This window comes from Scyliorhinus torazame, chromosome 4 (assembly GCF_047496885.1).
Source record: "Scyliorhinus torazame isolate Kashiwa2021f chromosome 4, sScyTor2.1, whole genome shotgun sequence".
NCBI lineage: Eukaryota > Metazoa > Chordata > Chondrichthyes > Carcharhiniformes > Scyliorhinidae > Scyliorhinus > Scyliorhinus torazame.
In genome coordinates, this window is record NC_092710.1 from 257,911,008 (window position 1) to 258,177,836 (window position 266,829).

The 266,829-nt window shown below is 49.4% G+C and overlaps 1 protein-coding gene and 1 long non-coding RNA gene across 2 annotated transcripts in view; both read left to right on the forward strand.

The window, feature by feature from the left end:
• The window catches only part of LOC140411722 (uncharacterized), a 5,066-nt gene extending 2,518 nt beyond the window's left edge, over positions 1–2,548 (forward strand). The window contains exon 3 of the long non-coding RNA XR_011940966.1: positions 2,331–2,548. This is a non-coding gene — a long non-coding RNA (uncharacterized lncRNA). The remainder of the gene's footprint in view (positions 1–2,330) is intronic.
• A 70,150-nt stretch (positions 2,549–72,698) lies between these two features.
• LOC140411489 (uncharacterized) lies at positions 72,699–214,191 on the forward strand. The gene is made up of 7 exons (XM_072500581.1): positions 72,699–72,831; positions 197,684–197,810; positions 197,910–198,091; positions 199,370–199,533; positions 207,751–207,913; positions 209,603–209,709; positions 213,613–214,191. The coding sequence occupies exons 1-7, from the start codon at positions 72,699–72,701 to the stop codon at positions 213,844–213,846; spliced, it is 1,110 nt and encodes a 369-aa protein (XP_072356682.1). The 3' UTR covers positions 213,847–214,191.
• Positions 214,192–266,829: the final 52,638 nt, after the last annotated feature.

The window sequence follows — 266,829 nt, forward strand, 5'->3', positions numbered from 1 at the left end:
TTTGTTTTTATGGAAGGTTATTCCACAATCCTAAACTCCTAGCAAGGGATCAGATTACAGGGAGCGAGGATCAGGGAATTATGGCCACAATGTCTTGACTTCAATCCAAATTCCTCACTGTAGGTATTGAACGCTGGAAATACCGTGCCAGCAATGTTACCACTATCAGTATTGTAGATTCAGAATCACAGAATACTACAGTGCAAAAGGGGCCCTTCAGCCCATCGAGTCTGCACCAACGCATGAAAGGCCCGGACCTGCCCACCTAATCGCACTTGCCAATATTGGCCCATAGCCTTGAATGCTACGGCGTGCCAAGTACTCATCCAGGTACTTTTTAAAGGATGTGAGGCATCCCGCCTCTACCACCCTCCCAGGCTATGCATTACAGACCGTCACCGCCCTCTGGGTAAAAAGGTATTTCCTCAAATTCCCGTCTAAACCTCCCAACCCCTCACTTTGAACTTGTGTCCCCTCTTAACTGACCCTTCAACCAAGGGGCACAGCTGCTCCCTATCCACCCTGTCCATGCCCCCCATAATCTTGTACACCTCAAACAGGTCACCCCTCGGTCTTCTCTGTTCCAGAGAAAATAACCCAAGCCTATCCAACCTCTCTTTAGAACATAATTGTTCCATCCCAGGCAACATTCTGGTGAATCTTCTCTGCACCCCCTCCAGTGCAATTATCCTTCCTACAATGTGGCAACCAGAATTGCACTTAGAACTCCAGCTGTGGCCTCGCCAAAGTTCAGTGCAGCTCCATCATGACCTCCCTGCTATTTCTTTTACATATGGCTCCGTTGTGCAATTAAAAGAGGGAGAGAAGTTAAGGTTAGATGAACTCTTGAGGTTACAGCTTTCTTATCTATTTTAGTAACTGTAAATCTACTTTTATTTTCTTTGCATTTACTTCCCCTCACTCCCACCACCATATCATACGCCTTTTCTTGTTCCCTGGTCATGCTGGACACTGGTAGAAAAGTCAACATCAGTTGACCGAAGTAGCTCATCTATTTTTTCCTCCCTCCAGTTCTCTATGAAAGCTATGAGAATGTGGTGGTGTAGTGGTATGTAGTGTTATTGTCACTGGACTTGTAATCCAGGGACTCTTGTTAAAGCTTTGGGGACCAAGGTTCAAATCCCATTATAATATTATGGTGAAATTTGAATTCAATAAAAATCTGGACATTGTGTAACAAAAATCTGAAATGGCCAAGCAAGCCATTCAGTTTATGGCCAATAATAATGGCTCACATCCCATGAATAGAATTTTTAAAAACTCAATTTACCAACTTACCTGAGTTGTGGCTGGTACCAAAACGTGGATTTTAGTCTTGGGAAATATTATGGACAGACACACCATCACACTGTTTAATATTGCACATCTCATGCCCTGAACCTGCCTCATTGTCCACTGTGCGGAGTCTGCACGTTCTCCCCGTATCTGCGTGGGTTTCCTCCGGGTGCTCCGGTTTCCTCCCACAAGTCCCGAAAGACGTGCTGTTAGGTCATTTGGACATTCTCCCTCAGTGGACCCGAACAGGCGCCGGAGTGTGGCGACCAGGGAATTTTAACAGTAACTTCATTGCACTGTTAATGTAAGCCTACGTGTGATACTAATAAAGATTATTATTATTATTTAGTTTAAAGCTCAAATGGAAAGTAGATATTTTAACAATGTTCTTACAGGGGAAGTTGGGAAGTTTTAGAGGTTATTAGATCCTTCAACAGCTTGAAATAATCTGTTTCAAAGTGATAGTCATCATGGACACAGCAGAACAAATCTCCATTTTACTCCAAGCCTAATGAAATGCAAATCTTAATGATACTAAAACTAACAGGGAACTAATAAAAATGCACCAGCAAACATGAATCGTTAAGCCACTGCACTTCCATCTTTGATATATACCTCTGTGCGTAAGAAAAACACTTGGACATACAGACAGTGCCCCTTTAACCAGCCAGGGCTAAAGTAATCTTCCATTTCCTAAAATTCTAGTGACAGCAGGTTAAAATATTTTCCCCAATCATACATTTATAAGTTCTTCAGGGTACAGAATTTTCAGCTTCCCTGTGATTAATAAACCAACATTAAAATTAAGAGAAGTAAAGTCTTACATGAAGTCATTTTTTAAAAAAAGTTGTTAGGAGTAATTTATGGCATTGAGGTGGCTTGGATTTCGAATGACTTTTCCCTGTGATCCACCCATGAATAACCCTGAGAAAGTGAATAGTGAAAAGACTGAGCTGGAGACAGACACAGGCAGAAACAGGAGACAGAGAATGAATCTGCGTGCCCCTGCTTTACACTCCCTCTTGTTTCCACAGAAATGTCACAGAGTGACCATGGGATCAGTTCACAGCCCAGCATGGGGACTCAATACAACGTTATGTGTGACATGATATCTAACAATTCCCATCCGTGGCAACAAGAGAAGAATGCTGCTCAGCCTACCGTGCAACAAAAATGTATGAAATCGCATTTAAAAAACAAGATTTCTTGGTCTACAGAATGAAAGATTCTTTTATTTAAAATTCTGTTAAAGCCTCATTGAATAAATGGCTCAGACCGGATAAATAGATAATTCGAACATATCATTTCAGCAATGCAGAAAAAACACATTCTGACTTTAGTTACAATGATGGTCTTTGATATTTCTTATCAGTTTTTTGAAAAGTAATGCCCTGGGGCTGTGGTGTGCTTTCACAGTGGGGTTTGGTTGTGAGTAAATATCTCAGCATTGGTTTCTCTGGTAAAAAAGCCACAAAGTATTGGTACTTTACACCACTGTTGGCAAAGCAATATTAGTATGGTGAGGTAAGAAGGGAAATCACAAATGCAGAATGTCTGAAATAAACACAGGAAATGTTGGAAACACGCAACAGACCAGGTCAATATCTAAAAGAGAAAAGGTAGGTTAACATTTTAGGTACGACACTTCATCAGAACTTACTTTCTGATTGTTATTAGTGACTGCTGGTCGCAACTGATTTTCCTGAACAAGCAATTCTGATGTACGAAAGTAATCATGTATAACCATTTAATTATTTTAAAATTTCATAGACAATATAGTATTTATTTTTTATGAAAATACTCGCTAACCTAAAATAATCAAACACATAACGCATTACTAATTTGGTTACTCAAAGTTACGTTGCCATTCACATGCCAATAAATAATATTCACTGGATTGAAAATTTTTAACAACCGTAATGGGAAATAACAACACGTCCTGTGAATTTATAGATATAATTGATTATTTTTTGATTTTTTAAATTTAAATCTTAGATTCCGAAATTAAATGTTTATATGTTACTCTAGTTATAAGAATAGACAAATGAAAGATTTTCTTGAAGGTTTTTTTTTTTTACAAAAGATAAATGTTTATTACTTAACATCTGAAATGTATTTGCAACAGCACCCACTCACGTACATACAGACACACACACACTAGCAAAACAATGGTGATTCCAAAAGAGGTAGCATGCATTTAGGTCTTAAAAATCCAAACTTTCACTGTCACACTTGCTTCTTTGAGATGTCCTAAAACATTCTAGGCCTGCAATTCCTTGCTGGTCCATTGAATAAATAAAAGGTTGGAGGTTTATGGAGGTGGATTTGCAGTGACTTACAGCTTCACTTGAGTTGCGATGCAGTCAGAACCACTGCAGTAAAAATCTGGTTTAAACTTTCAATATGTAGGTGGAAGCTAGCCCAAATTCCTTGCCTGAGCCCCTTGATTGTCTTGATTTCTTCTGTCTCCCTCTTCTGCTCCTAAAATGTGTCTTATTAAATGCCCCGATCAGAAGCCTGATTTTTGTCACATGACCATAGTATTTACTTTTCATTGCCCTTGCAAATGTTCTCTGATGACTAGGCCATTGACGCACACTGGTATTCTAGTTGCATTCACCTATCCTCAGATGGCATGTTTTTTCCCTACATCCTTTCTTTAGAATCCCACTCCAAAGCTGAAAGGTATGTAAGTCCATTGTGAACTTGTTTCTGGAATGATTTGGATAAGGGATGGAATTAATCCCCAAAGGAATGACTTGTATTTTACTGACTTATTAATGAGATACATCAAGAGTTCATCTGCATTTTAATATCTCATCCAGACATGAAGGCTCCAGGATCTTGTTGAGTTCTATGTTTATTGACAGGGAGAAAATGGTCACCAGGCCTCTCAACTTTATTTTGTTTTTGAAAAAAATAGTGTCCTTTCACCATGTTGTTTTAAAATTAGTGTCCATTTCTCAAGTTATACTCCATAGATGCATGAGACGATAATGTGTGAGCATGACAAGAACACTATGTAAAGTATTCAGCAGGTGTATAAACTCGATCACTGCTTGTAAAGGGCTCTATGGCAGTTGGTACTAATCCCTACTGGCAGGAACTTCTAGCACTTACCTCACTAAAGCTAATGGAGTCAGAGGGAGCTCCTTTGTTTTCCATCTGATTAGCGGGTGCTTATACCACCGAGGGTGCACCCACAGTCAGCCTTGAAATGCTTTAAAACTTGGTGCAAACGCAGTTCCTGTGGAGTGGAATGACAGGCCCTCCTTCCCCTGCAAAGGCACATGGATGGACCCTTAGTGACCATTTTACAAAAGATTTTTAGTGTCCACCCCTTGATCCCAGCTTGCGCCAACAGGTAAGGCCCGCTTTGGTTACTTGCTGAAAATGTCCTTTTGTTAAGAAAGATGACAAGTTGCCAAAGTCTGGTTGAAATTCTCTCTGATGCAAATGATGGTCACCTTTCTTTCCATTGATGATGGATAATGCACCCCATTGCTCCCACTGTGCCTTTCATCTTGGGAGTTTCATTGCTGATTTTCCTTTTTCTGACTAATCATTCCAAATCAAGCTTCTAACAATCTTTAGATTTCCTTCACGGTTTGGAATTTCCCATTAATGTTACCAACATTTCTCTTCATAGGTTAGTGCACCTGTGGCTTTAATGCTCGCTGCCCTGTTCTTCGATCAGAAGGTCAGGCTCATGCTACTGAATTGTTTTTGCACATTTTTAGTCTGTCAATTTCATTCCATGAACTGAAGTGCAAGTAATGCTGGTCACTGATGTAATTCAAGTGCCTTGTTCCCATTTGTTAAGCTGATTAGTTAAAAAACAGATTCAGCTTGTAACTAATTGGATGAGTTAATTTACACGTTCAGTAATAACCTATTCACAAACGCTAAGATATGGAGATGCATTGATACTAACTTTATCTTACAGGCACAAAGAACCCTAACACAAAGAACCCTAAACTCGATATACCGTACCAAGTCTGCACTTGTCGATCTGCACGTTTGCACTTTTGAAAGTGTTTCTGTCCTTTGTGAAATCCATTCAGCTTTAACATGGCTGGATTTTTATTCTGCCACACTTAGCGAGCATTTAAACAGAATTTCTAATTCATACCATACCTAGACCTTAGGTAAAGACAGTTTCGCCAAGCTGTACATTTCGAAACCCCAGGCATGCTAGCAAATGAACCAGATTAACATATTATGGGTGTTACATATGAATGGAAACAATTAATTTTAAAAATTGCATAGTTTAGCAGAGAAAGGCTCTACTATAAGGTTCAATGGAACAGCAGGGAATTAAACAAGTGTCTATGCAATTGAAAGAAAATCACCTTTCAACATTCCCTAGAAAGAACACCGCACAGTGCTCTATCAATAAACACTGTATTCCCAATGTCAATCTCATGCCTGCTGGTGGGAGGAGGATGTGGTTCTATAGTCCTGGCGGTACATTGGCACAGTCACTGGATATTTAAACATCTCTTCTGTTGTTCATTGCCTTGTTTAACTTAAATACAGTGTGACTGCCACTGCATCAATAATGAGAGATCTTTCAGTGAAACCCATCCGTGAAATTGGAAAATGGGATGTAACTAAAGCCTTGTAACACCGACTTATCTATATGCACTCATTTGAAAATACCCACACACAACTAATTAAAAGTGTCATTTATAAGTGAGATTTTTTTTTTAAATAAGGAGACACTACCATGCAGTGGTGTCCTACCAATCTGCATTGTCAGCTTGCCCTGTGTCCAAGGCTCAGCAATGAAACAGGATGGGACTAGCTTTGGCTTTCAGGGGCCAGCACTGCTGGTTGCTATGAATGGAGTGGCAGTGAGTGCTGTGTGCCAAGAATATGTGAAGAAATATCAATATCAGAGAAACAAACCTTGGAAATCCAATGACGGTGGCAGTCGCAATCAAGAGGCCAGCTGGCACATGGGGAATTATAAAGAGGCATTGTCATCCTTTAACCCATTGTTGTCGGGCAGAGCTTTTGAACCAGGTTTGTAAATGTGAAGAACAATAATATCAGCAACACAAAGCCAAATTAATGTGGCAAAACTGTGAAAAATTGTTTGTGTAGCAAAAACCTAATTATCTCATTTTCATGTTATAGCCACATGGTGCACAGCGCTGAAACAATGCTTCTTTCTTCCACAACTGGATAACTGCATTTACTTTTGGAAAATAGGAACAATCACCCTTTAACTACCCCCATACTCAATCTTCTTTAGATGTCCGCTTAAGGATAGGTCTACCATTGGATCTTATCATAAATTATCACTTTCTAGTAAAAATATTAAAAAGTTAGTGCTGACGATTTGCAAGTTTGGTAACATTGCAAATTAGAGCATTCGGTGTGGTCGAACGGTCACGGTGCATCCGAAAAGCAGCTTGCCACGGCACAATGTGGCCAATAGAAACCGGGAAGCCCCGCACCCGAGATTGACGCAACACACAACATCTCAATAGATCTAACACGATCTTGCGAGACAGTGCGATATGAATCCTGCCCATTGTGGGTGGGATCACTTTTTGGCAAATCTGTATTTTAGAGCGAGTCTACTAGTTTTGCTTTAATGTGCAGTTTCCCGAGGCACCCGAGGCGTTTGGAGCTATCCCCTTCATCTCAGAGACCTCAGGTGAGCGCAGTTCAGTACTGGACTCCACAAATAGGGACCAGATGGAATGGCACTCGTAGATGTATCCCAAGAGGTCGTAATCCCCCCAGGTACATGCCCTTTGAGCAGGGTGATACCCTGGCACAGCTGGTGCCATGTGGGCACCCTGGCAGTGCCACCTGTTTTCCAATCTGGCAGCCAAGATGCCCAGGTGGTGCTGGCAGAGGCACTGCCAGGTTGGCACTGCCAAGCTGGAATTTTTCACCCAGCGGCAATTGGGTGGGGGTGCCCTGCATGGGTGTTGGGGAAGGGCCAGGGACCCCCTCATTGGGGGTTGCACTGGGCGCTCCAGAGATTGGGATGCCATTTAAAAATGGCATCCTGATCTTTCGCTGCTCTGAGGAATTCCGACGAGCAGAACTCCTCAGTGCAGAAAACGGGACTATGTGCGGCCTCAGCTGCGCATTCACCGCTAAGGCCTCCTATCTAACCCAAGTAACGTTTGATAGTGTTGTAGTCAAACACGCGGCTAAATGCGCTTGCTATGAAACCTTTTACGCTCGCTATGGGACCTTTTACTCGCGCCCATAATCATTTCACTGTTTTTCTCTTATATTACATGATAATACAACCAGGAGAGAGTACTGAAGACAGTTATCTCTCAAATTCAGAGACGTTGGAGAAGTTGTCAGGAGTATTAATAACCAAACAGATTTCCCATATTCTTTTGTTAAGTAAATATGCAAAGAGAGATAGAACAAAGGCTGGAAAATGGCCTTGAGATACTGATCAGCTATGATCTGATTGAATTGAGGAGTTTACAAAGATTAGAGTTCCAGGTAACAACAGTATGAAAGCTTAACAAGTGGAAAAGCAGCGTGGGATCTCATTGTTGGTATTCTTGAGCTCATATTTTCAATTGATGCAGAACATTAGGGTTCTGTTCTTCTCTGCCAGGCTTAATCATGGAAGTTTCAGTTAAGCGCCATTACATTGTTTGGTGTTTCCACAGTCTTAATCCTGTAGAGACGTAACTGTTTGGCCAGACCCACTTCATGTGGAGGATGAACTCTAGCACTGAGTAGCCCACCCCTGGATAGTGTATGTGTGTGTGTGGCTTTGGGCTTTACTAAATCTAGGAGCAAGAGATCAATGGGCTCCAGATCAATTCTTAGAAAGGATGGAAGTTTGATCATTCTGCAAGCTGTAAAGTTAATCAGCTACATTAATTTGGGCAGTTTCAACCCATTCCCTCATGATTGTAGGTGTGAGTGTGCACAATGCCATAATATAACTTTCACATGTCAGAAAATCCTACTCAGGGCAGTTGACGTAGAAAACAGAAGTTAGGGGGCTGTTATAAGCGGTGCTTTCTGAACTTGGAAGATATGGGAGTGGTGCGGTGAGGGTAAAGCAAAAAGCAGGTTAAGGTGAACAGCCCAAATAAACATTCTTTATATAAATCCACAGACTATAAGGAACAAACTGAATGTATTGCAGGTGCAATTCAACTTGAAGAGTGTGACATGGTACCCGTTACTGAGATGTGGCTACAAGACAGTCAGGATTGTGAAATAAAGAAACCAGGTTATAACGTTCACAGGTAGTATAGGGTGAATTTTAGAGGGGTGGGAGTAGCTTCAGCGATTAAGCATGAAGTCACTTCAATGAGAGGAGAGGAGATAACGTGAGGTAAGCAGACAGCAGAGAATATATATAAGATAATAGAAAAGAATTTCACTCTGTGGTGGCAGTTATGTATAAGCCCCTTGGAAGCGGTCAAATGGTGGAATGTATAAGTACAGTGATTAGATAGATATGTAGCAAAATAAATTATTTCAATGAGGGATTTTAACTTCCAAGTAGTTCCAAGTAGATGAGCCGACTAGTATGTCATGTGGTGAATTTTTTGAGTGCATACAAGATAGGTTCCTGCCATACCATACCCTAGAACCATATTAGATTTAGTAATGGGTAGTGAGCCAGATTTAGTTAACAGTCTAACGGTATGGGAATATTTATCTAATAGCGATCACAATCGGATTCAATGTAGTGTTTGAAAGAGTGAAAAGGGGTCAATTTTATGAGATTCACCCCCCCCCCCCAACAGCATCATCCCCACCCCCCCCCCCCCCACCCCGACATAATTGAAGGCGTGGGACTCGTAAAATAAAGTGGGTAGTCTGTTTGCTGCCTTCCCGTCCACCACCGACCTGTCTCCATATTCCAGTATGAAGGAAGGAGTCAGGTATCCTCCCTGCCCTCAGGCCTTTAAGTAGCCATTATGTGGCCAATTAAGAGCCTTGTTCATTCTCTGCCACGATTTTCTGTCCAGCCGGGGAAGGTGGGAGCAACAGCAGTTATTGCTGCACAGGCTGCTGGTGAATAGGAGAGGTACATTGGATAACAAAGGTTGACAAAACAGACAGCAACAGCTACCAAAATGGAGCATATCCAGAAACCAGCAAACAAAATGCAATTCAACAAAAAATAGTTTTAATTATGATAGGAGAAGGAAGTTGGAGAGAAGCAACGTGGGCCCCTTGAGAACTAATCAAAATGATATTGTCAAAGAAAATAAGGAAATGGTAGACATGTTGAGTTATTTCTTTGCGTCCAGTGGCCCAAATTTTCATTCCAGTTCAGGTACACAGAGACAGACTATTTTTTTAAATTCTTTCATGGGATGTGGGCATTGCTGCCTCAACCAGCATTCCGTGCCCATCCCTAATTGCCCTTTAGAAGGTGGTGGGGAGCAGCCTTCTTAGACCATCAGACATAGGAGCAGAATTACGCCACTCGGCCCATCGAGTCTGCTCCACCAGTCAATCATGGCTGATAATTTTCTCATTCCCATTCTCCTGCCTTCTCCCCATAACCCCTGCTCCCCTTATTAATCAAGAACCTATCTATCTCTGTCTTAAAGAAACTCAGTGACTTGGCCTCCACAGCCTTCTGCGGGAATGAGTTGCACAGATTCACCACCTTCTGTCATTAATATAGGTCATAAATAGCTGAGGCCCTCATTTTGATCCTCTCCACCAATCACAGCCTGCCAACTTGAAAATGCCTTTTAATTTCTAGTTCCTGCTTCTTTTCTGTTACCTAATCTTCTAATATATTACCCCCAACTCCACAAGCCCTCCTCTTATCTGTTTACCTTTGGTCGAAAAAATGGAAAGGCAACTTATTATCTAAATGGGAAGAGACTTCAGGATGCTCCGATGCAGAGGGATCTGGGTGTTCTCGTGCATGAGTCACAGAAAACAAGCATGCAGGTGCAGCGGATAATATGGAAAGCTGCAATGTTGGCATTTATAACAAAAAGAATTGAGTATAAAGGTAAGGAAGTGTTGTTGCAACTATATACGGCATTGGTAAGGCCGCACCTGGAGCATTGTGCAGTTTTGGTCCCCTTATTTGAGGAAAGATGTAGTTGCATTGGAGGCAGTTCAGAGAAGGTTCACTAGATTCATTCCAGAGATGAGGGGTTTGTCATATGAGGAGAGATTGAACAGTTTAGGCCTATATTCTCGAGAGTTTAGAAGAATCAGGGGAGATCTAATTGAGGTATACAAGATGCTAAACTGGATGGATAAAGTAGACGTGGAGCTGATGCTTCCTCTTCTGGGGCATTCTAAAATGAGAGGTCATAATCTCAGAATAAGAGATAGCAAATTTAAAACAGATTTGAGGAAAAACTACTTCTCCCAAATGGTTGTGAATCTGTGGAATTCGCTACCCCAGAGTGTGGTGGATGCAGGAGCAGTGAGTAAATTTAAGGAGGAGTTAGACAGATTTTCTATTGGTAATGGATTGAAGGGTTATGGAGAACAGGCAGGACGGTGGAGTTGAGGCAAGGATGGGATCAGCCATGATCACATTGAGGGTGTTAGACCCGGGAGGCTAAATTGCCTACTCCCGCTCCAAGGTCATGTGTTCTAGGGAGGAGATGCTCTGGCTGATTTCGCAATCCAATTCTTGGTCTGTAACATTGTAGGTAGCAGATGAGGAACATATAAGCCATGATAGAATGGCGGAGCAGATTCGATGGGCTGAATGGCCTAATTCTGCTCCTCTATCTTATGAACTTTTTTTTTTAATTTAGAGTACCCAATTCATTTTTTCCAATTAAGGGACAATTTAGAGTGGCCAGTCCACCTACCCTGCACATCTTTGGGTTGTGGGGGCAAACACCACATTAACAGTGATCCAGAGCCGGGATCGAACCTGGGACTTCAGTGCCGTGAGGCAGCAGTGCTAACCACTGTGCCACTGTGCAGCCCCTATCTTATGAACTTATGTGGCACCTTATCAAATACCTGTTGAAAAAATAAACTTATTGCAGCTATTTGTTCCACTTTATCTACACTACTGGTTACAAAACTCTAATAAATTTGTCAAATGCCATTTCCCTTTCATAAAATCACGTTGACTTTGTCTGATCACACTATAGGCGGGATTCTCCATCCAGCAACGTCAGAATCGGGAAATGCATTTGGGCGGGCAATCGTGCGTAAGCCGAAAACCCTGCGCTTGATGGAATGCCATGCTGCGGTGCCTCAACAGTGGCATCAATACATTCAACATCGCAATTATAGTAAACGCCATTGACATATCATTAACGGACCCAGCATTCTTCGGGGTCTCCGCAATGCTCTGCCTCCGCCAGGAAGAATTACTGATGGCGAGTTTAACTTGTGGTTTCAAAAATCAAGAAACTAGTGCTGTGGCTGCTGAGGGAGAGAGAGGAGGTAGGACATATTCCCAGAGGCCCGACGGTCTAATACCAGGTCCAACTGGCCGGGCTGATTCCCCAATACCAGGTCCAATACGGCCCCTCCCCTAGTTGGACTATATACAGTGTTTCAAGAAGGCTCTGAAAATGTTGATAATATGTAACACCAACAGCTCTCATCACCTCTCTGTAAACATTGCTCTCCCCACCTCATTCTACCTACATCTCAGCACCTGTGGAGAGAGAAACAGAATTAGCTTCCCATGCTTGTGACTTTCTCATTGGAAATCTCTATATTTCTCCACAAATTCTATCGGATCTGCTAAATATTTTCAGTGTTTTCCATTTTTATTTCAGATTTCCAGCATCTGTGGTACACATGGCTGCCACTGTTCAACAGTGGTGGGGGGTTTGAATGTTTGTGGAAGGGGAGAAATCAAGTAGGCTGCTTTGTTCTGGGCATGTTAAGCTTCTTGAATGTTATTGGAGCTGCACTCATCCATGCAAGTGGAGGGCATTCCATTACACTCCTGACTTGTGTCTTGAAGATGGTTGACAGGCTTTGGGGAGTCAGGAGGTGAATTACTTGCCATAGGATTCCTAGCCTTTGACCTGCCCTGGTAGCCATAGTATTAATATAGCTAGTCCAGTTCAGTTTCTGATCAATGGTAATCCCCATGATGTTGATTGTGGGAGACTCATCGATGGTAATGCCATTGAATGTCAAGGGGCGATAGTTAGGTCCTCTCTTGTAGGAGATGGTCATTGCTTTGCATCTATGTGGCGCAAATGTAACTTGTCACTTGTCAGCCCAAGGCTAGATATTGTTCAGGTCTTGCTGCATTTGGACACGGACTGTTTCATTATCTGAGGAGTCGCAAATGGTGCTGAACATTGTGCAGCCATCCACAAACATCCCCACTTCTGACCTTATGATGGAAGGGAGGTCATTGATGAAGCAGTTGAAGATGGTTGGGCCTAGGACACTACCCTGAGGAACTCCTGCAGTGATGTCCTGGAGCTGACATGATTGACCTCCAACCACCACAACCATATTCCTTTGCACCAGGTATGACTCCAACCAGCGGAGAGTTTTCCCCCTGATTCCCATTGACTCCAATTTGGCTAGGGCACCTTTGTGCCATACTTGGTCAAATGCTGCCTTGATGTCAAGGGCAGCCACTCTCACCTGACCTCTCTTCTGCATCCAGCTATTGATGCTAATCAATTATTAATATTAAATCGGAGACTGATATATTTTTTTTCACCAAAGGTATAAAGGAATTGGGGCAATTAAGGCAGGTATATAGAGTTACGGTGAAGATCAGTCATGATCTCATTCAATGATAGAACAAACTTGAGGGACAAAATGACCTGCTCCTATTTCTATGCTACTGCATTCATTTTTATGTCAGCCAGTAGGAAGATCTGGCAGCGTCACCAACTTACCTCCAATTGGGACCTTAATAGGCCTTATTGGCTAGGTGCCTCAAGCTGGCTGCCATGTTGACCCCATCTCAAGCATGATTGCTCCGAGGCAGAAATGTGTCAGAGAACTGACCTCCTGTTCTATTTTCCAATTTCGCTCTCAGTCCTGTCTCCAGCTCCACCGCCGTAGGGCTGTAAGGATGCCATCTACTGAGTGCAAAAACATGAACATTATTCTTTCTAAGCACAGAATTTCTGTACGTCTCTTAGGTGACCACATGGGGTCCCTACTGCTTTAAATTTAAATTTGATATGCTCGCGTTTGCCACACACTTCTCTATCTCTGTAACCTTGTTCAGCACTGCAGTCCCTCGTCCTCACCACTACAAACGCTCCTTTCCTCTGAATCCAGTCTCTCTGGGTCATATCTCTCTTTACCTCACCATTGGCTTCTAGGTTTTTACGCATATTCCATCCCTGAACTTAATATCCTTCCAACTCACCACCTCCCTCTCCTATAAGATTCTCCTTAAAACCCATTTGTTTGACCAAACTGTTGGTCAACCCTCATCTCCTACTTTGGTTTAGCACCTTTTATTTATCCGCCTTATGCCCCTGTAATGTGCCTTGCATTAATTTACTACTTCAAAGGTGTTTTTTACAATGCAAGAAGACAATCAGCTGCCAAATGATGCTCCACGTGAATTGTACATGTCTGACTTGATACACACCTCGGCTAACACAGCTAGGTCCTGCTCTGTTTAGTATGTGGCAATAGGTACAAATAATAAAAAAATGTTGATTGCTGACTAGACATCAGTTTCCGAGAGTACAGCAGTCATATCGTTGATGTGGTACTTTCTGAGAGAGTGCAACACGGGCAGTGAAAGGGTTTACAATATCTATCTTGCCCGATCTTCCATTCAAATGAAGTTAGCAGAAAGGAAACAGGCGGAGTGTCTTACACGTGAATGATCTGATCCCACTAAGTGTGCACCCTCTGTTGTAGTTGAATTGAGCAATAAATCCTATAATTGCTAGCTCTTTCTGGTGGAAAGAAAAATCACCATGTTAGCTGGCAGGTTGTTGCAAATGCCTTAATCGTTTCCAAATGCACATTAGGGGAGGAAATCTGCCGTCTCTGCCGGGTCTAACCTGCATACCACTCACTCTCTATGTGGTTGAGTTATGATTCTTTGCTTATGTGACAGCAGTCATTGCACTTTATGTACATTGCACACATTGTATGTAATGTACTTTGAAATATTTTCACAACCTGATGAGATGTTATATAAAAGCCAACTTCCTCTTTACCTTCGAATTTGCTGTCCAATTATTGTCAACAGATGACACAAATAATATCAAAAACTGTACTTTACATTCCTGAATTATTATTTTCGAGTTTCACTTGCATGTAATGGTTTAATATTATGAAATTTTAGATCAGTTTATAAACAAATCTCATTCTTTCCTTAGTTACTCCTTAATGTTAGAGCTCTGAATCCCAATACCTCCAAACCTTGATGTACTTGATACTTCCTCACGAGTATGTCTGATTTCAGATTGTAAAGAAAAACAGGCAGCTGGATATGTATCTCATATTTATGGTCTTCACCAACTAGTAGGAGCAGTTCACAAACCTGTTACGTCTGCCTTATATGCACAAGCACCAACTCGGAGACAACAACCACAGCGGATCTACATGGTCAGTGTGAACATAGCTCACCAGGTATTCCACTGAGCACAGGTGAGAAAGAGAAGATGAAAGTGGAGGGGTAAAAGAGGAACAAGAAGTGAAAGTCACTGTGACGACAGCTGGGAATACCAAGGATCATGGTCTCCAAGACTCGTCTTCAAAAGAAGAATGTATACTTTTAAAAGAATAAGTATGAACATTGTCTAAGTCATTGTTAGAAGTTCCTTCCAGCGTCTCACACATGAAGGATAGGAGAGAGTCCAGTTCCCACATGTGTGAGGTACAATTGCAATGTTCAGAATATGCAATCCACCAACAATCATGGATAGATTTGCTGCACAGTCCCTAATGTGGAGGACATTGTAAACATCCTAGTATCCCTCGTGAATGCAACAACTGATATTATTAAGACCATGGGAAGGAGGGGGCAGCACGGTGGTGCAGTGGTTAGCACTGTAGTCTCATGGCGCCGAGGTCCCAGGTGCGATCCCGGCTCTGGGTCACTGTCCGTGTGGAGTTTGCCCATTCTCCCCGTGTCTGCGTGGGTTTTGCCCCCACAACACAAAGATGTGCAGGGTAGGTGGATTGGACATGCTATATTGCCCCTTAATTGGAAAAAATTAATTCGGTTCTGTAGCCATCTGTGATGGCCACTTTCAGTAGATAAAATGGACACTCACAGAGCATACACGGAAAAATGGACAATGCAAAGTAACAAGCAGGCACAGAGCCTGAATGTGTGTTTAGAAGACAGACTGTAGACAGAACCGAAGCTCTTGGCCGATTTTCATATTGATGGCCCATCTCCGATAAACAAAAGACTAGTGCTCAGGTAGCCGATACCGTCCCAGACATTCCGGCGCCACTACCTCAGCAAGAAGATACAAACAAAGCAAGGCCAACGGCCACTTAGGACACGTCCAGCCATCAAGGCATCCGCCCCTTTATTGGCTCAGATCGATGGCGGTGATCGAGGAGCTGCCCAATTGATTGGGACCAAGTTTAAAGCCCGCCTAAAAGCGCGTGAAGCCTCCCCGAGTAGAAGAAGGAACCCCCGCCATAGGTTCAGCTCTCTTGGATTCGGCTCTCAACTGAAGAGACCCCTCCACCTGCACCACCAGAAGCAAGTTCAAGTTCAACATTTGCTGCAGACAGACAACCATAGCTATACTCCTGCTACCTCTTCGAACCCAACAGCCTCAGATCCGAACAAGGGCCACTGTTCCTCTGACCTAAGCGGGTACCCGAAGTTAAGTATAGATGTGAGTGATAGACATAGTTTAGCCTGTAGTGTTATTGTGCATGAGTAAACCATACTGTGTGTAAATAAAGTACCACTGACTTTGAACTAACTAACTGGTGTATTGGCTCTTTGATCGATATTCGGTTGAACCTTGTGACGGTATCAAGAGATACCTGGCGAGTCTGAAAAGCATATTCATAATTAAGATTAAGAAAGGTGACCTTATTAACCACCATATTTATAGCCACTAAAAGATAGCAACCGTTCTTAAATTTAAAAATAAAAGACCATGGGAAGCAGTGTGACCTCCTCCTCCAATAAATGATCCTCCAAATCAGGTCAGCTGAATGGAACGTGCGGCTAATAGGTTCTAAGATTGTTTTTGATCCTGCACAGGTCACAAGGCCTGTGACACAGGGGCTGCTGACTGGGGCTGAAGAGAACTGTAGAGTGGTGATGTTTTGGTCGTCAGTAATGGAAAAGACAGTACTTGCCCAACTTTTTAAAAAATAATGTTTATTAAGGTTTTACATTTTGACAAACAACACAACAAAACCACAAGAATGCTTGAGCACAGCAAAAAAAACAGGCTCGGCATACATTAAGACAGAGGGGACAGAACATCAGTATAACTGAGCTCAATACAAACATACCTTATGCCTCTATAAGCCCCAATCAAATAACAAGGGAGAAACAGGATAAGGCCATGAAGTCTTACAAAATAAACTAAAATATTGGGGTTTTGGTTCAGTGTTGGGGTCTGGTCAAGGATTGTAATACCTACACAAAAAGGGTATCTCTCACTGTATGCAACTACAAACCTGGCAGTTGTTTTGAGATGTCACCTGTGCCAGCCTGGAATGTTGCCAGTGCAAAGAAATTCCAAGCCATAGTTAGATTCCCTGCCACAGGGAAATACCACTTTTACTGTGCATTGCAACATAACGTTGTCCTCTAGCAGCCCCTTACCACTTCCCTGGTAAAGTTTTTGAAAATAATTAAACTAGTGATATTTGGATCAAACCAAACATCCGACACTTGGATCTCCAAAGAGGTAAGAAACTTAAAGAACTTATTTTGCTTCCTCATAAAGGAGATCAGGGAGGCTAAGCATGGATCATCTGGGTAACTGGGCCTTCGATGAGCACATGCTGTGATAGTTTGGGGGGTCTCCTCAAGCAGAATGGCACCTGAGATTCACCTTTAGGACAGTCTTTATTTAAATTAAGTGACATTCACTGACTCCAGAAACTTTACACTGTCAGTGCCAGAGCTCAGAGTTATCACCATTCTGATATTGAGAGTAGGATGTTGAGCCACTGGTTTTGACATCCAGGCTACCCACCAGAGTACACTCGGGGAAAAGGCATTAAAAGGCCCAAAGTCTACTTTTTCATGTTTACGGTCATCTTTAGTGGAAATTCACCACTATTAGGCAGCATATAAATCCAGCCCATATTTGAACACTTCTGCATTCCAAAATTTTAGAATTTAATCCAGAAACTGTGGAAAACTGAATTTTCCAGTACACCTTTCTGTCACAATAGATCCAGCTGTAAACAGAAGGATGAATCCTCTTGAAAGGTCTTTTTAGATTTACAGATAGCAAGCCCAGCAAATATTTAAAAAGCAGAAATGCTTTGCTGAACAGACGGGAAGTCCACATATGTTCCGTTCCCAAAATCTGTAAATATATTTATTTAAAGCAGACAGAAAGTGAGAAAAAACCTTTTCACACAGTGAGTGGTTAAGGTCCGGAATTCACTGCCTGGGAGTATGGTAAAGGCATGTTCAATCAAAGCATTCAAAACGGAATTAGACCGTCAGCAGAAAAGGAAGCATGTGCGGGGTTATGGTAAGAAGGTTGGGGAATGGTACTCGGTGAGTTGATCGCTTGGAGAGCCAGTGCAGAAACAATAGGCTGAATGGCCTCCTTCTGTGCTGCAATAATTCTGTGATTCTGTCATTCAGACAGGTCAAGATCACAAATATAAATGTACGCATGTAAATACTAAAGGAAGATTGCAGGGAACATAAAGATTGACACTACAGATACGTCAAGAGAAAGAGATTGGTAAAGAGAAATGTACGCCCACTGCAGACAGAAACAGGGGAATGCATAATAAGGGGCAAAGAAATGGCTGAGCAATTGAATACATACTTTGATTCTGTCTTCACAAATGAGGACACCAATCAGATCCCAGAAATGCTGGAGAATGAACGGTTTAGTGAGAGGGAAGAACTGAGGGAGATCAACATTATAGAGAGATGGTGCTGGGAAAACTGATGGGATTGAAGGTGGATAAATCCCCAGGGCCTGAGAATCTGCATCCCAGAGTGCTTAAGGAGGTGGCTCTGGAAATAGTGGATGCATTGGTGGTCATCGTCTGGGATTCTATAGACTCTGGAACTGGCCCTGCAGATTGGAGGGTAGCTCACGTCACTCCGATATTCAAAAAGGGAGGTAGAGAGAAAGCAGGGAATTATAGACCAGTAAGCCAGAGCGGAACATTTCGAAAGCAGTGGCAGGATCAGTCAGAGTCAGCATGGACTTATGAAGGGAAAATCATGCTTGACAAATCTGTTGGAATTCTTTGAAGAGATAATCAGTACAGTCGACAAGGGGGAGCCAGTCGATGTAGTATATTTGGACTTCCAGAAGGCGTTTGACAAAGTCCTGCATAAGAGATTATTGTGCAAAATTAAAGTGCAAGGGATTGGGGGAAATGTATTGAGGTGGATAGAAAACTGGTTGGCAGAGACAAAACAAAGAGTAGGGATTAATGAGTCCTTTTCAAATTGTCAGGCAATAACCAGTGGGGTACCACAGGGATCGGTGCTGGGACCCCAGCTATTCACAATATATATTAATGATTTGGATGAGGGAACAAAATGTAACATCTCAAAGTTTGCAGATGATACCAAATTAGGTGGGAGGGTGAATTGTGATGAGGATGCAGGAATCCTACAGCAAGATCTGGACAGGTTGGGCGAATGGGCAAACCAATGGAAGATGTAGTATAATTTGGATAAGTGTGAGGTTATTCATTTTGGAAGCAAAAACAGGAAGGCAGATTACTACCTGAATGGTTGTAAATTGGGAGAGGGGAGTGTGCAGCAGGACCTGGGTGTCCTTGTGCACTATTCGCTGAAGGTAAGCATGCAGGTGCAGCAGGCGGTAAAGAAGGCTAATGGTATGTTGGCCTTCATTGCAAGAGGTTTCGCGTATAGAAGTAGGGATGTGTTGCTGCAATTGTACAGTGCCTTGGTGAGGCCACACTTGGAGTATTGTGTGCAGTTTTGGTCTCCTTCTCTGAGGAAGGATGTTCTTGCTCTCGAGGGAGTGCAGCGAAGGTTTACCAGACTGATTCCAGGGATGGCGGGACTGTCATATGAGGAGAGATTGACTAGGTTGGGATTGTTCTCGCTGGAGTTCAGAAGAATGAGGGGGGATCTCATAGAGACTTATAAAAATTCTAACAGGACTAGACAGGGTAGATGCAGGGAAAATGTTACCAATGATAGGTGTGTCCAGAACCAGGGGTCACAGCCTGAGGATTCAGGGTAAACCATTTTGGACAGACATAAGGAGACACTTCTTCACACAAAGAGTGGTGAGCCTGTGGAATTCATTACCACAGGAAGTAGTTGATGCTAAAACTTTGAATATATTCAAGAGGCGGCTGGATATAGCACTTGGGGAGAATGGGATCAAGGCTATGGGGAGAAAGCAGGATTAGGTTATTGAGTTGGATGGTCAGCCATGATCGTGATGAATGGCGGAGCAGGCTCGAAGGACCAAAAGGCCTCCTACTGCTCCTATCTTCTATGTATCTATGTATATATGTAACAAATTCAATTTTTCTCTGCCAGTGGTTCAGGGTGAAAAATCTATTTTATGGATTATTTTATGCACTACATCGAGCAGGCAGATCCCAGCTCCATTCTCTGATCTATTCTGAGTTATGGCGGCACGGCAGCAATGGCAGCACGGTAGTACAGTGGTTATCACTGTTGCTTCACAGCGCCAGGGTCCCAGGTTTGATTCCCTCTTGGGTCACTGTCTGTGTGGAGTCTGCACATTCTCTCTGTGTCTGCGTGGGTTTCCTCCGGGTGCTCCCATTTTGTCCCACAAGTCCCGAAAGATGTGCTTGTTAGGACATTCTGAATTCTCCCTCAGTGTATCCGAACAGGCGATGGAGTGTGGAGACTCGGGGATTTTCACAGTAACTTAATTGCAGTGTTAATGTAAGCCTACTTGTGACAATAATAAAGATTATTATTATTATATCTCAGCTGGATTGCTAAAGCTGGCATCAGTGTTTTGAGGCTCAGAAAGGAATAATCAGCAAGTGTTCCTGTTGTGTTTGCCTTTCTAAGTACTTATTATTTTTTGCAGGGGAAATCTTTGATTTTTGTAAGTTTCACATGAGTTCATTCATCATGGTTGCTACTCTGCCATTGAGACTCTCAGTTCTTCTAGTGTCCGCAATGAACATATTCACCCCATTCATTAAGATAGATGATCGCACACCATTTTTTCTAAACAAATACATAAAAACATACATAGAAGATAGAAGCAGGAGGAGGCCATTCAACCCTTCAAGCCTGCTCCGCCATTCATTATGATCATGGCTGATCACCAAGTTGAATCCCCTGATCCCGCATTCCCCCCATATCCCCTGATTCCTTTAATTCATGTCCCTTGTTTCCTGAATAACTAAGCCGTCTAAATCATACTATCCGTTTAGTATTCTGAAAATGATTGATAATGATTTTGCCACAGCAGCAATCTTGCCTGGGGCCGACCGCCAAATAGTCAGAGGGGCCCTCTGAGTCAGGCAGTAGGCCATTTGAAATAATAATGTACAGAGGATCCTGATTATTATTCTTGACCCAATGGGAGTTGGCAGCATGCACTCCCTGATCAAGGTCAGCTAGTGGCATGGCCAAAGAGGATTCAAAAAACAAGTTCTCATTCATTTATTATCTTTTTTTTATTGTCACAAGTAGGCTTGCACTGCAATGAAGTTACTGTGAAAAGCCCCTAGTCGCCACATTCCGGCACCTGTTTGGGTACACAGAGGGAGAATTCAGAATTCTCAGCCGTTACGGGAATTGAACCCGCGCTGCTGGCCCTATTCTGCATTACAAACCAGCTGTCTAGCCCACTGAGCTAAACCAGCCCTCTAATGGCACCGGGAAGAACAGGAGCACTCCTTTGCGATGCACTCACAGAGCTGGGGCTGCAGCCACTCAACTCCCTCCACACCAGAGACAACAAACTCACTTTTACCCATCTCCTCACAATATAGTACTGCCTTGAAGCCAATCTGCTGACCATGACTACTTCAGTTACAGGTGAATTGGACCATTGCTAATAAGGCCTGGCTCTCAAAATGTACCTACCCTCATTCTGGGAATGCCAGTCCAGCAGCCAGAACATTACACGGGCCTGTTGTCTGAAGCTTAGGGAGAAGGCCAACCCAATGAAATTTAAACAATAGAACCCTTTGGGCATGAAAAGTGGTGTGCAATCCTGAATATTGACAGTTACATCAAGCACAACAACAATCAACATTGTTTGCTCTGCAGATACAGATTCAAACATTGATGCATCCTTTGTTGCAACACTCTGGGTTAGTGTGCAGTCGCTTCCAGCCTCACAGACCCCGGAGTCCCAACACAAGTGAATCAACCAACAATTTGTATATAGTTTCTGAGATCTTTGCCCTTTGACTGCTCCAATGACTTACAGGCACCAGATTTTTAAGTGAAACAGAACAACTATAACAAAAATAGAGATAAGACATGGAATACTTATAATAGAATAACAGTCAGTTAATCTACTCCTCCTCTTTTACTGTCCCACCCTCTTCCCAAATATACACAAGACAGACACACACAAGGGGGGGGAGGGGGGGGGGGAGTAGAAAAGGAAGCTGAAAATGAAATGAAAATGAAATGAAAATCGCTTATTGTCACAAGTAGGCTTCAAATGAAGTTACTGTGAAAAGCCCCTAGTCGCCACATTCCAGCGCCTGTTCGGGGAGACTGTTACGGGAAGGCTGTTAAGATGAAATCGATGATGAGCGTTCTTGCTTCGGATGTTGGGGTTTATCAATATCCGAAGCAAGAACGCAGGTTGACCTCCCAGGATACTTAACGATCAAAGCCACCAATGTATGATTAGAGATGATCTCCCAGCAGGGGCATTCTGTCACCAGCTGTAGGATTTACTCTTATTAACCTGGCCTGTCTCTCAGCTGCCTCAGGCTTGTGTAATTCGTATCTGTTTCCAACTCCACCAGAATATCCCCTAGCCTTACTTAGGAAAACAGAGTATCGGAGAAGCGGCCTCCATGAGATTTTAGAGAGGTCTATTACCATTTCAGGGAGAGAAACCCAAAGAATTCCCCCAGCTTTGCTTTCAGAAATTAAACACTCAGACTAAACGGAGACGAAAAGCTGGCTGGAACCGCTTTCCTGGAGAGATCCCCAGCCTCGGACTTGATTGGCTCCTGGAATTTAAAAACAACTGGCCCAGCCTGCAGCCAGTGGCTGGATTGTATTTTGTTGCAGTTCAGGGCAGCACGGTGGTGCAGTAGTTAGCATTGCTGCCTCACGGCACCGAGGTCCCAGGTTTGATCCCAGCTCTGGGTCACTGTCCGTGTGGAGTTTTGCACATTCTTTTATGTGGGTTTTGCCCCCACAACCCAAAGATGTGCAGGGTAGGTGGATTGGCCATGATAAATTCCCCTTTAATTAATTGGTAAAAATGAATTGTGTACTCTAAAAAAAAATTTTTAATTGTTGCAGTTCAACCTGGCTGTGCAGAGAAAGGTCTTTACTCTGCAGCTTCAGAAAGAATCCATCATGTGACAGAAACCTACCCTTACAGGGAGAAAGAAACTCAAAGAGCCTCATTCAGCTCTGAGTTCAAAATGAAACTAAAACCTGAAAACACTGTCTCACAGAGGAAGCAATATTCCAGAGTGGTCAGTACCAATCAACATTGAGTATCAGATAAGCCCTGGCAATGTAAAACAGCTCATTGCTGACAGCCAAGTCTATCAGGTTGAGTCATCACTGGTGTCAGACCAAACAGCACATGCTGCTGGAGATTCTGTTTTTTAAAATTAAAGGTGAAGTCCATCTTAAAGGCATAGGTCCCATTAATTATCTGGGTACAAAAATTGAAATAGCAGAATAACATAAATTACAAGGAAAATACAAGGGACAGACAGGGATTAACAGGAGGCCCCTTACACCTTCATGAAGGAAGCTACGTTTCTAGTCAATCGATGGGGAACATATTTCAGCAGAATCATTTCAGCCAATCAAGCTGAAGACAGTGATTAATTAAGTGAAAGGTTGTTTTTCTGACTAGGTGTCTTAATGAGAAGACATTCTCAATTTAACATTACCATGAGAGTGAGGAGAGAGGTTAGGAGAAATATCCTAAATGGAGGGTTATTAGAGTGAGGAGTGATTTATCACAGAGATTAGTTGAGACAGAGATCATTACACTTTCTTCAGCAAATATTGGATAAATATTTGAGGCCAAGAGACATATATGGCTGTGGAGTAGTTAAATATATTTTGGAAGAACCAGCACAAGGTCAAAAAGCACTATTCTGTGCCGTAAATGCCTATGGAACAATGCGTTACTTTTCAGAGGCCTGAATTTGGATCATTAACTGCCCGAACAGACATGATTCAATTTCCAGCACCTAGAGCACTCTTTTGTCTTTGCTGGACAATCATTTATAATGATATGACTTATTACAATCATTTATAGGGATAACTTGCACTGGTATAGTCTATAACATAGGTCAGGCATTTTCAAAGTCTGGGGCGTGACCTGTGGGTTGGTGTCGGGAGGGTCGCGGAGCTGTCCGTTGCGGTGCTCCCGATTGCGCAAATTCGCATGCAACAGCCACAGCAGCCGGCTTTTAACAATGCCGGCTGCGAGCGGCCTTCAAACAGGCTGCGACCATACAACAAAAGTGCGGCCGCACTGCTTATGCGTGCCCGTTCATTGAGTTTTGCGTATGGGCACTGTTGAGCGGGCACGCCTGCACAGTGCGGTCGCATTTTTTTTATGTGGTCACAGCCTTCTTGAAGGCCACTCGCAGCCGGCATTGTTAAAAGCCGACTGCAAAAGGTTCGGGGAGATTGATGTGATTGGTTGCTCTCTGAACTTTGATGCTGATGAAGTGGAAATCTCTAACTCCAAGAATGGTCAGGATCTGAGTGTCGCATTTAAGATTGGGAAAGACAATCTCGCTGACAGAGCCTTATTTCCGCATGTTCAGTGCCACAATTGTGCTATGGAACTCAACTTTGGACAGATGGAGACACCGTGGGCGAGATTCTCCACTCCCGCGCCGGTTGGGAGAATCGCCTGGGCCACCAAAATTTCACGGGACGCCGGTCCGACGCCCTCCCGCGATTCTCCCAAGCGGCGGGAACGGCCCCGTCGAGTTCCGCGGGCCGGAGAATCGCCGGAGACACACAAAATGGCGATTCTTCAGCACCACCACTATTCTCAGACCCGGATGGGCCGAGCGGCCAGGCCAAAACGGCGGGTTCCCCCCGGCGCCGTCCACACCTGGTCGTGTCGTCGGGAACAGCGTTGGAACGCTGGGGGGGGCGTCCTACGGGGGGGGGGGGGGGGGGGGAGGGGATCCTGCGCCGGGGGGTACCTCAAATGTGGCATGGCCCGCGATCGGTGCCCACCGATCGTCGGGCCGTCCTCCTGAAGGAGGACCTCCTTCCTTCCGCGGCCCCGCAAGATTCGTCCGCCATCTTCTTGCGGGGTGGACTCAGAGAGGACAGCAACCACGCATGCGCGGGTGACGCCAGTTATGCGGCGCCGCCTTTACGCGGCGACAAGGCCTGGCTCGTGTAGATGATGCGGCCCCGAACCTAGCCTATTGTCGGGGCCTGAATCGGTTGGGATAGGGGCCGTTTCGCGCCGTCGTGAACCTCGACGGCGTTCACGACGGCTTGGGCACTTTGGCGCGGGAGTGGAGAATCCCGCCCCATACTTTCCGACACCGGAAGGCTTCACCTTCATCCAACAGGTTCCATTGGAGGAGCATGTACGAGGGCCAAAGGGACCCAAAACCATTTCCTCCATTTTGTCAGCAGCAATGTAAGAGAAAATGTGGGTCGCCAAGGTCAGCCGGCGTGGACCGCGAAGGCCGGTAGGTGTGGGTCGCAAAGGTCAGCCCGCATGGGGCGCGAAGGTCAGTCGGGTTGGGTCCCGAAGGTTGGTAAAAATGGGTCCCCGGAAAAAAAGTTTGAAAAACACTGACATAGATCATGGGAGCTGATCCATTTTGACTGTGGTTTTGACTTGAGGTGAGGCAATTTGCAATAAACATTTGTAGCACAGTTTTCGCATTTACTGAAATAACATCCAGTTGAATCAAGTGCTCTCCTGGGGAGGAATTTTCCCAGCCCCATGGAGGTTGTCAGGTGGAGAGGGCCAGGAAAATAATGAAAAAACTCATTTGGGACATCTCTCCGATGTGGTCCCGCCTTCCAGTGGTAGAATGAAACTGGATTGGCTGAATCGCCACTTAACCGAGGTGGGCAGGTGTCAAAGTAATTACGGCCCATATTCTGAGACGGATGCAAATTTACATGCATTGCACATTGCATGAGAATCCGCCTCTCCTCCCCATTTCAGGAGCCTGACATCACTTTGCCCTTCCATGGGCAAACAACTGACAAGATAGATGGGCAATCACTGATAGGTTGCAGGTGGGGGGTGGGCAAGTGGGCAGACAACTGACAGGGCAGAGTGAGGACCCAGCATTGGTCCCGATGCCCATTCATTTTGTAAGTCTGGAGGATTGAGAGTTTGAACTATTCATCCAAGTACAATATTTATCCAGATCGGGGACAAGCAGAATCTCCTTCGATAATCTTTCCTCGGTTTCATGACCTGCAACAGTGAAACTTCATTTATTGCTTATTGACATGAACATGTGCCATAGGCCCCTACTGGTTTAGCTTCACACTGAAGACTATCAAAATATGATTGACTTATATGTTGTATTTTGTTTAGGAGTGAAATGATCAGCTAGGGCATTCTTAGCCTTTACACAGCCCGTGTTATTTACAGTATTAGACAGCTTGTCAAATATATCTTGCAAATATTCTCTCCCATTATGCAAAAGCAAAGCTCGGTTTCGCACAGTGGGAAATCAAAAGCTGTCAAGACAGGCTCAAACTCTTTCATCCATTTCTCCTATATTGAAGGACTGAAGAAAAAGAAAGATTTGCATTTATAAAGTAGCTTTGACCATCTCCGGATGTCCCAAAGCGATTTACAGCCAACGCAGTGCTTTTGATGTCTTTTAAAAAAAAATTCAAACCCATTCCCAATCTGCACACTTTCGGTTTTAATGGAGGTAAACTGGGAGCGGACAGCAACCAGTCGGTCCTCAGGAGGCTCTGTGCCTTCATTTTGACAGCATTTTAACCCGTGGAGGTCAGGTTCCCCAGGCCTCGGGAGGCCCAGCAGATGAATGGAGGCCAGGAAGGACCTCTCATGAGGTAAATCAATGTAAATGCTGCTAGGAGCAGAAGAGTCTCTTCAAGGCACGGCCAACTGTCGAATTTGCCCGCGCTATCTTCGGAGGTTTCCTACGATCTCCCTCAATCCCCAACCCATCTCTGACTCCCCTCCACGTTCTCCAAACCCCCGGGGTCACGATCACACCTCCTGATCCCTGTGCTGGGCAGACCTCCAACACCCCCTTCCCCACCCCTGTTCCAGTTGGCTGCTATCCGCTCCCTTCCCCTCCCCTACAACGATGACTACACTTCAAATACGCTTCATTTGGGTGTAAAGTGCTTTTTGAACACCCCGGGCTTGTTAAAAGCACGGCAGCAACGCAAGTTTGTCGAATTGTCAGGTTGTGGGACAGGAAAACCTGCTGCAGAAGTGTAAAATATATCTGGCACTTCCTATCAGCGGGAAGAGCTCCGCACGCCCGCGTTTCCCCGTGAGGAGCTCCCGAGCGCTCGGTCTGGATATTGGGCAGTGGTCACAACAGTTTGTTGGTCATACATCGAAAACTCTTCCCAGCCGCCGAAGAATTGGGTCTTTGAGTGCCAGCAGGCAAATGTGGTTGTGATTTATATTGCTGCACGCATTATAAACAACATTATTAACACTCAATTGAGAGCTCCAGTGGCAAAAATAAATCTAAGAATAAGCTGTAAAAGAAAACCAGATTTGGGCTGCTTCAGCTTTTGGGGGTTTCCAAACTAATTCACTTCCTAACACTTATGGGCTGTCATCAAAGCGGGTATTACATAATATTGAGTTTAATCTAACTCTGAATCACTTCATTGATTGAGCTGTTAAAACATCATTAGTCTCTGCTGTACAATGAACCTGGTTTAAAAACCAGTAACCGGTGTGATTTAACAGCTCGCAGAGCCACTTGGAAACATCGCTCAGCACCATAGCAACGGTGGCCGCTGAAAGCACCGCTGAGTTGAGGTTGTAAGCACTCTGCCTTGGTGGGGGGTCAGCTGCCATTTTCGGTTTTGCAAAATTCGTTACATGTGGGCGAGGGAATTCTTTAAACGAAACAAAGCGACGAAGTTCCCCAGCAATGTCAGTGTGTAAACACTGCAACTTGGGGGCACCGGGGTGGTTTTTTTCCCCAGAATGAGCGACTTGAGATTTTACTAAATTTCTATGCGTCAAACTTTTATAAGGCCAAACACTTTCTTCAGAACGTAAGGTGCAGGAGTAGGCCATCTGGCCTTTCGAGCCTGATCCGCCATTCAATGAGATCATGGCTGATCTTTTGTGGACTCAGCTCCATTTTCCGGCCCGAACACCATAACCCTTAATTCCTTTATTCTTCAAAAAACTATCTATCTTTATCTTAAAAACATTTAATGAAGGATCCTCAACTGCTTCACTGGGCAGGGAATTCCATAGATTCACAACCCTTTGGGTGAAGAAGTTCATCCTAAACTGAGTCCGAAATCTACTTCCCCTTATTTTGAGGCTAGGCCCCCTAGTTCTGCTTTCACCCACCAGTGGAAACAACCTGCCCGCATCTATCCTATCCCCTTCATAATTTTACATTCCTATAGGATCCCCCTGCATCCTTCTAAATTACGAGTACAGTCCCAGTCTACGCAACCTCTCCTCGTAATCCAACCCCCTCAACTCTGGGATTAACCTAGTGACTCTCCTCTGCACACCCTCCAGCGCCAGTACGTCCTTTTAGAAGCACAACCCATAACAGACAGCCCAATTTAATAACCGCTATTTCGTACTGAGCAACAGCATAATCAAAGATCCCTCCCACCCGGTTTACTCAATCTTCCAACTTCTTCCATCGGGCAGGAGATACAAAAGTCTGAGCACACGCACAAACAGACTCAAAAACAGCTTCTTCCCCGCTGTTACCAGACTCCTAAACGACCCTCTTATGGACTGACCTCATTAACACTACACCCCTGTATGCTTTACCCGATGCCGGTGTTATGTAGTTACATTGTGTACCTGGTGTTGCCCTATTATGTATTTCTTTTATTTCCTTTTATAATAATAATAATCGCTTATTGTCACAAGTATGCTTCAATGAAGTTACTGTGAAAAGCCCCTAGTCGCCACATTCTGGCACCTGTTCAGGTAGGCTGGTACAGGGATTGAACCCGTGCTGCTGCCTTGATCTGCATTACAAGCCAGCTGTTTAGCCCAGTGTGCTAAACCAGCCCCTGGTTCTTTTCATGTACTTAATGATCTGTTGAGCTGCTTGCAGAAAATACTTTTTACTGTACCTCGGTACACATGACAGTAAACAAAATCCAAATCCAGCAGAGAACAGAGTCATCTTGTTTTTAAAGTAAACAATTTTCGCCAGAGTGTTTTGCTCTGTTCTCTCACTAACTTTCTAGATTTTGTTTATCAGAGCTGTCCTGTCTGTCTGGATTCATTTGATGTCAGAATTATTCATTCCACTCCACATGTACAGTAAATGCCACTGGCATATCATTAGCGGGCCTGACCCAGTATTCTCTGGGGCCTCCGCGATTCTCCGCCTCCATCGAGGCAAATTCCTGACAGAGCGGTTCACTTGTGCTTATAAAATTGTGAAACAGGTGCCATGGCTGATGAGGGAGAGAGAGGTGGAACCAAGGGCTGCCGGTCCTGACATTGGCCAGGTTGGCTGGGAAGGCAGGTGCTGCCAGGGCCAGGGGGCTGACGAGGGGAGGAAGGGCCGTGGGGCCAGTGTGACCCCCACGGGACAGGGGCGATGCCCAGATATGGACCACCATTTTCGCAGCCTGAGTGTTTCTGGGATGTTGGAGGGTGTTGGAGACAGCTGTGACGGAAATCGGTGCAATCATTGGACTCGAGCTCCGGGGTGTCCTGAGTCTTGGGCAAAGGGCCCCTGTCGCAGTCAGTTTCCTCGGCGCTGCTCGGCACCCAGGCTCTGGCTGGGGGTGAGGGAGACCAGAAGGGCCCATCACCAGCAGGTCCTGCAAGACACAAGACAAGATGCATGATTAGACCAGGGGTCGGGGGATTGTGGGGGTAGTGTGAAGGTGGTGTGGGTTTGAGGGTGGTGTGAAGATGTTGTGGGGTGAGGGTGATATGGGGGTGGTGGTGTGGGGTTGAGGGTGGTGTGAGTAGTGTGGGGATGAGGGTAGTGTGAGGGTGATGAGGGGGAAACGGTGGGGTGGGTGTGAGAGTGGTGTGAGAGTGAGGGTGTGGGTGGGGTTTGACATATACACACTTCACCCCCCACACACACCCAGCCAACAAGATGGCAGCAAGGACAGCTCCCACGATTCACCGTCTCTGAGCTTGAGACCCTCCTGGACGCTGTGGAGGAGAGATGGGCCACTCAGCGGGGTCTCACTTCCTTGCCCGAAGCAGGTCCCCATCCCGGCGACTGCCCAATCCTCGGGCCCGCCGATCACGTCCAGGGCCCACAGCTCTGGCATGGTGAGGGGTCGCAGGTCTGGCCATTCCCCTCCAGTTTTATCCCACTCTCTGCAGTTATGAGCGGCCTTTTCCTGGGGGGAGGGTAAACAGGAAACGTACAGTGTTAGTCTGTCGCATGCACCCAGGGGGTGGCTAGCTGGTGAAGGGTTAGCACCTGCGCCGTGGCGGCCGGTATGGGTGCCGGCATGAGGTGCAGGGTGGGGATTCGGTTGCCCTCCGGGTTGGGGGGTTAGGGTACGGGTGTGTGGGACACTGATTGGTGCCAGTTGCACAATGCTGCCCAGCCACCCTGGCCTCCCTGAGGAGATCGTGTAGTTTTTAACAGCACTGCAGGCTGGTCTGGATGGCATTACCCGTGGCGCTTAGTGCCTCTGTCACCTGCATCCAGGCAGGGTGAACGGCGGTGGCTGACAGCCTCCTTCCCGAGCCGGGGTACAGGGTGGCCCGTCTCTCCTCCATGGCGTCCAGGCGCGTCACAAGCTCAGCGTCTGTGAATCGTGGGGCTGCTCTCCTTGCTGCCATCTTGTTGGCTGGGATAGTGTGTGTGGCGAGTGAAGTGTGTATATGCAGCTGCAGCTTGTCAGCCTCCTGAGTGTCAATCGTGAATCCAGCAAGTCCGGCTCCATTTCTCATTGGAATCGATTGTGTTCCATGTGGCGCCGTGCTAGCCCCTGACCGATCCAGCGGCGGCGCCAGTTTTGCGCTCATGCAACTCCATGAACCCTGCCCAGTCTCAACACTTAATCCCAAGAACAGAGAATCCGGCCACACATACCTCACACCTTTTGACCATTAACATTCTTACAATCATTCCCAGAACATCAGTAGATTGGTTTGGTCTTTTTTTGATCCATGCTTCTAACTTCGTTTCAGAACATACTCTGTTAAATAGATGGGATACTAATATTTTTTTTTATAGAACGTACAGTGCAGAAGGAGGCCATTCGGCCCATCGAGTCTGCACCAAACCACTTCCACCCTATCCCCAGAACCCAATAACCTCTCCTAACCTTTTTGGACACTCAGGGCAATTTAGCATGGCCAATCCACCTAACCTGCACGGACTGTGGGAGGAAACCGGAGCACCCAGAGGAAACCCACACAAACACAGGGAGAACGTGCAGACTCCGCACAGACAGTGACCCAGCAGGGAATCGAACCTGGGACCCTGGCGCTGTGAAGCCACAGTGCTATCCACATGGGCTATCATGCTGTATTGGAACAAATATGATTCACAAGTGAACAATTTCCTCAGTAATTTCCCTCATGAAAGGCTCTTTATTAGCACACGCTTGCCTTCGGTGATTGTCTGCATTATGTGTTTGCATACTGATGTCGTATCCTGTCATTTCTCAGCTTGTGTTTCTGCAGTACAGAGTTTAAAGATTACTTGGGCACCAAAAAGCAGCAGTAACAGTGAATGTTCCAAGTTTAACCACATGTGCAAAACTGCAGGCCCAAGGAAAGGAAATGTATTGAGCAGGTCACTCGGCATTTATTAGTGGAGCAGTGACACCTACAGTCTTGCAGGCAAAACACAGAGTGCCAACCAGCACTGGTAACGACAGTGCGTTCAGAGCTAATACTAGAATCACAGCGTCGTGACATTTACAGCCCAGAAGGATGCTAATTGGCTCATCGTATTTGTGCTGCTTCTTTGAAAATGTTCTTGTGTAATAACCTATGCTCAAATACCTATCCAACTCCCTTTTAATATTATTTATTCAATCAGCTTCCACCACCTTTGCAAGCAGAGTATTGCAGATCCTAGTAACTGAGTTGAAACATTTCTCCTCAACTCTCTTCCAAATGTTTCAGCAATGATTTGAAATCTATGATCTCTGGTTCTTCACTCACTAGAGGATTCTCTCTATCTACTCCATTCGAACCTCTTACCATTGCGGTAGCCTCCATTAGGTCATCTTCCAAGATTAATAGTCTTAATTTTCCAAACTCTTCTCTAATGTGAAGACATCCATCCTTGGTAGCATCCTGGTGAAGCTCCACGGCACCTTTTCCAAGATACCGGCAGGTAAATGCAATGTTAGCATTCATGTCGAGAGGGCTAGAATACAAGACCAGGGACATACTTCTGAGGCTGGGTAAAGCTCTGGTCAGACCCCATTTCGAATATTGTGAGCAGTTTTGGACCCTGTATCTGAGGAAGGATGTGTTGGCCTTGGAAATGGTCCAGAGGTTCACAAGAATGGTCCCTGGAATGAAAAGCTTGTCAAAGAGGAGCAGTTGAGGACTCTGAACATAGAACATAGAACATAGAAAATACAGCACAGAACAGGCCCTTTGGCCCACGATGTTGTGCCGAACCTTTGTCCTAGGTTTGTACTCATTGAAGTTTAGAAGGATGAGGGGGGATCTTATTGAAACTTACAGGATACTGCGAGGCCTGGATATAATGGACATGGAGAGGATGTTTCCACTAGGAGGAAAAAATAGATCCCGAGGGCACAGCCTCAGACTAAAGGGACGATCCTTTAAAACTGAGTTGAGGAGGAATTCCTTCAGCCAGGGGGTGGTGAATCTGTGGAACTCTTTGCCGCAGAAGGCTGTGGAGGCCAAATCACTGAATGTCTTTAAGACACAGATAGGTAGGTTCTTGATTAATGGGTATCAGGGATTATGTGGAGAAGGCGGGAGAATGGAGATGAGAAACATATCAGCCATGATTGAATGGTGGAGAAGACTGAATGGACTGAATGGCCTAATTCTGTGCCTATGTCTTATGGTCTTATAAATACTTGCCAAACAGCATAAGTAGCAAGAGACAGACAGCGCTAAAGTAATTTAACAACCAACGGATCAGACCTAAGCTCTAGCTCTGAGGTCCTGCCACATCAGCCTTGAATGGTGGTGGACATTTGAACAACTCCCTGGAGAACAAAGAACAACGAACAAAGAAATGTACAGCACAGGAACAGGCCCCTCGGCCCTCCAAGGCAGTGCCGACCATGCTGCCCATCTAAACTAAAATCTTCTACACTTCCTGGGTCCGTATCCCTCTATTCCCATCGTATTCATGTATTTGTCAAGATGCCCCTTAAATGTCACGATCGTCCCTGCTTCCACCACCTCCTCCGGTAGCGGGTTTCAGGCACCCACTACCCTCTGTGTAAAAAACTTGCCTCATGCATCTCCTCTAAACCTTGCCCCTCGCACCTTAAACCTATGCCTCCTAGTAATTGACCCCTCTACCCTGGGACAAAGTCTCTGACGATCCACTCTGTCTATGCCCCTCATAATTTTGTAGACCTCTATCAGGTCGCCCCTCAACCTCCGTTGTTCCAGTGAGAACAAACCGAGTTTATTCAACCACTCCTCATAGCTCATGCCCTCCATACCAGGCAACATCCTGTTAAATATCTTCTGCGCCCTCTCTAAAGCCTCCACATCCTTCTGGTAGTGTGGCGACCAGAATTGAACACTATACTCCAAGTGTGGCCTAACTAAGGTTCTATACAGCTGCAACATGACTTGCCAATTCTTCGACTCAATGCCCCGGCCAATGAAGGCAAGCATGCCATATGCCTTCTTGACTACCTTCTCCACCTGTGTTGCCCCTTTCAATGACCTGTGGACCTGTACACCTAGATCTCTCTGACTGTCAATACTCTTGAGGGTTCTACCATTCACTGTATATTCTCTACCTGCATTAGACCTTCCAAAATGCATTACCTCACATTTGTCCGGATTGAACTCCATCTGCCATCTCTCCGCCCAAGTCTCCAAACAATCTAAATCCTGCTGTATCCTCTGATAGTCCTCATCGCTATCCGCAATTCCACCAACCATTGTGTCGTCTGCAAACTTATTAATCAGACCAGTTACATTTTCCTCCAAATCATTTATATATAATATGAACAGTAAAGGCCCCAGCACTGATCCTTGCAGAATACCACAGCCCTCCAATCAGAAAAGCACGCTTCCATTGCTACTCTCTGCCTACTATGACCTAGCCAGTTCTGTATCCATCTTGCCAGCTCACCTCTAATCCCGTGGGACTTCACCTTTTGTACCAGTCTGCCATGAGGGACCTTGTCAAAGGCCTTACTGAAGTCCACATAGACAACATCCACTGCCCTATCTGCATCAATCATCTTTGTGACCTCTTCGAAAAACTCTATCAAGTTAGTGAGACACGACCTCCCTTTCACAAAACCGTGCTGCCTCTCGCTAATACGTCCATTTGCTTCCAAATGGGAGTAGATCCTGTCTCGAAGAATTCTCTCCAGTAATTTCCCTACCATTGACGTAAGGCTCACTGGCCTGTAGTTCCCTGGATTATCCTTGCTACCCTTCTTAAACAAAGGAACAACATTGACTATTCTCCAGTCCTCCGGGACATCACCTGAAGACAGTGAGGATCCAAAGATTTCTGTCAAGGCCTCAGCAATTTCCTCTCCAGCCTCCTTCAGTATTCTGGGGTAGATCCCATCAGACGCTGGGGACTTATCTGCCTTAATATTTTTCAAGACGCCCAACACCTCATCTTTTTGGATCTCAATGTGACCCAATCTACACACCCTTCTCAGACTCAACATCGACCAATTCCTTCTCTTTGGTGAATACTGATGCAAAGTATTCATTTAGTACCTCGCCCATTTCCTCTGGCTCCACACAGAGATTCCCTTGCCTATTTTTCAGTGGGCCAACCCTTTCCCTGGCTACCCTCTTGCTTTTTATGTCCGTGTAAAAAGCCTTGGGATTTTCCTTAACCCTATTTGCCAAGGACGTTTCGTAAACACTTTTACCCTCCTGACTCCTTGCTTAAGTTCCTTCCTACTTTCCTTATATTCCACACAGGCTTCGTCAGTTCCCAGCCTTCCAGCCCTGACAAATGCCTCCTTTTTCTTTTTGACGAGGCCTACAATATCTCTCGTTATCCAAGGTTCCCGAAATTTGCCGTATTTATCCTTCTTCCGCACAGGAACATGCCGGTCCTGAATTCCTTTCAACTGACATTTGAAAGTCTCCCACATGTCAGCTGTTGATTTACCTTCAAACATCCGCCCCCGCACTCCCATCCCCACCCAAAAAACACTCCAGCAGCCCGGTGGTGCTAGCCACCCTCCAGTCCTCGAACCAGCTATGGCAGCAATCTGGCCTGACCAAAATGTCATACAAAGCTCCATAGGTAACAACCATAGGTGCGCACCAGCACTGACTGACGCCACCTTCAAAAGGTGGAGACAGGACGAGGGGACACTGACAGTCAGGGACCTATACACCGACGGCAGGGTTGCGACACTGGACGAACTGACGGAGAAATTCCAGCTGACCAGGGCCGACACGGTACTGGATGCAACAAGAAGAAAATGGGAGGAGGACCTGGGGATCGAGATAGGGTGGGGACTGTCGAGCGAAGCACTGCATAGGGTCAACTCCACCTCCACCTGCGCAAGGCTCAGCCTGACGCAACTAAAAGTGGCACATAGAGCCCACTGAACAAGAACCCGTATGAGTAGGTTCTTCCCGGAGGTGGAGGACAGATGTGAACGGTGCCAAGGAGGCCCGGCCAACCACGCCCACATGTTCTGGTCCTGCCCCAGACTTGTGGAGTACTGGACTGCCTTCTTCGAGGCAATGTCCAAAATGGTGGAGATGAGGATGGAGCCATGCCCAAAAGTGGCCATCTTCGGGGTCTCAGATCAGCCAGATCTATTCCTGGGGAGGAGGGCGGACGCCCTTGCCTTTGCCTCCCTGATCGTCCGCCGTAGAATCCTGTTCGGCTGGCGGTCAGCAACACCACCTAAAGCTGCAGACTGGCTGTTCAACCTCTCGGAATCTCTCCAAATGGAGAAAATCAAATTCGCCATCCGAGGGTCAGACGACGACTTCCACAGAACGTGGGAGCCATTCACCCGATTGTTCCGGGACTTGTTTGTGGCCAACAAACAAGGAGGAGAATAGCCAGGAACCAGGGGAAAGCAGCCAAAGTGTGAGAGGGGGAGGTAGAACGGGAGAGGGGGGGGGTACTCATTCTAAGAGGAAGGAAAGGCGAACCACGGGGCGGGGGTGGGGGGTGGGGGTGGTGAGGAGGAAAGGAAAGGCGAACCGCGGGTGGGGGGGGGAGGAGGAAAGAGACAGGGAACAATAGAGGAGAGCCAGGGAAGTGGGGGAGGGGGAGTGGGGGGAGGCAGGGAAACATTAACAAACTTGACATCCACAGGAACAGAGAAAAAGGAGAATACAGGCAGAGGACAGGAGGGCCTCCTGAAGTGGCAGCCTGCACGAGAAGGCAACGGCGGCGGCATCCGACCGGGAGAAGCGAGGGGCAACACCGGCACCAGACCCACTCGAGGATTGCCCTCCGGAAGTGCCCAGCCAGCATGAACGAATGCCTACTTACATATATATAGATATATCATATCCTGTGTACATAACGGCAAAATACACTCTGTACAAAAATCCAATAAAAAACATTTTAAAAAACAACATCCGCCCCCAATCTAGGTTCTTCAGTTACGCCTAATATTGTTATAATTATTCTTCCCCCAATTTAGCACATTCACCCTAGGGCCACTCTTATCCTTGTCCACCAGCACTTTAAGACTTACTGAATTGTGGTCACTGTTCCCAAAATGCTCCCCTACTTAAACTTCTACCACCTGACCGGGCTCATTCCCCAATACCAGGTCCAGTACAGCCCCTTCCCTAGTTGGACTATCTACATATTGTTTTAAGAAGCCCTCCTGGATGCTCCTTACAAACTCTGCCCCGTCCAAGCCCCTAACACTAAGTGAGTCCCAGTGATATTGGGGAAGTTGAAGTCTCCCATCACAACAACCCTGTTGCTTTTACTCCTTTCCAAAATCTGTCTAACTATTTGCTCCTCTATCTCCCGCTGGCTGTTGGGAGGCCTGCAGTAAACCCCCAATATTGTGACTGCACCCTTCTTATTCCTGATCTCTACCTATATAGCCTCGCTGCCCTCTGAGGTATCGTCCCGTAGTACAGCTGTGATATTCTCCCTAACCAGTAGCGCAACTCCGCCACCCCTTTTACATTTATACTGCCTGAAACATCTAAATCCTGGAACGTTCAGCTGCCAATCCTGTCCTTCCCCTCAGCCAGGTCTCTGCAATGGCAACAACATCATAGTTCCAAGCACTAATCCAAGCTCTAAGTTCATCTGCCTTGCCTGTCATGCTTCTTGCATTAAAACATATGCACTTCAGGCCACCAGGCCCGCTGTTTTCAGCAACTTCTCCCTGTCTGCTCTTCCTCAGAGCCATACTGGCCCTATTCCCTAGTTCTCCTTCAATGTTTTCACCTTCTTACCTATTGCTCTGGTACCCACCCTCCTGCCATACTAGTTTAAACCCTCCCGTGTGACACTAGCAAACCTTGCGGCCAGGATATTTATGCCTCTCCAGTTTAGATGCAATCCGTCCTTTTTATACAGGTCACACCTGCCCCGGAAGAGCTCCCAGTGGTCCAGATAATGGAAACCCTCCTACACCAGCTGTTTAGCCACGTGTTTAGCTGCTCTATCTTCCTATTTCTAGCCTCACTGGCACGTGGCACAGGGAGTAATCCCGAGATTACAACCCTCGAGGTCCTGTCTTTTAACTTTCTGCCTAGCTCCCTGAACTCCTGCTGCAGGACCTCATGCCCCTTCGTGCCTATGTCGTTAGTACCAATATGTACAACGACCTCTGCCTGTTTGCCCTCCCCCTTCAGGATGCCCGCTACCCGTTCTGAGACATCCTGGACCCTGGCACCAGGGAGGCAACATACCATCCTGGAGTATCTTTCACGTCCACGGGTGGAGGAAGAGGTTTCACAAATATCCCCCTCCTCAATGATGAGGAAGCCCAGCTGATCAGTGCAAATGATAAGGCTAAAGCATTTAATGAAATCTTCAGCCAGAAATGATCCATCTGGGCTTCCTCCAGAAATCCCCATGTAAGGATTAGGATTTTGAGGTACAAAACAATTCTAATTTTAAAAAACTCTCAGGTCCAAATTTTTAATTTCTAACACTAGGGTCCTCAGTTGTGCGTGACCTACAAGGTACAAATAACTAGTACTGATGAATCAAGTGGAATTTATTAAGCAAAAAGCAATGAAGACAACATCGAAGTTTCTCAAATCTCAAGATCCTCAGACCTCTTGGTGTTGTCAGCACAGCCGATGTCTGTCTCCTTTGTCTTTGAATGATGTTGAATTGTGTCCAGAAGAGTCATACCCCAGAAGCCATGGCATCACTGTGCCAACAAAGACACTAGTTCTCTGACTTTTATATCTCTGTCTTTATATCTCTGTCGCGTTTCCCGTCGGCGTCAACATGGCCTCAGGATCAGTACTTCTGGCCTCTACAGGGGGCCAGCATGGCACTGGAGCAGCCCACGCTGCTCCAGCTGCTGATCCTGACATCAACTGGGTGCCGCGGGGTCCGCGCATGTGCTGTGGCACCGGCAGCAACATGCACATGTGCAGTGGCTCCCTTGTCCGTGCCAGCCCCAAAGCACATGACATAGGGCTACAGGGGCCGGCGCGGAAGAAAGGAGGCCCCCAGTCCAAGAGGGCGGCCCGCCGATCGGTGGGCCGTGATTGTTGGCCAGGCCACACTGGAGGCCCCCCCCCCCCCCCGGGGTCGATCCCCCCTTCCCCCGCCCCCCCCCACAGGCCGCCCCTGGATCCTTCCACGCTGAGGTCCCGCCGGCTGAGAGCAGGTGTGAAGGCCGCCGGCGGGACTCGTTTTTTTTGCGATGGCCCATCCCGGGCTGAGAATCGGCGGGGGCGGGCCGCATAGTGCCGGTCGCGGGGATTCTCCAGCCCCCGGCTGAGAGAATCCCACCCCCTTTTTCTGGCGATGGTCCAAATTCATTGGCTATAAGATGCAAATCATCTTGTGTCACCCCACCTTTTCAATCCCTGCTTTATGGGTTGTAAACTGAGCCACAGCTCTGCCTCTTTCTTCCCCAGGCTCCAGAAGTTTACATTCCATTCCATCACAAACAAATGTATATTTCTTTCATGATACAGAGAAGCCATAAATAAAGTCATATTCTCTTGTCAACATGTTTTACCCAAGTCCCACACTAATACTATAAAAATCAACAGTTAAGATCACTTCCTATCATAATATCAGAGAATAAAGGTTTCCTTTCTGGTACCGATCGATTAAATAAATGCACGGTTTGTTTAACATGGTGTCACCTTAAGTTCAAGCTGCTTTCAGCCATTCCTTTAGACTGATTTTAAAAAGCAGCACCTATTTGTATTGTGCCCATTAAGACAGCATCAAGCTACTTCAGCTCAAGACTCAAAGTAACTCCATCATAAAACCATAAAACAATTCTGTCTCTTCACAAACAACTGCTTTCCTGTCCCCCAACTATCTTAACTGTTAATTGTCTAACAGCTATTCAAACTGATCTTTTTACAAGTGGTAAATCCAAATACATTACAGATTCTAAAAAAATAGGAGAATTATCAAAATCTTACACCTAGCATCCCATGTGCCAGTTTTCAACCAATTTGATTTACTCCACACATCATATCAAGAAATGACTAAAGGCACTCAGTATTGCAAAGGGTCCTGACAATATTCTGCCAAATACTGGAGACCTGCGCTCCAGACTTGCCGCTCCCCAAGCCAATCTGGTCTGGCACAGCTACGACACTGGCATCAACCCGACAATGTGGAAAATTGCCCAGCTATATCCTGTACACAAAAAGCAGGATAAATCCAACATGGTCAATTATCACCCCATCAGTTTACTCTCGATCATCAGTAAAGTAATGGAAGGGGTCATCAACATTGCTATCAAGCAGCACTTGCTTAGCAATAACCTGCTCAGTGAGGCTAAGTTTGGATTCTGCCAGGGTCACTCAGCTCCTGAACTCCTGAGCTTGGTTTAAAAATGAACAACATAGCTGAACTTCAGAAGTAAGGTAAGAGTGACTATCCTTGACATCAAGGCTGCATTTGACTGAGTATGACATCAAGGAGCGCTAGCAAATCAATGAGAATCAGAGGTAATATTCTCTGCTGGTTCGAGTCATACCTGGCACAAAGGAAGATAGTTGTGGTGGTTGGAGGTCAATCATCTCAGTTCCATGACATCACTGCAGGAGTTCCTCAGGATAGTGTCCTAGACCCAACCATCTTCAGCTGCTTCATCAATGAATTCCTTTCATCATAAGATCAGATGTGGGGTTGATCGCTGATGACTGCACAATGTTCAGCACCATTCGTAACTCAGATATTGAAGCTGTTCATATCCAAAAGCAGCAAGACCTGGACCATATCCAGGCTTGAGCTGTTAAGTAGTAAGCAACATTCGTGCCACACAAGTGTTAGGCAATGACCATCTCCAACAAGAGAGAATCTAACCATCACCCCTTAATATTCAATTATATTAGCATTACTGATCCCCCACTATCAACATCCTGGGGGTTACCATTGGCAAGAAACTGACCTGGGCAAGCCATATAAATACTGTGGCGCCCGGCAAAGGATCTTGCTAATGTGGAAGGAGGCGAAGCCCCCCAGCGTGGAGGCCTGGATAAATGACATGGCTAGGTTCATAAAGCTGGAGAGGATTAAGTTTGCCTTGAGAGGGTCTGCGCAGGGGTTCTACAGGCGGTGGCAACCGTTCCTAGACTATCTCGCGGAGCGTTAGAGGAAGGTCGGTCAGCAGCAGCAGCAACCTTGGAGGGGGGGAAGACCTGGGAGGGGGGACTGCCTGGGAGGGTGGATGAGCAAGAGATAACATGAAGGGTTGGGGAAACTGGCACGTACGGGTGAGGGCCAGTGCACAAAGTTGTGTAAATATATCATTTTGCCATGTATATATCTTGCTCTGCGCGATTTCTCGTTTTTTTTTACGGGGGGGGGGGGGGGGGGTTATTGTTTGTAAGGGAGAAAAATTGTGTTAAAAAACTTTAATAAATATTTTTTTTTTTTAAATAAATACTGTGGCTACAAGAGAAGGTTAGAGACTAGGAATTCTGTGGTGAGTAACTCACCTCCTGACTCCCCAAAGTTTGTCCACCACATAGAAGGCACACGTCAGGAGTGTAATGGAATACTCTCCACTTGCCTGGATAAGTGCAGCTCCAACAACACTCAAGAAGCTTAACACCTGCTGCCTCACGGCCCTGCTTTGATTCCAGCTCTGGGTCACTTTCCGTGTGGAGTTTGCATATTCTCCCTGTGTTTGCGTGGGTTTCGCCCCCACAACCCAAAGATGTGCAGGGCAGATGGATTGGCCATGCTAAATTGTCCGTTAATTGGGGAAAGAAAATTAATTGGGTACTCTAAATCTATTTTAACAAAGAAGCTTGACACCATCCAGGACAAAGCAGCCTCCTTGATTGCTCCCCCTTCCACAAAGATTCATTCCCTCCACCAGCGATAAACAATGGCAGCTGTGTGTACCATTTACAAAATGCACTCACTAACTCACAAAGGTTCCTTCGACAGCACCTTCCAAACCCATGACCACTACCATCTATAAGGGCAAAAGCAGCAGATACCTGGGGGCACCACCACCTGGAGGTTCCTCATCAAGTTACTCACCATCCTGACTTGGAAATATATCGCCGTTCCTTCTCTGTTGCTGGGTCAAAATCCATCCTGGAACTCCCTCCCGAACAGCACAGTGGGTTTACTTACACCACCTGGACTGCAGCGGTTCAAGAAGACAGCTCACCGCCTTCTCAAGGACAATTAGGCGTGAGCAATGAATGCTGGCTGAGTCAGCAAAGCCCAGATCCCATGAATAAAAAAAATCCTCTTTCTTTCATTAGATCTAGAACTATCCTCATCAATATCTACAATCTGTAATCTGACAATTTTATGATACTGCTTTGGGGCTTCCTACATCCAAGTCTAAACTATTTAGAATAATTTAAAAGAGCAATGGACACAATACTGAATCAATGTGAACACAACTGGAAACCACCTTCCAGTCCGAAAAACACAATCCACCAATACCCTTTGTTTCCTGTCACTGAGTCAATTTTGTATCCATGCAACCACTTTTCCCGTAGCTCTTAATAAGCCATCTGTGTGGCACTTTGTCAAATACTTTCCAAAAGCCCATATATACAACATTTACTGAACTACCATGATTAATCTTCTGTATTACTAATCAAAGAATTCAATCAAATTAGTCAGACAATTTGGCATTAACAAATCCATTCTGGAGACTTCCGGTTGCGGCTATGCTGATCTAAGTCGCACGTTCGGCAGCTCCCGTCAGAAACGGACTTTTGGGCTCTTTTTAGGGGTCCCAGCGGCATTTGTTCGACGGTTCCCAGTGTGGAAAGGCGACAGTACGATTCCCCCGGCACTGTATGGATTGGACCAGGAGTGGAGCGGTCAAAAAAGTGATTTTGGTGCAGCGAAAAGTGCGAGGGAGGAGAACCAAGATGGCGGCGGGTGGAGACCAGGCAGCGTGGGCGCAATGGTCGCAAGAGCAGCAGGAGTTCCTCAAGCGCTGTTTTGCGGACCTGAAGGTACAGCTGCTGGAGCCGATGAAGGCATCGATCGATAAGCTGGTCGAGACCCAGAAGGCCCAAGGGGCGGCAATCCGGGAGGTGCGGCAAAAGGCCTCGGAGAACGAGGACGAGATCTTGGGCCTGGCGGTGAAGGTGGAGGCGCACAAGACGCTGCACAAGAAGTGGCAAGAAAAGTTTGAAGACATGGAGAATCGGTTGAGGAGGAACCTTCGGATCCTGGGTCTCCCGGAGGGAGTAGAGGGGTCGGATGCTGGAGCATATGTGGTCAGGATGCTGAACACGCTGATGGGCGTGGGAGCTTTCCCAAGGCCCCTGGAGCTGGATGGGGCCAACGAGCCGCCGCGGGTAACGGTGCGCTTTGTGGACAGGGAGTGTGTCCTGAGATGGGATAAAAAGGAGCGGAGCAGCAGGTGGGAGAGCGCAGAGATCCGTATATATCAGGACTGGAGCACGGAGGTGGCCAAGAAGAGGGCCGGGTACAACCGGGCTAAGACGGTTCTGCATCGGAAAGGGGTGAAATTCGGGATGCTGCAGCCGGCGCGATTGTGGGTTATGTTTAAGGACCGACACCATTACTTTGTGATGCCAGAGGAGGTGTGGACCTTGACCTTGAAAAGTTGGACACGGACTGAGGGTTTGTTGGGAGGGGGTGTCGAGGGGGGGTTATTGTGGTTATTGTGATTTGGGGGATGTTCTGTTCTGTTTTCGTTGGTGCTGGGTGGGGTTGGGTAAATGGTTCAAAGTGGGGGTTGTGTGAGAGTGTGGGCGTCGGTGGTTGGAAGGATGGGGCCCCGCCCAGGGGGGGGGCCCAAGGGAGCTGAGATAAGGCTGCAAAAGGGAGCTGCGCCAGAGAGGGCGGGGCCGGCTTGGTGGAAAGCGCAGACTTTTTCCCGGGCTATGGAAGGAAGGGGGCGGGGCCGGGGGGGGGCGTGGGGAGGGCGGTGTTGGAGAGGAGCGCACGCTGACTGCCAGGAGGAGAGATTCTCACACTGGTGGGTCGACGGAGTGGCGGGAGAAGCCAGGGTCAGCAGGAGTCAGCTGACTTACAGGAGTGCCATGGGGGAGCAATACAGCTAGAGGGGACCTATCTGTGGGGGGAGAGGGGGGAAGGGGGGGAGGGAACTGGGTTGCCGCTGCATTGGGAAATGGAGGATGCGGGAGGCGCGGGCACGTGGCTGGCCTAGAAAGGGAGATGGCTAGTCGGCAGAGGTCAGGGGGCGGGAAGCCCCCTGATCCGGCTGATAACTTGGAATGTGAGAAGCCTGTACGGGCCAGTCGCGCACCTGAAGGGACTGAAGACAGATGTGGTTATGCTCCAGGAGACGCATTTGAAGGTGACTGATCAGGTTAGGCTGAGAAAGGGGTGGGTAGGGCAGGTTTTCCACTCGGGGTTGGACGCGAAGAATCGAGGGGTGCCGATCTTGGTGGGGAAGCGGGTGTCGTTTGAGGTGCTGAACATCATGGCAGATAATGGAGGTCGGTATGTGATGGTGAGCGGTAAGCTGCAGGGGAGCGGGTGGTACTAGTGAATGTATACGCCCCGATTTGGGACGGTGCCGGATTCATGAGGCGCATGTTGGGTTGGATTCCGGACCTGGAGACAGGGAGCTTGATAATGGGGGGGGGGGACTTCAACACATTGTTGGACCCAGCATCGGACCGCTCCAGGTCCAGGACGGGTAAGAGGCCGGCGGCGGCCAAGGTGCTTAGGGGGTTTATGGACCAGATGGGGGGAGTGGACCCCTGGAGGTTTGCCAGGCCGGGGCCCAGGGAATTTTCCTTTTTTACCCATGTCCATAAAGACTACTCCCGGATAGAGTTCTTCATTATGAGTAGGGCACTAGTCCCGAGAGTGGAGGGTACAGAATATTCGGCCATAGCCATCTTGGATCACGCCCTGCATTGGGTGGAGCTGGAGTTGTGGGAGGAGAGGGACCAGCGCCCGCTGTGGCGCCTCGATGTGGGACTGTTGGCGGATGAGGAGGTGAGCGGGAGATCCGGGGGTGCATTGAAAGATATTTAGAGGTTAACGACAATGGGGAAGTGCAGGTGGGGGTTGTCTGGGAGGCGCTGAAGGCGGTGGTCAGGGGAGAGCTAATCTCCACTAGGGCCTATAGGGAGAGGAAGGAGAGGAGAGAGAGGGAGAGATTGGTGGGGGAGATATTAAGGGTGGATAGGAGCTATGCAGAGGTCCCCGAGGAGGGATTACTCAAGGAGCGACGAAGCCTCCAGGCCAAATTCGACCTGTTGACTACCAGGAAGGCAAAGGTGCAGTGGAGGAAAGTGCAAGGGGCAGTGTACGAATATGGGGAGAAGGTGAGCCGGATGTTGGCACATCAGCTTCGGAAGCAGGAGGCAGCGAGGGAGATTGGGGGAGTTAGGGATAGAGTGGGGAACACGGTGCGGAGTGCGGTGGGAATAAATGGGGTATTCAGGGACTTTTATGAGGAGCTGTATAGGTCTGAGCCCCCGACGGGGAGGGGGGGATGCGCCGATATTTGGATCGGCTGAGGTTCCCGAGGGTGGAGGAGGAGCAGGTGGTTGGGCTAGGGACACTGATTGGGCTGGAGGAGCTGGTTAAGGGGTTGGGGAGCATGCAGGCAGGGAAGGTCCCTGGGCCGGATGGATTCTCGGTGGAATTCTATCGGAAGTACATGGTCCTGTTGGGACCACTACGAGTGAGGACTTTCAATGAGGCGAGGGAGGGGGGGGCCTTGCCCCCGATAATGTCCAGGGTGCTGATCCTGAAGCGGGACAAGGACCTATTACAGTGTGGGTTGTACAGGCCGATCTCGCTCCTCAACGTCGACGAGAAGTTGTTGGTGAAGGTGCTGGCTACCAGAAATGAGGACTGTGTCCCGGGGGTGATTCAAGAGGACCAGACGGGCTTTGTGAGGGGTAGGCAGTTGAACACCAATGTGTAGAGGCTCCTCAACATAATTATGATGCCTCTATTGGAGGGGGAAGCGGAGATAGTGGCGGCTATGGATGCGGAGAAGGCCTTCGATAGGGTGGAGTGGGAGTATCTTTGGGAAGTGCTAAGAAGGTTTGGGTTCGGGGAGGGGTTCATCAGTTGGGTTAGGCTACTTTATGAAGCCCCGGTGGCGAGTGTGGCCACGAACCGGTGGAGGTCGGAATACTTTCGGCTGTACCGGGGGACAAGGCAGGGGTGTCCCCTGTCCCCCTTGTTGTTCGCATTGGCAATTGAGCCTTTGGCCATGGCACTGAGGGAGTCCAGGAACTGGAGGGGACTGGTTCGGGGGGGGGGGAGAGGAACACCGGGTGTCGCTGTATGCCGATGACCTGTTATTGTATGTGGCGGACCCAGTGTAGAGGATGCCGGAGGTCATGCGGATCCTCAGGGAGTTCGGGAACTTTTCCGGATATAAGCTTAACATAGGGAAGAGTGAGCTCTTTGTGATACACCCAGGGGACCAGGGAAGGGGGATAGACAAGCCTCCGCTGAAGAGGGCAGAAAGGAGCTTTCGGTACCTGGGGATCCAGGTGGCTAGGAGCTGGGGGGCCCTGCGCAAGCTCAATTTGATGCGGCTGGTGGAGCAGTTGGAGGAGGAGTTTAAAAGGTGGGATATGTTGCCACTCTCGTTGGCGGGTAGGGTGCAGTCGGTGAAAATGATGGTCCTTCCGAGGTTCCTCTTTGTGTTCCAGTCCCTTCCCATTCTGATCCCTAAGGCCATTTTTTAAACGTGTCAGCAGGAGCATCATGGGATTCGTGTGGGCGAATAAGACCCCGAGAGTAAAAAGGGTGTTTCTGGAGCGTAGCAGTGACAGGAGGGCTGGCGTTGCCCAATCTATGTGGGTACTACTGGGCATCCAATGTGGCGATGATCCGTAAGTGGGTAATGGAGGGGGAGGGGGCGGCGTGGAAGAGGCTGGAGATGGCGTCCTGTGTGGGCACGAGTCTGAGAGCGCTGGTGACAGCACAGCTGCCGCTCCCGCCGACTAGGTACACCACGGGTCCGGTGGTGGCGGCGACTCTGAAAATTTGGGGACAGTGGAGGCGACACAGGGGTGAAGTAGAGGCCTCAGTTTGGTCCCCGATCCGGGAGAAACATCGGTTCGTCCCGGGGAGAATGGATGGGGGGTTTCTGAGCTGGCATCGGGTAGGAATTAAAAGAATGGGGGACCTGTTTATAGATGGGACGTTCGCGACCCTTGGGGCGCTGGAGGAGAAATTTGGGCTGCCCCCCCGGAAACGCCTTCAGGTACATGCAGGTGAGGGCGTTTGTGAGACGGCAGGTGAGGGAATTTCCGCTGCTTCCAGCATGTAAGATTCAAGATAGGGTCCTCTTGGGGGTGTGGGTTGGAGAAGGCAAGGTCTCGGCGATCTATCAGGAGATGCAGGAAGAGAGACTTCCGGGTGCGGCGATGACCAGCTAAGTCGCACGTTTCGGCAGCTCCCGGCGGAACGGACTTTTGGGCTCTCAATAAGAGCCCAACGGCAAATTTAACGGCTAAAAGCACTGTGCGGTAAACCAGAAGGGAATCCCCCCTGGATACGGATGGAAAAAGGAGAGGAAAGTGGCCGGATTGCGGTGGATCCTTTAGAGCAGCGGCAAGGGAGGCAAGCAAAAACCAAGATGGCGTCGGAAGGTGGCAGTTTAATATGGGGCCCTGAACAACACGAGTTTTTGAAACGCTGCGTGGAAGAGCTTAAAAAGGAGATGAAGAAGGAGCTGTTGGCCCCGATATTACAGGCGATTGAAGGGCTAAAAGATGAGCAAAAGACCCAGGAGCGGGAGCTTCGGGTCGTGAAGGCAAAGGTTGCCGAGAACGAGGACGATATACAGGGCCTGGTGGTGAAGACGGAGATGCACGAGGCACACCATAAACGATGTATGGAAAGGCTGGAGGTGCTGGAGAATAATGCGAGGAGGAAGAATTTAAGGATTCTTGGTCTTCCTGAAGGTGCAGAAGGGGCGGACGTCGGGGCATATGTGAGCACGATGCTGCACTCGTTGATGGGATCGGAGGCCCCGACGGGTCCGCTGGAGGTGGAGGGAGCCTATCGAGTTATGGCGCGAAGACCGAGGGCTGGAGAAATTCCTCGAGCCATAGTGGTGAGATTCCTCCGTTTTAAGGACAGAGAGATGGTCTTAAGATGGGCAAAGAAAACTCGGAGCAGTAGATGGGAGAACGCGGTGATCCGCGTATATCAAGACTGGAGTGCGGAGGTGGCGAGAAGGAGGGCGAGCTTTAATCGGGCCAAGGCGGTGCTTCATAAAAAGAAGATCAAATTTGGAATGCTGCAGCCAGCAAGACTGTGGGTCACATATCAAGGGAAGCACCACTACTTTGAAACGGCGGATGAGGCGTGGACATTTATTGTTGAAGAGAAATTGGAATGAGTGGGTTATTAAAAAAGAACGTTCGAGACAAAGTGGTGGGGCGAATATGGGGGGCGAAGAGGGGGGAAAAAGGGGGGAGAGAGGATTTTTATGTTGTTAATCCTGCGACCCGGTAACTTTTCTCTCTTCCACAGGTTGTGGAGGAGGGAGGAAGGTAGGTGGAGGAGTTGGGGGCGTTGGCCATTGGGGTGGGGCCAAAAGGGAAGCGTGGGCTTTGTTCCCGCGCTATGATAATTATGGCGGGAATAGGGAAGCAGGAAGGAGGGGGCGTCGCACGGTGCGAGCCGAGCTCACGGGGGGAAGCCGAGGTCGGCCAGAGTATGCTGACTTCTGGGAGCAACATGGGGGGTGTAAATACGCGAGTGGGGGATCCAGCGGGGGGGGTGGGAGGGGGGGATTTACTGGGTTGCTGCTGCTGGGGAGAAGGGGGAGCTGGTATGGGGTGGGGTGGGCGGGGCGGGGGGGCACCGCCTGGGGGTGGACACAGCTGCGTGGGAACCGGGTGAGGAGCTGGGTAAAAGGGGATGGCTAATCGACAAGGGGGGGGGTGGGTAAAGAGCCCCCCAACCCGGCTGATCACGTGGAATGTGAGAGGGCTGAACGGGCCGATAAAGAGGGCACGGGTACTCGCACACCTAAAGAAACTTAAGGCAGATGTGGTTATGTTACAGGAGATGCATTTGAAACTGATAGACCAGGTTAAACTATGCAAAGGATGGGTGGGGCAGGTGTTTCATTCGGGGCTAGATGCGAAAAACAGGGGGGTGGCTATATTAGTGGGGAAGCGGGTAATGTTTGAGGCAAAGACCATAGTGGCGGATAGTGGGGGCAGATACGTGATGGTGAGTGGCAAATTACAGGGGGAGGCGGTGGTCTTAGTGAACGTATATGCCCCGAACTGGGATGATGCCAACTTTATGAGGCGCATGTTAGGACGTATCCCGGACCTAGAGATGGGGAAGTTGGTAATGGGTGGAGATTTTAACACGGTGCTGGAACCAGGGCTGGACAGATCGAGGTCCAGGACTGGAAGGAGGCCGGCAGCAGCCAAGGTGCTTAAAGACTTTATGGAGCAGATGGGAGGAGTAGACCCATGGAGATTTAGTAGACCTAGGAGTAAGGAGTTTTCGTTTTTCTCCTATGTCCACAAAGTTTATTCGCGAATAGACTTTTTTGTTTTGGGAAGGGCGCTGATCCCGAAGGTGAGGGGGACAGAGTATACGGCCATAGCTATTTCGGATCACGCTCCACATTGGGTGGACTTGGAGATAGGGGAGGAAAAAGAACGGCGTCCACCCTGGAGAATGGACATGGGATTAATGTCGGATGAGGGAGTGTGTCTAAGGGTGAGGGGGTGTATTGAAAAGTACTTGGAACTCAATGATAATGGGGAGGTCCAGGTGGGAGTGGTCTGGGAGGCGCTGAAGGCAGTGGTTAGAGGGGAGCTGATATCAATAAGGGCACATAAAGGGAAGCAGGAGAGTAAGGAACGGGAGCGGTTGCTGCAAGAACTTCTGAGGGTGGACAGGCAATATGCGGAGGCACCGGAGGAGGGACTGTACAGGGAAAGGCAAAGGCTACACGTAGAATTTGATTTGCTGACTATGGGTACTGCAGAGGCACAGTGGAGGAAGGCACAGGGTGTACAATACGAATATGGGGAGAAGGCGAGCAGGTTGCTGGCCCACCAATTGAGGAAAAGGGGAGCAGCGAGGGAAATAGGGGGAGTGAGGGATGAGGAGGGAGAGATGGAGCGGGGAGCGGAGAGAGTGAATGGAGTGTTCAAGGCATTCTATGAAAGATTATATGAAGCTAAGCCCCCGGATGGGAAGGAGAGAATGATGTGTTTTCTGGACCAGCTGGAATTTCCTAAGGTGGAGGAACAGGAGAGGGTGGGACTGGGAGCACAGATCGAAATGGAGGAAGTAGTGAAAGGAATTAGGAGCATGCAGGCGGGGAAGGCTCCGGGACCGGATGGATTCCCAGTTGAATTTTACAGGAAATTCGTGGACTTGCTCGCCCCGCTACTGATGAGAACCTTTAATGAGGCGAGGGAAAGGGGACAGCTGCCCCCGACTATGTCAGAGGCAACGATATCGCTTCTCCTAAAGAAAGAAAAAGACCCGCTGCAATGCGGGTCCTATAGGCCTATCTCCCTCCTGAATGTAGACGCTAAGATTCTGGCCAAGGTAATGGCAATGAGGATCGAGGATTGTGTCCCGGGGGTGATCCATGAGGACCAAACTGGGTTTGTGAAGGGGAGACAGCTGAATACGAATATACGGAGGCTGCTAGGGGTAATGATGATGCCCCCACCAGAGGGGGAAGCGGAGATAGTGGTGGCGATGGATGCCGAGAAAGCATTTGATAGAGTGGAGTGGGATTATTTGTGGGAGGTGTTGAGGAGATTTGGCTTTGGAGGTGAGTATATTAGATGGGTACAGCTGCTGTATAGGGCCCCGATGGCGAGCGTGGTCACGAATGGACGGGGGTCTGCATATTTTCGGCTCCATAGAGGGACGAGGCAGGGATGTCCTCTGTCCCCATTATTGTTTGCACTGGCGATTGAGCCCCTGGCAATAGCACTGAGGGGTTCCAGGAAGTGGAGGGGAGTACTCAGGGGAGGAGAAGAACACCGGGTATCTCTGTATGCGGACGATTTGTTGTTGTATGAAGCCTTCGTGGGCAGCACGGTGGTGCAGTGGATTAGCCCTGCAGCCTCACGGCGCCGAGGTCCCAGGTTCGATCCCGGCTCTGGGTCACTGTCCGTGTGGAGTTTGCACATTCTCTCCGTGTTTGCATGGATTTCGCCCCCACAGCCCAAAGATGTGCATGGTTGGTGGATTGGCCACGCTAAATTGCCCCTTAATTGGAAAAAATGAATTGGTAATCTCAATTTTTAGTGGGCAGCACGGTAGCATGGTGGTTAGCACAATTGCTTCACAGCTCCAGGGTCCCAGGTTCGATTCCGGCTTGGGTCACTGTCTGTGCGGAGTCTGCACATCCTCCCCGTGTGTGCGTGGGTTTCCTCCGGGTGCTCCGGTTTCCTCCCACAGCCCAAAGATGTGCGGGTTAGGTGGATTGGCCATGCTAAAAAATTGCCCTTAGTGTCCAAAATTGCCCTTAGTGTTGGGGTGGGGTTACTGGGTTATGGGGATAGGGTGGGGGTATGGGCTTGGGTAGGGTGCTCTTTCCAAGAGCCGGTGCAGACTCGATGGGCCAAATGGCCTCCTTCTGCACTGTAAATTCTATGATTCTATGTATGTGGCGGACCCGGCGGAGGGGATGCCAGAGATAATGCGGATACTTGGGGAGTTTGGAGAATTTTCAGGATATAAACTGAATATGGGGAAAAGTGAGTTGTTTGTGGTGCATCCAGGGGGGCAGAGCAGAGAAATAGAGGACTTACCGCTGAGGAAGGTAACAATGGACTTTCGCTACTTGGGGATCCAGATAGCCAAGAATTGGGGTACATTGCATAGGTTAAATTTAACGCGGTTGGTGGAACAGATGGAGGAGGACTTCAAGAGATGGGACATGGTATCCCTGTCACTGGCAAGGAGGGTGCAGGCGGTTAAAATGGTGGTCCTCCCGAGATTCCTTTTTGTGTTTCAGTGCCTCCCGATGGTGATCACGAAGGCTTTTTTCAAAAGGATTGAGAAGAATATCATGAGTTTTGTGTGGGCCGGGAAGACCCCGAGAGTGAGGAGGGGATTTTTGCAGCGTAGTAGGGATAGGGGGGGCTGGCACTACCGAGCCTAAGTGAGTACTACTGGGCCGCCAATATCTCAATGGTATGTAAGTGGATGGGAGAAGAGGAGGGAGCGGCGTGGAAGAGATTGGAGAGGGCGTCCTGCAGGGGGACTAGCCTACAAGCTATGGTGACCGCGCCATTGCCGTTCTCACCGAAGAAATACACCGCAAGCCCGGTGGTGGTGGCTACTCTGAAAATCTGGGGGCAGTGGAGACGGCATAGGGGTAAGACGGGAGCCTCGGTGTGGTCCCCGATAAGAAATAACCATAGGTTTGCTCCGGGGAGAATGGATGGGGGATTTGGAACATGGCAAAGAGCAGGAGTAACACAATTGAGAGATCTTTTTGTAGATGGGACGTTTGCAAGTCTGGGAGCGCTGACCGAAAAATACGGGTTGCCCCAAGGGAATGCATTCCGGTATATGCAACTGAGGGCTTTTGCGAGGCAACAGGTGAGGGAATTCCCGCAGCTCCCGACGCAGGAGGTGCAGGACAGAGTGATCTCAAAGACATGGGTGGGGGACGGTAAGGTATCAGACATATATAGGGAAATGAGGGACGAGGGGGAGATTATGGTAGATGAGCTGAAAGGGAAATGGGAAGAGGAGCTGGGGGAGGAGATTGAGGAGGGGCTGTGGGCTGATGCCCTAAGTAGGGTAAACTCATCGTCCTCGTGTGCCAGGCTAAGCCTGATACAATTTAAGGTGTTACACAGGGCGCATATGACTGGAGCACGGCTCAGTAAATTTTTTGGAGTAGAGGATAGGTGTGCGAGATGCTCGAGAAGCCCAGCGAATCACACCCACATGTTCTGGTCATGTCCGGCACTACAGGGGTTTTGGGTGGGGGTGACAAAGGTGCTTTTGAAGGTGGTGGGGGTCCAGGTCGAACCAAGCTGGGGGTTGGCTATATTCGAGGTTGCAGAGGAGCCGGGAGTGCAGGAGGCGAAAGAGGCTGATGTTTTGGCCTTTGCGTCCCTAGTAGCCCGGCGCAGGATACTGTTGATGTGAAAGGAAGCCAAGCCCCCGGGTGTGGAGACCTGGATAAATGACATGGCAGGGTTTATAAAGTTGGAACGGATTAAGTTCGTCCTAAAGGGATCTGCTCAAGGGTTCACCAGGCGGTGGCAACCGTTCGTCGAATACCTCACAGAAAGATAGAGGGAATGGAAAAGAAGAAGACAGTAGCAGCAACCCGGGGGGGGGAGGGGGGGGGGAGGGGGGGGGGAGGAACCAGAAGGACTCTCAGGGATGTTAGTGTATATGTAAAATATGTATAGGTTGTTGTTATAGGTAATTGTATATTGGACTGCTAAATTGTATTTTTGGAGAGTATTTATTTGGGACAAGACAGTTGCCACTTAGTTTTTTATTTTTTATTTCGATGTTGTTTATATATTATTTATTTCTTGCTTAAAACTGGCCATTGTTATTTATATTGTTATATTACTGTGTAAAGGATACACAATGTACTGTCATGGTTGGCCAAAAATTTTGAATAAAATATATTTTTTAAAAAAGGAGATGCAGGAAGAGGAGGAGACCTCGGTGGAGGAGCTAAAGAGTAAATGGGAGGAGGAGCTTGGGGAGGAGATAGATGAGGGTCTGTGGGCTGATTCTTCCTCCTCTTGCACCAGGCTTAGCCTGATACAATTTAAGGTTCTTCACAGAGCGCATATGACAGGGGCAAGGTTGAGTAGGTTTTTTGGGGTAGAGGACAGGTGTGTGATGTGCTCGGGGAGCCCAGCAAACCATGCCTATATGTTTTGGGTGTGTCCGGTGCTGGATGGGTTTTGGAGGGGCTTTGCGAGGACTGTGTCTAAGGTAGTGAACACTCGGGTCCAGCCAAGCTGGGTGTCAGCATTATTTGGGGTATCGGACGAGCCGGGAGTGCAGGAGGCGAAAGAGGCTGGTATTCGGACCTTTGTGTCCCTGGTAGTCCGGTGGAGGATTCTGCTACAGTGGAAGGATGCGAGGCCCCCAAGCGTAGAAGCCTGGATCAGCGACATGGCAGGGTTCATTAAATTGGAGAGGGTAAAGTTTGCCTTGAGAGGGTCTGTGCAAGGGTTCCTCAGGCGATGTTGATCTGTGTGTTTTATGCTTTTCTTTTTTCTGTAATTTGTTGAAAATTTGCTAAAATTGAATAAAAATATTTTTTTAAAAACAAAAAACAAATCCATTCTGCTTCTTTGAGATTCATCTATACTTTTCCAAATTAAAGTTTTTTTTCTGATAATGATTTCCAAAAGCTGCCCCTCACCACTATTAGGCTGACTGGCCTGTAGTTTTCTCCTTTATTTCCACTCTTCCCCTCCACCCCCCTACTTGAATGATGTCATAATTTTCACAACCCTTCAATCTTGCAGCATTAATCCGATAAGGATTGAATGTTAGGGCTGGATTGAATGGCCAGGGCGGTGGACCTGTGCACTCGGTGGAGAGACAGTCGGAGCTCCACTGCAGCCATTTCTACAATACAATTATGCATTAATTAATTAGAAAAAACTTTTAAATGAGAGCAATTTTCTACTTAGAGGGGAGTAATGTTAAGGGGAGAATTAGTCGCAGTTTTGCCAGAATCGGTAGGCAGCGACTCCATTGGGAGTCAAGAGCTGGACAAATTGGAAAGCTATTATACTGGCGGTGGCGTGTTCTAGTTCACTCAGGTAGTCAGAGTTGTTGTGGCAACATGCACTTTTACATCTGTGTTGTAATCTGGAGCTATGGATAGTGATGGAGAGGGTCCAAAGTTTGTTCCATCATATGGTTGGCCAAAAATCTCTCCCGCTCTTACCGCCTGACACTCGACCTGTTTGTCTGCATTATGGACACACCTTCCTTCACCATCAGGTCCTGGAGTAAAATCCATGCCCAAAGCTTCTGGCTCAGAGTAGGGGGAGCTACCCATTGCATCATAAGACCTCTTCTTACGTTGATACAATATACCTAATGATCTCCCTCAGTACATTATTCAGTACCTGAGTCTTGATTTGAAGAATCAAATTCATCATCATTTGTCTGGTTGAAAGTTATTAAAGCCTATACACACCTCTAAAGTAGTTGCAAAATGTGGAATGTAGATGACACATAATGGCACCCAAGCTGAAAAGAACTAACTTTTTAAAATAAATTTTAAATGACCAATTCTTTTTTTCCAATTAAGGGGCAATTTAGCATGGCCAATCCACCTACCTGTTCATCTTTGGGTTGTGGGGGTGAGATCCATGCAGACATGGGGAAAATGTACAAACTCCTCATGGACAGTGACCCGGGACCGGAATTGAACCTGGGTCCACGGCGCTGTGAGGCAGCAGTGCCAACGGTGCGCCACCGTGCTGCCCCAGAACACAAGAAAGCTGAAGAATGAAGAGGTTGACACAATAGTCTATTTACTTTTGGAATTAAATAAGCTAGTGTTTTTGCTTTTTAATAAATGTGTGATTCTCTATTTCCCTCTAAGTGCATAATGCCACTGCCACATTGAGTTTTCCATACAGTTAACCTTTGCATGAATGATAAGGGTACATTTCCAGTTAACAATATTATACTGACACCAAGTGGCTTTTCATGGTATAATGAGTGATCATTTAGGCTCATTGATAGAACACAATGTGTATGTTTGTGCCCAGAGACAGAGAAAGAGGTGCAGGCCATTCAGCCCCCAAGCATGGTCCACCATTCAATCAGAACATAACTGGTCTGTACCTCAATTTACCTGCATTTAATCAAAATAGTTTAAATAAAAATAGAAAGTGCTGGAAATACTCATCAGGTCTGGTGACTCCTGTGAAGAGAGAAACAGAATTAATGTTTCAAGTCGAACATGACTTTACTTCAGAACAGAAGCAAGGTAGAGATGTGACGGTAGGAGGGGAGGAACACAAAAGGAAAGGTCTGGGCTAGGATAGAGGACAGCAGAGATCAAGTGACAAAGATGGCATAGTACAAAAATCAAAGGGAGTGGTAATGATTATCATAAAGAAACAAATAAGTGAGAGTAAATGAAAGAATAATGAAATGCTTTGTTGAAAAGCAAAAACATGAAAAATAAGATTGAAGCTAGCGCATGGCAAAAAATAATAGATCAAAATGGGAAACTGAGTCAATGGTCTGAAATTGTTGAATTCAATGTTGAGTCCAGAAGGCTATAAAGTGCCTAATCAGAAGATGAGGTGCTTGAGCTTGTGTTGAGCTTCACTGAAACAGTGCAGTAGGCTGAGGACAGAAATATGAGCATGCGAGAAAGGTGACAAATTAAAATTGAAAGCAACCGAAATCTCAGTATCACGCTTGCACACTGTTCCACACATTGTTCCACAAAGTGGTCACCCAATCTGGTTTCCTCTCTCCAGTGTACTTTATTCTCATTCTTTCATGAGTTGTGGACATCAGTGACAAGGCCAGCATTTGCTTCCCAATATAATGTAGAGATGATTACAATGTGAGCAGAAAATACAGAGTACCAAACTGAAAGAAGCACAAATAATCACTTCACCTGGAAGGAGTGTTTGCAGCCTAGGGTGGTGGGCAGAGCGGAGGTAAAAGGGCAAGTGTTACTGCTCCTGCTATTATATGGGAAAATACAGTTGGAAGGGTAATTGAGGAGTGGACCAGGGTATTGTGGAGTGAACAGTCCCTTTGGAATGCTGGGAGGGGACGGAGAAATTAGTTTAGAGGTGGCACCACGCTAGGGGGGAAATGGAATCTGATTGGTCAGCAGCTCCCGTGGAAGGATTCCATACTAATGGGGACTTAATCCGACAGGAGGCCAGGGAGGTGGTGGTGTTGTGATATTGTTATTGGACTTGTAATCTAGAGATCCAGGATAATACTCTGGGGACCCACCACAGCTGAAGGTGAAATTTGAATTAATCTGGAATTAAAGGAAACAATTGCCGATTGTCGTCTAATCGCCTTTAGGGAAGGAAATCTGCCATCTTTACCCGGTCTGGTCTACGTGTGACTCCGGTCCCACAGCAATGTGGTTGACTCTTAATTGCCCTCTGAAATGGTGTTGGAAGCCACTCGGTTCTAGGGCAAATTAGGGTTGGGCAATAAATACTGGCCCAGAACACATCCTCTGAATGAATTTTTAAAATGTGCCTGATTACCTGGCAATTGCATTGGGCTTTCCAAACGAAAGGAGAAAAAGGGAGGCTTAATGCTGATATTGAGGGCTCAAACTGCAGAAGCCCTAGAGGTGTATAGGATGTGCAAGAGGGAACTTAAAAAGGAAATTAGGAGAGCAAAAAGGGGATATCAAAGAATACTGGCAGGTAAAAGAGAAGAAAATCCTGAATTGTTTTACAAGTACATTTTGGGTAAAAGGATAACAAGGGAAAGAGTAGGGCCTGTTAAGGACCACTGTGGTAATTTGTGTGTGGAGCTTGAAGATGTAGGTGGGGTTCTAAATGAATACTTTGTGTCTGTGTTCACTCGTGAGAGGGACAGTGTGGGAATAGAAATCAGGGAGAAGGACTGTAATAAAATTAAAGAGATTAACTTAAACCGAGAGAGGTTCTGAGTGGTCTGGCTTAAAAGTTGACAAACCTCCAGGACCAGATTAAATGTATCCCAGGCTGTTTAGTGAGGCAAGGGAGGAAAGAGCAGGGGCGCTGACAATTTTCAATTCCTCTCTGGCCACAGGAGAGGTGCTAGAGGACTGGAGGATAGCCAATGCGTTATCTTTATTCAAGAAGGGAGGAAGGGATAAACTAAGAAACTACAGGCCAGTCAGTCTAACATCAGTGGTGGGGAAACTATTGGAAACAATTCTGAGCAACAGAATTAATCTGCGTTTGGAGAGGCAGGGAATAATCAAGAACAGTCAGCATGGTTTTGTTAAGGGGAGGTCATGACTGACCAATTTGATTGAATTTTTTGAAGCGATGACCAGGTGTGTAGATGAGGGAAATGCATTTGGCTTCAGCAAGGTTTTTGATAAGGTCCCACATGGGAGACTGATAGTGAAGGTAAGAGCTCATGGGATCCACAGACAATTTGCAAATTGGATCCAAAATAGGTTGAGTGGCAGGAAGCAGAAAATGATGATTGGGGATGTTTTTCTGACTGGAGGCCTGTGTGCAGTGGGGTCCCACAGTGATCAGTTTTAGGGCCCTTGCTGTTTGTAATTTATATAAATTATTTAGACATGAAATAATGAGGATAGTTTTTGATTACAGGAGTATATCGATAGGATGGTCAAACGGGCTAATCACTGGTAAATGGAATTCAATTTGGATAAGTGTGAGGTGATGAACTTGGGCAGGACAAACAAAGCAAGGGAATACAAGATAAATGGCAGGACCCTGGGAAGCACCGAGGATCAGAGGGACCTTGGTGTGCATGTACTTTAATGTAACCGAGCAGGTGGATACAGTGTTTAAGAAGGCATATTGTGATTCCGGTGACAGCGGGTGGGAGACAGCCGCACACTGGAGGGCTCCCACTCTGGAATAGGAATTTGGGAGTTTTAATGCCAGGTTCTGGGGGCAACAGAGGCTGAAAAGGCTGTAAGAAGGCACAGGGTGGAGAAATGTCCAAGTTTGGGAGAAAAACGGCCTTTGAAAAAGGGGGTTAACGGAAGTCCGCCGGTGAGTGGAAAAGTCAGTGCAGGAACTGTAAGGAATTCCGAGGCTGGGGCACCAGGGGAGGCCGCATCGCTCACAACAGAAGAAATGACCAAGGTGATGGCTGTGGAACTTGAAAAACAGTTCACAAAACACATGGAAGCGATGAAGAAGGAGATGGGGGTGGTATTGAAAGTGCTAGTGGGGGAGGCGATTGCCCCGGTGAGGGCGGCGGTATCAAGCACAGCGGCAGAGGTGCAGGAGCAGGGTGAGACATTGAAGGAAGTGGAAGAGGCATTATCACAGCACAGTGATCAACTCACCTCGATGGGGGAGGAGATGCGGAAGGTGATAGAGACCAAAAAGGGTCTGCGAGCCAAAATGGAAGACCTGAAAAGCAGATCCAGGTGACAGAGTCTGAGGATTGTGGGTCTGCCCGAAGGGTTGGAAGGCCCGAGGCCAACGGAGTGTTTTGCCACAATGTTGGCGAAGCTATTGGGGGAGGGGGTGATCCCTCCCAATATGAATCAGGCTCATCAGTCGTGGAGGCCTATACCAAAGACAAGTGAGCCACCAAGAGTAGTAATTGTGTGTTTCCGTAGGTATAGCGTGAAGGAGAAAGTCCTGTGCTGGGCAAAGCAGAAGCGGGTGGTGCAGTGGGCTGGAGCTGGTATACGCATATATCAGGACTTTACGGTGGAGCTGGCGAGGAGGCAGGCTGCCTTCAGCCGGGTGAAGTATGGCATATTATATCCAGCTAAGTTAAGGCTGACCTACAAATCCAAGGACTTCTATTTTGGGACGGCCGAGGCAGAGGAGGAGATTGCGAAGGCAGAAGGACTGTGGCAGAATTGAGAAATGTTGTGTACCGATGTAGCCTCATGCAACTTTATTTTTTCACTGCGTGTTGGTGTATCTACTAAATGAGTCAACGCTGTAAATATTTGAGCAAGGGAAGAGATGGGACTTTCATTTGCAATGATAGTTCTTTGGGCTTGGGTGTGTATGCGGGGGTTGTGTGCTAAAGGGGGTTTCTTGGTTTTCCTGGGACCGGGCAAGAGAGAAGGAGACCAGGGCAGGGGCCTCCACGCTGGCCGGTTTAAGCGGGCCAGTGAATGGGAGTGAGGTGGGGGGAGGGGCTGCGGCCATCGGAGCCTGGCAGAACAGGTTTCTGTGAGTCTAGCTGGGATGAAAGGTTGGGGGAAGGAACCAAGATTGGGGGGAGGAATTTACACGAGGAAGTGGAGGGGAGGAGTCTGGGAGGGGGGCTGTGGGGGGGGGGGGGGCAGTGTCTACAATTCATGGGTGCCATTCACGGTACTCTTTCGGGGATTGGATGGCGTTGAATATTAGGGGAAGGTTGGGGGGGGGGCGGACTGTATACATCAATGGTGACCATAGGCGATTCCTGATCCCTTTTTCTTTTTTCTTTTTTTTTCCACCTTGGGAGGTTTAGTTTTATTTGATGCTAATATTGTCAGGCGGGCCGTTGTTTGGGGGTGGTGGGAGGATGGGATCGTTGTTGTTGATAAGGGGATTGACTTTGTATTTGTTACCGTTTACTGCTTGTTGGTGGGGGTGTAAATTCTGAAGAAAATGTGAAAATGGAGAATAAAAATATTTATTTTAAAAAAAAGGCATATTGTATACTTGCCTTTATTAGTCGATGCATAGAGTTTAAAAGCAGGGAGGATATGCTGGAACTGTATAAAATGTTGGTTAGGCCACAGCTGGAGTATTGTGTCCGGTTCTGGATTCCACATTATAGGAGGGATGTGATAGCACTGGAAAGGATGCGGAGGAGATTTACCAGGATGTTGCCTGGGCTGGAGAGTTTCAGTTTTGAAGATAGATTGGATAGACCTGGATTGTTTTCCATGGAGCAGAGGAGACTGAGTGGGGACATGATTGAGATGTATGAAATTATGAAGGGTGTAGGTAAACGCTGACAGGAAGAAACTTTTTCCCTTCATGGAGCCAGTCACACCCCATTAAATCTGGTCCTTGGCTCAACACCACTATCAATGGTAGCTGTGCAGACTGCTGTTTATAACTTACTGGGGTGTGGTCACCTCCTATTTTTGCAGCCTCTCCGATACACGTAGCTAGTTTAGCTGCAGTATTCTTCACCATCAGGGGTTGAACCCTTCTTGGAGATACCGGTAGGTACGAAATGAAAAATGAAAATCGCTTATTGTCACGAGTAGGCTTCAATGAAGTTACTGTGAAAAGCCCCTAGTCACCACATTCCGGCGCCTGTTCGGGGAGGCTGGTACAGGAATCGAACCGTGCTGCTGGCCTGCCTTGGTCTGCTTTAAAAGCCAGCGATTTAGCCCAGTGTGCTAAACCAGCCCCAGAGAGGCTGTTCGCTCGTAACAGTAGCTGACACCTCCGTGTCTATCATAGATTATCATAGAATTTACAGTGCAGAAGGAGGCCATTCGGCCCATCGAGTCCACACCGGCTCTTGGAAAGAGCACCCTACCCAAGGTCAACACCTCCACCCTATCCCCATAACCCAGTAACCCCACCCAACACTAAGGGCAATTTTGGACACTAAGGGCAATTTATCATGGCCAATCCACCTAACCTGCACATCTTTGGACTGTGGGAGGAAACCGGAGCACCCGGAGGAAACCCACGCACACACGGGGAGGATGTGCAGACTCCGCACAGACAGTGACCCAAGCCGGAATCGAACCTGGGACCCTGGAGCTGTGAAGCAATTGTGCTAACCACCATGCTACCGTGCTGCCCCAGGTTCTACCTCTATCCTCAGTGGCTGGCCATTCACTAACAACACCACTGTGATGGGGCTGCCTTGCCCACTTTCACATTATTAACTGACAAAACTTTCCGTTCACCTGCTGGGCAATCCTCTATACTATGCATTGCGGCTGAATTATTTACATGCTGGTACTGGGCAGGTCCCTGCTTGTTTTTACACCGGTGCCTCAAGTGTGCTTTTCTTCTACACATGAAGCATTCTGCTTCCCTAAATCGACATATTTCTGGGGAGTGGCTTCTCCACACTGACCCCATTCTGTATTATTTCTAGGTTGTTGTGCAAATCTTCAATACCTTGGGACTCTTCCAGCTTCTACGTTATTCTCCCGGTTTAAACCAGTGGCACTCTTAGCACCACTGCTGCTTGCAGCTTCCCACCCTAACTGGTGGACCTCATCACTCTGTGCACTTTGCTGCCCTTCTTGCCGCTCTCTGTCGCTAGCACCATTTCCAATACCTTTTTAAAAGATAACTCTGATTCAGCTAATAATTTTCTCTGTATAGCTGCAATGTTTACACCATATACCAATCGGTCTCTTTTTAAAAAAAATGTATTTTATTACAAACATGCATCAAAGCAGGTTACAGCAAATAAACACCCCGAGAAACATATTTCCCAACAATCAATTATACAGTCTGTACAGATTTTTCCCTTTTTTCACCCTCCTCACACCACCCACCCCCACCCCCTGCAACGAACAACTCTTCAAACATGGTCACAAACACCCCCCACCTTTTCTCAACCCCCCTGCTGAGCCCCGTAACTCATACTTTATCTTCTCTAACCACAGGAAGTCGTACAGGTCACCCAACCATGCCGCTACCCCCGGTGGCGATGCCGACCGCCACTCCAGCAAAATTCGCCGTTGTGCAATCAGAGAGGCGAAGGCCACGGCATCAGCCTTCCTCCTCTCCGTGAGCTCCGGATTCTCTGAAACCCTAAATATCGCCACCAAAGGGTCCAGGTCCACCTCCTCCTCGACTACCATGGCTAAGACCATGAACACACCCAGAAGCCTCCCTTTCACAATATCTTCATTCTCAACACTAGGATCACAACTGACTGCAAAAGCCCGCAATCTGCACTAGGCTCCCTACGCTCATTCCCCATTGATCGATCGGGTCACATGACCCTTCCGATATACGCTCCCCCCCCTTAAAGGAACACTACTTTGTGGAACACTTGCATTTTGTTTAACCCCAAGCTTCCTGTCACCTGTTATTTTAATTATCTATCCCACTTCCACTCTGACCTCACACCTTATTCTCTTTCCTTGTCCGATCATCATCTCCCTTTGTGTTATGCCATCTCCCAATTTCCCCAAGTCTGCAAGCTAGAAAGTAAGTCCGTAAATGAAGCTTGTTCCGTGCAGTAGTTCAATAGTTAATACTTACCTGAGATGTTTAATGATAATTCAGTTTCCTTGTTGCTGCACTGCATTTAACCAAACTTTGTGATATATCTGTGGTCTGAGCTGATTTGAGGGTGCTTTGAGGGTTGACAGTGTGAAAATATCTCCAGGAAGTGCCTCTTTGATTTCACACCCACAATAACGTAACTGTAAGCCGCTGGAAAACAATTTTTGTGGTTTTAATAGCAAGGATAGACCAGCTTTATAGTTTTGAACAGTTGATTTTCCTCGTCATGCTGCACAACTGTTAGTTAACACTGAGGATGGTGGAGCAGAAATCGGAGTGGGAACCTGTTAAAATGAATCTCGGCTCACTTTTGCGTGCCAAATGTTTTCGGGTGACACTGCTACTGAATGCCAAAATCACCCAACCAAATAGGATAAACACGCTTAAATGGGCAGTGATCATGTGGCAATAATCCCAAATCCCACCAGTATTGCTGGACATTAGTCACAGCTGTATAAAATGTGTGCCCAATGTCATTAGATGCTAAGGAAAGCCATGCAAGAGTGCGTGTGGCAACTGTTTCAAACCATTGGATGTCCCCTGTGAAAGTGTATGGCCTGTGTCCTGTTAAACCAGGATTCATTCTATAAATAGGTATTAGGGGTTCACAAGGTGACTGGCTACTGCTTTCCTCCAGAAACCTCCAGATACTGAGATGACCCTTGTTTTGCAACAACTGGATCCTGAGATAAACCTACTCAGGTTTCATGTTTTATGCTACTACAAGGGAAATCTGATCCTGCATCCATCTGACACATTTATTGACATTGGAGGAGGTTGATAGGAGGATCCACATTCTCTTCCGTCTCTTGGGAAGTCCCTCAGCATTACGGATTACATGCTTCCACGCCGGGGAGGTGGGTTCTGTGGTGCTGAAAAGTCTGATCCTGGATCCACAAACTCTGCCACAGGTTTGCAGGTGATGTTTGATGAAATGGGTGGGAAGCTGTTTACGGTCGCCTCGATGTGCCCCACCCTACGACGCTTGAGGTGATTGGCGCCTTCATGGATGCTTTTTCTCCAGTTGGTGCATTCTAAGGTAAGCGATTCCCACATGTCGGTGGGGATTTATTTAGGGAGGCTTTCAGAGTGTCCTTGTAGCTTTTCCTCTGTCTTCCTTGCGATCGCTTGCCATTGTGGAGCTCGGAGTAGAGCATTTCTTTCGGGAGTCTTGTGTCGGGCACACGGGCAATGTGGGCCGCCCATCGCAGCTGGTCGAGCGTGACCAATCCCTCAATATTGGGATTATTGGCCTGGGAGAGGGCGCTCATGTTGATACACCTATCCTGGACTTCCGGTTGCGGCGATGCACTGCTAAGCCGCACGTTTCGGCAGCTCCCGTTCTAACAGACTTGTGGGCTCTTTTTGGGAGCCCCAACGGAAAGTTTTTGGGACCAAACCCAGTGTGGGGTGACGAAGGAAGGAGTCCCCCTGGGTGTGTATGGAAAGGATCGGTGGTAGTGGCCAGATTGCGAAGGATCCCTTGGAGCAGTGGCAGAGAAGAGAAGGAAGAAGCAAGATGGCGACGGATGGAGCCCAGACAACATCGGGCACGGACCAGCAGGAATTCCTCCGACGGTGTGTGGAGGAATTAAAGAAGGGGGTGCTGGTGCCGATGTTATTGGCAATCGAAGGGCTAAAAGAAACGCAAAAGGCCCAGGCAATAGAGCTCCGTGGGGTGAAGGAGAAGGCAGCTGAGAACGAGGACGAGATTCTGGGCCTAGCAGTAAAAATGGTGACGCACGAGGCGCTACATAAGAGGTGTATCAAAAGACTCGAAGTCCCGGAGAACAGCTCGAGGAGAAAGAACCTCCGGATTCTGAGTCTCCCTGAGGGAGTGGAGGGAGCTGACGTTGGGGCTTATGTGAGTACGATGCTCCATTCGCTAATGGGAGCTGAGGCCCCCTGGAGGTGGGAGGGGCTCACCGGGTCCTTGTGAGGAGACCAAAGGCTGGAGAACCACCAAGGGCGATAGTGGTGAGATTTCACCGCTTCACCGACAGAGAGGCGGTTTTGAGCTGGGCCAAGAAGGTACGGAGTAGCAGGTGGGAGAATGCGGTGATACGAGTGTATCAGGACTGGAGCACGGAGGTGGCGAGAAGGAGGACGAGCTTTAATCGGGCCAAGGCGGTGCTTCACAAGAAGAAAATAAAGTTTGGGATGCTGCAGCCGGCGCGATTGTGGGTCACGCACCAAGACAAACATTACTACTTTGAAACATCGGATGAGGCATGGACCTTCATCCAAGAAGAGAAATTGGACTAGAACTGAGGGACTGATGCTGTGGGGGAGACGATGATGTTGATGTATAGAAATGTAAATTGGGGAATGGGAGGTTCACAGTATCGGGACGATAGACGGGGTTTTTTCTCTTCTTGACGGGGGGACACTGAGAAATGTGGGCGCCGGTGGAAAAAGGGACTGAGATGGGGGATGGGGAATGAGGGAGCTGCGCCATGGGGGGCGGGGCCGATCCAGGAAAGCGCAGGATTTTTCCCGCGCTAGGGAGATGATGGCGGGAAGATAGGCGCAAGAAGGATGAGAGTTCCACACACAGGGGGGGTCAAGGAGAGAGCGGGGGAAGCCGGGGTCAGTTGGAGTCATCTGACTTTCAGAAGCATCATGGAGGGAGTAACCATGCTAGATGGGGACCTAGCGGGGGGGGGGGGGGGGGGGGGGGGTCAACTGGGTTGCTGCTGCTGGGAGCGAGAGGGAGCTGGCAAGGGAAGAGGTGGTCAGGACGGGAGTGCGCCGCCTGGGGAATGGGTGGGTGCATGGGACCTGGTCGGGGGATAGGGGATAGCTAATCGGCCGGGGGGGGGGGTGGGGGGGTGGGGGGGGGTGCGGGCGGCCCCCCAATCCGGCTGATCAGGTGGAATGTGAAAGGCCTAAATGGGCCGATTAAGAGGGCCCGAGTGTTCGCGCACTTAAAAGGACTGAAGGCAGACATGGTCATGCTTCAGGAGACGCATCTGAACGTGGCGGATCAGGTTAGGTTAAGGAAAGAATGGGTGGGGCAGGTGTTCCACTCAGGGTTGGACGCAAAAAATAGAGGGGTGGCGATATTGGTGGGGTAACGGGTGTTGTTCGAGGCTAGGAATATAGTGGTGGACAACGGTGGTAGATATGTGATGGTGAGTGGTAGATTGCAGGGAAAGGAGGTCGTGCTGGTAAATGTATATGCCCCTAACTGGGACGACGCGGGATTTATGAAGCGGATGCTGGGACGTATCCCGGACCTGGAGGTTGGAAGCCTGGTAATGGGGGGGATTTCAATACTGTGCTGGATCCAGGGTTAGATCGGTCTAGATCCAGGACCGGAAGAAGGCCGGCAGCTGCCAAGGTGCTCAGGGGGTTCATGGAGCAAATGGGGGGAGTGGATCCGTGGAGATTTGCCAGGCCGTTGGCCAAAGAGTTCTCCTTTTTCTCCCATGTCCATAAGGTATACTCCTGGATAGATTTCTTTGTTTTGAGCAGGGCACTGATTTCGAGGGTAGCAGGAACGGAGTATTCGGCCATAGGCATTTCAGACCATGCCCTGCACTGGGTGGATCTGGAACTAGGAGAGGAGAGGGAACAGCGCCCACTCTGGCAACTGCTGGATGTGGGACTATTGGCGGATGAGGGGGTCTGTGGAAGGGTGCGGGGATGTATTGAGAGGTACCTGGATGTCAATGATGATGGTGAGATCCAGGTGGGGGTAGTATGGGAAGCGCTGAAGGCGGTGGTTAGGGAAGAGTTGATCTCCATTAGGGCTTACAGGGAGAAAAAAGAGGGCAAAGAAAGGGAGAGATTAGTGGGGGAGATTTTGAGTGTGGATAAAAGATATGCGGAGGCCCCAGACGAAGGACTATATAGAGAGAGGCGAAGACTTCAGACGGAGTTTGACCTGCTGACCACAGAGAAGGCAGAGGCACAGTGGAGGAAGGCACAGGGGATGAGATACGAATATGGGGAAAAGGCGAGCCGGCTGCTGGCCCACCAGCTTCTTAAGAGGATAGCGGCGAGGGAAATAGGGGGAGTCAGGGATGAAACGGGAACTACGGAGCAGAGAGCAGGGAAGGTAAATGAGGTGTTTAAGACCGTTTATGAGAGGCTATATAGGTCCTAACCCCCGGAGGGAAAAGAGGGGATGCAACAGTTTCTGGACCAACTAAGGTTCCCGAGGGTGGAGGAGCAGGAGGTGGCAGGTCTGGGGGCGCCAATTGGGGTGGATGAGGTGACTAAAGGGCTGGGGAACATGCAGGCAGGGAAGGCCCCGGGACCAGACGGGTTCCCGGTGGAATTTTACAGGAAATATGTGGACTTGTTGGCCCCCTGCTGGTGAGAAACTTTAACGAGGCCAGAGAAGGGGGGATTCTACCCCCGACAATGTCGGAGGCGACGATATCACTAATCCTGAAGCGGGATAAAGATCCGCTGTCATATTGTGAAGTGGAGTCTTTTCCTCCCAGGGGTATCTTGTTAAATGTTTCTTTAAATAGTCTCAACTGTTCTTCAGTTGTTTGACCATTACCAGATCTTCCCAGTTTACCATGGACAGTCTCTGTCTCATCCTGTTAAAGTCAACCTTACCCAAGTCTAAAATTCTAGTATCTGAATTGTGTTTTTCACTTTCAAACGTAACACTGAATTTAATCATGTTGTGATCACTATTTGATAAATGTTCGTGCACAGTTAGGCTACTAATTAAACATGGCTCATTAGCAGTTCAGTTTCTGGTCAATGGTAACCCCCTGCTCCCAGATATCGATAACGAAGGAATCAGTGATGGTCATGCCATTGACTGTCAAGGGGAGATTGTTGGACTCTCTCTAGTTGAAAATGCTCATTGCCTAACATTTGTGTGACACGAATGTTACTTGTCACTTATTGGGCTAAGCCTGAATGTTGTACAGGTCTTCCTGCATCTAGACATGGACTGTTTCAGTACCTGAAGAGTTGCAAATGGTAATGAACATTGTGAAATCATCAGCGAATATCCCACTTCTGACCTTATGATGGAGGGAAGGGATGTTATTGATAAAGCAGCTGAAGATGGTTAGGACTAGGACACTATCCTGAGGAATTCCTGCAGTGGTGTCCTGGGACTGAGATGATTGACCTCCAACAACCACAACCACCTTCCTATGTGCTAGGTATAACTTGAGCCAGTGGAGACTTTCCCCCCCGAATCCCATTACCTTCAGTATTGTTGGGGCTCCTTAATACCATACTTGGTCAAATACTGCCTTGATGTCAAGGATGGTCATTCTCACCTTGACTTTTGAGTTCAGCTTGTTGTCCATGTTTGGATTAAGGCAGCTCACCACTACCTTCTCAAGGGAAATTAGTAATGGGCAATAAATGCCCACATACCTTGAATGAATAAAACAAAAATTAGGTCAGGTGCTGAATGACCCTGGTGGAACCCAAACTGAGCATCAGTGAGCAAATTATTGTTCAGTGAGTGCCTCTTGATAGCACTGTGGATACGCCTTCCATCACTTTACTGATGATCAAAAGAGGGCTGATGGGGCAGCAATTAGCCTGGTTGAACCTGGTTCTGCTTTGTGCGGACAGGACATACCTGGACAGTTTTCCACATTGCCAGGTAAATCCAGTGTTGCAGCTGGACTGGAACAGTTTGGCTAGGGACGTGCAAGTTCTGGAGCACAAGTCTTCAGTACTATTGCTGGAATGATGTTAGGGCCCATCGCCTTTGCAGTATCCAGTGCCTGCAGCTGTTTCTTGGTATATGGAGTAAATCAAATTGGCTGAGGATTGGCACCTGTGATGCTGAGGACCTCCAGAGGAGACCAAGATGGATCATGCACTCAGCTCTTTTGGTTGAAGATTGCTGCTCCAGCCTTTTATTGTCACTGGAGCAATAATCCAGTGACCCAGGGTCATGCTCTGAGGACCCAGATTCAATAAAAAGTTTGGAATAAAAATTTTAATGATGGCCATGAAACCATTGCCAATTGTTGTAAAATTCCACCAGTTTACGGAAGGAAACCTGCCGTCCTTACGTGGCCTGACCACCATTTATCTCCAGACCCACAGCTGTGTGGTTGACTCTTAAATGCCGTCTGAAAGGGCCTAGCAAGCCAATCCATTTGTATCGAACCAACACAAAATCCACAAAGAGAAATGAAACTGGACAGACCACCCAGCCTTAACCTAGGCACCGGAAACAACAAGGGCAAACCGTTGGAAATTGGTGTCAAAATTGGGAGAGCTCTCTGACAAACTAGTCAAGCAACAGCCTGACCTAGTTACAATCACGGAATCACACCTTACAGACAATGTCCCAGATACCACCATCACAATTCCAGTGGTAGGACAGACCCAGCAGAGGTGACAGCACAGTGACATACAATTGGGAGAGAGTTGGCCTGGGCCTCCTCAACATCAACTCTGAACCTCATGGCATCAGGTCAAGAAAATCTCCTGCTGATTACCACCGACCACTCCCACCCCATTCATCAGCTGATGAATCAGTACTCCCCATGTTGAACACCACTTGGAGGAACCATTGAGGGTGACAAGGGCACACAATGCTCTCGGATTGGGGGACTTCAATTAGCAAAACTGGTTTGATAGCACCACTAGTGACTGAACTGGTCAAGGTCTAAAGGACATAGCTGCTAGACAGAGTCAGTGGTGAGGGAACCAACAAGAGGGGAAAAAAGCTTGACCTTGTTCTCACAAACCTGTCTGCCACAGATGCATCTTTCTGTTGGTTAGAGTGACCACCACACAGTCTTCACATAGAGGATACCCTCTACCATGTTGTGTGGTACTACCACTGAGGCGACATGGTAGCACAGTGATTAGTAATGTTGCTTCACAGTGCCAGGGTCCCAGGTTCGATTCCCGGTTTGGGCCACTGTCTGTGCGGAGTCTGCACATTCTCCCTGTGTCTGTGTGGGTTTCCTCCGGGTGCTTCGGTTTCCTCCTACAAGTCCCGAAAGATGTGCTGGTTAGGTGAATTGGACATTCTGAATTCTCCTTCAGTGTACCCGAACAGACAACAGAGTGTTTCGACTAGGGGATTTTCATAGTAACGCATTGAAATGTTAATGAAAGCCTACTTGTGAAAATAATAGAGAATATTATTATTAAATGAGATAGACTACAAAAAGATCTAGCAACTCAGGACTGGCACTCATGAGGCTCTGTGGGCCATCAGCAGCAGCAGAATTGTACTCAACCACAATCTGTAATCTCATGACCTGGTATATCTGCCACTATACTATTATCACAGGTCAGAAATCAATCCTGGTTCAATGAAGAATGTAGGAGGACATACCAGGAGCAACACCAAGTAACATTCATGCTACACAAGTGCCAGGCAATGACCATTTCCAAGAATTTAACCATCACAATCTACAAGGCACACAAGTCAGGAGTGTAATGGAATACTGTCCCCTTGCCTGGATGAGTGCAGCACCAACAACACTCAAGAAGATTGACACCATCCAGGACAAAGCATCCCTCTTGATTCACTCCCTCTACACCAATGCACAGTAATGTGTACCATCTACAAGTTACTTTGCAGGAACTCACAAAGATTCGTTAGGCAGCGCCTTTTAAACTCACAACCACTACCATCTAGAAGGACATTAATTGCCTGTAGTCCTTTTCTATCGTCAATCTAAATCTTATGATACAATGACCATTGTCTCCAAAATGTTCCCTCACTGACATTTGATCTACTCGGTCCACCTCATTTCCAAGAACCAGGTCCAACAGTGCATTCTTTCTTGTTGGACTGGACAGGTTCTGATGTAGGAAATACCCCTGAACACACTCTAGGAATGTCTGCCCCTAATCTGCCCTTTACACTACCACTGTCTCAGTCTACATTTGGGTAATTAAAGTCCTCTTTATAATTACTCTATAATGTTTGCATCTTTTTGTAAGTTCCCTGCATGTCTAGTTTCTCTACATCCTTCCCACTAGTTGGCAGTCTATAGACTACACCAAGCAATGTGATTTCAGTCTTTTTGTTCCTTAGTTCTAGTGTTATGGACGCCTGGTCAGCTCTCAACAGTGAGTAAGAGGCCAAACTAGAGGCATAATATTTGTAAATTTGTTTGAGGAGTGATAATATAAGAAATAGGGCTTGGTTATTTTAAAAACAAACTTTATTAAAAGAACACAATATTTAATCTTTTAAACTTCAATCCTAACAACAACAGAGGACATGCTGTTTCTTAACCTTAACACACTAGTTCCCATTGAACAGCACTGCAACAGAACATACAGCTCTCATGCCACTTTCAGACAGACAAAGGCAATATTTGCATTTCCGAAGCAATTTTACTTCATTCTGAAGAACATTCGTTCTGAACCCTTTTTTCCAAAGCCTGCCTCTGTGGCAACTTTCATGACATTCTAGATTGATTTCCAGAGCCTTTTCCCTGTACCTGTTCAAAACAGCATTCTTTCTCTCTCTCTCTCTTCAAGCTCCACCCAGCCCCTCATAAAAGGTTCTCTGAGGTTTCCAGACTTGAACCTACCATCGTTCTTCTTGGTGTTTGATTGCCCACTCCCGTTTATACAAAAGAACAGAGCCATACTATCGATATGAAACTAACCTCCCAAAGACGGACAAAGAAGCCATCAAACTCTGTAATAAGATGACAGCAGCTCAGATAGGATGGTCCAAAAGGACAATGGATCTGGGGCATCCTGTGTATTCCTACTAATGAGCTTAAGTCTGACTAGGACATGTAATTCGGCCTGGTGTGTGCACATCCCTCTGACTCTGCTAGCATGGTTTTTTTTCCTCAGTCTGTTTCACTCTTAAACTGCCTGCTCCATTGGGGTCTCATTTCTGGAACCAATTTCCTTATATACCCTTGCTTAATACGAGGCAAATTGATTCTGTCCATTAGCCCTCAGGGACATCCTCTTTCTCCATCATGGCAATGCTCTTCTTAATCATTACCACCACTCCTCCTTTTCTCCCTTTCCTATCTTTTCTGAATACCTTGTACCCTGGAACGTTTCGCACCCAGTCCTGTTCTTCCTTGAGCCAGGTCCCTGTTATCGTCACAACATAATTCCTCATGGCTATCTGCACCTGTAACTCCCCAATATTACTTATTGTACTCTGTGCATTCACATACACACACAGTAACCCTGGTTTAGTCTTAATTACTTTCTCCCTAACCTCCGACTTTACCTATTAAATTACTAATCTCTATACTAGCACTAGCTCACTCTCCCAGTATTTTGAGCACCCTGGCATTCTCACACCCCATCTGAGTTAGTTTAATCTTCTCCCAATAACACTAGCAAAACACCCCACATAGAACTCAGTCCCAGCTGTTCAGTTGTACCAGTGCCAACCCCCCCCCCCCCCCCCCCCCCCCCCCAGAGCCTGTCTCAGTGCCCCAGGAGTCTAAAGCCCTCCCTCCTGCACCATCTTTCCAGCCACTCATTCATCTGCTTTATCCTTCTATTTCTTTACTCACTTTTACATGGCACTGGGAAAAATCTGGGGTGACGACATTTGAGGTCTTGCTTGTTAATGTTCTACCTAGCTCCCCAAATCCTGACTGCAGGACCAGATCCCTCTTCCTGCCGAAGCCATTGGTACCATGGCTATTCACCCTCTCCCAGAAGAATATCCTGCAGCTGCTCTGTGCCACCCTTGAGCTTGGCACCAGGGATGCTACATACCATCCTGGAGTCATATCTAAAGTGACAGAAGCGCCTATCTGTTCCCTTGACTAGCAAATTCCCTATCACTATTGCTGTTCCCTTCTTTTTCCTCCCCTCCTGTATAGCATTCTGAGGAACCAGCCCCCCTCACCAGCTTCCAAGGTGGGTTTATGAGAGGTACCCCAGGGGACTTCTGCACTACCGGCCCAGTTCTCTCCGGCTGCCTGGTGGTCACCCATTCCCTTACTGACTCCAGAATCCTAAGCTGTGAAGGTGCCCAGTGGGGCGACACAGAAACAAATTAGTTCTATATCCCACCCAAAAGGTTAGTCACGCCTGGGTAAGGAAATGCCCAGTTTTAGTTAACGGTAAAACATTTTTATTTTTACAAAAAAGTCCTGATTTACCAATAAAACTACCGTGCAAGCGGGTTTGTGACTGAAACCCTACTTCTCCTTATTGTGTGGAGCAGAGAAAGCCCCGAATATACCCAAAGTGAGTAGAGCTGGGAAGTGTGTGGAAATGAAAAATACAAAAAGCGAAACTGTCCTCCACTCGCCGCCTCTCTCGCTGCTTTTTTATTGTCTCTTTTGGAGTGGGCTGGACGGGATGTTTCCCAGTGGTTCTGTGGCCCTGACCTTGTGGCTGTGGCTGTGCTGGGTGTCCCGGGACAGGCTTTGGGTCTGCGCCCTCCCCCGGGGCAGCAACGCCAGTGATCGCAGCGAGAACACCCTGAACACACGTGAGTGAAAAGCGTCCTTGTTGCGGCTTTTGGGGTTTCACGCTGCTGAATGAGTGGGGGCCATGAGTCGGGCATGTTCTTGCATTTTAATTTCTTAACCTTCCGGGATAACAATTAGCAAACACTGGAAAAGAAAATACCGGGCAGGTCGTTGCACCTATGTGAGACTATGTGTGACGTCGGAACAGGATTGGTGGATTTCCACAGCAGCAAGTCACACCGGTGTGACTGACAGTCGGTGACTCCTCACCATCCCATTTGCTTGGGAATTTGAGGAGGGTGGGAATTCTCTGTCAGTACTGGTGAGCAGATCTCAAGCTGAAACTTTAACGTTTGAATGTAAATTCGAAGTTTAAACACTGCAAGCTGGCTAAACAGGAGCAGTCAGTGAATTGATTGTCAGTCACCGTCTGAATAACTGTGGACAGGAATCTTAGTCAGCACTTCAGCTTAGAGATGGCTCAGTAGGGAGGTTGCATTAAGTGCTGACACAGCGGTTGCATGCAGTGGTCATGAGCATAATAGATGGAGCACAGAAGGGAAATTTGACGTAGAGCCCATAGAGGGGAAGAGAGGCAGGTTTTCCCCACCATTACTTGTATTTGCTGGAGTCAGCTGGGAGTAATAAGTTTTTAATATTTTTGTCTGATGTTTAGTACGAGTTAGTGCAGAAGAAAAAAAACAACAATTTATAAGAGAAGGGATAAATATGTCATCTAGAGGAGTAAAATATGACAAGAACAGGCTGTGCGACTAGGCCGCAGCCTGTGGGAGGTTGCGGACAGTGAGACTGTCCAAAGCAAACCCCATCTGTGGTTGAGGTCCCTGTCCCTCAAATCTCTCCAGCTCAGACTCACTGAGCTCAGAGTGTCAGAGACAGTCAAACACATAAGGGAGGGGGATGCAGTATCTGGACAGTTTGCCCCCAGACGTCAGTCACACCTTGCAGTGAGGAGCTGTTTCAGAATGGGGTTAGTGTGACTGACTGACGGTGTCCGGAATAAAGTAAAGTATTGTGGATAGAGGAGATCGGAATTAAAAACAGAAAGTGCTGGAAAACTCTGCAGGTCGGACAGCACCTGTGGAGAGAGAAAGGAGTTAACGTTTCAAGTCAAATATGACTCCTTCAGAATTGAAGAGAGGTAGGAATGTGACCGACTTTCTGAAGTTATGATGGGGTGCATAAGGGGAGCTCAAGTGAGATGGAGAATAAAGATGTGTAGAAACAGCGGCTGGATTCCCCATCACTGAGACTATGTGTTGACGCTGGAACAGGATTGGTGGATTTCCACAGCAGTAAAACTGGCGCCGCATCTGGACCGATTCAGCTACAGTTAAGGGGCTAGCACCGGCACCACGTGGAACACAATCGATCCCAATGAGAAACGGTGCCGGATTCGCTGGTTTCATGACTGACACCCAGGAGGCTGACAAGCTGCAGCCGCATATGCACACTTCACTCCCCACATACACCATCCCAGCCAACAAGATGGCAGCGAGGAGAGTGGCACCCCATTTCATGGACACCGAGCTGGAGACCCTCCTGGACACGGTGGAGGAGAGAAGGATGACATTGCACCCCAGCCTGGGAAGGAGGTTGCCAGTCGCCGCCATTCGTCGTGCCTGGGCGCAGTTGGCGGAGGTGGTCAGCGGCATGGGCAACATTGCCTGGACCGGCCAGCAGTGCAGAACAAAACAGCACGTCTTCCTCAGGGTGGCCAGGGTGAGCAGGCAGCACTGTGCCCCAGGCGCTAACCCCGTCTCACATGCCCGTAACCCTACCCCAACCACCTGGAGGGCAGCTGGACCCATGCTGCACCACATGCCAGTACCCATACCGGCCGCCATGGCCGGGTGCCCTGATCACTGAGGCCACCAGCTACCCATCCCCTTGGCTATATGCGTCAGACTGTATAACACTGCCTTTTTCCCTTCCTCCCAGCACATAGGAGAAGGTTCTGCGGAAACTGAAAGGTCTGAAGATGGATAAATCACCTGGACCGGATGGACTACACCTCAGGGTTCTAAAAGAGATAGCTAAGAAGATTGTGGAGGCATTGGGGATGTTCTTTCAGGAATCACTGGAGGCAGGAAGGGTCCCAGAGGACTGGAAAGTGACTAATGTAACACCGCTGTTTAAGAAGGGAGGGAGGCTGAAGACGGGAAATTATATGCCGGTTAGCCTGACTTCGGTCATTGGTAAGGTTTTAGAGTCCATTATTAATGATGAGATAGCGGAGTACTTGGAAGTGCATGTTAAAATAGGACTGAGTCAGCACGGCTTTGTCAAAGGGAGGTCATGTCTGACAAGTCTGTTAGAATTCTTTGAGGAGGGGGTGGCACAGTGGCGCAGTGGTAAGCACTGCTGCCTGCAGCGCTGAGGATCCGGATTCGATCACGGCCCCTGGTCACTGTCTGTGTGAGTTTGCACATTCTCCCCGTGTCTGCATGGGTTTCATCCCCACAGCCCAAAGATGTGCAGGTTAAGTGGATTGATCACACTGAATTGCCCCCTAATTGGAAAAAAAATAATTGGGTACACTAAATTTATAAAGAAAGAAAATAAGAATTCTTTGAGGAGAAAGTTAAACAAAGGAGAATAAGTGGACGTGATCTATTTAGATTTCCAGAAGACCTTTGACAAGGTGCCGCATAGGAGACTGTTAAATGTATTAAGAGCCCATGGTGTTAAGGGTAAGATCCTGACATGGATAGAGGATTAGCTGACTGGCAGAGAATGGGGATAAAGGAGTATTTTTCAGGATGGCAGCCGGTGACTAGTGGTGTGCCTCAGGGGTCTGTGCTGGGACCACAACCTTTTCACAATATACATTAATGATCTGGAAGATGGAACTGAAGGCATTGTTGCTAAGTTTGCAGATGATACAAAGATCTGTAGAGGGACAGATAGTATTGAGGAAGCAGGGGGGCTGCAGAAGAACTTGGATGGGCTAGGAGAGTGGGTAAAGAAGTGACAGATGGAATACAATGTGGAAAAGTGTGAGGTTATGCACTTTGTAGCGGGTCTTTGTATAATAATCTTTTTATTGTCACAAGAAGGCCTACATTAACACTGCAATGAAGCTACTGTGAAAAGCCCCTAGTCGCCACATTCAGGTACAGAGTGAGAATTCAGAATTATCAGCTGGTACAGGAATTGAACCCGCGCTGCTGGCCTTGCATCACAAACCAGCTGTCTAGCCCACTGAGCTAAACCAGTCCCAATAAGGTCTGCAGGAAAGATGGGGAAAGGAAGGAATAGGCCTACTGATTTAAGAATGGACATTTCAATGAAGAGAGAGGATGTATTAATATGTGAGCAAGCAGTCGAGACTTTATGGTTAGAACGAAGAATGGATTTAAGACTATGTTGAGAATTGTGTCACGGCTCCATAGTGGCATCTGTGAAGTGGTAGATTGTACAAATGTAGAGAATAGACAAGCATGTAGTAAAGGCAGAGTGGTTTCATTGAGGGATTTTAACTTTCATATAGATTGGGAAAAGCAGACTAACACATTTTGTGATGAATTTCTTGAGGGTGTTCAGGACAGTTTTCTGCAACAGAATAAACAACAGGATGCAAGCCGTATAGATTTAGTAACGGACCAGATTTAGTTTATAGCTTAAATATTTATTTGATAGTGATCATATATGGTTGAATTCAATGTAGCATTTGAAATAGAGAAGCACAACACAGCAACTAAGGCTCTAGATTTAGGTAAGGCCGACATTGTTGTAATGAGAAAGCGACTGTCCACAGTAACCTAGACAAGTCTATTGTTATGGGCCAGAACTTAGAAACTCCAAAGTATATTATCAAGTCCACCTGACCTACAAACTTTATGCTGAATTTGGTTAGGATGAGCACAAGAGCCTTCCCTTCAGGTGTGAATCAACAGTCTTCTCAGACACTTGAATCAAACAAGCTTTATTCTAAGAACATGGTTAACATTTACATAAACACACAGCTAGAATTTTGTTAATCAATTGCAAACACAAAGACACCCCTTAGCTACAGTAATCTACATAACACTTAATGAATTCTCCCTTAACTGTTCCAATTCAAAAACAAAATCCCATGAACCAAAAACCCTTTTCAAGGGCGTTGCCCAGCACTCTGCATTCTCGCTTGAATAAGACTGGCTTTTCCTGAGATTCTGGCCCCGTCTCAGCAGCAGGTTTAACCCCTTCTGGAAAGCAAACTATATCTTTTAAGTTACCAAAGCAGGTAGCTATAATCCATGGTTTTTTACTGGAACAGATATTTAAAATGACAATAGAGAGAGAGAGACAGGCCAAAACACTTATTTTCTCAGTCTGTAGTCCACAGCTGCCAAAACTGAAAGCGAAAGTAAAAGAAACCTCACAGCCGCAGCTCAGCTCCATCCACAAAATGACACCAGTGAAGCTATGTGATAAGTCAAAAACCTTTCTTAAAGGGACACTCCCATGACATTATCAGTGGGTAAAGTGACAGATCATCAACAATAAAGAATTTAATGTGACACAGAACCAGTTTATACTCCTAAGAAGCAAGACCTCTACTTGACAAAGATAAAGCCATTGTACAATCCCCAGGTTTTAAAGGAATTGGTGAGAACATTGCAAATACCCTAATTATAATCTTCCAAAATGCTTTTCATTCAAGAACTATTCCTTTAGATTGGAAAATTGTGTATGTCCGAGGATTAAAGGAAGCCAGGGAATTACAGACAAGTAACCCTAACATCAGTTGTTGAGAAATTACGAGTCTGCAAAATAGAGTGATTAAGTTTCTATTGTTCAGAGAGAGCCAACATGATTTGTAAAGGGCAGGTTATACCTGATGAACATGATTGAATTTCCTGAAGAGCTGACTAATTTAGTGGACAGGGAAATGTCTATGGATTTGATATGGACTACTTGAAGTCATTTGTTAAAGTCCTTTGTAAAAATACTATTAGCTAAAGTTGAAGCTCATGGAATTAAAAGCAAATTAGTGACTTGTTTCAGAAATTGACTGAGTGATAGGGTACAGTGAACAGGGACAATGAGCAGGTACCCTAATTGGGAGAAGTAGTGGTGTCCTGCAAGGATCTGTGCTGAGGCCTCAACTATTCACCATATTTATTAACAATTTTGTTTAGAGGATAGAAGTCACATGATCAGATTTGTAGATGTTAGTGTTGTTGGATGCATAAAATTCCAAAAAATATTAATCATAGAATCCCTACAGTGCAGAAGGCCATTCAACCCATCGAGTCTGCACTGCCCCTCTGAAAGAGCACTCGAACTTGGTCCCCAGCCTATCCCCTGCAACCCCATAACCCCACCTAACCTATTGCAGCACGGTAGCATTGTGGATAGCATAATTGCTTCACAGCTCCAGGGTCCCAGGTTCGATTCCGGCTTGGATCACTGTCTGTGCGGAGTCTGCACATCCTCCCCGTGTGTGCGTGGGTTTCCTCCGGGTGCTCCGGTTTCCTCCCACAGTCCAAAGATGTGCAGGTTAGGTGGATTGGCCATGATAAATTGCCCTTAGTGTCCAAAATTGCCCTTAGTGTTGGGTGGGGTTACTGGGTTATGGGGATAGGGCGGAGGTGTGGACCTTGGGTAGGGTGCTCTTTCCAAGAGCCGGTGCAGACTCGATGGGCCGAATGGCCTCTTTCTGCGCTGTAGATTCTATGACTAACGGTCAATTTACCATGGCTAATCCACTTAACCTGCACATCTTTGGACTGTGGGAGGAAACCGGAGCACCCGGAGGAAACCCATGCAGACATTGAGAGATTATGCAAACTCCACACAGTCACCCAAGGCCAGAATTTAAACTTGGTCCCTGGCACTGTGAGGCAGCAGTGCTAACCACTGTGCCGCCTTGCCATTGTGGTTAAATGAATGGGCAAAACTGGCAAATTAATTTCTATGCAGGCAAAACTGAGAACTTAAAAAGAATAGGAAAGAATAATTTCTAAATGGTGAAAATCTAGAAAAAGTTGAGGTCCAAAGAGACTTGGTAATCAAGATGCTGAGATCATTAAAACGACTAACGGTGGCGGCTGTGTGGTGAGTGGTCACACACACAATTGCTCCCACGAGGGTGCTTGGAATTTGGCCCTATCTGGCCAGTTTATGGGTGATTTCTTGGAGGAAATTGGTGCAGTTTGATGGAATAAAACCCCCTCGTGCGAGTAATGCCCAGTAAAAATAGCACAAAGCAGAAGTCGGGCAAGTGGGCATCGTCAGAAGCAAAGGCTTCCTGAGCTTCAGCGGGGGCATCATGGCGGCAGCTTCTGCTGAACTTGTGGCCTCTCAGTGGGTGACTGAGAAGTTGGTTAGCTTCTTGATCGATGAATTTAAGAAGCAGCGGCAGGCAGTCGCTGAGGATCTGGAAAAGCCAATGGAGGGGTCTTTGGCCCCAATTGGGGCGGCCATGGATAAGATGGACCGGCGGAAAGAGATACAAGGGGGATGAATCAAAAGGTGGAGGTGGTGCTCTCTGACCATAATGATTGGATTGTCTTCCTGAAGGCAGAGATGGTGGTGACAAATGTTGAATTCTTTACCCGTCAGTCTGGCCTCAATAAAACACGAGATGGATTTGTAGGCATAGTATTATTTATTTTTACCCGACTTGCAAGTCTGACTCGCTTCACAAAAACCCAGAACACAAGCAGCCTTCTGGGTCTTCAGAATCGAGTGCTATTGGAGACAAAGGAATCTCTACAAATACATTCAAATGGCATCAAGTATCACACAAACGATTCCCATAGGTCATCCTATACCCCATCTGACCTGGCCATACATCCTAATTGGCTCACTTATTCCTTTCCCCTGGCCTCTTGTTACCCAGCATCCTTTTCTCCTCTTCCACGAGACACCCCTCCCCCTTCCGTGCCATGCTTTCTGAAATCCTTTGTCTGTGAACTCACTAGAATTAGACCAGCCTACATCTACATTACTGTAACTAATATATTTAAACTAACTATTTTATATCACGTTCGTCAGTGGTTTTGGCTGAGGAGCGGGGAGATGGTGGTGTTGGCTGAGGAGCGGGGAGTGCTAATGGCTAAGTTTGACGATCTGGAGAACCATTCCAGATGTTAGAACTTCAAGATCGTCGGGCTGCTGGAGGGCTCCAACTCCATGGACTATATGCCCAAGATGTTCGGAAGGTTGGCTCGGAAGGTTACAACCCCTCCTGAGTTAGATCGGGCCCATAGATCGCTGAGGCAGAAGCCCAGTTCTGGGGAGCCATGTCGGGCGATTATCTGGATAAGGAGCAGGTCCTGAAGTGGGCGGAGGACCATCGAGACTGTATTATGGAGAGCCATGCCATCAGAATATACCAAGATATTGGGGCAGAGAAGGCGTGTGGGGTTTAATAAGGCCAAGGCCGCGCTCTATAAGAGCAATGTGAGGTTTGGCATGGTGTACCCAGCTCATCTTTGGTAACTTTCAAGGACAGAGACTATTATTTTGATGTGCCGGAGGATGCAAATGGGTTTGTCAAGAAGCACGGACTGGGGTGAACTAAAGTGCTTGAGGACAATGAAGTTTGTTGTTTGCTCATTGTTAAGTTCATGTCTATGTGTATCTTTTGGAGGATGTTTGTAATATGGGTGAAGGCTGGGGTTGTGCCTGGGCTTGTTGGTGGGTGTTCGTTTTGGATGTAGTTGTGGTTTGTATTTGCGCTGTTGAGTTTTCTCTTGGGGGAAGAGGAGCTGGGTGTTTATTTTCTCTAGTGTTCTGTATTAGTTCGGGGTGGGGGGGTTGACCGTTGATATACTGTTTTGTTGATTTTGATTTCTGCTTATGCAGGGGTCACCCTGCTAACAATATAGCTAGTTTTTATTTTATTTATTTTTGATAAATTTAGAGTACCCAATTTTTTGTTTACAATTAAGGGGCAATTTAGTGTGGCCAATCCATCTAACCTGCACATCTTTGGGTTGTGGGAGTCAATGTGAAAACTCCACACAGACAGTGATCCGGGGCCGGAATCGAACCCGGGTCCTCAACCCTGTAGGCAGAAGTGCTAAGCACTGGGCCACCCACAATATAGCTAGTTGACGGGAGCGGAGAAGGGGAGATGTCTGCAGCTTGTTACTATGGGAGTGTTTTTGTTTTTTAAGGTAACAAGCTTATGCATTTTGGTTCGGTCTTGTTTGGGTTTGGGAAAGGGGGCTTGTGTTCTTCTGTTGGTTGTTTGGTTTTCAGGATGGGGTGGGATTGGAAGGGGGAGAGGATAGGGTAGAGGGAGGGGGGAAGAAGGTGGAGAGGGGTGGGTTGCTGACTGTGATGATTCCTTTGTTTTTAGACTGGCTTTATGGGGAATGTGGTGACCATCTTGGTGGGGCGGGAGCTGGTGCGGGTTGAGGCACTGCTGGGTTACTCATGGGGGGAATATGGCTGATTCAGGGACAGGGGGGATGGAAGCCCCCGATCTGTTTGATAACTTGGATGTGAGGGAGTTAAATAGCCCAGTCAAAGTCTCACCCTCCACGTTTTGGGAGGCACTGAAGGCCGTGATTAGAGGAGAGATCACAGCCTACAAGGCAAGCAGAGATAGGGAAGAGAGGGTGGCCAGGCAACAGCTAGTGGACTCCATTCTGGAAGTCGATAGAAAGTACTCCGAGGCCCCGACCGTAGGGCTGCTGGCGGAGAGGAAAATGCTGCAAATGGACTTTAACCTGCTACCCACGAGGAAAGCAGTGTACCGACTCCACCAGACACGGGGGACCTTCTACGAACACGGAGACACGCTACCCGCCTATTGGCTCACCAGCTGAGAAAGCAGGCAGCCACGAGGGAAACAGCGCAGGTTAAGGAGATCAAAGGCAAACTGGTAACAGAGCCAAAGGAGGTCAATCGGGCATTTGAGACTTTCTACCGGAGACTGTACACCTCCGAGCCCCCCAACGGGGACGCGGGGATGAAACAGATCTTAGACAGACTGGAACTACCAGCTGTGGGGAAGACAGACGGGGGGAGCTAGAAGCACCAACAGACCTGGACGAAATCATGGAGAGCATCAGCTCCATGCAGGCGGGGAAGACAGCGGGACCCGAGTGGTTCCCGGTGGACTTCTACAAGAAATTCGCACCAGTCCTGGCTCCACACCTAAGGGACATGTTCGCGGATTCACTGGCAGGGGGCACCCTGCCCCCAACGCTAGCGCAGGCCACAATCACACTAATACCCAAAAAAGATGAAGACCTGACGGAATGTGGATCATACAGACCCATTTCACTGCTGAACGTGGATATGAAAATGCTCGCAAAGGTCCTGGCCAAAGGACTGGAGGGCTGTGTACCAGAGGTGGTCGCAGAGGACCAAACCGGCTTTGTCGAGGGTAGGCAGCTCACAGCGAACATCAGGCGTCTGCTGTGTAATAATGATGACCCCCCCCCCCGGGAGAGAACACCAGAGGTGACCGTCTCCCTGGCCCCTCCCGCCCCCGGGAGAGAACACCAGAGGTGATTGTCTCCCTGGACGCAGGAAAGGCCTTCAACAGTCGAATGGAACTACCGCCTCGAGGTACTGGAACGGTTTAGGCCAGGAGCGGGGTTCACTGCCTGGGTGAGGCTCCTGTACAACGCTCCCAAAGCAAATGTCCGAATTAACACCACCAGCTCTGAACACTTCCAGCTACAGAGAGGAACAAGGCAGGGCTGCTCCCTGTCCCCACTCTTGTTTGCACTAGCGATCGAACCCCTGGCGATAGCTCTGCAAACGCGAAAAGCTGCAAGGGAATCCGGAGAGGAGACAGAGAGCACAGAGTTTCACTCTATGCAGATGACCTGCTCCTCGAAGCCACATGAGGGACTGAAGGCAATACTGCAAAAACTGAAAGAGTTTAGAACCTTCTCGGACTACAAACTTAGCCTGGGCAAAAGCGAGGCATTCCCAGTGAACCCAAATGGGGGAGGGAGAGAGCTGGAGGGGCTCCCGTTCAAAACGGCCCAGAACAGATTCCGCTACCTGGGGATCCAAATAGTCAGAGACTGGACACAGATCCACAAGTGGAACCTGACCAGCCTGGTGGAGGAAGTAATGGACCTCCAACAGTGGGGCTCACTCCCACTCTCCCTGGCGGGGAGAGTGCAGATGATCGAGATGAATGTACTGCCAAGGTTCCTCTTCCTGTTTCGATCCATTCCGATCTTCATCACCAAGGACTTTTTCCAAAACGTAGACAGTCTAATCATGGCGTTTGTGTGTGTGGGTGGGGGCGGGGGGGGGGGGGGGGGGGGGGGGGCGGTAAGAACCCGAGAATTCCCAAACCGACAATGCGAAGAAGGAAAATTAAAGGGGGCTTGGCCTTACCAAACCTACAATACTACCACTGGGCAGCAACAGCAGAAAGAGTGAGGAAATGGGTACAAGAACCTGACACAGATTGGGTACAAATGGAGGAGGCATCCTATAAAGGAACGACCCTCCGGGCCCTGGCCACAGCAGCACTCCCATCCTCCTTAACAAGGTACACAACAAGCCCAGTGGTAGCGGCCACGCTGAGAACGTGGACCCAGGTGAGACAACACTTCGGGATAATTAAAATGTCCCTTATGGCCCCATCTGCGGCAATCACAGATTCCCCCCAGCCATGCTAGATACCACCTTCAAAAGATGGAGGCGGGACGGGGCACACTGACGGTCGGGGACTTCTACGTAGGGCGCACACTGGCGACACTGGACGAACTGACGAGGAAGTGGAAACTAGCAAAAGGACAGGAATTGAGACACCTTCAAATAAAACACTTCCTCCGCAAAGAGACAGTAGGGTACCCCGGGGCCCCAGAATGCACACTACTAGAGGACCTGATAGGCACAAGCAGCGAGAAGTGTGAGCTATGTGGGAAAATATACGGACAGCTACTGGACAGAGCCCGAACACCACTGGACGGGACCAGACAAAAATGGGAGGACGAACTGGGGACAGAGGTAGGATGGGGACTCTGGAGCGAAGCACTGAGCAGGGTGAGCTCCACCTCCTCCTGCGCAAGGCCTAATGCAGCTCAAAGTGGTGCATAGAGCGCACCTGACCAGAACCCGAATGAACAGGTTCTTCCTGCAGGTGGAGGACAAATGTGAGCGGTGCCAGAGGGGCCCGGCCAACCACACCCACATGTTTTGGGCTTGCCCCAAGCTTGCTGGGTTCTGGGCAGCCTTCTCCGAGGCAATGCCCAAGGTTGTGGGGGTGAGTGTGAAGCCATGCCTAATAGAGACAATCTTCGGGGTATTGGAGCAGCCAGAGCTACACATGGGGAAGGGGGCTAACGCCTTCGCTTTCGCTTCCCTAATCGCACGCCGGAGAATCCTGCTCGACTGGCGATCGGCAGCACCACCCACAGCTGCAGACTGGCTGGCTGACCTCTCGGAATTTCTCCACCTGGAGAAGATTAGGTACGCCATCCGAGGGTCAGAGAAAGGCTTCCTGGATACTTGGGGGCAGTTTGTCGGCCTAGTCCAAAACCTACTCAAGGCCAGCAACGAGGAGTAAGCTAAGAATTTAAAAAAACAAGATAGATGAGGAACTAAAGGACTGCGCAACTGGGGGAGGGGGGGTAGGTGGGGAGGCGGAAGGAATGTGGGGAAACCACAAGAGAAGAGGAAGAGTGCTGAAGCCAAGGAGTGGGGGCAGGGGGGAGGAAAGGAGGGGGGATGACAACGGGGAAGGGGGGGGGGAATTATAGACCGATCCACAGGGCAACAAAATGTACATAGAGTTAGTTAACTGAAGGACAAAATAAACCTCTCTGTACAATAAAGTAAATTAGCGCCGGCAAGAAAAATGTAATGTACACGCACAACTTTTTATAAATAAGAGAAAAGCCAATAAAAAGATTTTCAAAAAAAAAGATAGCCCAGTCAAAAGATCCCGGATGTTTGCGCACTTCAGAATTTGAAGGCAGATGTGTTTCTTTTACAGGGCAGGGATATCACTCAGGTTTGGATTGTAGGGTGCAGGGGCGGGGAGGGGGGGGCGGGCGGGGGGGGGGGGGTGGTACCAGGGTTGATTAAAAAGAGGCCATTTTTTTCTGCGGGTAACATTGGCAGACCCAGGTGGGAGGTGAATAATCATTAGTGGGTCTATGTCGGGCACGCTGATGGTGTTGGTCAATGTGTATGAACCGAACTGGGATGACAAGACATTCATTAACAAGGTGCTGGGGGATAACCCAGATCTTGATTCACATCAGCTAATTATACGGGGGTGGGAACTTCAATTGCATTCTGGATCCCAGATTGGATAAGTCAGCTCGCAAGCCTTCGAGTCTATCAGGGGTGACGAAGGAGCTATTGGTGTTTATGGAACAGATGGGGGTGGGGGGGGAGACCTGTAGAGGTTTAAGTTTCTGAGGGACAGGAAGTTTTCTTTTTCTTTCTCATGTCCATTGGGTCTACTCCCGGATTGACTTTGTTGTGGTGGGAGGTGTCCTCTTCCTAGAATGAGAGTGAGGGGGTACTCGTTGATCGTTATATCGGATCATGCTCCTCATTTTGCGGACTTGATGTTGGAGCCGGGCTGCTTTCAGAGACCCCCATGGAGAATGGACATGGCGTTGCTCGCCGGTAAGAGTTTTTGTGAGGGAGTACCCTCTGCCATTGGGGAGTATGTTGAGTTTAACAGGAGTAAGGCGGTCTCCCCTTCTATGCTCAGGGAGGCCCTGAAGGCGGTTATTAGAGGGGATAAAATCTCTTTTGAGGTGCATAGGGATACATCTGGGAAGGTGAAGAGACCGAGATTGGTGGACTCCATTCTCAAAATGGACCGCCAGTATCTGATTGCCCCGATGCCGGAGTTATTGGCGGACAGAAAGAAATTGTGAATGGAGTTTGAGTTGTTGTCACCGGGTAAGGCTGCGACCCAGCTGCATCGCTCGAGGGGGATGTGTTTGGGGAGAAGGCCAGTCATATGTTGACTAACCAGCTGAGGCGGTAGGCAGCCTCCCGGGAGATAGTGAAGATCAGGGACTTGGGTGGCGGGTTTGTTTCTGCCCCAGAGAAGGTTAATGAGGTGTTTGAGGCTTTCTACCCTGGGTTGTATGAGTCCGAACCTCAGGAGGAGGATGTATCAATGAGACAATTTTTGGATGCGTTGACCTTCCGGAGATGGAGCAGGACAGGTGGCAGAAGTTGGAGACGCTGATAGGGCTGAAGGAGATCATGTGTTAAATTTGGTTAATGCAGACCGTTAAAGCACCTATTGAATTTTACTTACAGACAGTTTGCTGGTCAGTTGGTCACACTTTAATGTTTAATGATTCTGTTTTCTGGGGGTTGTTGCCGGCCCCACTGACGCAGGTATCGATTTCCTTGATCCTGAAGAAGGACAAGGATCCCATGAAATGTGGGTCGTATCGGCCTATTTCGTTGTTAAACGCTGACGCTATGTTGTTGGCAACGTGTTGGAGCCCTGCCTAACTGTGGTGATTTCAGAGGAGCAGACTGGATTTGTTGAGGGTCGGCAATTGTCAGACAATATTAGGAGGTTGTTAAATGCTATGTTGTCACTCTCAGCCAGACGTGATTATTTTGATGGACACTGAAAGACGTTGGATAGGGTTGAGTGAAGGTAGTTGAGTGAGATCCTGGGGCGGTTTGGCTGCAGGACAACATTTATTTAATGGATTAGGCTTTCATGCAGCACCCCCCCCCCCCCCCCCCCCCCCCCCCCCCCCCAGCGAGTGTACGTACTAACAACCTGAGCTCAGGTTATTTCCAAACAAACAGGGGTGCAAGGCAAGGGTGTTCCATTGTCTCCACTATTGTTTGTCTTGGCAATCGAGCCACTGGCCTTTGCACTGAGGTTGAATACCAGATGGAGGGGGATAGAGCGTGGGGAGAGGGAGCACAGGGTGTCCTTGTATGCGGACAATCTATTGCTATATATTGCAGACGCTCTCGCCAATGTGGTGGAGATAAGGGAGCTGCTCAGGAAGTTTGACTCCCTTTTGGGGTACAAGCTAAATCTGGACGAGTGAATTTTTTCCCATGAACCCTTCGGGGAGGGGTGCCGATCTGGGGACGCTGTGTTTCGTCCTCCCAAGACTAGCTTCTGGTATCTGGGAATCCACGTGGCCCGTGACTGGGCTTCGCTCCATTAACATAACTTTTCTAGTAGACTGGGTGAAGAAAAGGTGGGATGCCCTCCCTCTGACCTTAGGAGGAAGGATATAGCCGGTGAATATTTTCCCGAGGTTTATATTTTTGTTTCAGTGTCTCCCAGTCTATCTTCCCAAGTCTTTCTTTTGCACGATTAACAAACTGATATCTATTTTTGTTTGGGCTGGTAAGACTCTTTGGGTTCATAGGATATGGGAGAGGGAGGGGTCAGAGAGGTGTTACTGGAGATTAGGTTGGCCGGTCTAGACAAATTGTTTAAGAAGTTCCAGCTCCTGAGAAGGAATGTTTTCAGGTACTTTCAGATGTGCGATTTTTTACACTGGGTCCTGTCCTTGGCCAAGTTAGGGGAGGGGAAGATTTCAGATTTTTTGGGCAGATGTTGGTGACGAAGCAGGCATCGTTGTAGGAAATAAAGAGGAAGCGAGGGGGTTAGCTGGGTATGGTTTTTGAGGGGGGAATGTGGAGTGAGGCTCTTCACAGGGTCAACTTCACGTCCTCATGTGCGAGGTTAAGCCTGATCCAGCTCAAGGTGGTGCACAGGGTGCACCTAACTTCTCGGGAGTGGAGGATAGGTGTGAGCGGTGTTCTTGGGGGTGGTGAATCACGCACACGTGTTTTGGTCTTGCCCCAAGCGTGTTAGTTTCTGGGGCTCCTTTTTTGATACAATGTTGGGGATTTTAGCCATTCAGCTGGAGCCGTGCCCGGTGGTGGCCATTTTGTGAGTATTGGACCCACCGGCGCTACAGATGGGGAATCGGACAGATGCCCTAGCCTTCACCTCACTATTAGCCCGGAGGTGAACTCTGCTTGTGTGGAGGTCTCCGGTGCCGCCTAAGACCTTGCTTGGTTGGGGGACTTGATGGAATTTCTGCACCTGGAGAAGATTAAGAGTGCCATGAAGGGGTTGGCGGAAGGGTTCTACTAGACGTGGCAGCCCTTCATTTCATTTTTCAGGGAACTGATTACTGTCAGCTGTTTGGGGGGGGGGTTAGTCTGCTTCAGTTTTGTTTTCTTTGTGGGAGTTGAAGGGGAGGGGGATTGGGGGGGGTCTGACTGGGTGTACTTCAGGAATAATATGGGATTTGTTGTATTGTAATAATGAAAATTTTGTTCGAATAAAAATATATATTTTTTAATTGATCATTAAAACGCCATGAACAGGCACTGAAAATAATCAAAAAGACTAATGGATTGCTGGCCTTTAAACCTGGAGAATGAGAATACAAGGGGATAGAAGTCCTGCTTTCGCTGTGCAAAGTGCTGGTTAGCTAGCACGTGGAGGACTGTGGCTTTGCGCCACACAGGGGTGATGTATATGGGCCCTGTAGGGTGTAGCTTAGTTTATAACCTACTGTTGTCAGGTTCAGTATCGGAGATGGATGTTTAAACCAAAATTTGTATCAGTCTCAGAACTGTTCACTGGTTTCACGTGTCCGGTGCATTCCTAAGTGAGGCTCACAGAATGCATGACTCTATGATGCAATAAACTAATGGGGAATACATTAGAGAAAAACACTACATGTGTTATTTGAAAATGTAGGACGGGCCAAAGTATTCTAATTCTTCATTACCAATCCTGACCACTTTCCACATTTGAGTGAGATGATTGTGATGTAAATTAGGCCCAAGCGGAGAAAATCAGTGCTGTCTGGTCTCACACCAACGGAAATACAGAAACCTGCAGTATATATCCTTTGTTTATTGTGAGCACATATTTCAGTGCAGGTGTCAGTGTGCAGGCAGAAACTCAACTTGGCGGGGCGGGGGAGCTTCCGACCTGACAACCACACTGGCTTCACTATAATTCCAGGCCCCCACAAGACCATTTTAAGACCACACATTGTGCCCCTGGGTACTTTTACAAATTAGCGATCGCACATGAACTCCAATACTTTGCCAATAAACTTTGCGTCATCTACAGCAAGGTGCAGCCATCAGCAAAACTTCAAACAATTTGAGACTGGTATCTGTTGCATTCTAATTTGAAGCCTTTTGGAGCATTTCCTATCTTGTGGGTGATAGTTTTGATTTTGCGGGTGCCATTTTGAGTGAATGTGATAAATCAGTGGTGTGAGGGTTGCAATCGGTGTATTTTGCAAATTAATCAGGCAATTTTTCAATGACTGGGTGATAAAAATGGTAGAAATGATAAAAATATGGATGGCAGGTGAGTTTTTGAAAAACCCTTCTCCATGCAATGCTTACTGGTGTAGCTGGATGCAGAGTTCTGGATGTGCTGATCCAAATGGTTTGGAGTAAGTGAACGATGGAAATGTACAGACTATCACTAACCCTGTGTACAAGACAACTGTTCAGTTGCAAACTTCCCCTCCCGCCTACTCTCACTTGAGGCGTGGTGATCTTCAGGTTAAATCACCACCAGTCAGCTCACCCCCCTCAATAGGGAAATGCTGCCTCTGGTCATATGGGACTATGACGACTTCACTTTACTTTACAGCATAATTGCACAATTTCTCTGTCACGTGTGTGAGCATTGAAAATCTTTCTGCACATTTTCCATCCAGAAGGGGCTGTAAATATCAGAGCTGTAAGGATGATTGTTAATATTAGATGAAAAAAAGTTGAAGGTTAAATTAATTACATGTCTGCTATTTAATTCTGTGCATTCAACATAAATCCTCAACTCCGAATCTCTTTTTTAAAACAAGTTGTAGAAAACACAAAATCGACTTGACTTGCATTCTCTTGCTTGTTCCCCTTGGGGTTTTCCATGTGCCGACTTGTAAGTGCACTTCGCAGGAAATACAGAAGTTATCCATGATTTTAGCTTGGACAGCTAAAGAATGGTAAGAAGTCTTACAGCACCAGGTTAAAGTCCAACAGGTTTGTTTCGCTATCACTAGCTTTCGCAGTGCTGCTCCTTCCTCAGGTGAATGAGGAATGAGGAAGGAGCAGCGCTCCAAAAGCTAGTGATTCCAAACAAACCTGTTGGACTTTAACCTGGTGTTGTAAGACTTCTTACTGTGCTCACCCCAGTCCAACTCCCGGACCGACATCTCCACATCATAGCTAAAGAATGGTGTAATTTCAAAAATAACCAGGGGGTGGAAGCATTACAACACATGTATATGACGGAATAATGTTCCCGGAAGAAAGTGTAATACTTTCTTATGAAATTTGCCAGTTGGGTATGAGTGATTGGGAAACGTCACTTAAAGGGATGACAAAGAACAAAGAGCAAAGAAATGTACAGCACAGGAACAGGCCCTTCGGCCCTCCAAGCCCGTGCCGACCATGCTGCCCGACTAAATGACAATCTTCTACACTTCCTGGGTCCGTATCCCTCTATTCCCATCCTATTCATGTATTTGTCAAGATGCCCCTTAAATGTCACTATCGTCCCTGCTTCCACCACCCTCCTCCGGTAGCGAGTTCCAGGCACCCACTACCCTCTGTATAAAACACTTGCCTCGTACATCTACTCTAAACCTTGCCCCCTCTCACCTTAAACCTATGCCCCCCTAGTAATTGACCCCTCTATCCTGGGGACAAGAGCCTCTGACTATCCACTCTGTCTATGCCCCTCATAATTTTGTAGACCTCTATCAGGTCGCCCCTCAACCTCCGTCGTTCCAGTGAGAACAAACCGAGTTTATTCAACCGCTCCTCATAGCTAATGCCCTCCATACCAGGCAACATTCTGGTAAATCTCTTCTGCACCCTCTCTAAAGCCTCCACATCCTTCTGGTAGTGTGGCGACCATAATTGAACACTATACTCCAAGTGTGGCCTAACTAAGGTTCTATACAGCTGCAACATGACTTGCCAATTCTTATACTCAATGCCCCGGCCAATGAAGACAAGCATGCCGTATGCCTTCTTGACTACCTTCTCCACCTGTGTTGCCCCCTTTCAGTGACCTGTGGACCTCTACACCTAGATCTCACTGACTTTCAATACTCTTGAGGGGTCTACCATTCACTGTATATTCCCTACCTGCATTATACCTTCCAAAATGCATTACCTCACATTTGTCCGGATTAAACTCCATCTGCCATCTCTCCGCCCAAGTCTCCAATCTAAATCCTGCTGTATCCTCTGACAGTCCTCATCGCGATCCGCAATTCCACCAACCTTTGTGTCGTCTGCAAACTTACTAATCAGACCAGTCACATTTTCCTCCAAATCATTTATATATACTACAAACAGCAAAGGTCCCAGCACTGATTCCTGCGGAACACCACTGGTCACAGCCCTCCAATTAGAAAAACATCCTTCCATTGCTACTCTCTGCCTTCTATGACCTAGCCAGTTCTGTATCCACCTTGCCAGCTCACCCCTGATCCCGTGTGACTTCACCTTTTGTACTAGTCTACCATGAGGGACCTTGTCAAAGGCCTTACTGAAGTCCATATAAACAACATCCACTGCCCTACCTGCATCAATCATCTTTGTGACCTCCTCGAAAAACTCTATCAAGTTAGTGAGACACGACCTCCCCTTCACAAAACCATGCTGCCTCTCACTAATACGTCCATTTGCTTCCAAATGGGAGTAGATCCTGTCTCAAAGAATTCTCTCGAGTAATTTCCCTACCACTGAAGTAAGGCTCACCGGCCTGTAGTTCCCGGGATTATCCTTGCTACCCTTCTTAAACAGAGGAACAACATTGGCTATTCTCCAGTCCTCCGGGACATCACCTGAAGACAGTGAGGATCCAAAGATTTCTGTCAAGGCCTCAGCAATTTCCTCTCCAGCCTCCTTCAGTATTCTGGAGTAGATCCCATCAGGCCCTAGGGACTTATCTACCTTAATATTTTTTAAGACGCCCAACACCTCGTCTTTTGGGATCTCAATGTGACCCAGGCTATCTACACACCCTTTTCCCGACTCAACATCTACCAATTCCTTCTCTTTGGTGAATACTGATGCAAAGTATTCATTTAGTACCTCGCCCATTTCCTCTGGCTCCACACATAGATTCCCTTGCCTATCCTTCAGTGGGCCAACTCTTTCCCTGGCTACCCTCTTGCTTTTTATGTACGTGTAAAAAGCCTTGGGATTTTCCTTAACCCTATTTGCCAATGACTTTTCGTGACCCCCTTCTAGCCCTCCTGACTCCTGGCTTAAGTTCCTTCCTACTTTCTTTATATTCCACATAGGCTTCATCTGTTCCCAGCCTTTTAGTCCTGACAAATGCCTCCTTTTTCTTTTTGACGAGGCCTACAATATCTCTCGTTATCCAAGGTTCCCGAAAATTGTCGTATTTATCCTTCTTCCTCACAGGAACATGCCGGTCCTGAATTCCTTTCAACTGACACTTGAAAGCCTCCTACATGTCAGATGTTGATTTGCCCTCAAACATCCGCCCCCAATCTAGGTTCTTCAGTTCCCGCCTAATATTGTTATAATTAGCCTTCCCCCAATTTAGCACATTCACCCTAGGACCACTCATCCTTGTCCACCAGCACTTTAAAACTTACTGAATTGTGATCACTGTTCCCGAAATGCTCCCCTACTGAAACTTCTACCACCTGGCCGGGCTCATTCCCCAATACCAGGTCCAGTACCGCCCCTTCCCTAGTTGGACTGTCTACATATTGTTTTAAGAAGCCCTCCTGGATGCTCCTTACAAACTCTGCCCCATCTAAGCCTCTGGCACTAAGTGAGTCCCAGTCAATATTGGGGACGTTCATAGATCATAGAATTTACAGTACAGAAGGAGGCCATTCGGCCCATCGAGTCTGCACCGGCTCTTGGAAAGAGCACCCTACCCAAGGTCAACACCTCCACCCTATCCCCATAACCCAGTAACCCCACCCAACACTAAGGGCAATTTTGGACACTAAGGGCAATTTATCATGGCCAATCCACCTAACCTGCACATCTTTGGACTGTGGGAGGAAACCGGAGCACCCGGAGGAAACCCACGCACACACGGAGAGGATGTGCAGACTCCGCACAGACAGTGACCCAAGCCGGAATCGAACCTGGGACCCTGGAGCTGTGAAGCAATTGTACTATCCACAATGCTACCGTGCTGCCCAGACGTTGAAGTCTCCCATCACCACAACACTGTTGTTTTTACTCTTTTCCAAAATCTGTCTACCTATCAGCTCCTCTATCTCCCGCTGGCTGTTGGGAGGCCTGTACGAAACCCCCAACATTGTGACTGCACCCTTCTTATTCCTGATCTCTACCCATATAGCCTCACTGCCTTCTGAGGTGTCCTCCCGTAGTACAGTTGTGATATCCTCCCTAACCAGTAGCGCAACTCCGCCATCCCTTTTACATCCCCCTCTATCCCGCCTGAAACATCTAAATCCTGGAACGTTTAGCTGCCAATCCTGCCCTTCCCTCAACCAGGTCTCGTAATGGCAACAACATCATAGTTCCAAGTACTAATCCAAGCTCTAAGTTCATCTGCCTTACCCGTAATACTTCTTGCATTAAAACATATGCACTTCAGGCCACCAGACCCGCTGTGTTCCGCAACTTCTCCCTGTCTGCTCTGCCTCAGAGCCCCACTGTCCCTATTCCCTAGTTTTCCCTCAATGCTCTCACCTTCTGACCTATTGCTTCCGTGCCCACCCCCCTGCCATACTAGTTTAAACCCTCCCGTGTGGCGGTGGATAAGTTATGGCAAACATTCAAGGAGCGCACGGGAAGCTGCAACTGGCACAAAGATAAAATGGACAGGTGGCCAATCCATGACTTACAAGGGAAATTAAAGATAGTAAAGATAGAAATAAGCATACAAATTGGCCAAGGGAAACAACAGGTCTGAGGCTTGGGAGCAGATTAAAATTCAGCAAAGGAGGACCAAGGGATTGAGTAAGAAGGGGAAAATAGAGTACGAGAGCAAGCTTGCAGTGAACATAAAAACTGACTGTAAAAGTTCCTGTAGGTATGTGAAGAGAAAAGATTGGTGAAAACAAATGTAGGCCCCTTACAGTCAGAAACAGGGGAATTTATAATGGGGAACAAAGAGATGGCTGACCAACTAAATACATACCACGATTCCGTCTTCACCAGTGAGAACACAAATAAGATAGAACATAGAACATAGAGGCAGCACGGTCGCATAGTGCTTAGCACAGTTGCTTCACAGCTCCAGGATCCCTGGTTCAATTCCTGGCTAGGTCACTGTCTGTGCGGAGTCTGCATGTTCTACCCTTGTCTGCGTGGGTTTCCTCCGGGTGCTCCGGTTTCCTCATACAGTCCAAAGATGTGCAGGCTAGGTGGATTGACCAAGCTAAATTGCCCTTCGTGTCCAAAAAATGTTAAGTGGGGTTACTGGGTTACGGGGATGGGTAGATGCATGGGCTCCAGTAGGGTGTTCTTTCTAAGCTCCGGTGCAGACTTGATGGGCCGAATGGCCTCTTTCTGCACTGTAAATTCTATGATTATATGATGATACCAGAAATGTTGGGAAGTGCAAGGTTTATTGAGAGGGAGAAACTGAAGGTGATCAATATTAGTGGAAAAATGGCATTGGGGAAATTGATGGGATTGAAAGCTAATAAATCCCCAGGACCTGATAATCTACATTCCAGAGTACTTAAGGAAGTGGCTCTAGAAATAGTGGATGCATTGGTGGTCTTCTTCCAACATTCTATAGACTCTGGAACAATTCCTACAGATTGGAGGGTAGCTAATGTAACAATTTAACAAGGGAGGTCGAGAGAAAACAGGGAATTATTGACCAGTAAGCCTAATGTTGGTTGTAGGGAAAATTTTAGAATCCATAATCAAAGATTTTCTGGTAGAGCACTTTGAAAACAGTGGCAGGATCCACAACCAGTGTCCCCTGCAGCCGCTGTAGCTCCAAAACCCAGGGTGGGAGAATCGCCGGGGCGCCGCGCGAGTCCCGCCACCCGCACGCAATTCTCGCCCCCCGCCCCCCCCCCAAACCAGCGCGGCGAGAAACACGGCTGGCCGCTCGGCGAATCGCAGCTCGCCGTTGGCAAAAGGCGAGCGGCGATTCTCCGGCCCGGGTGGACCGAGCGGCAGACCCAACATGACAGGTTCCCGCCGGCGCGTCCACACCTGGTCGCTGCCGGCAGGAACTGCGCGGGAATGCTGGGAGGGCGATCTGTGGTGGGGGAGGGGGTTCCTGCACCGGGGGGGCCTCCAATGGGGTCTGGCCCACGATCGGTGCCCACTGATCGGCGGGCCGACCTCCCTAAAGGAAGTCCTCCTTTCCTCCGCTGCCCCGCAAAATCCATCTGCCATCTTCTTGCGGGGCGGCCTCGGGGAGGATGGCAACCGCGCAAGCGCGGGTGACGTCATTTACATGGTGCTGGCCGCGTCATTTACGCGGCGCCACTTTTACGCGGCGCCAAGGCCCAGCGTGCGTAAATTACGCGACGCTGCTCCTAGCCCCCCCCTGGGGCGGGAGAATAGGGGGCTGGGAGCGGGGTCCGATGCCGGAGTGAAACACTCCGGCTTTCACTCAGGTGTCGGCACGTAGACTCCCGTTGGGAGAATCGCGCCCAGGATTCCAGGAGCTGTAGCTGGAGACATTTCCTGCACACATGCTGTCCCGAGCACTAGAAATGTTCCCGGCTTCCCACATGGAGCAAGAGGAGTAAACCAAGACTTTGAGCTCTCCTGCCTTTACTTACCCCTTAAATTAAACCTTTGGAAGATGCTTCATATTAGATTATATCCAGTTCACTCAGTCCCTTCTTTCCTGGCCCTTGTTACTACCAATTATAGCCCTTAAAGATTAGAAACCACAAAAAGTATTTCAAACTATAAGTGATTAAAGGGAAAATCATGCTTGACATATCTACTGGAATTCTTTTGAGGATGTAACCTGTAGAGTTGATCCGGGGAGGCCAGTGGATGCTGTTTTTGGCCAAGTCCCACATAAGACATTTGCACATAAAATTAAAGCTAACGTGATTAGGGGTCGTGTATTGAGCCAGATCGAAAACTGGAGCAGTGAGGAAAGAAGGAGGAGGAATAAACGTGTGATTTTCCAAATGGCAGGGAGTGACTAGTGGGGTGTCACAGGAATTGGTACTCGGACCCCAGCTGTTCACAATATATATTAATGATTTAGATGATGGAATATCTCAAAATTAGCAGGTGACACAAAGCTGGGTAGGATGGTGAGCTGTGGGGAGGATGTAGAGGTCCTTCAGTGAGATTTGGACAAGTTGAGTGAGTGGGCAAATGAGTTTCAGTTGCAGCATAATTTGGATAAATGCAAGGTTATCCACATGGGTAGCAAAAACGGGAAGACACACTATTATCTCAATGGTCATACATTAGGAGAGCGAATGCGCAACAAGATCTAGGTACCCTTGTACACCAGTCGCTGAAGGTAAGCATGCAGGCGCAGCAGGTGGTAAAGAAGGCAAATGGTACGCTGGCCTTCATAGCGAGAGGATTAGATGCAGGATCATGGATGTCTTACTGCAATTATAAAAGGCCTTGGTGATATTGGAATATTGTGTGCAGTTTTGGTCTCCTTATCTGAGGAAGGATGACCTTGCTCGAGAGAAAGTGCAGTGAAGGTTTATTGATTGATTGATTTATTGTCACATGTACAAAAGTACAGTGAAAAGTTATTTCCGGCAGCCAAGGGAACGTACACAGTACGGACATAGTAGACAAAAAGAATAATAGGCAGAGTACATTGACAAATGGTACATCGACAAATAGTGATTGGTTACAGTGTGGAACAAGGGGCCAAACAAAGCAAATACATGAGCAAAAGCAGCATAGGGCATTGTGAATAGTATTCTTACAGGGAACAGATCAGTCCGAGGGAGAGTCATTGCGGAGTCTAGTAACTGTGGGGAAGAAGCTGTTCCTATGTCTGGATGTACCAGACTGGTTCCTCGGGTGGCAGGACTGATGTTTGAGATGAGATTAGTTGGTTAGGTTTGTATTTGCTGGAGTTCAGAAGAATGAGGTGGGGGAATCTTCTCGAAACTTATACTATTCTAACAGGACTAGACAGGGTAGTTGCAAGAAGGATGTTTCCTGATGGTAGGTGTTGCTAACTTTTGGTTGGCTCTTAAATGTTGCTCGTTGTATCTTTACTTAATTTGCTCTGTTTCTATAGCCTTTGCTCTAGAGTCGCCAGGTATCTTTATGATACCACCACGAGGTTCAAGTTCAAGTACTGATCAATAACCCGACACACCAATTAGTAAGATTCAAATCAAAACACATTTATTACACACAGTAAATCACTACTCATGCATTAACTCTACTTTCTAGACTATCTCTATACTATAGGCCTATACTTAGCTTTGGACTGGCCAACAGGTCAGGGGAACAAATGGCCTTTCGTTCGGGTTCTGAATCTGCAGGCTTCAAAGCTGGTACGGACTAGTAGCTAGGAGCGCCTATCTCGTAGCGTGCGTTGGCTGGAAACTTACTTGGTTGGTGCAGCAACTTAGGCAGTTCACTCTCAAGGGTTGATTCAAGTTGCTGAGTGACCCTGCCAAGAAGGACGATTTGAACTTGGGGACTCTATTTTATAGTCCCCAGGGCTTCCCACCCCTTTGGGCGGACCCCGTACCTGGCTGCAAGTGATTGGACTACGTTCCGATCACTTGGATCGATTTCTCCAATACTGGAGTTGTTCCCTGATCGCTGGGCGATCTCTGAGTGTCCGTTGGCCTTCCTTTGTCTTGGCTCCTGCTGGCGCCGAGGAGTCTGGCTTGGCCTTATTCACCTTACATGTTTCAATTGTACCCGGGGATCGCTCATTAGTATGCAGATGGCTGTGAGTTTCAGTGCTGTCTGGGCTTTTGCAAGTTCTAATACACAGCAGACTTTGCACCTGCTAGCTTTTGCCTATGTTAGCTGAATTTCCCTGTAGTCTTTGCGGATCTCCATTTTCAGTCGGGAAGTGGCCAACCCAGGTGGCTACATAGGGTAGTCCAAAACCAGGGGTCACTGTCTGAGGATATGGGGTAGACCATTTAGGACAGAGGTGAGGAGAAATCCTTCATCCAGAGAGTAGTCAGCCTGTGGGCTACAGAAAGTAGTTGAGGTTAAAACATTGTTTGTTTTCAAGGAGCAGTTAGATATAGCACTTGGGGCTGAAGGGATCAAAGGATATGAGGGGAAGGCAGGATCAGGCTATTGAGTTGGATGATCAGTCACAATCAGGATGAATGGTGGAGCAGCTCGAAGGGCGAATGGGCTCCTCCTGCTTCTATTTCCTATGTTTCTATGAGCAGATGTTTTAAATTTTAATTGGTAACAGAGAGTCGCAATGACTGTTGAGGTCAGTGCGAAATATTTGTTTCTTCACAGTTCTAAGAAGTCTCCAACCATATTTCTTCACACTTTCTTTGTGGTAGCAGTGGTACTCACCGAGCAGCTAAACCTCTGTTGAAATTGGTGCCGCCCATGAGTGTAAAGTTGCTTCCGTCAGTAAGATGCATTAACCAATAGATAACAGGAAGGCTGGGAGGCACTGCTGCCGGAAGTCTGTGGTTGACGCTGCTTTGCTAAATGAATGTGGTTAAAATAAGCAAACCGTGTATCTGCATGTGCTCTCCAAAATAACAAAATAGAGAAGTAAAAATGCCGTTGGCTGTGAAAGGGGTGAGCAGCAGAAACGACTGCAGAATTGGCACTGGAGGGGGCTGTGAACTGACAGGTGCCAGACTGAGGGTTGTCGGTAATCGAGCCTGGGGTGCACCTTCTTAAAAGCAACAAGCTAGGGATGCTAATTGAATGTCCCAACGAAGCTCACCGTGAGGCCCTAGGACCATTGTCCTCTTCCAACATAGTCCCACGGGGTTGGTTAGGGCCAGGGGCGCGTTGCGGAGTGGTGACATTGTTACTCCCTTTTCGCCTCTCTCCATTTCAGTGGAAAAGTAAATGATTTGCCTTCTTGTCAGAGGCCTTGGCAGACCCAGAAAGATTAGACGAGGAATGCACAGTGCTCCTGTGGTTATATTTTGGGGAGCGATTATGTAATCTGGAGTATAGAAGGTTATGAGGTGGTTTGATTATGATTTTTAGGACTCTGAATTGATCGGGTAGATAGAGAGTAATATTTGGTGGGTTTTGTGTAGACCTAAAATCAGAGATAAATCATTCAGGAGTGATGTTGGAAAACAAAGATAGACGCAGAGAGTAGTAGAGAATGCACTCACAAAAAAAATGTACTAGCTCAAATAATAATTCCAACTCTGTAATTGATGGACTTTTCCCAGTCACTGAGCCTTGAGGGCCTTCATGCAGCACCACCTTGGTATAGCTGGCTATAGTCTGGGCTGACTGGCGGAGAGGCCAGAACAGCACTGGAGGAGTGGCAGTGGTTTGAGCACAAATGCTCTCTTGAGAGAGGGCAGCAGAATTGTGGATGAGAGACAGTAAACCAGATCACCTCGTACTCTGCTCCAGCTCAATGCTGTGTGGCCCTGCATGCTCCACTGAACACCTAGGCCCACGTCCAAAGAACAAAGAAAATTACAGCACAGGAACAGGCCCTTCGGCCCTCCCAGCCTGCGCCGATCCAGATCCTTTATCTAAACCTGTCTTCTATTTTCCAAGGATCTACTTCCCCCTGTTCCCTGCCCGTTCATATATCTGTCTAGATGCATCTTAAATGATGCTATCGTGCCCGCCTCTACCACCTCCGCTGGCAAAGCGTTCCAGGCACACACCACCCTCTGCGTAAAAAACTTTCTATGCACATCTCCCTTAAACTTTCCCCCTCTCACCTTGAAATGGTGAACCCTTGTAATTCACACCCTCACTCTTGGAAAAAGCTTGTTGCTATCCACGCTGTCCATACCTCTCATACTTTTTAGACCTCAATCAGGTCCCCCCTCAACCTCCGTGTTTCCAACGAAAACAATCCTAATCTACTCAACCTTTCTTCATAGCTAGCACCCTCCAAACCAGGCAACATCCTGGTGAACCTCCTCTGCACCCTCTCTAAAGCATCCACATCCTTCTGGTAATGTGGCGACCAGAACTGCACGCAGTATTCCAAATGTGGCCTAACCAAAGTCCTATACAACTGTAACATGACCTGCCGACTCTTGTACTTAATACCCCGTCCGATGAAGGCAAGCATGCTGTATGCCTTCTTGACCACTCTATCGACCTGCGTTGCCACCTTCAGGGTACAATGGACCTGAACTCCCAGATCTCTCTGTACATCAATTTTCCCCAGGACTCTTCCATTGACCATATAATCCGCTCTTGAATTAGACCTTCCAAAATGCATCACCTCGCATTTGCCTGGATTGAACTCCATCTGCCATTTTTCTGCCCAACTCTCCAATCTATCTATATTTTGCTGTATTCTCTGACAGTCCTCCTCGCTATCTGCAACTCCACCAATCTTAGTATCATCTGCAAACTTGCTAATCAGACCACCTATACCTTCGTCCAGATCATTTATGTATATCACAAACAACAGTGGTCCGAGCACTGATCCCTGTGGAACACCACTAGTCACCTTTCGCCATTTTGAGACACTCCCTTCCACCACTACTCTCTGTCTCCTGTTGCCCAGGCAGTTCTTTATCCATCTAGCTAGTACACCCTGAGCCCCATACGACTTCACTTTTTCACATCAACCTGTCATAGGAAACTTTATCAAACGCCTTACTGAAGTCCATGTATATGACATCTACAGCCCTTCCCTCATCAATTAACTTTGTCACTTCCTCAAAGAATTCTATTAGGTTTGTAAGACATGACCTTCCCTGCACAAAACCATGCTGCCTATCACTGATAAGTCTATTTTCTTCCAAATGTGAATAGATCCTATCCCTCAGTATCTTCTCCAACAGTTTGCCTACCACTGACATCAAGCATTTGCCTGGATTGAACTCCATCTGCCATTTTTCTGCCCAACTCTCCAATCTATCTATATTTTGCTGTATTCTCTGACAGTCCTCCTCGCTATCTGCAACTCCACCAATCTTAGTATCATCTGCAAACTTGCTAATCAGACCACCTATACCTTCGTCCAGATCATTTATGTATATCACAAACAACAGTGGTCCGAGCACTGATCCCTGTGGAACACCACTAGTCACCTTTCGCCATTTTGAGACACTCCCTTCCACCACTACTCTCTGTCTCCTGTTGCCCAGGCAGTTCTTTATCCATCTAGCTAGTACACCCTGAGCCCCATACGACTTCACTTTTTCACATCAACCTGTCATAGGAAACTTTATCAAACGCCTTACTGAAGTCCATGTATATGACATCTACAGCCCTTCCCTCATCAATTAACTTTGTCACTTCCTCAAAGAATTCTATTAGGTTTGTAAGACATGACCTTCCCTGCACAAAACCATGCTGCCTATCACTGATAAGTCTATTTTCTTCCAAATGTGAATAGATCCTATCCCTCAGTATCTTCTCCAACAGTTTGCCTACCACTGACATCAAGCTCACAGGTCTAATTCCCTGGATTATCCCTGCTACCCTTCTTAAACAAAGGGACAACATTAGCAATTCTCCAGTCCTCCGGGACCTCACCTGTGCTCAAGGATGCTGCAAAGATATCTGTTAAGGCCCCAGCTATTTCGTCCCTCCCTTCCCTCAGTAACCTGGGATAGATCCCATCCGGACCTGGGGACTTGTCCACCTTAATGCCTTTTAGAATACCCCAAACTTCCCCCTTCCTTATGCCAACATGTCCTACGGTATTTAAACATCCATCCCTAGCTTCACCATCCGTCATGTCCCTCTCCTTGGTGAATACCGATGCAAAGTACTCATTAAGAATCTCCCCCATTTCCTCTGACTCCACGCATAAATTCCCTCTTTTGTCTTTGAGTGGGCCAATCCTTTCTCTAGTTACCCTCTTGCTCCTTATATACGAATAAAAGGTTTTGGGATTTTCCTTAACCCTGTTAGCCAAAGATATTTCATGACCCCTTTTAGCCCTCTTCATTGCGCGTTTGAGATTTGTCCTACTTTCCCGATATTCCTCCAAAGCTTCATCAGTTTTAAGTCGCCTAGATCTTATGTATGCTTCCTTTTTCATCTTAGCTAGTCTCACAATTCCACCCGTCATCCATGGTTCCCTAATCTTGCCATTTCTATCCCTCATTTTCACAGGGACATGTCTGTCCTGCACTCTAATCAACCTTTCCTTAAAAGACTCCCACATTTCAAATGTGGATTTACCCTTAAACAGCTGCTCCCAATCCAAATTCCATAGCTCCTGCCGAATTTTGTTATACTTGGCCTTTCCCCAATTTAGCACTCTTCCTTTAGGACCACTCTCGCCTTTGTCCATGAGTATTCTAAAACTTACGGAATTGTGATCGCTATTACCAAAGTAATCACCGACTGAAACTTCAACCACCTGGCCGGGATCATTCCCCAATACCAGGTCCAGTATGGCCCCTTCCCGAGTTAGACTATTTACATACTGCTCTAAAAAAACTCTCCTGGATGCTCCTTACAAATTCTGCTCCATCTACGCCTCCAACACTACATGAGTCCCATTCAATGTAGGGGAAGTTAAATTCTCCCATCACGACCACCCTATTGCTCCTACATTTTTCTAAAATCTGTCTCCATATTTGTACCTCTACTTCACGCTCGCTTTTGGGAGGCCTGTAGTAAAGTCCCAACAATGTTACTGCACCCTTCCTATTTCTTAGCTCTACCCATATTGCCTTAGTGCTCGAATCCTCCATCGTGTCCTCCTTAATCACAGCTGTGATATCATCTCTGACCTGTAATGCAACTCCTCCACCCCTTTTACCTCCCTCTCTATCCCTCCTGAAGCATCTATACCCTGGGATATTTAGTTGCCAGTCTTGCCCTTCCCTCAACCAAGTCTCAGTAATACCTATAACATCATATTCCCAGGTACTAATCCAAGCCCAAAGTTCATCTGCCTTACCTGCTACACTTCTCGCATTGAAACAAATGCACCTCAGACCACTTGTCCATTTGCGTTCATCATCTCTTCCCTGTCTACTCTTCCCCTTAGTCACATTGAGTTTATTATCTGGTACCTTACTGGCTTTAGTTGCTGCCTCTTTACTGACCTCTAACTTCCTAATCTGGTTCCCATCCCCCTGCCACATTAGCTTAAAACCTCCCCAATGACATTGTCATGACCCTGGATAGCAGCTGACACAGACTGGATAGCAGCAGACACAGACTGGATAGCAGCAGACTGGATAGCAGCACACACGGACTGGATACCAGCAGACACAGACTGGATAGCAGCAGACAAAGTGGACAGCAGACAGACTGGATAACAGCAGGCACAGACTGGACAGCAGACAGACTGGATAGCAGCAGACACAGACTGGATAACAGCAGACACAGACTGGATAACAGCAGACTCGGACTGGATAACAGCAGACGCGGACTGGATAGCAGCAGACACGGACTGGATAATAGCAGACACAGACTGGATAACAGCAGACACGGACTGGATAACAGCAGAAACAGACTGGATAACAGCAGACACGGACAGGATAGCAGCAGACACAGACTGGATAACAGCACACACAGACTGGATAACAGCAGACACGGACTGGATAACAGCAGAAACAGACTGGATAACAGCAGACACAGACTGGATAACAGCACACACGGACTGGATAACAGCAGACACGGACTGGATAACAGCAGAAACAGACTGGATAACAGCAGACACGGACAGGATAACAGCAGACGCGGACTGGATAGCAGCAGACACAGACTGGATAACAGCACACACGGACTGGATAACAGCAGACACGGACTGGATAACAGCAGAAACAGACTGGATAACAGCAGACACGGACAGGATAGCAGCAGACACGGACTGGATAGCAGCAGAGAGACTGGATAGCAGCAGACATGGACTGGATAACAGCAGACACGGACTGGATAACAGCAGACACGGACTGGATAGCAGCAGACACGGACTGGATAGCAGCAGACACGGACTGGATAGCAGCAGACACGGACTGGATAAAGCAGACACGGACAGGAAAGCTGCTGACACAGACTGGATCGGAGCAGGGAGATTGGATAGCAGCAGACATGGACAGGATAGCAGCAGACAGACTGGAGAGCAGCAGACACAGACTGGATAACAGCAGAAACAGACAGGACAGCAGCAGACAGACTGGACAGCAGCAGACACGGACTGGATAGCAGCAGACACGGACAGGATAGCAGCAGACACGGACAGGATAGCAGCAGACAGACTGGAGAGCAGCAGACACAGACTGGATAACAGCAGAAACAGACTGGACAGCAGCAGACAGACTGGACAGCAGACTGGATAGCAGCAGACACGGACTGGATAACAGCAGACACGGACTGGAAAGCAGCAGACAAGGACTGGATAACAGCAGACACGGACTAGATAGCAGCATACACGGACAGGATAGCAGCAGACACAGACTGGATAGCAGCAGACACGGACTGGATAACAGCAGACAGACTGGATAACAGCAGACACAGACTGGATAACAGCAGACACAGACTGGATAACAGCAGACAGACTGGATAACAGCAGACACAGACTGGATAACAGCAGACACAGACTGGATAACAGCAGACACGGACTGGATAACAGCAGAAACAGACTGGATAACAGCAGACACAGACTGGATAACAGCAGACAGACTGGATAACAGCAGACACAGACTGGATAACAGCAGACACAGACTGGATAACAGCAGACACAGACTGGACAGCAGCAGACACAGACTGGATAACAGCAGACACAGACTGGACAGCAGCAGACACTGTCCGGATAATAGCAGACACAGACTGGATAGCAGCAGACACAGACTGGACAGCAGCAGACACAGACTGGACAGCAGCAGACACAGTCCAGATAACAGCAGCCACAGACTGGATAGCAGCAGACAGACTGGATAACAGCAGATTCAGACTGGATAGCAGCAGACACAGACTGGACAGCAGCACACAAAGACTCGACATCAGCAGACACAGACTGGATAACAGCAGATTCAGACTGGATAGCAGCAGACACAGACTGGACAGCAGCACACAAAGACTCGATATCAGCAGACACAGACTGGCTAACAGCAGACACAGACTGGCTAACAGCAGACAGACTGGACAACAGCAGACACAGACTGGATAACAGCAGACACAGACTGGATAACAGCAGACACAGACTGGATAGCAGCAGATACGGACTGGATAGCAGCAGACACAGACTGGACAGCAGCACACAGACTCGATATCAGCAGACACAGACTGGAAAACAGCAGACACAGTCCGGATAACAGCAGCCACAGACTGATAGCAGCAGACAGACTGGATAACAGCAGATTCAGACTGGATAGCAGCAGACACAGACTGGACAGCAGCACACAAAGACTCGATATCAGCAGACACAGACTGGACAACAGCAGACACAGACTGGACAACAGCAGACACAGACTGGACAACAGCAGACACAGACTGGATAACAGCAGACACAGACTGGATATCAGCTGACACAGACTGGACAGCAGCAGACACAGTCCGGATAACAGCAGACACAGACTGGATATCAGCTGACACAGACTGGATAGCAGCAGACACAGACTGGACAGCAGCAGACACAGTCCGGATAACAGCAGACACAGACTGGACAACAGCAGACACAGACTGGATAACAGCAGACACAGACTGGATATCAGCTGACACAGACTGGATAGCAGCAGACACAAACTGGATAGCAGCAGACACAGACTGGATAACAGCACACAAAGACTCGATATCAGCAGACACAGACTGGATAACAGCAGACACAGACTGGCTAAGAGGAGACACAGACTGGACAACAGCAGACACAGACTGGATATCAGCTGACACAGACTGGACAGCAGCACACAAAGACTCGATATCAGCAGACACAGACTGGATAACAGCAGACACAGACTGGACAACAGCAGACACAGACTGGATAACAGCAGACACAGACTGGATATCAGCTGACACAGACTGGACAGCAGCAGACACAGTCCGGATAACAGCAGACACAGACTTGACAACAGCAGACACAGACTGGATAACAACAGACACAGACTGGATATCAGCTGACACAGACTGGACAGCAGCAGACACAGTCCGAATAACAGCAGACACAGACTGGATATCAGCTGACACAGACTGGATAGCAGCAGACACAGACTGGACAGCAGCAGACACAGTCCGGATAACAGCAGACACAGACTGGACAACAGCAGACACAGACTGGATAACAGCAGACACAGACTGGATATCAGCTGACACAGACTGGATAGGAGCAGACACAGACTGGATAACAGGAGCCACGGACAGGATAACAGCAGACACAGACTGGACAGCAGCAGACACAGTCCAGATAACAGCAGCCACGGACTGGATAGCAGCAGACAGACTGGATAACAGCAGACACAGACTGGACAGCAGCAGACACAGACTGGACAACAGCAGACACGGACTGGATAACAGCAGACACAGACTGGTTAACAGCAGAAACAGACTGGTTAACAGCAGACACAGACTGGATAACAGCAGACACAGACTGGATAACAGCAGACATAGACTGGATAACAGCAGACGCGGACTGGATAACAGCAGACACAGACTGGAAAGCAGCAGACACAGACTGGATAACACCAGACACAGACTGGATAACAGCAGACACAGACTGGAAAGCAGCAGACACTCGCTGGAAAGAGCAGACACTGGCTGGATAACACCAGACACAGACTGGATAACAGCAGACAATGACTGGATAACAGCAGACATAGACTGATAGCAGCAGACACAGACTGGATAACAGCAGGCAGTGACTGGATAGCAGCAGTGAGACTGGATAGCAGCAGACAGAGACTGGATAGCAACAGAAACAGACTGGACAGCAGGAGACACAGACTGGATAACAGCAGACACAGACTGGGTAACAGCAGACGCGGACTGGATAACAGCAGACTGAGACTGGAAAGCAGCAGACACTGCCTGGATAACAGCAGACACAGACTGGACAGCAGGAGACACAGACTGGATAGCTGCAGACAAGGACTGGATAAGAGCAGACAAGGACAGGATAACAGCAGACAAGGACTGGATAACAGCAGACACGGACTGGAAAGCAGCAGACACAGACTGGATAACAGCAGACACAAACTGGATAACAGCAGACACGGACAGGATAACAGCAGACACGGACTGGATAACAGGAGACACAGACTGGATAACAGCAGAGAGACTGGACACCAGCAGACACGGACTGGATAACAGCAGACACGGACTGGATAGCAGCAGACACAGACTGGATAGCAGCAGACACGGATTGGATAACAGCAGACACGGACTGGACAACAGCAGACACGGACTAGACAGCAGGAGACAAAGACTGTATAGCAGCAGACACAGACTGGATAGCAGCAGACACAGACTGGATAGCAGCAGACAATGACTGGATCACAGCCGACACAGACTGGATAGCAGCAGACACAGACTGGACAGCAGCAGACACAGACTGGACAGCAGCAGACACGGATTGGATAACAGCAGACACGGACTGGATAACAGCAGACACGGACTGGATAACAGCAGACACGGACTGGAAAGCAGCAGACACAGACTGGATAACAGCAGACACGGACAGGATAACAGCAGACACGGGCAGGATAACAGCAGACACGGGCAGGATAACAGCAGACACGGGCAGGATAACAGCAGCCACGGACTGGAAAGCAGCAGACACAGACTGGAAAGCAGCAGACACAGACTGGATAACAGCAGACACAGACTGGATAGCAGCAGACACAGACTGGATAACAGCAGGCACGGACTGGATAGCAGCAGACACAGACTAGATAGCAGAAGAAACAGACTGGACAGCAGCAGACACAGACTGGATAACAGCAGACAGGGACTGGATAGCAGCAGACAGACTGGATAACAGCAGACAGACTGGATAACAGCAGACACCGACTGGATAGCAGCAGACACAGACTGGATAGCAGCAGACAGAGTGGATAACAGCAGACACAGACTGGACAGCAGACAGACCTGATAGCAGCAGACACAGAATGGATAGCAGCAGACACCGACAGGATAACAGCAGACAGGGACTGGATAGCAGCAGACATAGACTGGATAACAGCAGACATAGACTGATAGCAGCAGACACAGACTGGATAACAGCAGACAGTGACTGGATAGCAGCAGTGAGACTGGATAGCAGCAGACAGAGACTGGATAGCAACAGAAACAGACTGGACAGCAGGAGACACAGACTGGATAACAGCAGACACAGACTGGGTAACAGCAGACGCGGACTGGATAACAGCAGACAGAGACTGGAAAGCAGCAGACACTGCCTGGATAACAGCAGACACAGACTGGACAGCAGGAGACACAGACTGGATAGCAGCAGACAAGGACTGGATAAGAGCAGACAAGGACAGGATAACAGCAGACACGGACTGGATAACAGCAGACACGGACTTGAAAGCAGCAGACACAGACTGGATAACAGCAGACACAGACTGGATAACAGCAAACACGGACAGGATAACAGCAGACACGGACTGGATAACAGCAGACACAGACTGGATAACAGCAGAGAGACTGGATACCAGCAGACACGGACTGGATAACAGCAGACACGGACTGGATAGCAGCAGACACAGACTGGATAGCAGCAGACACGGATTGGATAACAGCAGACACAGACTGGATAACAGCAGACAATGACTGGATCACAGCAGACACAGACTGGATAGCAGCAGACACAGACTGGACAGCAGCAGACACAGACTGGATAACAGCAGACACGGACTAGACAGCAGGAGACAAAGACTGTATAGCAGCAGACACAGACTGGATAGCAGCAGACACAGACTGGATAGCAGCAGACACGGATTGGATAACAGCAGACACGGACTGGATAACAGCAGACACGGACTGGATAACAGCAGACACGGACTGGAAAGCAGCAGACACAGTCCAGATAACAGCAGCCACAAACTGGATAGCAGCAGACACAGACTGGATAACAGCAGACACAGACTGGCTAAGAGGAGACACAGACTGGACAACAGCAGACACAGACTGGATATCAGCTGACACAGACTGGACAGCAGCACACAAAGACTCGATATCAGCAGACACAGACTGGATAACAGCAGACACAGACTGGGTAACAGCAGACGCGGACTGGATAACAGCAGACAGAGACTGGAAAGCAGCAGACACTGCCTGGATAACAGCAGACACAGACTGGACAGCAGGAGACACAGACTGGATAGCAGCAGACAAGGACTGGATAAGAGCAGACAAGGACAGGATAACAGCAGACACGGACTGGATAACAGCAGACACGGACTTGAAAGCAGCAGACACAGACTGGATAACAGCAGACACAGACTGGATAACAGCAGACACGGACAGGATAACAGCAGACACGGACTGGATAACAGCAGACACAGACTGGATAACAGCAGAGAGACTGGATACCAGCAGACACGGACTGGATAACAGCAGACACGGACTGGATAGCAGCAGACACAGACTGGATAGCAGCAGACACGGATTGGATAACAGCAGACACAGACTGGATAACAGCAGACAATGACTGGATCACAGCAGACACAGACTGGATAGCAGGAGACAAAGACTGTATAGCAGCAGACACAGACTGGATAGCAGCAGACACAGACTGGATAGCAGCAGACACGGATTGGATAACAGCAGACACGGACTGGATAACAGCAGACATGGACTGGATAACAGCAGACACGGACTGGAAAGCAGCAGACACAGTCCAGATAACAGCAGCCACAAACTGGATAGCAGCAGACACAGACTGGATAACAGCAGACACAGACTGGCTAAGAGGAGACACAGACTGGCTAAGAGGAGACACAGACTGGACAACAGCAGACACAGACTGGATATCAGCTGACACAGACTGGACAGCAGCACACAAAGACTCGATATCAGCAGACACAGACTGGATAACAGCAGACACAGACTGGACAACAGCAGACACAGACTGGATAACAGCAGACACAGACTGGATATCAACTGACACAGACTGGACAGCAGCAGACACAGTCCGGATAACAGCAGACACAGACTGGACAACAGCAAACACAGACTGGATAACAACAGACACAGACTGGATATCAGCTGACACAGACTGGACAGCAGCAGACACAGTCCGAATAACAGCAGACACAGACTGGATATCAGCTGACACAGACTGGATAGCAGCAGACACAGACTGGACAGCAGCAGACACAGTCCGGATAACAGCAGACACAGACTGGACAACAGCAGACACAGACTGGATAACAGCAGACACAGACTGGATATCAGCTGACACAGACTGGATAGCAGCAGACACAGACTGGATAACAGGAGCCACGGACAGGATAACAGCAGACACAGACTGGACAGCAGCAGACACAGTCCAGATAACAGCAGCCACGGACTGGATAGCAGCAGACAGACTGGATAACAGCAGACACAGACTGGACAGCAGCAGACACAGACTGGACAACAGCAGACACGGACTGGATAACAGCAGACACAGACTGGTTAACAGCAGAAACAGACTGGTTAACAGCAGACACAGACTGGATAACAGTAGACGCAGACTGGATAACAGCAGACATAGACTGGATAACAGCAGACGCGGACTGGATAACAGCAGACACAGACTGGAAAGCAGCAGACACAGACTGGATAACACCAGACACAGACTGGATAACAGCAGACACAGACTGGAAAGCAGCAGACACTCGCTGGAAAGAGCAGACACTGGCTGGATAACACCAGACACAGACTGGATAACAGCAGACAATGACTGGATAACAGCAGACATAGACTGATAGCAGCAGACACAGACTGGATAACAGCAGGCAGTGACTGGATAGCAGCAGTGAGACTGGATAGCAGCAGACAGAGACTGGATAGCAACAGAAACAGACTGGACAGCAGGAGACACAGACTGGATAACAGCAGACACAGACTGGGTAACAGCAGACGCGGACTGGATAACAGCAGACTGAGACTGGAAAGCAGCAGACACTGCCTGGATAACAGCAGACACAGACTGGACAGCAGGAGACACAGACTGGATAGCAGCAGACAAGGACTGGATAAGAGCAGACAAGGACAGGATAACAGCAGACAAGGACTGGATAACAGCAGACACGGACTGGAAAGCAGCAGACACAGACTGGATAACAGCAGACACAAACTGGATAACTGCAGACACGGACAGGATAACAGCAGACACGGACTGGATAACAGGAGACACAGACTGGATAACAGCAGGGAGACTGGACACCAGCAGACACGGACTGGATAACAGCAGACACGGACTGGATAGCAGCAGACACAGACTGGATAGCAGCAGACACGGATTGGATAACAGCAGACACGGACTGGACAACAGCAGACACGGACTAGACAGCAGGAGACAAAGACTGTATAGCAGCAGACACAGACTGGATAGCAGCAGACACAGACTGGATAGCAGCAGACAATGACTGGATCACAGCAGACACAGACTGGATAGCAGCAGACACAGACTGGACAGCAGCAGACACAGACTGGACAGCAGCAGACACGGATTGGATAACAGCAGACACAGACTGGATAACAGCAGACACGGACTAGACAGCAGGAGACAAAGACGGTATAGCAGCAGACACAGACTGGATAGCAGCAGACACAGACTGGATAGCAGCAGACACGGATTGGATAACAGCAGACACGGACTGGATAACAGCAGACACGGACTGGATAACAGCAGACACGGACTGGAAAGCAGCAGACACAGACTGGATAACAGCAGACACGGACAGGATAACAGCAGACACGGGCAGGATAACAGCAGACACGGGCAGGATAACAGCAGACACGGGCAGGATAACAGCAGCCACGGACTGGAAAGCAGCAGACACAGACTGGAAAGCAGCAGACACAGACTGGATAGCAGCAGACACAGAATGGATAGCAGCAGACACCGACAGGATAACAGCAGACAGGGACTGGATAGCAGCAGACATAGACTGGATAACAGCAGGCACGGACTGGATAACAGCAGACGCGGACTGGAAAGCAGCAGACACGGACTGGATAACAGCAGACACAGACTGGATAACAGCAGACACGGACTGGATAGAAGCAGACACAGACTGGATAACAGCAGACACGGACTGGATAACAGCAGACACAGACTGGACAACCGCAGATACGGACTGGATAGCAGCAGACACAGACTGGATAGCAGCAGACACGGACTGGATAGCAGACACGGACTGGATAACAGCAGACACAGACTGGATAACAGCAGACACAGACTGGATAGCAGCAGACAGACTGGATAACAGCAGACACAGACTGGATAACAGCAGACAGGGACTGGATAGCAGCAGACACAGACTGGATAACAGCAGACACGGACTGGATAACAGCAGACACGGACTGGGTAACAGCAGACACGGACTGGATAGCAGCAGACACTGACTGGATAACAGCGGACATGGACTGGATAGCAGCAGACACAGACTGGATAACAACAGACACGGACTGGATAACAGCAGACGCGGACTGGATTACAGCAGACAGGGACTGGATAGCCGCAGACACAGACAGGATAACAGCAGACACGGACTGGATAACAGCAGACACTGGCTGGATAACAGCAGACACAGACTGGATAACAGCAGACACGGACTGGATAGCAGCAGACACAGACTGGATAACAACAGACACGGACTGGATAACAGCAGACGCGGACTGGATAGCAGCAGTCACAGACTGGATAACAGCAGACACAGACTGGATAACAGCAGACTCGGACTGGATAACAGCAGACGCGGACTGGATAGCAGCAGACACTGACTGGATAATAGCAGACACGGACTGGATAACAGCAGACGCGGACTAGATAGCAGCAGACACAGACTGGATAACAGCACACACGGACTGGATAACAGCAGACACGGACTGGATAACAGCAGACACGGACTGGAGAGCACCAGAGAGACTGGATAGCAGCAGACATGGACTGGATAGCAGCAGACACAGACTGGATAACAGCAGACACGGACTGGATAGCAGCAGACACGGACTGGATAGCAGCAGACACGGACTGGATAACAGCAGACACGGACAGGAAAGCTGCTGACACAGACTGGATAACAGCAGACACAGACTGGATATCAGCTGACACAGACTGGACAGCAGCAGACACAGTCCGGATAACAGCAGACACAGACTGGATATCAGCTGACACAGACTGGATAGCAGCAGACACAGACTGGACAGCAGCAGACACAGTCCGGATAACAACAGACACAGACTGGACAACAGCAGACACAGACTGGATAACAGCAGACACAGACTGGATATCAGCTGACACAGACTGGACAGCAGCAGACACATTCCGGATAACAGCAGACACAGACTGGACAACAGCAGACACGGACTGGATAACAGCAGACACAGACTGGATAACAGCAGACACGGACTGGATAGAAGCAGACACAGACTGGATAACAGCAGACACGGACTGGATAACAGCAGACACAGACTGGACAACCGCAGATACGGACTGGATAGCAGCAGACACAGACTGGATAGCAGCAGACACGGACTGGATAGCAGACACGGACTGGATAACAGCAGACACAGACTGGATAACAGCAGACACAGACTGGATAGCAGCAGACAGACTGGATAACAGCAGACACAGACTGGATAACAGCAGACAGGGACTGGATAGCAGCAGACACAGACTGGATAACAGCAGACACGGACTGGATAACAGCAGACACGGACTGGGTAACAGCAGACACGGACTGGATAGCAGCAGACACTGACTGGATAACAGCGGACATGGACTGGATAGCAGCAGACACAGACTGGATAACAACAGACACGGACTGGATAACAGCAGACGCGGACTGGATTACAGCAGACAGGGACTGGATAGCCGCAGACACAGACAGGATAACAGCAGACACGGACTGGATAACAGCAGACACTGGCTGGATAACAGCAGACACAGACTGGATAACAGCAGACACGGACTGGATAGCAGCAGACACAGACTGGATAACAACAGACACGGACTGGATAACAGCAGACGCGGACTGGATAGCAGCAGTCACAGACTGGATAACAGCAGACACAGACTGGATAACAGCAGACGCGGACTGGATAGCAGCAGACACTGACTGGATAATAGCAGACACGGAATGGATAACAGCAGACGCGGACTAGATAGCAGCAGACACAGACTGGATAACAGCACACACGGACTGGATAACAGCAGACACGGACTGGATAACAGCAGACACGGACTGGAGAGCACCAGAGAGACTGGATAGCAGCAGACATGGACTGGATAGCAGCAGACACAGACTGGATAACAGCAGACACGGACTGGATAGCAGCAGACACGGACTGGATAGCAGCAGACACGGACTGGATAACAGCAGACACGGACAGGAAAGCTGCTGACACAGACTGGATAACAGCAGACACAGACTGGATATCAGCTGACACAGACTGGACAGCAGCAGTCACAGTCCGGATAACAGCAGACACAGACTGGATATCAGCTGACACAGACTGGATAGCAGCAGACACAGACTGGACAGCAGCAGACACAGTCCGGATAACAGCAGACACAGACTGGACAACAGCAGACACAGACTGGATAACAGCAGACACAGACTGGATATCAGCTGACACAGACTGGACAGCAGCAGACACAGTCCGGATAACAGCAGACACAGACTGGATATCAGCTGACACAGACTGGATAGCAGCAGACACAGACTGGACAGCAGCAGACACAGTCCGGATAACAGCAGACACAGACTGGACAACAGCAGACACAGACTGGATAACAGCAGACACAGACTGGACAGCAGCAGACACAGTCCAGATAACAGCAGCCACGGACAGGACAGCAGCAGACACAGACTGGACAACAGCAGACACGGACTGGATAACAGCAGACACAGACTGGTTAACAGCAGACACAGACTGGTTAACAGCAGACACAGACTGGTTAACAGCAGACACAGACTGGATAACAGCAGACACAGACTGGATAACAGCAGACATAGACTGGATAACAGCAGACGCGGACTGGATAACAGCAGACACAGACTGGAAAGCAGCAGACACAGGCTGGAAAGCAGCAGACACTGGCTGGATAACAGCAGACACTGGCTGGATAACACCAGACACAGACTGGATAACAGCAGACACAGACTGGAAAGCAGCAGACACTCGCTGGAAAGAGCAGACACTGGCTGGATAACACCAGACACAGACTGGATAACAGCAGACAATGACTGGATAACAGCAGACATAGACTGATAGCAGCAGACACAGACTGGATAACAGCAGACAGTGACTGGATAGCAGCAGTGAGACTGGATAGCAGCAGACAGAGACTGGATAGCAACAGAAACAGACTGGACAGCAGGAGACACAGACTGGATAACAGCAGACACAGACTGGGTAACAGCAGACGCGGACTGGATAACAGCAGACAGAGACTGGAAAGCAGCAGACACTGCCTGGATAACAGCAGACACAGACTGGACAGCAGGAGACACAGACTGGATAGCAGCAGACAAGGACTGGATAAGAGCAGACAAGGACAGGATAACAGCAGACACGGACTGGATAACAGCAGACACGGACTTGAAAGCAGCAGACACAGACTGGATAACAGCAGACACAGACTGGATAACAGCAGACACAGACAGGATAACAGCAGACACGGACTGGATAACAGCAGACACAGACTGGATAACAGCAGAGAGACTGGATACCAGCAGACACGGACTGGATAACAGCAGACACGGACTGGATAGCAGCAGACACAGACTGGATAGCAGCAGACACGGATTGGATAACAGCAGACACAGACTGGATAACAGCAGACAATGACTGGATCACAGCAGACACAGACTGGATAGCAGCAGACACAGACTGGACAGCAGCAGACACAGACTGGATAACAGCAGACACGGACTAGACAGCAGGAGACAAAGACTGTATAGCAGCAGACACAGACTGGATAGCAGCAGACACAGACTGGATAGCAGCAGACACGGATTGGATAACAGCAGACACGGACTGGATAACAGCAGACACGGACTGGATAACAGCAGACACGGACTGGAAAGCAGCAGACACAGTCCAGATAACAGCAGCCACAAACTGGATAGCAGCAGACACAGACTGGATAACAGCAGACACAGACTGGCTAAGAGGAGACACAGACTGGACAACAGCAGACACAGACTGGATATCAGCTGACACAGACTGGACAGCAGCACACAAAGACTCGATATCAGCAGACACAGACTGGATAACAGCAGACACAGACTGGGTAACAGCAGACGCGGACTGGATAACAGCAGACAGAGACTGGAAAGCAGCAGACACTGCCTGGATAACAGCAGACACAGACTGGACAGCAGGAGACACAGACTGGATAGCAGCAGACAAGGACTGGATAAGAGCAGACAAGGACAGGATAACAGCAGACACGGACTGGATAACAGCAGACACGGACTTGAAAGCAGCAGACACAGACTGGATAACAGCAGACACATACTGGATAACAGCAGACACGGACAGGATAACAGCAGACACGGACTGGATAACAGCAGACACAGACTGGATAACAGCAGAGAGACTGGATACCAGCAGACACGGACTGGATAACAGCAGACACGGACTGGATAGCAGCAGACACAGACTGGATAGCAGCAGACACGGATTGGATAACAGCAGACACAGACTGGATAACAGCAGACAATGACTGGATCACAGCAGACACAGACTGGATAGCAGGAGACAAAGACTGTATAGCAGCAGACACAGACTGGATAGCAGCAGACACAGACTGGATAGCAGCAGACACGGATTGGATAACAGCAGACACGGACTGGATAACAGCAGACATGGACTGGATAACAGCAGACACGGACTGGAAAGCAGCAGACACAGTCCAGATAACAGCAGCCACAAACTGGATAGCAGCAGACACAGACTGGATAACAGCACACAAAGACTCGATATCAGCAGACACAGACTGGATAACAGCAGACACAGACTGGCTAAGAGGAGACACAGACTGGACAACAGCAGACACAGACTGGATATCAGCTGACACAGACTGGACAGCAGCACACAAAGACTCGATATCAGCAGACACAGACTGGATAACAGCAGACACAGACTGGACAACAGCAGACACAGACTGGATAACAGCAGACACAGACTGGATATCAACTGACACAGACTGGACAGCAGCAGAAACAGTCCGGATAACAGCAGACAGAGACTGGACAACAGCAGACACAGACTGGATAACAACAGACACAGACTGGATATCAGCTGACACAGACTGGACAGCAGCAGACACAGTCCGAATAACAGCAGACACAGACTGGATATCAGCTGACACAGACTGGATAGCAGCAGACACAGACTGGACAGCAGCAGACACAGTCCGGATAACAGCAGACACAGACTGGACAACAGCAGACACAGACTGGATAACAGCAGGCACAGACTGGATATCAGCTGACACAGACTGGATAGCAGCAGACACAGACTGGATAACAGGAGCCACGGACAGGATAACAGCAGACACAGACTGGACAGCAGCAGACACAGTCCAGATAACAGCAGCCACGGACTGGATAGCAGCAGACAGACTGGATAACAGCAGACACAGACTGGACAGCAGCAGGCACAGACTGGACAACAGCAGACACGGACTGGATAACAGCAGACACAGACTGGTTAACAGCAGAAACAGACTGGTTAACCGCAGACACAGACTGCATAACAGCAGACGCAGACTGGATAACAGCAGACATAGACTGGATAACAGCAGACGCGGACTGGATAACAGCAGACACAGACTGGAAAGCAGCAGACACAGACTGGATTAAACCAGACACAGACTGGATAACAGCAGACACAGACTGGAAAGCAGCAGACACTCGCTGGAAAGAGCAGACACTGGCTGGATAACACCAGACACAGACTGGATAACAGCAGACAATGACTGGATAACAGCAGACATAGACTGATAGCAGCAGACACAGACTGGATAACAGCAGGCAGTGACTGGATAGCAGCAGTGAGACTGGATAGCAGCAGACAGAGACTGGATAGCAACAGAAACAGACTGGACAGCAGGAGACACAGACTGGATAACAGCAGACACAGACTGGGTAACAGCAGACGCGGACTGGATAACAGCAGACTGAGACTGGAAAGCAGCAGACACTGCCTGGATAACAGCAGACACAGACTGGACAGCAGGAGACACAGACTGGATAGCAGCAGACAAGGACTGGATAAGAGCAGACAAGGACAGGATAACAGCAGACAAGGACTGGATAACAGCAGACACGGACTGGAAAGCAGCAGACACAGACTGGATAACAGCAGACACAAACTGGATAACTGCAGACACGGACAGGATAACAGCAGACACAGACTGGATAACAGGAGACACAGACTGGATAACAGCAGAGAGACTGGACACCAGCAGACACGGACTGGATAACAGCAGACACGGACTGGATAGCAGCAGACACAGACTGGATAGCAGCAGACACGGATTGGATAACAGCAGACACGGACTGGACAACAGCAGACACGGACTAGACAGCAGGAGACAAAGACTGTATAGCAGCAGACACAGACTGGATAGCAGCAGACACAGACTGGATAGCAGCAGACAATGACTGGATCACAGCAGACACAGACTGGATAGCAGCAGACACAGACTGGACAGCAGCAGACACAGACTGGACAGCAGCAGACACGGATTGGATAACAGCAGACACAGACTGGATAACAGCAGACACGGACTAGACAGCAGGAGACAAAGACGGTATAGCAGCAGACACAGACTGGATAGCAGCAGACACAGACTGGATAGCAGCAGACACGGATTGGATAACAGCAGACACGGACTGGATAACAGCAGACACGGACTGGATAACAGCAGACACGGACTGGAAAGCAGCAGACACAGACTGGATAACAGCAGACACGGACAGGATAACAGCAGACACGGGCAGGATAACAGCAGACACGGGCAGGATAACAGCAGACACGGGCAGGATAACAGCAGCCACGGACTGGAAAGCAGCAGACACAGACTGGAAAGCAGCAGACACAGACTGGATAACAGCAGACACAGACTGGATAGCAGCAGACACAGACTGGATAACAGCAGGCACGGACTGGATAGCAGCAGACACAGACTAGATAGCAGAAGAAACAGACTGGACAGCAGCAGACACAGACTGGATAACAGCAGACAGGGACTGGATAGCAGCAGACAGACTGGATAACAGCAGACAGACTGGATAACAGCAGACACCGACTGGATAGCAGCAGACACAGACTGGATAGCAGCAGACAGAGTGGATAACAGCAGACACAGACTGGACAGCAGACAGACCTGATAGCAGCAGACACAGAATGGATAGCAGCAGACACCGACAGGATAACAGCAGACAGGGACTGGATAGCAGCAGACATAGACTGGATAACAGCAGGCACGGACTGGATAACAGCAGACGCGGACTGGAAAGCAGCAGACACGGACTGGATAACAGCAGACACAGACTGGATAACAGCAGACACGGACTGGATAGAAGCAGACACAGACTGGATAACAGCAGACACGGACTGGATAACAGCAGACACAGACTGGACAACCGCAGATACGGACTGGATAGCAGCAGACACAGACTGGATAGCAGCAGACACGGACTGGATAGCAGACACGGACTGGATAACAGCAGACACAGACTGGATAACAGCAGACACAGACTGGATAGCAGCAGACAGACTGGATAACAGCAGACACAGACTGGATAACAGCAGACAGGGACTGGATAGCAGCAGACACAGACTGGATAACAGCAGACACGGACTGGATAACAGCAGACACGGACTGGGTAACAGCAGACACGGACTGGATAGCAGCAGACACTGACTGGATAACAGCGGACATGGACTGGATAGCAGCAGACACAGACTGGATAACAACAGACACGGACTGGATAACAGCAGACGCGGACTGGATTACAGCAGACAGGGACTGGATAGCCGCAGACACAGACAGGATAACAGCAGACACGGACTGGATAACAGCAGACACTGGCTGGATAACAGCAGACACAGACTGGATAACAGCAGACACGGACTGGATAGCAGCAGACACAGACTGGATAACAACAGACACGGACTGGATAACAGCAGACGCGGACTGGATAGCAGCAGTCACAGACTGGATAACAGCAGACACAGACTGGATAACAGCAGACTCGGACTGGATAACAGCAGACGCGGACTGGATAGCAGCAGACACTGACTGGATAATAGCAGACACGGACTGGATAACAGCAGACGCGGACTAGATAGCAGCAGACACAGACTGGATAACAGCACACACAGACTGGATAACAGCAGACACGGACTGGATAACAGCAGACACGGACTGGAGAGCACCAGAGAGACTGGATAGCAGCAGACATGGACTGGATAGCAGCAGACACAGACTGGATAACAGCAGACACGGACTGGATAGCAGCAGACACGGACTGGATAGCAGCAGACACGGACTGGATAACAGCAGACACGGACAGGAAAGCTGCTGACACGGACTGGATAACAGCAGACACAGACTGGATATCAGCTGACACAGACTGGACAGCAGCAGACACAGTCCGGATAACAGCAGACACAGACTGGATATCAGCTGACACAGACTGGATAGCAGCAGACACAGACTGGACAGCAGCAGACACAGTCCGGATAACAACAGACACAGACTGGACAACAGCAGACACAGACTGGATAACAGCAGACACAGACTGGATATCAGCTGACACAGACTGGACAGCAGCAGACACAGTCCGGATAACAGCAGACACAGACTGGACAACAGCAGACACAGACTGGATAACAGCAGACACAGACTGGACAGCAGCAGACACAGTCCAGATAACAGCAGCCACGGACTGGACAGCAGCAGACACAGACTGGACAACAGCAGACACGGACTGGATAACAGCAGACACAGACTGGTTAACAGCAGACACAGACTGGTTAACAGCAGACACAGACTGGTTAACAGCAGACACAGACTGGATAACAGCAGACACAGACTGGATAACAGCAGACATAGACTGGATAACAGCAGACGCGGACTGGATAACAGCAGACACAGACTGGAAAGCAGCAGACACAGGCTGGAAAGCAGCAGACACTGGCTGGATAACAGCAGACACTGGCTGGATAACACCAGACACAGACTGGATAACAGCAGACACAGACTGGAAAGCAGCAGACACTCGCTGGAAAGAGCAGACACTGGCTGGATAACACCAGACACAGACTGGATAACAGCAGACAATGACTGGATAACAGCAGACATAGACTGATAGCAGCAGACACAGACTGGATAACAGCAGACAGTGACTGGATAGCAGCAGTGAGACTGGATAGCAGCAGACAGAGACTGGATAGCAACAGAAACAGACTGGACAGCAGGAGACACAGACTGGATAACAGCAGACACAGACTGGGTAACAGCAGACGCGGACTGGATAACAGCAGACAGAGACTGGAAAGCAGCAGACACTGCCTGGATAACAGCAGACACAGACTGGACAGCAGGAGACACAGACTGGATAGCAGCAGACAAGGACTGGATAAGAGCAGACAAGGACAGGATAACAGCAGACACGGACTGGATAACAGCAGACACGGACTTGAAAGCAGCAGACACAGACTGGATAACAGCAGACACAGACTGGATAACAGCAGACACGGACAGGATAACAGCAGACACGGACTGGATAACAGCAGACACAGACTGGATAACAGCAGAGAGACTGGATACCAGCAGACACGGACTGGATAACAGCAGACACGGACTGGATAGCAGCAGACACAGACTGGATAGCAGCAGACACGGATTGGATAACAGCAGACACAGACTGGATAACAGCAGACAATGACTGGATCACAGCAGACACAGACTGGATAGCAGCAGACACAGACTGGACAGCAGCAGACACAGACTGGATAACAGCAGACACGGACTAGACAGCAGGAGACAAAGGCTGTATAGCAGCAGACACAGACTGGATTGCAGCAGACACAGACTGGATAGCAGCAGACACGGATTGGATAACAGCAGACACGGACTGGATAACAGCAGACATGGACTGGATAACAGCAGACACGGACTGGAAAGCAGCAGACACAGTCCAGATAACAGCAGCCACAAACTGGATAGCAGCAGACACAGACTGGATAACAGCAGACACAGACTGGCTAAGAGGAGACACAGACTGGACAACAGCAGACACAGACTGGATATCAGCTGACACAGACTGGACAGCAGCACACAAAGACTCGATATCAGCAGACACAGACTGGATAACAGCAGACACAGACTGGACAACAGCAGACACAGACTGGATAACAGCAGACACAGACTGGATATCAGCTGACACAGACTGGACAGCAGCAGACACAGTCCGGATAACAGCAGACACAGACTGGACAACAGCAGACACAGACTGGATAACAACAGACACAGACTGGATATCAGCTGACACAGACTGGACAGCAGCAGACACAGTCCGAATAACAGCAGACACAGACTGGATATCAGCTGACACAGACTGGATAGCAGCAGACACAGACTGGACAGCAGCAGACACAGTCCGGATAACAGCAGACACAGACTGGACAACAGCAGACACAGACTGGATAACAGCAGACACAGACTGGATATCAGCTGACACAGACTGGATAGCAGCAGACACAGACTGGATAACAGGAGCCACGGACAGGATAACAGCAGACACAGACTGGACAGCAGCAGACACAGACTGGACAACAGCAGACACGGTCTGGATAACAGCAGACACAGACTGGTTAACAGCAGAAACAGACTGGTTAACAGCAGACACAGACTGGATAACAGCAGACACAGACTGGAAAACAGCAGACATAGACTGGATAACAGCAGACGCGGACTGGATAACAGCAGACACAGACTGGAAAGCAGCAGACACAGACTGGATAACACCAGACACAGACTGGATAACAGCAGACACAGACTGGAAAGCAGCAGACACTCGCTGGAAAGAGCAGACACTGGCTGGATAACACCAGACACAGACTGGATAACAGCAGACAATGACTGGATAACAGCAGACATAGACTGATAGCAGCAGACACAGACTGGATAACAGCAGGCAGTGACTGGATAGCAGCAGTGAGACTGGATAGCAGCAGACAGAGACTGGATAGCAACAGAAACAGACTGGACAGCAGGAGACACAGACTGGATAACAGCAGACACAGACTGGGTAACAGCAGACGCGGACTGGATAACAGCAGACAGAGACTGGAAAGCAGCAGACACTGCCTGGATAACAGCAGACACAGACTGGACAGCAGGAGACACAGACTGGATAGCAGCAGCCAAGGACTGGATAAGAGCAGACAAGGACAGGATAACAGCAGACAAGGACTGGATAACAGCAGACACGGACTGGAAAGCAGCAGACACAGACTGGATAACAGCAGACACAAACTGGATAACAGCAGACACGGACAGGATAACAGCAGACACGGACTGGATAACAGGAGACACAGACTGGATAACAGCAGAGAGACTGGACACCAGCAGACACGGACTGGATAACAGCAGACACGGACTGGATAGCAGCAGACACAGACTGGATAGCAGCAGACACGGATTGGATAACAGCAGACACGGACTGGACAACAGCAGACACGGACTAGACGGCAGGAGACAAAGACTGTATAGCAGCAGACACAGACTGGATAGCAGCAGACACAGACTGGATAGCAGCAGACAATGACTGGATCACAGCAGACACAGACTGGATAGCAGCAGACACAGACTGGACAGCAGCAGACACAGACTGGACAGCAGCAGACACGGATTGGATAACAGCAGACACAGACTGGATAACAGCAGACACGGACTAGACAGCAGGAGACAAAGACGGTATAGCAGCAGACACAGACTGGATAGCAGCAGACACAGACTGGATAGCAGCAGACACGGATTGGATAACAGCAGACACGGACTGGATAACAGCAGACACGGACTGGATAACAGCAGACACGGACTGGAAAGCAGCAGACACAGACTGGATAACAGCAGACACGCACAGGATAACAGCAGACACGGGCAGGATAACAGCAGACACGGACAGAATAACAGCAGACACGGGCAGGATAACAGCAGCCACGGACTGGAAAGCAGCAGACACAGACTGGAAAGCAGCAGACACAGACTGGATAACAGCAGACACAAACTGGATAGCAGCAGACACAGACTGGATAACAGCAGGCACGGACTGGATAGCAGCAGACACAGACTAGATAGCAGAAGAAACAGACTGGACAGCAGCAGACACAGACTGAATAACAGCAGACGGACTGGATAGCAGCAGACAGACTGGACAGCAGACAGACTGGATAACAGCAGGCACAGACTGGATAACAGCACACACGGACTGAATAACAGCAGGCACGGACTGGATAGCAGTGACACAGACTAGATAGCAGAAGAAACAGACTGGACAGCAGCAGACACAGACTGGATAACAGCAGACAGGGACTGGATAGCAGCAGACAGACTGGATAACAGCAGACAGACTGGATAACAGCAGACACCGACTGGATAGCAGCAGACACAGACTGGATAGCAGCAGACAGAGTGGATAACAGCAGACACAGACTGGACAGCAGACAGACCTGATAGCAGCAGACACAGAATGGATAGCAGCAGACACGGACTGGATAGCAGCAGACACGGACTGGATAGCAGCAGACATGGACTGGATAGCAGCAGACACGGACAGGATAGCAGCAGACACGGACAGGATAGCAGCTGACACAGACTGGACAGCAGCAGACACAGTCCGGATAACAGCAGACACAGACTGGATATCAGCTGACACAGACTGGATTGCAGCAGACACAGACTGGACAGCAGCAGACACAGTCCGGATAACAGCAGACACAGACTGGACAACAGCAGACACAGACTGGATAACAGCAGACACAGACTGGACAGCAGCAGACACAGTCCAGATAACAGCAGCCACGGACTGGATAGCAGCAGACACAGACTGGACAACAGCAGACACGGACTGGATAACAGCAGACACAGACTGGTTAACAGCAGACACAGACTGGTTAACAGCAGACACAGACTGGTTAACAGCAGACACAGACTGGATAACAGCAGACACAGCCTGGATAACAGCAGACATAGACTGGATAACAGCAGACGCGGACTGGATAACAGCAGACACAGACTGGAAAGCAGCAGACACAGGCTGGAAAGCAGCAGACACTGGCTGGATAACAGCAGACACTGGCTGGATAACACCAGACACAGACTGGATAACAGCAGACACAGACTGGAAAGCAGCAGATACTCGCTGGAAAGAGCAGACACTGGCTGGATAACACCAGACACAGACTGGATAACAGCAGACAATGACTGGATAACAGCAGACATAGACTGATAGCAGCAGACACAGACTGGATAACAGCAGACAGTGACTGGATAGCAGCAGTGAGACTGGATAGCAGCAGACAGAGACTGGATAGCAACAGAAACAGACTGGACAGCAGGAGACACAGACTGGAGAACAGCAGACACAGACTGGGTAACAGCAGACGCGGACTGGATAACAGCAGACAGAGACTGGAAAGCAGCAGACACTGCCTGGATAACAGCAGACACAGACTGGACAGCAGGAGACACAGACTGGATAGCAGCAGACAAGGACTGGATAAGAGCAGACAAGGACAGGATAACAGCAGACACGGACTGGATAACAGCAGACACGGACTTGAAAGCAGCAGACACAGACTGGATAACAGCAGACACAGACTGGATAACAGCAGACACGGACAGGATAACAGCAGACACGGACTGGATAACAGCAGACACTGACTGGATAACAGCAGAGAGACTGGATACCAGCAGACACGGACTGGATAACAGCAGACACGGACTGGATAGCAGCAGACACAGACTGGATAGCAGCAGACACGGATTGGATAACAGCAGACACAGACTGGATAACAGCAGACAATGACTGGATCACAGCAGACACAGACTGGATAGCAGCAGACACAGACTGGACAGCAGCAGACACAGACTGGATAACAGCAGACACGGACTAGACAGCAGGAGACAAAGACTGTATAGCTGCAGACACAGACTGGATAGCAGCAGACCCAGACTGGATAGCAGCAGACACGGATTGGATAACAGCAGACACGGACTGGATAACAGCAGACACGGACTGGATAACAGCAGACACGGACTGGAAAGCAGCAGACACAGTCCAGATAACAGCAGCCACAAACTGGATAGCTGCAGACACAGACTGGATAACAGCAGACACAGACTGGCTAAGAGGAGACACAGACTGGACAACAGCAGACACAGACTGGATATCAGCTGACACAGACTGGACAGCAGCACACAAAGACTCGATATCAGCAGACACAGACTGGATAACAGCAGACACAGACTGGACAACAGCAGACACAGACTGGATAACAGCAGACACAGACTGGATAGCAGCAGACACAGACTGGATAGCAGCAGACACAGTCCGGATAACAGCAGACACAGACTGGACAACAGCAGACACAGACTGGATAACAACAGACACAGACTGGATATCAGCTGACACAGACTGGACAGCAGCAGACACAGTCCGAATAACAGCAGACACAGACTGGATATCAGCTGACACAGACTGGATAGCAGCAGACACAGACTGGACAGCAGCAGACACGGTCCGGATAACAGCAGACACAGACTGGACAACAGCAGACACAGACTGGATAACAGCAGACACAGACTGGATATCAGCTGACACAGACTGGATAGCAGCAGACACAGACTGGATAACAGGAGCCACGGACAGGATAACAGCAGACACAGACTGGACAGCAGCAGACACAGTCCAGATAACAGCAGCCACGGACTGGATAGCAGCAGACAGACTGGATAACAGCAGACACAGACTGGACAGCAGCAGACACAGACTGGACAACAGCAGACACGGACTGGATAACAGCAGACACAGACTGGTTAACAGCAGAAACAGACTGGTTAACAGCAGACACAGACTGGATAACAGCAGACACAGACTGGAAAACAGCAGACATAGACTGGATAACAGCAGACGCGGACTGGATAACAGCAGACACAGACTGGAAAGCAGCAGACACAGACTGGATAACACCAGACACAGACTGGATAACAGCAGACACAGACTGGAAAGCAGCAGACACTCGCTGGAAAGAGCAGACACTGGCTGGATAACACCAGACACAGACTGGATAACAGCAGACAATGACTGGATAACAGCAGACATAGATTGATAGCAGCAGACACAGACTGGATAACAGCAGGCAGTGACTGGATAGCAGCAGTGAGACTGGATAGCAGCAGACAGAGACTGGATAGCAACAGAAACAGACTGGACAGCAGGAGACACAGACTGGATAACAGCAGACACAGACTGGGTAACAGCAGACGCGGACTGGATAACAGCAGACAGAGACTGGAAAGCAGCAGACACTGCCTGGATAACAGCAGACACAGACTGGACAGCAGGAGACACAGACTGGATAGCAGCAGACAAGGACTGGATAAGAGCAGACAAGGACAGGATAACAGCAGACAAGGACTGGATAACAGCAGACACGGACTGGAAAGCAGCAGACACAGACTGGATAACAGCAGACACAAACTGGATAACAGCAGACACGGACAGGATAACAGCAGACACGGACTGGATAACAGGAGACACAGACTGGATAACAGCAGAGAGACTGGACACCAGCAGACACGGACTGGATAACAGCAGACACGGACTGGATAGCAGCAGACACAGACTGGATAGCAGCAGACACGGATTGGATAACAGCAGACACGGACTGGACAACAGGAGACAAAGACTGTATAGCAGCAGACACAGACTGGATAGCAGCAGACACAGACTGGATAGCAGCAGACAATGACTGGATCACAGCAGACACAGACTGGATAGCAGCAGACACAGACTGAACAGCAGCAAACACAGACTGGACAGCAGCAGACACGGATTGGATAACAGCAGACACAGACTGGATAACAGCAGACACGGACTAGACAGCAGGAGACAAAGACGGTATAGCAGCAGACACAGACTGGATAGCAGCAGACACAGACTGGATAGCAGCAGACACGGATTGGATAACAGCAGACACGGACTGGATAACAGCAGACACGGACTGGATAACAGCAGACACGGACTAGAAAGCAGCAGACACAGACTGGATAACAGCAGACACGCACAGGATAACAGCAGACACGGGCAGGATAACAGCAGATACGGACAGAATAACAGCAGACACGGGCAGGATAACAGCAGCCACGGACTGGAAAGCTGCAGACACAGACTGGAAAGCAGCAGACACAGACTGGATAACAGCAGACACAGACTGGATAGCAGCAGACACAGACTGGATAACAGCAGGCACGGACTGGATAGCAGAAGAAACAGACTGGACAGCAGCAGACACAGACTGAATAACAGCAGACGGACTGGATAGCAGCAGACAGACTGGACAGCAGACAGACTGGATAACAGAATGCACAGACTGGATAACAGCACACACGGACTGAATAACAGCAGGCACGGACTGGATAGCAGCAGACACAGACTAGATAGCAGAAGAAACAGACTGGACAGCAGCAGACACAGACTGAATAACAGCAGACGGACTGGATAGCAGCAGACAGACTGGACAGCAGACAGACTGGATAACAGCAGGCACAGACTGGATAACAGCACACACGGACTGAATAACAGCAGGCACGGACTGGATAACAGCAGACACAGACTAGATAGCAGAAGAAACAGACTGGACAGCAGCAGACACAGACTGGATAGCAGCAGACAGACTGGATAACAGCAGACAGACTGGATAACAGCAGACACCGACTGGATAGCAGCAGACACAGACTGGATAGCAGCAGACAGAGTGGATAACAGCAGACACAGACTGGACAGCAGACAGACCTGATAGCAGCAGACACAGAATGGATAGCAGCAGACACGGACTGGATAGCAGCAGACACGGACTGGATAGCAGCAGACATGGACTGGATAGCAGCAGACACGGACAGGATAGCAGCAGACACGGACAGGATAGCAGCAGATAGACTGGAGAGCAGCAGGCACAGACTGGATAACAGCAGAAACAGACTGGACAGCAGCAGACAGACTGGACAGCAGCAGACACAGACTGGATAACAGCAGACACAGACTGGATAACAGCAGACACAGACTGATAGCAGCAGACACGGACTGAAAAGCAGCAGACAAGGACTGGATAACAGCAGAAACAGACTGGATAACAGCAGACACAGACTGGATAGCAGCAGACACATTCTGGATAACAGCAGACACAGACTGGATAACAGCAGACACAGACTGGATAACAGCAGACACAGACTGATAGCAGCAGACACGGACTGGAAAGCAGCAGACAAGGACTGGATAACAGCAGAAACAGACTGGATAACAGCAGACACAGACTGGATAGCAGCAGACACATTCTGGATAACAGCAGACACAGACTGGATAACAGCAGACACAGACTGGATAGCAGCAGACAGACTGGATGACAGCAGACACAGACTGGATAACAGCAGACACGGACTGGATAGCAGCAGACAGACTGGATGACAGCAGACACAGACTGGATAACAGCAGACACAGACTGGATAACAGCAGACACAGACTGGATAACAGCAGACACAGACTGGATAGCAGCAGACAGACTGGATGACAGCAGACACAGACTGGATAGCAGCAGACACAGACTGGATAACAGCAGACACAGACTGGATAACAGCAGACACAGACTGGATAACAGCAGACACAGACTGGATGACAGCAGACACGGACTGGACAACAGCAGACACAGACTGGATAGCAGCAGAAACAGACTGGATAACAGCAGACACAGACTGGATAGCAGCAGACACAGACTGGATAACAGCAGACAGAGACTGGAAAGCAGCAGACACTGCCTGGATAACAGCAGACACAGACTGGACAGCAGGAGACACAGACTGGATAGCAGCAGACAAGGACTGGATAAGAGCAGACAAGGACAGGATAACAGCAGACACGGACTGGATAACAGCAGACACGGACTTGAAAGCAGCAGACACAGACTGGATAACAGCAGACACAGACTGGATAACAGCAGACACGGACAGGATAACAGCAGACACGGACTGGATAACAGCAGACACAGACTGGATAACAGCAGAGAGACTGGATACCAGCAGACACGGACTGGATAACAGCAGACACGGACTGGATAGCAGCAGACACAGACTGGATAGCAGCAGACAGGGACTGGATAGCAGCAGACAGACTGGATAACAGCAGAAACAGACTGGATAACAGCAGACACAGACTGGATAGCAGCAGACACATTCTGGATAACAGCAGACACAGACTGGATAACAGCAGACACAGACTGGATAGCAGCAGACAGACTGGATGACAGCAGACACAGACTGGATAACAGCAGACACGGACTGGATAGCAGCAGACAGACTGAATGACAGCAGACACAGACTGGATAACAGCAGACACAGACTGGATAACAGCAGACACAGACTGGATAACAGCAGACACAGACTGGATAGCAGCAGACAGACTGGATGACAGCAGACACAGACTGGATAGCAGCAGACACAGACTGGATAACAGCAGACACAGACTGGATAACAGCAGACACAGACTGGATAACAGCAGACACAGACTGGATGACAGCAGACACGGACTGGACAACAGCAGACACAGACTGGATAGCAGCAGAAACAGACTGGATAACAGCAGACACAGACTGGATAGCAGCAGACACAGACAGGATAACAGCAGACACAGACTGGACAGCAGCAGACACTGTCCGGATAATAGCAGACACAGACTGGATAGCAGCAGACACAGACTGGACAGCAGCAGACACAGACTGGACAGCAGCAGACACAGCCAGATAACAGCAGCCACAGACTGGATAGCAGCAGACACAGACTGGACAGCAGCACACAAAGACTCGATATCAGCAGACACAGACTGGGTAACAGCAGACACAGACTGGGTAACAGCAGACACAGACTGGCTAACAGCAGACACAGACTGGACAACAGCAGACACAGACTGGATAACAGCAGACACAGACTGGATAGCAGCAGACACGGACTGGATAGCAGCAGACACAGACTGGACAGCAGCACACAAAGACTCGATATCAGCAGACACAGACTGGATAACAGCAGACACAGACTGGCTAACAGAAGACACAGACTGGACAACAGCAGACACAGTCCGGATTTCAGCAGCCACAGACTGATAGCAGCAGACAGACTGGATAACAGCAGATTCAGACTGGATAGCAGCAGACACAGACTGGACAGCAGCACACAAAGACTCAATATAAGCAGACACAGACTGGATAGCAGCAGACACAGACTGGATAACAGCAGACACAGACTGGATAACAGCAGACACAGACTGGATAACAGCAGACACAGACTGGCTAACAGCAGACACAGACTGGACAACAGCAGACACAGACTGGATATCAGCAGACACAGACTGGACAGCAGCAGACACAGTCCGGATAACAGCAGACACAGACTGGACAACAGCAGACACAGACTGGATAACAGCAGACACAGACTGGCTAACAGCAGACACAGACTGGACAACAGCAGACACAGACTGGATAACAGCAGACACAGACTGGATATCAGCTGACACAGACTGGATAGCAGCAGACACAGACTGGACAGCAGCAGACACAGTCCGGATAACAGCAGACACAGACTGGACAACAGCAGACACAGACTGGACAACAGCAGACACAGACTGGATAACAGCAGACACAGACTGGATATCAGCTGACACAGACTGGATAGCAGCAGACACAGACTGGACAGCAGCAGACACAGTCCAGATAACAGCAGCCACGGACTGGATAGCAGCAGACAGACTGGATAACAGCAGACACAGACTGGACAGCAGCAGACACAGACTGAACAACAGCAGACACGGACTGGATAACAGCAGACACAGACTGGTTAACAGCAGACACAGACTGGTTAACAGCAGACACAGACTGGATAACAGCAGACACAGACTGGATAACAGCAGACATAGACTGGAGAACAGCAGACGCGGACTGGATAACAGCAGACACAGATTGGAAAGCAGCAGACACAGACTGGAAAGCAGCAGACACTGGCTGGATAACAGCAGACACTGGCTGGATAACACCAGACACAGACTGGATAACAGCAGAAACAGACTGGATAACAGCAGACATAGACTGGATAACAGCAGACAGTGACTAGATAGCAGCAGTGAGACTGGATAGCAGCAGACAGAGACTGGATAGCAACAGAAACAGACCGGATAGCAGGAGACACAGACTGGATAACAGCAGACACAGTCTGGGTAACAGTAGACGCGGACTGGATAACAGCAGACAGAGACTGTAAAGCAGCAGACACTGGCTGGGTAACAGCAGGGTCAGACTGGACAGCAGGAGACGCAGACTGGATAGCAGCAGACAAGGACTGGATAAGAGCAGACAAGGACAGGATAACTGCAGACACGGACTGGATAACAGCAGACACGGACTGGAAAGCAGCAGACACAGACTGGATAACAGCAGACACAGACTGGATAACAGCAGACACGGACAGGATAACAGCAGACACGGACTGGATAACAGCAGACACAGACTGGATAACAGCAGAGAGACTGGATACCAGCAGACACGGACTGGATAACAGCAGACACGGACTGGATAGCAGCAGACACAGACTGGATAGCAGCAGACACGGATTGGATAACAGCAGACACAGACGGGAAAGCAGCAGACACAGACTGGATAACACCAGACACAGACTGGATAACAGCAGACACAGACTGGAAAGCAGCAGACACTCGCTGGAAAGAGCAGACACTGGCTGGATAACACCAGACACAGACTGGATAACAGCAGACAATGACTGGATAACAGCAGACATAGACTGATAGCAGCAGACACAGACTGGATAACAGCAGGCAGTGACTGGATAGCAGCAGTGAGACTGGATAGCAGCAGACAGAGACTGGATAGCAACAGAAACAGACTGGACAGCAGGAGACACAGACTGGATAACAGCAGACACAGACTGGGTAACAGCAGACGCGGACTGGATAACAGCAGACAGAGACTGGAAAGCAGGAGACACTGCCTGGATAACAGCAGACACAGACTGGACAGGAGGAGACACAGACTGGATAGCAGCAGACAAAGACTGGATAAGAGGAGACAAGGACAGGATAACAGCAGACACGGACTGGATAACAGCAGACACGGACTGGAAAGCAGCAGACACAGACTGGATAACAGCAGACACAAACTGGATAACAGCAGACACGGACAGGATAACAGCAGACACGGACTGGATAACAGGAGACACAGACTGGATAACAGCAGAGAGACTGGATACCAGCAGACGCGGACTGGATAACAGCAGACACGGACTGGATAGCAGCAGACACAGACTGGATAGCAGCAGACACGGATTGGATAACAGCAGACACGGACTGGACAACAGCAGACACGGACTAGACAGCAGGAGACAAAGACTGTATAGCAGCAGACACAGACTGGATAGCAGCAGACACAGACTGGATAGCAGCAGACAATGACTGGATCACAGCAGACACAGACTGGATAGCAGCAGACACAGACTGGATAACAGCAGACACAGACTGGACAGCAGCAGACACTGTCCGGATAATAGCAGACGCAGACTGGATAGCAGCAGACACAGACTGGACAGCAGCAGACACAGACTGGACAGCAGCAGACACAGCCAGATAACAGCAACCACAGACTGGATAGCAGCAGACACAGACTGGACAGCAGCACACAAAGACTCGATATCAGCAGACACAGACTGGGTAACAGCAGACACAGACTGGCTAAAAGCAGACACAGACTGGACAACAGCAGACACAGACTCGATAACAGCAGACACAGACTGGATAGCAGCAGACACGGACTGGATAGCAGCAGACACAGACTGGACAACAGCAGACACAGACTGGCTAACAGAAGACACAGACTGGACAACAGCAGACACAGTCCGGATATCAGCAGCCACAGACTGATAGCAGCAGACAGACTGGATAACAGCAGATTCAGACTGGATAGCAGCAGACAAAGACTGGACAGCAGCACACAAAGACTCAATATAAGCAGACACAGACTGGATAACAGCAGACACAGACTGGATAGCAGCAGACACGGACTGGATAGCAGCAGACACAGACTGGACAGCAGCACACAAAGACTCGATATCAGCAGACACAGACTGGATAACAGCAGACACAGACTGGCTAACAGCAGACACAGACTGGACAACAGCAGACACAGACTGGATATCAGCAGACACAGACTGGACAGCAGCAGACACAGTCCGGATAACAGCAGACACAGACTGGACAACAGCAGACACAGACTGGATAACAGCAGACACAGACTGGCTAACAGCAGACACAGACTGGACAACAGCAGACACAGACTGGATAACAGCAGACACAGACTGGATATCAGCTGACACAGACTGGATAGCAGCAGACACAGACTGGACAGCAGCAGACACAGTCCGGATAACAGCAGACACAGACTGGACAACAGCAGACACAGACTGGACAACAGCAGACACAGACTGGATAACAGCAGACACAGACTGGATATCAGCTGACACAGACTGGATAGCAGCAGACACAGACTGGACAGCAGCAGACACAGTCCAGATAACAGCAGCCACGGACTGGATAGCAGCAGACAGACTGGATAACAGCAGACACAGACTGGACAGCAGCAGACACAGACTGAACAACAGCAGACACGGACTGGATAACAGCAGACACAGACTGGTTAACAGCAGACACAGACTGGTTAACAGCAGACACAGACTGGATAACAGCAGACACAGACTGGATAACAGCAGACATAGACTGGAGAACAGCAGACGCGGACTGGATAACAGCAGACACAGACTGGAAAGCAGCAGACACAGACTGGAAAGCAGCAGACACTGGCTGGATAACAGCAGACACTGGCTGGATAACACCAGACACAGACTGGATAACAGCAGACACAGACTGGATAACAGCAGACATAGACTGGATAACAGCAGACAGTGACTGGATAGCAGCAGTGAGACTGGATAGCAGCAGACAGAGACTGGATAGCAACAGAAACAGACTGGATAGCAGGAGACACAGACTGGATAACAGCAGACACAGACTGGGTAACAGCAGACGCGGACTGGATAACAGCAGACAGAGACTGGAAAGCAGCAGACACTGGCTGGATAACAGCAGACACAGACTGGACAGCAGGAGACGCAGACTGGATAGCAGCAGACAAGGACTGGATAAGAGCAGACAAGGACAGGATAACAGCAGACACGGACTGGATAACAGCAGACACGGACTGGAAAGCAGCAGACACAGACTGGATAACCGCAGACACAGACTGGATAACAGCAGACACGGACAGGATAACAGCAGACACGGACTGGATAACAGCAGACACAGACTGGATAACAGCAGAGAGACTGGATACCAGCAGACACGGACTGGATAACAGCAGACACGGACTGGATAGCAGCAGACACAGACTGGATAGCAGCAGACACGGATTGGATAACAGCAGACACAGACGGGAAAGCAGCAGACACAGACTGGATAACACCAGACACAGACTGGATAACAGCAGACACAGACTGGAAAGCAGCAGACACTCGCTGGAAAGAGCAGACACTGGCTGGATAACACCAGACACAGACTGGATAACAGCAGACAATGACTGGATAACAGCAGACATAGACTGATAGCAGCAGACACAGACTGGATAACAGCAGGCAGTGACTGGATAGCAGCAGTGAGACTGGATAGCAGCAGACAGAGACTGGATAGCAACAGAAACAGACTGGACAGCAGGAGACACAGACTGGATAACAGCAGACAGAGACTGGGTAACAGCAGACGCGGACTGGATAACAGCAGACAGAGACTGGAAAGCAGCAGACACTGCCTGGATAACAGCAGACACAGACTGGACAGGAGGAGACACAGACTGGATAGCAGCAGACAAGGACTGGATAAGAGGAGACAAGGACAGGCTAACAGCAGACACGGACTGGATAACAGCAGACACGGACTGGAAAGCAGCAGACACAGACTGGATAACAGCAGACACAAACTGGATAACAGCAGACACGGACAGGATAACAGCAGACACGGACTGGATAACAGGAGACACAGACTGGATAACAGCAGAGAGACTGGATACCAGCAGACACAGACTGGATAACAGCAGACACGGACTGGATAGCAGCAGACACAGACTGGATAGCAGCAGACATGGATTGGATAACAGCAGACACGGACTGGACAACAGCAGACACGGACTAGACAGCAGGAGACAAAGACTGTATAGCAGCAGACACAGACTGGATCACAGCAGACACAGACTGGATAGCAGCAGACACAGACTGGACAGCAGCAGACACAGACTGGACAGCAGCAGACACGGATTGGATAACAGCAGACACAGACTGGATAACAGCAGACACGGACTAGACAGCAGGAGACAAAGACGGTATAGCAGCAGACACAGACTGGATAGCAGCAGACACAGACTGGATCGCAGCAGACACGGATTGGATAACAGCAGACACGGACTGGATAACAGCAGACACGGACCGTATAACAGCAGACACGGACTGGAAAGCAGCAGACACAGACTGGGTAACAGCAGACACGGACAGGATAACAGCAGACACGGGCAGGATAACAGCAGACACGGGCAGGATAACAGCAGACACGGGCAGGATAACAGCAGCCACGGACTGGAAAGCAGCAGACACAGACTGGAAAGCAGCAGACACAGACTGGATAGCAGCAGACACAGACTGGATAGCAGCAGACACAGACTGGATAACAGCAGGCACGGACTGGATAGCAGCAGACACAGACTAGATAGCAGAAGAAACAGACTGGACAGCAGCAGACACAGACTGGATAACAGCAGACGGACTGGATAGCAGCAGACAGACTGGACAGCAGACAGACTGGATAACAGCAGGCACAGACTGGATAACAGCACACACGGACTGAATAACAGCAGGCACGGACTGGATAGCAGTGACACAGACTAGATAGGAGAAGAAACAGACTGGACAGCAGCAGACACAGACTGGATAACAGCAGACAGGGACTGGATAGCAGCAGACAGACTGGATAACAGCAGACAGACTGGATAACAGCAGACACCGACTGGATAGCAGCAGACACATTCTGGATAGCAGCAGACAGAGTGGGTAACAGCAGACACAGACTGGACAGCAGACAGACCTGATAGCAGCAGACACAGAATGGATAGCAGCAGACACCGACAGGATAACAGCAGACAGGGACTGGATAGCAGCAGACATAGACTGGATAACAGCAGGCACGGACTGGATAACAGCAGACGCGGACTGGAAAGCAGCAGACACGGACTGGATAACAGCAGACACAGACTGGATAACAGCAGACACGGACTGGATAGAAGCAGACACAGACTGGATAACAGCAGACACGGACTGGATAACAGCAGGCACAGACTGGTCAACAGCAGATACGGACTGGATAGCAGCAGACACAGACTGGATAGCAGCAGACACGGACTGGATAGCAGACACGGACTGGATAACAGCAGACACGGACTGGATAACAGCAGACACAGACTGGATAGCAGCAGACAGACTGGATAACAGCAGACACAGACTGGATAACAGCAGACAGGGACTGGATAGCAGCAGACACAGACTGGATAACAGCAGACACGGGCTGGATAACAGCAGACACTGGCTGGATAACAGCAGACACAGACTGGGTAACAGCAGACACGGACTGGATAGCAGCAGACACTGACTGGATAACAGCGGACGTGGACTGGATAGCAGCAGACACAGACTGGATAACAACAGACACGGACTGGATAACAGCAGACGCGGACTGGATAGCAGCAGACACAGACTGGATAACAGCAGACACAGACTGGATAACAGCAGACTCGGACTGGATAACAGCAGACGCGGACTGGATAGCAGCAGACACGGACTGGATAATAGCAGACACGGACTGGATAACAGCAGACGCGGACTGGATAGCAGCAGACACAGACTGGATAACAGCACATACGGACTGGATAGCAGCAGACACGGACTGGATAGCAGCAGACACAGACTGGATAACAGCAGACACGGACAGGAAAGCTGCTGACACAGACTGGATAGGAGCAGGGAGACTGGATAGCAGCAGACACGGACAGGATAGCAGCAGACAGACTGGAGAGCAGCAGACACAGACTGGATAACAGCAGAAACAGACTGGACAGCAGCAGACAGACTGGACAGCAGCAGACACGGACTGGATAGCAGCAGACACGGACTAGATAACAGCAGACACAGACTGGATAGCAGCAGACACGGACTGGATAGCAGCAGACACGGACTGGATAGCAGCAGACACAGACTGGACAGCAGCACACAAAGACTCGATATCAGCAGACACAGACTGGATAACAGCAGACACAGACTGGATAACAGCAGACACAGACTGGATGACAGCAGACACAGACTGGATAACAGCAGACACGGACTGGATAGCAGCAGACAGACTGGATGACAGCAAACACAGACTGGACACCAGCAGACACAGACTGGATAACAGCAGACACAGACTGGATAACAGCAGACATAGACTGGATAGCAGCAGACAGACTGGATGACAGCAGACACAGACTGGATAGCAGCAGACACAGACTGGATAACAGCAGACACAGACTGGATAGCAGCAGACAGACTGGATGACAGCAGACACAGACTGGATAACAGCAGACACGGACTGGATAACAGCAGACACAGACTGGATAGCAGCAGACACAGACTGGATAACAGCAGCCACAGACTGGATAGCAGCAGACACAGACTGGATAACAGCAGACACAGACTGGACAGCAGCAGACACTGTCCGGATAATAGCAGACACAGACTGGATAGCAGCAGACACAGACTGGACAGCAGCAGACACAGACTGGACAGCAGCAGACACAGCCAGATAACAGCAGCCACAGACTGGATAGCAGCAGACACAGACTGGACAGCAGCACACAGACTGGATAACAGCAGACACAGACTGGACAACAGCAGACACAGACTGGATAACAGCAGACACAGACTGGATAGCAGCAGACACGGACTGGATAGCAGCAGACACAGACTGGACAGCAGCAGACACTGGCTGGATAGCAGCAGACACTGGCTGGATAACAGCACACAAAGACTCGATATCAGCAGACACAGACTGGATAACAGCAGACACAGACTGGACAACAGCAGACACAGTCCGGATATCAGCAGCCACAGACTGATAGCAGCAGACAGACTGGATAACAGCAGATTCAGACTGGATAGCAGCAGACACAGACTGGACAGCAGCACACAAAGACTCAATATAAGCAGACACAGACTGGATAACAGCAGACACAGACTGGCTAACAGCAGACACAGACTGGACAACAGCATACACAGACTGGATATCAGCTGACACAGACTGGATAGCAGCAGACACTGACTGGATAACAGCAGACACAGACTGGACAACAGCAGACACAGACTGGATAACAGCAGACACAGCCTGGATAACAGCAGACACAGACTGGACAAAAGCATACACAGACTGGATATCAGCAGACACAGACTGGACAGCAGCAGACACAGTCCGGATAACAGCAGACACAGACTGGACAACAGCAGACACAGACTGGATAACAGCAGACACAGACTGGCTAACAGCAGACACAGACTGGACAACAGCAGACACAGACTGGATATCAGCTGACACAGACTGGATAGCAGCAGACACAGACTGGACAGCAGCAGACACAGTCCGGATAACAGCAGACACAGACGGGAGAACAGCAGACACAGACTGGTCAACAGCAGACACAGACTGGATATCAGCTGACACAGACTGGATAGCAGCAGACACAGACTGGACAGCAGCAGACACAGTCCGGATAACAGCAGACACAGACGGGACAACAGCAGACACAGACTGGTCAACAGCAGACACAGACTGGATAGCAGCAGACACAGACTGGACAGCAGCAGACACAGTCCGGATAACAGCAGACACAGACTGGATAGCAGCAGACACAGACTGGATAGCAGCAGACACAGACTGGACAGCAGCAGACACAGTCCGGATAACAGCTGACACAGACTGGATAGCAGCAGACACAGACTGGATAGCAGCAGACACAGACTGGACAGCAGCAGACACAGTCCGGATAACAGCAGACACAGACTGGACAACAGCAGACACAGACTGGATAGCAGCAGACACAGACTGGACAACAGCAGACACAGACTGGATAACAGCAGACACAGACTGGTCAACAGCAGACACAGACTGGATAACAGCAGACACAGACTGGATAGCAGCAGACACAGACTGTTCAGCAGCAGACAGACTGGATAACAGCAGACACAGACTGGACAGCAGCAGACACAGACTGGACAACAGCAGACACGGACTGGATAACAGCAGACACAGACTGGTTAACAGCAGACACAGACTGGATAACAGCAGACACAGACTGGATAACAGCAGACATAGACTGGAGAACAGCAGACGCGGACTGGATAACAGCAGACACAGACTGGAAAGCAGCAGACACAGACTGGAAAGCAGCAGACACTGGCTGGATAACAGCAGACACTGGCAGGATAACACCAGACACAGACTGGATAACAGCAGACACAGACTAAATAACAGCAGACATAGACTGGATAACAGCAGACAGTGACTGGATAGCAGCAGTGAGACTGGATAGCAGCAGACAGAGACTGGATAGCAACAGAAACAGACTGGATAGCAGGAGACACAGACTGGATAACAGCAGACACAGACTGGGTAACAGCAGACGCGGACTGGATAACAGCAGACAGAGACTGGAAAGCAGCAGACACTGGCTGGATAACAGCAGACACAGACTGGACAGCAGGAGACACAGACTGGATAGCAGCAGACAAGGACTGGATAAGAGCAGACAAGGACAGGATAACAGCAGACACGGACTGGATAACAGCAGACACGGACTGGAAAGCAGCAGACACAGACTGGATAACAGCAGACACAGACTGGATAACAGCAGACACGGACAGGATAACAGCAGACATGGACTGGATAACAGCAGACACAGACTGGATAACAGCAGAGAGACTGGATACCATCAGACACGGACTGGATAACAGCAGACACGGACTGGATAGCAGCAGACACAGACTGGATAGCAGCAGACACGGATTGGATAACAGCAGACACAGACGGGATAACAGCAGACAATGACTGGATCACAGCAGACACAGACTGGATAGCAGCAGACACAGACTGGACAGCAGCAGACACAGACTGGACAGCAGCAGACACGGATTGGATAACAGCAGACACAGACTGGATAACAGCAGACACGGACTGGACAGCAGCAGACACGGATTGGATAACAGCAGACACTGACTGGTTAACAGCAGACACAGACTGTATAGCAGCTGACACAGACTGGATAGCAGCAGACACAGACTGGATAGCAGCAGACACGGATTGGATAACAGCAGACACGGACTGGATAACAGCAGACAGGGACTGGATAACAGCAGACACGGACTGGAAAGCAGCAGACACAGACTGGATGACAGCAGACACGGACAGGATAACAGCAGACACGGGCAGGATAACAGCAGACACCGACAGGATAACAGCACACACGGGCAGGATAACAGCAGACACGGACTGGAAAGCAGCAGACACAGACTGGAAAGCAGCAGACACAGACTGGATAACAGCAGACACAGACTGGATAGCAGCAGACACAGACTGGATATCAGCAGGCACGGACTGGATAGCAGCAGACACAGACTAGATAGCAGAAGAAACAGACTGGACAGCAGCAGACACAGACTGGATAACAGCAGACAGGGACTGGATAGCAGCAGACAGACTGGACAGCAGACAGACTGGATAACAGCAGACACAGACTGGATAGCACCAGACATTGACTGGATAGCAGCAGACAGAGTGGATAACAGCAGACACAGACTGGACAGCAGACAGACTTGATAGCAGCAGACACAGAATGGATAGCAGCAAACACGGACTGGATAACAGCAGACGCGGACTGGAAAGCAGCAGACACGGACTGGATAACAGCAGATACAGACTGGATAACAGCAGACACGGACTGGATAGAAGCAGACACAGACTGAATAGCAGCAGACACGACTGGATAGCAGCAGATTCAGACTGGATAGCAGCAGACACAGACTGGACAGCAGCACACAAAGACACGATATCAGCAGACACAGACTGGATAACAGCAGACACAGACTGGCTAACAGCAGACACAGTCTGGACAACAGCAGACACAGACTGGATAACAGCAGACACGGACTGGATAGAAGCAGACACGGACTGGATAACAGCAGACACGGACTGGATAGCAGCAGACACAGACTGGACAGCAGCACACAACGACTCGATATCAGCAGACACAGACTGGATAACAGCAGACACAGACTGGCTAACAGCAGACACGGACTGGACAACAGCAGACACAGACTGGATAACAGCAGACACAGACTGGATATCAGCTGACACAGACTGGATAGCAGCAGACACAGACTGGACAGCAGCAGACACAGACTGGACAGCAGCAGACACAGTCCGGATAACAGCAGCCACGGACTGGATAGCAGCAGACAGACTGGATAACAGCAGATTCAGACAGGATAGCAGCAGGCACAGACTGGACAGCAGCATACACAGACTTGACAACAGCAGACACGGACTGGATAACAGCAGACACAGACTGGTTAACAGCAGGCACAGACTGGTTAACAGCAGACACAGACTGGATAACAGCAGACACAGACTGGATAACAGCAGACATAGACTGGATAACAGCAGACGCGGACTGGATAACAGCAGACACAGACTGGAAAGCAGCAGACACTGGCTGGATAACACCAGACACTGGCTCGATAACAGCAGACACAGACTGGAAAGCAGCAGACACTCGCTGGAAAGAGCAGACACTGGCTGGATAACAGCAGACACAGACTGGATAACAGCAGACAATGACTGGATAACAGCAGACATAGACTGATAGCAGCAGAGACAGACTGGATAACAGCAGACACAGACTGGATAGCAGCAGACAGTGACTGGATAGCAGCAGTGAGACTGGATAGCAGCAGACAGAGACTGGATAGCAACAGAAACAGACTGGACAGCAGGAGACACAGACTGGATAACAGCAGACAGAGACTGGAAAGCAGCAGACACTGGCTGGATAACAGCAGACACAGACTGGACAGCAGGAGACACAGACTTGATAGCAGCAGACGAGGACTGGATAAGAGCAGACAAGGACAGGATAACAGCAGACACGGACTGGATAACAGCAGACACGGACTGGAAAGCAGCAGACACAGACTGGATAACAGCAGACACAGACTGGATAACAGCAGACACGGACAGGATAACAGCAGACACGGACTGGATAACAGCAGACACAGACTGGATAACAGCAGAGAGACTGGATACCAGCAGAAACGGACTGGATAACAGCTGACACGGACTGGATAGCAGCAGACAATGACTGGATAGCAGCAGACACGGATTGGCTAACAGCAGACACAGACTGGATAACAGCAGACAATGACTGGATCACAGCAGACACAGACTGGATAGCAGCAGACACAGACTGGACAGCAGCAGACACAGACTGGACAGCAGCAGACACGGATTGGATAACAGCAGACACAGACTGGATAACTGCAGACACGGACTGGACAGCAGGAGACAAAGACTGTATAGCAGCAGACACAGACTGGATAGCAGCAGACACAGACTGGATAACAGCAGACACGGACTGGATAACAGCAGACACGGACTGGATAACAACAGACACGGACTGGATAACAGCTGACACGGACTGGAAAGCAGCAGACACAGACTGGATAACAGCAGACACGGACAGGATAACAGCAGACACGGGCAGGATAACAGCAGACACGGACAGGATAACAGCACACACGGGCAGGATAACAGCAGACAAGGACTGGAAAGCAGCAGACACAGACTGGATAACAGCAGACACAGACTGGATCGCAGCAGACACAGACTGGATAACAGCAGGCACGGACTGGATAGCAGCAGACACAGACTGGAAAACAGCAGACAGGGACTGGATAGCAGCAGACAGACTGGACAGCAGACAGACTGTAAAACAGCAGACCTAGACTGGATAGCAGCAGACACAGACTGGATAGCAGCAGACACCGACTGGATAACAGCAGACAGGGACTGGATAGCAGTAGACACGGACTGGATAACAGCAGACACGGACTGGATAACAGCAGACGCGGACTGGAAAGCAGCAGACACGGACTGGATAACAGCAGACACAGACTGGATAACAGCAGACACGGACTGGATAGAAGCAGACACAGACTGAATAGCAGCAGACACGGACTGGATAGCAGCAGACACGGACTGGATAACAGCAGACACGGACTGGATAACAGCAGACACAGACTGGATAGCAGCAGACAGACTGGATAACAGCAGACACCGACTGGATAACAGCAGTACAGGGACTGGAGTGCAGCAGACAGGGACTGGATAGCAGCAGACAGGGACTGGATAGCAGCAGACACGGACTAGAAAAACAGCAGACACAGACTGGATAACAGCAGACACGGACTGGAAAAACAGCAGACAGACTGGATAACAGCAGACACAGACTGGATAACAGCAGACAGGGACTGGATAACAGCAGACAGGGACTGGAGAGCAGCAGACACAGACTGGATAACAGCAGACTGGGACTGGATACCAGCAGACACAGACTGGATAACAGCAGACACGGACTGGATAACAGCAGACACAGACTGGATAACAGGAGACACAGACTGGATAACAGCAGACACGGACTGGATACCAGCAGACACAGACTGGACAACAGCAGATACGGACTGGATAGCAGCAGACTGGGACTGGATACCAGCAGACACAGACTGGATAACAGGAGACACAGACTGGATAACAGCAGACACGGACTGGATACCAGCAGACACAGACTGGACAACAGCAGATACGGACTGGATAGCAGCAGACACAGACTGGATAGCAGCAGACACGGACTGGATAACAGCAGGCACGGACTGGATAGCAGCAGACACAGACTGGATAGCAGCAGACACGGACTGGATAACAGCAGACACGGACTGGATAACAGCAGACACAGACTGGATAGCAGCAGACACGGACTGCATAGCAGCAGACACGGACTGGATAACAGCAGACACGGACTGGATAACAGCAGACAGACTGGATAACAGCAGACACAGACTGGATAACAGCAGACACGGACTGGATAACAGCAGACACTGGCTGGATAACAGCAGACACAGACTGGATAACAGCAGACACGGACTGCAAAACAGCAGACACTGACTCGATAGCAGCAGACACAGACTGGATAACAGCGGACATGGACTGGATTGCAGCAGACACAGACTGGATAACAACAGACACGGACTGGGTAACAGCAGACGCGGACTGGATAGCAGCAGACACAGACTGGATAACAGCAGACACAGACTGGATAACAGCAGACTCGGGCTGGATAACAGTAGACGCGGACTGGATAGCAGCAGACACAGACTGGATAACAGCAGACACTGACTGGATAACAGCAGACGCGGACTGGATAGCAGCAGACACAGACTGGATAACAGCACACACGGACTGGATAACAGCAGACACAGACTGGATAACAGCAGACACAGACTGGATAACAGCAGACACAGACTGGATAACAGCAGACACGGACTGGATAGCAGCAGAGACACTGGATAGCAGCAGAAACAGACTGGATAGCAGCAGAGAGACTGGATAGCAGCAGAAACAGACTGGATAGCAGCAGACACAGACTGGATAACAGAAGACACGGACTGGATAGCAGCAGACACGGACTGGAAAGCAGCAGACACGGACTGGATAGGAGCAGGGAGACTGGATAGCAGCTGACACGGACAGGATAGCAGTAGACAGACTGGAGAGCAGCAGACACAGACTGGATAACAGCAGAAACAGACTGGATAGCAGCAGACACAGACTGGATAACAGAAGACACGGACTGGATAGCAGCAGACACGGACTGGAAAGCAGCAGACACGGACTGGATAGGAGCAGGGAGACTGGATAGCAGCTGACACGGACAGGATAGCAGTAGACAGACTGGAGAGCAGCAGACACAGACTGGATAACAGCAGAAACAGACTGGATAGCAGCAGACAGACTGGACAGCAGACTGGATAACAGCAGACACAGACTGATAGCAGCAGACACGGACTGGATAACAGCAGACACGGACTGGAAAGCAGCAGACACGGATTGGCTAACAGCAGACACAGACTGGATAACAGCAGACAATGACTGGATCACAGCAGACACAGACTGGATAGCAGCAGACACAGACTGGACAGCAGCAGACACAGACTGGACAGCAGCAGACACGGATTGGATAACAGCAGACATGACTGGATAACTGCAGACAAGGACTGGACAGCAGGAGACAAAGACTGTATAGCAGCAGACACAGACTGGATAGCAGCAGACACAGACTGGATAACAGCAGACACGGACTGGATAACAGCTGACACGGACTGGACAGCAGGAGACAAAGACTGTATAGCAGCAGACACAGACTGGATAGCAGCAGACACAGACTGGATAACAGCAGACACGGACTGGATAACAGCTGACACGGACTGGAAAGCAGCAGACACAGACTGGATAACAGCAGACACGGGCAGGATAACAGCAGAGACGTGCAGGATAACAGCAGACACGGACAGGATAACAGCACACACGGGCAGGATAACAGCAGACAAGGACTGGAAAGCAGCAGACACAGACTGGATAACAGCAGACACAGACTGGATCGCAGCAGACACAGACTGGATAACAGCAGGCACGGACTGGATAGCAGCAGACACAGACTAGATAACAGAAGAAACAACCTGGACAGCAGCAGACACAGACTGGATAACAGCAGACACAGACTGGACAGCAGACAGACTGTATAACAGCAGATCCAGACTGGATAGCAGCAGACACAGACTGGATAGCAGCTGACACCGACTGGATAACAGCAGACAGGGACTGGATAGCAGCAGACACGGACTGGATAACAGCAGACACGGACTGGATAACAGCAGACGCGGACTGGAAAGCAGCAGACACGGACTGGGTAACAGCAGACACAGACTGGATAACAGCAGACACGGACTGGATAGAAGCAGACACAGACTGAATAGCAGCAGACACGGACTGGATAGCAGCAGACACGGACTGGATAACAGCAGACACGGACTGGATAACAGCAGACACAGACTGGATAGCAGCAGACAGACTGGATAACAGCAGACACCGACTGGATAACAGCAGTTAAGGGACTGGAGTGCAGCAGACAGGGACTGGATAACAGCAGACAGGGACTGGATAGCAGCAGACACGGACTAGAAAAACAGCAGACACAGACTGGATAACAGCAGACACGGACTGGAAAAACAGCAGACAGACTGGATAACAGCAGACACAGACTGGATAACAGCAGCCAGGGACTGGATAACAGCAGACAGGGACTGGAGAGCAGCAGACACAGACTGGATAACAGCAGACTGGGACTGGATACCAGCAGACACAGACTGGATAACAGCAGACACGGACTGGATAACAGCAGACACAGACTGGATAACAGGAGACACAGACTGGATAACAGCAGACACGGACTGGATACCAGTAGACACAGACTGGACAACAGCAGATACGGACTGGATAGCAGCAGACTGGGACTGGATACCAGCAGACACAGACTGGATAACAGGAGACACAGACTGGATAACAGCAGACACGGACTGGATACCAGCAGACACAGACTGGACAACAGCAGATACGGACTGGATAGCAGCAGACACAGACTGGATAGCAGCAGACACGGACTGGATAACAGCAGGCACGGACTGGATAGCAGCAGACACAGACTGGATAGCAGCAGACACGGACTGGATAACAGCAGACACGGACTGGATAACAGCAGACACAGACTGGATAGCAGCAGACACGGACTGCATAACAGCAGACACGGACTGGATAACAGCAGACACGGACTGGATAACAGCAGACAGACTGGATAACAGCAGACACAGACTGGATAACAGCAGACACGGACTGGATAACAGCAGACACTGGCTGGATAACAGCAGACACAGACTGGATAACAGCAGACACGGACTGCAAAACAGCAGACACTGACTCGATAGCAGCAGACACAGACTGGATAACAGCGGACATGGACTGGATAGCAGCAGACACAGACTGGATAACAACAGACACGGACTGGGTAACAGCAGACGCGGACTGGATAGCAGCAGACACAGACTGGATAACAGCAGACACAGACTGGATAACAGCAGACTCGGGCTGGATAACAGTAGACGCGGACTGGATAGCAGCAGACACAGACTGGATAACAGCAGACACTGACTGGATAACAGCAGACGCGGACTGGATAACAGCACACACGGACTGGATAACAGCAGACACGGACTGGATAGTAGCAGAGAGACTGGATAGCAGCAGAAACAGACTGGATAGCAGCAGACACAGACTGGATAACAGAAGACACGGACTGGATAGCAGCAGACACGGACTGGAAAGCAGCAGACACGGACTGGATAGGAGCAGGGAGACTGGATAGCAGCTGACACGGACAGGATAGCAGTAGACAGACTGGAGAGCAGCAGACACAGACTGGATAACAGCAGAAACAGACTGGATAGCAGCAGACAGACTGGACAGCAGACTGGATAACAGCCGACACAGACTGGATAACAGCAGACACAGACTGATAGCAGCAGACACGGACTGGATAACAGCAGACACGGACTGGAAAGCAGCAGACACGGACTGGATAGCAGCAGACACAGACTGGATAACAGCAGACACAGACTGGATGATAGCAGACACAGACTGGATAACAGCAGACACAGACTGGATAACAGCAGACACAGACTGGATAACAGCAGACACAGACTGGATAACAGCAGACACAGACTGGATAACAGCAGACACAGACTGGATAACAGCAGAAACAGACTGGACAACAGCAGACACAGACTGGATAGCAGCAGACACGGACTGGATAACAGCAGACAGACTGGATAACAGCAGACACAGACTGGATAACAGCAGACACAGACTGGACAGCAGCAGACACTGTCCGGATAATAGCAGACACGGACTGGATATCTGCTGACACAGACTGGATAGCAGCAGACACAGACTGGACAGCAGAAGACACAGACCGGACAGCAGCAGACACAGACTGGATAACAGCAGACACAGACTGGACAGCAGCAGACACAGACTGGATAACAGCAGACACAGACTGGATATCAGCAGACACTGTCCGGATAACAGCAGACACGGACTGGATAGCAGCAGACAGACTGGATAACAGCAGACACAGACTGGATAGCAGCAGACACAGACTGGATAGCAGCAGACACAGACTGGACAGCAGCAGACACGACACAGACTGGATAACAGCAGACACAGACTGGCTAACAGCAGACACAGACTGGACAACAGCAGACACAGACTGGACAACAGCAGACACAGACTGGACAACAGCAGGCACAGACTGGTTAACAGCAGACACAGACTGGATAACAGCAGACACAGACTGGACAGCAGCAGACACTGTCCGGATAACAGCAGACACGGACTGGATAGCAGCAGACACAGACTGGACAGCAGCAGACACGACACAGACTGGATAACAGCAGACACAGACTGGCTAACAGCAGACACAGACTGGACAACAGCAGACACAGACTGGACAACAGCAGGCACAGACTGGTTAACAGCAGACACAGACTGGATAACAGCAGACACAGACTGGATAGCAGCAGACACAGACTGGATAGCAGCAGACACAGTCCGGATAACAGTAGCCACGGACTGAATAGCAGCAGACAGACTGGATAACAGCAGACACAGACTGGATAACAGCAGACACAGACTGGATAACAACAGACACGGACTGGATAACAGCAGACGCGGACTGGATAGCAGCAGACACAGACTGGACAGCAGCAGACACGGACAGGATAGCAGCAGACACGGACTGGACAGCAACAGAGAGACTGGACAGCAGACACGGACTGGATAACAGCAGACACAGACTGGATAACAGCAGACACAGACTGGATAACAGCAGACACAGACTGGATAACAGCAGACACGGACTGGAGAACAGCAGACACGGACTAGATAGCAGCAGACACAGACTGGATAGCAGCAGACACAGACTGGATAACAGCAGACACGGACAGGATAGCAGCAGACACAGACTGGATAACAGCAGACACGGACAGGATAGCAGCAGACACAGACTGGATAACAGCAGACACGGACTGGAAAGCAGCAGACACGGACTGGAGAACAGCAGACACGGACTAGATAGCAGCATACACGGACAGGATAGCAGCAGACACAGACTGGATAACAGCAGACACAGACTGGATAACAGCAGACACAGACTGGATAACAGCAGACACAGACTGGATAGCAGCAGACACGAACTGGATAACAGCAGACACAGACTGGATAACAGCAGAAACAGACTGGATAACAGCAGACACAGACTGGATAGCAGCAGACACAGACTGGATAACAGCAGACACGGACTGGATAACAGCAGACACAGACTGGATAGCAGCAGACACAGACTGGATAACAGCAGACACAGACTGGATAACAGCAGACACAGACTGGATAACAGCAGACACAGACTGGATAGCAGCAGACGCGGACTGGATAACAGCAGACAGAGACTGATAGCAGCAGACACGGACTGGATAACAGCAGACACGGACTGGAAAGCAGCAGACACGGACTGGAGAACAGCAGACACGGACTAGATAGCAGCATACACGGACAGGATAGCAGCAGACACAGACTGGATAACAGCAGACACAGACTGGATAACAGCAGACACAGACTGGATAACAGCAGACACAGACTGGATAACAGCAGACACAGACTGGATAGCAGCAGACACGGACTGGATAACAGCAGACACAGACTGGATAACAGCAGAAACAGACTGGATAACAGCAGACACAGACTGGATAGCAGCAGACACAGACTGGATAACAGCAGAAACAGACTGGATAACAGCAGACACAGACTGGATAGCAGCAGACACAGACTGGATAACAGCAGACACAGACTGGACAGCAGCAGACACTGTCCGGATAACAGCAGACACGGACTGGATATCAGCTGACACAGACTGGATAGCAGCAGACACAGACTGGACAGCAGCAGACACAGACCGGACAGCAGCAGTCACAGACTGGATAACAGCAGACACAGACTGGACAGCAGCAGACACTGTCCGGATAACAGCAGATACGGACTGGATAGCAGCAGACACAGACTGGAGAGCAGCAGACACGACACAGACTGATTAACAGCAGACACAGACTGGCTAACAGCAGACACATACTGGACAACAGCAGACACAGACTGGTTAACAGCAGACACAGACTGGATAACAGCAGACACAGACTGGATAGCAGCAGACACAGACTGGATAGCAGCAGACACAGTCCGGATAACAGCAGCCACGGACTGGATAGCAGCAGACAGACTGGATAACAACAGACACGGACTGGATAACAGCAGACGCGGACTGGATAGCAGCAGACACAAACTGGATAGCAGCAGACAGACTGGATAACAGCCGACACAGACTGGATAACAGCAGACACAGACTGATAGCAGCAGACACAGACTGGATAACAGCAGACACAGACTGGATAACAGCAGACACAGACTGATAGCAGCATACACGGACTGGAAAGCAGCAGACACGGACTGGATAACAGCAGACACGGACTAGATAGCAGCATACACGGACAGGATAGCAGCAGACACAGACTGGATAACAGCAGACACAGACTGGATAACAGCAGACACAAACTGGATAACAGCAGACACAGACTAGATAACAGCAGACGCAGCCTGGATAACAGCAGACGCAGACTGGATAACAGCAGACACAGACTGGACAACAGCAGACACAGACTGAATAACAGCAGACACAGACTGGACAGCAGCATACACTGTCTGGATAACAGCAGACACGGACTGGATAACAGCAGACACAGACTGGATATCAGCAGACACTGGCTGGATAACAGCAGACACAGACTGGATAACAGCAGACACAGACTGGATAACAGCAGACACGGACTGGATAGCAGCAGAGACACTGGATAGCAGCAGAAACAGACTGGATAGCAGCAGAGAGACTGGATAGCAGCAGAAACAGACTGGATAGCAGCAGACACAGACTGGATAACAGAAGACACGGACTGGATAGCAGCAGACACGGACTGGAAAGCAGCAGACACGGACTGGATAGGAGCAGGGAGACTGGATAGCAGCTGACACGGACAGGATAGCAGTAGACAGACTGGAGAGCAGCAGACACAGACTGGATAACAGCAGAAACAGACTGGATAGCAGCAGACACAGACTGGATAACAGAAGACACGGACTGGATAGCAGCAGACACGGACTGGAAAGCAGCAGACACGGACTGGATAGGAGCAGGGAGACTGGATAGCAGCTGACACGGACAGGATAGCAGTAGACAGACTGGAGAGCAGCAGACACAGACTGGATAACAGCAGAAACAGACTGGATAGCAGCAGACAGACTGGACAGCAGACTGGATAACAGCAGACACAGACTGATAGCAGCAGACACGGACTGGATAACAGCAGACACGGACTGGAAAGCAGCAGACACGGATTGGCTAACAGCAGACACAGACTGGATAACAGCAGACAATGACTGGATCACAGCAGACACAGACTGGATAGCAGCAGACACAGACTGGACAGCAGCAGACACAGACTGGACAGCAGCAGACACGGATTGGATAACAGCAGACATGACTGGATAACTGCAGACAAGGACTGGACAGCAGGAGACAAAGACTGTATAGCAGCAGACACAGACTGGATAGCAGCAGACACAGACTGGATAACAGCAGACACGGACTGGATAACAGCTGACACGGACTGGACAGCAGGAGACAAAGACTGTATAGCAGCAGACACAGACTGGATAGCAGCAGACACAGACTGGATAACAGCAGACACGGACTGGATAACAGCTGACACGGACTGGAAAGCAGCAGACACAGACTGGATAACAGCAGACACGGACAGGATAACAGCAGAGACGTGCAGGATAACAGCAGACACGGACAGGATAACAGCACACACGGGCAGGATAACAGCAGACAAGGACTGGAAAGCAGCAGACACAGACTGGATAACAGCAGACACAGACTGGATCGCAGCAGACACAGACTGGATAACAGCAGGCACGGACTGGATAGCAGCAGACACAGACTAGATAACAGAAGAAACAACCTGGACAGCAGCAGACACAGACTGGATAACAGCAGACACAGACTGGACAGCAGACAGACTGTATAACAGCAGATCCAGACTGGATAGCAGCAGACACAGACTGGATAGCAGCTGACACCGACTGGATAACAGCAGACAGGGACTGGATAGCAGCAGACACGGACTGGATAACAGCAGACACGGACTGGATAACAGCAGACGCGGACTGGAAAGCAGCAGACACGGACTGGGTAACAGCAGACACAGACTGGATAACAGCAGACACGGACTGGATAGAAGCAGACACAGACTGAATAGCAGCAGACACGGACTGGATAGCAGCAGACACGGACTGGATAACAGCAGACACGGACTGGATAACAGCAGACACAGACTGGATAGCAGCAGACAGACTGGATAACAGCAGACACCGACTGGATAACAGCAGTTAAGGGACTGGAGTGCAGCAGACAGGGACTGGATAACAGCAGACAGGGACTGGATAGCAGCAGACACGGACTAGAAAAACAGCAGACACAGACTGGATAACAGCAGACACGGACTGGAAAAACAGCAGACAGACTGGATAACAGCAGACACAGACTGGATAACAGCAGCCAGGGACTGGATAACAGCAGACAGGGACTGGAGAGCAGCAGACACAGACTGGATAACAGCAGACTGGGACTGGATACCAGCAGACACAGACTGGATAACAGCAGACACGGACTGGATAACAGCAGACACAGACTGGATAACAGGAGACACAGACTGGATAACAGCAGACACGGACTGGATACCAGTAGACACAGACTGGACAACAGCAGATACGGACTGGATAGCAGCAGACTGGGACTGGATACCAGCAGACACAGACTGGATAACAGGAGACACAGACTGGATAACAGCAGACACGGACTGGATACCAGCAGACACAGACTGGACAACAGCAGATACGGACTGGATAGCAGCAGACACAGACTGGATAGCAGCAGACACGGACTGGATAACAGCAGGCACGGACTGGATAGCAGCAGACACAGACTGGATAGCAGCAGACACGGACTGGATAACAGCAGACACGGACTGGATAACAGCAGACACAGACTGGATAGCAGCAGACACGGACTGCATAACAGCAGACACGGACTGGATAACAGCAGACACGGACTGGATAACAGCAGACAGACTGGATAACAGCAGACACAGACTGGATAACAGCAGACACGGACTGGATAACAGCAGACACTGGCTGGATAACAGCAGACACAGACTGGATAACAGCAGACACGGACTGCAAAACAGCAGACACTGACTCGATAGCAGCAGACACAGACTGGATAACAGCGGACATGGACTGGATAGCAGCAGACACAGACTGGATAACAACAGACACGGACTGGGTAACAGCAGACGCGGACTGGATAGCAGCAGACACAGACTGGATAACAGCAGACACAGACTGGATAACAGCAGACTCGGGCTGGATAACAGTAGACGCGGACTGGATAGCAGCAGACACAGACTGGATAACAGCAGACACTGACTGGATAACAGCAGACGCGGACTGGATAACAGCACACACGGACTGGATAACAGCAGACACGGACTGGATAGTAGCAGAGAGACTGGATAGCAGCAGAAACAGACTGGATAGCAGCAGACACAGACTGGATAACAGAAGACACGGACTGGATAGCAGCAGACACGGACTGGAAAGCAGCAGACACGGACTGGATAGGAGCAGGGAGACTGGATAGCAGCTGACACGGACAGGATAGCAGTAGACAGACTGGAGAGCAGCAGACACAGACTGGATAACAGCAGAAACAGACTGGATAGCAGCAGACAGACTGGACAGCAGACTGGATAACAGCCGACACAGACTGGATAACAGCAGACACAGACTGATAGCAGCAGACACGGACTGGATAACAGCAGACACGGACTGGAAAGCAGCAGACACGGACTGGATAGCAGCAGACACAGACTGGATAACAGCAGACACAGACTGGATGATAGCAGACACAGACTGGATAACAGCAGACACAGACTGGATAACAGCAGACACAGACTGGATAACAGCAGACACAGACTGGATAACAGCAGACACAGACTGGATAACAGCAGACACAGACTGGATAACAGCAGAAACAGACTGGACAACAGCAGACACAGACTGGATAGCAGCAGACACGGACTGGATAACAGCAGACAGACTGGATAACAGCAGACACAGACTGGATAACAGCAGACACAGACTGGACAGCAGCAGACACTGTCCGGATAATAGCAGACACGGACTGGATATCTGCTGACACAGACTGGATAGCAGCAGACACAGACTGGACAGCAGAAGACACAGACCGGACAGCAGCAGACACAGACTGGATAACAGCAGACACAGACTGGACAGCAGCAGACACAGACTGGATAACAGCAGACACAGACTGGATATCAGCAGACACTGTCCGGATAACAGCAGACACGGACTGGATAGCAGCAGACAGACTGGATAACAGCAGACACAGACTGGATAGCAGCAGACACAGACTGGATAGCAGCAGACACAGACTGGACAGCAGCAGACACGACACAGACTGGATAACAGCAGACACAGACTGGCTAACAGCAGACACAGACTGGACAACAGCAGACACAGACTGGACAACAGCAGACACAGACTGGACAACAGCAGGCACAGACTGGTTAACAGCAGACACAGACTGGATAACAGCAGACACAGACTGGACAGCAGCAGACACTGTCCGGATAACAGCAGACACGGACTGGATAGCAGCAGACACAGACTGGACAGCAGCAGACACGACACAGATTGGATAACAGCAGACACAGACTGGCTAACAGCAGACACAGACTGGACAACAGCAGACACAGACTGGACAACAGCAGGCACAGACTGGTTAACAGCAGACACAGACTGGATAACAGCAGACACAGACTGGATAGCAGCAGACACAGACTGGATAGCAGCAGACACAGTCCGGATAACAGTAGCCACGGACTGAATAGCAGCAGACAGACTGGATAACAGCAGACACAGACTGGATAACAGCAGACACAGACTGGATAACAACAGACACGGACTGGATAACAGCAGACGCGGACTGGATAGCAGCAGACACAGACTGGACAGCAGCAGACACGGACAGGATAGCAGCAGACACGGACTGGACAGCAACAGAGAGACTGGACAGCAGACACGGACTGGATAACAGCAGACACAGACTGGATAACAGCAGACACAGACTGGATAACAGCAGACACAGACTGGATAACAGCAGACACGGACTGGAGAACAGCAGACACGGACTAGATAGCAGCAGACACAGACTGGATAGCAGCAGACACAGACTGGATAACAGCAGACACGGACAGGATAGCAGCAGACACAGACTGGATAACAGCAGACACGGACAGGATAGCAGCAGACACAGACTGGATAACAGCAGACACGGACTGGAAAGCAGCAGACACGGACTGGAGAACAGCAGACACGGACTAGATAGCAGCATACACGGACAGGATAGCAGCAGACACAGACTGGATAACAGCAGACACAGACTGGATAACAGAAGACACAGACTGGATAACAGCAGACACAGACTGGATAGCAGCAGACACGAACTGGATAACAGCAGACACAGACTGGATAACAGCAGAAACAGACTGGATAACAGCAGACACAGACTGGATAGCAGCAGACACAGACTGGATAACAGCAGACACGGACTGGATAACAGCAGACACAGACTGGATAGCAGCAGACACAGACTGGATAACAGCAGACACAGACTGGATAACAGCAGACACAGACTGGATAACAGCAGACACAGACTGGATAGCAGCAGACGCGGACTGGATAACAGCAGACAGAGACTGATAGCAGCAGACACGGACTGGATAACAGCAGACACGGACTGGAAAGCAGCAGACACGGACTGGAGAACAGCAGACACGGACTAGATAGCAGCATACACGGACAGGATAGCAGCAGACACAGACTGGATAACAGCAGACACAGACTGGATAACAGCAGACACAGACTGGATAACAGCAGACACAGACTGGATAACAGCAGACACAGACTGGATAGCAGCAGACACGGACTGGATAACAGCAGACACAGACTGGATAACAGCAGAAACAGACTGGATAACAGCAGACACAGACTGGATAGCAGCAGACACAGACTGGATAACAGCAGAAACAGACTGGATAACAGCAGACACAGACTGGATAGCAGCAGACACAGACTGGATAACAGCAGACACAGACTGGACAGCAGCAGACACTGTCCGGATAACAGCAGACACGGACTGGATATCAGCTGACACAGACTGGATAGCAGCAGACACAGACTGGACAGCAGCAGACACAGACCGGACAGCAGCAGTCACAGACTGGATAACAGCAGACACAGACTGGACAGCAGCAGACACTGTCCGGATAACAGCAGATACGGACTGGATAGCAGCAGACACAGACTGGAGAGCAGCAGACACGACACAGACTGATTAACAGCAGACACAGACTGGCTAACAGCAGACACATACTGGACAACAGCAGACACAGACTGGTTAACAGCAGACACAGACTGGATAACAGCAGACACAGACTGGATAGCAGCAGACACAGACTGGATAGCAGCAGACACAGTCCGGATAACAGCAGCCACGGACTGGATAGCAGCAGACAGACTGGATAACAACAGACACGGACTGGATAACAGCAGACGCGGACTGGATAGCAGCAGACACAAACTGGATAGCAGCAGACAGACTGGATAACAGCCGACACAGACTGGATAACAGCAGACACAGACTGATAGCAGCAGACACAGACTGGATAACAGCAGACACAGACTGGATAACAGCAGACACAGACTGATAGCAGCATACACGGACTGGAAAGCAGCAGACACGGACTGGATAACAGCAGACACGGACTAGATAGCAGCATACACGGACAGGATAGCAGCAGACACAGACTGGATAACAGCAGACACAGACTGGATAACAGCAGACACAAACTGGATAACAGCAGACACAGACTAGATAACAGCAGACGCAGCCTGGATAACAGCAGACGCAGACTGGATAACAGCAGACACAGACTGGACAACAGCAGACACAGACTGAATAACAGCAGACACAGACTGGACAGCAGCATACACTGTCTGGATAACAGCAGACACGGACTGGATAACAGCAGACACAGACTGGATATCAGCAGACACTGGCTGGATAACAGCAGACACGGACTAGATAACAGCAGACGCAGACTGGATAACAGCAGACACGGACTGGATAACAGCAGACACAGACTGGATAGCAGCAGACACTGGCTGGATAACAGCAGACACGGACTAGATAGCAGCAGACACAGACTGGCCAGCAGCAGACACGGACTAGATAACAGCAGACACTGGCTGGATAACAGCAGACACGGACTGGATAACAGCAGACACTGACTGGATAGCAGCAGACACAGACTGGATAGCAGCAGATACAGGCTGCAAAGCAGCTGACAAAGGCTTCATAACTGCAGATACAGACTGGATTACAGCAGACACAGACTGGATAGCAGCAGACACAGACTGGATAACAGCAGACCGACTGGATAACAGCAGACACAGACTGGATAACAGCAGACACAGACTGCATAACAGCAAACACAGACTGGATAACAGCAGACACAGACTGGATAAAGCAGACACAGATTGGATAGCAGCAGACACAGGCTGGATATGTAGGTTTTCGGCAGAGCGCTGGCAAAAGTGAATGGTGCAATGTAAATTCTTCCCCACAGTTTGGCTTCAGAGGACATTGCTGCTTGTGAGAAATGCAGTGGGATCCTGCTGGCAGGATGTTCTCAGGAGCTCTTGAGGCAAAGGGAAAATGCCATTCCCAGAGCAAGTTACCACAGCCAGCAGTCTAACAGAGTAGATGGTGCTACACTCTATCAGTGTCCTAGGCTTGGGCTTTGACTTAATGTAAGTCTGTCATCGAAGGATTAAGATTTTCTTTCAAGTGCATTTGTGCAACAGTCAGTTGGTGTCAGATAAATCTCGAAGCACGGTAGCACAGTGGTTAGCACAGTTGCTTCACAGCGCCAGGGTCCCAGGTTCGATTCACGGCTTGGATCACTGTCTGTGTGGAGTCTGCACGTTCTCCCCGTGTCTGTGTGGGTTTCCTCCGGGTGCTCCGGTTTCCTCCCACAGTCCAAAGATGTGCAGGTTAGGTGGATTGGCCATTCTAAATTGCCCTTAGTGTCCAAAATGGTTAGGTGGGGTTACTGGGTTACGGGTATAAAAGGAGATAGGGTGGAGGCGTGGGGCTTAAGTGGGGTGCTCTTTCCAAGGACCAGTGCAGACTCAATGGGCTGAATGGCCTCCTTCAACACTGTAAATTCTATGAAATCTATGAACTGTTCAGCGTTGCATCACTTTGACTTGTCTTGGCGTTACTTTGTATATCTTCCACATGTATGGAATGATCTGTCTGAGCTGCTCGCAGAATAATACTTTTCATGTACCTGGGTACACGTGACAATAAACAAATACAATCCGATCCACACATTCAACAGTTCCAGGCAAGATGGCGGCTGTTGCTGCAGGTATATAAATCGTCAGTGGCAACTGTCCCTTGATCGGATGATACTCAGGGTCACGAGTTTCTGCCACATGTCTTTGTGGTCGTGTGACTGAACAGACCATTCTCGAACCCCAGATCTTAGGGCACTTGTGTTAGGACATCTTGTGATCTGCCTCATTATTAAGACATTTAGACTCAGCACAGTGCACAATTCAGCATTTAATCAAAATTTCACGGATAAATGCCCTTGACTTGACACTAAAAGGTGGTGAGGTAGCACAGTGGTTAGCACTGTTGCTTCAGGGTCCTAGGTTCGATTCCCGCCTTGGGTCACTGTCGGTGCGGAGTCTGCACGTTCTCCCCATGTCTGCGTGAGTTTCTTCCAGGTGCCCGGTTTCCTCCCACAGTCCAAAGTTGTGCAGGTTAAATGGATTGGCCATGCTAATTGACCCTTGTTGTCCAAAAAGGTTAGATGGGGTTACAGGGTTAGGGTGGAGGCGTGGGATTAAGTAGGGTGCTCTTTCCAAGGGCCAGTGCAGACTCGATGGGCCGAATGGCCTTTCTGCACTGTAAATTCTATGATTCTATCATAACTTTTATGGCAGCAGTCCAGAATCAATAACATTGAAAATGGCTTCTCAAAAGGTGGTGGGTGGGGAAAATGTTTCTTTAATCACCTTGGTGCTGTAAGCATTCATTTGTGAAGCTGAGGTTAAGTGGATTGTTATTTTACTGAGAAACACTGAATGAAGCACCTTCTTGTGCTTCATTTGAGAATGCTGCTCAATGACATTTCACACCCAAAAGTGAAAGTGTTCCATTGCACAGAATGGAAATTCCTTGCCTTAAAAGGCTCATTTCAATAAAAGCTAGTTTTGGTGTAATAGAAGTGAAATAGACTGACATCCTCCTTCCCACTCCTTGTCCCTCAGTGGCAAAAATCTGTCATCCAACAGCCGACAACCTCCAGTGTCTTTAAAGAAGGACAAGTATTTATTACAGTATTACTCATTGTAAAATAGTGAAAATCAGTTTTACAACATTATGACCTATTTCTGTCCCCAAATAGTACCATGCACCCACAAAGTGGAACGTGCTTCCTGTGTGAATGAACAGTTAAATATGGTCAAAAACAAGCCAAGAGTGGATTGGATAACAGGTCTCCGTCTTAAGTTTCAAGTTCATATTGATTTACATTCAAGGTTGAGGAAGATTAACAGAAAATCTACACTAGTTAATCATTCGAATGTTATGGCCATCACCATATTATACATTACTGAAACATTAATTGTTTTGGGCATCTTTTAAATTACCATTAAGAGATAATGTAATTTTTGTAGTATCTGTTTCCTTTATTTCCCTTTATTGCACTAATAAACGAACAAGAGCGGCACAGTGGTTAGCACTGCTGCCTCACAGCGCCAGGGACCCGAGTTCAATTCCAGCCTTGGGTTATTGCCTGTGTGGAGTTTGTACTTTCGTCCCGTGTCTGCGTGGGTTTTCTCCGGGTGTTCTGCTTTCCTCCCACAGACTAAAGATGTGCAGGTTAGGTAGATTAGCCATTATAAATTGTCCCTTAGTGTCCAAAAGGTTAGGTGAGGTTATGAGGATAGGGTAGGGGAGTGGGCCTAGGTAATGGGCTCCTTCAGAGGGTCGGTACAGACTCGATGGGCTGAATGGATGCGCTGTCTGGATTCGATGATTCAATAGTCCCAATTTTAACATGCAATATCTGCGAGAATAGAACTGTAGGACTCGGACTATGTTTACAGTTCATATTTGGGGTGAAGTGTAGGATCCTTGCTGCAGGAAGGTCAAAGTCAGAAATATTCCAAATTCAGAGACCTGTAACATCTTTCATCAGCATATACCGACACATGGACAGCACAGCAGGAACAGAACTGTTGAATATTGAGGATTTATTTAAAAATTAAACATAACATAATTTACAATGCCACCTTACACTTACATTCTATTCTTTGCACTGATTTAATCTTTTCTCTACTTCTACACATAGACAGTGGAACACTGTCAAAACCTGCTCCGCTCAATTTTGATTTAATATCTTTCATCTGACAGGTTTCCCATTCATGAAAACATTTTGCTCTGAAGCCTTTACTTCCTTTTCTTGCAGTTTCACATTTGCTTCATTCACATGGGACAGATGGCGTGCCTAAAGATGAAAGGAAATTATTATCCACTACTGCCCCTCTGGAAAACTGGACTGCAGTTTCCCACAGACCTGCCTGGCCAACATAAGTATAGAATCCTACAGTTCAGAAGGAGGCTGTTCGGCCCATCAAGTCTGCACCGATCCTCTGATAGAGGGGCCCACTCCCTCGCCTACCTCGCTCTATCCCCATAAGGGGTAATTTATCATGACCAATCCACCTAACCTGCACACCTCTGGACTGTGGGAGGAAACCAGAGCACCCGGAGGAAAGCCACGCAGACACGGGGAGAATGTGCAAACTCCACACAGAAAAGACCGAAATTGCACGTGGGTCCCTAGCTCTGTGAGGCAGCTGTGCCACCGGGCCGCCTGTGCAATATAGGATTAATTTGATGAAAAGGCCCTCTGGAAGGCTGTGTAGTGCTGTAAGAAAGTTTAGTATTGTGATCGAGGGAATCCTGGGCACTTGCCGTACAGCACTCATTGGGTGCCATTTTAGAACTGGTGCCCTGTAACGGACCGTGGGAATCAAAAAAGCTGTACACAGTGCAACTCAAAATAATAATTGACCAAACATTAATTTTGGGAGCTCCAAAAACTATAGAAAGGCTTACAGTTTAATTTGTCTTCCGTGTATGGTACCAGGGATATTTTTTGATTATTAATTGCTGATGGCAGGGCATAACACTTTGAACCCATTAACCTGAGGCTTTAGGTTAGGCATCCGACTGCCCTACTGCCAACTTATGCTCTAATGAACGTTGATTGGCATTAGGTGGGACCTCTGCCACTCACTTGGGAGGAAGTCCCGCTTTGGAGAGCTGCCGGCCAATCAGACTTGTACTGACATTCTCCAGGCCGTGCAGCAGCAGCAGTAGTAGTCAGACGCACAGAGCTGTCTTAGCCATAGGGTGCAATCGAACGGCCACATTGCACCGGAAAAGCAGCGCGCCATGGCGCAACAATCCCGCAAGACGTTGCGATCTGAATCCAGCCCATTGTGGACATCTAGCCTCAGTTTAATATGCAGTTTTCCGAGGCACACGAAGCTTTAGGATCGATCCCCTTTCCCGCCAGAGACCTCAGGCAAGCGCCATTCAGTTCTGGTCTCCAGAGATGGGGACTAGGTGGACTTACACTCAGGGGGGTCTCCCAGGGGATCAAAGGCCCCCACATGCATGCCCTTTGGGCAGGGTATAACCCTGCCACAGCTGGTGACACCTGGGCACCCTGGCAGTGCCAACTGTGTGCCAGCCTGGCACTGCCAAAGTGCTCAGGTGGCACTGCGAGGGTAGCAGGTTGGCACTGCCAAGTTGGCATTTTCTGCACGGCGGTGATCGGACCGGGGCTGTCCTGCACGGATGTTGGGAGCGGGGACCCTCCCATAGTGAGTTTGGGGGGGGACTGAGGTCATGTTGGGGGCTCTAGCGAGTGGTGTACAATTCTGGCCATGTGCTGCACTGACTGTCACTTGAAACACATCAATTTCTAAATCCATCTTGGAGATTGACAGCTCAATCTTTTCAAATCCAAATTTCTGCCATTTCTTAATGCCTTTCAATAACCCTACGGGGCAGAGTGCTTGTCAGAAATTGCAAAAAACTATCCCGAAAATCGTAGATGCCTTCTGAAGAATATTTTATTCATGAATGGTGATTGGCCGCTTGGTCATTGATTTTTTTAAAATGGCGATTGTTGTTTACCGCATGCGTCTTAGTATCTGTTTCTGTGAAAGGCTTTTTACCTCCCCAATATTCGTCCCTTCGAAAGCATGGTTTTACATCTATTGCTTTATGGGGCACTGTGTTCCATTTCCCCTCAACCCAGTGAGTTGAATTCTACCATCTGGACTAGGTCCTGTGGCAGGGACAAGGAGTGACCCCTGCTGCAGAGGCAACAGGAATTTGCATCGTATTCCAGACCTGGTGTTATTAATTGGCCGTTTCCTGGCTTCGTGCAGGTTGGGCTGCAAGAACGTGCACTGTCCAATCCGGGCACCATATTTAAAAGGCGCCTGGACATCACCTCTGTAAATACAAACTACACAGATAGTTAGGCCCCTGCCATCCGACTGCCCTGCTGCCAATTTATGCTCTAATGAGGGTTGATTGGCATTACGTGGGACCTCTGTCACTCACTTGGGAGGAAGTCCCACTTTGGAGAGCTGCCGGCCAATCAGATTTGTACTGACGTTCACCAGACCGTGCAGCAGCAACAGTAGTGGCCAGACGCACGGAACTGTCTTAGCCATAGGGTGCAATCGAACGGCCATGTTGCACCTGAAAAGCAGCGCGCCGTGGCGCAACAATCTGGATAGAAAGGTGAAGATCCAACACTGAAGTTCAATGAGGCATCCCTTTGGACCTACCTGGACCGTGTCGAGGTCCAGCATAATGATGAGGCACGTGGGCGGAGCTCCACCCACCATGTGTTGCCACACGTGGTGCCCCAGTGTCCGTAAGCTGGAGGCCTCCATCTTCTTGTCGGATGGTCCACAAGCTGCCCCAAGCCCGAAAGAAAAGTCCCGATTTCTGCATGCTTGTTGGTGCATAGGTTCCCTGGACTGTTGTGTTTCCTGCTGGTGTCGTGCAGAATCGGGTGTGGCGGGAGATCCCCATCACGCCTTCATCTGCATCGCATTAGCTGGATATAAATGAGTTTTTTGGACTTCCGGTGGAGGCCATGTTGTGAGTGGTCGCACACAGGGCCGCTCCTGCTTGAAAGCACAGAATAGAGCTCTTTTTACCCGATTCTGGGTGGAATTTTGATGAAAGGGCTTAGGTGAAGGCTGGAGGAGTAGTTTCCCCGGGGCGTGGTGTGTCCGCTGGTTACCAAACCCGGCAGAAGACAGTGAGAGACCTGGCCAAAGGGTTGGAGGAAACGTGCTGCAGCAGCCAGTGTAAGGATGGCTGAGAGGGAAGGGCCGGTGGAAGGCCCCGATGGAGTAGCTGATGATTTTTATTAAGGAGGAATTCCGCCAGCAGAGGAAGGAAATGCGGGAGGATCACTCGGAAGGCCTTCAAAGGAGCTGTGGCACCCCTGAAACGTTCGTTGGAATGGGTGGAGAAGTGTTTAGAGGTGCAGGAGTCGCAGATTCGGGAGATCGAAAGAGGGATCTTGGACCACAGTGATCGTGTGGTGGCTCTGGAGGCAGAGGTGGGGTCCTAGCGGACCTGTGTAAAACATTGAGGGCAAAAGTGGAGGAGCAGGAGAATACCTCGAGAAGGTGGAACCTGTGAATAGTGAGCCTGCCTGAAGGAGTGGCACAGTAGCACAGTGGTTAACACTGTTGCTTCACAGCACCAGTGTCCTAGGTTCGATTCCCGGCTTGGGTCACTGTCTGTGTGGAGTCTGCACGTTCTCCCCGTGTCTGCGTGGGTTTCCTCCAGGTGCTCCGGTTTCCTCCTACAATTCCCGAAAGACGTGCTGTTGGGTGATTTGGACATTCTGAATTCCCCTCTGTCTTCCCGAACAGGCGCTGTAATGTGGCGACAAGGGGATTGTCACAGTAACCTCATTGCAGTGTTAATGTAAGCCTACTTGTGACAATAAAAACTATTATTCAATTATTATTCAGGAGTGGAAGGTGTGAGTGCTGCGAGGTACGTCTCGAAGATGCTGGCAGGGCTGGTGGTGGACGTGGTGCTAGATAAGGCCCCTGAAGTGGACCAAGTGCACAGGTCTCTGAGACAGAAGGCTAGAGCTGGGGAGCTGCCACGGGCGGTTTTCGTGAGACTCCACAAATTGGTGGAGAAAGAGAAGATTTTGCGTTGGTCCGGGGAGAAGCGTACCTGGGAGTGGGAAGGGAACAAGGTCCAAATTTATCAGGGCATCGGAGTCTAGTTAGCGAAATGATTATGGTAAACCACTGTGTTGCATTGTGTTGTGTTGTACATGCCTGGGCTTGTCCCGGCTGGCTCCGCCTGTGGCTCTTCCCATCGGGCTCATGTATAAAGGAGGCTAGTCTCTGCCTCCGCCCAGTTCAGGACCAGAGGCCAGGAGGCTAGTTGTTTAGTGTATTAAAGCCTCAGTTACATTCATCACTCGTCGTGTGCTTATTGATGGCATATCAATTTAATACACTAAACTTTTAAGATTAACTCATCACTCAAGCCTAATCGCCTGGAGCTGGACCCACAGGCAGCGGACGCCACAGAAACGTTTGAGCACTGGCTAAGTTGCTTCCAAGCGTACCTCGCATCCTTCACCGAAGACTTCACAGACCTCCAGAAGAAGCAGATCCTCCATGCATGGGTGAGCCCAAGAGTCTTTCTTCTTATCAGGGACGTCCCCTCGTACGCGGAGGCAATAATGCTGCTGAAGGGACAATATGTGAAGTCCGTTAATGAGGTGGATGCTAGGCACCTCCTCGCCACGAGACGGCAATGCCCTGGGGAATCACTTGCAGAATTCCTGCGTGCTTTGCGTGTACTCTGCCGGAGCTATGATTGCCGGGCGATATTGTCTACCCAGCATGCGGAGCTGCTGATCAGGGACGCTTATGTTGCGGGCATGAAATCAAATTATATCCACCCGTGATTACTAGAAGGGGGTACACTCGGCCTCCCAGAGACAGTGCAACTCTCCAATGCGCTGGAGGTGGCCTCCCAGAACATGGAGGCCTATACCTCCGACCGCGCGGCACCCTCATTGACCTCGTGGGCGCAGCCATCATCCAACCCGAGTGTGATGCAAGCCTGTGCCATGCAGCGGTCCGCCAATGCCGGAGGCCCGAGAGTGTACTTTTGCGGCCAGGGCAGCCACCCCAGACATCACTGCCCTGCACGGAACGCAACTTGCAACGGCTGTGGGAAGAAGGGCCAGTTTGCAAAAGCCTGCCAGGCTCGATCACCCCCTAAAACTTCGAGGCCCAGCAGCACTGCCTGCTGCCTGTCAGGGCTGCCTCCAGCTGCTGCGCCACCCAGCCATGTTCGACCCGTGAGCGCCGCCGTCTTCGCCGCCATCTTCAATTTCGGCAGCCACGTGCGAACCATGGGGGCCGCCACCTTTAAAGCATCCTCCAACCGCCACGCACGACCCAACTGGGGCCGCTAACTTGGACGCCATCGCCGCTGCCTCCTGCCACGCGCGATTCATGGGGGCCGCCATCTTGGCACCACTCCGCTGCCTCCCGGGAGCCTGGCTCACCCGACCGTACGCGGGCCGCCGCTACCTCCGACCGGCCTACCGACCGCCTTCCAAAGCTCGCCTCCATCACGCTTGACCAGTCCTGGCCGCACCACCTCGCAAAGTCTACGATGACCGTCCGGATCAACGGCCATGAGACGGCCTGCCTTTTCGACTCCGGGAGCACAGACAGCTTCATACAGCCAGATACGGTAAGGCTCCCTCCCAATTTTACCCACAACCCAGAAAATCTCCTTGGCTTCCGGATCCCATGCAGTAGAAATCCGGGGGTACTGTGTCGCGACCCTTACTGTACAAGGCGTAGAGTACGCTAACTTCAAACTCTACGTCCTTCCCCATCTCTGCGCTGCCCTATTACTGGGGCTCGACTTCCAGTGCCACCTCCAGAGCCTTACTTTAAAGTTCGGTGGACCTCTGCACCCCCCCTCACCGTCTGTAGCCTCGCGACCCTTAAGGTCGACCCACCCTCGCTCTTCGCAAACCTCACCCCGGACTGTAAGCCCATCGCTACCAGGAGCAGACGATACAGTGCCCGGGACAGGGCCTTTATCAGGTCGGAGGTCCAGCGACTCCTGCGAGAAGGGATCATTGAGGCTAGTAACAGCCCCTGGAGAGCCCAAATGGTGGTCATCAAGACTGGAGAGAAGCACCGGATGGTCATCGATTACAGTCAGACCATCAACCGGTACACGCAGCTCGATGTGTACCCCTTCCCCGCATATCTGACATAGTCAACCAGATTGCGCAGTATCGAGTCTTTTCCACAGTTGACTTGAAGTCTGCGTACCACCAGCTCCCTATCTGCCCGGAGGACCACCAATACACTGCCTTCGAAGCAGATGGCCGCCTCTACCACTTCCTCAGGGTCCCCTTCAGCGTCACCAATGGGGTCTCAGTCTTCCAACGGGAAATGGACCGAATGGTTGACCAGTACGGGCTGCGGGCGACTTTCCCGTACTTAGACAATGTCACCATCTGCGGCCATGACCAGCAGGACCATGACGAAAACCTCCGGCACTTCCTCCACACCGCTAAACTCCTGAACCTCACCTAGAATAAAGAAAAATGCGTTTTCCGCACAACCCTAGTGTTTGGCGATCCTCCTTCATGAGCGACGAATTGCGTCAGTTCCTGCTCAGCAAGGGCATCGCCTCCAGCAGACGACCAGCTATAACCCCCAGGGAAACGGACAGATCGAGAGGGAGAACACGATGGTCTGGAAGGCCGTCCTTCTGGCCCTACGGTCTAAGAGCCTCCCAGTCTCCCGCTGGCAGGAGGTCCTTTCAAATACGCTCCACTCCATCCGGTCGCTCCTGTGTACAGCCACCAACGAGACACCTCAGGAGCGTATGTTTGCTTTCTCCAGGAAATCCACCTCCGTGGTCTCGCTCCCATCCTGGCTGACAGTCCCAGGGCCCTTCCTCCTCAGGAAGCATGCGATGAGCCATAAATCTGATCCCCTCGTCAAGAAAGTCCTGCTCCACCATGCCAATCCACAATATGCCTACGTGGCACACCAGGACGGGCGACAGGACACAGTCGCCCTTTGGGATTTGGCACCAACAGGCTCCCCAGTGACCATCACCACCCCCCCCCCCCGACCCTACACCGTCTTTACCCACCCCTGCCCACCTACCTCACGAACTAGCACCCGCAGGCCCACCAGCGACCATTACCACCACCTCCGCACATACACCGCCCCCCCCCCCTTCAACAACTGGGTGAAGAAGAGGACAACACCCTCCCGGATACGCAGGTCTCGACACCGGTGCCCACACCACAGCCGGGAATGAGGCGATCACGGCGGAAGGTTAAGGCCCCCGACAGACTTGACCTTTAAGACCACTTCACCCCCGCCGGACTCATTTTTAAACAGGGAGTGAGTGTGTTAAACCACTGTGTTGCCTTGTGTTGTGTTGTACATGCCTGGGCTTGTCCCGGCTGCCTCCGCCTGTGGCTCCTCCCCTCGGGCTCATGTATAAAGTTGGATAGTCTCCGCCTCCGCCCCAGTTCGGGACCAGAGGCCAGGAGGCTAGCTGTTTAGTGTATTAAAGCCTCAGTTACATTCATCACTCGTCGTGTGCTTATTGATGGCATATCAATGATCAGGGCATCGGAGCCTAGTTAGCAAAATGGTGGGCAGGGTTCAACAAGGCCAAGGCAGTGCTGTACCGGAGGGGGATCAGATTTGGGGTGCTCTACCCGGCGAAATTATGGGTGCCGTTCGGAGACTGGGGTATTATTTCGAGATCCTTTAAGCGGCCGAAGACTTCATTAAGGAGCATAAACTGGGCAATGCTTGGGAACCGGGGTGCTGGCTCTTCGTAATAGTTGGGAACATGGTTGTGAACAGCCTCCGGTAAGGTTGGTAACGTGGAACGTCCAGGGACTGAATGGGCCGGTTAAAAGGTTGCGGGTGTTCGCGCACCTTAGGAGCTTGAAAGCGGGGGTGGTCTCTCTGCAGGAGACGCACCTCCATGTGAATGACCAGATTAGGTTAGGGAAGGGGTATGTCAGACAGGTTTTCCACTCGGGGTTTGATTCAAAATCGAGGGGAGTGGTGATTTTAATGAGCAAAAAAATGGGATTTGTGAGGACGAACGAGGTGAGAGATCCGGGTAGGAGGTATGTGATTGTGAGTGGGGTATTAGAAGGGGAGCCGGTGGTGTTGGTAAATGTGTATGCCCCAAATTGGGATGATATGGGTTTTATTTATTTTAGAATATATTTTATTGAAGCATTTATAATTTTAACATTTAAACATTCTAAACAACAGAGCGGTCTGACACATGCAACAACATCACGATAACATACTCAACTCCCCCACTCCCCCGTCCTACCTCCTGACTGCCCGTACATAATAATTGCTCATTGTCACAATTAGGCTTCAATGAAGTTATTGTGAAAAGCCACTAGTCGCCACATTCCAGCGCCTGTTTGGGGAGGCCGGTACGGGAATTGAACCCGCGCTGCTGGCATTGTTCTGCATTACAAGCCAGCTGTTTAGCCCACTGTGCTAAACCAGCCCCTGTTAGATTCCCTATCCTTAATCTACAATGCCATTCCTCCCTCCCCCCCCCCCCTCTTCTGCTGACGGTCAGTTGTCCTTAAAGAAGTTGATGAACGGCTGCCACCTCCGAGCGAACCCCTGAATTGAACCTCTTAAGGCAAACTTAATCTTCTCCAGCCTGAGAAACCCTGCCATGTCGCTGACCCACACCCCTGACTTTAGAGGCTCCTAACCCTAATCCCTCCATCCCAGCAAAATCCGTCTCCGGGCCACAAGGGAGGCAAAGGCCGAAACGTCTGCCTCTCTCCCCTCCTGGGCCCTCGGATCTTCCGACAGCTCAAATATTGCCATCTCTGGACTCGGAGTAACCCTCCCTTCCAGGATCTCCAATCTGACGTCCGCAAATCCCTGCCATAATCTCCTCAACTTCGGACATGTGTACGTGATTCGCCGAACTTCCCCCAAACCATCCACACCTCCTCAGAAAACCTACTCATCCGGGCCATAGTCATATCAGCTCTATGGACAACCTTGAACTGGATCTTGGTAAGCCTGGCACACGACGAGGATGAATTGACTCTCCTCAAGGCCTTTTCCCATAGACCGACTTCCAACTTCCCTCCCAACTCTTCCTCCCACTTCCTCATCGCCTCCCCAATTGGGACACCTTCCCACTTCATCAATTCTGATGTAGGAGCGGTTTCAAGACCTGTGTATTGAGTCAGCTTCCACGTGGGGTTATTCCCTGTGGCTCAGCTCAGTACAGAGAGGAACAAACACGACAACCTGGACAAAGATGGCTTATTTAATCAAGCTTGTTACGTGTACACGGAGAACAGACTTGATATCAGCCAAGACCTGTTCTGCCGAACAAAGAACCAAACACATTAATTATACAACGTTCAAAAATCAATAGCCCACCCCAGTTGGACGCGATCCAATCTCTGAAGCTGCTACTTTTCAACTTATCCAATAGAATTGCAAGCAGTGTTTAAACTTCACCCAATAGAATCGCAAGCAGCGTATGATTGATCCTCATCCTGACAGCTGTTTACAATCCCAGCAGCTTGCTGACTGTTTGTGAGAAGCAGAACAACAGAACCAGCACCCTGAATTGTTTCACAAAGACAAGGGGCGGGATTCTCCCCTACCCGGCGGGGCGGGGGGGTTCCGGCGTAATGGAGTGGCGGGAACTTTCCGGCGTCGGGCCGCCCCAAAGATGCGGAATTCTCTGCACCTTTATGGGCCAAGCCCTCACCTTGAGAGGCTAGGCCCGCGCCTGAGTGGTTTCTGCTCCACCGGCTGGCGGGAAAGGCCTTTGGCGCCACGCCAGCCGGTGCCGAAAGGTCTTCGCTGGGCGACGCATGCGCGGGAGCGTCAGCGGCCGCTCACGGCATCCCCGCGCATGCACAGGAGAGGGGGTCTCTTCCTCCTCCGCCATAGTGAAAACCATGGCGAAGACGGAAGAAAACGAGTGCCCCCATGGCACAGGCACGCCCGCAGATCGGTGAGCCCCGATCGCGGGCCAGGCCACCGTGGGGGCATCCCCCAGGGCCAGATCACCCCGCGCCCCCCCCCCAGGACCCCGGAGCCCACCCGCGCCGCCGTGTCCCGCCGTACAAAAGGAGGTTTAATCCACGCCGGCGGGCGAGGGTTGACAGCGGTGGGACTTCAGCCCATCGCGAGCCGGAGAATCGCCGGGGGTGGGCCTGCCGACCGGCAAGATTCCCGCCGACCGGCGTGGCGCGATTCCCGCCCCCGCCGAATCTCTGGTGGCGGAGAATTCGGGACACGGCGGGGGCGGGATTCACGCCAGCGCCCGGCAATTCTCCGACCTGGTGGGGGGTCGGAGAATCGCACCCAAGATGTCAGAAGTAATGTCCCTTTGGTCAAGTTAGTTATCCTAAATCCCATTTGATTTCTTATTACTGCTATGTCCTAAAAATACATGTATAATGGTTAATAATGAGTACTCAGTCCTATAATTCATCTCAATCCTTAATAAAATAACTTATGTAAAACGACTCTAGTGGCATGCTAATGATTCAGTTTTAAGAGGTATCATCGCTGAACCCCCCCCCTTCAAATTCCTTATATATTTCTGAGACCCTCCCCTCCCCAACCCCTGTTTTTGACATCACCTTATCCTGCAGTCCCCTCCAGGGGAGGCGAGGGAAGCTTGGAACCAGCCTCCGGACAAAGTCCCGTACCTGTAGGTACCGAAATCCGTTCCCACCCGGCAACTCAAACTCCTCCTCTAATCTCTCCAGGCTCGAAAAACTCTCTTCAATGAAGAGATCACCAAATCTCTCATTCCCAACATCGGGAGACTCCGCATACCTCTTGCCCACCTGTAAAAGTTTGCCGACCAGCCTGTCCAACTCCTTATGGGCCCGAATCAAAATGAGTTTGCCCCTGATAACTGCCTTCAGTGCCTCCCACACCACCCCTGCCAAGATCCCACCCGTATCATTGATCCTTATGTATCCCGAATGACCACCCTCACCCGCTCACACACCTTGTCCTCCGCTAGCAGCCCTACATCTAACCTCCATTGCGGCAGCTGGGCCTTTCCTTTGCTCACTTGCAGGTCTACCCAGTGTGGGGCGTGGTCTGACACCATAATTGCTGAATATTCATTATCCACCACCTCAGTCAGCAGCAGTTTGCCCAGCACAAAGAAACCTATCCGGGAGTTCACCTTGTACACATTGGAGGAGAATGAAATCTCCTTACTCCTTGGCCTCCCAAATCTCCACAAGTCCACCCTTCCCATGTGTTCCATAAACCCCTGTAACTCTTTTGCCATAGCTGCCACCTTTCAGATCCTGGGACTCGACTGGTCCAGTCTTGGATCCAGGACGGTGTTAAAGTCCCCCTCCATAATCAGTCCATGTGAATCCGGGTCCGGGATCTTCCCTCGTACCTTCCTAACGAACTCAACATCATCCAGGTTTGGGACATATATATTCACCAATACCGTGGCCTTCCCTCCAGCTTCCCACTAACCATGATGAATCTACCCCCCCCCGGGTCCGCCTCTATCTTCCTCACCTCGAGTGCCACCCTTTTATTGATCAGGATTGCCACCCTTCTCATTTTAGAGTCCAATCCCGAATGGATCCCTTCCTCAACCTAACCTGATCCCCCATCTTCAAGAGTGTCTCTTGCAACATGGCCACGTCCGACATCAGTTGCCTCAAACGTGCAAACACATGGTCCTTTTGACTGGCCCATTTAGCCTGCGAATGTTCCATGTGACCAGCCTAGTCGGGGGGCACCCCCCCCCCTCCCCTGCCAGTCAGTCATAACCTCTCCTAGGCCAGTCCTTGACCCATGTCCCGCATCTCACCTGGTCCGCCCCCAGGTAGCTACCGCCATCAACTCTGCTCCTCCACCAACTTAAAAGCCCCCTCCCCGTCAGCAGTCTAACTCCCCCCATCCACCCCTCCGACATTGGTCTTCAGCTCACCCCCCACTTTGCTCTGTGAACTAGCCCTCCCAGCTGGCCTGGCAGCCCCGCCTCTGACGCCAAGCTGGTTCCCCTCCCACCCGCTCTTAGTGCAAACAATCAAAACAATGGCAGGAAGCAAAAACAAACAAACAGTCGCTCCCAAAGTCCGAGCACAAAGGCCCACCCCACCTCCCTTAACAAATTACTATCTGTTAACCTAACACCAAACAGAACCGAAAGAGAAACGGAAACAATATATACAGAACCTCCAAAGTCAGTCCGGACATCGCAAGTCAAAGGTTAAACGTTTTACAAAACATGGCTAAGTTCCCCACAGTCAAAGTTCAAATCGTCCTTCTCTCATCAGTTTACTGTCTTTTATAAAGTCCACTGCGTCCTCCGCTGAATCAAAGTACAGTTCCCGACCCTCATAGGCCACCAACAGGCGAGCCGGGTACAGCAGTTCAAACTTTATTCCTTTTCATACAGGGCCGCCTTGACCTTGTTAAAAGTTGCCCTCCTCTTTGTGAGTTCTGCTCCCAGGTCCTGGTACACCTGGATCTCAGCATCTTCCCACGTACATCGCCTCATCTGCCTGGCCCACCTCATAATGTGTACCTTGTCCAGGAACCGATGCAACTGTACCACCATCGCCCTCGGGGGCTCACCCCTCTGGGGCTTACGCATAAGCGCCGTGTGGGACCGGAATAAAACAAATAAAACAAATACAATACTTCCTGAAGGAGGGTGAATTTGCTCCAACCTTTTCTCTTTGCATTTTGAAGTTGGATATCTATACTCTACCCTACAAAAACACCAACCTCATTTATGTACAAAGACCGGTTGCTGGTTTTACTTTTTACACAGAAAAGACAGTTCCTGCTGCCAACTGCAGTCTGGCCCCGTCCCCAGTTTAGTGACCGACACAATAAGCTCCACACAAGATGTCATCCAGATTGAGCCAGACAGAAAAATAATTAGGAGTATCTGAATTAAGCAAAGTACCCCTGAATATTTGAAATGTAGATGCGAGTTAAAAAAGACATAAAGGAACGTTTTGTCAAACATATGCTGCCAACACATTTAAGGAATTAATTGCTACGAAACAGGGTTGCACAACATTATCGCTATGTTATTATTTCCCCCATGGTGACGGCATTGCTGCATCAGCCTCAGTACTCAACACCGACAACTGCCAATCTCCAGACGCAATTCTGCAACTCATCCGCTTTATTCTGGATCACAACGTCTTCACCTTCGACAACATGTTCTTCATCCAGATGCATGGAACAGCCATGGGGACCAAATTCGCACCCCAATATGCCAACATCTTCATGCACAAGTTTGAACAGGACCTACTCACCGCACAGGACCTTCAACCGACGTTATACACCAGATCCATCGATGACATTTTTTTCCTTTGGACCCACGGCGAAGAATCACTGAAACGACTACACGATGACATCAATAAGTTCCATCCAACCATTAGACTCTCCATGGACTACTCTCCAAAATCAGTTGCATTCTTGGACACACTCGTCTCCATCAAGGACGGTCACCTCAGCACTTCGCTTTACCGCAAAGCCACGGATAACCTCACGATGCTCCACTTCTCCAGCTTCCACCCTAAACACGTTAAAGAAGCCATCCCCTATGGACAAGCTCTCCGTATACACAGGATCTGCTCAGACGAGGAGGAGTGTAACAGTCATCTACAGACATTGAAAGATGCCCTCGTACGAACGGGATATGGCACTCGACTCATCGATCGACAGTTCCAACGCGCCACAGCGAAAAACCGGACCGACCTCCTCAGAAGACAAACATGGGACACAACCGACAGAATACCCTTCGTCGTCCAGTACTTTCCCGGAGCGGAGAAACTACGACATCTTCTTCACAGCCTTCAACACATCATCGATGAAGATGAACATCTTGCCAAGGTCATTCCCCACACCCCCACTACTTGCCTTCAAACAACTGCGCAACCTCAAACAAACCATTGTTTGCAGCAAACTACCCAGTCTTCAGAACAGTGACCACGACACCACACAACCCTGTCATGGCAATCTCTGCAAGACGTGCCAGATCATCGACATGGATACTACCATTATACGTGAGAATACCACCCACCAGGTACGCGGTACATACTCGTGCGACTCAGCCAACGTTGTCGACCTCATACGTTGCAGGAAAGGATGTCCCGAAGCGTGGTACGTTGGCGAGACCATGCAGACGCTGCGACAACGAATGAACGGACATTGCGCGACAATCACCAGGCAGGAATGTTCCCTTCCAGTCGGGGAACACTTCAGCAGTCAAGGCCATTCAGCCTCTGATCTCCGGGTAAGCGTTCTCCAAGGCGGCCTCCAGGATGCGCGACAACGCAGAATCGCCGAGCAGAAGCTTATAGCCAAGTTCCGCACACATGAGTGCGGCCTCAACCGGGACCTGGGATTCATGTCGCATTACATTCATCCCCCACCATCTGGCCTGCGAAATCCTACCAACTGTCCTGGCTTGGTACAATTCACACCTCTTTAACCTGGGGTTACCCCATCTCTGGATCTGTAAAGATTTAATCACCTGCTAATGCTCGCGTTCCAAGCTTTGTCTGGCATCTTTGAATCTGTCTATATATATGTTTCTGGAACATACCTCTTCATTCACCTGAGGAAGGAGCAGCGCTCCGAAAGCTAGTGACATCGAAACAAACCTGTTGGGCTTTAACCTGGTGTTGTAAGACTTCGTACTGTGCTCACCCCAGTCCAACGCCGGCATCTCCACATCATTATTATTTCTTAACTGCAGAGAAAATTAATCAGATTCATCTCAATTGTATTGTATAAAGTCCGCCTCCCAAACTGAATGGCTCACTATATTTAATAGAGAAACAAATGTAATTTCAAATTCATCATCACCCCAATGTTTTCAAAGCAAATATCAAACAAAACTTTTGCATGTTTGACTTACATTTTCTTTAGTGTTAAGGCTTAGTTAAACACTCATCTGCTACCCTTGAAAGAACCCACTCATTCTCGCCCGAGTCATATGCACCACCTTAAACTGTACCAGGCTCATCCTTGCACAGGAGGAGGTCCTGTTTACCCTTCACAATGCCTCACTCCATACTCCCCAAATGATCTCCCCTCGCAACTCTGCTTCCCATTTCTCTTTGATCTTCACCACCCGCTCACCTCCCTGCTCCCCCAGCCACTTGTACAGATCCCCAATTCTTCCCTCCACGTCCACATCCGGGAGTGGCAGTCGCTTCCACCAATGTGTATCCCGGAAACCTAGGGACCGCCCTCCAGACCTTTTGCGCAAAGATACCTGAACACACTCTCCCTCGGCAGCTCTACCCTCTCCCTTAGCTCCTCCTGATACACCGACTCTCTGAAAAAACACCCCACCTAGGCCCACTCCCTCACCCTATCCCCATAACCCCACCTATCCTTTTGGACACTAAGGGGCAATCTAACATGGCCAATCCACCTAACCTGCACATCTTTGTACTGTAGGAGGAAAACTGAGCCAATTTTCTTTTTTAAAGCAGGCGATTTCATTCAGAATTCACCAACCCCTTCACATTGAATCCCTTCGATATTAATGTCTCTTCCTCTTATATTGTCACAAACACCTGTCTCCCCATGCCTAATGTCAGTGTAATGCACTGCTGCAGATTGAATGATTCCCTCACCACTCCCACCTCTGCAGTTCTCCCTCTTTTGCACAAGTGCCTTCCAAACTGCTGAAACTGAAAATGCAGAGTACAAAGATCAGCAGGCTGCGATTACAGTCAAAGTTTTCACATTTCGTTCTGGGTTTTCTCATTCTGAAGGTCTTTGCTCTGTTCTCTCGGTGATTGGAGGTTTAATCGAAAGCCAAGGAGAAATAGGGATAAGGTGAAAGAGAAGAGTTGAAAGAAGCTCCCAATATTAATGTGGAGCTCGAATTTAGTGTGCTGGTGAATTGCTCCAGCATTTGGATGTGCAAAGGATACAAAAGTCCAGAATTAATTCTAATATCCTTCTGCGACATGAAATTGATTGAATTTTACATAGCAGTTTGATCCAAAATTTGGCACGTCTGGAAGCATTTCAAGGACAATAAATCCATCAAGCTCTTGACTGAAATTCCTTTGATGTCTGAGCCATGAATGCTCTTGTGTTTTTTCCCCAATTGTATTTTGTTGAGGCTAGCAATCACAATACTAGCGAACTAAGTCAGTTTCTCTACATGTCTTTTAAGCACACACAGGTCAGAGATAGCATGAGATGACTTTAAACACCTCGACAAAGCCTCACAAGCACATACAGCCAACAATGTGTCTTAATACCAAGTCTCAAGTAAGCCTCACTCTAATGTGCAGATTCCCGAGGTACCTGTGGCTTTGGGATTCATCCCCTTTGCCTCAGAGACCTTGGGTGATCGTCGTTCAACACTGGTCCCCATAAATGGGGACTGTGCTGGCACTGCCAAGGTGGCACCACCAGCTGGCATAGTCAGTGCCAGAGTGCTGGGTTGGCACTGGCAAGGTGTCAAGCTGGCATTTTGTGCGCACGCATGATCGGGCGCTGGGTTGCCCTCTGTGGGTGTTGGGAGTGGGGTGGGGTGGGGGGGCAGGGATCCTCACACATTGCATTTGGTCTGGGGGGGGGAAAGGTCTGGGATTGTTTTGGGGGCCTTGGAGCTCAGGACACCATTTAAAAATGACGTCCCGATCTCTCGCTACAATGGGGAGTTCCTGCAAGCAGAATTCCCCACTGTATAAAACTGGGCTATATGCGGCCTTGGCTGGGCTTTCCACGTTCAGGCCTCTTAAATGTGCGTCGTGTTGAATAGCCATGTGTTTCCCGGCACTGCTGTGCGGCTAAATACGCTCGCTAGGGGACTTTGTTCCTTTTTTGTGAGAATTTCGCCCTTAGTCATTTTTCAGGTGAATCGCATCCAATGTTTTGAGTACTTCTGACTTTTCTACAGAACTGTTGAAGGGTCATATGACTCAAAACGTCGCTTTCTCACTTCATAGTTGCTGCCAGACCTGCTGTGTGTTTCCAACATTTTCTGTTTCATTTTAGATTTCCAGCATCTGCAGTATTTTGCTTTTATTCAAATAGGTTATAATGGTAATGGCAATTTGCAGTTTTAAAATGTTTGAAGTATAATTTTTTTAGTGAACTGAAAGTTTGTTTATGTTCATTACTTCACCTTAACATGTTTTTCATTGTCAATATTTTGCTGTATAACTGTCCTCAGCGTATCAAGTTTTTGCAGTCCTGGTTTAATTTCACTTCCTTAACCCATGCCGTCGAGTTCTCTTTTTCAGTTCTGTGGAGACATGGATTGTTTTTGTAATAAACATTGTCCATTTTCCACAAGAGGATGTGGGAACCACAATTTTTTAAATTTGTTTTTGGGATGTGGCCCAACACTGTCAAAGCCAGTTTCTATTGAGAGTTCCTAACTGCCCTGAGAAAGTGGAGGGCCTTCTCTTTGGAGCATTGCAGGACTTGTCCCCCAAAGTGATGTGAGGTAGCAAATTCCAGGCTATTAACTCATTGGCCATGGGGTAGCGGTGATGTGTGACCAAACCCCCGTGGTGTGTCACTTGGGTACAAGAGCATTCAATGGTATAATTGCTCCTGGGCTGAATTGTACATTCTGAAATTGGGACTTCTGTAAATTCCCGTGTGACAACATCAGGTCACGAACCCAACATTGAGAAGCTGGATGGGTGCCGGGTTCAACAGTGAACCTGCCAATTTTTAAAAAACAAATTAAAGGGCTTTGACATTGATACCGAGCAATTTATCTGAATAATACATTGCCCACACCAGAATGTGGTGGGTGCACGGGAAACACGTTCTGTGGGAATTACATTTTTCAACAGAAAGTGTTGCAAAGGCGGGTCGAAAGGCTACAAGTGGGACTGTGGCTGACCTTATTGTAAGAGGGCAGGGAGATTTAATGTAATGCCGTTACATTTAATTTTCTTTCAATTTAAAACTCATTAGGTCAATTCATAAAGAAAGAGGAACAGCCAGGAAATGATGCAGACAGAATTGTGCACTGCAGCATTTTGATGACCATTGCTGTACCAATGGGAATAGCCCATCCTGTGAAAGACCTCTTCTTCAATCAGGAGAAAGAGAAGGAGGAGGGCAACTGGCCAAGGACGGGTGCATCTTGCAGGCTGGCTTACTTGATGCTGAGCAAGGGTCTGTAGATGGGAGGCAACAGGAGCTTCCAATCATATGGAGGGAAAGGTACTAAGCAACCAATAGACTCTACTGGAAAAGCTGACATACGTAAAGATGACAGAGCGCCAGTGCCTCCGAAGATTCCGGGAAGACAGGCACGCTAATCTGCGTCATGCAGATTGCTGCCATTGCTCCTAATTGTGTAGGTGGGGCAGCATGGTGGTGCAGTGGTGAGCCCTTCTGCCTCACAGCGCCACGGTCCCAGGTTCGATCCCGGCTCTGGATCACTGTCTGTGTGGAGTTTGCACATTCTCCCCGTGTTTGCGTGGGTTTTGCTCCCACAAGCCAAAGATGTGCAGAGTAGGTGGATTGGCCACGCTAAATTGCCCCTTAAAAAATAATAATAATAATTGTGTAGGTGGATACCCACTGCCTGTGGCCTTGAAGCTCGCAGTGGCCCTAAATATTTTCACCACAGGGTCTTACCAGGTGTTATCGGGAAAGCTGTGTGGGATCTTGCAGATGGCTACTGACCACTGCTTCAAGATGATAACAAGTGTCTGGTTCAAGCATTTGATGAATTTATTTTATTTACTGGAGAGGATTCTGCAGTATTTCCTGTTTTCAAAAGGTGCAGAGCTTAATGGTCATTAAACTGTTTTCTGGACAGCATTAGCCATTCATACATAACTTTCCCTTAACATCCAGATGGTATAAACCATAGGCAATGCATGAGGCAGGTCCATGCATACAATCAGGGAAACAGCCCCAATGCCTGCATACTGAAGCACTCCCAGGTGCAAGGAGAATATGCAATAGTCTGAAAGCTTTGATGACTACCTTCTGGGGATATTCGTAGCAGATGACTGGTGACACCAGTACTGAATCCAGGGACAGAGCTGTTGCTAACTTTGCCTTAGTTTAATTGCTCTGTTTTATCACCTTTGCTCTTGAGTCGCCACGTATCTTTATGATACCGCCACATGGTTCAAGTCCGAGTAATGATCAATAATCCAATACACCGATTAGTAAGATTTAAATCAAAGCACATTTATTATACCCAGTAATCGCTACTCATGCACAAATTCTACGTCTAAGCTACTTCTACAACTAACAGGCCAATACTTAACTTGGAACTGGCCCACCAGGTCAGGGGAACAAATGGCCTTTCGTTCGGGTTCTGAGCCTGCGGGATTCGAAGTTGGTACAGGTTGGTAGCTAGGAGCGCCTATCTCGTAGCGAGCGTTGAAGTAAGACTTACAGGTTTGATCGGCTGCTGAAGAGTGAAGAGAGCTGAAGAAGAGGTGGTGAAGAGCTGAAGAGCTGAAGAAGAAAGCGATTTGAACTTGAAGCTCAATTCTTATAGTTCCCAGGGGCTTCCCGCCTTTCGGGGCGGACCCTGTACCTGGTCCCAAGTGATTGGACTTTGTCCCAATCGCTTGGTTCGATTTTCTCCAATGCTGGAGCGGTTCCCTGATCGATGGGCGGTCATGAGGTGGTCGTTCACCTCCTTTTGTGTAGGCTTCTGCTGGCGCCGAAGAGTCTGGTTATGCTTTGTGTGTCTAAATGTTGCTTATTGTTCCTCGGGATTGCTCATTAGTATGCAGATGGCTGGTGTTTTGTTATGCTGATGGTTGCCGGTATCGATCTTGTCTGGCCTTTCCAGAGGTAAATACACAGCCAACCTGCAGCTGCTCGTTTTTGTTCTGTTGGCTGACTTTCCCATCGGCCTTTGCCGTTCGCCATTTTAAATCGGGAGTTGGCAGTTGTAGAAAGGAAGGGCAGTGAGAACCATTCATCCAGGCAAGGGTGCACAAGTGGCTAGCACTTTGGCTTCACAACTCCAGTGTCCCAGGTTCAATTCCTTGCTGGGTCACTGTCTGTGTGGAGTCTGCACGTTCTCCCCGTGTCTGCGTGGGTTTCCTCCGGGTGCTCCGGTTTCCTCCCACAGTCCAAAGACGTGCAGGTTAGGTGGATTGGCCATGCTAAATTGTCTTTAGTGACCAAAAAGGTTAGGTGAGGTTATTGGCTTATTGGGGATGGGCTGGAAGCGAGGGCTTAAGTGGGTCGGTGCAGACGCGATGGGCCGAATGGCCTCCTTCTGCACTCTATGTTCTATGTTCATCCACCAGGACACTCAAGGAGTAGACTATTGGCCTCCTCAAAATGCGGGGTTTTGAAAAGATGTGGATCTCGCTGGCTAGACCAGCATTTATTTGCCCATCCCTAGTTGCCCTTCAGAAGGTGGTGGTGAGTTGCCTTCTTGAACCGCTGCAGTCTTTGAGGTGTAGGGTCTGGTGTCTTGACAGGTAGGTGGCATTCTGCAACATGTACCCATGCAAATGTCACATATGGTCATGTTATGCTGAGAGTTGTGCAAATTGGCCCTGAAGAGAGGGGAAGCCCTGGCAGAGGTCGATATGGTGGACACAGCCATGTCCCCTGAGGATGACTCAGCTAAAGAGGAGGGTGAGCCATGTCAACCAAGTATCGATGCCAGTTTGTGAGGGAGACTGGGTGTCAGAGCCTCACTTAACAATGTGTCCGCAAACATAGCAAAACCTTTTAGTTTCTTGCAACCTTCTGGTCTTTTCATCGTCATGAATTTAATGATATGTATATAGTCAGGTTAGTGAAGGGTTAATAATGACATCTCTCTGTAAATCAAATGCTAGAGGGCGCCACCACTTCTCTGTATTTAATTCAGACCCTGAGGGAATTCTGGGAGCATAAGGAGAAAGCATGGTGACAACATTAGAAGAAGATTAGAGTAGACAGAGTTAACACGAGGTTAGGTCATAGTGTAGTTAGTGACTATTTAGATTATTGAATACTGTAAGACAGATTCAATATTACGTAATTATTATCTGTAGCTCAGTAGAGTGTACGAACTTCATTGAATTAATAACATTATAATAAATTAGTTTTGTTTCAATATTTTGATTGATGAATTATTTGTCAACAACACATTGGATCATTCTGGACGAGATGACAAAGAATACAACATATTACCAAGAATGAAATGAAAAAATGAAATGAAAATCGCTTATTGTCACAAGTTACTGTGAAAAGTCCCTAGTCGCTACATTTCCGGCGCCTGTTCGGGGAGGCTGTTATGGGAATTGAACTGTGCTGCTGGCCTGCCTTGGTCTGCTTTCAAAGCCAGCGATTTAACCCTGTGCTAAACAGCCCCTCGGTAATATAACATGGAACCAGATGACTGCTGAAGCTAGTTAGATAATTTAGTAAGGATTTATTCAGAATGAACATGGGGGACATGTCCGCTAAGGGCTATGTGGAGTCAATCAATAATGACATAAAGAATGACCCACATGAAGACAAACTGTTATAACCTTCCTGCTTACCATTGGCTGGGGACTAATGACAATCCCACAATCCTATGGGAGTATGAGCTTCCCCAATGAGGGGGGTGGAGAAACCATTAGTAGACTCCCTGTATAAATACAGCTGGCCAGTTTGGAACCAGCAGGAAGGAGTGAGCAGCAAGGGAAGTTGCTGCTGTTTTATATATATATATATATATATATATATATATATATATGTTATTGTAAATAAATGTATCTTGCTGGATTCTTCGTGGCCCTCACAAACAAACTCTCTTCACAGTATCTAGTCAAAACCATCACATCACACACAGGTTTATAAAATTAATTTACGGGATGTGGGCGTCGCTGGTAAGGCCAACATTTATTGTCCATCACTGGTTGCCCTTCAGAAGGTGGTGGTGAGCTACCTTCTTGAATCGCAGTAGTCCCTGAGGTGTAGGTACACCTTCAGCCATTGGGGAGGGAATTCCAGGATTTTGACCCAGCGACAGTGAAGGAGTGGCGATATATTTCCAAGTCAGCATGTTAAGTAACTTGGAGGGGAAACTCCAGGTGATGGTGTACCCGGTTTCTTCTGTACTTCCAGATGGTAGTTGTTGTGGGTTTGGAAAGTGCTGCCTAAGGAGCCTTGGTGAGTTCCTGCAGTGCATCTTGCTACTGTGAGTTGGTGGTGGAGGGAGTGAATGTTTGCAGAGGGGATAGCAATCAAGCGGGCTGTTTTGTCCTAGATGGTGTCAAGCTTCTTGAGTGTTGTTGGAGCTGCACTGATCCAGGCAATTATTCCATTACACTCCTGACATGTGCCTAGTAGATGATAGACAGGCTATGGGGGGGCTTTATAAGGCTCTGGTCAGACCCCATTTGGAGTATTGTGAGCAGTTTTGGGCCCCATATCTAAGGAAGGATGTGCTGGCCTTGGAAACGGTCCAGAGGAGGTTCATAAGAATGATCCCTGGAATGAAGAACTTGTCGTGTGAGGAACGTTTGAGGACTCTGGGTCTGTATTCGTAGGAGTTTAGAAGGGTGAGAGGGGATCTTATTGAAACGTACAAGATACTGCGAGGCCTGGATAGAGTGGACCTGGAGAGGATGTTTCCACTTGTAGGAAAAACTAGAACCAGAGGACACCATCTCAGATTAAAGGGACGATCCTTCAAAACAGAGATGAGGAGGAATTTCTTCAGCCAGAGGGCGGTGAATCTGTGGAACTCTTTGCCGCAGAAGGCTGTGGAGGCCAATTCACTGAGTGTCTTTAAGACGGAGATAGATAGGTTCTTGATTAATAAGGGGAGCAGGGGTTATGGCGAGAAGTCAGGAGAATGGGGATGAAAAAATATCAGCCATGATTGAATGGCGGAGCAGACTCGATGGGCCGAGTGGCCTAATTCTGCTCCTATGTCTTATGGCAGGAGGTGAGTTACTCAGTGCAGAATCCCTGGACTTTTACCTGCTCTGGTAGCCACAGTATTTATATGGCTAATCTAGGTCAGTTTCTGGTCAATGGTAGCCTCCAGGATGTTTATAGTGGGGGATTCAGCGATGATAATGCCATTGAATGTCAAGAGATGATAGTTAGGTTCTGTTGTTGGAAATGGTCATTGCCTGGCACTTGTGTGGCGCAAATGTTACTTAGCACTCGTCAGTCCAAGCCTGGATATTGTCTAGGTCTTGCTGCATTTGGACATGGACTGCTTCATTATCTGAGGAGTCGCGAATGGTGCTGAACATTGTGCAGTCATCCGCAAACATCCCCACTTCTGACCTTATGATGGAAGGAAGGTAATTGATGAAGTAGCTGAAGATGGTTAGGCCTAGGATACTACCCAGAGGGACTCATGCAGTGATGTCCTGGAGCTGAGATGATTGACTGAGAAAATGCATCAATGCAGATGAAATATCATGTTCAAATATAACTAATTTAATAACATAATTAAACAGCAAAAATCACATATGACAATCACCAATAGGAACCTACGTGCATCTAATGTGATTTCTTGCCCCATTTCTGGGCCAACTCACTGCCAACTATGACAGGCTGTTGACCTTTATGCTCTTTTTCCTGCGGGCGTCTTCTGGTTGCCCGATACTGCGAGGACCCCTGCAAATTAGACATCTCCTGCACAATGGCAGGTGGCTCACCTGTCACTCCGGCACTCTGAGACGTTGTTTGTGAAGGTCAGGGGAGTGGCTGTCCACATTAGAAGCACCCTGAAAACGGCCCCACTGTGAACAGGACTTGCATGTGACTCCATGGTGCGCGTTCCCCTGTCGCCTTGGCTCTGGGCACCAGAGATCAGAGACAGGGCGATAAGAATCCAGGTCAACCCACATACTCAGTACCCTATCAGTGAACTGCTGGGTTTGGCTCTTCACCAGTCTCTCAATGGAGAAAGCCATGATTCTGCAGGAAGGGTGATTGCCGTGCTCATAACCTGCATGGACTCCTCTACTGTCCTTGCCGGTGCACACGACCCCTCTGGAATCCCCACTTACCTTGCCCTGTATGTCCAGCATCTACTGTTTGATGGACAACTCCAGAGACTTGTGATCACATTGGTCACCGCTTCTAGGTCACCTACAGCATTATTGTGTGGATCCCATGGATCTGACTCATAAAGTCCCAACAAGGTACGTGTATCTGTGCTGGTGCTGGATGTGAATCGAGGATGTGACGCTGCATCCTCTGGGGCTATGTCCTCCTGGGAGGTTAGCGAGGGTCCTTCAGGGCTCGCGGCAGCTACTGCCAATGTTTGTCCTGTGGGGGAAACAAAACAAGGAGAATGAAGGGCCTCGACATCCTCATTTTAGGTGAGTTCAAGGAGACTTCTGTGCTCAGATCACACACAGGCTCCATTAGGAGATGGTAGGCAGCGTTTGAACCTTAGACCACATTCAGACAGATAGGCCTCCCTAAATTGTGCATGCCTCCTCAGTCAATATCCATCAGCGCCACTGTCCCGACAGCCTCCCCAGTTTACAGGACTGTTGCTCACACCCCACCGACCTTAAAACAGTTAACAAGGGAGACTATGTACCCTTGGAATCTCACCGTACCAGACCTTCCTCCAACTCTCCTGGGCCAATGTATCAGCTCCACCAATGGGCCTCCAGCTACAGAGCCTCCTCCTGGAGCGGGGTCAGGATGGCCAGGTTGGACTGACCACTTCCGGTCCTGGCACTTTCCCTGTAATTGCATGCCCTCTTTTCCTGGGAATTAAAAATGTCATTGTAATGACTATGCTGTGCTCAATCGTGTCTTCAAATGTGTGGATAACGTGGACTTTGTCGAGGGCAAAGATTTCTCAATGTTCCTCGCCAGCTAACAGGTGATACAGGACCATTCCCTGTCCCCATCACCACCCGCCCCCCCCTATAAAAGCTCTTAACTGCTGCGAAGGATTTAAAAGTTTTCATGCAGAAAAGCTTCAGCCTCCAAATTATGATTGATGATGCTGCTGCCAGGCATCCCTTAAAATGGGTGGCTGCGACTGACCTCCAGTTCACACTTGCCACCTTCTGCCCCTGGATATCCTGCCATTCCAGCCATGATTGGACATGCTGCACAGCATTGCTCACCGTGGCTTCCCGCTGAGCAACCATTAATTGGATGAAAAACGCATTAACAGGTGTCTCTCAAAGGTGAGTCTGGGACTCGATGATCCACACACTTCCAATCGGACTCCCGCTTTCTGCTGAGCACTGTAAAATATGTCTTTCTCAATGGCGCAGGGTAGGGATCTTAGTACTGGTGCCAAAGAAAACTTTAGAGGTCTGAATTTTCCTGTCTCTCTGGCAGGCTTGGGTGCCGCATGGCCAGGAATATAGAACATAGAACATAACAGCGCAGTACAGGCGCTTCGACCCTCGATGTTGAGCCGACCTGTGAAACCACTCTAAAGCCCATCAACACTATTACCTTATCGTCCATATGTTTTTCCAATGACCATTTGAATGCCCTTAGTGTTGGCGAGTCCACTACTGTTGCAGGCAGGGCATTCCACGCCCTTACTACTCTCTGAGTAAAGAACCTACCTCTGACATCTGTCCTATATCTATCTCCCTTCAATTTAAAGCTATATCCCCTCGTGCTAGTCATCACCATCCGAGGAAAAAGGCTCTCACTGTCCACCTATCTAATCCTCTGATCATCTTGTATGCCTCAATTAAGTCACCTTTTAACCTTCTTCTCTCTAACGAAAACAGCCTCAAGTCCCTCAGCCTTTCCTCATAAGATCTTCCCTCCATACCAGGCAACATTCTGGTAAATCTCCTCTGCACCCTTTCCAATGCTTCCACATCCTTCCTATAATGCGGCGACCAGAATTGCACGCAATACTCCAAATGCGGCCGCACCAGAATTTTGTACAGCTGCAACATGACCTCATGGCTCCGAAACTCAATCCCTCTACCAATAAAAGCTAACACACCGTACGTCGTCTTAACAACCCTCTCAACCTGGGTGGCAACTTTCAGGGATCTATGTACATGGACACCGAGATCTCTCTGCTCATCCACACTACCAAGAATCTTACCATTAGCCCAGTACTCTGTCTTCCTGTTATTCCTTCCAAAATGAATCACCTCACACTTTTCTGCATTAAACTCCATTTGCCATCTCTCAGCCCAGCTCTGCAGCTTATCTATGTCCCTCAGTAACTTGTAACATCCTTCCGCACTGTCCACAACTCCACCGACTTTAGTGTCATCTGCAAATTTACTCATCCATCCTTCTACGCCCTCCTCCAGGTCATTTCTAAAAATGACAAAACAGCAGTGGCCCCAAAACAGATCCTTGTGGTACACCACTAGTAACTGGTCTCCAAGCTGAACATTTCCCATCAACCACCATACTTTGTCTTCTTCCAGCTAGCCAATTTCTGATCCAAACTGCTAAATCACCCTGAATCCCATGCCTCCGTATTTTCTGCAATAGCCTACGGTGGGGAACCTTATCAAACACTTTACTGAAATCCATATACACCACATCAACTGCTTTACCCTCATCCACCTGCTTGGTCACCTTCTCAAAGAACTCAATAACGTTTATGAGGCACGACCTACCCTTCACAAAACCGTGTTGACTACCTCTAATCAAATTATTCCTTTCCAGATGATTATACATCCTTTCTCTTATAAACCTTTCCAAGACGTTTGCTCACAACAGAAGTAAGGCTCACTGGTCTATAGTTACCGGGGTTGTCTCTACTCCCCTTCTTGAGCAAGGGGACAACATTTGCTATCCTCCAGTCTTCTGGCACTATTCCTGTAGACAAAGATGACTTAAAGATCAAAGCCAAAGGCTCAGCAATCTCCTCCCTAGCTTCCCAAAGAATCCTAGGATAAATCCCATCCGGCCCAGGGGACTTATCTATTTTCACACTTTCCAGAATTGCTAACACCTCCTCCTTATGAACCTCAAGCCCTTCTAGTCTAGTAGCCTGTATCTCAGTATTCTCCTCGACAACATTGTCTTTTTCCTGTGTGAATACTGACAAAACATATTCATTTAGCACTTCTCCTATCTCCTCGGACTCCACGCACAACTTCCCACTATTGTCCTTGACTGGCCCTACTCTTACCCTAGTCATTCTTTTATGCCTGACATATCTATAGAAAGCTTTAGGGTTATCCTTGATCCTACCTGCCAAAGACTTCTCATGTCCCCTCCTGGCTCTTCTTAGCTCTCTCTTTAGGTCCTTCCTAGCTAATTTGTAACTCTCGAGCGCCCTAACTGAATCTTCACGTCTCATCTTTACATAAGCCTCCTTCTTCCTCTTGACAAGTGTTTCAACTGCTTTAGTAAACCATGGTTCCCTCGCTCGACCGCTTCCTCCCTGCCTGACAGGTACATACCTATCAAGGACACGCAGTAACTGTTCCTTGAACAAGCTCCACATTTCCATTGTGCCCATCCCCTGCAGTTTACCTCTCCATCCGCTGCATCTAAAGTCTTGCCTCATCGCATCATAATTGCCTTTCCCCCAGATATAACTCTTGCCCTGCGGTACATACCTATCCTTTTCCATCACTAAAGTAAACGTAATCGAATTGTGGTCACTATCACCAAAGTGCTCACCTACCTCCAAATCTAACACCTGTCCTGGTTCATTACCCAGTACCAAATCCAATATGGCTTCACCTCTCGTTGGCCTATCTACATGCTGTGTCAGGAAACCCTCCTGCACACATTGGACAAAAACGGACCCATCTAAAGCACTCGAACTATAGCGTTTCCAGTCAATATTTGGAAAGTTAAAGTCCCCCATAACAACTACCCTGTTACTTTCGCTCCTATCCAGAATCATCTTTGCAATCCTTTCCTCTACATCACTGGAACTTTTCGGAGGCCTATAGAAAACCCCTAAAAGGGTGACCTCTCCTTTCCTGTTTCTAACCTCTGCCCATACTACCTCAGTAGACGAGTCCTCATCAAACGTCCTTTCTGCCACCATAATACTGTCCTTGACTAACAATGCCACCCTTCCCCCTCTTTTACCACCTTCCCTGAGCTTACTGAAATATCTAAACCCCGGCACCTGCAACAACTGTTCCTGTCCCTGCTCTATCCATGTCTCCGAAATGGTCACATCATTGAAGTCCCAGGTACCAACCCATGCCGCAAGTTCACCCACCTTATTCCGGATGCTCCTGGCATTGAAGTAGACACACTTTAAACCACCTTCCTGCCTGCCGGTACACTCCTGCAACTTTGAAACCTTACTCGTGACCTGAGAATTTTCCCAGTTGTAGGTGAGGACCAAATGAGCTGTCATGGAGGTAACTGAGCAGTCCCTCGCCACATGAAGATGCCACGAGCTCGATGGCAGTTCGTGGGAGCTATCAGAGCCTCGGGCTCCATTCAACAGGGAAAGCGCCACACTGTGGCAGTGCCACTGACTGTGGGGAGCCTTCTCCCATCTGTCTGCTGGTCCTCACTCTTTTGGCCCCTTTTACCTGTCCTATTTGTGGCTAGTGACTGGGAACAGAGGAGCCCTAGCATCTTCCTACAAGCTTCAGCAGTGCCTACCACTCTCGATAGAGATGCTCAGGCTCCTGGGTTACCAGCCCTGTGATTGGGCTGGCTGCACCAGGAGCCTACCCAGCTCCTTAATAGGACAGTGACCACCGTAGGGATCAGATAGGAACCTGTATTGCTGCTAGCAAGTGTGGGCTTGGGACCCCCATTTAATCCCAACTTCAGGGTCCCAAAGCATGTGGCAAAATGCTGCCCACTGAGTTGCAGCCACTGTCATATGAGGAAGTAAATGCTGAGTCCAGTATCCGCTAAATAATGCAGAACTGCCTGGTCCAGTTAAACTCTGACCGTTAATGTTGATGGCGGAAGATTCCGAGATGGCGACGTCATTGCAGGTCAGAAAAGCTGCTTGTGATTTTTATTTTTTTGACTGGCGTGAATGCGAGTTGCCATTTCTCAGGTCCAGCCGGAATGGTGTCCAGATCCTGCTGGAGGCTGCTTCGTTAGTGGAGTTGTCTGAACACAACAGCATCAGTCACAAACTCTTCCAGTCCTGCTTGCCTTCTGTGTGCAACAGAGGTTCACAATTGAAAGCAACAAAATTGAGTGCAATAATAATTAATAGAATTGCAACAATGACCAAATGAGCATAGCCTGCATAGACTCCTCCACTGTCATTGCCGGCGCACGCAACAAAAATCAGCTGAAATTCCCAATTGGCAGTCATGGTGCAAAGGTCTGTATTGAAGAAGAGCCAGGATGAATCGTTTCATATTAAACCTGGACAATAACCAGTCAGATGTTTTACATATTGGGAATTTCCAACCATAAGATTTGTTTGAAATAGTGTTTGGCAGAGATTAGGAGCACCTTTGCTCCTTTAGTTCTTTGTGAAATCTATATTCTTTAAGTCAATATGTTAACAAAGAAAACAAAAACGAAAGCAAAATATATTTATTTTTGCTTTTATTTGCTTCCACATCTGATTCTGGAAAGTTCCTTGCAGATAAGGGCACAGGAATGTGCAGTACAGAGAAGAACAAAATGGTTAATATGCAGGTTTTTGTTTTCTTTGTTGACTTAAATATTAACTTAAAGAATCTTGATTTCACAAGGGACGAAAGGAACAAAGGTGCTCCTAATCTCTGCCAGTGCTTTCCTTGCAAATGTAACCATTTGAACTTTGCTGTGAGGGCCACAAAGAATCCAGCACGAGTGTGTGTAACAAAGTAACTTTATTTTCAACAATATGTACACAGGACCAGTGCTTCACTACTGGTTCCCTCTCTAATTCTAAGGTCTGGAGCATCTGTAGGGAGAGAAAAGAGCTAACGTTTCAAGTCCAATGACTCTTTTGTCAAAGCTTTGACAAAGAGTCATTGGACTTGAAACGTTAGCTCTTTTCTCGCCCTACAGATGATGCCAGACCTGCTGAGATTTTCCAGCATTTTCTCTTTCGTTTCAGATTCCAGCATCTGCAGTAATTTGCTTCTATTATGGGGTAACCAATTGTCCCCAGCCAATAGGATCCAGGCAGTTTAAAGCAGAACTCAAATGATTGTGCCTACAAATATAGGAATTAGGAGCAAGCCATTCATTCCTCGAGCCTGTTCTGTCATTTGATAAGACCGTGGCAGATCCGAATGTGGGCTTGACTCTACTTTCCTGTCTATCCGTTGTAACCTTGGACATCCTTGTCAGTCAAGAATTATCAACACAACCTGAAAATTATTTAATGACCCCAGCCTTCAATATTGAATTTGTTTATTGTCACGTGTACCGAGGTACAGTGAAAAGTATTTTTCTGCGAACAGCTCAACAGATCATTAAGTAAATGAAAAGAAAAGGAAATAAAAGAAAATACATAATAGGGCAACACAAGGTCCACAATGTAGCTACACAAACATCGGCATCGGGTAAAGCATACAGGGATGTAGTGTTAATGAGGTCAGTCCATAAGAGGGTCATTTAGGAGTCTGGTAACAGCGGGAAAGAAGCTGTTTTTGAATCTGTTTGTGCGTCTTCTCAGACTTTTATATCTCCTGCACAATGGAAGAAGTTGGAAGAGTGAGTAAGCCGGGTGGGAGGGGTCTTTGATTATGCTGCCTGCTTTCCACAGGCAGCAGGAAGTGTAGATAGAGTCAATGGATGGGGGGCAGGTTTGTCTGATGGACTGGGCTGTGTTCACGACTCTCTGAAGATTCTTGGGGTCTTGGGCCAAGCAGTTGCCATACCAGGCTGTGATGCAGCTAGACAGGATGCTTTCAATGGTGCATCTGTAAAAGTTGGTAAGAGTTAATGTGGAGTTCCACATTAGCTCCGACCTCTCCCACTCCATCTGCCAATTTTGACCCTGTCAAGTCCCCTCAGTATTTCATATGTTTCAATAGGATCATCTCTCATTCTTCTAAGCTCTGATGAATACATTCCCACCTTTTCGCAATTATATCCATTCTTAAGTAAGATCATGGTACTCCAGATGTGGTTTTACCAAAACTTTGCTGAACAAAACTTCCCTACTTAAAAACACGATTCCCCTTGCAATGAACAGCAAGTCCATTTGCCTTCCTAATCACGTGGTCTACCTGCATATAATGTTTTATGATGTGGCGATGCCGGCATTGGACTGGGGTGAGCACAGTACGAAGTCTTACAACACCAGGTTAAAGTCCAACAGGTTTGTTTCGATGTCACTAGCTTTCGGAGCACGATAGTGTGGAAGGATGTAGCAGGTTACAGAGGGATATAGATAAGCTGCAGAGCTGGGCTGAGAGGTGGCAAATGGAGTTTAATGTAGAGAAGTGTGAGGTGATTCACTTTGGAAGGAATAACAGGAATGCGGAATATTTGGCTAATGGTAAAGTTCTTGAAAGTGTGGATGAGCAGAGGGATCTAGGTGTCCATGTACATAGATCCCTGAAAGTTGCCACCCAGGTTGATAGGGTTGTGAAGAAGGCCTATGGAGTGTTGGCCTTTATTGGTAGAGGGATTGAGTTCCGGAGTCGGGAGGTCATGTTGCAGCTGTACAGAACTCTGGTACGGCCGCATTTGGAGTATTGCGTACAGTTCTGGTCACCGCATTATAGGAAGGACGTGGAGGCTTTGGAGCGGGTGCAGAGGAGATTTACCAGGATGTTGCCTGGTATGGAGGAAAAATCTTATGAGGAAAGGCTGACGGACTTGAGGTTGTTTTCGTTGGAGAGAAGAAGGTTAAGAGGAGACTTAATAGAGGCATACAAAATGATCAGGGGGTTGGATAGGGTGGACAGTGAGAGCCTTCTCCCGCAGATGGATATGGCTGGCACGAGGGGACATAACTTTAAACTGAGGGGTAATAGATATAGGACAGAGGTCAGAGGTAGGTTCTTTACGCAAAGAGTAGTGAGGCCGTGGAATGCCCTACCTGCTACAGTAGTGAACTCTCCAACATTGTGGGCATTTAAAAGTTTATTGGATAAACATATGGATGATAATGGCATAGTGTAGGTTAGATGGCTTTTGTTTCGGTGCAACATCGTGGGCCGAAGGGCCTGTACTGCGCTGTATTGTTCTATGTTCTATACATCGATGACATTTTTTTCCTTTGGACCCACGGCGAAGAATCACTGAAACGACTACACAATGACATTAATAAGTTCCATCCAACCATCAGACTCACCATGGACTACTCTTCCAAATCAGTTGCATTCTTGTTCACACTCGTCTCCATCAAGGACGGTCACCTCAGCACTTCGCTTTACCGCAAACCCACGGATAACCTCACGATGCTCCACTTCTCCAGCTTCCACCCTAAACACATTAAAGAAGCCATGATGTGGAGATGCCGGCGTTGGACTGGGGTGAGCACAGTACGAAGTCTTACAACACCAGGTTAAAGTCCAACAGGTTTGTTTCGATGTCACTAGCTTTCGGAGCGCTGTTCCTTCCTCAGGTGAATGAAGAGGTCCTCTTCATTCACCTGAGGCAGGAGCAGCGCTCCGAAAGCTAGTGACATCGAAACAAACCTGTTGGACTTTAACCTGGTGTTGTAAGACTTCGTACTGTGCACATTAAAGAAGCCATCCCCTATGGGCAAGCTCTCCGTATACACAGGATCTGCTCAGACGAGGAGGAGCGTAACAGGCATCTACAGACGTTGAAAGATGCCCTCGTACGAACGGGATATGGCACTCGACTCATCGATCGACAGTTCCAATGCGCCACAGCAAAAAACCGCACCGACCTCCTCAGAAGACAAACATGGGACACAACCGACAGAATACCCTTCGTCGTCCAGTACTTCCCCGGAGCGGAGAAACTACGACATCTTCTTCACAGCCTTCAACACGTCATTGATGAAGATGAACATCTTGCCAAGGTCATCCCCACACCCCCACTACTTGCCTTCAAACAACCGTGCAACCTCAAACAAACCATTGTTTGCAGCAAACTACCCAGTCTTCAGAACAGTGACCACGACACCACACAACCCTGCCATGGCAATCTCTGCAAGACATGCCAGATCATCGACATGCCACTATTACACATGAGAACACCACCCACCAGGTACGCGGTACATACTCGTGCGACTCGGCCAACGTTGTCTACCTCATATGCTGCAGGAAAGGATGTCCCGAAGCGTGGTACATTGGCGAGACCATGCAGACGCTGCGACAACGAATGAACGGACATCGTGCGACAATCACCAGGCAGGAATGTTCCCTTCCAGTCGGGGAACACTTCAGCAATCATGGGCATTCAGCCTCTGATCTCCGGGTAAGCGTTCTCCAAGGCGGCCTTCAGGACGCGCGACAACGCAGAATCGCCGAGCAGAAACTTATAGCCAAGTTCTGCACACATGAGTGCGGCCTCAACCGGGACCTGGGATTCATGTCACATTACATTCATCCCCCACCATCTGGCCTGCGAAATCCTACCAACTGTCCGGGCTTGACACAATTCACACCTCTTTAACCTGAGGTTACCCCATCTCTGGATCTGTAAAGATTTAATCACCTGCTAATGCTCGCATTCCAAGCATTGTCTGGCAGCTTTGAATTTGTCTATATGTTTGTTTCTGGATCAGACCTCTTCATTCACCTGAGGAAGGAGCAGCGCTCCGAAAGCTAGTGACATCGAAACAAACCTGTTGGACTTTAACCTGGCATTGTAAGACTTCATATAATGTTTTATGATTCATGCACCAAGACAGCTGGATCCCTCTTTATTGCAGAGTTCTGCAACCTCCCTTCATTTAAATAACATACTGCTTTTGTAAATAATATACAGCCACTTCCATTCACCTGAGGAAGGAGCAGCGCTCCAAAAGCTAGTGATTCGAAACAAACCTGTTGGACTTTAACCTGGTGTCGTAAGACTTCTTACTGTGCTCACCCCAGTCCAACACCGGCATCTCAACATCATTTTGATGTGGGAGTCAAGGGTTACGGGGGGGTGGAAGGGGAATAGGAATGAAGAGTTAAGACCTCATTCAGGTCAGCCATGACCTTATTGAATGGCAGAGCAGGCTTGAAAGGTCAAATGGCCTATTCTTACTCCTACGTCCTATGTGCCTATTCTTCCTGCCAAGGTAGGCATGTTTATATTTTCACACATTACACTCTATTTGCCAATTTGTTGCCCACTCATTTAACCTATCTACATCAACATCCTGGGGGTTACCCCTGATTAGAGACTGAACTGGACTAGCCATATAAATACAGTGGCTACAAGAGCAGTTTAGAGATACTCCAGACTCCCCAAAGCCTGTCCACCATCTACAAGGCACACGGTCAGGAGTGTGATGGAATACTCTCCACTTGCCTAGATGAGTGCAGCTCCAACAACACTCAAAAAGCTTGATACCATCCAGGACGAAGGAGCCGTTTGATTGGCATCCTTTCCCCAAACATTTAATCCCTCCATCACCAACAAACAAGATCTACAAGATGCACTGCAGAAACTCACCAAGGCTCCTTTGACAGCACCTTCTAAACCCACGACTGTTACCATCTTGGAGGACAAGAGCAGCAGATGCATGGGAACACCACCACCTGCAGGTTCTCTACCAAGTCACTCACCATCCTGACTTTGAAATACATTGCCGATCCTTCACTGTCACTGGGTCAAAATCCTGAAACTCCCTTCCTAACAGCACTGTGGGTGTACATACACCACATGGACTGCAGCGGTTCAAGAAAGCAATTCAACACCACCTTCTCAAAGGCAATTAGTGATAGGAAAAATTGCTGGCCTAGCCAATAACGCCCACATCCCATGCATAAAAAAAGATATCCCTCCAGGCGTATGTCCTCTTTGTCCTCTTCAAAATCTACTCTCCTCTCTTTAGCTCTCATACATTTGGTTCCTTTATCAAAACGATTGATATCGATTATAAATAGTTGAAATTCCAGCACCGATCCCTGTGGCACTCCACTGGGTATATCTTGCAACCCTAAAATGATTCATTTATCCCTATTTTCTGTTTTCTGTTAGCTAACCAATCCTCTATCATGCTAATATGTTCTCCCCTACATACATAATAGGCGGGATTCTCTCAGCCCGGGGCCGGGCCGGAGATTCCCTGCGACCGGCGCGAATTGTGTCCCGACGCCGGTACGTGATTTTCTGCGTGGCGCTGGTCGGAGGCGACTGTATGCGGCCGGCCCGCCGATTCTTGGCCCGGGATGGGCCAAGCGGCTGTCGTGAAAATGCCGAGTCCCACCGGCGCCGTCCACACCAGCTCTCAGCCGGCGGGACTTCATGATTAGTAATAAAGTGCTCAGGAGCAATTTGACTGTTTGGGAAATAGCCTAAAAAGCGCCATGACTGGGAAATTATTTAGACACGTCGGTCTCAAATTTGCTTAAACCTAGTCACGTAATTTTCTTTTGAATGAATCGACAGAATGTCAATGTATCCTGATGGATGGTAATGTATTTGTAATATTTAAGGAAAGCTTGCAATGTTTCTTGTGAATGGATGAATCTGGATTCTTTCATTGTTCTTACAGGTTATCAGCTTCCCCGTCCAGTGAACGTCTCTTTGGTATCTCACAACTTTAAGACCGTATTAACATGGGCTTATGTAAATGAGACCCCTGAAAAAGCAAACTTTACTGTCCATTTCACGGATTACCTGTGGGTATATATTTTGATTTTTAACTTATTAAAATCATTTCATATAGTTTAGAACATCAGAAGCTGAATAGGATTTCTATTCCTGTCTTTTACCTATAGAACTGGACAATGGCAGCTGTATCCACCTTGCTCAAACATTGCTTTGCACCACTGTGATGTCACCAAAGCTTTTAGTGTGAACCTCACTGCATCAAATTCCTATTATACCAAAATCAAAGCAATTACACAACTTCATCAGTCACAATTTACTTTCACAAAGAGATTCAGTTTTAAACAGAATGGTAAGTTGATTTTGTCTTTAGAAGACTTGAGATTTATAAATCTGTAAAGTAATTTGGATGGCATTTGTCTGAATTTCAACAAGATAAAGAAGCTTTAAATTGAACCTACTTACGTATGTAAAGGCAGGGTGAGGGAGTGGCTACATTGCTCTTGCAAAAAGCCGGCACAGACACAAAGAGCCAAATGACCTCTTTCTGTGCGCAAACTGTACTATAGTTCTCTGATTCTGTTCTACAATGACAGACAGTGAAAGACCCTCTGGTCCATTCAGCATATGTCACAGAATCGTGATATCTTATGCATCACAATATATACACTTCCCAGCCCACCCAAAATTTCTATCTCCGGGCTCCAACCCACCTCATTCTCAGCCAGCATCACTTTTATGACGGCAAATCTAACCATTGACGAGCCTTCCACTAAGGCAGGTAAAGACTAGTTAACACACAGACGTCAGGGCCCAATGACATAATCGGCACAACAGCATTAACTTCTGCTGAGGAGAGTCCCACATAGCCTTCTGCCCAGTAGCAGAAGCACAGTGGGAGCAGCTGACTGGCCTGAGAGCCATCTCAAGTTAAATAAGTAAGTTTAAGAGATTTGCTTCTGGTTGAACTCCTTGTGGGCCGGAGAATAGCATGTGCTCTGCCAGGCTCTGCAAGAGTTCTTTAGGCCTACCCAACCCAGACTTTTCCCGATTGCATCCATGTCTGACTTTTTCCATTCATTCATGAAATATGGGCATCGCTGGCAAGGCCAGAATCTATAGCTCATCCCAAATTATCCTCAATTAGGTGGCAGTGAGATACCTTCTTGAACCCGTAGAACATCTACAGTGAAGTTAGCGAATGAGTTCCAGGATTTGACTGCTGAGGCCTTCTCCCACAAGTCTACCACTGTGTCCTTGCTGCCAAATTCTCAAACTCACTCATTGGTTTGTTGTGGCTAAGTGTCTCGTGGGACTTCCAAGAACTTTTATTTAAGTGAGATTGCATCTTTAAGATCAACATTGTTTTATGGACTTTGTTGCTCAACTTTAAATATCTAAGTTGAAGGAAAACCTGCCTGACACACTGGGCCCTGGTGAGCTCACTAATTTAACTGAAGCAATGATCCCATTATTTTTAAATGGCCAATGCCACCTTTAAATAAGACACAAATTATGCTACAACAGGCATATGAAGCATTGATCTGATAATTATTGTGAACATCTTATCTCTATGCATATAGAATCTTGAAAGTTATTCAATTGCATATTGTTTATACGTTTTCCACAGCTACAATAGGCGCTCCCACTGTAGAAGTTAAGATTCGTGGGCAACAAATATTTTTGAGATGCATATACCCTATTGTTCAGAACCTGACTACAGAGACTGGCCAGAAAGTAGGCCGTGACTTTAGATGTAATATTTGTGTTTGGCAGAAAGGCCACAATGAATCGGTATGTATGACTAAATAGTCAAATGTCATTAACAAATGCTGACGTACCTTCACTGATCATGCCCAAACAATTAGTCCTTATTTAATTATGCTTCTTATTTCATTCCAGAGAATTGTATAACTTTACAGTGTAGAATGGGGTGTTCTAAAGCTATTCATTAAGTCACATTCTCACACTCTTTTGGGTGAACTGACTTTTGGGTCCTTTTGAGGAGCCCCAGCGGCACTTAGACGATGATTCCCAGTGTGGGAAGGCAGCAGTAAGGTTCCCCCAGCATTGCATGGAGTGGACCAGGAGTGGAGCGGTCAAAAAAGGTATCTTGGAGAAGAGAGGAGAACGGACACGAAAAAGTAAGATGGCGGCGGGCGGAGACCAGGCAGCGTGGGCGCAATGGTCGCGGGAGCAGCAGGAGTTCCTGAAAAGCTGCTTTGCAGAGCTGAAAGCAGAGATGCTGGCCCCAATGAAAGCGTCGATTGAGAGGCTGGTGGAGACCCAGAAGGCTCAAGGGGCGGCGAATAGAGAGGTGCAGCAGAAAGCCTCCAAAAACGAGGACGAGATCCTGGGCCTGGCGGTGAAGGTGGAGGCGCATGAGGCGCTGCATAAAAAGTGGCAGGAAAAGTTTCAGGACCTGGAGAACAAGTCGAGGAGGAAGAATCTCCGGATTCTGGGTCTACCTGAAGGTGTGGAGGGGTCCGACAACGGGGCATATGTAGCCACAATGCTGAATACGCTAATGGGCGCGGGAACCTTCCCAAGGCCCCTGGAGCTGGATGGGGCTCACAGAGTCCTGGCAAGGAGGCCTAAGGCAAATGAGCCGCCAAGGGCCGTAGTGGTGAGGTTTCACCGCTTTACGGACAGAGTGCGTCCTGAGATGGGCAAAGAAGGAACGGAGTAGCAGGTGGGAGAATACGGAGATGTGCATCTACCAAGACTGGAGTGCAGAGCTGGCTAAGAAGAGGGCAGGATTCAACCGGGCCAAGGCGGTTCTCCACCGAAAGGGGGGGGAAGTTCGGGCTGTTGCAGCCAGCGCGATTGTGGGTCACTTTTCAGGACCGCCACCATTATTTCGATACGCCAGAGGAGGCATGGACCTTTATTCAGAACAAAAAACTGGACTCGAACTAATGGTTTGCTTTGGGTTTTGGGAAAGCTGGGGCGTGGGAAGGGTGATTGGATGTGCTATGTGTGTTTTAATGGACACACGGTTACTGTTTTGGAGGGGCCACTCCTCGTGTTCGAAGGGGGGAGAGGTTTCAGGAGGAAGGAGCTGCGCCACAAGGGGCGGGGCTAGACGGGAGGGGGCTTTTTTCACGCGCTAGAGAAGGGGGACGTGGCCCGACGGGAGGGGCGGTACTGGAGGGGTGTCCATATCGATTTGAAGGGGGAGGGGGGACTTTGACGGGGAATCTAAACGGGGGATCGTTGGCAGAGGCGGGAGCGGCTGGGGTCAGCAGGAGTCAGCTGATTTATGGGAGTGCAATAGGGGGAGCATGGGGGCTAGGTACTTTTCTAGCGGGGGGGGGGGGAACTGGGTTGCTGCTGCATTGACCGAAGGGGAGCTGGATGTAAGAGGGAGAGTCGGGGCGGGGGTCATCCGCCTGGGGGACTAGAGAGTGCAAGAGGCGTGGGCTCGTGGCTGGTCTAAGAAAGGAGATGGCTAGTCGGCGGGGGCGGGGGGGCAGTCCCCCGTTCCGGCTGATCACTTGGAATGGGAGGGGCCTGAATGGGCCGCTCAAGAGGGCCCGGGTGTTCACGCACTTAAAGGGACTGAGGGCAGACGTCGCTATGTTGCAGGAGACGCATTTGAAGGTGGTGGACCAGATCAGGCTAAGAAAGGGATGGGTGGGGCAGGTTTTTCATTCGGGGCTGGATGCGAAGAATAGAGGGGTGGCAATCTTGGTGAGTAAGCGGGTGTCGTTCGAGGCGTTGAACATTGTGGCTGATAATGGGGGTCGATACGTGATGGTGAGTGGTAGGCTGCAGGGGACCCTGGTGGTGCTGGCGAATGTGCATGCCCAAAATTGGGACGATGAAGGGTTCATGAAGCGCATGCTGAGTCGGATCCCGGATCTGGATGCGGGGAGCCTGATAATGGGGGGGGGACTTTAATACGGTACTGGACCCGGCACTGGACCGATCCAGGTCGTGGTCGGGCAAGAGGCCAGCTGCGACCAAGGTTCTCAGGGGGTTTATAGATCAGATGGGGGGAGTGCATCCATGGAGGTTTGCTAGGCCGGCGGCCAGAGAGTTCTCTTTTTTCTCCCACGTGTATAAGTCACGGGTAGACTTCTTTGTGGTGAGCAGGGCATTGATTCCAAGAGTGGAGGGAACGGAATATTCGGCAATAGCGATTTCGGACCACGCCCCGCACTGGGTGGAGTTGGAGTTGGGGGAGGAGAGGGACCAGTGGCGCTTGGACGTGGGACTGTTGGCAGATGAGGAGGTTTGTGGGCGGGTCCGGGGATGCATTCAGAGATACATAGATGTCAATGATAATGGAGAAGTACCGGTTGGGGTGGTTTGGGAGGCTCTGAAAGCGGTGGTTAGGGGAGAGTTAATCTCAATTAGGGCTCACAGGGAGAAGAGAGAGAGGATGGAGTGGGAGAGGTTGGTGGGGGAGATATTAAGGGTGGATAGGAGGTATGCGGATTCCCCTGAAGAGGGGCTGCTGAAGGATCGACGGAGCCTTCAAACGGAATTTGACTTGTTGACCACGAGGAAAGCTGAGACCCAGTGGAGGAAGGTGCAGGGGGCTGTGTACGAATATGGGGAGAAGGCGAGCCGGATGCTGGCGCAGCAGCTACGCAAGAGGGAGGCGGCAAGGGAAATTGGAGGAATCAGGGACGGAGGGGGGAACACGGTGCGAAGTTCGGCTAAAATAACCGAGGTATTCAGGGATTTTTATGGGAACCTGTATAAGTCAGAACCCCCGGAAGGGGGGGGGGGGGGGGGGGTGCGGCGGTTCCTGGACCAGTTGAGGTTCCCGAGAGTGGAGGAGGGGCAAGTGGAAGGCTTGGGGGCCCCAATTGGGATAGGGGAGCTGGTTACGGGGTTGGGGAGTATGCAGGTGGGCAAGGCCCCGGGGCCTGATGGGTTCCCGGTCGAATTCTACAGGGCGTTTGTGGATCTGCTGGGTCCACTGCTGATGAGAACCTTCAACGAGGTGAGGGAGGAAGGGATTCTCCCCCCGACAATGTCTTTGGCGCTGATCCTCAAGCGGGACAAGGACCCGCTGAAGTGTGGCTCATATAGGCCAATCGAACTCCTTAATGTAGATGCCAAGTTGCTGGCAAAGGTCCTAGCCACAAGAATTGAGGATTGTGTCCCGGGAGTGATACACGAGGACCAGACGGGGTTCGTGAAGGGCAGGCAGCTAAATGCAAATGTGATTATGATCCCCTCAGGGGGTGGGGAGGCAGAAGTGGTGGCGGCAATGGATGCGGAGAAGGCCTTCGATCGGGTGGAGTGGGAGTACCTATGGTAAGTGCTTGGTAGGTTTGGGTTCAGGGAGGGGTTTATAGGGTGGGTCAAATTGTTATATCAGGCTCCGGTGGCGAGCGTATCTACGAACCGGCGGAGATCAGAATATTTTAGGTTGTACCGTGGGATGAGACAGGGGTGCCCCCGTCCCCTCTGTTGTTTGCTTTGGCAATTGAGCCGATGGCCATGGCATCGAGGGAATCTAGAAACTGGAGGGGGTTGGTCCGGGGAGGGGAGGAACATCGGGTCTCGTTGTATGCTGATGACCTGCTTTTGTACATCGCAAATACCGCAGTGGAGGGGATGGTGGAGGTCATGCGGATCCTTAGGGAGTTTGGGGACTTTTCAGGCTACAAGCTTAACGTGGCGAAGAGTGAGCTCTTTGTGGTGCATGCGAGGGGCCAGGAAAGGGGGCTGGAGGAGCTGCCGCTTAAGATGGCGGAGAGGAGTTTCCGGTATTTGGGTATCGAGGTGGCCAGGAGTTGGGGGGGCTCTGCATAAGCTTAATTTGGCGCGGTTGGTGGACCAGATGGAGGAAGACTTTAGGAGATGGGATGTGTTGCCACTCTCCCTGGCAGGCAAGGTGCAGTCCGTTAAGATGACAGTCCTCCCTAGGTTCCAATGCCTGCCCATCCTCATCCCCAAGGCCTTTTTTAAGCGAGTAAGCAGGAGCATTATGGGGTTTGTATGGGCAAGTAAGACCCCGAGGATCAAGGGGATGTTTCTGGAGCATAGTCGGGACAGGGGTGGGCTGGCGCTACCGAACCTGTGCAGTTACTACTGGGCAGCCAATGTTGCAATGATTCGGAAAAGGGTAATGGAGGGAGAGGGGGTGGCGTGGAAAAGATTAGAGGCGGCGTCATGCGTGGGCACTAGCTTGGGAGCATTGGTGACGGTACCTTTGCCGCTACCGCTGACACGGTACACCATGAGCCCGGTGGCGGCGGCGACTCTGAGGATCTGGGGGCAGTGGAGACGGCACAGGGGTGAGTTGGGGGCCTCAGTTTGGTCCCCAATACGGAATAATACGGATAGATAGCGGATTCCTGAACTGGCATCGGGCGGGAATTAAAAGGATGGGGGACCTATTTATCGATGGGGCTTTTGCTAGCCTGGGGGTGCTGCAGGAGAAATTTGGGCTACCCCCCGGAAACGCTTTTAGGTACATGCAGGTGAGGGCATTTGTGAGAAGGCAGGTAAGGGAATTTCCGCTGCTTCCCGCACGGAGGATTCAGGACAGGGTGACCTCGGGTGTATGAGTGGGAGAGGGCAAAGTCTCGGCGATCTATCGGGAGTTGCAGGAGGCGGAGGAAGCCTCGGTGGATGAGCTGAAGGGCAAGTGGGAGGAGGAGCTGGGGAAGGAACTGGATGATGGCTTGTGGGCGGAAGTCTTGGGTAAGGTTAACGCCTCCTCGTCTTGCGCCAGACTGAGCCTGATCTAGTTCAAAGTGGTTCACAGGCACATATGACGAGGGCGAGGATGTGCAAGTTTTTTGAGGTGGAGGACAGATGCGTGAGGTGCTTGGGACCCCAGTGAATCTCGCCCATATGTTCTGGGCATGCCCAGTGCTAGAGGGGTTCTGGAAGAGCTTTGCCAAAGCTATGTCCAAAGTCTTGGATACTCGGGTAAAACCGTGCTGGGGGATAGCAGTATTCGGGGTATCAGATGAGCCAGGAGTACAGGAGCCGAAAGAGGCCGGAGTTCTGGCCTTTGCGTCCTTGGTAGCCCGGAGGAGGATCCTACTAATGTGAAGGGATGCGAAACCCCCAAGCGTGGAGGTTTGGATTAATGACATGGCAGGGTTCATTAAGTTGGAGAGGATAAAGTTTGCCTTGTGAGGGTCTGTGCAAGGGTTCTCCAGGCGGTGGCAACCGTTCCTAGACTTTCTCGCGGAATGTTAAAGTGGAGATCAAGAGTAGCAGCAACCCAGGGGGGCGAAGTGCGGGGGCGGGGGGAGGTTGGGGGGGGGGGGGGGGGGGGGTTGGCTTGTTTTTATTATTGTAAGTGGCGTTTGCCCTTTTTTTTCTTTCAGTTTGTTGGATGGTTTAATGTTTAGTGGGTTAAGTTGTTGGAGGTTATGACGTAAGGCCTCCCTTTTTACTTCTCTTATGTATATTTTCTTTCCTTTTTGGAGTGTTTTGTAAAAATGTATTGAAAAACTTGAATAAACGCATTTTAAAAAAAACACTGCAATGAAGTTACTGTGAAAAACCCCTAGTCGCCACATTCCGGCACCTGTTCGGGTACACAGAGGGAGAATTCAGAATGTCCAATTCACCTAACAGCATGTCTTTTGGGACTTGTGGGAGGAAGCCGGAGTACCCGGAGGAAATCCACGCAGACACATAGAGAACGTGCAAACTCCGCACAGACAGTTACCCAAGCCGGGAATCGAACCTGGGACCCTGGCGCTGTGAAGCAACAGTGCTAACCACTGTGCTTCATGCCGCTTTCATGGATATTGCTGCCACTGCTCTTGATCCATGCTCTGAAATTGCATTTTTTTAAATGATCAACCTCGCACTTGGTCCAATTGGTGATGAACTTAAATTTATGTCCCGGTAGTTACAGACTCACGAAGCAGTGGGGATGTTTTCCAAATTTATTTCAGAATTTGGAATATCTGTATCAATTTGTTAATTCATCCTTTAATGCCACAGAAAGTGTGAAGAAAACATTTATTACAATCACAGCAGTATTGAAATATTTCAACTATGAAAGGATATGAATTAATAAGGCACCAATTTCTCCAGTCTCCCTTCATAAGTAATGCCAATCAACAATGTTGCCACCTTAGTGAATCCTGCACCCATTTCATGGTCTTGAAATAAGACACACAAAACTGAACTTAGCATTCCAACTGTGACTTGACAAATTATTTGTCAGTGTTTCCTAAGGATTTACCTCATCCGCAGCCACCCATCTGTCATCTACATGCTGCCCCTCAGTAACATGGTTAGTTTCTACATGCATACCAATGACACCCAGCTCTGCCTCACCACCATCTCTCTTGACTTTTCCACTGCCTCTAATTTGTCATACTGTTTATTCGACATCAAGTATTGGATGAGCAGAAATTTCTTCACAAAAATATTGGGAAGACCAAAGTCATTGGTGACCAACCAACTCCATTTCTTCTCCTGGCCATTGGTTGAAGCCTAACCAGACCGCTTGCAACCTTAATGTATGACCATAAACCAAGATTTTGACCTAGCATCTTATCCATCATGAAGACTGCCTACTTCCACCTCCCCATCTCTGAGCCTGTTTCAGCTTGTCTGCTGCTGAAACACTCATCCCTGCCTTTCCCACTTCCACAATTGACTATTATAATGCTTTTCCAATCAACTACCATCTTGCTTCCAGATCTGCCCTAACATAAGTTATGTCCTTGGTAATCATATCACATAATTTCCCCAAAGAAATTGTGCCTTTACCTATCTGTAGGTAAGCTCCTAAGCTTACCTAGGTAAGCTTACCTAAGCTCACAACCAATCTCTGTTTATTTCACAACTCACCATCTCTGACTCAGACAAGAATACTTACCACTGAGCAAAGTTGATGAGACTGTTATCCTCTCCTCTAAAATACCCTTACACTGATACCTCAAGGAAACAAATCATTCTGACCCTTTGTTGGCAGTTACTAAAGAATAAGCTATACCAGACATCTAGGGCGCAATTCACCCAAAAAAGTTCCAAGTTAATTTGTGGTGGGTTTTTCAGGGAGTTTCCCGCCGACTCTGCTGGCAAGTTCCTCACCGCTATTCAATGACACTTAGTCACTTTTTTGAGCCCTGGGGAGTTTCTCACCTGTTTAGCCCACAATTAGGGCATGTTTCTACGGCTGTAATTGTGCTCTCGCTTGAGCTCAACGTGGCCGGAGAATGCCGAGAAAGGCCTCCAGCAAGCTGCCCGACAGCTTCTGCGCCTCCTGGGATTCGCCGAAGTCCCGCGAGACGTCGGAATCGGAACCCTGCCTCAAATGGGTGGGACCGAATGACGCTCACGGAAGTTAGTCGTAAACATACTTATGACCTATCTGCGTGGGATCCACAGGTCTCCCTCGATTCTTCAGCCTCCCTAGGGAGGCTGCAGCCGGGTGCTTATCAGTGCTGGTCCACACAAGCATGGACCAGGTGGAATGGTCCATTGGAGACCCGTCGGGCACTCTTGCGCTGGCGTCCCGGCAGTGCTCCTGCTGGTTTGGCAGTGTCATCTGTGCACCTTGGCAGTGCCAGGGCAACAGTGCCAAGGTGCCCACGTTCCAGGGGAAGAGCCAGGGAGCCATAGTACACTTACCCTGACCATCCAGGGATCTCCGATGGCCCAGGAGACCACCCAGATGCCATTCCACCTGGTTCATGTTTGTGTGGACCAGCACTGAACGGTGCCCGGCTGCAGCCTTCCTGTGAAGGCTGAAGAACCATGAGAGGCCGGTGGATCCCACGCCGGTAGGTTGGAAATAGGTTTAAGACCTACTTCCGCGAGCGTCATTCAATCCCACCCATTTGGGGCGGGGTTCCGACTCTGCCGTCTCGTGGTACTCCGGAGAATCTTGCGAGGCGTGGAGCCTGTCGGGATGCTCGCTGGAGGGCTTTCCCGAGAATCGCCGGCTGCCTTGTGCTCTCCCTTGAGCACAATGCGGTCGGAGTGTCACTTCCATAATAAATTTTATCTAGATATTTTAAAACAAGTTACTTCGTAATCTTACTCTAATATTAAATTATTTTACAGAGAAAGAAAAGTTGTCCAAATAAAAAGTCAAAATTGAAGCTTAATATAACACAGTCAAGAGTTACTTTATGTGTGTCTGCTCAAGTGAATTCAAAGCAATGGGAGATGAAAGCAGAATGGTCAACACAAAAGTGCTTCCAAGTTCAATCATTAAATTTGCAAGGTAATGTGGTGATACATAAAAATCAACTGGAATTATGTTCAGACTTGCATTGTAAATTGCAGCTATTCAAATGTCAATGTAAATTGCTTAGGTCATCAGACAATGTGGGCGTCATGGTGGCACAGTGGTTAGCACTGCTGCCTCACCGCAGCAGGGATCTTGGTTCAATTCCAGCCTTGAGTAACTGACTGTGGAGATTGCATGTTCTACCCTTGTCTGCTTGGGTTTCCTCCGGGTGCTTTTGGGGGAGGGGGGGGCAAAGGCAGGGATGGGGTGGGGCGGGGAGAGGGCCAAGGGAGCATCAGCTGCCTCATTTTAACATTGGGCAATCCCGCCAAAGGTCTGGCCCCTGCAGGTGCTCCCTCTCCCCATGTCCTCTCCAGTAACATCCCTACCCTCTGGGCCTCACCTCCCCATCCAACCCTGAGAGCCCATACTCAATCTCCCGGGACTTAGACTCTGGGCCTACTTGTAGTCCCAGTCCCATGCTCTGCAGGTTCTGGCAATGCTGCGATTAGAGAGTTTCTAGCCAATCAAAATTGCCCTACAGCTCCCTGAGATAGGAAGTCCTCCCGAGTAAGGGGAGCAAGTCTCACCTCCAGCCAATTAACTCTTGTTGGAGCTTTAAATGGCTGCGGGACTGGCAACATTGGCTGGGTTGTCTTTGCTGCTGACTCCTCAGATGGTGAGAAGGGAAACCCCACCATCCCTAAAATGCTGCCAGTGAATTTGACAATTTTAAAATGTTGTGATTGTGGTTAAAGGTATCTTTGTACAATGAATTAATTCAACAAATAGTGAGATGTTTATTTAATACGAATTATTGGTGTTCACAATGCAAATTGGTGACCATCCACACCATCTGGTCATATTTCAAACTTGCCGTTTAAGTCGACCCTCATCTTTGAAAGACTCTGGAGGGTTCGTAGGTTTACTTTCATGCCACCTATTTAGCTGCAGTTCATTTTTCATGTCACAACAGAGCACATGGAAAGATTAGAGAACAATTCTAAATCACATTGTAATATGGATTCAGCTCAGGGCTAAATCGCTGGCTTTGAAAGCAGACCAAGGCAGGCCAGCGGCACGGTTCGATTCCCATAACAGCCTCCCCAAACAGGTGCCGGAATGTGGCGACTAGGGGCTTTTCACAGTAACTTCATTTGAAGGCTACTTGTGACAATAAGCGATTTTCATTTCATTTTCATTTTCAAAACTCCATGGTTCTGGGGAAATAACATGAACAATTGGGAGGCAGAAAGGAAAATATATTGTCGAGCATGCCTTTTTCCTTGGCAATACTAGTTGCATGGACAACTGTGTTTTCCTGTTGTTCAGGAACTCCAAGGGGGAGCGAGGAGATGGAGGGCTGAGGGGTTGGTGTGAATGTTGGAATTGGAATTTAACAATGATTAGAGTTAGAGTGCTTGGATTATATCATTTTTATACTTTGAAATGTCATTTTAATTTAGTTTATCAGATGTAGAAATGCCCTTGACCCCAAGATTAGGAATAGGATTGGGATTTCATTTCTGAATTCCTTGACCATGCTTGTCAGAGATGATAAGATGTAGCATATGTTCAAGTAATATCATCTTTCTCAGGAGTGAGGCAATGTAAGTTCAGATCTTCAGGAGATTTATTACGCCTGAGTTATAATGTTTTGTTTTGTTTTTTTTTGCCTTCTAGAAACTCTCATTATACTTTTAGTTGTGATCGCATTTTTCTTGGGGCTTGTAACTGCCAGCATTATATGGAAGCTTCTAAAGAAGGAATTAGTCTTGCCAAAATCCTTGGTAAGTCATTCTGTATCATAAAAGTAAAGTTTATGGAGGAATTATTGGTGCTTACTTTATTTATATTCAGCTGTCATCTCTGAGACTTGGGACCCACAGTGAATGAATGAAGGTTTCCTTATCTGTTAGCTCCAGGAAACCTCAGTAAAATAAGCCTGAGTCATCCCAATCCAAATCCTGGTTGGTGCCAGTTCAAAGGAGAAAACCACTGATAATTTTACTAACAATTGTAAGAAAATGTCACAAAGGTATGGTTCGGAGGGATGCTCCCATACGTTTCAGACTTCCTTATATTACCAAATAATTACATCACTTCTGATTGTGTTGCATGTCTTCCAGATGCTTGGCACAAAAATGGGTGCCCAACGTAATAACCTTTCCCATTCTCTGGACACGTTCCCTTTGTCAGTTTATTAACACAATATTAGAAAAATGCTACTTTTATTATATGAACACAGTGTTTTGCACAATGGCTCATTTAAGATTTTAATATTATGTGATCTTATCTTAAAATCTCAAAAGAGGCACTCTCAAACAGGTGACAAATGTTTCAAAAATATCTATCTCGCTTGTCTCTACAGAAGATAGAAGTTGAAAAATGCACAGGGTCCATGTAGCAGCTGCAGAACCTCATAAAGATTACAATACAGAAACTGGTCATTCAGTCAAACTAGTCCCTTTTGGATGATAATGCCAACCTGAGCAGCAGTCCTATTCACTTACCCCTTTAGTCTCCTGTCCTTCAACCACCAATCTAGCTTAGTCTTAAAAGCCAACATATAGGCCCACGTTTTCAGTCCTGGTCAGAAGCTCACTGCCTGGACAATTTCCAGCTCAGCAAATCCGACTTCTAAAAATGACAGCTCGCAGTTCCTAAATTCGATCCGGGCCAGGCTGGATTAGAAATTGGGCCCGCCATCCTCACCGAACCAGAGCAGGGACTGTTAGCTCCAGAAGTGGGCCGCGTGGAATCCAGAATTTATTTTTTAAAAGGTTAAAACAATCCTTCACCGCACCCACCCCCTATATCTCTCCATGCCCCATCCATGTTAACCTATGCCAACTCATACCCTCATGCCAACACAAGCCCTTCTACCCACCCCCATATACTCTATGTCAACACATGTCGCTTTACCTAACCCCATGAAACCTCACACCCTATTACATCCTATGTCCTCCAACTCATTCTCATGGCCCGTTACAGCCACAATTCCAACTGAGTATCAACTCATGCCCCACCCACCACTCTTCGACCGTACCTCTTCCATGCCAACTCACCTAGTAGCCATCAGGGGCTGACCTCAGGACCAGCTTTGACATAAAATAAAATTGTCTCTATTGGTGAAGTCACTATTTTAAACAAAAAAGCACGCTCATTGATTTTAAAAATAATTTAATGCATGGCAATTTCTTCAACCAGTCTCTTATGAAAACAAACATTTCTATTCTATAGCCACTTGGAGCTAACATTCAAACTGCTTACTTCACAAGCACCTCCACTGTGTTAAAATTAGTTTGTAAAATCAGTAAGTATGCCACAAATTCTATAATGACGCACTGTGGCTCATGTCAACAGTCAGAATGAAATATCAAGCCCTGATATGGTTTCAGAATTTGAAACCCAGTGGAGCTAAATCCATTGACAGCTTTGGCAATTCCAAAGGTTTTTGATAATTCTTTGACAACTTGACAGTGCCAAGTTTATGCACTTTTTACTCCCAGTCGAGGGGAGGTTTGATTGAGATACAAACGATTATGACAATTTTGGATAAGTTAGACAAGGTAAAATCTTTTCCATTAGATGATGATATAAGGACTAGGGGACCGTAATAAAGTTTTCAGGAAGAGATAGAGGGGAGTGTGAGAAAGAACATTTTTAAACAGTGAGTGATAATGACAGGAATTCACTGTCAATGTGTTATGTGGAAGTGGAGACGATCAATGATTTCAGAAGGAAACTTGAAGGAAATACACTTGCAGAGCTATGGTCTTGGAGCAGGGGAATGGGACTGATTGGATTGCGCAACAGAGAATCAACATGGACTTGATGAGCTGAATAGCTTTGTTCCAAGCTGCAAATGACTTTATGGACTGGGTATTTCAGTGGGCTGAGGGAGGCAGAGTGGAAAGTGTGTGGTCCGCTCTCTCCCCCGCCTGTCCACTCAGCTCGTCAAATCAAGCGTTGGTGTCTGTCCCATTGGTGCTCGCCCAAGGAAGATGGCCAATTTGTGTTGGGAAGGGCTTCTCTGCCATAGGATGTTAGTTGGCAGAGGGGTTCTGCCATGAACTGGAAGGGTGACACAGTGGTTAGCACTGTTGCCTCACAGTGCCAGGGACGCAGGTTCGATTTCGACCTTGGGTGACTGTCTGTGTGGAGTCTGCACATTCTCCCTGTGTCTGCGTGGGTTTCCTCCGGGTGCTCCGGTTTCCTCCCACAATCCAAAGATGTGCAGATTAGGTGGATTAGCCATGCTAAATTTTCCCCTTAGTGTCCAAAGGTTAGGTGGAGTTACAGGCTGGGGTTGGAGAGTGAGCCAGGGTAGGGTGCTCTTTCGGATGGCGAAAGACTCAGTGGGCTGAATGGTCTCCTGCTGCACTGTAGAGATTCTATAATAACTCAGTCATGGCCATCAATTTAAAACTCCCCTGCCCCTTATTCTCTCATTTGTTACAGCAGCCTATAAAGTCAATAAATAAAATCTAATGACACCCAATCGCTGCCACCTTCACCAGCAGACTCTGATGCTACATGTAGCCTTGTTCTTGTTTGCAGATCTTTTCTTGTCCTTGTACCACATCCTCGCACCTGGGGTAACTCACTAACAAATTTTTTTCCCATCCAACTAGCGAAAAATAGAGTTAGCAATAAAAAATTGCAGTCAATTTTTAACAAGCTGAAGATGGCAAGTGAGTTTCCATGATATCGGACGTTGGCGTGACAATGTCAGATTGCTGATTTACATCATGGATCAATCTGCCCAATTTGCAATCTGTAAAATCCAGTTCTAATTTAATTTTGTCTTCACTTAAACATTCCAAAATTTTCCATATCACGTATATTAAATTAATAATTGGTGTGTAATTACTCATGTTAATTATGTCTCCCTTTTTGATAGTAGCCTCTTTGTCTACTTTGCAGTTACCCCCAACTGGTAGGGGTTCTCTCTGTAACCTTTCATTCTCACTCCACAGTATAAATATTTCCCACTTTCTCTGTCTGTTAGCTTTGACAAAGAGTCATTGGACCCGAAACGTTAGCGCTTTTCTCTCCCTAGATGCTGCCAGACCTGCTGAGGTTTTCCAGCATTTTCTCTTTCGTTTCAGATTCCAGCATCCGCAGTAATTTGCTTTTATCTCTCTGTAACCTACCCTGTCCTAATCTAGTGATTGTTTTTGACCTACATTTCCCTTTCTCTTGAGGTGTTAAGTCTTGTACTATTATTCTCAAGTTGTTCACTCACATTTAACTCATTAGCATGGCCTACAAAGAATTGGGATTGCTTTATAACCCTGTCCAAATCACAGGGATTGGAAATTTTAAATGCTTTGATTTTTAATTTTGTGGGCCTTTACTAGGCTAGCAGTTGAATTCCATCCTGCTCCACTGGCATTCCTGCCATTGAGCTAAGAACAGAATTTGTGGAATTTCAGATCTGGATTCAACCTCAAATTGCGAGACTCCAACCATGGGTGATTTACCTAATTTCCAGCTCCAAACACATTGGAATTTCCAGTATAACGTAATGAAAATGTATGTTTGTAGCCATTGAACAACTTGATTGAAGGTGTATGTCAGCCGCAATATCAAGTGTTTATTGAGTGAATCTTAATCGATTTACATATTGACATTGAGTTTAGCCATGCTTTAAATTTGAACAAAAATGACAACTTCTATTTCCCCAGATGCTTATTGTTAAGACCATAAACCCATACGCGGACATGAAGATCGAAGAGGATGCTGTATCTATTGTGATTAAATATGAGGAAGTGATTCCTGTTGAATGTGATCATTTTTTTGAGGAAGCGGCAAAACCCATTACAGATCCAGAGGTCACTGAATCACTCACCGTTGATCTGAAATATGCTGGGAAGGACTGGACATATGACCGACCTCAAACTCTGTTCAATGTTAACTAACTCTTTAATTCCCAACGATGCTACATGCTGTCATTGTAGCTCCTTGTCCAAAACGTTGAAAGATGTTGTGCATCATTATTACATTGATATAGGGTTCACATTGGCTGAAAATAAATTACACTGTGTGCACAGTGTGTCGATTGATTTTAGAGAAATTCACAAAATAATTTTTTTAACTACTGAACTTAATGAAGTTTGATATTTGATTAATTTAGAGTTGAGAATTGTAGCAAGAATTCTCCCTGTAATTAGGAAAAATGTATATGTTCCCTGTATGGTGTGTTTGCTGTACATGAAGATATTGGGCTTGAATAAATTGTGAAAGAAATAAAGAACCAACAATAATGTAATGCCTTTCAGTCACCCAAACCATGTGACAGCCGATGAATAACCTTTGAAGTGTGTTTGCTACTGTTATGTACACAAATACCAATTTACATTAAACAGGGACACTGTAACACCATCGATCACACACGAGGCGAGACATAGAGAACTTCAATCGAGGCTTTATTGAGCAGACTTGTTCCCCAGCAGCTCAGTCACAGAATGCAGCTGCGGGGAGTAAACCAGGTTCTTATACCCCGCCTATCTAGGTGGAGCCCAGTAGGCGGCAGATCCAATCGGGACCCAGCATCTGTCCTCCAATAGCTCCTCGGCATTCATGGTGTACCGTATTACCCCGAATACATACCACCACATTCTCCCCTTGTTAAAAAAGAACCCGGCGGGGTGGTGGGTGGTATGGTGGTAGGGGTTTACAGGGTCGGTACCTTAACCATTGAACTATATACAATCATGCCGCTTTTACTGGGCCACTGAATTACTCACATTTTACCCAATTAGCAGCATTAACTATTTACAACAATGCCGCTTTACTGGGCCACTGAATTATATACATCTTAAGTCGACTTGATGAGTCGAGATGGTGCTCTGGTCGCCCTCTCCGATTGTCTCAGCCCGGGTGGTGGTGGTGCTGGCTCGGGTCCGGTCGACTCGCGCTGTCCCCCTCTGTTTCCTTACTCCTGGGCGGGCCTGGGAGGAGAACCGATCCCCCTGGGAAGGGGGTGGCTGTGGGGTGCACCGGCGGGAGTGAGGGGGTGGTGATTGGTGTTGGGGGGGTGTGGGGAGCTCCGGCGGGCGCCAGGTCCCGCAGAGAGACCGTGTCCTGTCGGCCGTCTGGGTACGCCACGTAGGCGTACTGCGGGTTGGCGTGGAGTAGATGTACCTTTCCACCAGTGGGTCTGATTTGTGTGCCCGCACATGTTTCCAGAGCAGGATGGGTCCCGGGGCTGCCAGCCAGGTCGGAAGTGACGTTCCAGAGGCGGACTTCCTAGGGAAGACAAGGAGGCGCTCGTGCGGCGTTTGGTTCGTGGTGGTGCACAGCAGGGACCGGATAGAATGAAGGGCATCCGGGAGGACTTCCTGCCAGCGGGAAGTTGGGAGACTCCTAGACCGTAGGGCCAGTCGGACGGTCTTCCAGACCGTTCCGTTCTCCCTCTCTACCTGCCCGTTCCCCCGGGGGTTGTAGCTGGTCGTCCTGCTCGAGGCTATGCCCTTGCTGAGCAGGAATTGATGCAGTTCGTCACTCATGAAGGAGGACCCCCTATTACTATGGATGTAGGCGGGGAAACCGAACAGGGTAAAGAAGGTGCAGAGGGCTTTAATGACTGTGGCCGCGGTCATGTCGGGGCAGGGGATGGTGAAGGGGAAACGGGAGTATTCGTCAACGACGTTAAGAAAGTACGTGTTGCGATCGGTGGAGGGGAGGGGGCCTTTGAAATCCAAACTGAGGCGTTCAAAGGGACGGGAAGCCTTTATCAGGTGCGCTCTATCTGGCCTGAAAAAAGGCGGTTTGCATTCTGCGCAGATTTGGCAGTTCCTGGTGACTGTATGGACCTCCTCGACGGAGTAAGGGAGGTTGCGGGCCTTTATAAAGTGGTAGAAGCGAGTGACCCCCGGGTGGCAGAGGTCCTCGTGGAGGGCTTGGAGGCGGTCCACTTGTGCGTTGGTACATGTGCCGCGAGATAGGGCATCGGACGGCTCGATCAGCTTTCCGGGACGGTACAAGATCTCATAGTTGTAGGTGGAGAGTTTGATCCTCCACCGCAGGATCTTGTCGTTCTTTATCTTGCCCTGCTGTGCATTATCAAACATGAAGGCTACCGACCGTTGGTCAGTGAGGAGAGTGAATCTCCTACCGGCCAGGTAATGCCTCCAATGTCGCACAGCTTCCACTATGGCTTGGGCCTCCTTTTCTACTGAGGAGTGGCGAATTTCTGAAGCGTGGAGGGTCCGGGAGAGAAAGGCCACTGGTCTGCCCGCTTGGTTGAGAGTGGCCGCCAGAGCTACGTCGGATGCGTCGCTCTCGACTTGGAAGGGGAGGGACTCGTTGATGGCGCGCATCGTGGCCTTTGCGATATCCGCTTTGATGCGGCTGAAGGCCTGGCACGCCTCTGTCGACAGGGGAAAAGTAGTTGACTGGATTAGTGGGTGGGCCCTGTCTGCGTACTGGGGGACCCACTGGGCGTAATAAGAAAAGCCCAGGCAGCGTTTCAGGGCTTTGGCACAGTGGGGAAGAGGGAACTCCATGAGGGGGCGCATGCATTCAGGGTCGGGGCCTATCACTCCATTACGCACTACGTAGCCCAAGATGGCTAGACTGTCGGTGCTAAACACGCATTTTTCCTCGTTGTAGGTGAGGTTGAGGGCGTTAGCGGTCTGGAGGAATTTGCGGAGGTTGGCGTTGTGGTCCTGCTGGTCGTGGCCGCAGATGGTGACGTTGTTGAGGTACGGGAACGTGGCCCGTAAACCGTGCTGGTCAACCATTCGGCCCTTCTCCCGTTGGAAGACCAAGCCTCCGTTCGTGACGCCGAATGGAACCCTTAAGAAGTGGTATAGCCGCCCGTCTACTTCGAAGGCAGTGTACTTGCGGTCACCAGGGCGAATGGAGAGCTGGTGGAGAAGACCTTGTACTGTGCAATCCGATTGACCATGTCGGATATGCGGGGAAGAGGGTACGCATCTAGCTGCGTGTACCTGTTGATGATCTGACTGTAGTCTACGACCATCCTCCACTTCTCCCCTGTCTTCACTACTACCACCTTCGCTCTCCAGGGACTATTGCTGGCCTGGATTATGCCTTCCTTCAGCAGCCGCTGGACTTCGGACCTGATAAACGTCCGGTCCTGGGTGCTGTACCGTCTGCTCCTAGTGGCGACGGGTTTGCAATCCGGGGTGAGGTTCGCAAACAAGGAGGGCGGTTCGACCTTGAGTGTTGCGAGGCCGCAGATAGTCAGTGGGGGTATAGGGCCGCCAAATTTAAATGTTAAGCTCTGGAGATTGCATTGGAAGTCCAACCCCAGGAGAGGGGGAGCGCAGAGATGGGGGAGGACATACAGCAGGTAATTTTTGAACTCTCTCCCCTGCACCATTAGGTTTGCGATGCAGAACCCTTTGATTGCAACGGAGTGGGACCCAGCCGCCAGGAAAATGTTTTGGGTGCTTGGCCGAATTACAAGGGAACAGCGTCTTACCGTGTCCGGGTGAATAAAACTCTCCGTGCTCCCCAAGTCGATCAAACACGGTGTCTCATGCCCATTCACCAGCACCTTTGTCGTTGTCGTCTGGAGCGTCCGGGGCCTCGACTGGTCGAGGGTCACCGATGCCAAACGTGGTTGGTACATCAGATCGTTGTCTTCAGGCAGTGTGGAGCCGTCCATGCTGGGGTCCTTGGCTGTCAGCCAAGATGGCGGCGTCCATGGATCACACGCTGCCGGGGGTGGACAAAATGGCCGCTCCCATGGGTCGCACGCAGCCGGGGTGGACAAAATGGCCGCTCCTATGGATCGCACACGGCCCTTCCCCCCCCCCCTCGTGGTGTCCGGGGTCCAAAATGGCGGCGCCCGTTGGCCGCCTGTGGGTCGCTGGGGGGGGGGTTGAGCCCGTGGTCCCGTCTCTTCCCCGGAGATAGCGGCGAACCCACGGGACTGGCACACCGCTGCGTAGTGCCCCTTTTTGCAGGAGCTTTTACAGGTGGCCGAGCGGGCCGGGCAGCGCTGGCGGGGGTGTTTCGGCTGCCCGCAAAAGTAGCAGCGGGGCCCCCCTGGGTGGACTGGGATTCTGTCTGCGCATGCTTGCGGAGGGGTAGTGGGTACCAGGGGGTCGGTCGCGGCGGGGGTCCACGGAGCCCAAGGGGCTGTAGTGCGGTCGGGGGCATAGGAGCGGGCGTTTTGGGAGGCCACTTCGAGGGAGGCTGCAAGGGCCCGTGCCTCTGTGAGTCCGAGAGAGTCTTTCTCTAAAAGTCTCTGGCGAATTTGCGACGATGCCAAACCTGCTATGTAAGCGTCTCTGATCAGGAGGTCCGTATGTTCATTCGCCGTTACCGCTGGGCAGTCGCAGTTTCTTCCCAGGATCGTCAGCGCATTGAAGAAATCGTCCAGCGATTCCCCGGGGATTTGTCGTCTCGTCGCGAGCTGGTAGCGTGTGTAGACCTGGTTGACGGGCCTAATGTAGGTCTGTTTCAGCAAGTTGATCGCCGCTGGGAATTCTTCCGCGTCCTCGATGAGTGAGTAGATTTCGGGACTCACTCTGGAATGTAGGACCTGCATCTTCTGGTCTTCTGTTGGTCTGCCGGGGGCCGTTCGGAGGTATCCCTCAAAGCACGCCAGCCGGTGCTTAAACGTCAATGTTGCATTAGCTGCTTGGGGGCCGATTCGCAGGCACTCCGGGGCGATCCGGAGCTCCATATTCCTTTTTAAGTCTGCTCAATAAATTGTAGCACCATCGATCACACACGAGGCGAGATGTAGAGAACTTCAATCGAGGCTTTATTGAGCAGACTTGTTCAGACACGTTCCCCAGCAGCTCAGTCACAGAATGCAGCTGCGGGGAGTAAACCGGGTTCTTATACCCCGCCTATCTGGGTGGAGCCCAGTAGGCGGCAGATCCAATCGGGACACAGCATCTGTCCTCCAATAGCTCCTCGGCATTCATGGTGTATCGTATTACCCCTAATACATACCACCACAGACACAAACAGCAGAGAAATGAATAAACATGGTTGGGATTCTCTGTTTGGGAGACTATGGGCGCGATTCAACTAATTGGGAACAAAGTTCCATCGCAGCGTCGAGAAACACATGGTTATACAGCGCGACTCGAGTTGTATAAGGGGCCTCAGCGGGATCGCTTGGCCGAGGCCGCATATAGCCCCCTTTTATACACAGAGGACCTCCACTCACCGGACGTCCCCATTTTTAAATGGAGTCCCGATCTCCAAGGCCCCCGAAGCGACCATCGAACCCCCACCACAGCCTGAACCAACGCAAACCCCCCAATACCCATGCAGGGCACCACTGGACCAATCGTGCGTGAGCACAAATGTCAGTTTGGCACCTTGGCCGTGCTAATCTTGCACCCTGACAGTGCTCATGCCAGCTGGCAGTGCCACCTGGGCACCTTGGCAGTGCCAGGCTGTCACCCAGGTGGCATTGCCAGGCTGTCACTGCCAGAGTACCCAGGTGTACCAGCATTGCCAGGGCACCACCTTCCCAAAGGACATGCAGCTGAGTGCTTCCGATCCCTTGGGAGACCCCCCACGAGTGCTAGTTCGTCTGGTCTCCATTTGTGGCTCTCGCCCGAGGTCTCCGAGGCAAAGGGGATGAATCCCAAAGCCTCAGTTACCTCAGGAATCTGCGCATTAAAGTGAGCGTTGTGAGCGCAGTGCGAGGCGTTGTGAGCCGGGTAGATCCCGAGACCAAGGTCTCCCAGCTTTTATCGGCCACGCTGCACTGCAGCGAGCTGACGGTCAGGTGCAGTGTGGCAATTGGATCGCGCCCTGTACTCTCCTTCCAGAGGAGAATTGCAACCGCTTTTAGGTTCCCCCTGGGAGCCTAAGTCAGGAAGCAATTCCGTATTCCTTGCATTGCAAATTTATGCATGGCGAGGAATATGAGGAATTCCCGAGGGAATGCCGCTATCAGAACACCATTTCGGGTGGTCACAATTCTCCGTCGCCTTGACAGCAGTGCATTGTGTTCTGGAACGCACGTACTGTAAATACCGTTTGCATATCATTAGTGGGCCTGACCTGGTATTCTCCAGGGCCTCCGCGATTCTCCACCTCCGATGGGCCGAATTCCCAATGGTTCACTTGTTCTTTAAGAAAATCGTTAAACCAGCATAGTGGCTGATGGGGGGTAGAGAGGAGGTAGGACACAGGGAGGCGTGACAGTGGACTGCCGCGCTGGACACTGGTTGAGGTGGGGGGGGCTCTGCCAAGGCCGGGGGGGCAGTGGTGAGGTAATGGACCAAGTGGCTGGGTGACCCCCCACTGAACTGGGGTGGTGTACAGCATGGACTACCATTGCCGCGGCCTGCAAGGCAGCCATCTTACTGCACACCCAAGTGACCACCCACATTGTCCCCTGGTTCTGCAGACTGACACCCAGCATTTGGGTGCCCCCACACCCCAGCTCCCACCCCCACACCCCACCCTCCACCACACCCCCCTCCAACAGGGCATCATGTGGCCCACTCAAGGGCAACGCCCACTGTACCCCCTGCAGGTGTATCGGGAGGGGGCCACGGAGCATACCACTGGCAAGAACAGCGCCAGCCGATGTTACCCCTGGCATCAGGTACAGGCATCAGGATCATAGGTCCCCACAGTGTCGGGCACCGATGGGGCCAGGGGTGCGGAGATGGGGGGGCACACAGTGCCAATTGGGCTACCATGTAGCCCGTTAGACCTGGTTGGGCACGGGGGAATGCACGATGCTAACATGTCAGCCTTTCATCCCCCCTGCAGTCAATGGATATTGGAATTCAACCAGCAATGGTGACTAGCCACTGCAGTCCGTGTTGCCAGCACGGTAGCACAAGTGGATAGCACTGTGGCTTCACAGCGCCAGGGTCCCAGGTTCGATTCCCCACTGGGTCACTGTCTGTGTGGAGTCTGCACGTTCTCCCCGTGTCTGTGTGGGTTTCCTCCGGGTGCTCCGGTTTCCTCCCACAGTCCAAAGACGTGCAGGTTAGATGCATTGGCTATGATAAATTGCCCTTAGTGTCCAAAAAGGTTAGGTGGGGTTACTGGATACCGGGGATGGGGTGGTGGTATGGGCATAAGTGGGGTGCTCTTACCAAGAGCCGGAGCAGACCCGATGGGCCGAATGGCCTCCTTCTGCACTGTAAATTCTATTATATGTGACCAGCAGATGTGCATGATGGTATCTGCAATACTCCGGCAGTGTGCGCAACACTGGGTTGGGGGGGGGGCTGACTCCTGGGCGGCAGGGGTTATCCACTCCTGTTGTGGCTAATGCCATTCCGGAGGCCACAGACTGAAGCCAAGACCTGCTACAACAACGCCCAGGCAGCGACCAGGAGTGGTGCTTTAGCCTCCTGAAGAGGTGGTTCGGGTGCCTGGACCGCTCTGGAGGGGCCCTCCCATATGGTGCTGAGAGGGTCACCCACATTGTGGAGGCCTGCTGCATCCTCCACATGATCGCACAACAGAGGGGATACGTGCTGGAGGAAGAGGATGAATGGCAGGCCTCGACCGATGAGGGAGATACAGGGGAGGGTGAAGATTGGCAGAACCTGGGGCCTTGGCAGGCACGAGAGACCGCACGACATATACCCCAAGGCCAATGCGCACGGGACATTCTAATCGCCTTCAAGTTCACCGACTTGGGGGGTGGGGGGGACTGGCCAGGCGCATGGACACCCCATCCCACCCCCACACACCCATAGCCACCACCCCCTGCCTGCAAACCCCTCCATGTTCCTACCTGCTATACTACAGGGTGCGGGCCTGGGTTGGTAGTGACCTGTTCTGCGATGAGCTCTGGTGTTCCGCATCATTTGACAACTCTGACTCCTGCTTGATCACGGTAGCACGGTCTACCGTCCACGTGGGTGATCCCTGCATGCGAGCTGGCCATTCCATCACACGGTGCTATCGGATCCCTGGGGTGATGGTAGTGGGGACCGTCGGGGATGGGTGGGGAGGCTAGTCCACCCACTTCATCGCCCTGCTCTGCACCCACTCTCTGGCCAGCCTATCCCTCACACCCATCTGACAGAGCGCAGAGGCAGGTTGTAACAGTGTTAACTGATGTTTAACGAGCACAACTATTTACAGATATGTGCCCTAGCCCCTTTAACTAACCTGTGCCCTGAACCCATGCCAACTTAACTGGTGTCTACCGTTCTGACCTTACAGGCCCTGCGCTACGTCTAGGAGGATCCCCAGAAGTTGACGACAGCCTGCGGTGATTCCCACCCTGCGACCTGGGTCCCTGTTAGCGGGCCTCTTCTGGGGAGAACGGGCCTGGATGGGTCTGGCTGTTGATCAGGTGTCCAAGGCAGCGTGGTGCCGCTCTGTTCTGCCCGCTGCCCACCAGATGCACCAGGGACAGGAGGGGGAGTCCGAGGTGCTGCTGTGTTCTGGCACCTCCCCTGCGGGAGTCACCGGCTCAGGTCCCATCACCTCCTCCTCCCTTGGGGTGCCTCATGACTCCCGGCAACTCCATGGGATGGGTGTGTGAGAGGAGAGAACCCCTGAGGTTCCCCCTCCACCTGCTGCTGCCAGCCCTGGAGGCCCACACTGGTTTCAACCAGGGTCTGCAGGCTCGTGGCTACGGAGCACAGGATGTGGACCATTTCCATCTTGGACTGTGCCACATCACCCATTGACTGCCACCAAATTCTGGGTCTGTATCACATCAGCCAGGGACTGCGCCATCTCCCCCTGGAACTGGGCCACCTCTCTCTATGTCTGCACCACATTGGCCAGCGCCTGGGCAATGTCCCCGACATTCTCAGCCATGGCCCGCTGTGACTGGGCCACTCTCAGGAGCGTCACTGCAATTTCCAGGTGGCTCTCACACATGGCTGCCGGTGAGGCGGCAACCCTGTCCTGTGCATCGGCCAGTGTGGGTTTCCTCCGGGTGCTCCGGTTTCCTCCCACACGTCCCAACAGACATGTTGTTAGGTGAATTGGATATTCTGAATTCTCTCTGTGTATACCCGAACAGGTGCCGGATTGTGACGATTGGGGACTTTTTATAGTAATTATTTAAAAAAAAAAAAATTTAGAGTACCAATTCATTTCTTCCAATTAAGGACAATTTAGTGTGGCCAATCCACCTAGCATTGGGTTGTGGGGGCGAAACCCCCGCAACATGGGGAGAATGTGCAAACGCCACACGGACAGTGACCCAGAGCCGGGATCGAACCTGGGACCTCGGCACCGTGAGGCTGCAGTCTAACCACTGCGCCACTGTGCTGCCCCTACAGTAACTTCATTGCACTGTTAATGTAAGCCAACTGGTGACAATAAAGATTATTATGATCATTATTACAATCGATAGGCCTGGCCGTTCCAGAAGCCTGAAACTTGCCTGGACTGCAGCTAGTTCCTGCCCTCCGACCATCCGCCCCCTCGGGAGTTCCTACCTCCACCTGATGTACCTGAGAAGCTGTGTGGTGCAAACCAGGTAGTGTCCCAGGAACCTCTTCACTAAAGTGCCCAACCGAGGTGAGTGTCTCTGGGGTGTTAGAGGGTGAAGGAGACATTCTGTGCAGGTGCTGGCCTTGTTCACGTGTGAACAGACTTTCCAGAGGGAGATGTGGAGATGAACAGTGAGAATCGATCCACTGCCAAATCCACAGCAGTTGGGGGGAAGAAGCTGTGAGTCAATGAACACACCTCCATGGGGCAACTGTCATGTAGGGGGGGGGGGGGGGGGTGTTCTCCATCAAACTTTTTCAGTAGTGGACGGAAAGCTCAGCCATTTGAAAAATAATTACATCAAGATACCTCACATTACAGTTTTTTCGGATTGTTTGGAAAAGGACAAAGCACAATACATTCTAAGGTATGGCGGGCGGCACAGTGGTTAGCACGGTTGCTTCATCGCTCCAGGGTCCCAGGTTCTATTCCGGCTTGGGTCACTGTCTGTGCGGAGTCCACACATCCTCCCCGTGTCTGCGTGGGTTTCCTCCGGGTGCTCCTGTTTCCTCCCACAGTCCAAAGATGTGCAGGTTAGGTGGATTGGCCATGCTAAATTGCCCTTTGTGTCCAAAATTGCTCTTAGTGTTGGGTGGGGTTACTGGGTTATGGGGATAGGGTGGAGGTGTTGACCTTGGGTAGGGTGCTCTTTCCAAGAGCCGGTGCAGACTCGATGGGCCGAATGGCCTCCTTCTGCACTGTAAATTCTATGATAATCTATGATAGTCCTTGTGAAGAATTTCAACCATCACACTGAGCATGCCCTCCATTGTGTTCTGTGACGTTACTCCCCTGCTAGCTGGGATAAATTGCAAACAGATCTAGCAACTCAAGACTGGGCATCTATGAGGTGCTGTGAGCCATCAACAGTGGCAGAATTATATTCAGCCACAGTCTGTAACCTCCGGTCCGGCATATCTAACACTACTATTATCATCAAGCCAGGAGATTAATCCTGGTTCAATGAAGAGTGCGGGAGGGCATGCTGGGCCAACCCAAAAATGAGGTGCCAGTCTGATGAAACTAAACACAGGACTACTTGCATGCGAAGCAGTGAAAGCAGTGTGCTATAGACTGAGTTAAGCAATCCTACAGCCAATGGACCTGATAAAAGTCTACAACCCTGCCACATCCAGTTGTGAATCATGTGCAAAATTAAACAACTAACTGGAAGGGGAAACTCAAATATCCTCATCCTTAACGATGGGGGGTAAAGCATTTGCCACCATCTTCAGCCAGAAGTGCTGAGGGAATGATCCATCCCGACCTCCTCCAGAGGTTCCTAGCAACACAGGCGCCAATCTTCGGCATGGACACTGCAAAGGCTAAGGGCCCTGATAACACCCGAGCAAGTTTTGTGCTCCAGTGCTAGCTGTGCCCCAAGGTGTTCTGGTACAGTTACAACACTGGTATCCGTCTTGCAATGTGGAATATTGCCCATTTATGTTACGTTCAAATATGAGATGAAGGAAGAAAAGGGATTTTGGTATTGGGTGGGAGTTGGAGAGGATAGTTGGTTGGCTGGGTTAGCTTTTTCAGAAGCAGTTTGGAGATGTGCAGGATTGGAGACAAAGATTGACAGTATTAGTATTAAGAAATTGGGGACTTCCGGGTGCGGCGATGACCAGCTGAGTCGCACATTTCGGCAGCTCCCTGTGAAACGGACTTTTGGGCTCTTGATAGGAGCCCCAACGGCAATTTTGACGGCTAAAAACACTGTGCGGTAAACCAGAAGGGAATCCCCCCTGGATACGGATGGAAAAAGGAGAGGGAAGTGGCCAGATTGCAGTGGATCCTTTAGAACAGCGGCAAGGAAGGCAAGCAAAAACCAAGATGGCGTCGGAAGGTGGCAGTTTAACATGGGGCCCTGAACAACAAGAGTTCTTGAAATGCTGTGTGGAAGAGATCAAAAAGGAAATGAAGAAAGAGCTGTTGGCCCCGATACTACAGGCGATCGAAGGGCTAAAGGAGGAACAAAAGACCCAGGAGCGGGAGCTTCGGGTCGTGAAGGCAAAGGCAGCCGAGAATGAGGACGATATACAGGGCCTGGTGGTGAAGACGGAGACGCAGGAGGCACATCAGAAACGATGTGTGGAAAGGTTGGAGGCACTGGAAAACAACGCAAGGAGGAACAACCTGAGGATTCTTGGTCTTCCTGAAGGTGTGGAGGGAGCGGACGTCGGGGCATATGTGAGCACGATGCTGCACTCGTTAATGGGAGCGGAGGCCCCGGCAGGTCCGTTGGAGGTGGAGGGAGCATACCGAGTGATGGCGCGAGGACCGAGAGCAGGAGAAATTCCCAGAGCCATAGTGGTGAGATTCCTCCGTTTTAAGGATAGAGAAATGGTCCTTAGATGGGCGAAGAAAACTCGGAGTAGTAAATGGGAGAACGCGGTGATCCGCGTTTATCAAGACTGGAGTGCGGAGGTGGCGAGAAGGAGGGCGAGCTTTAATCGGGCCAAGGCGGTGCTTCATAAAAAGAAGATAAAATTTGGAATGCTGCAACCGGCAAGACTGTGGGTCACATATCGAGAGAGGCACCACTACTTTGAGACGGCGGATGAAGCGTGGACTTTTATTGTGGAAGAAAAACTGGAATGAGCGGGTTATTAAAAAGAACGTGCGAACAAAGTGGTGGGACGAATGTGGGGGGCAAAGAGGGGTTTTATGTACTAATCCTGCGATGTGGTAACTTTTCTCTCTCCCACAGGTGGTGATGGGGGGAGGAGGGGAGGCGGAGGAGATGGGGCGTTGGCCATTGGGGGCGGGGCCAAGGGAGAAGCGCGGGCTTGGTTCCCGCGCTATGATAATCATGGCGGGAATAGAGAAGCAGGAAGGAGGGGGTGTCGCACGGTGCGAGCCGAGGTCACGGGGGGAAGCCGAGGTCAGCCAGAGTTTGCTGACTTCTGGGAGCAACATGGGGGGAGTAATTACGCTAGCGGGGGATCTAGCGGGGGGGGGTGGGAGGGGGGAATTACTGGGTTGCTGCTGCTGGGGAGAGGGGGGAGCTGGTATGGGAGTGGATGGGCGGGGGGGCACCGCCTGGGGGAGATACAGCTGCGTGGGAACCGGGTGAGGAGCTGGAAAAAGGTGATGGCTAATCGACAAGGGGGGGGGGTAGGAAGCCCCCCAACTCGGCTGATCACGTGGAACGTGAGAGGGCTGAACGGGCCGATAAAGAGGGCACGGGTACTCGCACACCTTAAGAAACTTAAGGCAAATGTGGTTATGTTACAGGAAACGCACCTGAAACTGATAGACCAGGTTAGGCTACGCAAAGGATGGGTGGGGCAGGTGTTCCATTCGGGGCTAGATGCGAAAAACAGGGGGGTGGCTATATTAGTGGGGAAGCGGGTAATGTTCGAGGCAAAGACTATAGTGGCGGATAACGGGGACAGATACGTGATGGTGAGTGGCAAACTACAGGGGGAGACGGTGGTTTTGGTAAACGTATATGCCCCGAACTGGGATGATGCCAATTTTATGAGGCGGATGCTAGGACGCATTCCGGACCTAGAGATGGGAAAGCTGATAATGGGGGGAGATTTTAATACGGTGTTGGAACCAGGGCTGGATAGGTCGAAGTCCAGGACTGGAAGGAGGCCGGCAGCAGCCAAGGAACTTAAAGATTTTATGGAGCAGATGGGAGGTGTAGACCCGTGGAGATTTAGCAGACCTAGGAGTAAGGAGTTCTCGTTTTTCTCCTATGTCCATAAAGTCTACTCGCGAATAGACTTTTTTGTGCTGGGTAGGGCATTGATCCCGCAGGTGAGGGGAACGGAGTATACGGCTATAGCCATTTCGGATCACGCTCCACACTGGGTGGACTTGGAGATAGGGGAGGAAACAGGAGGGCGCCCACCCTGGAGAATGGACATGGGACTAATGGCAGATGAGGGGGTGTGTCTAAGGGTGAGGGGGTGCATTGAAAAGTACTTGGAACTCAATGATAATGGGGAGGTCCAGGTGGGAGTGGTCTGGGAGGCGTTGAAGGCGGTGGTTAGAGGGGAGCTGATATCAATAAGGGCACATAAAGGGAAGCAGGAGAGTAAGGAACGGGAGCGGTTGCTGCAAGAACTTTTGAGGGTGGACAGACAATATGCGGAAGCACCGGAGGAGGGACTGTACAGGGAAAGGCAAAGGCTACATGTAGAATTTGACTTGCTGACTACAGGCACTGCAGAGGCACAATGGAGGAAGGCACAGGGTGTACAGTACGAATATGGGGAGAAGGCGAGCAGGTTGCTGGCACACCAATTGAGGAAAAGGGGAGCAGCGAGGGAAATAGGGGGAGTGAGGGATGAGGAAGGAGAGATGGAGCGGGGAGCGGAGAGAGTGAATGGAGTGTTCAAGACATTTTATAAAAAATTATATGAAGCTCAACCCCCGGATGGGAGGGAGAGAATGATGGGCTTCTTGGATCGGCTGGAATTTCCCAAGGTGGAAGAGCAGGAAAGGGTGGGACTGGGAGCACAGATCGAGGTAGAAGAAGTGGTGAAAGGAATTAGGAGCATGCAGGCGGGAAAGGCCCCGGGACCGGATGGATTCCCAGTCGAATTCTATAGAAAATATGTGGACTTGCTCGCCCCGGTACTGACGAGGACCTTTAATGAGGCAAAGGAAAGGGGACAACTGCCCCCGACTATGTCTGAAGCAACGATATCGCTTCTCTTTAAGAAGGAAAAGGACCCGCTACAATGCGGGTCCTATAGACCTATTTCCCTCCTAAATGTAGATGCCAAGGTCCTGGCCAAGGTAATGGCAATGAGAATAGAGGAATGTGTCCCGGGGGTGGTCCACGAGGACCAAACTGGGTTTGTGAAGGGGAGACAGCTGAACACGAATATACGGAGATTGTTAGGGGTAATGATGATGGCCCCACCAGAGGGAGAAACGGAGATAGTAGTGGCGATGGATGCCGAGAAAGCATTTGATAGAGTGGAGTGGGATTATTTGTGGGAGGTGTTGAGGAGATTTGGTTTTGGAGAGGGGTATGTTAGATGGGTGCAGCTGTTGTATAGGGCCCCAGTGGCGAGCGTGGTCACGAATGGACGGGGATCTGCATATTTTCGGCTCCATAGAAGGACAAGGCAGGGATGCCCTCTGTCCCCATTATTGTTTGCACTGGCGATTGAGCCCCTGGCGATAGCGTTGAGTGGTTCCAAGAAGTGGAGGGGAGTACTTAGAGGAGGAGAAGAACACCGGGTATCTTTGTCTGCGGACGATTTGCTACTATACGTGGCAGACCCGGCGGAGGGGATGCCAGAAATAATGCGGATACTTGGGGAGTTTGGGGATTTTTCAGGGTATAAATTGAACATGGGGAAAAGTGAGTTGTTTGTGTTGCATCCAGGGGAGCAGATTAGAGAAATAGAGGCCCTACCGTTGAGGAAGGTAACAGGGGACTTTCGTTACCTGGGGATCCAGATAGCCAAGAATTGGGGCACATTGCATAGGTTAAATTTAACACGGTTGGTGGAACAAATGGAGGAGGATTTTAAGAGATGGGATATGGTATCCCTGTCACTGGAAGGGAGGGTGCAGGCGGTTAAGATGGTGGTCCTCCCGAGATTCCTCTTTGTGTTTCAGTGCCTCCCGGTGGTGATCACGAAGGTTTTTTTTAAAAGGATTGAAAAGAGCATCATGGGTTTTGTGTGGGCCGGGAAGACCCCGAGAGTGAGGAAGGGATTCTTACAGCGTAGCAGGGATAGGGGGGGCTGGCACTACCGAGCCTAAGTGAGTATTATTGGGCCGCTAATATTTCAATGGTGAGTAAGTGGATGGGAGAGGAGGAGGGAGCGGCGTGGAAGAGATTAGAGAGGGCGTCCTGTAGGGGGACTAGCCTACAGGCTATGGTGACAGCCCCATTGCCGTTCTCACCGAGGAACTACACCACAAGCCCGGTGGTGGTGGCTACACTGAAGATTTGGGGACAGTGGAGACGGCATAGGGGAAAGACTGGAGCCTTGGGGGGTCCCCGATAAGAAACAACCATAGGTTTGCCCCGGGGGGAATGGATGGGGGATATGGAATGTGGCAAAGAGCAGGAATAACGCAACTGAAAGATCTGTTTGTGGATGGGAAGTTCGCGAGTCTGGGAGCGCTGACCGAGAAATATGGGTTGCCCCAAGGGAATGCATTCAGGTATATGCAACTGAGGGCTTTTGCGAGGCAACAGGTGAGGGAATTCCCGCAGCTCCCGACACAAGAGGTGCAGGACAGAGTGATCTCAAAGACATGGGTGGGGGATGGTAAGGTGTCAGATATATATAGGGAAATGAGGGACGAAGGGGAGACTATGGTAGATGAACTAAAAGGGAAATGGGAAGAAGAGCTGGGGGAGGAGATCGAGGAGGGGCTGTGGGCAGATGCCCTAAGCAGGGTAAACTCGTCGTCCTCGTGTGCCAGGCTAAGCCTGATTCAGTTTAAGGTATTACACAGGGCACATATGACTGGAGCATGGCTCAGTAAATTTTTTGGGGTGGAGGATAGGTGTGCGAGGTGCTCGAGAAGCCCAGCGAATCATACCCATATGTTTTGGTCATGCCCGGCACTACAGGGGTTTTGGATGGGGGTGACAAACGTGCTTTCAAAAGTAGTAGGAGTCCGGGTCGAACCAAGCTGGGGGTTGGCTATATTTGGGGTTGCACAAGAGCCGGGAGTGCAGGAGGCGAGAGAGGCCGATGTTTTGGCCTTTGCGTCCCTAGTAGCCCGGCGCAGGATATTGCTAATGTGGAAAGAAGCCAAGCCCCCGGGGGTGGAGACCTGGATAAATGACATGGCGGGGTTTATAAAGCTAGAGCGGATTAAGTTCGTCCTAAGGGGGTCGGCTCAAGGGTTCACCAGGCGGTGGCAACCGTTCGTCGAATACCTCGCAGAAAGATAGACGGAATGGGAAAAAGAAGGCAGCAGCAGCAGCCCAGGATCGGGGGGGGGGGGGGGGGGGGGGGGGGGGGAGTGGGGGGGGGGGGCGGGGGAGGAACCAGAAGGACTCTCAGGGTTGTTAATATATACTGTATAGTATGTAAAGGTCATTGCTACAGATAATTATATATTGGACTGTTAAATTATATTTTTGGAGAGTGTTACTTGTGACAAGGCAGTTGCCAATTAGGGCTAGTTTTCATTTTTGTTATTTATTATTTATTCATTTTTTGTTTATAAAATAGGTCATTGTTATTTGTGTTGTTATAATATTGTGTAAAGGATGCACAATGTACTGTGTTGGTTGACCAAAAATTTTCAATAAAATATTTAATAAAAAAAAAGAAAAGAAATTGGCATAAGGCTTAATCAAATTTTTTAAAAACCTATAAGAATCCTTCTGCAAAGTTAATGCTAATAGCCTTGATGCATTTGGCACTAATTGTGATACTGAGGGAAAAGGATTGAAACTGAAGAGTGAAGGATGTTTCTGAACTGCAATGAAACACGACCAAGTGAATTACAGCTAAAACAATATAGTGGGGCAGTGTTTAGCACTGGGACTGAGGCGCTGAGGACCTGGGTTTGAATCCCGGCCCTGGGTCACCTTCCGTGTGGAGTTTGCACATTCTCCCCATGTCTGCGTGGGTTTCACCCCCACAACCCAAAGATGTGCAGGTTAGGTGGATTGACCACGCTAATTTGCCCCTTAATTAGAAAAAAAAATAACTGGGTACTCTAAATTTATAAATAAAAAACATTGTAGTGAAGGAACAGGGCTATTCCTTTTCGAACAAATACAGGCAGGGTTTGGGATTTTGGGTTGGGACCCCAATGTTAGCAGCCAACTAGCGTCATGACGCCACAGTGGGCAGAAAACAGTCACATGGCAGTGATTTTCCCCAAATTGACCCATTAGTTGCCAGAGGGTGGGCTCCCTCGCTGTCCGATTAATTAAGGATGGTGAGCAGATAGGAGAATTCTCTGAGCAGAGTCAACACGTCCTCATCATGTGATAGACTCAGCCTGGTACAATTCAAGGTTCACCGTGCACACATGATGGTGGCCCGGATGAGCAGGTTCTTTGGGATAGATCACAGGTGTTGGAGGTGGGCGGGAGGGCCCGCAAATCATGTCCACATGTTTTGGGCATGTCCGAAGCTTAGGGCATTTTGGCAGAGATTTGCCGATATAATGTCCACGGAGCTAACAACAAGGGTGACGCCGAGTCCGGAAGACCCGGAAGTCCAGGGGGCGAGAGAGGCTGACATTTGGCCTTTGCCTCTTTGGTAGCTCGGAGACCGTATTATTAGCATGGAGGGACTCGGAGCCCCCAGGATCGGAGGGTATGGGTTAGCGACATGGTTGGGTTTCTCAGGCTCGAGAAAATGAAGTTCGCCCTGAGAGGATCAATGTTAGGGTTCATTCGGAGGTGGCAGCCGTTTATCGGCTTCTCCGGGGAAAACTAAACTGTTAGCAGATTCAATAAGCGGGGCAGGGGGAGGTTGTTTAGTTTAGTTTAGTTTAGGCGGGAACAGGGAGAGGAGTTGGCGGGACTTGGGGAGTGTGTATAAGCTAAGCAGGCGGGGTATGGTTGTTAGTTGGGGGGGTAGTACGCACTGAATTATTTTTACATTTGTATTTGTATCTTTTGTTGTTAAAAAACCATAAATGCCTTCATAAAATGTTTGTTAAAAAGAAGGATGGTGAGCAGTCTCTCAAAGCTTCAAGGGCCAATAGACCCTTCAGCACGGAAGGCGTTGCAGCCAGCCATTTCAGGCAAGGAAGATAGAGAGAGCACTTACATCATTAGGTACATCGTTAGAGGGCCTTAGGGCAGTATGGGAGGGGGAGTTCCATGAGGGGGCGCATGCGGTTGGGATCGGGCCCTAGAACTCCGTTCTGAACCACATAGCCGAGGAAGGCTAATCGGTTCGTGCTGAACACACACTTCTCCTTGTTGTAAGTTAGGTTGAGGAGTGTGGCAGTGTGGAGAAATTTGGAAAGGTTAGCGTCGTGGTCCTGCTGGTCGTGGCCGCAGATGGTGACGTTGTCCAGGTACGGGAAAGTGGCCCACAGCCCGTACTGGTCAACCATTCAGTCCATCTCCCTTTGGAAGACCGAGACCCCGTTGGTGACGCCGAAGGGAACCCTAAGAAAGTGGTAAAGGCGGCCGTCTGCTTCGAACGCAGTGTATGGGCGGTCCGCCTTACGGATGGGGAGCTGGTGGTAGGCAGATTTCAGGTCCACTGTCGAGAAGACCCAGTACTGTGCAATCTGATTGACCAGATCAGTTATGCATGGGAGGAGGTACACGTCGAGCTGCGTGTACCGATTGATGGTCTGACTGTAGTCAACGACCATCTTGTTTTTCTCCCCGGTTTTCACCACTATCACTTGGGCTCTCCAGGGGCTGTTGCTGGCCTCGATGATACCTTCCCGCAGCAGCCGCTAGACCTCAGACCTGATGAAGGTCCTGTCCTGGGCGCTATACCATCTGCTCCTGGTGGCGACGGGTTTGCAATCCGGGGTGAGATTTGCAAACAGGGAAGGCGGGTTGACCTTGAGGGTCGCGAGGCCGCAAACAGTAAGGGGTGTTAGGGGCCCGCCAAATTTCAGGGTTAGGCTCTGGAGGTTGCACTGGAAGTCCAGGCCGCGTAGCAAGGCAGCACAGAGGTCGGGGAGGACATAGAGCCGGAAGCCGCTAAACTTTATGCCCTGGACGGTGAGGGTGGCGATGTAGTACCCCTGGATCGCCACGGAGTGGGATCCGGAGGCCAGGAAGATTCATGGTTAGCGGGGTGTACCGCGAGGGAGCAGCGCCTGACCGTATCGGGGTGGATGAAGCTCACAGTGCTCCCGGAGTCCGGAAGGCAGGATATCTCGTGCCCGTCGACCTTCACCTTTGTCGAAGCGGTCGCGAGGTTGTGCAGTCGAGACTGGTCGATCGTGACTGAGGTGAGTCGCGGCTGGTCGTCGGCGGTTGCAGACAATGAGCGGCCCGATGAGGTGCGCGACGGGCAGGGGTCCTGAGGCAGATAAGATGGCGGCACCCACGGGCCACACGTGTGTCCTGGGGCAGGCAAGATGGCGGCGCCCTCGGGCCGCACGTGTCCTGAGGCAAGCAAAACGGCAGTGCCTACGGGCCGCACATGGTCTGAGGAGAGGAAGATGGCGGCGCCCACGGGCCGCACATGGTCTGAGGAGAGGAAGATGGCGGCGCCCACTGGCCGCACGCGTGGGTTGCAGCGACAATAGCGGCGATTGAGCGGCCTGGCACACTGCAGCACAATGTCCCTTCTTGCCGCAGGCCTTGCAGAGCGCGCTCCGCGCCGGGCAGCGCTGCCGGGGTTGTTCTGTCTGTCCGCAGAAGTAGCACTTGTGTCCCCTGGGGTTGGTTGGCTGCCAGGCGGCGCAGCCGTGGGGTTGGTTGAGGTTGGTCGCTGATGGGGTCCACAATGGGGCGGCCGCTAGCTGGGTCCACGATGCATTGGGGGGGGGGGGGCTGTGCGGTCGGGGGCATAAGCCTGTACGTTGTGTGAGGCGACCGTGAGCGAGAGCGCTAGTTTCTTGGTCGCCGCGAGGTCAAGCGTAGCCCCTTCTAAGAGGCGCTGGCGGATGTAGTCAGACCCTATGCCCGTAACAAATGCTTCTCTCATTAGCAGGTTCGAATGTTCAGTGGCCGAAATGGCCTGGCAGTCACAGTCTCTCACCAGGGCGAGTAGGGCACTCCAGAAATCTTCCACAGACTCACCAGGAAGTTGGTGCCGCGTGGTTAGGAGGTGCCTGGCGTAGATCTTGTTGGTCTGCTGAGCATAATTCTCCTTCAGTAGTGCCATGGCCTCTGCATAGGTAGGCGCGTCCTGAACGAGGGGAAAAACGTTGGAGCTCAGCCGCGTGTACAGAATCTGGAGCTTCTCTGCTTCTGAGATTGGGTCTGGCGCAGACCTGATGTATGCTTCAAAGCAAGCTAGCCAATGTTGGAAGTCCTTTTTGGCGTTGTCTGCTTGAGGATGCAGCTGCAAGCGATCCGGCTTGGTGCGGAGATCCATCTCTGAAAAATCTCTGTGTAATAAATTGATGCACTATCAATTACGACGAGACGAGAGTAGAGAGTAATCGAGGCTTTATTACACAGAGATGTGTGGCCTCCTACAGCAGCTTATGGAATGGCTAATGTTCGGAGAGCACATACATTTATACTCAGGAGGCAGGGATCTACCCCCCTACCTGTAGTATAGGGGCCTTACCATAATACCCATATATGCAATATACTACAACAGTGGTGACTACCACACACCCACTATAGGGTTGCTGTGAGCGCCCATCTCTTCAAGCCTGCCCACATCTCCTTCCAGCCACCCTTCATCCCCTCCCAACATTTCAGAGGGCCCTTTCAACTCACCCTTCAACCTCCCATCCTTCATACATCCTTCATCCCCCCTTTCATGGCCTCCCTGGCAGTGCCCCTGAAATCTGCCAGATAGCAGTGCCAGTGTGCTGCCCTGGCAATGCCAAGGTGGCGGAGCGAGAGCCAGGGTGCACCCTGCTATGTCCCTGACCACTCAGGGGTCTCCAATGACCTGGGAACCACACCCCCCCCCCCCCCAGATGCAGCAATGCCTGATCCATATTTTACCAGGGAGCAGCACCAATGTGCCAGCCTAACAGTGCCAAGGTGCCAGAGAGAGATCCAGGGCGCTACCTTGCACTACCCCTGACCACCCAGGGCTCTCCAATGGCCAGGGAAGCCCTAGGTACAGTGACACCTGGTCCACCTGGTTAGATCCCGGGAGGCTATTAGATAGGGCGTCCATCTCATTGATGAGATGGAGATTGCCTTTAATTGGTGCTAATTGGCATTTCGCCACGTCCAGGCGGGATCTACAACCGCGCCCCCACGTAAACGGGCCAGTTAGATCACAAACCCACCGCCGCCTGGCAACCATCCCAAATTCGGCCTAATTGGCGGGCACAGTTCTGCTCTGCGCACGACACAGCTGTTAAATCATACCCGGAGTCCCATTTAGGATGCGTTTAGCAGGATGGGCACTGAGAATGACCCGGTATTAAACGGGACTGTTTTGGGGGGGCCTCAGCAAGGAATGCCCCACCAAGGCTGCTGGTGAATCTTAATCAATTAATAAATCTGGAATTAAAAAGCCAATCTCATGAACAGCGATCCTGAAATAATTGTTGTAAAACCCCATCTAGTACATTCATGTCCTTTGTCCGGTCACTGACTCCATTTACATCCTGTTGCAGCTTTTTCAGTTGGCCATGGGATGGAAGTGTACGAGAGTATGTTTCTGGCCGGCAGCATGTCAGAATAGAATTTCATAGAATTTTTTTTTTAACACAGTGAAGAAGGAGGCCATTCGGCCCATCGAGTCTGCACCGGCTCTTGGAAAGAGCACCCTACCCAAGGTCCACACCTCCACCCTATTCCCATAACCCAGTAACCTCACCCAACAGGTCAAAGAGACACAGCCTGAGTGAGTAAGACACATCCAGAGTGGGAATTTGAAACTTGGTAATTTGGTGCAGTGAGGTAACCAGGAAAGCCGTTGGGAGCCGTTCGGAGGAGGAGGAGCAGTCTCTGTGTGAGTATAAAACCTACTTTAACCCGGGGATCGCGGCCTAGTTTCGGGAGCCATTCGGAGGAGGAGGAGCAGTCTCTGTGTGAGTATGAAACCTACTTTAACCCGGGGATCGCGACCTAGTTTCGGGAGCCATTCGGAGGAGGAGGAGCAGTCTCTGTGTGAGTATAAAAACCTAACGGTAACTTCCTGTTTTCCACTTTTCTTTCAAAAGTGACGTCAGAGGGAAGTTATGATCTGATTGGTTGATAGCAAATCTGCCCGAAATTTAAAAAAAACACAGCTGAACTCGGATACTTAAATTAAACTAATTAATTAATTAGAGATGGCTGGTCAGGTGATGTGCTTGAGCTGCTTGATGTGGGAGCTGGCAGATCCCATTGCGAGCTGCAGCGACCACATCTGCAGTAAGTGTTGGCTGCTCGAAGAGCTCCAGCTCAGAGTTGATGAGCTGGAGTCTGAGCTTCAAACACTGAGGCACATCCGGGAGGGGGAGACTTACCTGGACACTGTGTTTCAGGAGGCAGTCACACCTGTCAGAGTAAGTAGTTTAAATCCTGCCAGTGGCCAGGGACAGCAGGGTGTGACTGCAAGTCAGGCAGGTAAAGGGAACCAGCAGTCAGGAACTCAGGAGCCTCAGCCGTTGACCCTGTCCAACAGGTACGAGGCACTTGCTCCCTGTGTGGATGGCGAACAGGGCTGCAGGAAGGAAGAGTCAGCTGACCAAGGCACCATGGTTCAGCAGGCCATTCAAGGGGAGGGAGTAAATAGGCAGGTTGTAGTTGTAGGGGATTCTATTGTCAGGGGGATAGATAGTATCCTTTGTGAGCAGGATAAAGAGTCCCGCATGGTGTGTTGCCTGCCCGGTGCTAGGGTGCGGGACATCTCTGACCGGCTTGAAAGGATACTGGAGAGGGAGGGGGAGGATCCAGTTGTTGTGGTCCATGTCGGTACCAACAACATAGGCAAGTCTAGGAAAGAAGACCTGTTTAGAGATTATAAAGAGCTAGGATTCAAATTAAAAAACAGGTCCTCAAGGGTCATAATCTCCGGATTACTGCCCGAGCCACGGGCAAATTGGCACAGGGAGGCAAGAATAAGGGAAGTTAACACGTGGCTGAAAGAGTGGTGTGGGAAAGAGGGGTTCCTTTTCATGGGACACTGGCATCGGTTTTGGGACAGGGGGGCCTATACCGTTGGGATGGTCTCTACCTGAACCGAGCTGGGACCAGTGTTCTGGCGAAAAGTGTAAATAGGGTGGTCAATAGGACGTTAAACTAGAGATTGGGGGGGGAAGGGAAGGTCAGGGAACCAAGAGGTGAAGTAATCAGTGGGAAGCGTAGCTGCTTAAGAATACAAAAAAGCACAAAAAGACAGAACTCAGGAGAGGTTACGATAGTCCCCATCTCACAAAATATGACACAGTATGGAAAGGCTCAGTAAACCAAGGTCCACCACACTAAGAAAACAAAAAGGAACAGTCAATAGAGAATTAAAGGTGCTATATTTAAATGCGCGCAGTGTACGGAACAAGGTAGATGAGCTTGTGGCCCAGATTGTGACTGGCAGGTATGATGTGGTAGGCATCACAGAGACGTGGTTGCAGGGGGTTCAGGGCTGGCATTTAAACATCCAGGGATTCACAACCTATCGAAAAGACAGAGAGGTGGGCAGAGGGGGCGGGGTTGCCTTGTTAATTAGGAATGAAATTAAATCAATAGCACTAAACGACATAGGGTCAGATAATGTGGAGTCTGTGTGGGTAGAGTTGAGGAACCACAAAGGCAAAAAAACCATAATGGGAGTTATGTACAGGCCTCCTAACAGTGGTCAGGACCAGGGGCACAAAATAGAAAGGGCATGTCAGAAAGGCAAGGTCACAGTGATCATAGGGGACTTCAATATGCAGGTGGACTGGGTAAATAATGTTGCCAGTGGACTCAAAGAAAGGGAATTCATTGAATGTTTACAGGAGGGCTTTTTGGAACAGCTTGTGATGGAGCCCACGAGGGAACAGGCTATTCTGGACTTGTGTTATGTAATGAGCCAGACTTGACAAAAGATCTTAAAGTAAGGGAACACTTAGGAGGCAGTGATCATAATATGGTAGAATTCAGTCTGCAATTTGAAAAAAAGAAGGTAGAATCAGATGTAAGGGTGTTACAGTTAAATAAAGGTAACTACAGGGGCATGAGGGAGGAACTGACGAAAATCGACTGGGAGCAGAGCTGTTATAACCTGCCTACTTACGATTGGCTGGGGACTAATGACTATCCCACAATCCTATGGGAGTATGAACTTCCCCAATGAGGGGGGCGGAGAAACTCCTAGTATAAATAAGCTGGCCAGTTCAGGAACCAGCAGGAAGGAGAAGGTAGCAAGGGAAGTTACTGCCACTGTTATGTATATATTGTTATAGTAAATAAACGTTATTATTTTGTATCCTTAAAACTCGTGCTGGATTCTTCATGGCCCTTACAAAGCTGGCGACGAAGGTAAAAGTGAATAGCTGTCTACACTGCTGAAGCCACCTCCCTGGATTTTTGTTGGATACAGATTGGAAGTTGTTTTCTATTATACCATGCCTCTGTTCGGACGTTTGGATGTTTTTGATGCTGCGCTGGAAAGCTGGAACCAGTACACACAACGGATGCGTTACTATTTCCGGGCAAACAATATCACTGAAAACGAGCGCCAGGTGGTCATATTGCTCACCGCCTGCGGGCCGCATACGTTTGGGGTGATTAGGAGCCTTACGTACCCAGCTGCGCCGGACACCAAAACGTTTGACGAACTTGTGAATATAGTGGGGCAACACTTTAACCCAACCCCGTCCACGATAGACCAGCGTTACCGGTTTAATACCGCTGAGAGGACCCCTGGAGAATCCCTTGCCGATTTTTTATCCAGGCTACGCGGGATTGCGGAATACTGTGACTATGGTGAGACCTTGTCAGAAATGTTACGCGACAGTTTGGTTTGCGGTATTAACAACGCAGCAACCCAGAGAAAGTTGTTAGCGGAGCCAACATTGACTTTTCAACAGGCAATACAAATAGTCTTGTCCCGAGAGAGCGCAGAGCGAGGAGTACAGGAGCTACAGGGAATGGAAGTGCATGCCTTGGGGCGCAACCCTTTCCGCCCAAAAACGTCCCCCCTCCTGCGGTACCTTTGGCGAGGCAACGACCGGACCGACGCCAGTGGCCATCGGACATTCCTCCCCGAAGGGAGCCTTCTCCAGAGCCAATGGATGAGGAGCCATGTCCGTGTCAGACTTGTAGGCCCCGACCCCGTCGCGGACGGCGGTCCTGGGGATGCCAGAGGCGCCGTCGTTCCGACCGAAACTGGGACCAGCCCAGGGGCTGTAACTGGGACCAGCCCAGAGGCCGTACCTTCCATGTGGATGAACCTGCGGCGACCACTCCGGAGGACGTGGAGACGGAGCACAACTGCCTGCAGCTGCATTGTGTGGCAGCTCCCCGTGTGGCCCCCATTAAGGTGACAGTACGGGTCAATGGCCACCCGCTGGAGATGGAGTTGGATACTGGCACAGCGGTCTCCGTGATCGCCCAGAGGACATTCGACCGCATCAGGCAGGGTATACAGACCCTTACATTAACTGACTCACAGGCCAGGTTGGCCACCTACACGGGGGAACCACTGGACATTGCAGGAATTACAATGACCCCTGTTGTCTATGGACGCCAGGAGGGGCGTTTCCCACTTATCGTAGTGCGTGGCCATGGGCCCAGCCTGTTGGGTCGGGACTGGTTGCGCCATTTGCGGTTGCAATGGCAGCACATCCTCCAAACAGTTTCTGGAGGGTTGACTGAGGTGCTAGGACGATACCCAGAGGTATTCCAGCCTGGTTTGGGGAAAATAAAAGGGGCCGTAGCCCGTATCCAAGTTGAACCAGGAGCCACGCCGCGCTATTTCCGGGCGGGCCCAGTGCCTTACGCTTTGCTCCAGAAGGTAGAAGGGGAGCTCACTCGTTTGGAGAGTTTGGGTATTATCAGGTTCGTCCGTTTTGCTGACTGGGCAGCACCAATTGTACCAGTAATGAAGCCAGATGCCACAGTTCGCTTGTGTGGCGACTATAAACTTACAGTGAATACAGTTTCCCGACTTGACCGATACCCAATGCCTCGCATAGAGGATCTCTACGCGAAACTTGCAGGTGGACTCTCATTTACAAAATTAGATATGAGTCACGCCTACCTGCAGTTGGAGCTGGACCCTGCCTCCCGACCATATGTAACAATTAACACCTCCAGCCTGTATGAATATACACGGTTGCCCTTTGGAGTATCCTCTGCCTGCGCAATTTTTCAACGTGTTATGGAGAGCATTTTGAGAGGTTTACCACGTGTGGCTGTCTACCTAGATGACGTGTTGATTACAGGGACATCGGAGCAAGAGCATTTGGAAAATCTGGAGGCTGTCCTTAGACGCCTTTCGGAGGCTGGAGTCCGTTTACGTCACACAAAGTGCGTATTTCAGGCAAAAGAAGTAATCTACCTAGGTTATCGGGTGGACCGCGAGGGTCTGCACCCCGTCGCAGAGAAGGTGCGTGCAATTCAACATGCCCCCACCCCGACTGACACTTCGCATCTTCGTTCTTTTCTCGGTCTCGTAAACTATTACGGGAAGTTCCTCCCCAATCTGGCAACTATGCTGGCCCCCTTGCACCTGCTGCTAAAGAAAAATCACACCTGGGTTTGGGGTCAGCCGCAAGAAACCGCTTTCCGGCGGGTAAAGCAACAATTGTCGTCGTCTGGGTTACTAACCCACTATGATCCGGGAAAGCCTTTGCTCGTCATGTGATGCATCCCCGTATGGTATTGGGGCTGTCCTGTCCCACAAGATGGAGAACGGGGCCGAGCGACCGATAGCTTTCGCCTCCCGCACATTGACTGCAGCGGAGAAAAAGTACGCGCAGATCGAGAAGGAGGGCCTGGCAGTGGTTTTCGCGGTGAAACGCTTCCACCAGTATGTGTACGGCCGCCATTTCACTATCGTGACTGATCATAAGCCCCTGCTGGGACTCTTCAGAGAGGATAAGCCAATACCGCCCATTGCTTCTGCACGGATCCAGCGCTGGGCTTTGTTGCTTGCTGCATATGAGTATTCTCTGGAGCACAAACCAGGTACACAGATAGCAAATGCCGACGCACTGCGCCGATTGCCTTTATCGACCGGCCCCATGTCGACCCCCACGACCAGTGAGGTGGTTGCAACCCTAAATTTTATGGACACCTTGCCTGTCACGGCATCACAGATCCGTGAGTGGACCCAGACGGAGCCAGTCTTGTCAAAGGTTCGGCACATAGTCCTGTATGGTGGGCAGCATAGACAGCTCCCAGGCGAGTTGCGGGCATTTTCCTCCAAGCTGTCAGAGTTCAGCGTGGAAGACGGCATCCTCTTGTGGGGGACGCGTGTGATTGTCCCGGAAAAAGGCCAGGAGCTGATATTATCAGACTTGCACAATGGGCATCCGGGCGTGACCAAGATGAAAATGTTGGCCCGGAGTTATGTCTGGTGGCCAGGCCTCGACACCGACATTGAGAAGGTGGCCCAAAACTGCTCCATTTGCCAGGAGCATCAGAAGCTTCCGCCGGCCGCGCCCCTACATCACTGGGACTGGCCAGGGCGGCCTTGGGCACGCTTACATGCAGATTTCGCAGGCCCTTTTCAGGGATCCATGTTCCTTCTACTAATTGACGCCCAGTCCAAATGGCTGGAGGTGCATAAGATGCAGGGGACAACGTCCTGCGCAACAATTGAAAAGATGCGTTTATCATTTAGTACACATGGCCTCCCCGAGGTGCTGGTCACGGATAATGGCACTCCATTCACGAGTGAGGAGTTTGCTAGGTTTACAAAGATGAACGGCATCCGCCATATCCGCACTGCCCCTTACCACCCGGCTTCAAATGGGTTGGCAGAGCGTGCAGTGCAAACATTCAAAAGAGGCCTAAAGAAGCAGTCTTCCGGATCAATGGACACGAGACTGGCTCGGTTTTTGTTTACGTACAGGACCACCCCCCATACAGTGACTGGGGTAGCTCCCGCAGAACTCCTAATGGGCCGAAGACTTCGCACCCGCCTTAGTATGGTCTTCCCGGACATTGGCGCAAAAGTACGCCGCACACAAGAACGGCAGGGACAGGGATTGTCTCGGCATCGTCCGATTCGGCAGTTTGCGCCCGGTGACCCAGTATTCGTGCGGAATTTTGCTGGTGGTGCCCAATGGGTTCCTGGTGTAATCTTTCGCCAAACGGGCCCTATATCTTACCAAGTGCAAGCCCAGGGTCGTCTCCAGCTAAAACATGTAGACCACGTCCGGTCCAGAAGATCATCCCCTCAAAAGATTCCCCGCCCCCGGAGCTCATTTCAACAGCCGCAGAGACCAGAGACAAGGGAAGGTAGTCCTCAAAATCTTCCACTGGTGCCTCACTCGAAGCCTGCGCAGGTCGTTACGGGACCGAATGGAGATAGAGATGCTGACATGACGGAGGCAGCAGACTCTGACTCCGAGATGGAGATACAGGATGAATCAGAGGGGGAATCCTCGGGTCCACAGGCCGTGGATGTACAACCGCGCCGTTCAGCACGGAAGCGCCGGTCTCCATCTCGTTACACGCCGCCTGATCCAGCCTGCGGCCAAACGAGTTCGACGCCTTCCTTCGCCAGGGTCTTCGGTGGATTCCTTGGACTTTGGGGGGGAGGGATGTTATAACCTGCCTACTTACGATTGGCTGGGGACTAATGACTATCCCACAATCCTATGGGAGTATGAACTTCCCCAATGAGGGGGCGGAGAAACTCCTAGTATAAATAAGCTGGCCAGTTCAGGAACCAGCAGGAAGGAGAAGGTAGCAAGGGAAGTTACTGCTACTGTTATGTATATATTGTTATAGTAAATAAACGTTATTATTTTGTATCCTTAAAACTCGTGCTGGATTCTTCGTGGCCCTTACAAAAAGAGCCTAGTGGGAAAGACAGTAGAACAGCAATGGCAGGAGTTTCTGGGAGCAATTGAGGACACAGTACAGAAGTTCATCCCAAAGAAAAGAAAGGTTATCAGAGGGGGGATTAGGCAGCCATGGCTGACAAAGGAAGTCAGGGAATGCATCAAAGCAAAAGAGAAAGCCTATAATGTGGCAAAGAGTAGTGGGAAATCAGAAGATTGGGAAGGCTACAAAAACAAACAGAGGATAACAAAGAGAGAAATAAGGAAAGAGAGGATCAAATATGAAGGTAGGCTAGCCAGTAACATTAGGAATGATAGTAAAAGTTTCTTTAAATACATTAAAAACAAACGGGAGGCAAAAGTAGACATTGGGTCGCTCCATAATGACGCTGGTAATCTAGTGATGGGAGACAAGGAAATAGCTGAGGAACTAAATAAGTCCTTTGCGTCAGTCTTCACAGTAGAAGACATGAGTAATATCCCAACAATTCAGGAGAGTCAGGGGGCAGAGTTGAATATGGTAGCCACCACAAAGGAGAAAGTGCTAGAGAAACTAAGAGGTGTAAAAATTGATAAATCTCCAGGCCCAGATGGGCTACATCCTAGAGTTCTAAAGGAGATAGCTGAAGAAATAGTGGAGGCGTTAGTTATGATCTTTCAAAAGTCACTGGAGTCAGGGAAAGTCCCAGAGGATTGGAAAATCGCTGTTGTAACCCCCCTGTTCAAGAAGGGAACAAGAAAAAAGATGGAAAAGTATAGGCCAATTAGGGCAGCACGGTAGCCTTGTGGATAGCACAATTGCTTCACAGCTCCAGGGTCCCAGGTTCGATTCCAGCTTGGGTCACTGTCTGTGCGGAGTCTGCACATCCTCCCCGTGTGTGCGTGGGTTTCCTCCGGGTGCTCCGGTTTCCTCCCACAGTCCAAAGATGTGCGGGTTAGGTGGATTGGCCATGATAAATTGCCCTTAGTGTCCAAAATTGCCCTTAGTGTTGGGTGGGGTTACTGGGTTATGGGGATAGGGTGGCGGTGTTGACCTTGGGTAGGGTGCTCTTTCCAAGAGCCGGTGCAGACTCGATGGGCCGAATGGCCTCCTTCTGCACTGTAAATTCTATGATAATCTATGATTAGCCTAACCTCGGTTGTTGGCAAGATTCTAGAATCCATCGTTAAGGATGAGATTTCTAAATTCTTGGAAGTGCAGTGTCGGATTAGGACAAGTCAGCATGGAATTAGTAAGGGGAGGTCGTGCCTGACAAACCTGTTAAGAGTTCTTTGAAAAGATAACAAATAGGTTAGACCAAGGAGAGCCAATGGATGTTATCTATCTTGACTTCCAAAAGGCCTTTGATAAGGTGCCTCACGGGAGACTGCTGAGTAAAATAAGGGCCCATGGCATTCGAGGCAAGGTACTAACATGGATTGACGATTGGCTGTCAGGCGGAAGGCAGAGAGTTGGGATAAAAGGTTCTTTTTCGGAATGGCAACCGGTGACGAGTGGTGTCCCGCAGGGTTCAGTGTTGGGGCCACAGCTGTTCTCTTTATATATTAACGATCTAGATGACAGGACTGGGGGCATTCTGGCTAAGTTTGCCGATGATACAAAGATAGGTGGAGGGGCAGGAGTATTGAAGAGGTGGGGAGGCTGCAGAAAGATTTAGACAGTTTAGGAGAGTGGTCCAAGAAATGGCTGATGAAATTCAACGTGGGCAAGTGCGAGGTCTTGCACTTTGGAAAAAAGAATAGAGGCATGGACTATTTTCTAAATGGTGACAAAATTCATAATGCTGAAGTGCAAAGGGACTTGGGAGTCCTAGTCCAGGATTCTCTAAAGGTAAACTTGCAGGTTGAGTCCGTAATAAAGAAAGCAAATGCAATGTTGTCATTTATCTCAATAGGCTTGGAATATAAAAGTAGGGATGTACTTCTGAAGCTTTATAAAGCACTAGTTAGGCCCCATTTAGAATACTGTGAGCAATTTTGGGCCCCACACCTCAGGAAGGACATACTGGCACTGGAGCGGGTCCAGCGGAGATTCACACGGATGATCCCGGGAATGGTAGGCCTAACATACGATGAACATCTGAGGATCCTGGGATTATATTCATTGGAGTTTAGGAGGTTGAGGGGAGATCTAATAGACACTTACAAGATAATTAATGGCTTAGGGAAGTTGTTTCCATTAGCAGGGGAGACTAGGACCCGGGGGTCACTTTAGAACAGAGATGAGGAGAACTTTCTTCAGCCAGAGAGTGGTGGGTCTGTGGAATTCATTGCCACAGCGGTGGAGGCCGGGACGTTGAGTGTCTTTAAGACAGAAATTGATAAATTCTTGATTTCTTGAGGAATTAAGGGCCATGGAGAGAGAGCGGGTAAATGGAGTTGAAATCAGCCATGATTGAATGGCGGAGTGGACTCGATGTGCCGAATGGCCTTACTTCCGCTCCTATGTCTTATGGTCTCGACACTAAGGGCAATTTTGGACACTAGGGGCAATTTAGCATGGCCAATTCACCTAACCTGCACATCTTTGGACTGTGGGAGGAAACCGGAGCACCCGGAGGAAACCCACGGACACAGGGGAAGAATGTGCAGACTCCGCACAGACAGTGACCCAAGCCGGGAATTGAACTTGGGACCCTGGAGCTGTGAAGCAATTGTGCTAACCACAAACCATGAAGAAAGGCATCATCACCCTCATCTATAAGCAGAACCCTCCTCTGACCCATTTCACTGTTGAATGTGGGCTGTAAAATTCTTGATGTGGAGATGCTGGCGTTGGACTGGGGTGAGCACAGTAAGAAGTCTTACAACACCAGGTTAAAGTCCAACAGGTTTGTTTCGCTGTCACTAGCTTTCGGAGCGCTGCTCCTTCCTCAGGTGAATGAAGAGGTATGATACCAATCGGATCAAGTTTGTTCTGGGGATGATCCACCCTTCAGACATGTCAGGAAGATCTTTGATAGCCTTGCGCTACTTAGGGATACAACTATGTGTAGGACGTGGGTGGGGGTGGAGGGCTTGGACCAGGAGAGGGCCTTTGTGAAGGTAGTACAGCTAAATCTAGGAGGAGCATGCAGACCAAGATAAATCAGAAAAAGAAAGCTTATGACTGTCACAAAAGATTTAATACTGTAGAAAGCCTAAAGGAGATAGAAAGTACAGGGGTGAAGTAAAAATAGAAATTAGGAAAGCAAAGAGAGGATACCTGAGAATATTGGCAGTTAAAATCAAAGGAAATCCTAAGGTCCTTTACCAATACATTAAGAACAAGAGAATAACTAAGGAAAAAGTAGGGCCTATCAGAGATACATGGTAATTTGGTGAGTTGATTCAGAAGATGTTGGCAGGTTTCCCAATGAATACTTTGTCTCTGTCTTCACAGAGGGATGATCAGACATTCTAGTTAAAGAGGTGAAATATTAGATACAGTAAACCTATTCAGAGGGGAAGTACTGAAGGGGCTGGCACCCTTGGAGGTGGATAAATCACCAGGGCCAGGTGTATCCTAGGTTGTTTAAGGAAGCCAGGGAGGAAATATTGGAGGCTTTGAGGATCATTTTCCAAGCCTCACTAGATACAGACAAGGTCCCAGAGGATTGGAGTTCTGTGATTGTCGTACCATTATTTAAAAAGAATGTGGGGGATAGACCAGAATACTCGAAGCAAGTCAGTCTGACTTCAGTGGTGGAAAAATTATTGGAAACAATTCTGAGACAGGATTAGCTGTCCCTTAGAAATAGTTTTGTTAGGGGAAGATCGTGTCTGACTAGATAAAATTATTTGAGGATGTAGCAAGGATTGATGAGGGTAGTGCAGTGGATATTGGCTACATGGATTTCAGGAAGGAATTTGACCAGGTTCCACATGGCAGACTGGTCAGAAATGTGAGATCTCATGGGATATGGGGAAGGTGGCCGATTGGATCTAAAGTTGGCTTCAATTACAGGAAACAAAGGGTAATAGTGCAAATGGAAATCAGTTTCAGTGGTGTTCCACAGGGCTCAGTCTTGGGGCTCTTGCTGTTTGTTATATATATTAATGATTTAGACTTAAATGCAGGTGACATGATTGGTAAATTAGCAGTAGACACAAAAATTGGCCTTGCAATTAGTTGATAGTGAAGAGGATAGCTGTTTACTCCAGCATTATATCAATGGTTTGGTTAAACGGGCAGAGAAGTGGACAATGGAATTCAATTTGGAAAAGTGTGAGGTAATGCATTTGGGGAGGGCAAACAAAGCAAGGGAATACTCAATAAGATATGAGAGGGATTGAGGAAGTGAGAACCCTTGGAGTGCATGCCCACAGGTCCTTGAAGGTGGCAGGACAGGTGGACAAGGTGTTCAAGCATATGGAATGCTTTCTTTTATTGGACAAGATATTGAATACAAAAGCAAGGATGTAATGATGTAACTGTATTAAATGATAGTTAGGTCACAGCTGGATTTTGTGTACAGTTCTGGTCACCACATTGCAGGAAGGACATAACTGATTTGGAGAGAATGCAGAGGATATTTACAGGAATGTTGCCAGGGCTTGAAAATTACTGGATAGGCTAGGCTGGTTTTCCTTAGAACAGAGGAGAATAAGGGGTGACCTAATTGAGATATACAAAATTATGAGGGACCTAGACAGGGTAGACAGGAAAGATTTGTTTCCCCTAGTGATGGGGTCAATTACCAGGAGGCATAGATTTCAGGTAATTGGTAGAAGGATTAGAGGGACATGAGGAATAACATGCTGGGCGTCTGGAATTCATTGTCAAAGTTGGTGGTTGAGGCTGAAAAGTTCAACTCATTTAAAAGGTAACAGGATCTGCATCTGAACTGCTGTAACCTGCAAGGCCACAGACAAGGTGCTGGAAAGCGGGATGAAAATGAACAGCTAGTTTCCTTTTTTCCCGGCGTAGACACGATGGGCTGAATGGCTTCTTTCTGCGGCATAACCTTTCTATGGTTCCCATATTGCACGTCTACATGATGGATGTGCTCTCCAAAATGGGGGTTGCGCCGGAATCCAAATGCTCTCCGTAAATATCAGTAGCACAGTTTCCCTCGATGGGTGGAAATTGAAAAGCTTTCTGATCAAATCAGGAGTCAGGCAGGCTTCCTTCTGTCCTTTTCATGTGCTGCATAGAAACTTTTGTTGAGTCCATCAGGAAGGATTCGAGCACAAGAGGAGTGACGATCCCCGGCAGTGGAGGCACTCAGGTCAAAACCTTCCTCTACGTGGGCAACGACACCATCTTTTTGGTGATAGATTGGATGGTAGATAATGAAATCCCACTATTTAATAAGGGAGCTAGAGAGAAAACAGGGAATTGTAGACCAGTCAGCCTGACATTGATAGTGGGGAAAATGCTGGAGTCCATTATAAAAGATTTAATAGCAGGGCACTAGGAAAACAGCAGCAGAATTCGACAAAGTCAGCATGATTTACAAAAGGGAACTGGAATTCGTCAAGGATGAAACTGGGAGAATTGACGAAGGGGAGCCAGTGGATGTGGATTATTTGGACAAAGTCCCATGTAGGGGATTAGTCTGTAAAATTAAAGCACGTGGGATTGGAGTTAGTGTATTAAGAGGGATAGAAAACTGGTTGGCAGCCAAGAAACAAAGAGCGGGAATGTTCCAAATTGCAGGCAGTGACTAGTGGGGGACCACAGGGATCAGTGCCAGGACCCGTTCTATTCCAAATGGGCGAAATTCTGTTTGGGAGACTATGGGCCAGATTCTCCGATTCTGAGGCTAAGTGCGGAGGATCTGTGGCGTTTTACGTGGAAAAAATCTGCGCCGCCTCCTCACCGATGCTGCGACTGGTAAAGCAGCCGTGCCACATTAATCTCGCGGCCTCCACGAAATAAACGGCCGGAGAATTGCCAGGTCCGTAGCCACGTATGCGCATGCCGACGAACTGCAGCGGTCGCACCGTACAACATGGAGCCGGCTGTGCGCAGACCTGACATGCCCGAGAGTGCCCCCCTGGACACCCCCATCCAGTCCCCTCAGCCCTCAGGGAAGCCCCCCTCCGGCCAGCAGCACGGCTCCCACTCGACTGTGGCGGCGCTGGTTACAGTCCGCAGCTGCCAAGCCGGGATCCCACACGGCTGGGAGCACATGTCCCCCGCGCCGTCGTGAATTTGGCCCTATGGGGGCGTAGCATCGGGGGAAGGCCTTCAGGTGATGTGCTGAGGCGATCCCAATAATGTGCGCCGCAATGACATCATTTCAGAGGGGGCGGAGCATGCAAAACCTGCGTGAAACAGGTGCCGCCCCCGATTTCGTCGTAAAATAGGGATTCTCCACCCGATCGCCAATTACGAAATCGGAGAATCTCGGCCCATGTTCTCCCACCAGAGGAGCAATTCACTATCCTTCGGCAGGCAAATTTATGCATGGTGAGGATTACAAGGGATTCCTGAGTGGGCGGCCCAACAGCGAGATCCTGCATCTGGCCACCCGCCCCTCACATCGTAAATCATCCCCCCACCTCCCCCACTCGCAAATCAGCCCCAACCCCTGGATTCCCAAGTTACGCGAGTGACCTGACCCGCCCACCCCAGAGATGCCCCACAGAAACTCCCTAAATAGGGGGACGCCGCCAGAGATGCCCTAAATAGGGGGACCCCCTAGGGAGATCCCCCTGAAAAGAGAAACCTGTCAGGAAGCCCCCTAGAAAAGAGATCCTGTCTGGACGTTAGAGAACGGTCCAGCCAGAGTCGGTGAAACCTCAATCCCGCTGTCAGCGGGGGCCGTTCCCGATTTTCCCCAACAGCTGATTCTCCTCTCCGCACCATCGGGAATCCGGCTAGTGACAACGGAGAATTTGGCTCAATATATATTAATGATTCAGGGGCGAAATTCTCCGGTATCGGCGCGATGTCCGCCGACCGGCGCCCAAAATGGCGCAAATCAGTCGGGCATCGTGCCGCCCCAAAGGTGCGGAAATGAGATCTCCGGGCGGCGCATGCGCGGGAGCGTTAGCGGCCGCTCATGGCATCCCCGCGCATGCGCTGTGGAGGGAGTCTCTTCCGCCTCCGCATGGTGGAGACCGTGGCGAAGGCGGAAGGAAAAGAGTGCCCCCACGGCACAGGCCCGCCCGCTGATCGGTGAGCCCCGATCGCGGGCCAGGCCACCGTGGGGGCACCCCCCGGGGCCAGATCGCCCCGTGCCCCCCCCAGGACCCCGGAGCCTGCCCGCGCCGCCTTGTCCCGCCGGTAAGGTAGGTGGTTTAATCTACGCCGGCGGGACAGGCATTCTAGCAGCGGGACTTCGGCCCATCCGGTGCCGGAGAATTCGGCAACCGCAGGGGCGGAATTCACGCCAGCCCCCGGCGATTCTCCGACCCAGCGGGGGGTCGGAGAATCTCGCCCATGATGAGGGAATTAAATGTAATATCTCCAAATTTACAGATGACACAAAGCTGGGGTGGGAGGGTGATGTGTGAGGAAGATGCAGAGTTCCTTCTGTGTGATTTGGACAAGTTGAGAGGGTGAACAATGGCAGTTACAGTATAATGTGGAATGTGAGGTTATCCACTTTGGTAGCAAAAAACAGGAAGAAAGGTTATTATCTCAATGGCTATAAATTGAGAGAGGCGAATGTGCAACAAGACATGGGTGTCCTTGTACACCATTCGCTGAAAGTAACCGGGCAGGTACAGCAGGCACTAAAGAAGGCAAATGGTATGCTGGCCTTCATGGCGAGAGGATTTGAGTACAGGAGCAGGGATGTCTTGCTGTAATTATGTGGAGATGCCGGTTTTGGACTGGGGTGAGCACAGTAAGAAGTCTTACAACACCAGGTTAAAGTCCAACAGGTTTGTTTCAAATCACTAGCTTTCGGAGCACAGTTCCTCCTCAGGGGGTTCCAGAAACAATGGCGGGATTCTCTGCAATCGGTGCGATGTCCGCCGACCGGTGCCAAAAACGGCGCGAATCAGTCCGGCATCGCGCCGCCCCAAAGGTGCTGAATTCTCCGCATCTTGTGGGGCCGAGCCCTCACCTTTTTTTTTTTTATAAATATTTTATTGAAAATTTTTGGTCAACCAACACAGTACATTGTGCATCCTTTACACAATATTATAACAACACAAATAACAATGACCTATTTTATAAACAAAAAATGAATAAATAATAAATAACAAAAATGAAAACTAACCCTAATTGGCAACTGCCTTATCACAAGTAACACTCTCCAAAAATATAATTTAACAGTCCAATATATAATTATCTGTCGCAACGACCTATACATATTATACAGTATATATTAACAACCCTGAGAGTCCTTCTGGTTCCTCCTCCCCCCCCCCCCCCCCCCCCCCCGATCCTGGGCTGCTGCTGCTGCCTTCTTTTTTCCATTCCATCTATCTTTCTGCGAGGTATTCGACGAACGGTTGCCACCGACTGGTGAACCCTTGAGCCGACCCCCTTAGAACGAACTTAATCCGCTCTAGCTTTATAAACCCTGCCATGTCATTTATCCAGGTCTCCACCCCCGGGGGCTTGGCTTCTTTCCACATTAACAATATCCTGCGCCGGGCTACTAGGGACGCAAAGGCCAAAACATCGGCCTCTCTCGCCTCCTGCACTCCCGGCTCTTGTGCAACCCCAAATATAGCCAACCCCCAGCTTGGTTCGACCCGGACCCCCACTACTTTTGAAAGCACCTTTGTCACCCCCATCCAAAACCCCTGTAGTGCCGGGCATGACCAAAACATATGGGTATGATTCGCTGGGCTTCTCGAGCACCTCGCACACCTATCCTCCACCCCAAAAAATTTACTGAGCCGTGCTCCAGTCATATGCGCCCTGTGTAATACCTTAAACTGAATCAGGCTTAGCCTGGCACACGAGGACGACGAGTTTACCCTGCTTAGGGCATCTGCCCACAGCCCCTCCTCGATCTCCTCCCTCAGCTCTTCTTCCCATTTCCCTTTTAGTTCATCTACCATAGTCTCCCCTTCGTCCCTCATTTCCCTATATATATCTGACACCTTACCATCCCCCACCCATGTCTTTGAGATCACTCTGTCCTGCACCTCTTGTGTCGGGAGCTGCGGGAATTCCCTCACCTGTTGCCTCGCAAAAGCCCTCAGTTGCATATACCTGAATACATTCCCTTGGGGCAACCCATATTTCTCGGTCAGCGCTCCCAGACTCGCAAACTTCCCATCCACAAACAGATCTTTCAGTTGCGTTATTCCTGCTCTTTGCCACATTCCATATCCCCCATCCATTCCCCCCGGGGCAAACCTATGGTTGTTTCTTATCGGGGACCCCCCCAAGGCTCCAGTCTTTCCCCTATGCCGTCTCCACTGTCCCCAAATCTTCAGTGTAGCCACCACCGGGCTTGTGGTGTAGTTCCTCGGTGAGAACGGCAATGGGGCTGTCACCATAGCCTGTAGGCTAGTCCCCCTACAGGACGCCCTCTCTAATCTCTTCCACGCCGCTCCCTCCTCCTCTCCCATCCACTTACTCACCATTGAAATATTAGCGGCCCAATAATACTCACTTAGGCTCGGTAGTGCCAGCCCCCCCTATCCCTGCTACGCTGTAAGAATCCCTTCCTCACTCTCGGGGTCTTCCCGGCCCACACAAAACCCATGATGCTCTTTTCAATCCTTTTTGAAAAAGCCTTCGTGATCACCACCGGGAGGCACTGAAACACAAAGAGGAATCTCGGGAGGACCACCATCTTAACCGCCTGCACCCTCCCTGCCAGTGACAGGGATTCCATATCCCATCTCTTGAAATCCTCCTCCATTTGTTCCACCAACCGCGTTAAATTTAACCTATGCAATGTGCCCCAATTCTTGGCTATCTGGATCCCCAGGTAACGAAAGTCCCTTGTTACCTTCCTCAACGGTAGGTCCTCTATTTCTCTACTCTGCTCCCCTGGATGCACCACAAACAACTCACGTTTCCCCATGTTCAATTTATACCCTGAAAAATCCCCAAACTCCCCAAGTATCCGCATTATTTCTGGCATCCCCTCCGCCGGGTCTGCCACGTATAGTAGCAAATCGTCCGCATACAAAGATACCCAGTGTTCTTCTCCTCCTCTAAGTACTCCCCTCCACTTCTTGGAACCCCTCAACGCTATCGTCAGGGGCTCAATCGCCAGTGCAAACAATAATGGGGACAGAGGGCATCCCTGCCTTGTCCCTCTATGGAGCCGAAAATATGCAGATCCCCGTCCATTCGTGACCACGCTCGCCATCGGGGCCCTATACAACAGCTGCACCCATCTAACATACCCCTCTCCAAAACCAAATCTCCTCAACACCTCCCACAAATAATCCCACTCCACTCTATCAAATGCTTTCTCGGCATCCATCGCCACTACTATCTCCGTTTCCCCCTCTGGTGGGGCTATCATCATTACCCCTAACAGCCTCCGTATATTCGTCTCCCCTTCACAAACCCAGTTTGGTCCTCGTGGACCACCCCTGGGACACATTCCTATATTCTCATTGCCATTACCTTGGCCCGGATCTTGGCATCTACATTTAGGAGGGAAATAGGTCTATAGGACCCGCATTGTAGCGGGTCCTTTTCCTTCTTTAAGAGAAGCGATATCGTTGCTTCAGACATAGTCGGGGACAGTTGTCCCCTTTCCTTTGCCTCATTAAAGGTCCTCGTCAATACCGGGGCGAGCAAGTCCACATATTTTCTACAGAATTCGACTGGGAATCCATCCGGTCCCGAGGCCTTTCCCGCCTGCATGCTCCTAATTCCTTTCACCACTTCTTCCACCTCGATCTGTGCTCCCAGTCTCACCCTTTCCTGCTCTTCCACCTTGGGAAATTCCAGCCGATCCAAGAAGCCCATCATTCTCTCCCTCCCATCCGGGGATTGAGCTTCATATAATTTTTTATAAAATGTCTTGAACACTCCATTCACTCTCTCCGCTCCCCGCTCCATCTCTCCTTCCTCATCCCTCACTCCCCCTATTTCCCTCGCTGCTCCCCTTTTCCTCAATTGGTGTGCCAGCAACCTGCTCGCCTTCTCCCCATATTCGTACTGTACACCCTGTGCCTTCCTCCATTGTGCCTCTGCAGTGCCCGTAGTCAGCAAGTCAAATTCTACATGTAGCCTTTGCCTTTCCCTGTACAGTCCCTCCTCCGGTGCTTCCGCATATTGTCTGTCCACCCTCAAAAGTTCTTGCAGCAACCGCTCCCATTCCTTACTCTCCTGCTTCCCTTTATGTGCCCTTATTGATATCAGCTCCCCTCTAACCACCGCCTTCAACGCCACCCAGTCCACTCCCACCTGGACCTCCCCATTATCATTGAGTTCCAAGTACTTTTCAATGCACCCCCTCACCCTTAGACACACCCCCTCATCTGCCATTAGTCCCATGTCCATTCTCCAGGGTGGGTGCCCTCCTGTTTCCTCCCCTATCTCCAAGTCTACCCAGTGTGGAGCGTGATCCGAAATGGCTATAGCCGTATACTCCGTTCCCCTCACCTTCGGGATCAACGCCCTTCCCAGCACAAAAAAGTCTATTCGCGAGTAGACTTTATGGACATAGGAGAAAAACGAGAACTCCTTACTCCTAGGTCTGCTAAATCTCCACGGGTCTACACCTCCCATCTGCTCCATAAAATCTTTAAGTACCTTGGCTGCTGCCGGCCTCCTTCCAGTCCTGGACTTCGACCTATCCAGCCCTGGTTCCAACACCGTATCAAAATCTCCCCCCATTATCAGCTTTCCCATCTCTAGGTCCGGAATGCGTCCTAGCATCCGCCTCATAAAATTGGCATCATCCCAGTTCGGGGCATATACGTTTACCAAAACCACCGTCTCCCCCTGTAGTTTGCCACTCACCATCACGTATCTGCCCCCGTTATCCGCCACTATAGTCTTTGCCTCGAACATTACCCGCTTCCCCACTAATATAGCCACCCCCCTGTTTTTCGCATCTAGCCCCGAATGGAACACCTGCCCCACCCATCCTTTGCGTAGCCTAACCTGGTCTATCAGTTTCAGGTGCGTTTCCTGTAACATAACCACATCTGCCTTAAGTTTCTTAAGGTGTGCGAGTACCCGTGCCCTCTTTATCGGCCCGTTCAGCCCTCTCACGTTCCACGTGATCAGCCGGGTTGGGGGGCTTCCTACCCCCCCCCCCCCCCACCTTGTCGATTAGCCATCCCCTTTATCCAGCTCCTCACCCGGTTCCCACGCAGCTGTATCTCCCCCAGGCGGTGCCCCCCCGCCCATCCCCTCCCATACCAGCTCCCCCCTCTCCCCAGCAGCAGCAACCCAGTAATTCCCCCCTCCCACCTCCCCCCGCTAGATCCCCCGCTAGCGTAATTACTCCCCCCATGTTGCTCCCAGAAGTCAGCAAACTCTGGCCGACCTCGGCTTCCCCCCGTGACCTCGGCTCGCACCGTGCGGCGCCCCCTCCTTCCTGCTTCTCTATTCCCGCCATGATTATCATAGCGCGGCTTGCGCTTCTCCCTTGGCCCCGCCCCCAATGGCCAACGCCCCATCTCCTCCACCTCCCCCATCACCACCTGTGGAAGAGAGAAAAGTTACCACATCGCAGGATTAGTACATAAAACTCCTCTTTCCCCCCTTTTTAACCCCGCTCTTCGCCCCCCACATTCGGCCCACCACTTTGTTCAAACGTTCTTTTTAATAACCCGCTCATTCCAGTTTTTCTTCCACAATAAAAGTCCACGCTTCATCCGCCGTCTCAAAGTAGTGGTGCCTCCCTCGATATGTGACCCACAGTCTTGCCGGTTGCAGCAAAAGTCCGTTTCACCGGGAGCTGCCGAAACGTGCGACTCAGCTGGTCATCGCCGCACCCGGAAGTCCGCCGAGCCCTCACCTTGAGGGGCTAGGCCCGCGCCGGAGTGATTTCCGCCCCGCCGGCTGGCGGGAAAGGCCTTTGGTGCCCCGCCAGCTGGCGTGGAAATGACTTTGCACGTGCGGCGCATACGCGGGAGCGTCAGCGGCCGCTCACGGCATCCCCGCGCATGCGCAGTGGAGGGGGTCTCTTCCGCCTCCGCCATAGTGGAGACCATGGCGAAGGCGGAAGGAATAGAGTGCCCCCACGGCACAGGCCCGCCCGCGGATCGGTGGGCCCTGATCGCCGGCCAGGCCACTGTGGGGGCACCCCCCGAGGCCAGATCGCCCCGCGCCCCCCCCCCAGGACCCCGGAGCCTGCCCGCGCCGCCTTGTCCCACCAGTAAGAGAGGTGGTTTGATTCTCGCCGGCGGGACAGGCATTCCAGCAGCGGGACTTTGGCCCATCGCGGGCCGGAGAGTCGCCGGGGGGGGGGGGGCCCGCCAACCGGCGCGGCGCGATTCCCACCCCCGCCAAATATCCGGTGCCGGAGAATTCGGCAACCGGCGGGGGCGGGATTCACGCCAGCCCCCGGCGATTCTCCGACCCGTGTGGGAATCCCGCCCCATATATATATATATAAACAAAGTCAATGATGCAAGATGATACTTTAAGTGCGAGTCTTTAATTACCTGCAAAGCATTGTCTTGCATCATTGACTTTGTCTATATATGTGTTTCTGGAACCCACCTCTTCATTCACCCGAGGAAGAAGCAGTGCTCCGAAAGCTAGTGATTCAAAACAAACCTGTTGGACTTTAACCTGGTGTTGTAAAACTTCTTGCACACCTGGAATATTGTGTGCAGATTAGGTCTCCTTTTCAGAGGAACAGTGTTCTTGCTGTGGAGAAAGCGCAGAGGTGGTTTACCTGGGATGATGGGTCTGATGTAAGAGGAGAGGTTGAGTCAGTTAGGATTGTGTTTGATGGAGTTTAGGAGAATAATCATAATGAATGGTCGAACATGTGCGAAAGGCCAAATGGATTCCTCCTGCCTCTATTTTTCATGCTTCTACGATTTTCTCAGATCCACTGTCAATGTGTAAACTGATGAGCATATGTGACGTCAGAAATCATGTCAGGAGGGCGGCACGTGGCGCAGTGGTTAGCACTGGGACTAAGGCGCTGAGGACCCGGGTTTGAATCCCGGCTCTGGGTCACTGTCCGTGTGGAGTTTGCACATTCTCCCCGTGTCTGCGTGGGTTTCAGCCTCATAACCCAAAGATGCGCAGGTTAGGTGGATTAGTCACGCTAAATTGCCCCTTAATTGGAAAACAAAATAATTGGGTACTCTAAATTTAATTTTAAAAAAGAAATCCCATCAGTTCTGCTTAATAATAATTTTTTTTTGTCACAGGTAGGCTTACATTAACACTGCAATGAAGTTACTGTGAAAAACACCTATGGGTTCCAGCGCCTGTTCAGGTACACAGAGTGAGAATTCAGAATGTCCAATTCACCTAACAGTACTTCTTTTGTGACTCGTGGGAGGACACCGGAGCACCCGGGGTGGGGGTTCCTGGTGTCCTGCAGAGTTGCAATTGGCAACTCGATTGGGTGGTGCAACTGCCGCCACCCAGCGATATCAGAGGTAGAAGGGCAGAGAAACCAAGCCAGCCTGCTGCACCTGAGCCAGTTTCAAGCTCAATGCGTTTCAGGAAGAGCAGCACACAATCCGGGATCGAGATTGGCGGAACAAACAGCAGAAGAACTAAAGGAGAAATGCAGCAACCTACAGGCTGCAGTAAAGGCCCTGCAACAGGCAGGGAAAGAGAATCGAGCCTGTGCAACAGACCATTGTCTGCCCGGGATTGGAAAGTTTAAATCACAATTCTCCACAAAACAGATAGATATTGTGCATCTTCACAATGGAATCAGGTGATAGTGACCCTGGGACAGAGTGGGAAAAGACAGAGGAGGAAGTCTGCAAATACTGCGATTCTGATAATGGGTGGGGATTCCCATACTGCGATTCTGATAATGGGTGGGGATTGGGGATTCCCACCCCCATTACAGATGATAGAACAGACGGCAGCCCGACGGCAGCCCTAGAAAATTTGCGAGCCCCTATGAACCCACTCACCACGAGCTGCCGAGACGGCCAGAATGCTGTCATGTATGTAACTCCATACACCGTGCCGCTATTAACCAACATCGCCAAGACAATTGAGGTGTTTCAACCAATAGGGGATCCAAATGCATTCTTTGAAAACACAAAGCTACAGAGGGTTTTACACAGATTAGATGATGTAGCGGAGGTCAAACTCATATTAATGTGCTTGAGCCTAGCGAAATGCTCCGCCTTGCCTAATCCCCGAAATGTAGCCGGGGGACAGTAGAAGAAATTAAGGCATCAGTTTTGACTGCAGTACGATATGATAGAGAGGACGGCCTGAATAAGCATAGGCAAAAGAAAGGGAAACACACAACGGCATACGCCAGTCGCGTGTGGACACAATTTACAGCAATTTCTGGGCAGTTAGACCGAGCCCAGTTGAACGAGCACATTCGTTCCACTTGGACACAAACGCTTATCCTGCATTCCACTGAAGGGAGTCGGAAGGCAGAAGTTTTGACCCAGCTGATGGCATAGATAATGAGGTGTGGCCGATCCGGAGGATGACCTGTGCCTGGGAGGAGGTGGTAGATAAGCCCAAACCCACGAGATGCGGAAAGTGAATCCCGCCCAAACAAACCCGAAGCCTGGCCCAGTGTGATGGAACAAGGCGGGGTGGGGGAGGGGGCGGGAAACAGGAATGGGGAAGGTAAACAGAGAATACCCGCCCCTTTATGCTCCTTCCAACGCTAGAAGCAGGACTCCAGGTACCACTGCAGGGATGGTGTTATAATTGCAGCCAGACAGGCCACTATGTTAGGGAATGTAGGGCAACCCGCCTGATGTGTTGGGTGCTCTGGATCCATGAAACACATACAGGCCACCAACGCTTAAAATAGTGCAACACTATTTTATTAAGTCAGAAACTGTTGAACATACTTTCACTGTGGGTTAACACGATATTAGATTGAACTAAAGACCTATGCCTTGTCCTAACCAGTCTACGCACTCAGCACATGGTGAAGATCTGTGCTGCAGGCTGTGAGCTCTGTCCTACTAGGAAGCTGCAGCTCGAATGAGCGGGAACTCTGATGCCCCCTGTCTTTATAGTGCGTGTGCTCTAACTGGTGATTGGCTGCGGTGTTGTGTGTGTTGATTGGTCTTGCTGTGTGTCCATCAGTGTGTGTGTATCTGCACCATGATATACTGGTGTATATTATGGCACTGCCAACAGCCACAAACACCCCAGCGGTTTCCAGAGCAAAGATCCCGCCCCGACAGGCTGTGGTAACCGCGGCAGAGGAAATTGACAACCTATACAACCTGTACCCCCAGCTTGACACAGAACCAAGGGTGTGATGGTGCCAGGCCTCACCGACGTGGGACAGTGGTTAGCACTGTTGCCTCACAGCTCCAGAGACGCGGGCTCAAATCCAACATCAGGTGACTGTCTGTGTGGAGTTTAAACATTCTTTCCCATGTCTGCGAGGGTTTCCTCCGGGTGCTCTGGTTTCCTCCCACAGTCAAAAGATGTGCAGGTTAGGTGGATTGGTCCTGCTAAATTTCCCCGAGGTGTGGTTACAGGGATAGGGCAGTGGATTGGGCTTCGGGAGGGTGCTTTTTCACAGAGTTGGTGCAGGCTCAATGGGCCGAATGGCCTCCTTCTGTACTGTAGGGATTCTATGATTCTACTCTGGATGTGTATCGCCAAGTGGGATAGTCTTGGGAGACCCCTAGCAAGGTAGGAGGACATTCCATCGAGTTCCTGTGGGAAACAGGAGGATCCTGCACTACCCTAAATACATCCCGCGACATGGCGCACCCATGCGAAGTGGCTTTATAGGACACTTTCAGGAAGGCTTCGAGACGGATCCATTAGAATTCAGGCTGATTGACATGGTATGCTACCACCCAATCATCTTAGTTAACTTCCACCCCGAAGCAGAACACATCCTGGGTTCTGATTTCATGTGGAAATTTAATCTCTCCTTTAACCTGGTGAATTGCTGTATATTGTTGATGGCCCAGACAAATGAGACGTTGACAGAAGTAGCCATGGGAGATACATAGATAGGATTTCTATCATCAGGGAGTTATGGATAAAACCCACGGACAAGATGGAGGACCTAGGGGATCCTTGCGAAGCACACACGGGCATTCACAAGCCACAAACATGACTGCGGCTGGATGACAGGGGAAGTCATTTTAGAAGGCCCTGATCCATAAACCCCAAAGCGTGGCTTCCCCAAACAAGTGGAGGGGGAGGTAGCCAAAGTCATCACCAGTTTGATACAGCAGGGAATCCCCCTCCACCAATAATACCCCAATTTGGTTGGTAAGAATACAGCAGGGAATCCCCCTCCACCAATAATACCCCGATTTGGTTGGTAAGAAAACTGGATAGGTCATGGAGGCTGACGATTGACTACTGGGAGCTGAAAAGACCCATCTCGATCACAGCCCCACGGTAGTGACTAGCCCCAAAGCCATGATGAGGCAGGCCCCACACGCAGAATGTCTCACGGTGCTGGACATCAGCAATGGCTTCTGGTCGATTCCCCTAGGACGGTGATGCTAGTAGAAGTTTGCCTTCACCTCTTTGGGGCAGCAATATACTCGGGTGTGCCTGCTACAGGGTTTCTATCACTCACCCTCCATATTCCACCAGAAACTTGCAAAGGCTTGGTGCAATATATAGATGATCTCCTCCTCCAGACCGAAACCAGGGGGCGAACTTCGGAAACTCATGAAGGAACTGCTGAGTCTCCTCACTACGCGAGGCTTAAAAATCAACCCCAAGAAAGCCCAGATTATGAGACCACAGGTCTCTAGGCTTTCTATGCTTGGTGGGTGATGCACTATCAATTACGACGAGACGAGAGTAGAGTGTAATCGAGGCTTTATTACACAGAGATGTGGAGCCTCCCGCAGCTGCTGCAGCTCGGTGATCACACACATTTATACTCCGCCTACTGGGCGGAGCCAGCAGGCAGGGATCTCCCCCCGTACCTGTAGTACAGGGGCCTTACCATAATACCCCTCGCATGCGGTATATACAATGCAACAGTGGTGACTACCACAGTGGGGCACTGCCAAAAGCACATTGATGGTTTCGCCGCTAAAGCCGCCCCCTTTCAAACCTCCAAAAGAAAAATGCCCCGTGGATGAGGACCTAACACCACAAACAGGCAGCCTCAGAGCTAAAACAAGTCCTAGTGCAGGCCCCAGACCTGCAAGTACGTAACTCAGGCTTCCCCTTTGCACCAGAAGTAGCAGCCACAGACAGCACACTTACAGCCATACTTCTGCAGGAACGTCACGGGAGACTCGGACCTGTGGCCTATGCCTCCTGTCTCCTAACCCCAGTTGGACAGGTTTTCACAGTGTGCGATAAGCACCTTTAAAAACATAGAACATACAGTGCAGAAGGAGGCCATTTGGCCCATCGAGTCTGCACCGACCCACTTAAGCCCTCACTTCCACCCTATCCCCGCAACCCAATAACCCCTCCTAACCATTTTTGGACACTAGGGGCAATTTAGCATGGCCAATCCACCTAACCTGCATGTCTGTGGACTGTGAGAGGAAACGGAGCACCCGGAATAAACCCACGCAGACACGGGCAGAACGTGCAGACTCCGCACAGACAGTGACCCAGCAGGGAATCGAACCTGGGACCCTGGCGCTGTGAAGCCACAGTGCTAACCACTATGCTACCATGCTGCCCGTTAGCACGCTTTTAGCAGTTTTCTGGCGGTTCAACTTTTAGCTACATCTTTGGCCTAATGGCCCATTGACTATTCTCTCGGAGCACACCCTCATACAGTTATTGTCGGACGGACAGATTAAAGACGGGACGATTTGTCAAAACCATACAGCACACTGGACCCTCATGCTCCAGGGCCGCGACATCACCATAAAGTATACCCGAGTCCCCATCTTCCTCACTGATAACTTGATCTACAGAGAAGAACCTCATGAGTGCCAGGTAACGACAATAAATGACCCCAAGGGACCATTTCTGCCAAAACAAAATGGGAGAGGATCCAGGGAAGCAGACAAACAGGCCATGAAAATATCTGTAGATGGATCCTCTATGGTGGAGGATGGGAACAGAAAGACAGGGTGCGGCATCTATGTGGAATACCAGCAAAGCAATCCCCTAAGGGAGGTAGCCTTAAAACCTTCCACTCAGATGAGCACCCAGGTTGCAGAGCTAGTGGCAGTAGCCGATGTGGTCAGCCACCCTGACTAGTTCCCCACACTGACAGACATACATCAGCCGCATGAATGCCTGTGTAGCCATTGTTGCTCTTATTAGCCTTAGTTTATTACCTCTAATTCTGTCACCTTTGCTCATGAGTCGCCAGGTATCTTTCTGATACCGCCACGTGGTTCAAGCTCAAGTTATGATTAATAATGCAACACACCGCTTAGTAAGAATTAAATCAACGGTCATTTATTATATACAGCAATTAATACTTATACAATAATGCTACTTCTAGACTAATACCTATAACTAACAGGCCAATACTTAACTTTAGGAATGGCCCACCAGGCCAGGGAAACAAATGGTCTTTCGTTTTGGTCCTGAGCCCGCGGGATTCAAAGGCTGATACAGGTCGATGGTTGGGAGCGTCTATCGGGTAGCGATCGCTGGAGTCAAACTTACTTGATCTTAATCGAAGGTTCTTGCGATGGTTGCGAGCAGGAAGAGAAGGGTCGATCTGAACTTGGCCCCTTACTCTTATAGTTAGCTAGGATCTTCCCGCCTCTTGGGGCGGACCTTGACCTTGGTTCCAAGTGATTGGACTTGGTCCCAATCACTCGGTTCGATATGCTCCAATAATGAAGCATTCCTTGATCGGGGGTGGTTGCCCACCTTTCTTTGTGTTAGCCTCTCTTGGTGCCGAGAGGTCTGGAGTAGCTTTACAAATGCTAATGTATAGCAATTGTTCCCGGGGATGGCTGTTCACTATGCAGATGGCTGGATTGTTGTGATGTTAATGGCTGCATGATTTGATCAGTCTGGCTTCCCCCAGAGGCGAATACACTGGTTTTACCTGCAGCCTTCCGTTTGAGTCCTGTTGGCTGATTTTCCCATCAGCCTCTGCCGTTCGCCATTTTGGATCAGGATTTGACCAATTTAATCGGGAAGCAGCCATTTTACGTGGCTACACCATCTGGGATGGCCCCTTACAATAAGGAACATGGACAGTCGCAAAGCATAACGGGAAAAATGGACAATGCGAGATTCAGGCAGGCTCAGAGCCTGAATGTATATTTGTGAGCAAAGAATCCAGACGGTATCGAAACCCCCAACCGATTAGCATGTTGATGGCCCATCTCCGTCAGACAAAGGACTGATACTTGAGCAACCGATACAATCCCAGACATTTCGGTGTCACTCCCTGTACTCGGGACTCAATGACCGCTTAGGACACGCCCAGCCATCAAGGAACCCGCCCCTTTATTGGTTCAAATTGAACACAGTGATCAAGAATTACACAATTAGTGGGGTCCAAACTGAAGGACCGCCCAAAAGAGCGCGAAAACCCCCAAGGATAAAGATAGAGACCACCATGTGATCGGCATCTCTTGGACCTGGCGCTCCGGCAACGTCTACTTCCAAGTGCAGCACCACCAGACGCAAGTTCAAGTTCAACGCCCGCTCCCAGACGGATGAGCCTAGCTGAGCAGCAGTTACTTCTCCAGACCCGATAGACACAGACTCGAACAACGGTCACTGTTCCTCTGACCTAAGCCGGGTGCCTGAAGTTAAGTACAGGTTGTCATAGTTGATAGGTGTAGTTTAACTAGTAGTGTTTATGTTGCATGACTAATTGTGTGCAAATAAAGTACCCTTGATCTTGAACTAATTAACTGGTGTTTGGCTATTTGATTGATATCCGGTTGAACCTTGGGTGGTATCATTTGATACCTGGCGACTCTGAGCAATATAATTGATATCCAAACAAAGAAGGGCAACCTCATTGATTGCTATATTTACAGTAGGTTAAAAAAGGCTACACTGCAACATTTTAACGGTCTTCCTGACACTGTGGGGCGCTAGGGGATTCATCTCGGCAGAAGGGAAACCTTTACTGTCTGCACCCCTGCTTAAAATTTATTTTTTCAGACTGCCCAAGGCCGTAAGTACAGCATCATTAAAGTTAGAACTTCCCCAATTGGGAACATAAGGGCAGATGAATTGGCCGAACAGGGCGCCCAGGAGAGGGAACCATGGCAACCCCGACTACCGAGCAGATCGATGCCGTGACTGTAAACCAAACTAAGCTCGAAGACCCAGAGCAGCGACCAGGGCCTGAAACAGATTCAAGTAGCGCCACACCTCGCCTGCTTTGACAAGTGGTGGGCACCATTGCAATAAAGGATGGGCTAGTCTTTAAGGATGACGAGTATGAGGCACCGACCAGTGAATGCAACCAAATTATTTACCAAAACAACGATGTCCAGGGCCCTCAAGGGGCAGGAGCCACAAGAGAGTCAATGGCGGGATTATGCTGGTAGCCAGACATAGATAAAGATGTGTGACATTACATGGATAACTGCATAGCGTGCACCCAAAACAATCCCAACAGATATATCCAAAAGGAAGAACTAAGGCACATCCAACCTGTAGAAGGCCCATGGACAAACCTGCAGATTGATTATATCAGTCCCCTACTGCCTGGTACGGGAGGTTACAAATACATCCTGGTCGTCATCAACACTTTTAGTAAGTGGGTAGAAGCCTTCTCCACTCGAACCCAATATGGCCAAAGTCATGGCAGTTATCCAGGAGCTGCAAGTTTTCACTAGGTGGGGTTTCCCTCATAGTATAGATTTGGATCAAGGCACTCATTTCACCATCCAGGTCATTCAATAAGTAATGTGCTTATTTGCAATCAACCAAAAGTTCCACATTGCGTATCATCCTCAATCCAGCGGAATAGTGGAAAGGATGAACCTCACCCTCAAAGAAATGATCCGTAAGACCTCAGGAGAATATCATATTTGGAACAAAGTCCTGCCATTTATCCTCATGATAGTACAGAAATCAGTTTCCAATTCCACCCAGTTCACTCCCCGTGTGCTCATGACCCCTATGAGAGGGATCAAATCCCTGCAAGGGCTTCCGCATATTGTCTGTCCACCCTCAAAAGTTCTTGCAGCAACCGCTCCCGTTCCTTACTCTCCTGCTTCCCTTTATGTACCCTTATTGATATCAGCTCCCCTCTAACCACCGCCTTCAGTGCCTCCCAGACCACTCCCACCTGGACCTCCCCATTATCATTGAGTTCCAAGTACTTTTCAATGCACCCCCTCACCCTTAGACACACCCCCTCATCTGCCATTAGTCCCATGTCCATTCTCCAGGGTGGGCGCCCTCCTGTTTCCTCCCTTATCTCCAAGTCTACCCAGTGTGGAGCGTGATCCGAAATGGCTATAGCCGTATACTCCGTTCCCCTCACCTTCGGGATCAATGCCCTACCCAGCACAAAAAAGTCTATTCGCGAGTAGACTTTATGGACATAGGAGAAAAACGAGAACTCCTTACTCCTAGGTCTGCTAAATCTCCACGGGTCTACACCTCCCATCTGCTCCATAAAATCTTTAAGTACCTTGGCTGCTGCCGGCCTCCTTCCAGTCCTGGACTTCGACCTATCCAGCCCTGGTTCCAACACCGTATCAAAATCTCCCCCCATTATCAGCTTTCCCATCTCTAGGTCCGGAATGCGTCCTAGCATCCGCCTCATAAAATTGGCATCATCCCAGTTCGGGGCATATACGTTTACCAAAACCACCGTCTCCCCCTGTAGTTTGCCACTCACCATCACGTATCTGCCCCCGTTATCCGCCACTATTGTCTTTGCCTCGAACATTACTCGCTTCCCCACTAATATAGCCACCCCCCTGTTTTTCGCATCTAGCCCCGAATGGAACACCTGCCCCACCCATCCTTTGCGTAGCCTAACCTGGTCTATCAGTTTCAGGTGCGTTTCCTGTAACATAACCACATCTGCCTTAAGTTTCTTAAGGTGTGCGAGTACCCGTGCCCTCTTTATCGGCCCGTTCAGCCCTCTCACGTTCCACGTGATCAGCCGGGTTGGGGGGCTTCCTACCCCCACCCCCCTTGTCGATTAGCCATCCCCTTTTTCCAGCTCCTCACCCGGTTCCCACACAGCTGTATCTCCCCCAGGCGGTGCCCCCCTGCCCATCCCCTCCCATACCAGCTCCCCCCTCTCCCCAGCAGCAGCAACCCAGTAATTCCCCCCTCCCACCCCCCCCGCTAGCGTAATTACTCCCCCCATGTTGCTCCCAGAAGTCAGCAAACTCTGGCCGACCTCGGCTTCCCCCCGTGACCTCGGCTCGCACCGTGCGACGCCCCCTCCTTCCTGCTTCTCTATTCCCGCCATGATTATCATAGCGCGGGAACCAAGCCCGCGCTTCTCCCTTGGCCCCGCCCCCAATGGCCAACACCCCATCTCCTCCACCTCCCCTCCTCCCCCCATCACCACCTGTGGAAGAGAGAAAAGTTACCACATCGCAGGATTAGTACATAAAACTCCTCTTTCCCCCCTCTTCGCCCCCCACATTCGCCCCACCACTTTGTTCAAACGTTCTTTTTAATAACCCGCTCATTCCAGTTTTTCTTCCACAATAAAAGTCCATGCTTCATCCGCCGCCTCAAAGTAGTGGTGCCTCCCTTGATATGTGACCCACAGTCTTGCCGGTTGCAGCAGTCCAAATTTTATCTTCTTTTTATGAAGCACCGCCTTGGCCCGATTAAAGCTCACCCTCCTTCTCGCCACCTCCGCACTCCAGTCTTGATAAACGCGGATCACCGCGTTCTCCCATTTACTGCTCCGAGTTTTCTTTGCCCATCTAAGGACCATTTCTCTATCCTTAAAACGGAGGAATCTCACCACTATGGCTTTGGGAATTTCTCCTGCTCTCGGTCCTCGCGCCATCACTCGGTATGCTCCCTCCACCTCCAACGGACCCGCTGGGGCCTCCGCTCCCATTAACGAGTGCAGCATCGTGCTCACATATGCCCCGAC

Coding starts and splice junctions, on each gene's coding strand:
- LOC140411489 (XM_072500581.1), top strand. CDS start 72,699: ATGTTTCCCAGTGGTTCTGTGGCCCTGACCTTGTGGCTGTGGCTGTGC. Junction 197,811..197,909: donor GTCCATTTCACGGATTACCT/GTGGGTATATAT, acceptor TTTTACCTATAG/AACTGGACAATGGCAGCTGT. Junction 207,914..209,602: donor TCAATCATTAAATTTGCAAG/GTAATGTGGTGA, acceptor TTTGCCTTCTAG/AAACTCTCATTATACTTTTA.